The following is a 243,793-nucleotide window of genomic DNA, read 5'->3' as shown; positions in this document are numbered from 1 at the left end:
TAGTGGAATTAGGAAAGGTGCAGAGAAAGGTGACAAAAATGATAAAGGAGATGGGACGACTTCCCTATGAGGAAAGGCTAAAGTGGCTAGGGCTCTTCAACTTGGAGAAAAGACGGCTGAGGGGAGATATGATAGAGGTCTATAAAATAATGAGTGGAGTGGAAAGGGTAGATGTGAAGCGTCTGTTTACTCTTTCCAGAAGTACTAGGACTAGGGGGCATTCGATCAAATACAAAGTAGTAAATTTAAAACGAATTGGAGAAAATTTTTCTTCACTCAATGTGTAATTAAACTCTAGAATTCGTTGCCAGAGAATGTGGTAAAGGCGGTCAGCTTAGCAGGGTTTTAAAAAGGTTTGGACAGCTTCCTAAAGGAAAAGTCCATAGACCATTATTAAAATGGACTTGGAGAAAATCCACTGCTTATTTCTGGGTTAAGCTGCATAAATGTTTTGCACTTTTTGGGATCTTGCCAGGTATTTGTGACCTGGATTGGCCACTGTTGGAAACAGGATGCTGGGCTTGATGGACCTTTGGTCTGTCTCAGTATGGCAATACTTATGTACCTATGCCACTTCCAACAAAGACCTGGTATAAGTGGGTGTGCCTACAACAGAATATTGGCACCAAGATGCCATCTTAGAATTGGTGCTCTGCATGCAACATCGAGACACCTAAATTGAGGTGCCAAGCTATAGAATGGCCCCTTATTTAGTGTCTGGTGAGGCTCTATTCATGCTCTATGTATATGCGATGATGTGCACTGCTTTGATTTTTAGAAGAGTGGTATAATGAGTATGCAAATAGACATTAACATATATGTGACTGAGGTGAGGTATTCTGCTGACGTGTAGTTCTGGCTGTGTTGGTGTTACAGGAACTGGTGTAATATTTGCAGTGCTGCCTTTTTATATATTGTTCAGCTGGTAACAACGTGTGTGACTATGTAGATATGTGGCTACTATAGAGATAGAGGTATGGCCCCTAAGGTTGACCTTGAATGAGCACTGGCACCTTTCATCCTAGGAATAAAGCACTACTTATACATCTTGTCTTAAAATATTTAAGGCTAGCATTGACGCTATAGGTAAAAATCAGAATAGCAGTCTCCAGATCTACAATGATACACATGTCTAAGTAGAAGGAGCTTCAAATTAACAAAGATACAGTTCTCCCAAGGAATAACATCCCCACTCTCTCCATTAGAAAATTCTTCCAGACATAAAGCAGTGTCTAGGTATTATTAGGAAAGGAATGGAAAACAACAATGAGAATGTTATAATGCCTTTGTGTCAATCCATGGTGCGACCACACCTTGAATACTATATGCAATTCTGGTCACCGCATCTCAAAAAAGATATAGTGGAATTAGAAAAGGTATAGGCAGCAGTGTACCAAGGGCGGGGCGGTGGGGGCAGACAGCAAGGGGGTGCATGGAGCAGGTGCATGGCTGTTGGCTCTGCCGGTCCCCTGCCCCCTCTAACATTTACTTTCTGTTCCAGGGCAGGGAACTGGCAGAGCGAACAGCCATGCATCTGCTCCATGCACCCCCTTGCTAGGAGGAAAGGTCTGGTGATGTGTATGTGTGTGTGAGGGGGGGGGGGGTGACATGCCAGGGGGTGATGTACCAGTGGGGCGCAACAATGACCTGCCCCGGATGGCGAACATGCTAGGAACGCCACTGGGTACAGAGAAGGGTGAAGAAAATGATAAAAAGGATAGGACAACTTCCTTATGAGGAAAGACGGAAGCAGCTAGGGCTCTTTACCTTGGAGAACAGATAGCTAAGGGGAGATATGATTGAGGTCTACTAAATAATGAGTGGAGTGGAATAGGAAAAGGAGGAGTTAGTGGTTACTGAGGATGGGCAGACTGGATGGGCCCTTTGGCCCTTATCTGCTGTCATGTTTCTCTTCTTCTATGTTTATAGTGTGTAACTGCTCTATGGCTGGTGTAAGCGGTCATGCTTAAATATGTTACACTAGTATTCTATGAAGGAAAGTCGAGGCCTACTTTCCTTTATAGAATAGGCTGTGATGACAGGGCTAGAGAGAATGAATGAGGATAAGCATGGCAAATGCATCACGTAAAGCTAACAACCTCACACAGCGTGCAACTCCATCCAAACCCCAGTATACCCACACCCTGAGTGTGGCCACTCTGTGTTGTCTTTGTGTGCCTGAAGAGCAGAAACCAAAGAAATCAAACCTACATATTCTACTTAGTAACATGCAGTACTGTCATTGCTGGCCCTACTTTTTTTCCAACAGAAAAGCTTTTGCTGTAGTGAAAATTCTCATGAGATAATTTGAATGCAACAATGCTGTAATGAATACTGCTGTCATTTTCCATCACGACTGTGCCCCTTAGATTTGTACTAAAAACTTTGGTTCTATATTATCAAACATATAAACGGCAAGTGACCGACTCACCTGCAAATGCGCAGTAGAGTCAGAACGCTGAGAGTGTTGAAGACCAAGCCCCGCCTCCACCAGCAGTACAGCCCAATAGGGAGGAAGGCTTGGACATGGGTGTGGAAATCGGAGGAGGAGGGAGCAGGGAGAGAAGGAGGGGCGGAACTGAGGGAAACAGACGCTGGGGGGTGGGCAGGGGAGAGAGCAGGGTTGGAGGACGGGGAGGCCATAGGAAAACAAAAAACTAGCCCGTTGTTACGGGCTTAATGGCTAGTAACTTAATAAATTAAACAAAGAACAGAATTAAATTCATCACAAGGGATAAGAAAATATTCCCCTCTCTAGCGCCTCTGTACATCGGATCTGATTCAGGTCTGCTTTCAGCTCTTCCTTTCTTGAGCCTGCAGTGAGGCAGAAATGAGCTGGACAGCAGCTAGCCATAAAAGGAGAAGTTACATTGAAAACTACCTTGCCCAAACTGTTGTGACCCTTCCCCCATCCTTCCATAAGTTTTGGCTTAGGTTTAATGTGATGCACCTCACTGTCCTTGGTTCTGATCCCATTATAGTCGAAAAAAAAACAAGGGCTGAAAAGGCCTATGTTTCATTAGCTTATGTTTCTCTCAGGGTTTTATCTACAGTAATTATCCAAAAGTCTTGTGAGGTCTTGAGGTTGGGAAACCCCTCTCAGTCTCCAGCTCCCTTGCTGCAAACTCATTATTGGTTTTACTGCTTTACAAACAGAGCGCTTCAGTGTCCTTGGTAAGCACTGAGCTGCAAACATCATCAGAGAATTCAAACCAGACTATACAAATATTCAAAAACTCATCAAAGCATTCCTTGGCTGGCATGCATAGAACTGTAAAGAAATAACATGATAAATAAGAAAGGGGATGGGTCAACTTCCCTATGAAAAAATGTTACAGAGGCTAGGGCTCTTCAGTTTGGGGAAGAGTGCTGAAGGGAGACATGATAGCAGTCTATAAAATACTGAGTGGCATGGCATGGGTAGATATAAATCACTTGTTTACTCTTTCCAAAAATACTAGGACCAGGGTCGTGCAATGAAGCTACAAAGTAGTAAATTTAAAACAAATTGGAGAAAATATTTCTTCACTCAAATTGTAATTAAACTCTGGCATTCGTTGCCAGAAAAGTAAAGTAGTTAGCTTAGCGTGGTTTAAAAAAGGTTTGGCTAGCTTCCCAAAAGAAAAGTCCATAAGCCATTATTAAGATTGACTTGGGGAAAATCTACTGCTTATTTATAGGATAAGTAGCATCCAGCAATGCTCCTTTCCTTCTGCTCTTTTGAGATTCCAGATCCAGGTGTGCCCTAAGCCTATGTGATATGACCTTAGTGTCCCCTTCCCATCCAATGTGCCACAGGCCACGGCCAATGGAGACAATGGGTAGGGGGCAACCTTTCTGCCCCGGGTGGCTGCACCATTTGCACAGCCCTCAGGATGGCTCTGTCCAAATCAGAAACTGGCCTCCGTGGAGACTACAGCGCCATGAATTTGCCTTAGTGACTATCCCATCTTACCATCCCACCTCCCATCTAGTCTAGTCCAGCCACTACAGCAGCAAACTTTAGCAGGGAGCCACAGTCTACAGCTCCTTTGAGAACCTGGGTCTGACCACCTGGTGTTGCTAGCCTAGGGATCAGAAACTGTGCTCAAGAATCAAATACGAGTTTCTTGTATGGCACTGACATACACACTTAATTATTTTAAAATACTGTTTGATTAAAAACAAAGTAGAAGCTCTATCGAACAGTATCTGAACTTTTGGCTTCTGTTATGTTCGCTGACGTTCTGACCACCCTGACTAATGCTGATCTGATTAGATCCCACATCCTGTTCCTCATATGCAACATTTCTTGCATCAGTTGTTTCATCACATGCGCTTTTTCAATCCAATCACATTCATGGAGAAAACATTCATAGTGTTGTTCTCATTCTGCTGACAATTTTTATTTTTCCCTCCCAATGAAATGTTGAGAATAAATTATAGATAAGAGGTCTGTCTGTCTGTGAGCAAAATAACTCTCTGAACATTTAATAGAATGGGACTAAATTGGGCACGGAGGAGAAACTGATGAAAACACTCATAGGCTTCAGAAATGTACCCTTCTTTTAAAGGTGTTCATTCAAAAAAGATGCTTGAACAATCCTTCTTGTATAAGGCAGTATCTATTTGGAATGCTCTTCCCCGAGGCCATTAGAGTTGCTGTTTCGCATTTTACATTTAGAAAATGTTTAAAGACTTATTTTTTCACTGCTAATTGAAGCCTTTTTGCTATCTCTATTCTTTCTTTCTTTTTTTTATTTGTATTAATTGTATTTCTATGTAATTTGCTGAAAACCACTTCGGGACCTTTTTCAAGGGTAGAAGTGGTATATAAGATCAATGAATAGAATAGAACAAAGCAAAACAAAACTGCATGTACTGTTATTTATTTATTTATGAACATTTATACCCCACTCTTTTCCACATGAAGCAGACTCAAAGTGGCTTACAATACACAGTGAAATCAATTACAATTACATTAGATAGGGGCAAAAGAACAGGGTAAGAAGGGAAAGGGAAGAGAGACTAAGATGGACGGCGGAAATCCAGGTGAGCCAAGAGGGATGATGGAAATCCAGGCAGAACAGAGTGGCTCGAACAGGTCCAGGTAAGTCGATCCTCAAACGGGAACTGCAGCAGTACCCAGATAGCACAGACAAAGCACTGAGGAAACAGCAGCAGCATGCGGCCAGGAGAGAGGCAGCGATCACCAGAGGGAGACGATAGCTGGAGGATCCAAGGTGGTGGTTCAAACGGTCCTCTTCCACAGCTCCAACCGTCAGGGCCCTCCAAACCAGGGGCTTCCGCCACTGCTCCATCAGACCGGCAGAAGAGGAAGAGCCGGCGGTGTCAGCGAGGGAACAACTCCAACACAACGGGAATATTTTTAGAACAAACATCCCCCTCCCAGCCCCCCCCCCCCACCACCCGTAAGGCTCTGTGGGTTTAATCTATATTCAAAATTCCAATATATCTGCATCCCATCATCTATTCAGGAGACTACTACGTGCCAGGGACGTAAGTGTAGATCAAAAGGCCTCCCAAGTCTGGACACATTGACTTCTCACAGGGGAAGCCAGTTCCAGAAATGCTTGGTGCTCCATTGACATCTGTTGTATCATCAATGAATGCCATTGCGCTAGCAAGGGTGAATCTGATGTAAGCCAGCATTTTAAGATGCACTTCTTTTCCAGCAGGCTGGTTCTCTTTACAAAAGTCAAATAGCCTCTCAGAGCATGCCGCACATAGTGAATCTTATCAAAAAGCATGACAGCATAGGAATCCAAGTCCAGCACCACATTTTCGAAACTTGTGTACTTATACAATTCCAAAAAGATGCTGTCTTGACACAGGCCCAAAAATGTGGCCCCATATAGCTCTAGGTTGTTAATAGTTTAAGCAAATATCATTCTGATGAAGGGTACCCTGAATGCTTGGTAAGGAGAAATGTACATGCATAATACAAATTTATATTGCAATTCCCAGTGCAACACATTTTTTACAAGCTTTGCACATGTCAGAAGGCTACACTTAAGCTGCTCACCCAAAAGCATACCCACTGCATCTCAAGTCCATTTCTCTGCATAGAGGTCATATTCTCCCCAGAGCCCTGAAAAAGTTTTAATTTTTCTCTCATCCGTGACCACATGGGAGACATAGACCATCCCCTTTTGCGCCCATCGGTGAAAGGTTTAGGGGGACAATCCTGGAGCAAGCGCACCATTACCACAGATTGGAAGCAGTGGGGAATCCATGGACACACTCCAAGGATCTTGCCCACCTTCCACCACACAGTGCGGAGAGGCACATAAAAAAGTGATCTTGCTGCATTACTCCTCCAGCTCGGTGATTGCTCATGTAACTAAAAGCTGAAATGCCAAGGAGCTCCGAATTCCATCTCCACTGCTGGAACTGAAAAATGGGGAGTTCCTCAAAACCAATCTGATATTCAACAGACCTAGTCCCCCCCGGACTTTGGCAGAGGGGCCACGGTCAAAGAGATCCAAGTTTTCTTACCTTGCCACAGGTATTTATCAAAAGCTTTATCCAACAACTTCCCATGATGAAACAATAGCAATATTGGCAACATCTGTAAAATATATAGTCTGTTGCCCAGTCTAAGGGAAATTGTCCTACCCAATTCTGTTGGACCTCACTCTGTAGGGGAAGTGCTACCAATTTTTGCAAATTTAAATTATGACCTGAAAAAAACCCGAACTTGTCTAAGATGCTTAACAATCTAGATAAAGAAGACGGTGGTCTTGAAAGAGTCAAGAGCATATCATCTGCATAGGCCAGAATCTTTAGCAAATCTGTTCCAGTCTCAGTCCAATAATTTCATCATTCAGTGTAATTTATAGAATACTATAAGTTACGTGTATAGTATGGTGCACTTAGGCGTGTCCATTTTTATCTATCATTAACCTGGCATAACTGGTTGTGCCTAACTTCAGGCATGCCAGTGTGAGTTTACACTAGCATTCTGTAAAGCAGTCTTGGTGCCCAGATGACATTATGGCACAGGTGCTCCCCCCGCGTCATTGGGGCACCTACCCAGAAGCACCATTTATAAAATTGCCCACTAACCCCCGGATTCAATTTATGATGCCCAAATTTGTGCACATGGCCAAAGATGTGCCTGCAATTCAGTTACATAACGAGCCCTTAACGATCAACAATAGGGTGCTAACGACCAATTATTGAAAATAATTGGCACTCATTAAAATTTGCACTTGCATCTGGCTGCACACTATTCTATAAGGCATGGCATCTAATTCTACTAGCGCCCTTTATAGAATTGTGCTTAGCACTGAATTTTTTCAGGACCAAAGTTTGAGTACAATTTACTGAATCCAGTCATTTCTGTACAATGCATCCTTTGAAATCTGTTGACAGTGACATCTAATGGGCAGATATATTGAGGGATCCCCATGGACAAAACCACCAAGGTGGAAGAATAGAAACACTAAGATCTCAGAGACGAAGCAAAGGAGTAGTGTATGCAACAGGACACTTCTGTACTCTAGGAAAAACGATGATCCAATCAACATGTTCATAAAAGAGTAGCCTTTATTCTGAGAGGCATTTTCAATATGACATTTAAATCCGATTTTGTGAAAAACGTCCAAAAAGCCAGTAGCGAATATGGCCATTTTCAAACCAGAAAAACGTCCAGCTTTTTTGTTTTGAAAATGGCTACTTGCGTAGATAGTTTTGTGCTTAGTGTGTTTTTTAAGACCATTTTCAACACTGAAAAATCCATTTGTTACATCTCTCAGTTATACACACATCTGAACACTGTACCTTTTTTTTTCTCTCAATATGTACTTCTAGCTACTTAAACACTGCTGTTGTTTAAAAACAAAGTTCAGAAAATAACAGTATTGTCCCAATACTGCATTAAGATGACACTACTAATCTAATGAACTGCCATTGTGCTAGCCAATCCTAAGGGAATTAGAAGCCATTTGGGATTCAGACATATACATCATGTAATATTTTTCTAGTGTGGCACAATCACTATATTAAGTTCAGCATAGACACTGGCGATTAACATAATGTATTAAATTGAGCGCTAAGTGCTATTCTATAAGCGGTTTATAAGCGGTTTATAGAACAGCGCCTCCTGCCACGATCCGCGCCCAACTTTGGGTGTGAGGATTTACACCAACTAAACTCTGGTGTAAATGCCTTCACCTAAGTTAGTTGCGGATCCTCCAAATTCTATAACACTGTGTGCAAATACTAGAAACACCTCTGATCTGCTCATATCCCTCCCGTTGGCCACATCCCTTTTCGGATCCACACTGAAAAATTTACATGCACATCTGTATAGAACAGCAACTATAAAGATGCATGCGTAAATTCTATGTATTGCCAATTAGCGACAGTAATTGATTGTTAGCATCCAATTATCATAGTTCATTGGCTCGTTAAGTAATTAAATCATGTGCACATATTGGACATGCACACGCAATTTTGAGCACTATATATATAGAATTAGGGGGAATATATATATTCAGCATAACTAACTGTATAATTAACAGCACTGAATATATGTATCAGGGGTATAGCCATGGGTGAGCCCTGGTGGGCCTGGGCCTAGGCCTATCCAATTTCGACTCAGGCCCATTCAGCAGCGACATACTATTGGTGTAGCTGGAGGGGATCTCTAAGCCCTGCCAGCTGAAGACATCCACAGCCCACCATAACTCTCCTCAGACAACCTCAGTGGGTGAGCAGCAGTGCTCCTGAGCCACCGATGCCAGCACCTTGAACATCCTCATTTCTTGCGCAGTTGTCTGAGGGGAGTTGTGGCAGGCTGCAGATGTTTTCAGCTGGTAGGGCTTGGAGATCCCCACCAGCTAAAATATTTAATTTTAGGGGGGAGCCAGAGAGGGGTGAGATTCGGGGATAGGTGGGGAAGAAATGCATCATGCCTACTCATACTACCGGTTGGCCTACCCAAAATTTGCTGTCTGGCTATGCCATTGATATGTAGTAAGCAGTGGTTGCACTGTCAATATCTGCTACTGAGCTCGCCTAAATCTATCTGAAGAACTTATCTGTTTAGTGGCTGTATATCAATATTAAACAGAGAAATGCTGGCTCCATCTATATTCTTCCCCAAACATGACCACTTATTACCAGAATAAAATCTGACGCAAACAAAAAACCACTTATTACCAGGATCATATCTGGCCATTTAATGATTTCAACTCTCTGATTTTATCTGGCAGTTTTTATTTGAATAATTTTTCAAAATATCTGGATAAGTGAGTTAATGCATTTGTCACTCAGAGGATACATGTAATCCAGGGGTTTTCAACCTAGTCCTCAAGATACACCTAGCCAGTCAGGTTTTCAGGGTATTCACACTAAATGTGTCGCGTCTCTCACGCTTGCCGCGCTCTCGAGGACCTTGGCATCCTTTCAGGCTTCTTCCCCGGGAGCACGGGGTTTGTGAGTCCATAGGCCACTACCGTGGAGCGGCAGTGGCAGGCAAGATCACCTTCCAGGTGGAGATGAGACAACCCTGGACCGGAACCCCGGACTGGAGTTCTACACAGGAATACTCGGAACTGGAACGCACCGGACGGGTGCGCACTGGAGTGGGGCCCGCTAGCCTGGACACACTGGAGTGGCCCCACTGGACTGGAACATACAGGAGTGAAACCCGCTGGACTGGAACACACTGGACCTAGGCTTCACCTACACTTGACCGCCTTTCCCCGAGGGTTGAGCCCTCAGGTTCTGGCAGCCGGTAGGACTTACAGGAAAACCCGGAACTGGAACTTGCAAGCAGGAACAGCAGGAATGAAGATCCAGGAGAGCCCCCTGGCACCTAGGCGGAGGCAAGGCAGACAGGCAGGGACTGTCCGGGTTCTGGCAGTCGGCAGGTTTCAACACAATGACTAGTAAACTGTACCCAGGCTAATAGGAACGCTATACCCAGGCAAACCAGTCATACACAAGAAACATACACAGAGCAAACTCAGGAGACTTAGGAAGCTATACACCAGCTAACCACAAAGCTGTGCCCAAGCTAACAAGTCATGCACTGGAAACATACACAGAACACTAGCAAAGCTATACACAGGCTACAAGCCACACGGTGCCTAAGCTGGCTAGTCAAGTATTAGGAACAAACACAGAGAACTAGCAGAGCTATGCACAGGCTACAAGCCAGACGGTGCCTAAGCTGGCTAATCTACACTAGGAACAAACACAGAGAACTAGCAGAGCTATGCACAGGCTACAAGCCAGACGGTGCCTAAGCTGGCTAGTCTACACTAGGAACAATCACAGTCTTGGGATAGTGGCTAGCAAGGGCGGCTAGTCTAACACTAGGAACAAATACAGACTCGGGATAGTGGCTAGCAAGGGCGGCTAGTCTAACACTAGGAACAAACAAAGAGAACTAGCAGAGCTATGCACAGGCTACAAGCCAGACGGTGCCTAAGCTGGCTAGTCTACACTAGGAACAATCACAGTCTTGGGATAGTGGCTAGCAAGGGCGGCTAGTCTAACACTAGGAACAATCACAGTCTCAGGATAGTGGCTAGCAAGGGCGGCTAGTCTAACACTAGGAACAATCACAGTCTTGGGATAGTGGCTAGCAAGGGCGGCTAGTCTAACACTAGGAACAATCACAGTCTCGGGATAGTGGCTAGCAAGGGCGGCTAGTCTAACACTAGGAACAATCACAGTCTTGGGATAGTGGCTAGCAAGGGCGGCTAGTCTAACACTAGGAACAATCACAGTCTCGGGATAGTGGCTAGCAAGGGCGGCTAGTCTAACACTAGGAACAAACACAGAGAACTAGCAGAGCTATGCACAGGCTACAAGCCAGACGGTGCCTAAGCTAACTAGTCTAAACAAACACAGAGCACTAGCAAAGCTATACACAGGCTACAAGCCAGACAGTGCCTAAGCTAACTAGTCATGCACTGGAAACAAACACAGAGAACTAGCAGAGCTATGCACAGGCTACAAGCCAGACGGTGCCTAAGCTAACTAGTCTAAACAAACACAGAGCACTAGCAAAGCTATACACAGGCTACAAGCCAGACGGTGCCTAAGCTAGCTAGTCTAAACAAACATAGAAACTCACACAGAGCAAACACTGAAACTGTGTACAGAGCACTCTATACACCAGGACCTTTAGATGAGATGCAAAGGCCAGGACTGTAGTCTCCAAGTGATTAATAAAGCCCTTCAACACCAGAGCCACAGCTGCAGCAATCACCTTGCAACCAAACAGAGGCTTGACACACAGAGCAGTCAGCCCATAGGAAGGAACAGCGGAAGCCATCTTGGATACTGGCAAAGAGGAGGAGGCGGCAGCCATCTTGGAAGAGGCATAGCCCACACAGGTGAGGTTCAGTAGGGCAATCAGCACACAGAGCCAGAGAGAACCTAAGACAGACACAGACACAGAGACAAGCAGAAGCCAGCACAGACACTGACTCCCAGAAACAGGGTAAGTCTGAGGGTTGTCACGGCCACAGACGGGACAAAATGTGCATGAGATAGATTTGCATACAATGAAGGCTGTGCATGCAAAGTTATCTCAAGCATTATTTATTTATTTATTGCACTTGTATCCCACATTTTCCCCACCTATTTGCAGGCTCAATGTGGCTTACAAAGTCCTGTTATGGCATCGCCATTCCAGGGTAAAAGATACAATTGGTGGTACAAAAGATCAAGGATGTCAAAAAAGAACTAAGCAAACAGTTATAGAAAGAAGACTGTCAGAATAAGGGTGGAGTGTTGAAGTGTTATGATTAAGCTATGGATTCTCGTGGTAGGCCTTGTTGAAGAGATAGGTTTTCAGAGATTTGCGAAAGTTAGTTATTTCGTTAATTGTTTTCAAGTTAGTTGGTAGTGCATTCCACAACTGCGTGCTCATGTAGGAAAAGCTGGTCGCATGTGTTATTCTGTATTTTAATCCTTTACAGCTGGGGAAGTGTAGATATCCTGTAAACCTGATTGGCTAGTGTGTCCCGAGGATCCCTGATGTAATCTGACCTGCAAATTGCATTCTATGACGCCCCATGTTTAAACAATTTGCCCGGATAACTGCAGGACTTTCTTGGACAAATCAGAGATTTTAAAATTTCCTCCCCACAGACCAGTTGTTAAGTAGAGTCTGGATAATAAAAGTTAACTGGTTAAAAAAATAAATAAAGAGGGGAGAAAGGTGTGTGAGGCACTGTTATACTCTACCTGAATAGCATGGCACCAATTCAATGCCTGGCCTGAGGTTAACTGGCTAAGATATCCAGATAACTTTGTCTTCGGCAGTGACTTAACTTGGTAAGTGTTTGGGTATCTGGTTTAACTTTAACCAGATACACTGAAGCTAATTATCAGCCCCTAGCTTAGGGATATAGTAACATAGTAACATAGTAGATGACGGCAGAAAAAGACCTGCACGGTCCATCCAGTCTGCCCAAGATAAACTCATGTGTATACCTTACCTTGATTTGTACCTGTCTTTCTCAGGGCACAGACCGTATAAGTCTGCCCAGCAGTTTTTCCTGCCACCCAACCACCTGTCCCGCCTTCCATCACCGGCTGTGGCACAGACCGTATAAAAGTCTGCCCTCCCCTATCCTCGCCTCCCAACCACCAACCCCTCTTCCCCCCACCTGCTCTGCCACCCAATTGTAGCTAAGCTTCTGAGGATCCATTCCTTCTGCATAGGATTCCTTTATGCACATCCCATGCATGTTTGAATTCCGTTACTGTTTTCATCGCCACCACCTCCCGCGGGAGGGCATTCCAAGCATCCACCACCCTCTCCGTGAAAAAATACTTCCTGACATCTTTTCTGAGTCTGCCCCCCTTCAATCTCATTTCATGTCCTCTCGTTCTACCGCCTTCCCATCTCCGGAAAAGATTCGTTTGCGGATTAATACCTTTCAAATATTTGAACGTCTGTATCATATCACCCCTGTTCCTCCTTTCCTCCAGGGTATACATGTTCAGGTCAGGAAGTCTCTCTTCATACGTTTTGGAACGCAAATCCCATACCATCCTCATAGCTTTTCTTTGCACCGCTTCCATTTTTTTGACATCCTTCGCAAGGTACGGCCTCCAAAACTGAACACTGGATATGATTCTGGTTTCATGTGTGAGACATCCTGGGTTCAATCAACTCTCAGATGAGTTCTCTTTCCTCCCCATCTGTCCAGGGAGAGTGGGGTAGGAAGTTAAGCTTTGCGTGGAGGAGTGGCCTAATGGTTAGTAGAGCAGACTTTGATCTTGGCAACCTGGGTTTGATTCCCACTACAGCTCCTTGTGACCTTGGGCAAATCACTTAACCCCCCCCCCCCCATTGCCCCAGGTACAAAAACTTAGATTGGGGGTCCTCTAGGGACAGAAAACGTACCTGCATATAATGTACACAGTGCTGCATACATCTAGTAGTGTTATAGAAATGATTAGTAGGTAGGTACTTCCTCACTCTCCCTCTCAAGAAAGCTCACAAAATATAAATATCACTCTAATGCATGGATATAGCAACTAATGTTCTACATATATTCATCTTTTATTTTTATTTTAAAACTGGTGAGAAACAGGACTGTATTTGAATTCAAGATTGCATGAAATAGGCATGTGGGATCTCTTAGGGGGAGGAAAAGATAGTGGATGATATGCATGGGCAGACTGGATGGGTCATATGGCCATTATCTGCCATCATTTTCTTCCTTCCAAGTTTATCTGTTTCTATTTTCTTCCTTCCAAGTTGTTTTCTTCTGAGCTCTGAGAGAGTAACCTACTTCCGCAAGTGATGTAATAAAGAAATTAGTAGCAAAGAGTTAAGAAGGTAAAAAAAAGAAAGTGTCAGGTTCTCAGGTTCAGAGCCCGCGGGGCCGGGCTCTGGAGCAAACGTGAGCCCTTGGGCTGCTGCCGAGGAGCGACAGCAGCAGGCAAAACCCACCAACCAACACTGGGCAAGCACACCGGCAGGGACTGCAGGCACTGCCCAGCGAACCGGAACACATGGACTGGAATCCCCCAGACTGGAGGACACAGGACTGGAACACACACCGGACCGGAACACACTGGACTGGAGCGCACCAGACTGGAACACACTGGACCGGAACACACTGGACTGGTCCGTACAGCTTCACCTGCACTTAGCTACTAAGCCCCCCAAGAGTTGAGCTCCTGGGTTCGAGTGGCCGACAGGACTTACTGGATACCGGATGACATAGGGACCAGGACTTGAAACAGAAGTGCTCCTAAACCTAAACTAGCAGGAGTGTTCCTAACAGTAAACTGACAAAAGGACTTCCTAAGCCCTATACTAAACAGGAGCTCCTAAGCCCTGCTCAAGAAAGGGACTTCCTAAGCCCTAAACTAACAGAGCAGGGAACTAAACACAAAGCTAACACAGGTGCTACTAAGCACCAAGCTACAAGCAGAGCTCTAAACTAATAAGCTAAGCACAAAACTACCAAGCTACCTAAGCACTGCTCTAGCAAGCTAGATACAACTAACAAGGTGCTTCCCAAGCACTACTCTGGCAAGCAACCAGAAGAGCTCCTAGCACTAAAAGGGAAGACAGGGGAGCCACAAGGAAAAAGAAGGGAAGCTAACACATAAGCTAAAAGTGATTCTAAATCACCAAACACCAACAGCAAAGACTGCAATGCTCCCAATAGCACAAACACCAGAAGTACTTCTAACAGCAAACTCTGCAGTGTTCCTAACAACACCAAACCCTGAAGTACTTCTATCAGCAACAGAGCTTCCAAAGCCCTACACACAGCAATGCTTCCAAAACCAAGAGGGAAAAGCAGGGGAACCATAAGGGAAAAGCAGGAAAGCTAAACACACAGTCACCAGTGCACACTGCACTAACACTAACCTGGACCTTAGCAAAAGCAAGCAGGGAACCTAGACACAAAGTCAGAAGTGCACACTGCACCACCCTACCTAAAGCAAATACCACCGTTGCAAAGGCCCTGAAGGAAACAACACCACTTCCTTATCAAGGCCCTCCCTGATGATGTCACACTCCCTAGACCTAGGCAAAAGCACACTGACCCAGAGAGGCCCAACCCACACCAATGCAAAACCGTGAAACACTTGAAGCCAGTACACCCAAAGAGAGTTAGAGCAACTCAGGCAACACACACACAGGTGCAGTATAGTGAAACAATTAGAGCCATGCTGCTGGAAGCTGCCAGCACAGAGAGACAGAGCCAGCTCAGAAAGGACAGAGAAAAAACAGAAGCCAGCTAAGAAACTGACTCCCAGGAAAGAGGTAAGTTTGAGAGGGGTTCAGACCCCAATCATAACAGAAAGTCGGGAAGACAGCATATGAAACTATCAGCAGTATCCTTGCCAGGACTGTACTGAGCTATCACTGTGTCCTGTGTGACTTGTCCATTGATGTCCATCCACCCTGCTTGCTTTGCTACCACCAATAAGAGAAGACAGAGGGCTGGGAGCAATTTTTGTGCTCTGTGTGGTCACACCATTCACAAAGCCCTTGCTATGGCGCTGATCATTGGCAAATCATGAAAAACAGAACCTCTTTGTCGCTAAGTAAAAATATGTGACCGGTGGACCATGATAACCTCTATCTGTTGTAACTCATTGCATAAACACTATAACTGTATCAGTCTTGCTGTATTACAGTGGGTTGTTCTCTTTCCTGAACTCTGTTACAGATGAATTCATGAGTCATTATTTCTCAATGCTACAGCATTGCCTGCCAAGTTGAACAAAGTTCATTCACCTTTGTACACACTTTTCAGTGGTGCACTGCTAAGCTGTAATGTCCTTTGGTTGCTTGGCTTTCCACTGTCAACCACATCTGCCCTCAGGGCCGGTCTTAGGCAGGGGCAACAGGGGTGGTCGCAAAGGGTTTCTTGCTCCTAGGGGCCCCGCATCTCTGGCACGCCTGTTCTCCTGTCTTGGAACACCTCTCTGTTCCATCCCTTAATGTGCATCCACATTTCAGTAGAGAGTATCAGGCAGCGGCAGTGATTTTCATATCCTGTCAGCTACCGAGCCCAGAGCCTCCTCGCTGCTGCGTCCCGCCCCCTTTAGATGTCACTTTCTGCTTCCTCAAGGGCAGGATGCAGTAGCGAGGAGGCTCTGGGCTCGGCAACTGACAGGATATGAAAATTGCTGCCGCTGTCTGCCGCTCTCTACTGAAACGTGGTGGATGCATATCAAGGTATGGGGTGAAGTGGGGTTCCGAGAGCTCGAAACCTCCTTTTAAACTGATAAATTATGGCTTATGGTGGCGGGCGTGGGGGGCCGACTGAACTGGGCCCCCTCGCCTCCACCTCCTCTGCCCCCCCCATCTCCACCACCACAGGAGGTGGTGGAGATGAAAATGGTAATGGAATTCAAAAATGCATGGGATAAACACAAAGGAATCCTGTTCAGAAGGAATGGATCCACAGAAGCTTAGCAGAGATTGGGTGGCAACACCGGTAATTGGGAAGCAAAGCTAGTGCTGGGTAGACTTCTACAGTCTGAGCCCTGAAAATGGCAAGGACAAATCAAGGTCAGGTATTCATATAAAGTAGCTCATACAATGAGTTTATCTTGTTGGGCAGACTGGATGGATCGTACAGGTCTTTATCTGCCATCATCTACTATGTTACTATCCACCTTATAATCGAAAGAGAAAAACGCCCATATTCCAACCTAAATCGGGAGATGGACGTCTTTCTCTCGCGGGCACCCAAATCGGTATAATCGAAAGCCGATTTTGGGCGTCTTCAACTGCACTGCATCGCAGGAACAAATAAAGTTGATGGGGGCATGTCGGAGGCGTGGCGAAGGCGGGACTGGGGTGTGGTTATCGGTCGAGGAGAGATGGGCGTCTTTAGCTGATAATAAAAAAAAAAAGGTGTTTTTACCGCGATTTTGGGTCACTTTTTTTGGACCCTTTTTTTTTTCACGAACAAGTCCCCAAAAAGTGCCCGAACTGACCAGATGACCAATAGAGGGAATCGGGGATCACCTGCCCTGACTCCCCCAGTAGTCACTAACCCCCTCCCACCAAAAAAAACCCACTTTACAAACTTTTTTTCCCAGACTGTATGCCAGCCTCAAATTCTGTACCCACCTCCATGACAGCAGAATGTGTTCTATTCTCTGACAGCCTTTCCCTGGTTCTGATGTGGGTCTCGGGTGAGTGTGACACCTTTTCTGTTAAGGGCACTGCAGAGTCACATCAGCAATGCATTGTGGTGGGTGTAGGGTATTGGGCTCCGTGATTCCACTAGCTTGTGTTAAATGCTCACGATGTTGGTAGTTGGTAGGCTATACTCCCATGGTGCTTTTCCCTCTGCTTACTGGGTCAGAGTGTGCCCCGTTTTGTTTCCGTTAGTCCATGAGGTAGTGGTCATTTTTGTAAGCCAGTTTTAGATCCTGCTCATGTGTTAGCCACGTTATAGCACTTAGTTCTTACCTTGAATGTTGCTGAAAGAGGGCATTGTACACCATTCTGCCAGCTTGGACCTACTGCTAATCTCAGTACCAGCGAGACTCGTTGCCAGTGGGGCACAACCTCTGATCTGCAGTTATCTGTGAGTAAAGGTGCTTATTCAAATAAAGGACGTTTTCAGCGAGATTAGTCTTCAGATGTCAACTGCTGTGCCAAGGTTATACACTAGCAACAAGTCCTGTCCCTGGAGCACTTTTAGTGGGTACTGCAGTGCACTTCAGGCAGGCAGACCCAGGCCCATCCCCCCCCCCCACCTGTAACACTTGTGGTGGTAAATGGGAGGCCTCTGAAACCCACTGTACCCACATGTAGTTGCCCCCTTCACCCCTAAGAGCTATGGCAGTGTTGTATATTTGTCCCTCCCACGACCAAATGGCTTGGATTAGGACGTTTTTATTTTTCATTATCGTAAAAAAAAAAAAAAAAGCCCAGCTCAGAAAGGACCAAATCCATGGCATTTGGTCCGTCCAAACCGTATTTTCGAAACAAAAGATGGATGCCCTTTTTTTTCAAAAATATGGCCTGTCACGCTTCTTCACGTACCTGTTTTCGGACATAGACACCCATGGAGATGGGCGTTCGCGCTCGATTATGCCCCTCCATGTCTGCACAGGGCCCCGCAAATACTAAGACCGGCCCTGTCTGCCCTCCTCCTTGCTAATAATCATAAAGGTCTTGTAGTCAACAGGTTGGGAGTTACTGAGTTTCTTCTTTATAAAGAAGATGTAGTATAATGAAATTTGGTGTTTGTAACAGTGTAGAGGAGTTCCATTGGAGACCAAGAAAGGTTTGCTGTAACATATATATTATCATGAGACTTGAAAGAAAGAGGAACCACTATACTTGGTCAGTCGGACTCTCTTTTATCACTAGGATTTCTAATTTTCTATGAAATTTGCATGGAAACAGCTTTTGAAAGCTGAAATGCAGGATCAATCCTTTTCTATCCCAGCTTTGAACTGATGAACCCACCTACCAGGAAGGGGAAAGCACTGGCAGGGCGTGTGAGCTGTCTCCTTATGAGTCATGTGCATAAAGGCACACTGCCTTACAAAGTGGAACTAAACAGTATGACTGATTCCAAAGTCCAGTGTGACCTAATAATGCAGACATTGATCTGAGAACACTGGGCGTTATCAGTGCTATACTGATGTGTCCTATACTACTTTGGAACATCATATGATCACTGCCTTACATCACAAAAAGAAAAAAAAGAAATGAAACTTAGGACCCTAGTCAGCAGAGTATGATGGTCATATGGTTTGATATTATAGCTTCTTAAATTAAACTGGGTTCATGAGGTTGGCTGTCTCTTATGCAGTTAAGTGCGATATTCATCACGTAACCACATAAGCGACACCACATAAAGTCAGGATTGACATTATGAGGTCTGATTTAACCACTAAACTTAGGCGATTAAGTGCTGAATATCGGCACTTAACCGCATGTAATCCCCTGGTAAATTGAATTTGGAAATTTCCTCAGGGGGTTACTAGACTGCTGTAGAATTCTCCAGAGTCACTGGGAGGAAGGAGCAGCACTGGATTGGAGGGGGACAGCCCAGCCCAGGGGGGAGGATTTGCAAAGAGAAACTGACAGTAGGTGTCATAGTGGGGTAGAGTTGGAAGGTGATAAAAGCGATGGGATTAGGAAGCACATGGTCTTTGGTCCATCGCTACTCCCTCATCTCTCTCACTCTCCTGTGGTTCTGTAAAGTTTACATTGGCCACATGCGGCAACCATAAACTTTACTGGACTGTAGGAGAGTGAAAGAAGTGAGGGAGCAGTGCTAGCCCCACAGCAAGGGGGGTGCAGGGGAAGAGAGAAAGGGAGAGACCAGACCTGGGAGGGGTGTGGAAGAAAAGGCTTAACCTGTAGACCAGGTGAGGTCAGAGACTGGGTATTTTTACACCCTTAATCACTGGCACCTTGGGCCAGAGCAACACCTGGTGCAATGGTTAAGCCAGCCCTGCTTTTCTGTACTAGAGGCAGCAGCTCATGGAAGTGCCCTTCTGGAGGAGGGACAAACAGGGAGTGGGTCCAGCAGCTGGATAAAGTCCAGCAGGACAGCTTGCTGCAAAAAGCGTAGAAACCACAGCCTTGGATTGTTCTGCCAGAAAGGATGGGTACTGGAGGACTGATGGTGCTGTACATATGTAAATGCCCTAGGATTTACAAAGAGACTATTAATTAAGTAGATAACATTTCACCAACAGTCTTGGACTGGCACTAAAACCTCTTTCAGTAAAGTAAACTGTTTGCTACAAGAAAGTATGACGTTTGGATATCTGCCTGTTGCAGCTTTCTTGCATTCTGATACTGTCTTCATCTCCACCACCTCCACCAGCAGACCATTCTATGTATTCACCACCCTTTCCATGAAGAAGTATTTCCTCGTTACTCCTGAGTCTGTCCCCTCTCACCTTCATCCTATGCCCCTTCATTCCGGAGCATCCTCAGTGGACCACAAACCTTGCCTGTATAGCTGCTGACGTTGAAGCCATGCTGCCTTCAGCTGGCACAGGCCCCCTTTCCTCTGCCACATCCTACCTCCTCTGATGCAACTTCCTGTTGTGGCAGAGGAAAGGGGACCAGCTCTGGCTGGAGGCAGCATAACTTCAATGCTGGTGGCGAAACAGGCATGATTCATGCTCTGCTGGGTGCCAGAAGGTGGAGAGTGAGAGATGCCGGACCAGAGGGAAAAATTAAAGGGAGCAAGAGATATGCCAGACCACAAGGGTGAGAAGTAGCCAACATGGAAACAAGTCGCATGCCTAATGAGTGTGATTTGGTTCTAAAAGGAGATCATATCTTCTGCACTTAGGGTTACCATATGGCTCCAGAAAAAGGAGGACGGATTGAGCCAGCCGGGTTTTACTTCCATGGCTTTCCATTGAAAGCCATGGAAGTAAAACCCGGCTGGCTCAATTACTTCCATTGAAAGCAATGGAAGTAAAACCCGGCTGGCTCAATCCGTCCTCCTTTTTCTGGAGCCATATGGTAACCCTATCTGCACTCCTAGTGGGATTTCACAGGTCCATCTGTAGGCATTCTAAATTCTGCTGTCACTAAATTTTTATTCAAACTGTGCCCCTACAGATCTTTTGCAACCTTGAAAGTCTAGTTGTTAGTTAGACAACCACAAATGACTTAATGTTCACCACATCAGGTTGGTTCTTATTAATTATGATGTCACAAAATACTCCAGAACATATATATTATCACATAATCTCTGACATACTTCACTTCAAAACAATCTCTCCCTGCCCTTGTATTCTCTCACTTAAATTAAGTCTGATGAAAAGGAAGCTTCTGAAAAACAGATCTTTGGATTATTCTGATGCTCTTCCATACTATAAGGTATTACAGTTTGCCAAGAATATTCTTCAATGAGAGCAACCACCTGGCACAAGTTCATAAGAAACAGGTAAGTTAGTTTTGTTTTTTAACTTCCAATTCTGGACATTCTTGGAGTTTCTGGAGGTGAGAATCTTTGAAACACAGATTGGAAATCATTTCTTATGCTTGAGTGAGATGATTACCACAGAATTTCCATCTTTATTTGGTCGCCCTCTTCACCTACCATGCCCCTCCCATCAAACCCTAGCTGCTGCTAATATAGGGGGGAAGTTATCAAGGTGAAGTAAAAAGTAAGCTTTTGCTGCATCTTGATTTACCACAGGAGTCACCAACCTCCGGTATCTGGCCTCCTAGGTTCCCTACACAGCCTGCCACAAAGTAGGCCCCTGCACACTGAACTTTTCTAATAGTAGACAAATGGGTGACGGAAAGCGGGGGTACCTGAAGCAGATGACTACTACTACTACTACTATTTAGCATTTTTATAGTGCTACAAGGCATGCGCAGCGCTGTACAAACATAGAAGAAAGACAGTCCCTGCTCAAAGAGCTTACAATCTAATAGACAAAAATAAAGTAAGCAAATCAAATCAATTAATGTGTACAGGAAGGAGGAGAGGAGGGTAGGTGGAGGCGAGTGGTTACGAGTCAAAAGCAATGTTAAAGAGGTGGGCTTTCAGTCTAGATTTAAAGGTGGCCAAGGATGGGGCAAGACGACTCTTAAGAGGAATCTGAGCATCCGCGATGGAGTGTAGGGCAACAGGAAGCAGGTCAGATATAAAGGGGTTCCAGAGGAGAGAGCCTTAAATATCAACAGCAACAACTTATATGCTACTATAAGGAACAGGGAGCCAGTGCTCACCCAGTATTGAGGGAGTAACATGTTCAGTTCGGCTGATTTCTTTTAACAGACGCACAGCTGGGCTATTCTTTGGAACGCTGTCCCCTAGATTTACTTCTGACATAATCTCTCGATGACTTTAAAGTTAAACTTAAAAAACCCCACTTGTTTTGTCAAGCCCTTGGAGTTTAGGTGTTGGATTGCTGCTTGATGGTTTGATGTACAGCAGAATTGATCTCTCATTTTGCTTTCCTTTATATTATTGTAGCTCTTTTCCTCCATTCTTGTTAGTTGGAATTGTAAACCACTCTGATAGTTTCTCTCCTGAGGGGTATATTAAGTGTGCAATAAATTTGAAACTTGCCAGACAGATCCGGCCATGAAAGCACCTGCATTTCCACTAGGACTTCTAGTTATTACAGCACTTACAGTTTGCCAGGTAGACCCTGCTACCAGTCAATTCTACCACTGCAGGAGAAACTTGACCATATGGATGCCCATTATTTCTACTAGGACTTCTAACCTTTCACATTATTCTTTTTACCCTTCCTGTTGAATAAAGTCAAACACATCATGCTTTCTCTTGTCTTCACATTTAGCAACCATGCATTCTCTAGTAAGCTCATTAAATTCCATTAGTGTTTTAATCTCCACTGCCACCCTCCCAGGGGGGGGGGGGGGCATTCCATACATCCACCATTTACCAGTTCCCACTGACCACTACCGCTTCCATCTCACTGCCCTCCACCCCAAAAGAGAGAGAAGATGTGAACAAAAAAAGAAAACAGAAGACACTGATATAAAAGAATTATAAAAGAACACAAATTATTCAGACACCTGTGAAAGGTTGGAACTTTTTTTGCAAAGGAAAAAATTTACAAATTGAAATTTCACTAAAAAGTGTTAGGTATGACTATATTCTCATTTATATAAGTGCACCACAGAATCTGTCCTTAGAAAGACTAAGGAGGCTAGGGCTTTTCAGCTTGGAGAAGAGACGGCTGAGGGGAGACATGATAGAGGTATATAAAATAATGAGTGGAGTGGAACAGGTGGATGTGAAGCGTCTGTTCACGCTTTCCAAAAATACTAGGACTAGGGGGCATGCGATGAAACTACAGTGTAGTAAATTTAAAACAAATCGGAGAAAATTTTTCTTCACCCAACGCATAATTAAACTCTGGAATTCGTTGATGGAGAACGTGGTGAAGGCGGTTAGCTTAGCAGAGTTTAAAAAGAGGTTAGACGGTTTCCTAAAGGACAAGCTCATAAACCACTACTAAATGGACTTGGGAAAAATCCACAATTCCAGGAATAACATGTATAGAATGTTTGTACGTTTGGGAAGCTTGCCAGGTGCCCTTGGCCTGGATTGGCCGCTGTTATGGACAGGATGCTGGGCTCGATGGACCCTTGGTCTTTTCCCAGTGTGGCATTACTTATGTACTTATGCTCTTCCTCTAGTTTCAGATTTATTGGGCTGTGGATAATTTCACTTCAGATGTGGAGTTCTTTTTAGAAGAGGATAACAAAAAAAAAGTTGGGGTTTCCTGCAGTGCCGCTCAGCACCCTGCAGCACATGCATACCTCACTCATAGCTGCATGTGCCACACCACACCACCATGCTTGAACCCATGCTGGTGCTACCTGTTTTACTCTTTGGGGATCTGCCAGGTAATTGTCTTGGATTGGTCACTGTTGGAAACAGGATACTGGGCTTGATGGACTTTCGGTCTGTCTCAGTATAACAACACTTATGTTCTGTTTTGCCATCCCGTGCAATTAAAGGGCAAGTCTATGAATGGCATGCAAATTTGTGCACACAAACTTTCACGCTATTCTGAGGTGCGCACGTAATTAAATTAGCTAACGAGTCAATCAGCACCAATAATTGGGTGTTAACAATTGACATTAATTGGCAACAATTTGCAGTTACACGTGCATATTGCTATGCGCTATTCTATAAATATCCACGCAGAAATCATAGTGTGCAACTCAAAAAGGGGGCGTGGTCACAGGAGGGGCATGGGCAGGTCAGGGGCATTCACTAAATATGCACACAGTATTACTGAATACTGGGAATCCATACCTAAATTATGCACCAGGATTTACACCAGGTTTCAGCTGGTGTAAATGCTCGCATCCAAGTTCACCTCTAAGCACTATTCCATAAACTGTGCCCAACTCGGGGCACTATTTATAGAAAAACATGCCACAGATTTTTTTTGGTACCGTTTTTTGAGCATCATTCACTGAATCTAGGGCTAGATGCACTAAACCTTAACGACCCTCTAACAACCCTTTAAGGAAGGAAATTCCTAACCAGTGCATGCATTAAAGGCCTTTTTCCTACGAAGCAAGCAGCTAATGAAAACGGAATGCAAAGGAGAAACTACCAATGAAATGTGGACAATTCGGAATGCACTAACCATACCGATGATTGCAACGAATCATTTACCATCAGAAATTTTACGTGTGCTCAGACCTGTCGTTAAGGCCCCCTGCACCATAAAAATCCAAGCCAGCATGTTTAAAAAGAAAAGTGAGATACAAACACAAACATACTACTTCTCCCTGCAGCTTAAAAATCCTGTCTCTCCCCTTCTCCAACAGCTTTGAAAATGAACACTCTGTCCCCTAAAGCCAATTTTCCCAGTACTGTAAACAAACTGCAAAGAGGTCTTTTGTTACAAAAGGGGATTTACGAGGGTAGTTCTTTTTAGAATTATCTTCAACTGCACTCTTCTGCTAGATCAGACAGCTAAAAGGCTTGCAGGTCGGGATCCCCCCTCACACGCCCCAGTCTGACGTAAGCAACCTACGTAGGTTTAATACGTTTGTGGCTGCTCTACGCATGCTTAAGGAGCAAATTAACGACGGGGATAACGTACGGTTGATACATTGTACTTTTCAATACCGCACCGAACATTTGAGCTGTTTTTTTGTGTGCATTCTTTGTTGTTTCAAATTCGTTAAGCACTTTTACGATTTAGATTTTTTAACGTTTGGTTGATGCATCTAGCCCCTAGTTCTTAATGTGCTGCTCTGTCCAATGCTGTTGTGGCAGCAGCAGGCCCAGAGTACAATGTCTGCATGCCAGTGCATGTTCACAGGCTCTCTTCAGGGTCCCTGATTCCTACTGGAATTTCCTCACAAGTCCTGTGCTCTGTGACTAGCACCATCACTGGCAGGCTGATGCTGAAAACCTAACACCAGTGATAAAGGCGATTAGCACTGGTGTACTGCCTAATGCTCTGTTTCAGCAATGGCACTGAAACCATTAGCGCAGACCGCCTTGTATGAGACAGGAGAGGATGCCTACTCCTTTCTATTTTTGGGCAGCGTCATCAAAATGGAAGCACCCTGCCCCATCCAGTAACATAGTAAATGATGGTAGATACAGTCTGTACAGTCCATCCAGTCTGCCCAACAAGATAAACTCATTTACATGGTATGTGATACTTTATATGTATACCAGAGTTTGATTTGTCCTTGCCTTTCTCAGGGCACAGACCGAAGAAGTCTACCCAGCACTGTTCTTGTACTAAGTTCTGAAGCTAACGTCGAAGCCCCTTAAAATTTACACTCCAGCCCATCCCTATCTATTCAGTCACAATCAGGGCATAGACCGTAGAAGTCTGCCCAGCTCCCATTTTGTTTCCCAATTACAAGCGTCACCACCCAATTTCCGCTAAGATTCTGCAGAACCATTCCTTCTAAACCTCAAGTAGAGGAGTGTGGTAGCCGTGTTAGTCCACTCTTAAGCTGTATGTCTCTGTTGATCACCCTCCCCTCACCTCTCCACACCCACCCTGTTAGAATACCAATGATATACTTTGATGTCCCCATGCATACTTCCTACCCACCCCCATCCTCCCACCCTGTCAGACTGTCATAGCAATGCTTGAATGTTTTTCACTTATATACACTGTCAGCTAGCACATTTGCTTATTTCCGATCTGAGGAAGAAGGGCAACCTTCGAAAGCTAATCAAGAAATGTATTAAGTTATGTCCAATAAAAAAGGTATCATCTTATTTTCTTTTCCATGTTTTATTTTGTTTGATTTCTATTGATAACCTTCTAAACCTCAGAAAGGCAGTACATCAAGTCCAATTTCCTTTTCTCTGCTGCAGGCATTCCCTTTCTACTGCTACCTTACTCCCTTTTTTTTGCTTTCCTTACTTTCTATGGTTTCTATTTTCTGTCCTCCCTCAAGCTCTTAGCTCTCCCTTCCCCTTCTGTGTCAACAACAGCATCAGTAAAAGCTGAGCCCACCCCCCCCCCCCCCCACTTGATTGGTTTCAGCAAGCAATTTGAGCCCAATCAGTTGCAAGAAGCGGGCCGGAAGCTGCAGTCTGAGAGATGGGATGCAAGGATCCTTGGATAGATGCGTGCGTGAGTTTGAATCTGGCTGTCTCGCCCCACCCCCTTTCTCAGTGGTTGCTGCCTAACTTCATCCCGGAACTGCCGCCAGTCGCATCAGCTGATTTTCGGGAGTCAGACTTCACGGAGGTTAGATAAGCCAGGGGCACATAGTCTCGCGAGACCTCCCCCCCCTTCCTTCTATAAAATGCGGTGACCGTACATTTATGCAGACAGTAATACATTGATTGTCTGGCGTTCTCGTGGTCGTTGGTGAGTGGCTGTAATGTGCTGCCTTTCTGTCTAGTGTTGCGTGTGGAAGGTCTATTTCTTATTTGTTTATTAGAAAGTTTAGTATAGTTGCATTTTAGGTAGAATGTATTTTGTATAGGTGGGTATATTTTCCTGTTGCTTTGAAATCGTAGTTTTCAGTTCGCTATATGAAACGTAAAGAGCGCCCTTTCGCCTCCTGGCTAAAGGGGGAAAGGGAAATGGGACTCGATATACCGCCTTTCTGAAGTTGTTTTTTTTTTTTTTTTTTGCAGCTACATTCAAATGACTAATCATTGGTGTAGGTTTTTCAATTTAAAAGAATCTGTTTTTTTTTTTTCTGGACTATTTTTTGTTCTTGGATTTTAATTCTGCTAGAAATTAAGCTTAAATCGCCCCCCCCCCCCCCCCCCCCCCCGGCAGACATGACTCCTGGTTTCTCCGCAACATGCGACGTACGTGTATACCAGTAAAATTGACGTATCTGCTAGTCTGCCTAAACAGAACAGCCGGCCTAAGCCTCAGTTCCAGTTTTCCAGAACTGGTGGGGTGGCTGCTGATGTATGATGGGTGGCTTTGTTTTTTGTTTTCTAACGAATGTAATTAAGGTATGACGGGATGTGGGCTATATTTCTTTTGTTGTAACGTGGCACTAGGTTAGGTAGGAGTCTTTAATTCTTCTACATGACAGACATGCTCTATGGGTTTTTCATCTTCAAATATTCATTTAACCCTACTAGCAGTTGATGCTTATGTAACTGTTCTCCAGGGCCGATGGGATAAGTCAAAAGTGGGGCAGGGTTGGGACAAATGAGGGACCCGCCCTCCCATTTTTGTAAAAATAGTCCCTTATCCCCACCCCCCCTGAGCCTCTTAAAACAGAAGCGAGCACAAGTAGCCAGTGACTTATACATACGCTGTGAGCAGTGTGTATCGGTCACGGGCTGCTTGTGCTCGCTGCTGGAAGAACTGTTTTTAAAATTTGTAACCTGGGTCTGTAAGTCTTCTTATCAGGGCCACTCTTACCACACACATCTTTTCTAGTTTGCCTGCAGTCGAGCTGGGGTGGGTCAATGGGCTGGAATAGCAATCTGGGGGTTTGGGAGATGCTTTTCCAGGTCTGGGTTCCACTCGGTTCTTCAGGTCCAGGAACCATAGGGCACTCCGAAAGGTTTAATAATGCAATCTCTGCAACAGGCAGACTTTAACTTTAACCTTCTTCATCACAACTCAATCTTGGGACTTACGGAATACCTTTTCCACTTTTCTCCATGGGGTATATTTATAGGGGCACTTCTTTCGTGGGCTATATGCCCCTGCCTAGCCTGAAAGACTTTATTTGCAAAGGCTGCAGGCCTCACAATATAACTTTTTCTTTATCAAGCCCATACCCCTGTAGTCTGAGCTCTCCAGTGGTGACCCCTCTGGATCCACCCTGGTCCTGGGACAAGCTTGCCCTAGCTCTGGTCCTCTGCTCCTGGGCTGGGCCTTCCTCTACCCACCTATAGCACACTCCACTTCTGGTTACTACTTCATGGAGCCACAGCCAAAGGATCGCGCTGCTTTCCAGTATCTTTCTCATTTTCCCCCTGGTCAATGGCAGGGAACAGTGTTGGCAACTTAAACCTATAGGCAACCAAAGATCCCTCTAAAAGGTTATCTCCTTTCAGGCTCCTCGCATCACTCTTCAGTCCCAGGGCACTATTTCTCTGCATTTTATTTCAAAAACCACTTCCTCCTATCCAGGGACCTACCATCCACCCCCCCCCCCCCCCCCCAAGCCTGAGGTTATCTTGGGGGAGGGAGGGTGCGGCCCTAGTCTTCTACACACAGTAATCTGCTCCCTTTGTCCTAGCTTTAGCAATCAATATCACGTGGTTGTCTCTTCCCTTCCACCCTGGAAAAAAAGTTAGGTGGGGTGAGTGGAATATTGCCCATGTAATAGCACAGGATTCCTGAACAAATGTACCAGTAACTTGGTACTGTAGCTGATCTTGTTCTTCCCCCCCCCCCCCCCCCCCCCCCCCATATGCTGCCTGGTCTACCGTCTCTAGCTGTTGCTTTCAACTAGGTGCCAATAAGGATATCCTTGGCCTATATAAACTGCTGTCAAATGCTGGTGAGTCAGGAAGTCTATTAAAAGCTTTGAGGCCAGTGAAATATTTGAAACTGGGGGGAGATCAGGGCTAGCTTAACAATTGTTATTGGCTGCCAAGGATAACGCTTTCTTAAGGGAAGAGGGGGCAGTTGCAGCCAAAGCAAAACTAAACCATTGGCATGTACGTTTAAGCTACATTTGTGTGATTGATTGAGGCTGTTAAAATCTTTTTTTGGGGGGGAGGGGGTAAGGGCTGTTAGCCAGGACCTCGAAAGCTGGTGGGGGTACAAGATTAAAGATTCTCTTAGGGCACCCACCACCCTAGCACTGGCTCTGTGGAGGGGTCCCATCTAACAAGGATTTGTTTTTTTAAGAGTTTAAAGAGAAGATGGCTTCAGTAACAGCTGAACTGCAACAGGTATGAATAAAATTAGTTTGCTTTTTTTGTAGTCAATTCTCCTTTATTGCTGGGTTTCTAACTCTTAACTTTTGACTTGACAGAATGTGGTGGTGAGAGTGGCTAACTTGCCACTGGTGAGCTCTACCTGTGCCATGGTGTCATCTGCTTACAGCAGCACAAAAGAGAACCATCCCTACCTGAAGTCTGCCTGTGAAGTGGCAGAGAAGGGGGTAAAGAGCATCACTGCTGCAGCCCTCACAAGTGCAAAGCCCATCATCCAAAAGCTAGAGCCACAGAGTAAGTGGTGTCTGGTTTTTTTCAACATCAAGTTTTCTGTTTCTGATGCCACCTAGTTATTTATCACTGTTGCTCATAAAGTCCATTTGAATTTGAACCATTTAAAAAATGCATTCTTGAATGTGAATAATGTGGAAGCTCAAACTTGATGGTAAAATGCAGGTTACCTTATTAAGTGGTATATCAAGTATTGTATAAACAACATGGATGGATGTCTGGTAAACTAGCAGTCCAGCACTCTAAACAGATGTAGGAAAATAATTATTCACTTCACTATTTTAAGTGAACTGAGGCTTATAGATAACCACATCACGTTCCAGGTTAATACCCTCAAATGCTCCTTGGCTAAGGCTTTTAATGACTATCGTACACCACTGAGCTGTGCTTATGTAGCTACAATATTTTCTATGTTGAAGATACTGTTGCCCTGGGACTTGGTAGCTGTTCTTACTAAAAAGTTAGTGCAGTGGTTGCCAAACCTGCACCCCCTCCCCCTCCGAGTTGAGATACCATAACACGGCATAAGTTTTGTTTAAGTAGTTGGGCACAAACAACTAAATTGAAAATTTTATTAAATGCCTTCCTGGAACAGAGAGCACTTATCAGCCATTCTCAAGTCATATGACCATGAATGGGTTATGGATATTAAAGGGCATGTTCCCAACAAATGATATTAAAATGTATAGCTGCTTTGAGTTTTATCTTAATCTACCTTTCCAACAGTTTTATAGTGAGTGGTTCAGCTGTAATGATGCTGTAACAATTTGAGAATCCCATCAAATGTAAGCCTCCCACTGCTAATGAAAAGAATAAAATATCGGATCCCATCAGCAGAGAAACCACATGTCTTTAAAAAAAAAAAAAAAAAACTGGTACACTGTTGCGGTGTTGGAGGATTGAGGTTACATGCAATTACATGTGATACTGAGGAGCTCTTTTGAGGGGTTGGTTGGTTAACTATCTGCCTATAAAAAGGAGACGGACTGGCTGCTCAGCATGAGAAGCTTGGTCACCAGCAAGGCACTGTGGTTCTATCACATCTGACATTACCGCTTCCAGAAATGCAGTGTTAGCTTAAGAATGATCTTTTCTAGACTTATCACCATCTTTTCCTTAACAATAGCAGCATCTGCCTGTATTTGGTAGCAACAGATCAAAGTTGAAAGCCCATGTCCAGCAATTGTCTGTTGCTACCCGGGGGAGGGGGGGGGGGGCAGGAAGCAGCAGGCAGCATGTGGTAATTGCTCCTCTTGTGCTGCATTCACCTGAGCCTCCAGAGTTTGATAGGTCTGGATGTTTAGACTTTCAAACTCTGGGAGCTTTCAGGTGAATGCAGCACAGCAGTGAGTTTTTACCATATACTGCCTGCCACTTCCCCCAGTGTAGTGGCAGACCGTATGTGTGAAAATGCAGCATGTCTTCTACTGTGGCCCCCACAGCACCCCTGTAAGTGTGCTGGGGCACACAGTTTGGGGAAACACTGGCTTATGGCTTATTGTGTATGAGGAAGCAGTAGGGAAGATACCTTTTCCCAAGGGCTACTATACAATGCAGACTTTGAAGAATCATACATTCCCACACAGTACTGCTCGTTTGCTGTTGCTGAGCATGACAGTATACAGTTCTGGCTGGCTATCTTCTGCCCAGCCGCACACTAGACTGCTTACATATTCTCTACTATCCCCAGCAGTTCCTTTTTTAAACAGTAGGGTTCAAAGGAACAGTGGGAGAAACAGCACCTCTTGGCATGCTGTAGTGGTGCATGGAAAAAGGATGGGAGATGTGCTATGGGGGGAGGGGGGCATACAGAACAGGGGTCCAGTTTGGAGGGGGGGGGGGGGGGGACTGAGCAATGGAAACTACAAATAGTGTGCAGAATTTCCCCATTAAGGGTATAGTGTATATGGGAGAGGTTTGAATTTGCTTCCAGCTCATGCTGTATTCACTAGCGCACCAACCTCAAGTGGTGAGTGATAACCAAAATAATGGGGGAATCTTTAACATAGTATGGTAATTCAGATATCTTTGATGCTGTGGAATATTTTGGAACTACAAGTTCTCTAACTCTGTAATTCTTCCCCATATCCTCTTGTTTCCTCAGTTTTTACGGAGTATCTAAAGTACAGCAAGTAAAACCAGGGGCAGTCATAACTGTACTGTTCTCACAAATGCTTTAACACTTACCTTCCTCTCCTAAAGTGAACTTTGACTTTTACCATCTTGATGAGCTAACCGTTTACCTAATAGTTGTCTTGAGCCTTTCCTGACCTGACCCCACTTTCAGTACATCTTAATCTCCTACAAGCACATATTTCGTAACAAGCAAGTGCTCACATGATCATTGTGAGGCAATGCTTGTATAATCCTGTATGAAATGGTGTATAGGAAACTGTCTAAACTGAAATGTTGCAATGTTTGTATACACTCCATGCAAATTACCTCAAGTATGTTTCTTTTCAGTTGCTCTTGCCAATAATTATGCCTGCATTGGACTAGATAAAATTGAAGAGAAGCTACCCATCCTCTACCAACCAACTGACAAGGTGAGCTAGGCTGAATGATGCTTGGTGGTAGAACAATGGTATAGTTCTATCCTCTGTTGCTAAGGCTGTAGAAACATCACAGTTCTTGTTGCCTTTAAGCTAGCATCAAACTTGTTTGGTGTTCTCTAGTCACTTAGTCTGGCTCTTTCCTCCCTTTACCACATCCCTTACCCATGAGCAGTGTGATATAGACCCTCAGTCCTGTACTACAGAAAAGATCCTGATGTATCTAGGCCAAAACAGATTGCCCAATTGGAGAAATGGTGGCAAGACCACATCTAGTCAATTCCCCACCATAATGTTCACCATTGCTTAATCTAATCTTCCTCTTCAATTTGAAATTACTTGGTGGCTTTGTACAGGCCTTGTATAACTAGTAGGTCACTTGCTTACTGCACCCACCACCTAAGTTAGAATCCCATGTTGGGGTTTTGGCTGAGTTAACCAAAGGCTGGCTACCTGATGTCTATCCACTTTGAGTCGTTGGTGAGCATGTGGCATTACCGGGGGGGGGGGGGGGGGGGGGGGTGAGGAGTGTGGAGGAATAGACGAAGTAAATGACAAACCACTGCCTAATCTGTCTAGAAACATCACACAAGCAGTAGCCATGTAAGTTGACTTTATCCTTGCATACAGGTGCTATTTTAAACTTTACCTCTTCCATGACTTCAGCTGTCTTGTCTTCTGACTCTATGGTGTACAAGGGAGCTAGAACATAAGGAAGAACAGTCCCCTGCACTTAACCACAACAGCAAATGTGATGGGACAGAATCAAGGTGTAGCATAGGGTTTTGTTTTTTTTTGACAAATCAAGACTAGGCATGAATTGTTAGGCCTTCACCAGGAGTCTTAAATCAACTGGCTATAAGACTGCACCTTATAGGTCAATGACAAACTCACTAATAGTCACACTTCTATATACTTCATGTTTTTTATTTGGAAGTGCAACTTAAATATTGGTGAGTTTCTATTCTACAAGGGGCACAAAGAAAAGGGGGTCCAAATCTTCCACAAAAGCAAAGTACACAAGTAAGAAAACCAAGTCCAAAAGACCAGTACTGAAACCACAGTGGTAAGAGCACCAAAAATACAGTTTATTGGGTCCCAATAAACTGTATTTTTGGTGCTCTTAACACTGGTGGTGGTCTTTTGGACTTGGTTTTCTTACACTTTTGTGTCCTGAGTTTGTTATAAACATCTTGTCTTCCACTCTCCATAGGATTCATTGCAGATTACAAAGAATAAACAAATGTCACAATGAAATAGAACTAAATCAACATCCGAAAATGGTCTACAGCTGACTTCTAAATTAAAATAAAATAAAATCTGATAAAGGGAACTTTTTACAGCTAAATATTTGGACAAGTTAAGTTTAACTCCAGAAACTTGGAAACAGCAAATTATTGGTATGTATAGAATAAAAAAGGATCAGCATGGATAGTAAAATCAAATATTTTAGATAGCATTTAGACCCAATTAATACATGACTGGACCAGAAGCCAATGCAATTAAGTCACTCTGGCAGCTGTGTTCTGAAGTTGTAATCTTCATAAAAGCTTGTAAGCACCCTTCCCCATATAGGGGGTATCACAGACCTGAGGCACTGGTTTGATTTGACTCCTGATGGAAAGCCTAGTGGCCAAAACACTGTCAAGTCTTGATTTGCTAGCTAAAAACCTATGCTACACCTTGATCTTTGTCCCAGTTTGTGTCCATCGCATTCAGTTTTTGGTGTATTAGGAAGCTCATAATGAGACTGACCTGCTGTTTTACAGTATATTACATTTTTAATATTCAGGTACAAAACTTCTGCCCAGTCAAGACTGCTACCCTTTTACAATAGCATAACAGACATGACCAATTTAAGCTAGCCACTTCAGAGCACTGGCTGCATAGCATGTTCACTGCATTAAGCAAGGGTACACAACTTAGTAGCAAGGAGTAATAGAAGAGCAGATCTCCATTGGGTACTCCTTGCAGGGCTGCTGTGGGAGGTGCCAGTGGCCACATTGGCTGTAGAACTAGCAAGGGCAAATGGGTATTACTTTTACCCTAAAGAGCCACTAGACTACCAGGAGATTCAAGGGTAGATCTGGGGAGGGTCATAGGTGGTGGTTCATCACCTGGGGTGTTTAGCTGTAATGCTCTGGCATCTACAGCCAGAACCCAAATGGTTGGTGGTTTTGGTGCCAAATTGATTTGGCTTCTGGGAGCATGCTAGGGAGGTAGTTTCCTAGATGACATCACGGACTACTTTGTGGTGCAGCTAGTTCAGCAACCAACAAGCAGGGGATCAATTCTAGATCTAGGTCATTAGTGGCCCACATGATCTTGTGCAAGAGTTAACTGTGCTGAGACCATTTGATGATAAACTAGATTGTTAAATGCTTTTTCATACTAGACTTATAAACTGAAGTTGATAAAGGAAAACAAAAGCTCAATGCTGCAAAAGTCAAAATTTACATCCAGTATAGATGTAACAAAAATATCATGCTGGAAGCCGACATATTCCACCTAAGGAAGGCTAAATGACAGGCTGCATGGTAGTGATATGGCAGCTATAGGAGCTAAAAACACTCAAACTGTAAGGATCCAACTGAAGACAATAGAAAACAGGATAAGGAATGGAAAGGACCAAGCTTCTTTTTTTCAGAGCCTTGGAGACAAAGCACCCTACATCTTTAGATGCATTTCAAAGCAAAAAGCCAGTGAAAAATCAGGCACGGAGGTCAAGGTAATGGAGAGACTGAAGGATTTTTTTTTTTTTTTGTCTGAGGAAGATGTTGGGTGGGGATAATTGCCACTAAACAATTTGTGGTATGGATAAGTTGGAAGAACTGAAATCTAAACCTGGAAGATATAATGGGGCAACTTGATCAAGTAGCAAGTCACCTGATAGCTCTGCAAATTCATTTTACTAGCTTTATCAGATCTTTAAAACTGAGCATGGTTCCAGAAGACTGGAGAGTGGCCAATGTAATAAACCATTAAAGAATTACATAGGCTCACTGGAAAATCAGACCAGTGAGCTTGATGATGCCAGGCAAAATGGTAGAGAATTCAAAGAACAAAATGGAGTATATACATAGCCTTGGATTTTCCAAGGCAAGTATCTTTGAAGGAGTAACTAAACACAGGAAGGGTGAGCCAGTTGATATTGTCAAATGCCTTCTGAAATCTAGATATAAAGTACCTCATGAAGGACTCCTGAGAAAATTATCCATAGGATAGGAGGCAGTATAAGTGAAAACAGGGTTAAATGGCCAATATTTTCAATAGAGAAGGCTAAATATTGGGGTTCCTCGGGAACCTGTTGACCACTGCTTTAATATTCTAAATGATCTGAAAATAGGAATGAGGCAACAAACTTATTCAAAGGTCTTAATTCACAAGTACTGAAATTGCAAGAGGACCTTAAGACTGGGAGAGTGGGCATCTAAATAGTACTGTGAACAAGAACAGTGATGTGTGGAACATTGCATCATATAGCAATGTTTGGGTTTCTCTTCACTACATTAGGGAAGAAAAACTAACACAGGAAAAGGATTTAGGTGGCATATTGTACTTCTCAGTGTGCAGTGGCACACTTAGACAAATGGCTTTCTTCATTATATTTGTGCTGATTCCAGTTTCATCGCAACATTTTTCCAAAGTTCAACATTGTATTGACTTGTTAGAAAAATGGATGCATGCCCATGGGTTAAAACTTAACAGGAAGAAAATTTCTATTTTGAATACTAACCCAGAGCAAATTTAAGATTACTTTCAAGTTGAATACAAGCTTTCTTTGGTCATTAGGATCTTGGGAGTTCAAGTAGACCATTTCCTTGGAAGAACAAGTCTGTACACTAGTTAAAATGTTTCTAAATGAGAACTGCACACTAGCCAGAGGTGTGTTTTTTTTTTTTTTTTTTGCCAACCAATATGAGCACTTAGTGCATGCATTATTACTGTCATCCCTTGGTTTTTGCAACTGTTTAGGTTGCAGGAAGAGGCAACTGAAGAGGCTTCAAATTGTGCAAACCATCTTTGGGCTACCTAAATTTGTTTCCCTGTCATGTTAACTTCACTGGTTGCCAATTGGAAGTGCTTTTAAAAATTTTTTTTTTTAGCTTTGCATGGCTTGGTTTCGCTCATCCACTTTTGCTTTACAGCCCAGCCCCTATTAGAACTAAGATGTGATGGTGCCAATTTTTTTTTTTTTTAAACTTCTGCTAAGGGTAAAAGGAGACTGCTGCTATCTGAAGCAATTTGGCTGGTCAAGCTGCAAGACTGGGAGGATATTGCTGTGATTCTTTTTCACACTGTTTAGAAAGATCAAGCCTCAAGAAGGATTTAAGTGGTTTTTGTTGTCTCTTTTGCTGTCTACCACCACTTAGAACTGAAAGTGGTAGCAGGATATAAATCCAGATTTAATGTAATAAAAGCAAATGGAATCCTAGGAGTTATTAGGCATGGAAAACAAAACTGATACGTGTCTATTGCTCCAAGGTGTAACCACACCTTAAATACTGTGAGAAATTTGATTACTGCATCTCAAAAGATCTGGCAGAAATAGAAAAGGAATAATGGAAGGAGAGGCTAGAGCTCTTTGTCTTGGAGAAGACAGTTGAGGGGAGATTTGATAGGTAAACATTGTTTTACTTCCAAAAATAAGGATTAGGGGGCACACAAGAAGCTAAATAAAATTAAAACAAATTTGTGCATTTGTTTGCCAAAATGCAGATTGCTTAGCAGGGTTAAGATTGAAGAATTAAATGGAGTATAGTAAAAATCCACTGCTTGCTTTTGGGGATCTTGCCAGATACTTGTGACCTGGATTGGCCACTGTTGGAAACGAGATAATGGGTTTGATGGCAATACAATAAGATGAGGACTGAAGCACTGGGGAGCCTCTGAGCTCAGTAAAACGAACTGCATCTAGCTTCAGACGGTGTAAGCATTCAGATATGGGGAGGCCCTCTGTACAAAGCAGTGTTTAGCTTCAGACTAGCCAGTCAGGTTTTAAAGATACCTAAAATGAGACCTACACACATCTCATGAATATTCATTTCAGCTATCTTGAAAACCTGACTGGCTGGGGGGCCTCCAGGACCAGGTTTGGGAACCACTGGTTTCACTGTGTGGAAAATTACTTGATGAGCTTTGTATTGATCACCTCATATTTAAAGGATATTCTGTTATAACTTGTACTCTAGTTACATAAAGGTGAAAAGCTGTGGCCAGTTCTAAACATTGTTAATTGGGATGGGAGAGGATTTAAAGAATAGGAGTTAAGAGGAAAGGACATCGGACATATTAGCTGGTATATTGTATTAGGAGGTACATGTGTGGGAAACTCTTTATTATCCAACTTCTGGGACTACATAATTGGGCTAATTCAGGTAGTTGCCTGATCCTGTCCAAATGACCAGTTTAATAGTTTGTATTTTAACACACGAGTAGAACTTTGTACAGGCTTTTCTGAAAGGTTTTAAGAGGATGTTATTGTTAGAAGATGGCTGGTTGGTTAATGAGGGAAGGCATAACAAAGCAATTGACTAAACCTGATATTGATCTGGGGAGCCTTGAGTCTTAAGATTCAGAGCACTAATGTTGCTGAGAGCATTGCTCTACCACTTTTTCTACAAAGAAAACTTAACTTAAGCTCAAACTTACAGGTTAGTTCCACACTTCTAGAATAAATGCAGCAGTTTCTGGCCATTGGGTTCCTCAAACCCAGCTTGGCTTCCAAAGAATTCATCACTGATTTCCTCCTATAAATGAGTGTGCATGGGGCACTGCCCTTTTGGTGAGGCATAATAAATCATTCTAAGGTTCTAGTCAAATTTTCAGACCCACTCAACCTTACCTTAAAGATGTCACTAGCATAGCTCAGCTTACCAAACCTCCATTCTAATTTGAACACGTGTAGGTAGATCCACTGTAGCAGGAGAGGGGAGATGTGATGTGTGGCATAAATGCACAGAAGGTCTCAATTGCAAGGACGCTCTAGAATGAGGGGGCTTAGAATGAAGGTGAAAGGGGATTGATTCAGAAGTAACCTGAGTAAATACTTCACAGAAATGGATGTCTATTACACATGTATCCTTCTCATTAGTTCATTGTATAGTGGTTGGTATGGTCCTTGGAATAGGCTTGGGGAAACGAGCATTACCAATGTTTGTAACTTTTGATTCAAAACTTCAATCTATTTTTTAGGTTGTTGCTAATGCCACAGATATGGTGGCTGGTGCAAAAGAAGCTGTAGCAGGAACTGTAACGGGTGCCAAGACTACCATTGCTCATACAATCACAGGAGTGCTGGATAAGACAAGGGGAGCTGTGCAGGGGAGCATGGAAATGACCAAGGCTGCTGTGAGTGGTAGCATGAACACTGTTCTGAGCAGCCACATGGTACAGATGGTGAGCACTGGGGTAGATGCAGCACTGACCAAGTCTGAGGCTCTTGTGGATCACTATCTCCCTCTGACTGAAGAGGAAACAGGTAATTAGACTGCCCAAGTGTCTTGACAGTCTACAATGCTTTTTGTCACTAACAGTAACTACCTTCTTGATGTACGACTACTAACTGTAGTTTTTTCCACTGCGTGTTGGTGGCTATACTCTGTCTTAATGAGATGTAGAAGTAGCATAAGCTAACAAGTAAAACCAAGCAAGCTTTCAGATTGGCAACCAAATCCTGTTCCTGCTGTGTCAATGCTAAGGGTAATTTGGTGAAAGCTTTCAGATTTCTTTTCTAGAAGTGTTACGAAGTCCTTAGCAGCTAAGCATTTGACTCTCATTGCTTACCTAGCAAAAGAAGCTACAAGAGTAGAAGGATTTGAAGCTGGAACACAGAAAAGTTACTATGTCCGACTGGGGTCACTGTCTTCCAAAGTTCGCAGGCGAGCTTATGAGCAAACCTTGTCCAGAGTCAAAGATGCCAAAATCAGGAGCCAGGATGCGATAGCACAGCTCAACACCACAGTTAACCTGGTAAGAATTTGTATGAACCTTGTATTTGGTGATATTAGGGAAGGTTGGGTATGGGTGTGGAGTAGGTGTCTTCCTTGCTGACTGGTGTGTGAAGGAGTTGGTCTGACTGATTCCCTCGTAAATATAGGTTTCCTGACAATCCGCATTTGGGAAGCTTGGGTCATGTCCACTTCTGCTAGAAACTATTCATGAACAGTATGAATTTGAGTAGTTCTCCTTCCTAGTAGGACACTCCAGTTTCAGTTTCTAACAACTGAAGTTAAAAACCATGTTTTGAAAGGATTCGGCTTACAGCACTAAAAATCCATTTCTTCTTAGATGGAGTTTGTACATAAGAACATATCCGGTGCCAACAAGCAACTTAATGATGCCCAGGAGAGGCTGTACAGGTCCTGGAAGGAATGGAATAGGAGCACAGGACAGCAGGATGGAGAGGAAGCTCCTAGCACAGAGGTGAAGAAGCTCAAATTGGTCCTACAAAACACTAGTGAATACTGCATTAAGGGTATTAACTTGACATACGTTTGCACAGGTTGCAGGTTTTTTTTTTTGAATCCTGGTATAGATTGCTTATTTTTACCACTTAATCCTTAATGTTACTCTTCAATTTTGATGCACTAAAGATCATGCTGCTTGTTTAGAAGACTTTTGGCATTCTGTCAGTCGCACATATACTAGGCTTACTCTGTTTTCTATATCTATAGAACACTCTTATCTGTATAACTACAACTTAGACTACTGAAGCGGGCCTTTGGCTGAAACAACACAATTCTTGTCAAGTCCATTATATTTTGAATAAGGCTTCTGATGTGAACTGAGTCCATTGGATGTTTTTGCATTGTTCCATGTCTCCGCTACTGTGCTTGCTTGCCTTACAAGGTTCACACATCAGTCCTATAAGTAGCACTTCTAAGAACTCTGCAGTAATCAAATTACCTTTAACAAGTGGAGAAAAACTATGGTAGCAAAAATGCTTAATGTTGAGCTCATTCAATTATAGCTCAAGGACTCCCAACTGTAGCAAAAATGCTTAAAGAGTGGAGAAAAGACCTCCAGTCAAAAACTGTTACAAAAAAAGCTTAATATTGGAGCTCATTCAATTGTAGGTCATAAAACTTCCCAGTTCTGTTGAGTTGGGCACAACCTTCAGAGCCAATGCCATATGCTAGTAAAATATCAAAACTACCTTTTGGAAGGTTGATATTCCATGAACATATGGTGTTGGGTGCTGAAGATGTCCAATTCGCAATTTTAAAAATCTTGGAGCACTACAGTTCTTATTGGAGCATATGACCTATGATTTGATCTCCAAACATAATACATCTACTGGGGTATTAGGAGGCATGCCATGTACAATCAAGCATCACCTCTGGCTGGGTAAAAGGGAAGGGTTATTCAGCTCAAAAGGTCAAGATAAGCATTGCAGTAAACTAGTGGCATGCAAATTGCACCAGCATTTAAAGCAGGTATGCCAAACTCATGACTGATGGGCTGCACTAAAATGTTCTCCCTATTCTCACCATTAGTTATGATAAACTTGTATTGTGTAATAGGTGTTCTATCTATTGTAAAATGTCATACTGTAACAAGCTACACAGCTTCCCCCCACAGGCCACATGTTTACACTTTAAAAAAAATCAGGTGTGGGTAACAAATTGGTGCACCTTCTGTTACAAGTATGTGAGAATGGGGAGCATTGGAACTGGGACCCTCCATTGATGCTGCTGGGCATCTTGGATCAGGGTCAGTCTGCAAAATGCAATTTGTGCTAAATCAGATAGTTCAGCTATCAGGGAAGTGACTACCCAGAGTTGCAGCTCTATATAAGAGTAAGTAAACTTGGCCTTCTGCATACCTACTGCACTGCCCTCTAGTGGCTTTATTTCTGGGGTTTTTGTGCTAGATAAGTGCATGAAATTAGCCCCTGTTCGAAGCAGTAAATTTTAATGAAGGTCACTATTTGTGTGTTCATGACATACTGTGATTTGCAATTGCCTTGCACAACTGTAATTGCCTGTCAATGAGTGGATGACGCAAGTTGGCTAGAGGCTGGATCCTGGCATAGCCAATACCACAATAGTATATAGATTCAAACTCAGTTCCTGGGTAAAGTGGTTAGCACAGGAATCTTAGATTAAGGGTCTTATACTAACCTCAAGCCCTGTCAGTTAATGAATTTTGTTAGCCTTGACTAAAATATTATCCACAAATGATCAGGTTTGAGACCCAGAAGGAATTTTCAGCATACTCCTATGATTCTTAATAGACTAAATCCCTCCTAATTTTTCTTAAACATCCTATACAGTGTTTTTCAAACAAGTAGAACCTTAACACTAGGTCTACATCAGCTGTATGAATAACCTTCAAAGGAAAATATGTGGGACACAACTCAACTATATTTTAGAATGACATGGTGCTTCAAGGGGTGCTGCATTTAGCTCATTTTGGATAGGATCATGAGTACTGCCTACATGCAAATGACTAAACTAGCTCTGCACTTCATTTCCAGTTCCTTTTGACATGTAATTTTTCTATTTTAGCACATTGAGTCACGCACCCTAGCTATTGCCCAGGACCTGACTCGCCAGCTTCAGACCACCTGCCTCACCCTGGTATCAAGCATCCAAGGCTTGCCCCAAAACATCCAGGACCAAGCCCACAATGTTCGCAGTATGGCTGGGAACATATACCAGAACTTCCACTCTGCCACTACCTTCAGAGAAGTGTCTGATCAACTCCTTGGCACCAGCAAAGGCCAGCTGAAGAGAATGAAGGACTCTCTGGATGATGTGATGGATTATCTTGTCAACAACACGCCACTCAACTGGCTGGTGGGTCCTTTCTACCCCCAGCTGCAGCATGCAGAACATGAAAATAAGAGCGAGGAGGAAGTGAGTCGTCAGGACAAATCCTGAAGAAAGCAGAAGCTAATCTATTGTAGCTAGACAAGTGACATCTTAACTGCACTATTTATCTTGCTATTCTGCTAAACTTATGGTTGCTTTGTGTTCAGAAGCATATCCTTCATGCAGGGGGAAGGGTAAGGTCTCAAACGGGAAGAGCATTGATGAATAAGCTACAGTTTGCTTCTACTTGGCAATCTATAGCCATATTTGTAAATGCCATATCTTAATGTTAAATGAATTGCCTTTAAAATACTTTGTTTAACTCTGTATAAGCCCTTATATTTTGTAACAAGCTGTCGGCTTTAAGCTGTTAAAGCCACTTGGATGGTTACTTCTCTTTATGGGCTCAACCAATACTGAGCCTTCTCTAACAGCATTCAGACTATATATGATTTGAGTAGTCTTAACAGCAATTTCTCTGTAACCAGATGGCTGACATACTGAAAGTTGTGGGCTTCTAAATTTCTCTTCACAGTAGATTTGCTTGTACTAGATTTAAGAATATGGCAGAGGCTGACCCTGTACTTTGTGAAGACTTCAGTTTTTTTGTAATACCTGAATCGTCAATAAATCAGCATCAAAATATGGTGGTCCAGATTTAATGTTTTCACTTGCACATTTGAAAACCAAACCCTTAACCCCCCCCCCCCCCCCCCCCCCCCCCCCAATTTGCAAATCTCAATTGCATTAACTTTTTTTTTTCCTGTTTTGCATCTGACCAGGGGCAATTTAATCAGCTACAAGAACTGCATGACATTCAGGATTGGCTGTAATTCAGATAATGAAACCTATGTACAGCACTTCCATTAATTCAATAAGTAATGCCAATGTCATAGTTCAACTACTTCAGTACATCTATACACAAACTAGTAACAATACTTGGGTTTTTTTTTTTTTTGCAATATCTGGGTTCTGAAGTACCAGACCTATCAATGAAGGAATAGCAGATGCTGGAGTAAATGCAATTGCATCAGCTCCCTATGAAGGAGAGTTGACTTATAATTGGTAACATTAGCATAACTTTATGGTATGGGTACAGAAGGTTTCTCTCCAATTAACTGGTACTGCAATTTGTACAGTCATTAAACTTGGATTCATTCACTAAGATCTACTTAAAATCATTATTCAGATATCAGAACTAAGCAATGGGATTTTTTTTTTTTACTGTTGGATTTAAGGAGTTTAAATTGTAAAGGTGGAACTTGCAGTTTAGGCAGTTGCATCTAATTAGATGTTGGCTGTCTGGTTCATTATTCACCTAGAATCTATTCAGGGGATTAGTGCAGAGTATAAATGGCAAGAATAGAATGCCCATCCAAGTACAAATACAAGTTTAGCATAAGATCCAAGTCAAGCAATCTGCTCACTTTGCATGCCCATGAGCAAGAAACCCCCACTTTTTATACATGTTAAATGACTGAATCTAGTATTTTTTTTAGTATTACCATCCAATCCATAGACTTCTATCTTACACTCTTAACCTTGATAATGTAAAAGCCTGAGTTTCCACAGGTTTTTTTTTTCCATAAAGCAGCAGAGCACAACCCATGTACAGAACAAAACATTTTCAAAGCAAACTTTTTTTTTTTTTTTTTTTTTCTTCAGTTGGTTTCAGTTTCTTTACCTGTTTTATCAGAATTACTTCAGTCTTCTGTTGGGTCACTGTCTCTTCCTTAATACAGCCAGTTTTTTTTTCTTCTTAGTAACTAGACTTCATCCTGTCTCCCCTTTTCACTTTTGCTATTCAAACTATAGTCCTGTCCTCCCATTCCTACACGTTTCCTCAGCCTCATCCGTCTGCCTCTAATCCCCACCCTCACCTACCTATTATAGACTAGTTCAGAGGTTCCCAAACTGTGCCAGGACATCCTGCTGTGATGCATCGCTCCCTACTTCCCCTCCTGTAGATCATGCATCATCCCCACCCCCACTGCAGTGCTTGCAGCTTACATTTTTGGGCTGTCTGATTCACACAGACACTGTGGGATCTTCCTTCTGCTGCATCCAGCCCTTGCAACAGGAAGTTGCATCAGGGAGGGCCAGATATGGCAAACTAGGAATGCGCTGGAGTGCCTGTGTGAATTGCAGACAGCCTGAAAATGTAAGCTGCAGCAGTGGAAGGAGAAGGAAGCGGCAGTGATGCTGGACCTGAAGAAAAGTAGTGAGTGACGCTGTATTTAGGGAAGTTGAGTGTGGTGTGGAAGGAGGGGGGATGCTGCAAACAAGTTTTGGGAACCCCTTACCTTTGCTTCTTATTCAAGCTCCCATTCCCCACTTTACCTCCCTTATTTCCATTCTCCATATTACCTCCAATCTCTGTTCTTCACACTCCTTAACACTTCCAGCATCTATTCATCTACCTTAACCTAGCATCTCTCTGTGTCACCCCTCCTTCCAGTGGCGTACCAAGGGGGGGAGGGCGGTCTGCCCCGGGTGCACGCTGCTGGGGGGTGCTGCGGTGCGCGCCTGCTCAGTTTGCTGACTTCTTTGCATGCTTGCTGCAGCTCCCTCTGCCCTGGAACAGGTTACTTCCTGTTCTGGGTCAGAGGGCGCTGCAGCAAATGCGTGAAGTCATGGAACTGAGCAGGTGCGTGCTGTGGCACCCCCCCCCTAGTGGTGTGCCACAGCGGGGGGGGGGGCACACCCCCCCCCCAGGAACACCACTGTGCCTTCCCCAGTCTGTACACTTTTTTTTAATTTTTATTTGAGACTAGAGAGTTGCATGGGGACAAATCTTACCTAGCCTGTCCCCACTAGAATCTCACCCATCCCTGCAAGAATTTAATGGTACATAAAAGAAAATTCTGGTCATCTCCCTCAGTCTCTCTAGATTTGAGAGCTACATCACTGTAGGCAAGGAAGGAATGGAAGCTAAAAAAGAACACTCTGGTGTGCACATGTAAGATTTGTCTCTGATTTCTGGCACTGTGTGCTGAGAGGTCAACGCATGCACACACAACAGGTGACATCCGATGCTCTTGCCTGTGTCAGAGCTGAGGTCTGCGCATCAGCCCGGGAGCCAAGAGGATTAATTGTAACATACTAAGTGACAGCAAATAAAGACCTGAACGGTCCATCCAGTCTCCCCAATAGTCACACTCATTATCAATTCATGATTAAATCAACAAGTGTGATGATATATACTTTTTTTTTGTGTTTCTAGAACATAGACCATAGAAGTCTCTGGCCCTATACTTATGTTCCAGCTACTGGACTGCTTGCTGAAGCCCACTCCAGTCTATTTGTCTTCTCATTTGTGGGATACAGACCGTAAAAATCTGTCCAGCACTGTCCTTATGTTCCAGCCACTGAAGTTGCTGTCTAAGCCCTTTCTAGCCCATCCTAAACCAGACTTCCATATATTAGACACAGACCATACAAGTCTGCCTGGTATCGACCCTAGTTAATCACAGCCAGAGTCGCCATCTAAGCATCACTTGACACATCCACACCCATGCAGTCATTTAAGGTTAGGATTTTTATATCTTCCATTTTCTAATTAGAGATTCTCTGTGTTCATCCCAAGCCTTTTTGAATTCCATCATCATTTGTGTCTCCTTAACGGAAGACCTTCCATCCCACTGGGAACCCCGCAGGACCTGCTTCCGTCCCCGTGGGAACGCTGCAGAACTGCTTCCGTCCCCACAGGAACCCCGCAGAACCTGCTTCCGTCCCTGCAGGAATCCTGTGGGTTCCGCGGGATTCCCGCAAACCCTGTTCCCGTGCAGCTCTCAATTTAAGACCATCTCCACTGCTCTTCTCCTCCCCCATCCGCCTGCACAACTTAACCAGGTCTGCATGAGATTGTGACAGCTGTATTTTTGTTGTGGTCCAAATGGCAGAAAACAAATCTACTTTCAGTTTCTCAGCTAGAGGCACCCAGGGCCAGCCCAAGCTGGACAGAGTAGCAGCTGCCTTTAAAAAAATGTAGGACAAGTAGGTGGTGGTAGTAAACAGGAAGTTTAGTACCTTCCCCCCCCCCCCCCCCCCCCCCATTTTAATCTTACTAAACTCTGGTTCACATTCATTCAGTGAGCACATCTAATGGTACTAGCATACTCTCCTCTGAGGAAAGACTTGGTGGCAGTGCTGTGTGTTCATGAATGAACTAGAGAATTCCACTAAAGTGGGTTTTAAACTAGGATCGGTGTAGAGACTTGCACGGGTACGGGGTTTGCGGGAATCCCATGGAGACGGAAAGTTTCTGTGGGGTTCCCATGGGGTCGGAAGCAGTTCCTGTGGGGTTCCCATGGAAGTGTATGATGCATTTGCGCCAGCCTCTTACCTACCGAGTACCAAGTTCTTTGAGTGCTGTCTCCTCCTTGCTTTAACAGCACAGATGTGGAAAACCTCCATTAAGGAGGTAGTAGAGATACAAATGGTGACGAAATTCAAAAAGGCATGGGATGAACACAGAGGATCTCTATTTAGAAAATGGAAGTTATAAAAAACCTAAACTTAAATGGCTGCATGTGTGTGGATGTGTCGCGCGACACTTACATGATGTTTCTGGCTGTGATGAACTAGGGCCGGGAGACCTGTATGGTCTGTGTCTCATATATGGGAATCTGGTTTTGGATGGGCTGGAAAGGGTTTAGACAGCAACTTTAGTGGCTGGAACATGACAGTTCTGGACAGACTTTTACGGTCTGTGTCCCGCAAATGAGAAGATGAATAGGCTGGAGTGGGCTTTGAGGGCAACTCCAGCAGTTGGAACATAAGGATAGGGCCAGGTGGACTTCTATGGGCAATGTCCCAGAAACACCACAGAAAGACTATAATCAAGTATATAATATCACATTCATTGTTGATTTAATCATGAATTGATAATGATTGTGACTATTGGGCAGACTGGATGGACTGATCCATTTTTTATCTGCTGTCATTTACTATTAATCCTCACTGCTTCCGGGCTGATGCGCAGACCTCTCAGCTCTGACATAAGCATGAGCATCAGATGTCACCTGACCTACTGGCGCATGCATGTGGTGGTCTCGCACACAGTGCCAGTGAATCAGAGAAGTCTTATATGTGCGCACCAGAGTGTTCCAACTTCTGTTCCTTCCTTGCCTGCAGTGCTGCGGCTCAAACCCAGAGACTGAGAGAGCTGACAGGAATTTTTTTTAATGTACCATTAAATTCTTGTGGGTGAGGACAGGTTAAATTCTTGCGGGGACGGGTAAGATTCCCCGTGGGGATGGGTTAGATTCCCTACGGGGACGAATGGATTTCTGTCCCTGTGCAACTCTTTAGATCGGTGTATAGGTGAACAAAATTCCTGCTAGATAAACTCTACCGTATAGACCAACCTCTGGAAAGCAGTACACTACCTTTTTTGTGAGCATAGTCTAGGTGCTCTGGGCTTGTCATAATTTCTTTCCTGCTCTTCCAAGATGCCTGTTAACTCCTTTTTCTCTCCTACTTTGTTAGTGTTTCTAATTGTAGATTGTAAACTGCTTTTGTCTTCGTTATCAAGAAAGGTGCTATAATCAAGTGTTCCCCAACTCTTGTTTAAGAGGGAGGTTTGAATTTGCTACTGGGAAAAATGTTCACAACTGGTAACCTGTGTGGGAGGGAGCCATTTATTTTATTTGGACTTTGCTCACACCTTTTTCAGTAGTAGCTCAAGGTGAGTTACATTCAGGTACACTGGGGTATAGCAGATGTGATGCTTATAAATGAGTTTCTGATGCTACAATGTCTAGTGTGGTTTAATATTAACATATACATGGAAAGGATTCTCAAGTTAGGGTCCTACTCTTCAGGAAAAATTCTCCTTTTGTCCATAACAGACAAGTGGGTTATGTCTGGCAGTAGATGGAGACAAAGTTATTCCAATTCACACTGTGTATTGTGCAGCCTAGGATGCTCAATATTTTTGTTTCTCTAAGTGGTTGATGGTCTGTGTAGCTCCACTGGGTGCTTTCAACCAGCTCCTGTCCCAGTTGCAAACTGGAGGTCAAGTGAGCAGGGACGTTAATGATGTTGATAATGCTCCTTAGTTTTTGAAAAGTTGAGCACTTTGCTGGAGCTAGGGTGGTACTTGGTGATTCCAAGTTCCCCTTCCATTTCACTCTTCAGGAAGCTTCCTTGTTCATTATTTTACATAAGCTGTGGAGTCTAATTGCTTTTATTAAGCCTTTTGGGTGACTGTTGGCATATGTGCTTCATATTTTGCTTTGTCACCCTGAGGTAATTTCATTCCTATAATGCAGGGTAGGTAACCACAGTCCTTGGGCACTATAACCTAGTTGGGTTTTCAGGAATTTCATAATGAATTTGCATAAGAAAAATCTCTGCGTTAGCAAATTTTGTTTCTAGGGGCAGTGGCATTTTCGTTCTGCCTCTGCTTGTGCCATCTTTGTTTCTTAGTGTTCCTTTTCTGAGAATGTGTGGGAAAATATATGTAATTTTATTTTCCAAGTTGTGCAGAAGGGCCATTTTCATCAGCATCCTGTAGTTTCCTCTTTTAGTGAGCTTTTACACTGACATCTGCCTTCCAATGTTAATTTTTTTATTTTTTATTCATGGCTAATTATTAAGCCTCTAGAAGCCAGTTCCTTAACTCGGATCTACCATTCCCTCTAATGCTTCTGCTTTTTAACTAGTGCCATGTTTAATCTTAAGCAGGTTTATGAGCTGCAGCTTCAATTCAAAGTCAACTGCCATGTTCCTCTGCAGTTTGGCTGGATGCTGCTTCTTTTATCTGCATTTTTAGGCTGGGATGCAGGCTGTATTCAGATCGTTAATGAGCTGTTTTGGCCACTAGAGGGCTTATTTCAATAGCAGCTTCTTTGTGTAACCCGAAGGGGTTAATATATATATATGTTAATACATGAATCTTAGCTGGGCTCCCATGTTGCTGGTTTGGCCATTACTTGCCATGCTGAATGTTCCTGGGGAGAGTGCTGGGCACGTCGTTGGCCAGGAGACATCAAGTGTTCAAGCTGAGGCTCTGTTGCAGTGTTGCCAGGTGGGTGGTTTTACCGCCCAATTGGGTGGTTTTCCACGACCCGCCGCTTCTTTTTTTTCTTTTGGGCGGTTTTCAGCCGCGGGGGGCGGGGTTAGTGACGTTTTAGGCGGGGTTAGTGACATTCTGGGTGGGGCCTATGACGGGGGAGGCGGGCCGGTGATGGGGGAGGCGGGGCCGATGACAAGGGAGGCGGGGGTGATGACGCGGGGCTGGGGGTGTCAGGGGCGGGGTTTGAGTTTGGGCGGGTTTTGGGCTGGATTTAGGCTGGTTTGGCTGGGAAAAAAATTTTCCACCTGGCAACCCTGCTCTGTTGCCTTAGCAACAACTTCTGTCAGTTGCTGAGAGAGGCAAAACTTAATACATTTCTTGATTAGCTTTCGAAGGTTGCCCTTCTTCGTCAGATCGGAAATCAAGAAATGTATTAAGTTATGCCCAATAAAAAAGGTATCATCTTATTTTCTTTTCCATGTTTTATTTTGTTTGATTTCTATTGATAACCTTTAAGAGTGGACTAACACGGCTACCAGAAGCAGCTGAAGAGAGGACGTGTGGAAAGAGTGTCTGTGGCAGTGAGAAAAAAAAAGTTTGCTATATATATATATAGGAAGTCTTAGTGTTAAATAGGGAAATTGGAATTTAAGTGTTATTTACCCTGTTGGAGTGGAGGAGGAGCCTAGTGGTTAGTGCAGTGGACTTTGATCCTGGGGAGCTGAGCTCAATTCCCACTGCAGCTCCTTGTGACTCTGGGCAAGTCATTTAACCCTTCATTGCCCCGGTACAAATTAAGTACCTGAATATATGTAAACAGCTTTGAATGTAGTTGCAAAAACCTCAGAAAGGTGGTGTATCAAGTCCCATTTCCCTTGAGTGATAATAGCCATAGGGAGAGGTTGTATAAATGTGACTGATATGTATGACAGGGTGTGTGAAACTTAGAAGTCAAATTAAAGAGGAACTTACAGTTTAGGGGACTGGGATAAGGGTGATTCAGAGGTCCTTGGGGAAAATATGAGGAGGGAGTGGGATTGGATGACTGGGATCAGGGTGATTCAGAGGTCCTTGGGGAAAGTATGAGGAAGTGAGTGGGAAGAGGTATAAATGCAAGGCTATTGAATGAGCATGGGTAACTTCAGCAAGAGAGTGTACAGATTTAATTGATGTCCATGGTGGAGTGAGAAGTTTGTGTAAAGTAATTGTAAAGAATGCTTTATTTAAATAGGGAAGGGGGATGAGATAGTTGAGTTGAGAGCAACTTTAAAATTCTTGGTGAAAAATTGTGTTGTGGATGAAATGAGGTATGTGTGGTAGGAGATTGGATGAAGTGGAGACAATGTCAGAGTGAAAATGTGCCTTTCTTTTGCTCACCTTAGATTAGGGAAATAGAAGTACAGTGCAGGCCTGGAAGCTAGGGAATATTTTAATTTTATTTTAATCAGTTTAATTGGCCATTATGTTTTAATAGCCCTTTAAAATCATCTAGTGAGACCTTATGAACAGTGACAGGGAGTTAAGGTTCCCCCCCCTCCAAAAAAAATTGGTTTGATTAAGTCAGGTGTAGGAAAAAGACCTTAAGGAAAAGAAAGTGAAAGCTATACAGGAATCCTCTGGGCCCCCATGCAAGAAGAAAGAGTTCTGTACATCTGGTTTCATCTATACAACTATATGTTCTATTACAGCTAAGTAACTGCCTGAGAGAAAACTTAACTTAAAATACTCACCCGGGGATTTGCTGAGTTCTATAAGGTGAATCCTGTAAACACACAAAAAGGACCCAAAAAGAATCAAATTCTTATTAACTGCAAGGATTTAAGAATGTATGTGAAACAATTTAATGCGTTCTAATGTTGAAAAGTACATTATAAGTACATAAGTAATGCCACACTGGGAAAAGACCAAGGGTCCATCGAGCCCAGCATCCTGTCCATGACAGCGGCCAATCCAGGCCAAGGGCACCTGGCAAGCTTCCCAAATGTACAAACATTCTATACATGTTATTCCTGGAATTGTGGATTTTTCGAAAGTCCATTTAGTAGCGGTTTATGGACTTGTCCTTTAGGAAACCGTCTAACCCCTTTATAAACTCTGCCAAGCTAACCGCCTTCACCACGTTCTCCGGCAACGAATTCCAGAGTTTAATTATGCGTTGGGTGAAGAAATATTTTCTCCGATTTGTTTTAAATTTACTACACTGTAGTTTCATAGCATGCCCCCTAGTCCTAGTATTTTTGGAAAGCGTGAACAGACGCTTCACATCCACCTTTTCCACTTCACTCATTATTTTATATACCTCTATCATGTCTCCCCTCAGCCGTCTCTTCTCCAAACTGAAAAGCCCTAGCCTCCTTAGTTTTTCTTCATAGGGAAGTCGTCCCATCCCCCCTATCATTTTAGTTGCCCTTCGCTGCACCTTTTCCAATTCCACTATATCTTTTTTGAGATGCGGCTACCAGAATTGAACACAATACTCAAGGTGCGGTCGCACCATGGAGCGTTATGACGGCATTATAACATCCTCACACCTGTTTTCCATACCTTTCCTAATAATACCCAACATTCTATTCGCTTTCCGAGCCGCAGCAGCACACTGAGCAGAAGGTTTCAGTGTATTATCGACGACGACACCCAGATCCCTTTCTTGGTCCGTAACTCCTAACGTGGAACCTTGCATGATGTAGCTATAATTTGGGTTCTTTTTTCCCACATGCATCACCTTGCACTTGCTCACATTAAACGTCATCTGCCATCTAGCCGCCCAATCTCCCAGTCTCGTAAGATCCTTCTGTAATTTTTCACAATCCTGTCGCGAGTTAACGACTTTGAATAAATTTGTGTCATCAGCAAATTTAGTTACCTCGCTAGTTACTCCCATCTCTAAATCATTTATAAATATATTAAAAAGCAGCGGTCCTAGCACAGACCCCTGAGGAACCCCACTAACTACCCTTCTCCATTGTGAATTCTGCCCATTTAACCCCACTCTCTGTTTCCTATCCTTCAACCAGTTTTTAATCCACAATAGGACAGTTCCTCCTATCCCATGACCCTCCAATTTCCTCTGTAGCCTTTCATGAGGTACCTTGTCAAACGCCTTTTGAAAATCCAGATATACAATATCAACCGGCTCCCCTTTGTCCACATGTTTGTTTACTCCTTCAAAGAATTGAAGTAAATTGGTCAGGCAAGATTTCCCCACACAAAAGCCGTGCTGACTCGGTCTCAGTAATCCATGTTCTTGGATGTGCTCTGTAATTTTGTTTTTAATAATAGCCGCTACCATTTTCCCCGGCACCGACGTCAGACTCACTGGTCTATAATTTCCCGGATCTCCCCTGGAACCTTTTTAAAAAATGGGCGTTACATTGGCCACCCTCCAATCTTCCGGTACCACGCTCGATTTTAAGGATAAATTGCATATCACTAGCAGTAGCTCCGCAAGCTCATTTTTCAGTTATATCAGTACTCTAGGATGAATAACATCTGGTCCAGGAGATTTGCTACTCTTCAGTTTGCTGAACTGCCCCATTACGTCCTCCAGGTTTACCGTGAAGTCAGTAAGTTTCTCCGACTCATCCGCTTGAAATATCATTTCCGACACCGGTATCCCACCCAAATCTTCCTCAATGAAGACCAAAGCAAAGAATTCATTCAATCTCTCCGCTACGTCTTTGCCTTCCTTGATCGCCCCTTTTACTCCTCGGTCATCCAGCGGCCCAACCGATTCTTTTGCTGGCTTCCTGCTTTTAATATACCGAAAAAAAATGTTTACTATGTTTTTTTGCCTCTAATGCTATCTTTTTCTCGTAATCTCTCTTGGCCTTCTTTATCTGCACCTTGCATTTGCTTTGACACTCCTTATGCTGCTTCTTGTTACTTTCAGTCGCCTTCTTCCATTTTCTGAAGGCATTTCTTTTAGCCCTAATAGCTTCCTTCACCTCACTTTTCAACCAGGCCGGCTGTCTTTGGAGTTCCGTCTTTCTTTTCTAATTAGTGGAATATGTTTGGCCTGGGCCTCCAGGATGGTATTTTTGAACAGCGTCCATGCCTGTTGTACAGTTTTTACCCTCTCAGTTGTCCCCCTAAGTTTTTTTTCCACCGTTCTTCTCATTTTATCATAGTCTCCTTTTTTAAAGTTAAACTTATCTGATAGTTGTATTTGTTCCGGGGTGACTATGTTAAGAGAAGAAATGTTGATATCCATAAATATTTATAAACATATGTGAAAATTTATGTTCAAATGTTTTCAGAAGAAAATATTGTTGAATTTTAGGAAAGAAATACCAAGTTGTGTTGAAGGAAAATAAAAAAAATCTTCATGAACACTTGTATCTGATTTTATAAAGTAAAGAAAAATAAAACAACTGAATTTGATCTAGCTTCTCACACACCTTGTCTGTGAGAGCGGGAAGTTGAGTTTAATGTACACGTCCCTCTTGGGGTGTGACCTAGATACTCTGTTCGACTACAAACTTTAACATCAGGTGTCCTAGACGACACTTATTACACTGTGAGCCTGCATTCTGTAGCCCTAGTAGCCTGCTCTATTCTATGCCTGAAGTAATGGCCTAATGCTTAGAGCAGCCAGCTGAGTCTCAGAAGGAAAGCCAGAGGCTGCAGGTTTGTCTCCTGCTGCAGATGTTTATATTGTTTCTCACAGATTGACTGTAGCTATGGCTGAATGGTTGGTCACTTTATTTTTCAGCTGCTCCTCAGAGTTCCCTTGCATAGCTGCCAGTTTCGATTTTCCTTCTGCACCTTCTACTGCTCTACAGCATCTGCTGCCTAGGTTCCACAACAGTATCTGCAGCCTCTTATGATGTGGCAACTTCAGCAGCCCCGCCGTAGCGCAGTGGTATCTGCGATCTCTCTGACATGGCAATGTCCAGCATTGCTACAGCATAGGTGATGTTCAGGGCAAGGCAGAGTAAGCCAACTTGGATATACTTCTACAGCAGCTGGTAGTGAGGATACTATCATGTTGGAGACCCCTATAGTTCTCATGCGAGCCGACTGTCTGTTACAGCTCTATCAACTGCCTGTATAGCATGCCCTTGCCAGGTTCTGCTGCTATTGTCCAGTTCTGGCACTCTGTATGTCACCTTTGCTTCCATGAAGTCCTAGTAGAGGTAGTCTGTATGAGTAGCCTTTACCAGCTGCTTCAATGCTATTCAGTAGCGGCAGCCTGCATAACATGTCTTCATTTGGCGTCCATTCGTATGCCTGATGTACTGGCCTATTGGACATGATGGCAGCAACTGCTTGGATGGCTCAAAAACAGTACCATCTATATATTACTACTATCAGTATTGTCTTGACGTAGCAGTCTAAGTAATCCCGATGCAGAGATAGTCAGTTTGTATTGCTTGTACTAGCCCTCTGTCTGTAGACATTACCTGCCTATTGGTTTCTGGCCACCTTGCTCCTGTGTGTACCAGCTTCTGGTTAGCTCCAGTTTCAGCATTTAGTAACTCCTTGCCTGGGTTTTGAGTTGCTACGATTCAGCTGTTTGCTTTTTACTTGACTAGTGTCTAGAGGAGTGCAAGTGTCCTTTTGCTTGGCTCAATTCCCATTTTGTCAGATGGAGACCAATACTCCTGCATGGCTTCTTTAATTACAGTCTCTTGATGGTCTATTTGGCACTCCAGATGCCCTTCTCTCCCTTGTTTTAGCAAACTATAACAAGGGAAAGAAAGGCAACAATATTTTTTTAGGCTTCCAATATTTGTTCTACAACTACAGAGCATTACCAGTTGTTAGTCAGATACTGATCGCTTTTATTACTTTTCTGGTATGTTCCCCTCAGTAGTTTTTCCTATTGCAGTGGAAAATGTCAGTATGTTATTTCTTCTGCCACTTGTTGACAAAAACTTCTAGAGTTTTATCTTATTTTCTTTTGGCCATTGTCACTTGTGATGCTTCTCTTAATGGTTCTTTACTTTCACGCTTTAGGCCTACTCTTTTTTTGGGACACTGCTTTGCTATATCCCATTTGTCTGGATTGGTCTCATATAGACAAAAACGAAGGAGAAATTATGTTTTACCTGATTTTCTTTCCTTTAGTCCTACTACATAAGCATTGGGACAGATCAGAGGTCCATCAAGTCCAGTATCCTTTTCTCAACAGTACCCAATCCATGTCACATATACCTGGCAAGATCCCAAAAGAGTAAAACATTTTTATGCTACTTATTTTACAAATAGAATTGAGAAAATCCACTGCTTATCTTAATAATGGTTTATGGACTTTTAGGGAATGATCCAAATCTTTTTTTAAACCCTGCTAAGCTAATTGCTTTTACCACATTCTCTGTCAACAAATTTCAGAGTTTACATGTTGAGAGAAGAAATATTTTCTCCAGTTTGTTTTGAATTTACTACTTAGTAGCTTCATTGCATACCCCCTATTCCAATACTTACATGTCTGGTTTGAGAGGGACCACAAATTTATGGTCATGGAAGATGTTTTCCAAGCTTAAACCATAAAATACTAATATCATAGGTTCAGTATAGCCATATTATGTCCTTTCCTAGCAGCCACCATATGTCTGTATGGATGCGGACAGGGGCGGCGGGAAGACAATGTGGCCTAGGACAAACAATCTCACAATCTCAAAGTGTTACAACTTTGCCTTACGCTTCACTACCAATTATAATGTTCTATTACGTGTTGTGTAGTCATTGCAAGTAGTATACCATGCCATACTTTGTATTGTTACTTGAATATTTTTACTGCTGTAGTTGCCTATTGCTTATGTTTGATACATAAGTACATAAGTACATAAGCAAGTAGATAAGTAATGCCACACTGGGAAAAGACCAAGGGTCCATCGAGCCCAGCATCCTGTCCACGACAGCGGCCAATCTGTGAATTCCTTCAAAAAGGCGGTAAATAAATCCAAATAAATAGCAAATGACCAGACACATGAAGTTATTAAATTTTATAGCAAATAAGAGTAAATATTCAGTCAATGCATAGTTATACTCTGGAACAGTTGAAGATGACGTTAAAATCCCTTAATTCTTGGCAATTATTAGTATACTAACACTGCATCTGTGTTAATCTGTTTTAGTGTTCTGTTTTGACTTGGTCAAAAAAAACAATACAATTTAAGGTAAAAAAAAAAAGAGGTGGCTTTTAAAAATAAAAGCATTTTGACAAGTTCATAAACTGTTCAGGAAAACCTAAGGAAAATCACTTACTACTTTTATGATCCTGCTAGCTACTTGTGACCTGATTGATCACTGTTGGGAACAGGATATTGGGCTTTGATCTGCTCTAAATGCCAGTTCTTATTTTCTTATGACTGTATTAAGTCATTCTTCAACTTGGACCATACACAAGAGTCCTTCTAGAATCCTGCACTCATGGGTCCTTTATGTGGCTGATAGTTATCACTATTGCATGATGAGTTCCTCCTCTCCATTGAATAGACCCAGCCCATAGCATCCCCAGCCCTGATCAACTCTGAGCAGAAGAACCAAGTCAAAAATAGAAAATGATGGGGCATAAAGACTAAATGACCTATGTGGTCTCCCCCATCTATACCAGCTACAAAGCTCTACAATCAATTTCTCTCTTAGAGGTCCAAGGAATAATTTCTTAGATTTAGGAGTAATCTATCTCTTTTCACTCTCATCTTATGACCCCCTTATTTCAGAGCTTCCTTTCAGTTATAGGACTGCCTTTGTGCCACAAAAGTATTTAAATGCCTCTCATCTTCTCTCTCCCCATATATTTCATGACACCTGACCATTTCAGTAGCTGCCCTCTGAACCAGCTCCATCCTATTTATACCTTTTTGAAGGTGTGCTCTCCAAAAATTGTACACTGTACTCCAAATAATCAGGGACATAATATTGATAACCTTTTTTCCAGCTGGCCATTCCTCTCCCTATGCCAGGGGTTTCAAAACCTTGTCCTGGAGGCATCCCAGCCAGTCAAGTTTTCAGGATACCCACAATGAATATTCATGAGAGAGATTTGCATGCATTGCCTGGGTAAATGTAACATCAGGGCATGCTTGGGAGGTAAAATTCCATGACAAAATCAAGGACTGCTTTATGGTGCAGCTGGTACAGGAGCCAACAAAAATTCTAGACCTAGTCTTTAGTGGAGTGCATGAACTGGTGCAGGAGGTAATGGTGCTGGGGCCGCTTGATCACTGTGATCAGATTTGATATCAGCTCTGGAGTAAGTACATACAGGAAATCCAATAACTTTCAAAATGACACTATGATAAAATAAGAAGAACCGTGAAAAAAAAAGATTTGGAGGAGCATCTGCAAAGGTCAAATTTTTACATTGGGTGTGGATGCTATTCAAAAATGCCTCCTTAAAAAAGGAGGAAAGGAGGCCAAACAGTCAGCATAGTTAAAGAATAAGGTGAAGGAAGCTATTAGAGCCAAAAGAAAATCCTTCAGAAAATGGAAGAAGGATCTGACTGAAAATAATAAGATACCTTATTAATGCGCCCTGGGGATCTATTGTTGTTTGGTTTCCCTCTTAATTTGCTTACTAGCTCTATAGAAACCTAATGGTTCTTTTAAAATCTTAATTCAATTGACCCAATTGTGTTATTAAATGTATAATAGTGCTCAGTATCAGGTGCTTAGTTGTTGAGCTAATGATTGACTCCTTTGACTGCACCAGCAACCACCATCACAGCACTATGAATCCCTTCCTCCCTACCAATTTGCTTTAGATTCTTGTGAAATCGTATACTACTCCCTTATCAAGCTATTATGTTCATCTCTATAGTACATTCATTATATTACATTACCCGCAGACTAGTTTTAGAGAGAAGATCACTTATCTCGCAGGAGGCTGTTGTTACTTCTCTGATGTCCCGGATTGACTGGCATTCAGATCATCTGCTCATCTTTTTAAATTGTTTTTCTTACTGCTGGTGAAGTGCTCCCCATAACTCTCCATGCAATAGGTGCATTCTCTACATGTTTCACCATAATGCATCGTCAGGAGAACGAATGGCTAGAAATAAAACAGATTTATGTTTCTTCAGTCACTACTACACATTGTTCACACTGTTTATTATTCAACTCAGTTTTCCATAATTCCTTATTTACTTACAATTTGCGGCGTCTCAGCGGTGTGGACCATGTTGAGAATGATAAGTGATCTTCTCTCTAAAACTAGTCTGCAGGTAATGTAATATAATGAATGTACTATAGAGATGTACATAATAGCTTGATAAGGGAGTAGTATACGATTTCACAAGAATCTAAAGCAAATTGGTAGGGAGGAAGGGATTCATAGTGCTGTGATGGTGGTTGCTGGTGCAGTCAAAGGAGTCAATCATTAGCTCAACAACTAAGCACCTGATACTGAGCACTATTATACATTTAATAACACAATTGGGTCAATTGAATTAAGATTTTAAAAGAACCATTAGGTTTCTATAGAGCTAGTATGAAAATAATAAGAAACAGCATAAGGAATGGCAAATCAAATCAAAGCGCTGATAAGGAAGACAAAGAGAGACTTTGAAAAAAGATTGTGTTGGAGACAAAAATACATAGTTAAAACATTTTTAGGTATATTAGAAGCAAGAAGTCGGCAAAGAATCAGTTGAACCGCTAGATGATTGAGGACTAAAAGGAGCATTCAGGGAAGACAGGCTTATTTTTGAAAGAGAAGGGCGCCCATCTTTCGAAACAAATCGGGAGATGGGCGTCCTTCTCTCAGGGTCACCCAAATCGGCATAATCAAAAGCTGATTTTGGGCGTCCTCAACTGCTTTCCGTCACAGGGATGACCAAAGTTCCAGGGTGCATGTCAGAAGCATAGCGAAGGCGGGACTGGGGCATGCCTAACAGATAGGAGTTCTCAAGCGATAATGGAAAAAGCTATAAGGATGCTTGGGTGCATAGGGAGAGGAATGGCCAGTAGGAAAATGAAGGTGATGATGCCCCTGTATAAGACTCTGATGAAACCTCATTTAGAATATTGTGTGCAATTCTAGAGGCCACACCTTCAAAGATAAACAGGATATAGTCAGTCCAGAGGGTGGCTACTAAAATTGTCAATGCTTACCATAAACCATATGGGGAAAGACTTAAAGATCTCAGTATGTGTACTTTTGGAAAAAGGCAGGAGAGATGAAAGTGAGACATTTAAAACCTACTTGGCATAAATGCACAGGAGACAAAGCTCTTTCAATTGAAAGGAAGCTCTGGAATCAGGGGGCATAGGATGAAGGTAAAGGGACAGACTCCAAAGTAACTTGAGGAAATACTACTTCACAGAAGGAGTGGTGAATTCATGGTACAGTCTCTCGGTGGAGGAAACAAAAATTCAAGAAAGCTTGGGACAAGTAGGATCTCCAAGGGAGAGGAAGGAAAAGTAGATGGCATGGATGGACAGACTGAATAGGCCACAGGGTCTTTATCTGCCTTCATTTTTCTCTGTTGCTCATTCATACAGTGGTGGAAATAAGTATTTGATCCCTTGCTGATTTTGTAAGTTTGCCCACTGACAAAGACATGAGCAGCCCATAATTGAAGGGTAGGTTATTGGTAACAGTGAGAGATAGCACATCACAAATTAAATCCGGAAAATCACATTGTGGAAAGTATATGAATTTATTTGCATTCTGCAGAGGGAAATAAGTATTTGATCCCCCACCAACCAGTAAGAGATCTGGCCCCTACAGACCAGGTAGATGCTCCAAATCAACTCGTTACCTGCATGACAGACAGCTGTCGGCAAAGGTCACCTGTATGAAAGACACCTGTCCACAGACTCAGTGAATCAGTCAGACTCTAACCTCTACAAAATGGCCAAGAGCAAGGAGCTGTCTAAGGATGTCAGGGACAAGATCATACACCTGCACAAGGCTGGAATGGGCTACAAAACCATCAGTAAGACGCTGGGCGAGAAGGAGACAACTGTTGGTGCCATAGTAAGAAAATGGAAGAAGTACAAAATGACTGTCAATCGACAAAGATCTGGGGCTCCACGCAAAATCTCACCTCGTGGGGTATCCTTGATCATGAGGAAGGTTAGAAATCAGCCTACAACTACAAGGGGGGAACTTGTCAATGATCTCAAGGCAGCTGGGACCACTGTCACCACGAAAACCATTGGTAACACATTACGACATAACGGATTGCAATCCTGCAGTGCCCGCAAGGTCCCCCTGCTCCGGAAGGCACATGTGACGGCCCGTCTGAAGTTTGCCAGTGAACACCTGGATGATGCCGAGAGTGATTGGGAGAAGGTGCTGTGGTCAGATGAGACAAAAATTGAGCTCTTTGGCATGAACTCAACTCGCCGTGTTTGGAGGAAGAGAAATGCTGCCTATGACCCAAAGAACACCGTCCCCACTGTCAAGCATGGAGGTGGAAATGTTATGTTTTGGGGGTGTTTCTCTGCTAAGGGCACAGGACTACTTCACCGCATCAATGGGAGAATGGATGGGGCCATGTACCGTACAATTCTGAGTGACAACCTCCTTCCCTCCGCCAGGGCCTTAAAAATGGGTCGTGGCTGGGTCTTCCAGCACGACAATGACCCAAAACATACAGCCAAGGCAACAAAGGAGTGGCTCAGGAAGAAGCACATTAGGGTCATGGAGTGGCCTAGCCAGTCACCAGACCTTAATCCCATTGAAAACTTATGGAGGGAGCTGAAGCTGCAAGTTGCCAAGCGACAGCCCAGAACTCTTAATGATTTAGAGATGATCTGCAAAGAGGAGTGGACCAAAATTCCTCCTGACATGTGTGCAAACCTCATCATCAACTACAGAAGACGTCTGACCGCTGTGCTTGCCAACAAGGGTTTTGCCACCAAGTATTAGGTCTTGTTTGCCAGAGGGATTAAATACTTATTTCCCTCTGCAGAATGCAAATAAATTCATATACTTTCCACAATGTGATTTTCCGGATTTAATTTGTGATGTGCTATCTCTCACTGTTACCAATAACCTACCCTTCAATTATGGGCTGCTCATGTCTTTGTCAGTGTGCAAACTTACAAAATCAGCAAGGGATCAAATACTTATTTCCACCACTGTATGTATTACGGATATCCTGACTGGCTCGTGGTGCTCAAGTACAGGTTTAAGAACCTCTGTGCTATGATCACACACTACAACAGAGGTTCTCAAACCTGTTCTCTCACACCACACCCAGCCAGCCAGCCAGACAGGTTTTCAGGATATCTGTAAGGAATGTTGGAACTCCTTGCCAAAGTCAATTAGGGGTCAGTGTGATTACATGATATTCCGTAAAATGTTTAAAAATTTCCAAAAGAGGAGAGTTTTTTAGGTGTGGATACTAATCTCCATGCCTATTAAAAAAAAAAAAACCCATACAGAATACTAAACACAAAGATTGAGCAACCAAAAATTGACTAGGCAGGGAGATCAGTATCCACACCTAAAAAAAACTTAACTCTTTCAGAAAGGAGAAACAAGGTCTTTCCTGCTAATTTTCTTTCCTTTAGTCCAACCAGATACAGAGGTCCTCCCTTGCTCTTTTCACTTTTTTCAACAGTCAAACTGTTTTCAGGTGCAACATTCAGTCTTTTCTAACAGTTTAAGTGTTTGAAGATGAGTGTTATTAGTACAACTCAAGAAAAATGGAAAAACAATGGTCAATTACTTTGCTGTTTGAAATGTTGAGCACGGTCCCATTGTGTGTGAAGCATGCAGGGCTTCTGTGTCTCCGTCTGCTGGTTGATGATCACAGCCCACAGGTTCTGGACTGGTCGGGTGGGGAATAAAGGAAAGAAAAGTTGCAGGTAAGACCTCATTTCTCTTTTTATTACTTCAGCCTTTTGACTGGGGGAAAGTTGTTTGTTTCATTTTTTTTGTGCTGTTTATTGTATTTACTTTATTGCAAGATGAGGAACAACAGAACATATACAAGATAAAATATGCAAATTAAACAAATTTACCTCAGTTAAACAACATCACACAGACTCTCTGACTCATCATTTCCACTAGTCTTGCTCTCCTTACTACCAAAAGAATAATATTGAAATATCCAAAGTCCAGCCGCAACAGCCTGAGAGGTTTTGGGCTGTTCTTGGAGGGAGGGGGAGGTCATCAGATTTGGTCTTACGGTGAGTTCAAGGCCAAATTTAGAGGATGGTGTGTGTGGGAGGCTAGGGGGAAGGGCAGCCTGACAGCCTTTTCCACATGTCAGCAGGAGGAGGGCAGGTCTGGAGGCACTTGACCACATGGCTGCAATGGTAACCACAGGCAGCCATTTTGGTGCTATCCCACCAAAGTACAGGTGCTGCAATAGTTGGTGTAAAGGACTCTCATGGGGCTCCCCACCTTATGGCAGAGGTGCTTATAATGGGATCCCCACAGGAGGCTCCTTGGAGTTTAAATGGATACAGCTCATTGTGAGCTCAGTCCGCCAAGTGATGGAAGAGAGCCTAAGCCTAGGAAGGAGTGAACCATTCTGGAGCAGAAAGAAGTTGGATGGCTTGGGGAGCCCAGTCCCCAGCCCTGTACTAAGAAGAGAAAGGGTTGGAGGGGGTTCTTCCTTGCAGGTACTTGTGACCTGGCTTGGCCACTATTTGGAAAACAGGATACTGGGCTAGAAGGGCCATTGGTCTTACCTAATATGGCTACTCTTATGTTCTTTTGCATGGGCACCCCCATGGATACAGCAGACCTGGCCACAGAGGAAGCAAAAGACTCTCTGGAGATTAGGCTCTTCAGGATGGAGGAATTGAGTCCTTTTATTGAATCAATAACATTGACCTTGCAGATTTTTCCTTCTATCCAGCAGTACACCTCAGATGGGAATACCATCATGGAGGGCTCGCAGAAGCCACCGAAGGTCTTTCCTCAGTTTCACTGTGCTCCTGCTTGAGTTTTTCCCTCTACTACTGATCCCCTGTCAAGGTGACATCACTTCTGTTAAACGTCTTCAGCCAGGAAGCACCATGGCACTTGCACTACAGGCACACAACCAAGGAGCAGGTCATGTTCCTTGGGAGCCCCTTAGGGCACCACTGTGGGCATATTACTTGCCCTATTACTTTTTGTGATTTCACAGCCCTTGACCTTTTCTTTTTATTGTATTGGGATGCTTCCTAACTACATCATTTGTAGCTCCTGGTGCCACCAATTCTTCATGTATTACCTCCTGCACCTAGGCATCTGCCTACTTCATGTTCCTTTTGTAAATATTAACTGCCCCCTTATTAATGAGCTGAAGGCCTCCTAAATGTGCATTTTCTCAGACATAAAGGCACGTTAGTGGCAGATATTGTCAACACAAGTTGGACATTCTTGTTTCATAGAAACATGCTTCTTTATTCCCCCCCCCCCTTTTTTTTTCTCTCATTTTCACACACTTCTGTTGACCAGCTTGTTGGTGTGGAGTTGTTGCCTTTCTTTACCCTCCCACCTTCAGTGTCTCCTTGTTCCTTTAACCCCCCTCTCTTATTCTGATATTGGAATTCTATTTACAACTTCCTCTTACTCTATTGCACTAGCTCAGGGGTAGGCAACTCCGGTCCTCAAGAGCCACAGGCAGGTCAGGTTTTCAGAATATCCACAATGAATATGCAGGAGATAGTACAATACATTCAAATTTATCTTGTGGATATTCTGAAGGCCTGATTGGAGAACCCCTTATATATATATATATATATATATATATATATAGCAGAGCCTTACATGATACACATTTTCCACATATAGCCAATTCCTTGGCAACCTTGCAACTCCATAATAAGACTAGCTCTGATACTTAATCTGAAAGACTGTCAAACTTCTCTGCTGCAAGTACTTGATGTTGTACCCCACAAACTTCCACCAAGTGCAAACAATCCCAGTAGTTCCACTATGGTATTTTAAAGACCCAGGTTTGAGTCGCTGAACGATGGACACACTGGCTTTTCCTGACACTAATTTCGATTCAAATACGAGTTTAATCATGAGCTGCATTGTACCAAACAAATCTATTTCAGCCAACAAGCTTCATCTGCCTCCAATAAACCTCAGAAAACTCTAGCAAATTGGTAATACAATAGCTCTTACCTCTTCCATGCCACCCATTTACTCCCCTGAGCCCCCCTTGACTCTGCAAAGCAAATTTAAGAAATTGGAAACTTTTTTTTTTTTTTTAAACCAACTCTTCACCACCTTTACATCAACTGTAAACTTGCCATCTTCCTCAACTAAAAACTCTCCTTATGTTAACTCTAGTCCCCCCAGTCTTACAATTGCTTTGCCTCACAGCAGCTTTGGGCTAGCTTTACACAGAATCTGGTCTCTGACAACATTTCTTTGGATTCATTATTCAAGATTGGACAATTGCTGAACCCCTCATCCTCTTCAGTTGATCCATGGCTTGCTTTTTAGTTAAACACTTTTGACAGTCCCCCCTCCCCTACTTTGATGCAACCTCAATTCAGAATCTCTCTACCCTATGGCCTTAATATCTCCTCTTCTCAAAAAAACCATCTTCCACTCAAGACACCTTCAGTTTTCACACTAACTTTCCATCTTTTCCCCCTGAAAATGCTTTAGTCCATCTGCAACTTCAGGCCTGGACAAGCCTTTAAATCCTTCATCCTGAGAAATATGGCATTAGAATTGGTCATAGTACCAAAACCACCCTAAAAATCAGGGCCTCTCTTGACTAGCGCTCTTCACTCATTGGTTTTACCTTCCGCTGCTTTTGACTAATTTTTTCTTCTGCATCAGCTTCAAAGTCCAGGTGCTAGCAAATCATTCCTTGCATAATTTAAATTCTTAGAGATCATGTATTCCTAGTCACTCAATCAAAAAAACTTTTTTTTAAACCTCTGGTTGATGTGGTGGCCCCCAGAGCTTCATGCTTGTTCTAACTGTATTTTCATAGTACCTCTGACAGACATCCATTCTAAGGGTGGCAATCCCTATTGCTACACAGATGACAGATCGCCACACCGTCACCTTCTTCCATCAACTGTGTCCACTTAATCTCATTCTGGCTTATGACTCAGTTTAGCAGATTGTGAATCTAAACTTGCATTTCAACCTAATATAGGCAAAGACCATATGGCTTATCCATTCTGACCATCCATTTATCTACTCTCCCTGTCATTTGAGATCCTATGTCACAAGCTCTCTTGGATTCAGATACTGCTCATCTCCACCAGGAGGCTGTTCCACAAATTCACCACACTTTCAGTGAATATTTCCTCAGCTCTCCTTTTCAATTGATGCTTCCCGACAGACACTTGTGGGGTAGGGGGTTAAGGGACCAAATGGGGAGAGAAGTGGAAATAAGTAGGTAGAAAGGGGAAAATGGAAGGCAAGAACAAAAAAAAAAACAAAAACAGGTAGGATGAGAGGTGAGGAATGAAGTCTAGTAACTGATAGAAAAGAAGGAAAAGGACTTACAGAAAATATAGTGAAAGGAGGACTGAATGTGACACCAAAATCAACTCCATGGGGGGGGGGGGGGGGGAGGGATACAAACTACATAGAATGACCATTAGCTTTATACAGGAGATGTGTGCTTGCCCATTTTGTTTTTTTTAGAATTAAAATAGGTACAGAATGAGGAGAGATCAAGTACACAATATGGAGGAACACAAGCCCTATGACTAATATGCACAAACAGGTAGGCTCTTCCAGAGGACACAAGGGAGACAAATGTATGATTTGTTTGAAGTGCACCAAAATGTTTTGATGTTTCAGAACATTTGCCTCTTCCCTGTATCCTGGGGGGGGGGGGGGGGTGGAGGGAGGGAACAGAAGTCTACCTACCCTACTCTGATTTGATACAGAATGAGATCATTTACTTTGAAGGAGCCTGTATGCGGCACTTGTTTTTTCACCATGTCTAGTTTTTGAAGTTTCTCAGGTTGCAGAAATAAGTTGAAGTTTGACACCAATGCTAGCTTCAGAAAATTAAAATGTTATCCTAGTGATACATCTTTGAAAGTATTCTAAAATGATATTTGTACTGGGATGAGTATCCAGCTTTTACAGCTCCCACAGTCAATTTGTACATTAGTCTAGCTGAATACCAAAGATTGGCTACCAGTCTTACTGCAGAATTCTGTATGCAGATGCACTGTAATTACTTCAGTGCAGTATATGTCCATTAACTACATGTTAGCAAAAGCAAGTGTTATTACAATTGAGGCAATGAGATTTTCAGGATTAGAGAAGGTTAATTCAAACACTAGAGCATATTTGCTGCTGAAAGTTTATTGCTAATAAATATCAAGTCAGATACAAAAATACAAATCTTTACAGAAAGGTCAGATTGTACTATAGTACAAAGACTTAAGTTTGTACATTGTGCAAGCCCTGCTGGTGACTAAATGACAAGACATGTTATGACACTGAAAAATGACAGCCCTCAGGGAGGCAGTTCTAGCCATTTACAAAAAAAAGACTGCTCAAACCATTTATGAGTGAATGAGTTCAGTAACTTAAGCTCCCCCAGTAGAAACAAACCACCCAATATTTAAAAACAAAATGGCCACTAAAACTGCATCCAGCACTGAATATCACTAGTTAGTGGCTTAGAGATTGCCATTGGGTGATATCTGCCAATTTTCAAAACCAGACCAAGTGGAATAACTTTGGTCGGTCTAAGAGAAACTGGTCAGATCGTCAGTGACAGTCACCAGCAATAGACAGACATTGAATATTTGTGTCTAGCACCAACTGCTGGAGACAGCCTGAATATCAGGGCAAAAGTATTCATCCATGTCTTCCCATTTGAGATGTCACCCTTCCCTGCAAGAAAGTGTTGTGGCCACTTCTGAAGTTTACCAGACTAGCAACATGAACAGTGATGTCACTTGTCTAGCAGGCTGAAGTATTAGCTTGTGCTCTCTTCTCTTCCTCCTGCTCCCTTTTCTTTTCATCCTGTAGCTGCAGCAGGTGGGGGTAGAAAGGATCCAGCAGCCAGTTGAGTGGTGTGTTGTTGACAAGATAATCTATCACCTCATCCAGAGATTCCTTCATTTTGTTCAGCTGTCCTTTGCTGGTGTTGAGGAGCTGCTCAGACACACCTCTGAAGATGGTAGCAAAGCGGAAGTTATGGTAGATGTTCCCAGCCATACTGCTAACATTGTGGGCCTGGTCCTGGATATACTGGGGCAAACCTCGAATCAGGTTGAGGCAGGTGGTCTGAAGCTGGGAAGTCAGGTCCTGGGCAATAGCTAGGGTGCGTGACTCAATGTGCTAAAATGGAAGAATTAGATGTCAAGAAAACTGGTAGTACAGAGAACTAGTTTTTAGTCATTTGTGACTATGCAAGTCTCAAGATCCCATTAAAGAAAACCTTGGAATGCTATACGCTATTTCTATTCTATTACTCATTTTAGCTGTGTTCCACATAAATGTTCTGTTGGAAGGTATTCATAAAGCTGCTGTAGACCCAGTAACAAAGTTCTACTTGCTGTAAAGATCCTATACCGTATCCTTCATCCCCAAAGGGGCTTTTGTTTCTCAACTTGATCATGTGGAAAATGGTTCTAATCCTCAAGTTGGAAACAATTCATCAGGTTTATCAGAACGTATAGAACAAACTCATTTAATTCTCGTGCCTAACCTTAGTACTGCACCCATGACCTGAGTGAATCCATGTTGTGGGATTCATCAGGGAGTGGCCTCTGGCTGCTCAGCTATCCATTTTATAATTAGTAAACAAGTTCATAGCCTCAACTTGGAAAGGCAATGGCAAACATCCCTTTCATACTACAATTGTCACAAGTGGAAGCTTTGAAGTTGTTGCTTGGTACAGGAGTCATCCTGCCTCAGGAGTTAAGGTTAGGTAGAGGTAAAGCATATGTAGCCAGGCATATGCCTAGGACTTGTTTAGGAGGAGCACTCAAATTTACCAATTCAATGGTTCAAGGCATGTCACATCAGCTGATGGGAGAAATAAGTGTATGGGGAGTTAAGAGCCACCACTGCTCAGAGGTCTGTTCTCTCCATACCCTTTTGCTCTGATAGTTTGTGTCCAGCATTTTCTGTTTAGTGAGTTAACACATACAAGTAGGACTCATTTTGCATTCACTACTTGGTGTATTTATTGACCCCTGATGCAGACGCTTTTTTAGTGTCGAAACAAGGCCTGTGTCGGGTCGTTATCTTTGATATAAAGACTGTTGGACTCGCGTCTCCAGTGGTGAATCGTCTATTAGTCTCTACTTTTGCCTTCTGTGCCTCTCCATACCCTATGCCTTGTTCATTTAGCAGGAATCAAATTGGTGACTATCTGCTGAATTCTCCTTTTTCAGAATGACAGGGCCCCATTGGTGGAAGTTCTAAAGAAAATTTGCCTAGAAGCTACCACAAAAATTCTTACCAAGTCCCTGCTCATGAACTGACATTTTAGTCTAAACCACTGTAGACAAACTGGTATAACAATCACAGCATTTACACTGTGTAGCTATTTGTATGCCATTAGTTCACTGCATCACTAATGCATGGCTTGTTACCTTGGCTTACATTATGCATAGTTGCTTTGAGCTCAATTTGTCAAACCAAGTTCTGAACAGTTCATTCCCTCCCCTCTGCTCTTTAGAGCTTAAGCCATAAACACTGCAATTAGGTCCATTAACCCTACCACAAGTGTGGTGCTCTGAAATTCAGGAGTGATTTAGCTAGGTCTAAGCACCAATACTAGCTGAATCCTGACCACCCCTCCCATAATGAATTGTGGTACCACAGAAATTGCTGAAGCTCAGCATAACTATATATCAGTACCAAATCTCATTCACTGCAGCATGGGAAGTACTGCAAGCTGTACAGTAGTAAAACTAAGTTACTGCAAGTTTATGCCTTAAGCAGGATTTACTAATGCTTTCTGGGACTAATTTGAGCTTCTTCCCCTCTGTTGGAACTTCCTCTCCATCCTGTCTTTTGCTCCTCTTCCATTCTTTCCAGGTCCTGTACAGCCTTTCCTGGGCATCATAAAGTTTTAGCACCGGATGACTAATTAACAGAAGACATGGATTTTTAGTGCTATAAGCCAAATGCTCTTATATTTGAAATTAAGACTACACTTGTGGGCCAAGAACATCTGCCAGTGGGACACTCCAGATCTTCATGCTCCTTGCTAGCAACATTGTCCCGCCTTAAACCTTCCTGAATGCAGACCTCATGCCGACATTCAGAATTTACTGGAGAAACAGTGAAACCAATGCCTATGCACACACTGTACTACTCAGCCCGCACCAAGATCCCGAAGTGTACTTCATACAAATAATTCTTACCAGGTTAATTGCAGTGCCGAGTTGGGATATAACATCCTGGCTCCTGATTTTGGCATCTTTGACCTTTGTCAAGGCCTGCTCATAAGCTCGCCTGCGAACCTTGTTAAACAGTGACCTCAATCTGACATCGTAGCTCTGCTTCTGGGTTCCAGCTTCAAAGCCTTCAACTCTGGAAGTTTCTTGGACTAAAGAAATAAAATTAGTCTAATGCTTAGCAGCCATTGTCTGTCCACTTCCAGAAAGATAACTGAATTCAGTGAAAGCCTTCTACACTACACAGTAGAAACAGTATATCATAGCTGAGCTAAAAGCCTGTTTTGTAAGTCTCAGCAGGAGCTTAGAAGAGTACATGGGTAAGCATATTTGTGGAAAACTAGGTCTAGTACAGCAAGCAAGAGGCCAGTTATGTAAACAATGACAGTGTCTTAAGATGTGGTTCCCAAACCTAGTCCTGGAGGTACACCAGCCAGTCAGGATATCCACAATGAATATTCATAAGAGATCTGAATGCAAATTTCATGAAAGCCATTGTGGACAGCCTGAAAACCTGACTGGGATGCCTCCAGGACTAGGTTTGGGAACCAGTGTTCTAGAACAAACAACAACAATGTCAATCAACTTGTTTCCTTACTTGCTTCCTCTGCAGTCTGTGGGAGATGGTGATCCACAAGAGCCTCGGATTTGGTCAGTGCTGCATCTACCCCAGCGCTCACCATCTGCACCATATGGCTACTCATAACCTTGTTCATGCTATCACTCACAACTCCCTTGGTCTTGTCAAGCACTCCAGTGACTGTATGAGCAACAGTGTCCTTGGCACCTGTCATAGCTTCTTTTGCACCAACCATCAAGTCTGTGGCATTAGCAACAACCTAGAAAGTTTAGTTTGTTTATATAACCAATAGTTTCATGTAGTTCACACAATAAAACATGGTTTAAAAAACTACAGCAAATAAATGGCTTTCAATTTATAGAAACGGTTTAACCCGTCATTTTAGCCTCAATTCAGAATACAGCCCACTGTACATAACACCCAAGAATGCCCAACTGACCAAGTGGTCCAAGTACTGGGTTGAAAACCACTGTGCATCTCCTGTACAGTGTCTATGCATGTATATTGGTTGTTGACAGCTCCCCAGCTACTTCTAAATCTTTTGTTTGTAACCCTTGATCTCACATGGAAGGATATCCCTTTAAGTACCAGTATCTCTCAGCTCACTACTTCAACTAGAGTCCCTAGAATCTGATCCCTGAAGATTTTACTTCCATTGTCCCTAAAAAAAAAAAAAAAAAAAAGGAGATTACTCCATCCGGACAAAACTCTTATTTGTATGGGGTGGGGTCAGTGGTTAAACTGTTTGATGCAAGGCTTGTTTTGGTGGACAATATGCAGATATGCCCCATGTGGTCTCAAACATGGTTGCATATACTCTAGGAACTAAGCTGTAACTGGAACCCATAAGTTCGTGGAGCACCTCTGGTTTGATTCCATGCACATAGCTGAATGCTTCTCCTCTTATAGACAACATGGAAGCAGATCTAGTGCTCATGACTCAATGTCAGCCTGCTCCTAAGATTTAAGGCTCCCCAGATCAGAAAACTGCTTTGTCATGCATCCCCTAGGTAAGAAGCCAGCCACCTTCTCCTGGTGGTAACACCAACTTAAGCATTCTGAAAAGCCTTACACAAAGCTCTAGTCATAAGTTATAAATACCAGCTATTAAAGTCAGGCAAACTACCTGAATCTCAGCTTTAGTTGCCACAGATCTATTGGGATTTATTAACCACCTTTATGAAGAGATTCACCCAAGGTGGTGTACAGCAGGTATAATCTGCATAATAGTAAAACCACCAAGAATACAATAAAGCCTTTGCAGCTGCATGTAATCAAGATATTCCCACATGTTCTGCTAGTAAGCTACCATACACCTTTGATCAGCCTGTGCCTTTTCCCCTCATTACTCCTATTTTTATACCCTACCCCAACCTAAATATTTGGAAATAAATGGCCAGAGCTTGTCACCTCTACATAATTGAACAAATACAAGTCCTAATAGTATTCACCTCATCTTTAGGCAAGGTTATAATGCAAAGCCTTTACACAAGTACTCTGGCACATGAACTGACAATGGCAAAGCCCACTACTTTGGGCAGATAGCCTCCTTACATCCAAGACTAGATCCAGTCCCCACCCCCTACTGGAACTGATTTTATTCATATGTCCTACAGTTAGTTTACCCAGACCCCCCCCCCCCCCCCCCCCCCCCCCCCATTTCTCTATGCCTGTTCCCTGCTGAACTAAGTTTACCTCAGAGATATACTTCCTTGTATTCTGACACTAGACTGCGAATACTTGGGTACACTTTTGCCCAAAGCCAATGCTGCCTCTAATCTTGTTTTAAGTGTCATATTGCTTACTAAAAACAAATATCTACTTTTGGGCCAGATACACATCAAGTAGGACAAGGAATTTTTTCCTCCACTTGGATCTGCCCAAGTGGGGTTAACTCTTACTGAAAGAGGATGCCCTGCTAGAGTTTGGAAGTCTTCATAAAAGCTAGGGAGCTATTGACAGACCAGATAGCTGCTGATGAAAATGAAAATGAGGCCTTGAAGTTCAATTACAGGAGACCACCCCTCTGCAGATTAAGCTACTGAACATACATTAGACATTAAACAATACTGATTTTAGTGTGGGGATTCATTAGATGCTAACACTTTTCTCCATTTGGAAAGTTTTAAGAAGCCCCTTATTTGTACTCATTCCAGAGCAGTACAGGATTTTAAGGGGTTATATTACAGATGCCTTCTTATCTTGTAATGTGAAAGGGTGGGCAAGAGATGCCAAGAAGGGGCCAAAGGGTTGGTACCAGACAATCACACCAAGGACAGGTCTAGTACTAGCAGGTTAGTAGCAACATGTACTGTCCAACAACTAGGCTAGATTTTCTTGCAGTCTCAGTTGTGATATGTTCTGCAACTAAAGTTTTAAATAGCTGAGAACAGCCTTAGTGTACAACTGGGCAACAGATTTTTCTGCCCTAATGCAATTTGGGCCCCCAACACCACCCAGTCTAGCTCACCTTATCAGCTGGTTGATAGAGGATAGGCAGCTTCTCTTCAATTTTGTCCAATTCAATGCAGGCATACTTATTGGCAAGAGCAACTGAAAGACAATCCTGAGTGAATCTGGAGTAAATGCTTGAGTAAAGTTTGTACATTCATATTCATCCTGTACATCATTTCTAGTACGAGACTACCCAAGTGTCACCTTACAATGACCATTCTCATTTGCCTCTTATGAAAGAGCTCACATGAGAAAGTGGGTAAAATGGTCAGGAAAGGCTTAGTGGTTAACAGGTTACTACAGCAAGAGTAAGCTCCTTTAGGAGAGCTCACTACTTAGTGTGGCTCGTTAGAAAGCATTTGTTAGAAGCCTGATTACTGGACTAGTACTTTATTATAAGACACTTAGTACATAAGCACTGCAAAAGACCAAGGGTCCATCAAGCCCAGCATCCTGTCTCAGACAGCGGCCAATCCAGGCTTCAAGAATCTGGCAAAACCCATTACATTTTTTTTTTTTTTAAATAATGTTCAATAGACTTCCCTCCGGAATCTGTCCAAACCCCCTTTAAACTCTGTAAGGCCAGCTGCTGTCACTACATTTTCCGGCATCGACTGCCATAGTCCAACTACACGCTGAGTAAAGGAAAAAACTGTTTAAATCTACCATATTCTAGCTTCATCGTGTCCCCTGGTTCTATTATTGTTTTGAAAGTGTACCAAACGCTTCACACCTGTCCGCTCTACTCCGCTCATTATCTTGTAGACTTCTATCATATCACCCCTCAATCGCCTTTTCTCCAAGCTGAAGAGCCCTAACTTCTGAGCCTTTCCTCATAGGGAAGTCATTCCATCCCTTTTATCATTTTCATATGAAAAAATGATGTATTTGTATTTGACACTTGATATTTAAAGCGGGAATGGGATGAGAACATAAGCGCTGTACTGGGTCAGACCAATGCTACATCTAACCTAGTATCCTTTATCCAGTGGGAACTAAGTGGGAAAATGGCTTTTTAACTAGGCACTATTAAAAATGAAAACATCTTACTTCCGTTAACAAGTGGACATCACTTACTTTGTGGCTCCAGTTTTTGGAAGATGGGGTTTGCACTTGTGAGAGCTGCAGCAGTGATGCTCTTTACTCCCTTCTCTGCCACCTCACAAGCAGACTTCAGGTACGGGTGGTTCTCTTTTGTGCTGGTGTATGCAGATGACACCATGGCATAGGCAGAGCTCACCAGTGGCAGGTTAGCCACCCTCAGCATCACATTCTGTCAAGCAAAAGAGTAAAGACCCAGCCATAAGAAGCACCACAGCAAAGTTGCAATATTATAACATACTGCAAACTGAAATCAAGTGGGTACATTCCAGGGACAATACAAACATGAAATCAGATTAAGAATATCAATTGTTTCTCAATTGCTTTTCTGAAGCTATATTTATTGAAAAGGAAAGGTAAGGTTAAATAGTGCAATGGGATATAATGGTGCTACACCCTGAAAATTTTTGAAGCTCAATGAGCAGAATTGTAAGTGGGCTTGTATTGGTAGCCAGCATAAAGATTTGAAAGGGGGTAAATGACTTGCATTGGCATGTATGGAAATCAATTGATCCGAGACTGACTGTAGCTGTTTATTTTCTTGGTATAGCCCAGAGTACATTACAGTAATGTCATTGGAAAATGATGCAAGCTTGAATGATTTTAAAGTGTTCTGGATAAAGTTATTTTCTGACTTTACCAAGATGCTGAAGGTTTCCAGAATTTTTCTTAATTCTAATCTAGGCTCAACAGCAGGATCAATTGTCACACCCAGTGAATTCAACAGGAAACAAGAAACTTGACGCATACAAATTTACTTGGGAGAGCTGACCAGGTAAGACACCATATTTTAACATTGAGTGGCCCATGATTCACCACCACCAATACAAGACTGAAGAGCAATACCAGGAAATTTTTAGTATATGACTGGAAAAACAAAGTGATGCATGACATGTTTCATATTCAGATTAGATACCCCCAAGAGCTAGACTGCTCATCAATATACTGAAAAGGCAAACCAACCATTTTATTCATACCTGCTGTGGTTCAGCTACTACTGAAGCCATCTTCTTAAAGGCCTAAAAGAAAAAAAAAGTTTTAGAAAATCCTTTAAAAAAAAAAAAAACTTTCATAGATGACAGTAGTAGGGGGAGGGGGAGTGCCCTAGGATAGCCTTCAGTCTTAACACCCCTCCCAAAAAAAAAAACATTAACTGATCAAATTCCAAATACATTCAGGTTAAGTTATGTGCAAATGATTTAGTTTGTGTGCTATCAAGACCTATAGTTTTGCTTTTTGCTGCCCCAACACCTCCCACCAAGTCTTGCCTGATGGGTAAAGTGGTGTGACCAGAGAGCTAGTACAACCAAGAAGTGTTTTCACAAGTTCAAGTGGCACTTCAACTTTAAGCCAGAAACAACCCTGCAACATTGCCTAGGTGGAGGACATCCTCAACAGCTAATATCAGGCAGCATTTGGGAGAGGGGAACAGCTAACTTTTATGCTGATTACTGTGTGTGTCAAAGTTCTAATAACCCCACCTGAATTTTTTTTTTAATAGGGGGAAGTAGAGTGAGTACTGTACTGCAGACTAAATTGCTAAGGCTATGATAAATTGCTGGAGACTAGAGCAGGATGCAGCTTACATAAGCCTCAACCATTAGCTTAGTAATTTTTTTGTTTTAGAAAAACTAGCTTAAAAAAGTACTGATGTCGAACCAACCTGAACACATAGATATGCACATAGGAGGCACATCACTGGCCAGTGCCTGTAAAAAGTACTGCAGCAGCACCACTAGCAAGACTCCAGCTCCTCATTGAAGGGTCACGTCTAAGGAGGGGACAATTTCTATACCTAGCACCATTTATGACAGAATTACAACTGAAGAACACTGACAAGAACCAAATTAGATCAGCAAAGATGGGGTGTTTTATATTTAAGACAGACGAAGGCAGACCTGAAATTGTGTGGACATTAGGTAAATACCCAACTCCCCTCCCCTGTACCCACAGCTTCTACAAAACAGCATACTATATTTATATTGTATAGAATTCTCACTATACGGGCTTTTGCCCTCTTGGCATAAAATGCTCTCACCACCACAAGTTTTCCTCCGCAGGCTTTGTGTTCTCCATTTCTCGTAGCTTGCATCACTTTCCCCTACTAACTTTAGTCCCTGGCTTTTTCTACCTGTTCTCCAGAATGAATACCTCCCCTTTCTTTCTGATCACCTGTTCTAGAAGACAATGCTGCTAGAGTGTGGATAGTTCTCTCCATTTGTCAGCCCTCCCCCCCCCCCCCCCCAACTCCAAGCAAAACCCCTGTTATTTACAGCAAGTTATCTTCCCCCTCTATCAAGGGACCTCCACCCCATAACAGAAACATTATCTACCCTTGCTACAGCCAGCATCACCCCCCCCCCCCCCCCACACACAGGGTACACAACCTACTGCATCTTCCTACAGCTTTCCACAGGGCCCATACATACACCCTATTTTTCAGGCCCCTCCCCCATACTCCCAATTATTTTTTTCCAGATCCCCTTCCACCCCGCCACACGAGTTACTGCACATCATGTTTTGCCTCTAATGCCCCAAACTTAGCTATTCCTTTAAGCCATGTAGGCCCACAACTTAAAGTTCCAGGGACCGGAGAAGGATACAGTTCGAGACTGACTTGCAGCTATGTAACAACTTTTTGCTATGCTAGAGTGGTGTATACACAGGCAGGGAGGCAGCCAAAAACAGTGCATACGTGTCAACAGAATTCTGTGAAAAATTCTGTATATTGTACAGTAGCACATAATTTCCCCAGAAATAAGCTTCACAGTAGCCAGAAAAACTGTTCTGGCTTTAAGCCAAGTCGATTTCAGTATGTGAGAATTTTATAGTTCTATTCCCTCACTCACCATTCCGTTTTGTTTACCTCTACAAACTTAGTTTTGTACAAACTCACTCCCTAAAGTAAGCTTGTAGAAAATTTTCACAAGTCTCACCCTTCCTACTCAGGAGGATATTTTGTTCAGGAATTAGTCCTTTGGTTATACTCACTTGCTTTCCTCAGCATCCAGAGAGAACCAGTAGAACACAGTAAGCAGGGTATGCATGGCAAGAGGGGAGGTGCCAGAAACTGCAATGCTTACCTGCACACCACACTTGACAAGACCTACCTTAATGCTTGAAGGTCACCCTGGTGGTGCAGTGGCCTCTGCAGCTACAGGGGCAGGAAAGACCACCACTTTTTCCTGCTCACTGCTACTGGTACTCTGTCTCCACTTCCGCTCCTGTGCCATGGACAGCCCCACTATATTTTGAAAAGGGCTACCAAGACCGCTGCTGAAGTCTCAGCAGCCATTTTAGGAAAACAGCAGTGCCGCCCACAGAAGAGTAAGCAGAGTGCATCAGAGGGCAGGAAAGAGTAGGATTCTTTCCTACCCCCTCAGCCACAAAGACCACTACACCATCAGGGCAGACAAGGTAAGACTGTAGTATGCAGGGGGGGGGGGGGGGGGGGGGGGAGGGTGGCAGCATTACAAGATTTTAAAAAGCCAAATGGACTGCATTAGGGGCATATAGCTCATTTAGTTATGTTTAAACTAATGAAATTTGCATAAAAAATATTTATGTTGACTTCTGAAAACCACTTGTCTGAAACGTGTTCAAAACAGAAATCCATTTGTACAAAAGATGAGGTGAAGATGTGATTCCATATGCCCCAAGATGTTAATTTTCTTTCCAATCTTTAACACCAGGCTTCCCGAGGCAGATAAGTTAAGATAAACTCATCAATAAACAGGATAGCCTCACTAAAATTTGGCCATGTATTACTGTGTTGTGTAGAATAGTGTAGGAAAAGGAGCATACAATACAGCTTTTATTAGTATTATGTCCACCAACTACCATAATTTAAGCAGTTTTAGTGATAGCCAATTTATGTCTACATATGAAAGGTTTCAAGGGTTTTTAAGGCACTGGGCTGAAGGAGGATGCAGGGTGGGAAGAGAGAAAGGAAATGTTGTACCTGGGGGGGGGGGGGGGTGCTAACTGGCCCCACAGGCATAATATACTCTTGTTTTTCTTGTATGGGACAAAGAGCAAAGTGTCACATCTCATTTTTCTTTTACAGAATAAAAAGCAGTTAGATTTAACATCTTTCCACACCAAAGTCAGCTGACCCTGAAAGGATTGTCTTTACATACAAACAGCTTTTTTTTTCTCCCCAGCTTTCATCTATCCAACCCCACCACATCTCAGCTAGATTCCTCTTTCAGCTACCATTTAAGCCATCAGGCTAAATTGCTTTTAGTTGACTCCCAGTCTATCATACACAGTTTGCTAAACACATACCCCTCCTCCTTTGATCTACAAGCTCAACACAGTCTAGATTTACAGGGATAATTTTATATTTAATCACACCCCCCCTTCAAACCTCTGATTTAGACGCTAGTACATTAAGAGTACTTTCCCCAGCAAACACATATAGAGCAGAGACTCTGAATGGAGTAGCAACTGCAGTAGAAGCTTTGTTCTTCTCTAAAATCAAGAATAGGAAGAGTAGGGTAAGTCTCCCAAGTCCCCACTAATTGAAAAGCCACACAGCTTCGGCTGGAAGAGGAAGAAAGCATTTTAAAACAAAGTATCAAAAGATGGCGTTTAACGCAAACATTATTACAGTGAAGTGAAACTACAATTTCAAAATTACCTGAAAGCATCTCCCTCTCTTTCACATACAACACACACTTTCATTAAAAAGAACGGTAGTCTTATAAAGACATCTACCCAACGTGTTCTTAACAGAAAAGAGCAGATTAAGAGAAACTTTGTTCTAGAGACAAGCGCCTAACACGTAAACCTCACTCACCCAGCCCACTGATAGCAAAAACACCGGATACCCAACTGCTAGCACCTGAACACCGTTATTTATAAAGAGAATTTGCACCACACCTCCCACATTTGATTGGGCTCAGGCTGCTGAGTAAAACCCCATCAGCTGCAGGAGGTGGGGGTGGGAGCACCGCTGATTGAAAGCTCCTTGGAGTGAATCATTAGTGGAGTCCAAGGAGGTTTAATAGACCTTCTTGAGTGGAGAAGTGTAAGCAAGGAGGTACTCAATCTAACGTCCTTGAGTCCAACCAGCCTCCTTGGTGGAGTCTGTGGCGCCCCGCCCCTTTCTCAGTGGTTGCCATCCACGGTCCATCCACCTCCTCATTTTCTTTATAATTAGTGGTGGACAGGATTCACCGTTGTAGCGCAGTGCTAGTCTTCAGTGGTGAGTTGATGATCTTGTACCGGGTTTCCTAGTCTGAGTCAGGGTGGATTGAGTTTTTCTAAATTTGCTGTTTTCTGTCAGTGTAGGGTAGTTTAGTTTACAAGTCTTTGTAAGGGTGTTGTGGTTTTTAGTTAAGGAATGTAGTGCTGGGAAGAGGGAGATTGTTTTTAGGTTACTTTGAAACTAGAGTTTCTGTATAAGCATGTCTTAAAAATAACTTCTGATATTTTGTGTGGCAGAATGTGGTTATGGAGTGCTTCTCTCTGTCTTCTACCTAAGTAAGGATTAAAGAAAGCTTAAAGTTGCTCTTCCAACTAGCTTATGATTATGACTTTTATTTTTTTGTTGGCTTTGCCCTTTAGAACATTTGGAGAGTTGTAACTTCTGCCTTGAATGATGCTCTAGACTTGTAACTGTCTTCTCACTAGCAAACTTGCTTTTTCAGGGAGCAGCACTAACCAGGTTTGCTGCCTGGCTTGCCTTGTGTCTGTGGTGCTGCTGCAGTATCTGCTTATATAATGGGCACTGGCCAGTGACATCCTGGGTTTCAGCTCTGAATAACTTCAAGTAGTTGGATGTATTACACCTTTTTGTTGCTGTGTGGCATGAACTAGTAGTACAGGTGACTGTAATGTTTTTAACCTCTCCTCTAAAAAAAAAAAAAACCTTTAATGGGATTTTTCATTTTAAATCTATTGGGCCAGAATGCTCAACAGTTCAGTTACCTGTAAGCTATCTTCTCCCGCTGATCTCCAGTAGTTTTGGTTCTTTCTTAACTATCTCAGGCTATCCTTTTATCTTAATAGCTTCTAGGCTTCTTTCTGATGTAGGCTGTGAAAACTGTAAGGTTGTTTACAGCTATTTTGCATTCTGTTTTAGATTCTTTAATTTGTAACTCTTCAGCTTGTATCCTGTATTTTGTGACTAAATTTTTTTTAGGGCTGCATTTAAATTAAAATTTAACTTATGACTAAAGATGTATTTTAATTTTTCTACTGTAGTCATGCCACTTGTGACTTTGGCCTAGTCGCACCACAAGTTGTGTAGAGTTCAAGATAGTGTGCCCAGAACACTACAACAGTACAACACCCCAGAGCATTTACTACAGTAATTTCCTGGGTTTCATAAATCTAGTGTCACTGTCCTCATTCTCCCCCCCCCCTACCCCTGCCTGCTGTTACTGCTTATTACTAGCAATCTGTGCTTTTAGTTGTTGCCTTCAACTAGGGCTGACAAGGATATTCTTAGCCTAGGTAAGTTACATGTAGACGTGTTCAGGATCCAGGAAGTACATGAAAAATGCAGGAGGGTGGAGATTCTGCCTTAAGAAGTGGGATTGCAGTAGAGTAGTTGGAACAATTTGGAACATTACTTGGCTAATATGGGGAAACTAATTAGGCAAGACTAGGTGGTAGCCTAGAGCAGCAGCTTTCCTTTGGAAGAAGGGCAGTTGTAGCCAAAGCAAACCTATAAACCCTGTGAGGGAGTCTTATGGTAAGCTACCACTCTGCCTTAATGATACTTCCTTACAGTGGCAGAGCCACTTAAATCTTGCATTCCTGCCCAGGAGGGAAGTGACATGGGAGGGGCAGAGCTAGGAAGATATAGCTTGGAGCATAGCTAGGTTAAGGAGGCCCAGAGGGAAGCAGTGACCCCTGACTGCATATGCCTTTACCCTGTATGTGTGAACTATCTCATCAACAGGTAGGCCAAGCTCAACTTGAAACCTTGCAGACCTGTATTTTTGATCTGGCTGGACGCAGGCTGGCTTCAATTAATTGCTAAAGATCATACTGATATCTCTGGGGATCCAGACCAGAGTCAAGTGGAGCGTGCTGCCTTGCTGAGAGATTGTAGATGCTGAGGCCCTACAGGAGCAGGCCAAAATAGGACTTGTACACCTATGCGTTAGCTTTGTTTTTTTTTTCCTCCCCAACTTAACAGGATTCCTGACCATTAAGTAGTGAAGTTTTAGGACTGAGGATTCACCTAGGATGCTCATAAGTACATAAGTAGTGCCATACTGGGAAAGACCAAAGGTCCATCTAGCCCAGCATCCTGTCACCGACAGTGGCCAATCCAGGTCAAGGGCACCTGGCACGCTCCCCAAACGTAAAAACATTCCAGACAAGTTATACCTAAAAATGCGGAATTTTTCCAAGTCCATTTAATAGCGGTCTATGGACTTGTTCTTTAGGAATCTATCTAACCCCTTTTTAAACTCCGTCAAGCTAACCGCCCGTACCACGTTCTCCGGCAACGAATTCCAGAGTCTAATTACACGTTGGGTGAAGAAAAATTTTCTCCGATTCGTTTTAAATTTACCACACTGTAGCTTCAACTCATGCCCTCTAGTCCTAGTATTTTTGGATAGCGTGAACAGTCGCTTCACATCCACCCGATCCATTCCACTCATTATTTTATACACTTCTATCATATCTCCCCTCAGCCGTCTCTTCTCCAAGCTGAAAAGCCCTAGCCTTCTCAGCCTCTCTTCGTAGGAAAGTCGTCCCATCCCCACTATCATTTTCGTCGCCCTTCGCTGTGCTCACCACCCTTGCTCTGGAGACGGTCTCATTCCGGGACCTGTGGAAATAAAAGGGTATTCTAACAAACTCTTTGCTTTCTTTAAGGCTTTACAAAGATGGCTTTGGTAGCAGCTGAACCACTGCAGGTATGAGTAAAGTTGGTTTACACTTTTGCTGTGGTTCTCCTTATGGCTGTGTTTCTAATTCTGTTTTGTCTTGACAGAATGTGGTGGTGAGGGTGGCTAACTTGCCACTGGTGAGCTCTACCTGTGCCATGGTGATGTCTGCTTATACTAGCACAAAAGAGAACCATCCATACCTGAAGTCTGCCTGTGAGGTGGCAGAGAAGAGGATGAAGAGCATTACTTCTGCAGCCCTCACAAGTGCAAAGCCCATAATCCAGAAACTGGAGCCACAGAGTAAGTGGAGTCGTCTTTTTACAGTCCTTGCAAAAGTGCTGTTAGCAAACACTAAGCTTGACTGTTGGTTAAACCAGAGTATAGAACATTACTGTAAAGTCTCAACTCTTGAACCAGAACCTTCTTTAATGCAAAATCAAAAGAAAATGACTTGCAGTTCTGAAATGTTGAACAAGACTCTGTCCAGCAAATTGGAGCATGTTCTCACTCTGTATGCAAGAGGGACCAGGAAATCTCAGTACCCAGCTGAGAGAGTAGATGGACTCGTAATGGATGTAACATAACTCTTCTTCTCTACGATTCCCTAATGTGTCTGTAACACATGAACCTTACCCTACCACAACATCACTTTGCATTTGTTCTCTACTGGAGTTGGCGAACTCCTTTACGATACTATGTAAGCCACATTGAGCCTGCAAATAGGTGGGAACATGTGGGATACAAATGTAATAAAATAAACGAATAAATACTTTTAAACAGATGAAAAACTTGATAAGGTTTTGAAAGGCTCATCAGCAAGGTACAGTGCTTAGTTATACTTCATAGAGAACCATGCTGCAGACAGATTCCCCTTGCTGTGGAGGGGTGGAGCTAGTTAATAAGGTGAGCCCTATAAGACATGGGAAACTAGGACATGTGCTTAGGAAGAGTCTATTAAAAATACAGGGGCAGATTTGTAGTCCTAGTCTATTCAGTGGCACAGGGATTAACCTGGTTACAAGTCATGCCCAATATATACATATAAATGGGTAACCTGCCTTTGCAGTTGAAGGCAGAACACGTCTTTTTAACATGAGTAGGGCTCAGTTCTGATAGGCATCAAAACCTTTGAACCAATTTTGGAGTTTAAAGAAAATAACATTTTAACTGTGGAAGTGGGTATATTTAGTGCTGGATTGCAGGATTCCTCTTTAGCATGTGTGGATGGTTGGTAAAAACATTCTCCATCTTTCGAGAGAAACATTTTTCCATGTAAAAATGGCTGTTTTCAGGGGTGTGCTGGTAAATTTTTAACAGGCTTTCTCCGGACGTGCCCAGCTCTGCAGTTGGAAGGGCCAGGGGTGGGGTGGGGTGGGAGCAACACTTGCCTCTCTCTCCTCCCTCCCTTCACGCGGGCACCCTAGGCATACCTTTGCTGGTAGCCAATAAATGGACTGCCACCACTCCCAATTTCTTGCTCTTAGCAGCATGCTGGAACTTCTCTCACATGCTCGAGAAGTCTCAGCCTGCTGCCCAGAGCTGGAAACAAGGAGCAGGGAGCAGCAGTAGTCTATTTACTTGGCTGGAAGGGCTCAGCATCCCTACCAGCAAAGTAAAAGATAATTCAGCAGGGGGCCCAAGCCCACATGTTGGGAGCCAGTTGTTAAAGTAGCCATGGAGGGCCCTACTTTAACAACTGGCTCCCAAAAGTCTTAAAAACGTAACAACCGGCTATTGCGAGCCTGTGAGAGCCTGCTCCAGCACACCACTGGCTGTTTTCCACATCACCTTCCAGCTTTGTCACCTTTAATTCTCCTGTAAACATTTAGCTAAACAGTACAATTAGATCCTAGTAGGGCTCTAAAAATGTGTATCTTCTAGTCTTCAGGATCCTTGGGACTTCTATTTTGTTTTGATATCTGTAATAACTTAGTGTATGCAGTGGTAGCTGTTTTAACACTAAAGAGCTATACAGTGTGTCTTTAGTGTCTGCAGGTCTGATGACTCTCCCGATATCAGTGGTGGTTGGGCAGGTTTGGGTTTGAACCTGCTTCCAGCTTGCTGCTCTAATTACTAGAACACTGCCCTCAAGTGGTGAGTGATGTAAACAGCTAAGAAGACAGAACTTTTAACACTAAGCTGGTAATTCAGATGTCAATGATGCTGTGGAAAAATCTTATGAAAACCTTTTAAACTACTAAAATTCCTCTAGCACTGACTTAGCAGTTGAGCCTTGGCTACATTCCTTGGTGGTGGAAGGCTTTTTATATGCTCCATGGTGTTCCCTGAAACTAAGCAAGTAGAACTGTACACAGGCTTGCAAGCATGAGACATGTCTGTCAAGTGCTTTCTAGCTTTGCTTACTGAGTCATGAGCTTTTGACTTTTTTTCTTTGGGTAACCTAGCTGTGTCAAAGCATTTCCTGACCTTTTACCCACTTTTTTTCATCTATAAGTTCATATTTCATAAAGACAAATGCTCTTAAAGTGAGACAACACTTGTATAGCATTCTATAATGGTGTAGGGAAATTGTACATTACTTACCTTGGTCTGCATTGAATATTCATGACTCAACTTGATTTTTGTTTTCAGTTGCTCTTGCCAATAATTATGCCTGCATTGGGCTGGACAAAATTGAAGAGAAACTGCCCATCCTCTACCAACCAACTGATAAGGTGAGCTGCTGGGGCACAAATGACATTATGTAGGCTAGAATAATTTGGCAATTGACCTAAGCCTATCTTCATCTGGAGAAATTTCCTGTGCAGATCCACTGCTGTTTATACCTATTTTCCTTTATCCTTATCCTAAATGACAGAAGTCTTCATATTAAAATGCTCTGTGTGTTTCTATATACTAAGATCCCAAAACAGTGAGACTGCAAGAACATGTGTCCTAGTTAACAGCAGGTACTAGCACCAAACATGTTCTTGGTGTGATTGTCTACTGGTACCAGCCTGACCATCCTTAGTCTGTGGCTGCTTTCTCCCTTTATATTTTATTTATTTTAGTTATATTTGTACCCCGCGCTTTCCCACTCATAGCAGGCTCAATGCAGCTTACAGATACAGGTACTTATTTGTACCTGGGGCAATGGAGGGTTTAAGTGACTTGCCCAGAGTCACAAGGAGCTGTGCCTGAAGTGGGGAATCGAACTGTTTCCCAGGATCAGAGTCCACCACCCTAACCACTAGGCCACTCCACATACATATCCCTTGCCTGCCCCTTCTCATACAAGCAGAGGCAGTCTGCAATTCAACCCCCCCCCCCCCTCAATCCTGTACTGCTCTAGAATGACTATAAATAAGGACCATGAAGTCTATCTGACCGGGGGATCCTTTTAAGTTTCAGAGCAGACCGACGGAGCACTGCTCCAGCATATTACTCTGCACTTTTTAATTAGCAGTTTAACCCATTAGTGCCCAATGTTTCCATATGTCATATGTGAACAAATTGATTTGTTCCCATATGGGAACATTGGGTACTAATGGGTTAAGCTTATTCAGAACTCTTCCTAAAAATTCTATTTACAAGAGGGGTGGGGGGTGTCAAACCAGAGGGAGATCCACAAAACTGAGCTCAAATTACTACTACTATTTAGCATTTCTATAGCGCTACAAGGCGTACGCAGCGCTGCACAAACATAGAAGAAAGACAGTCCCTGCTCAAAGAGCTTACAATCTAATAGACAAAAAAAAATGAAGTAATCAAATCAATGTGAACGGGAAGGAAGAGAGGAGGGTAGGTGGAGGCGAGTGGTTACGAGTCAAAAGCAATGTTAAAGAGGTGGGCTTTCAGTCTAGATTTAAAGGTGGCCAAGGATTACAGCTTAGATCCAAGTTTCTAGAATAAAATTAGTATGTGGGCTTTCAGTCTAGATTTAAAGGTGGCCAAGGATTACAGCTTAGATCCAAGTTTCTAGAATAAAATTAGTATGTGATCTCTCAATCAGCTTATTGGCCACCAAAACCAGCCTGGTTTTCAAACAGTTACACCACTGATCCCCCTTCTACGAAAGAGGTGAACTGCCCTGCTGAGGCATGATTGAAGTAAACTTTTTCAGGGATCAGGTACAAGTGTTCTAGTCAATGAAATAGTAGGCTGAGTGGCTACTTAAAATGATATGCCTTTGGGGAACAGTGCCTTGCATACCTCGAGGCTTAAATGTGTCCCGATTGACCTCTCCCAGCAAGTTCTAATTACAGTAGCTACTATAGGCTAGATTCTATAAATGGCATAAAAAAAACCCACATGTAGCTGTTCCACGCCTAATTTAAGTGCAGTCATTTATGCCAGTGTAAATGCCCATGTTAGATATGGATCAGGCATATTCATAACCATGTTAACTTTCAGAATGTCCATGATCCACCCCTACCATGGCAATGCCCCTTTTAAGATTGTACAGTCTGATTTACACACCACTTTATAGAATACGTTTAGTGAGTTATGCATGTAAACCTAATTGGTACCAATAATTGGTTAACATCCATTCTGTATGCAAATCAGGTACATGAGCTGATTTGCACACTGAACTTTAGTTGCCATTTATAGAATCTGAAGATGCATACACCCTCCAATCTACTAGACAAAGTGGATACTTCATGGATTTCAAGGACCACTGAGGGTACAGTGTCACAGAACAGGATTAAAGAAACTATTTGGAGAATTTAGAATTTCTTTTTTTGTAACTTGTCAATATTTTCTAGGTTTTTGCTGATGCCACAGACATGGTGGTTGGTGCAAAAGAAGCTGTAGAAGGAACTGTAACTGGTGCCAAGGCTATCATTGCCAATACAATCACTGGAGCGCTGGATAAGACAAGGGGAGCTGTGCAGGGGAGCATGGAAATGACCAAGGCAGCTGTTAATGACAGCATTAACACTGTACTGGGCAGCCATATTGTGCAGATGGTGAGCACTGGAGTAGATGCAGCACTGACCAAGTCCGAGGCTCTTGTGGATCACTATCTTCCACTGACTGAAGAGGAAGCAGGTAAGGAAACAACCAGACTGTAAGCCTGAAACTGCTTCCCCCCCCCCCCCCCCCCCCCACTCAATAGCTATCTTCTGCTTTGTTCTATCCTCCCACTCTAAATTGCATGTTAAAGGCCCATTTCCCCTCTTTGAAGCACTTTGAGACTTCAAAACAGTATATATCGCTAAGCATACAAAGGAGGCTTCCAGATCAGCAATGAAATATTGTTGCTACTGTGCAATGTTAAGTATAATTCAGGAAACTTTCAGACCTATGTTCTATAAGTGATATAAAGACCATAGCTTAGCAACTAAGCATTTCAGACTGTCATTCATTTTTAGCCAAACAAGTTACTGGATTTGAAGCTGAAACACAGCGTCTGAGCTACTGTGTCAGACTGGGGTCATTGTCTTCAAAGATACGCAGGCGAGCTTATAAGCAGGCCTTGTCCTGGGTCAAATATGCCAAAATCAGGAGCCAGTATGCAGCTTCCCAGCTCAACACTACAATTAACCTGGTAAGTTCATATAAAACGAATTCTTATCTTCAGTGTTCTTACCCAGAGCAGGCTGCGTATGGAGTGGAAGCCTTTGGTGCTGACTGTATGATTTAGTACCTCTCTAGTAAATATAGTTTTTACGGTTGCCTAGGGTTGCATTTCATGAGCTCGGGTCATGCCCACTTCCTACTAGCAAGAGCTAGTATTGGTGAGAGCAGTATGATAGCAATCTGGAGTGTACCACTGGCAAGGAGATGCTCTTAGCCCACAAGCTACCTGTACCCAGTGTACATGAATGTAATTCATCTTGAGCTACTCCGTCTCGGCGCTCTCCTAGTGGACGAACCAGCCGTATTTTAAGTGTCTGCCGAGGCTTCCAGAGGCAGTCTCATCAGCCATTTTGAGAAAGCATAGTTGTGTTGGTAGAGTGGGATACTTTCCTGCCACAGAGGCCACTACACCACCAGGGTAGGCGACAAGGTAGGACTAGTACGCTGGAGAGGATGGCAGCATCACTGTGGGGGGAGGGGGGCAGGTTTTAGCATAGTATAAGTCGGGGGGGGGGGGGGGGGTTGGCACAGTAAGTCATTAAAAGGATGAAATAAAACCAATGGACTCCATTAGGGGCTTAAAGCTCATTTTAGTTATGTTAAAAAATGAGATTTTCATGAAATTATGAAAACCACTTGTCCCTGAAACACGCTCAAAACAGAATAATCCATTTGTACAAAAGAGCTGAGATGAAGATGTGATTCCATGTGCCCCAGTGCAAGAAGAATTTTTTTTTTTTAATTTTACTTCCAATCTTTATATCACCAGGCTTCCCAAGGCAGGTTCATTTTAACTGTTGTAATCTATCAGTAAACAGGATATCTTCACTGAAATTTGGCCATATAGAACTGTGTAGAAAAAGCAAAAAATACAGCCTTTTAGTGCGGTTTCCACCAGCTACAATGTTTTAAGGCAGTTTTAATGATTTCAATTTTATTATTTCATGATATTTATATCTACATATGGGAAATTTTTCAAATTTTTTTTTTTAAAAAACCGTTTTACCTTTTTAAGGCACTGGGCTGAGGTGTGGAGAGGGAGAGGAGATTGGGGGGGGGGGTGCCAGAGACCCAAGCACCGGCCCTGAGCTGTACTATATGTAAAAGTAGTTTAGCATAGCAGGCCCTGCCAAATATAAGACTCTTGGGCTAGACCATGGATGGGCAAACAGTCCTCAAGGGCCACTTTGGAATTTCAAAGTTTCCACAATGAGTGATTTGCATGTACTGCTGCCAGTAGATCTCATGTATGTTCATTGTGGAAGTGTTAAACACAACTGGATTATAGCCCTTGAACTGGTTGCCTCACTCCCAGGTGTTGTGGAAAGTATGGGTTAAAGCCCCACCAAGTCGGCCTAAACATAGCCAACAAAAGCTACTGACAAGGGCCCACAGCTGACTGCTTTTACCTATGCTGCTGCTGTTGTGAGATCATATTAGCGCACTGCAAGAACTAATTCTTTAGGTAAAAGCATCAAAACATCCTATCAGTTTTTCTTCTCTTTGATTGTAGAGCTGGGTTAAGAATTCTTTTTTTTCATAGAAAAGTTTTTATGTATTCATAGTACAGCTGTGGCCACTACTGTGGCACTGGGTTTGGCAAATTTGTATATCATGCAGCTTGGGGAATTTTATTTTCTTCTAGATGTGGCTTAGTTAACCAAAGCTGTATCTTATAATTTAACTGTACTTGGACATTTGGGGCTATCTTGTCAGGGTGCCATTGTGGAATCTTAATGTTGGTCTACAACTGTGTGAAATACCTGTCCCCAGGGAATATTATTCAAGTGGAACACCAGCTGAACTCTTAGTAAAATGGAATGGTGTTTCAAGAGGTGCCATGTTTGATCTTTTTTTTTTTTTTTTTCTTTTTGGGGGTGGGGGTAGGATCATGAGCATTGCATACCTGCAAATGGCTGTCTGCATTACCAGTTCCTTTAACATCTAATTCTTCCATTTCAGCACATTGATTCATGCACCCTAGTTATTTCCCAGGGCCTGGTTCACCAGCTTCATACCACTTGCCTCACCCTAGTATCACACATCCAAGGCTTACCCCAAAATATCCAGGACCAGGCCCACACTGTTCAAAGTATGGCTGGGAACATCTACCAGAACATCCCCTTCAGAGATGTGTCTGACCAGCTCCTCGTCCACAGCAAAGGACAGCTGAAGAAAATGAAGGCCTCTCTGGATGAGGTGATGGATTATCTTGTGAACAACACACCACTCAGGTGGCTGGTGGGTTCTTTCTACCCCCAGCTGCTGCAAGCAGAACATGAAAAGAAAGGGGATGAGGAAGGGAGCCAGTAGGACTGAGCCTGAAGAGAGCACAAGCTAGTCTGCTTATTTAGCCAGACTGTTAGATAAGTGACATTAACTTCACTGTTCTGCTAAGCTTCAGAAATGGCCATGTGTTCAAAACACACCAAGAAGCACATGGGAAGGATGATGATAGTAGAAGCAGTGTTACATACCTTTGTAAATTCTATATCTTGTGGTGTTTAGTGGCAGTGCCTTTATAATTACTACCTTGTTAAACTCTGTATAAGCCCATATAATCCTGAAACTAAAATGCTATATAAGTTGAAAACATCACCCAGAAAGTGGCTTGTTCCTTGTTTGTACTGAGCCCTTAAAGTTTGAGTTTACTCTTTATCAGCTTTCAGACTACAGGGTTGGTGTAGTCTTTTAATGTGTTTGTATAACAGCTGGATTTATAAGCCAAGGAAGGCTGCCATTTCAATATAACATCTTCTGTCACTTATATTTAGAAGCTCTACTTTTATTTGTCAATTTAGCAAACTTAGGTTCTTTGTAGTAGACTTCAAAACTCAAGAACAGTGGCAGAAACCGGTCTAGTATTTGAATTTTCTTTTTTGTCATATGAATGGTCTTGGCAATAAATAAATACTTCATCAGCAAAGTATGGTTCAGTTTTTTGTTTAGTAAACCTCACCTGTGTAAGAACACAACTATTTTCAGTTGGTTAATGTCTTGGTTGCATCTAACCTTTGTGCCTGGTAACATGTAGTTTAATAGACTATCTTGTACAAGAACTGCATAACCTTGTTTCATTTTCTGAATTGAAGCCCTAGTTTGCTGCACTTAAGAAAATTTAAGCTTTCATTAAGTACCAAACTCATTCTGAGTTGCAGAAGCTGGATCATTGGATGACCTTTTATATAAGGCTAGTATAAAAACGGGATGGGCAAGTACACCAGTTGGCTCCATTTAGAGCACATCTAAACAAGATACCCCATTCTAAATGCATGTTAAAATGGCTGAAGCCAGTGATTTGAGTATTTAGTGTAAGCCTTAATTTGCCCTCCCTTTGGAAGGCAACTTTTTTTTTTTTAAGCCTGAGTGAAAGCTACATAAACTTAGATGTGCTGAAGTGTGATATATATAGGTAGAATGAAGATAATCTACCTTACCAAAATATGAAAGGGGGGGGGGGGGGGAGTGGGAGACCGGACAAAGAAGCAGAACAAGTGAGCACATGCTACTGTACAGAGCAAAATCCTCATCTCATTCCCTAAAATTTGGACTCTTACAATTTTTGGGTTCTTGCTCTATCGCTTGCTGGGGTTTTATCCTTCCCTCCCCCCCCCCCCCCCCCCCCCCCCCAGGATATGTTAGTTTTTCTTCATTTATCCCTGTCTTCCTCCCTTCAAGATCCCATTTCTTCTGCCTCTTCTACTTGTAGCTAGACTTCATTCCTGACTCCATCTAACTTCTCTAGTCCTATGCTACCTGCATATCTCCTTTTCCTGGCCTTGTCTCTCTCCACCTCTCTCTACCTTCATCCATCTTAAGCTGCCTACTTCCTGCCAACCTTATTCATTACCCTCTTTTTTTTTTTTTTTTTTTTTTTCCTTCACAGCATTCTGCCTCTTTATACTTCACAAATTCCATTTACTTTCCACCCAAACTCTACATGTAGCCCTCTTGTCCTACCACTTCCCTGTACAGGTTTTGGCTTCTTTACAGCATCCTGCTTCTTATACTTCTCCCATTCTCCCCCCCCCCCCCCAAAAAAAAAAAAAAAAATTCACCAAACTTCACAAAATTATCCATTAACCCACATCTATTCCTCTTGTCCTGCCCTATTCCTAGCATCAACTCTTGAATGACAGCTTGTATTCCAAAATTGCCTTTCTTTAACAAATGCCTAAAATCGGAACTACTTTGTTTCTCCATGTGATAATGGGGTTAGTTTGCCTGATAACAAAGGTACAGGTGTCTAGAATCATCTGACGCCAGTTGGAGCAGCTGATTTTGGGGACGGGGTGGGGGTAAGGGGAAGTACTGGGCCAGTAGAAGGTAGCTGCCAGAAAAACTTTACTGGATCTCTGCTTTTATGTCCCCCTTGCCCCTGGGCCTACAGCAAATCAAGGTGTGTGAGTACGTGCTCATATTCAACTAGCAGATCTAACTTCCAAATGTCTGTCTTTTGGGTAATGGCTCAGTTCTAAAGCAGAATGGGAGAATGCCTCTATGAAGGTCAGAAGTTCCAAAGAGTAGAGGATGACACTTCACTTCACATGTGTAAGGAGAACAGAATCCTTTATTCAAAGCACCAAACTTGACCTGACACAGGTCCATGTTTCAGCAGAAAACACCACCTGCATCAAGGGTCTGAAACAATTGATATACACAAAAATTATAAACAACAACTTTAAAACATGACTAATAAAACATATGAGAAACATCCAGACAGGAAAAATAGCATAAAAGCTAATATAAGAATACAAAAATTAATTAAATAACCATAATTGCACTGATGCTGGCTTTACAAAGAAAGGCAAACTTACTAGTATATGTAGCAAAACAAACTAGCAATCACAAAACAATGGGTATATTCAGATTAATTAAAAAAATGAATAACAAAGCTCTTGTATGCAGCTATGAGAGAGGCCTGCTATAGTGCAGGCAAATTGAGAACAGTCTCATGTCTCCTATAAAACAGGAGATTATAAAGACTAATTCTGAATTTTAAAAAAAACCATTCAATTGTAGAAAAATGTTAAAGTACCCATTCACTAAGAAAATATGGCTACAATAAAACAGATATGCTAAAACACAAACTGCCATAAAAATGCATATTCAAAGCCAGTTATACTTAAATCCAGATTAAAAATTGGTTACATATTAAAACCAGATATACTTTAATAGTATAAAAACACGGCCAGTAAACAAACCCCGCCGAACACTGGGGAAAGCAATGAAGTTGTACTAGCAAACTTTCTAAACAAATATTAGAAGTGCCACATTTAAAAATAAACAACCAGTCCCTTAAAAAAGATTATATAAACTTACAACTGTCACAAGAGATCACACTGCAGTCAGGCAAAAAGGCACAAAAAACACCAGTGTTGGCATGACCCTTATGGCACAAACATTAATCTATATAAATAAATCCCACCGTGAATGTTCTGAAGCTCCCTCCAACTGTGGCAGTGAAGTCCTGAACTGCTGTAGTCCTCCTGGCTATTCGGACTACTCACCACCGCCCTCAGCCACGCCCCATCTGCGACCTACGCCACGCCCCAACTGGACATAAAAAGCACCATGAACGTTCTGAACCACACTCTGAGGCTTCAAAAGTTCGTATGTTCGAAGCTCTGTAACCACTTTTAAGCACAGTACATCTGTGCGCCGCCATGATCTGAACGAGCGTCACAGCTGCAACACACACGGATGAGCGTCACACCAATAGGAATACAACAAGGGAGGAGCGTCTGAGGCGAAGGCGTCAGTCGCCGTTGCCACGCAACGGAATGCAATCACGCGCCATGCACCTATCAAACAACTCAAACAAAAGAAGGGGCGGACCTACGGCTCGCACAGCACGAGACTGCCGGCCAGCTGAGGAGAATACCACTGCCCTGACAGTGCTATCCTGCATAACCTGCCGATCCGAACTGCCATCCGAACCCGCACCAACAAACAAAAAAAGTGAACAGACAGCCTCCAGCAGTCTTCGGGATACACACTAACCAAAAAAAAAAAAAACCCCCCCCCCCCCGTGAAGAAACAGCCTCCAGCAGCCTTCGGGACCCACACTAACAAAACAAAAAAAAAAAAAAAGGTGAAGAAACAGCCTCCAGCCGCCTCAACAGGGGACTTCACAAAAAGCAAAGCAAGAAGATAAAACCAACTGCAGTCTTCTCTGGACGAGGTTCACAGCCGCCCTGAACCGCCCTGATGCTGCAGCACTAACAACAGGGCAAGCTGGATGAGGTTCACAGACACCGATCCTGCAGACAGCAGTGCAACGTGTAAACCAATAGGTACAATTAAGGGGGCAGAAACTTTCAGGGAGGGGGCATGAAACTTGAAGGGGAGACAGACAAACACATGGAGAGGGGGTGAGAGAACAGAATGGGAGGGAAGGGGAGAGGAAAAATTATGCAGATGGAGGGCATGGTAAAGAGAGCACAATCCCTGGATAAAAGAAAGAATTCAAAACAGAAACATGGGGGGGGGGGCACCCTTACATTGCCACTCACAGGAGGGAAGGGGGGAAAACTAACAGAAAGGGGGGGGGGGGACTGCACTTCACACAGAAGGAGGGGGCCATGCACACATACACACAGTCTTTCACTCTCTGTGTCACTGTGACACACACTCTCTCGAACACACACACACACACTCTGTCTCACTGTCACACCCACATTCTCACACAGGCATACACTGTTTCAATGCCCACCCCTGTGGTCCTGCAACAGCTTAAAGGAAGGATATGGAGACACACACTCACGCTCTCTCTCACACACAACCACTCTACAAATCTCTGTTTCTCACTGTCACACACACCATGTCTCACACATACACTATGTCTCAGTCCTGCCCCTCTGGTCACAGAACTTCAGACACAAAGGGTGCGGGTACCTGCACTTTCGAAGGAATGAGGGAGTCATGAACACACACAGACACATACTCTGGCACACTGTAGCACAGTGTCACACACAGACACAATCTCTGTCTCACATACACTCTTTCACTCTCTGTGTCTGACTGTGACACACACTCTTTCAAACACACACACAATTGCTGGATTAGGAAAAGGAACTGAAAAACCAAACACGGGGGGGGGGGGAAACGACCCTGCACCTCGGACAGAAGAAAGGGGTCACACACACACAACCGCTCTCTCTCACTTGCAACCAGTCTTTCACTCTCTGTGTCTCACTGTCACACACACTCTCTCACACACACTCACACATACACTCAGACTCACTGCTCGCTGCTATGGTCCCAGAACTTAAAACACAAAGGGTGGGGGTACCTGCACTTCTGACAGTATTAGGGGGTCATGCACACACATACACACATACTATGGCACACTGTACCTCAGTGTCACACACAGACTCTCTCTCTCTCACACACAAACTCACACTTTTCCACTCTCTGTGTGTCACTGTGACACACACTCAAACACACACACACAATTAGTCTCTCTGTCACACCCACACTCTCACACACATATACACTTTGATTCACTGCCCACCCCCGTACTCCTGCAAGGGCTTGCTGGAAGGAGAAGAATATGAAGACATTATAATACTTTTCTAACAACTCTGTAGTTACCAAAAACAAACAAACAAAAATAAACCATTGCTAGCGCCCGTTTCCTTTCAAACAGAAACGGGCCTTTTTTACTAGTAATATATAAAGATGCAAAAAAAGCCTTGGTGGTAGCACTTATAAAAATATCAATATGGATGGCAAAAAAACAGTTAAATATAGAGGCAGTTAAAAAAATAAAATGGCCAATTATGTCTGGTTGTTTAGCATATGTTTTATTAGTCATGTTTTAAAGTTGTTGTTTTTTTTTGTGTGTATATCAATTGTTTCAGATTCCTGATACAGGCGGCAGAAACACAGACCTGTGTCGGGTCAAGTTTGGTGCTTTGAATAAAAATTCTGTTCTCCTTACATGTGAAGTAGTGTGTCATCCTCTTCTCTTTGGAACCTGTTCAGTCTGTGCTCATGCTGAACTTGAGCCCTTCCCAACACACCGCCTAAGTGGGTGGGTGAATAAAGCCCCCCAGCTAAGTAAAATTTGATGCCTCAATCAACAGAGGCAACATCTGAAAAACTGTGGACATTAGTATTATGGGGAAACAAAGCTGTAGGAGCTGTTGGAAGAGACTGATCTGGTGTCCACAGCAAAGACTGTGATATAGTTACACTGGTTAAGATCTCAGGAGGAAAGGGAAGTGTGGTACTGTTACCTACAGAATTAGCAGAACTTAACCCACGAATGAGGCACTGGCTAGCCCAGAAAGAGGAGGAGGAAGTCACAAGCAGAAATTAATAGGTTAACACTTGTATTACATAGTAACATAGTAGATGATGGCAGAAAAAGACCTGCACGGTCCATCTAGTCTGCCCACGATAAACTCGTATGTGTATACCTTACCTTGATTTGTACCTGTCTTTTTCAGGGCACAGACCGTATAAGTCTGTGCAGCAGTATTTCCCGCCTCCCAACCACCAGTCCCGCCTCCCATCACCGGCTCTGGCACAGACCCCGTATAAGTCTGCCCTCCCCCATCCTAGCCTCTCAACCACCAACCCCTCTTCCCCCCGCCACCCAATTTCAGCTAAGCTTGATAATAAGGTGATTCCAATATGCTGAATAAGTGGGAGATTCCTGCTACAGTATCAGAACAGGGGTTCTTAACAAGTGGTGTTTGGGATTAAATAGGATGCAGAGAAGGGTCTTAATTATTGTCTTGATAAATGCAGTTAGGACAGTTGACAGTAAAACTGTACTACTGTACCTTTGCTATTATGTTAGCAGCTAAGTGAGGGGGTCTTTTACTAAAGCTTAGCTCGAGTTATCTGCAGCAGGGCCCATTTTTATTCCTATGGGCCCTGCTGCAGAAACCTCAAGCTAAGCTTTAGTAAAAGACCCCCCCCCCTCCCTTAATGAAATGTAGCTGTCAGTCACTAGCGGACATGTGGTTTAGGAAGGGTGTGTGAGCCTTTCATCGATCAGCTAAAGGGGTATAGGAACAAAAGCTTAAAAACCCCTGCTATAGAAGTAGGGAGATTGAAATCTCTATAGGGAAAACTGGTCTGGCAACTAATAATGGAATCAGGTGAGGGAAACCTACTGAACCTGGTGCTTACAAATGAGGACTTTCTGATTGTTACAGTGGGTGATCATCTGGCATCCAGCTGGGGTGGCTCAATATTAACACCTATGGGGATGATTCTCCAAAACTGAGGTTCCATCCTAAGTTATTTTTCCTGAAGCAGAAAAACGGGCAATCTGAGCTGATATAGGCAGCAAACTTCCCTTGTTAGGGAAGTGAGGAAGCGGTGGGTGCTATGGTTCTTGAAAGAAGTAGATGACAATGTTAGTCATCTTAAATTACAGAAAGAGGAAGGCAAATAACTAGAAAAGCTAAGAAGCTGGTAAAATAGGAAAACAAAAGTGCAAATGGAAGAGAAATAACCAATACAGTAAAATGGGGGTGGTGAAGGAGAGAATCCTGCCATCTTTAATGCAACTGAAGAACAGTGGCATTGTTGACATGAGGGGAAGAATATATAATAGTGGAAGACAAAACAGAATTGCTTAAATTTCTGTTTTGTGCTCAGAGGGAGAGCTAGGAGTAGGTCTCCAAAAACACTCAAGAATGGAAATGAGCTAGACCTCCATTATCAGAAGACTGTTAGGAGCTAGTTACACTAACTGTAGACATAGGAGCCAATGCTGTGGGTGCTTGAGCACCCCCAATATTGAAAAAAATTCCTTGTATGTGTTCAGGGAAGGGTTATTTCCACTGGGCCTAGCACCCCCAATAATTTTGACAAGTTGGCCCCTATGACTCTAGACAAAATAATGGGACCAGGCGGGATACATTTGATAGTACTGAAGACACTTACGTTCTGACAGCTTCACTGCCATTTTCAATGCTGCTTTAGAGTAAGAAATGGTCCTAGAGCAAGAGATGGGCAGAAGTGTTTCCTCCCCACACACCTGGAAGCCAGGAGGAGGTTGGGACAATTTAATTTCTAATTTTTGGCCCTATGCTGTAATTGATAAGGGTCTGTGTTCTGCATGTGACTAAGTAGCTGAAAGATTCTGCTGGCATGTCTTTCATGTGAGGATCTCCGAGACTGACTTGTCTGGCTTTGCCAATGGGATGCATAGTGCTGTTTTGTATACTCACGGGTACCTTTGTAAAGGTACTGTTATTGGAATTGCTGTTAAGACTTTCAACATAGGATCTGAGAAGCCTCTTTGCAGGATTTACTGTCACTTCACAAAGTACCTGGCAGTAAAAGGATTTTGTTGCTATTATTGAGGTGCTACCAGAATTTGAATACATTGTTATACATCATTGCTGTAATTATATTGCAGGATCCTGTCATGTGCTTTGAGATGTTTGCCGTTATAGTACACGTCTGGCCAAGTTTGATATAGCATAATGTAACTATATTTAAAAATATTGATTCTTTTCCCCATTAAGTATGAATGTGGTTTATGCAGCAGTTGGGCAGACTACTTAGAAATCCATCATCAAGTGCATTCTAAAGCATTATTTAGTAGTATCCCAAGAAACACTACTCATCTATATACACAGTGTCCATCCATATTAGCTCTGGGCCAACCCAAAATGTCAGGTCTGGCTATGCCACTGCCTGAGGCATCTTGGGTGTTACTGATTTGAGACCTGGTTCAAATGGCTCCATGGCATGCAAATATAGGTCAGGCCTATTTATGTGGTAAAGCTGACCATTCAACAGTCTGGAGAATCCCCTAGAACTGTTTATGGAGCCAGTGGTGCTGTCATAGCAACCTTACTCCCTGTTTACTACGCAATGCAGCATGCAGACACAGCCTATTTAAAGTGAATAGCATGTGTGGGCATTAGCAACCCACCAACCACTAGCACAGTAAATAAGATGTGTGTGGGGGGGGGGGGGGGGGGGGGGGGGGAGGTTAAATGTTTGGTATGATTAGGACCTGTGTATTTGTTTGAGCCTCACAGTTCGCTCACATTTCCATGATTGTTGACAGGGGAAGATCTCTGATGGAGAATCCACACTACCGCTGTTAGCCAATTGTCAAGGTTTGGGTGTCAGCAATCCTTGCAAGACTCGTTAGCAAAGCAGTGTGCCAGTAGAATGGTACATGTGCATAGAGATATGATGAATGTAGTGGTGCTCACTTGAATCTTTTGCTAATGCAAAACACACTTAATAAATTTGCATATACATATGAATGTCTCTTATATAGTTTGGCCTGGGGATCTTATTTACAGATCAGGCATAAACACTGTGGCTCTCCCGTGTCACTAGGGAGTAATTTGGTAATCAGGATAGCAAAAACAATATTCTGGGCATCTGCTAGCCACAGGGTAATATGACACAAACATTTGCTCACCCTACAAATAAGGTGGAGCTGTTATGGCTTCTTGGTGTGAGCACTAATAGATGGCCCAGCACACAGAGGTAAAGGAGCTACACCTTGTTCTGCACAATCTAATGGCTGCTTCCACAGCTATTTGCCTAGCATGGTTAGGTACACTGAAGGTAACATGTAGGTTCATGTTTGTTTCGGGTGGTCCCCTCTCATCTCGTATATGAATACCTGTCTACTTGTCATGATCTCCCCCACTGATTATACAAAGGAAAAGCAGCTACACTTTTCATATGGGCTAGCATTTACCTTGGGGGTAAGGGGGGGGGGGGGCATGGAAGACACACCCTGGCATCTTATTTGCAAGAACCACCAATAAATTAGCTATCAGTGTGTTTGCTGTCTATGCTGGTAGGGCATGTGCTTTGCTTAGGCATGGTAATGTTGGTACTCATATAACAAGGCCTATTTGAAGGCTCCCCATGCATCACTCAAAATGTGAGGGCCTAGGACTTTGTAGTCACATCTGTAAACAGTGCTGTGCTAAATATTCTACCTGTTAACCTAGACATATAACTTTTACTGTGTGATCAATGCATCTGCCTTGTAAAATCTAGCTTTGCCATCTAAAAGGGTGCATTGTGGATGTGTTCTGGTTGTTTATAGCATTCCCTGTCTTCCCTTGATAATGCATTTGAACTGTGTGCTGGCTCTTGTGTCATGCATCTGGGATAATTGAGGCTGTGAATCATTGTGGGACTGAGTATGGGATAGATATATTAGGGATCAGCTGTGCCTCTATATCTAAGCTGTGGGCCTTTAGCAGAGACACTGAGAACGAGGCTAGTGAACTATCTGTACCATAGCTAAGACAGAGAACCACAGAGACAGGGTTAAGATATAGATGAATACATAGCTACATTAACATAAACCTGCTAGCATATATGGCAATTCTAAGCAAAAAGAGGGTTTGGACTGTCTTGGTTTAGTATTATCAAGTGGCTTACAAGAAAGACCTGAGTTTGATTAAATGTTGCTTCTATGAAAATGTGTTTGTATGCACATTTTTGTCCTCCATTTGGGGTACTGCTGAGTTAGCCATCCTAGTCTAAACTGACAGAACATCAAACTCTTTTCACAAAATTAGCCTCCTCAAAACTAACCCCAGCCCTAGCATCTTTCTGCTCCCTTTTCCCATCCCCAGTATCTGCCTACATCAACCCTTTCTCTCATCCCCAGCATCTACTAGCCTCAATCCCCTTCTACTTTTCTCTCTCCCTTCATCTCTTCTCCCAAATCCAGCATCTCCCCTTTCTCCACCACCCCATGTGGCCCAGTATCTTCCTTATGGTAAGGCATCCTGTCTAGTGCAACACCAAGTGCTCTGTAAGGCTTTCTGAGTCTCGCCCCCTCTGACTTGCACTTTCTCTTACTGTGGGGCGCCACAGGCCGGTTTTACTGACAGTTCTTATTACTGTTGGTGCCGTGGCAGAATGCTATTAGGGAGAAAAAGGTATGTTGTTAATGCTGCAGGGGGTGGTGCCTTATTCTGACGTATATGCCCTGCTTTGCAACGTTTTGCAGTGAAATTTATTTATTTAATTGTATTTGTATCCCACATTTTCCCACCTATTTGCAGGCTCAATGTGGCTTACATTATTATGTTAACATTGTCATATCAGGATATCAGATACAGTAGAATTGTGCATAGTATAAGTAAGGGAGGATAGAAGAAGGAAGGGAGTGATTAGGGTAGTTGTAGAGGGTGGGCTTTCATAACTGATTGGGTTGGTGAGGTTATTGGATCTCATTGTAGGCTTTGTTAAAGAGGTATGTCTTCAGAGATTTGCGAAAGATAGTTATTTCGTTGATTGTTTTCAAGTCTGTAGGTAGTGCTAATAGTAGCCTGAAAGGAGAAACCTTTCAGTACATCAGGACCACATTATAGGATTAAATCCACTGGACAAATGCACATTTTATGTGTCCTTCCCAATTTATCAGTGGTAATGTGCCTCCATGTGTAATTGTGGAGAAGCAAGTGAGACGCAACTGGACCTATAAGAGGGGGTTTGGGTGTAGAGCAATTGAGGAATCACTACAGCACGTGCAGGTGCATTAGTTAATCTACCACCCATTGTGACAGCATCCTTCTACAAAAGGCTTCTTCGTCTCGGTAGTAATGCCAGAGCCAAACAAGCAACCGGTGGCAGACTCTTGCACCTATCGTGAATAAGTAGTACAGGCAAGGAACAGCGTAACAAACAGTTAACAATTCAGAAAAAAAACTGAAAACACATCTTTTCAAGAAGTCTTTCCCCCCTGGATCTGCCAAATCCCATACCACCATACATCATGAAAAGTTCAGAAATGGAAAACAATAATATTAACCTCTCTCACACTATGCTAATATATCAACCTAAGCATTTATTGTACTTCTGTATTCTGTACTAGACTTCTACAAATCTAAATTTTGTAACCACCTTTTTAGCAATATGTAAGCCACATTGAACCTGCCATACGGTGGAAAAATGTGGGATACAAATGCAAGCAATAAATAAATAGGATCTATCCTATAATCAATCCACAAATCCCAGTCGAATCAAAACTATCTATTTTTATCCACTCTTAACAGTGATATAATAGCAGCACAAACAGCTAAGCAATAAGAAACTATTCCTTACTTCCACAATAACTAGTCTACCCTACATAGAAGTAGCCAAGGAGGTTAGATTGAGAACAGGAGATGGTACGAGGCTATCTAGCCCATTATATGGATTGAAGCCAGTAGGTGTAGCTTGCTGGCAGTAGGCGGAGTTACAAGTATACCCAAAACAATTGCAAAAGCTATGAGCAGTCCATCTATAAAAAGTCAAAAGCTGTTCCATTTGGATAGCTAGTGCCTTAAAAGGTGGAGGGCAAAAGATTTTTTTTTACTTTTACTTATTTGACAGCTTTTTATTTGAAAGCATCCCATATGTAGATATGAGTGGCCTAGTGGTTAGGGTGGTGGATTTTGGTCCTGGGGAACTTAGTTCAATTCTCACTTCAGGCACAGGCAGCTCCTTGTGACTCTGGGCAAGTCACTTAACCCTCCATTGCCCCAGGTACAAATAAGTACCTGTATACAATATATAAGCCGCATTGAGCCTGCCATGAGTGGGAAAGTGTAGGGTACAAATGTAACAAAAATAAAATAAATAAAAATATCATGAAATCAATACTGAATATCACTAAAACAGCTTCAAACATTATTGTAGCTGGTGGAAACAGCACTAATAAAGGCTGTATTTTGTGCTATTTTTTCTGCAGAATACATGTCCAAATTTCAGTGAGGATATTCTGTTTACTGATGGGTTTATCTTACTACTACTTAACATTTCTAGAGCGCTACTAGGGTTACGCAGCGCTGTACAGTTTGACAAAGAAGGACAGTCCCTGCTCAAAGGAGCTTACAATCTAAAGGACGAAATGTCAAGTTGGGGCAGTCTAGATTTCCTGAATAGGGGTGTAGTGGTTAGGTGCCGAAGGCAACATTGAAGAGGTGGGCTTTGAGCAAGGATTTGAAGATGGGCAGGGAGGGGGCCTGGCGTATGGGCTCAGGGAGTTTATTCCAAGCATGGGGTGAGGTGAGGCAGAAAGGGCGGAGCCTGGAGTTGGCGGTGGTGGAGAAGGGTACTGAAAGGAGGGATTTGTCTTGAGAGCGGAGGTTACGGGTAGGAACGTAAGGGGAGATGAGAGGTAAGGAGGGGCTGCTTTGTTGTTGTAATCTGCCTTGTGAAGCCTGGTGTTATAAAGATTGGAAGTAAAATTAAAACTACTCTTTCATTGGGGCACATAGAATCACATCTTCACCTCATCTCTTTTGTACAAATGGATTATTCTGTTTAGAGCATGTTTCAGGGACAAGTGGTTTTCATAAGTCAAAATAATATAAAATAAATATTTTCATTCATGCAGATCTCTCATTTGTTTAAACATAACTAAATGGGCTCTAAGTCCCTAATGCAGTCCATTGGTTTTCTTCTATGTTGTGATGACTTATACTGTGCCAAAACTGGAAATACAGTGAGAGAATAATAGAATTCAGTAACATTCAAGGCTTATTAATTAACATTATAATTGTGTTCACATTTGGGTAATAACCGAGACAATGCTGCTGAAAACTGACTTGAAGAAGAAAAAAATATGTATCACAGAACTGGAAAATGTTGGCACATTTAGACTGACACTGGACTTCTGCATGAAGGAAGCCCTGCCCTCATTATAATATACTAGACTTTGAGCCCGTAAAAACGGGCTATTATAGGAAGGGGGGGTTGAAAGGCCCGCCCCCACCGCCGAGTTCGCCGCTGCCCCTCCCCCTCCGAGTTCGCGCCCCCCCACCGAGCCGTCACCACCCATCTTCCACCCGGCCGGGCCCTCGCTCCGCTATTGAAACAGCGAGGGTCCGGGAACGCAGCACTGAGCTCTGCTGAGCTGCCGACGTCGGCCTTCGTTCTTCTTCTCTGCCTGTCCTGCCCTCGTGTGACGTAACGTCGTCGAGGGCGGGACAGAGGCAGAGAAGAAGGAAGGGCGATGTCGGCAGCTCAGCAGAGCTCAGTGCTGCGTTCCCGGACCCTCGCTGTTTCAATAGTGGAGCGAGGGCCCGACCGGGTAGAAGGTGGGTGGCGGCGGCGACTCGGGTGGGGGGAGCGTTAGACGGCGGTGTCCCTCCCTCAGCAATGCGCAGTACAGACCCTCTGTGCTCCGCCCCCCGTCATCACGTATTGACGTGGGGGCGGGGCAGAGGTCTCTACTGCGCATTTGCGAGTGAGTACGGTCACTCGCCGTTTATATGTTTGATTTCTTTTAGATAGTAGTAATAAACAGTAATAAGTGCACTTTTATAATATACCACTGCATTTCATAAAACAAATGGTGCAAGTTCCCATCTTTCTCTTTTGATGTAGGCACAGGGAAAAATAAATTTGAAATGCTCCCTGGTTTCAACCTAATGTGGGATGTAACTGCCATAAATAAATAATTTGAATGTTGAGCACCTGATTTTCATAACATGATGTCTGTTTTGTGGCCCTTTACCAGGAGAAAAAAAAAAATCTCTGCACGAATATAACACGTTAGGGTTAACTTGGCTGTCCCCTCCAAATGACACACAGATTACGATTTATAACAAATTACTATTACTCTACCTACGAAAAGTTATTCCGTTATTATACTTCCTCTGTGTGCATCCGTATGCTGCACAAGTTGCCATTTTGAAAATATAAGTGAGATTTAATAAAAATGATACCAACAATGAAGAACGACAACATGGATGCAGCAGCTCATATATGTTTATTTGCTTTGTTTTGAGTGTCATCAGCAGAAGTAGTCGACAGCTGCTGCGTGGGGCAGGGGAAACAACAATAGATTTACCTAAGTGGCTTCAATGATTTGACGTCATGCCGTCTTCTGTTCTCAATCAAACTTCCTTGGCAGTAACTACAGTTCTACTTCTTGGTAGCCTATAGCCAATCAATGCTGCCAGTAGGAGGGAGGCGGTGCTTGTTCTAAATGGAAGCCAATCAGCAGAGTTTTTCTGCAGGCACATGTGAAAGCGGTGGGCGTGGCTTGCTCTTTGCCCTGCCCAGCCTATTTCCTGCCTCTCACTATAGGCAGGTGTATTTTTACGGGTGAAAATAGACGCTGGCTTTGGTTTGATGGTCTATCTTCTTACTCCTGCAGTAGTACTTGACTTGTATCTGGGAGACAGTTTCCTGTTTAGCTTTGATCTGTTGTCTACTGCTGGGGTTTCCCCCTTCCCCACCCGGAGGTATGTGGGGATGGGGAAATATCTGTTTTTTTTTTTTTGTTGTTGTTGCTGCTAAACCTAGTTTTAGATCAGAAAGCATTGGTTATGTTTTATGTTTTTTTGTGGGGGGAAAAAAGGCTGCACTTGATATGATAGGTGGGGAAGATCGCATTTTAAGTGGGGTGGGTGGGGGGTAGCAAGTAGGCCGTAGCTTCTTCTGGACTTTGGTGTTCTGGGTTGTACACAACGCGGGAGGAGATGCGCGCGTTTGTTTGGCTCTGGGGTTTAAATAGAAGGTAAATGCCTTTTTTTGTAACCTGTCATGTTAAAGAGCCACCTGCGTAGGAGATGGGTATCTGTATTCTGGCCTTTTCTGTTCTAAACCTAGATCGTACGGTTCGCTTTGTAGTTGGGTAAACTGTAGTTGTGAGTCATAAGAATAGAGGTAAAACGCAGTTGAAATCGAAGCAAAAAAGTCACAGCCATAGTAATCCAAAGAACCATCAACTTCTGTTTAGTTAATGTGAGACAGGATGGGCGCCTTTTAAACAGGCACGTAACTGGATAAATAGTAAGCTGGGTGTGGCTTTTGGAAAGTTGTTTCTGTGTGTAATAAAATGTGATGTCCAGTTATGCATTTTTTTATAATTCCTAAGGGGCTAGTAGAGTAGAATAATAAAAATCTTGAAAGAAGGAACTTAGTGGCCTGATGGCCTTGTGTGTTTCTCAAGGACATATAACCATTCCCTTTTAGATTGCAAAGCCATAAAGTGTGTGGGGGTGGGGGGTGGTTTTCAATATGGTCTGTAAGGGTTTGCTTTAATTCCTGTTTTTTTCTGGGTTAACTATTATGTTGGCATTGTCAATCTATGCTGAGGTAAGTGGTTACTCCCTCACACTTTGTTAATGAGCTTGTTATTGTACAGTTAATTTCTCTACATTTAAACAAAAAAAAATCTTGTAATGAGACCAGTTTTATGATATCAAATAATGCTTTAAGTTTAACTGGTGGTCTACAAAAAATGCATGTATCAATGCTCGGCCCTCTCCTTTGGAAAGGAGGGGAGCAGGTCATGAAAGAGAAGCAGGTGGTGGTTCTGGGATTGATTTATTGCGCCCTCATTACATAGTTAAAGTATGTGTACATATTAAGCATTTCCAACTGATCGATTTATGCTTCATTTCTACAGAGAGAATGGGATAAGGAGGTTCTAGATGTGTTCTTGGGCCACTTGATTTCACGACACACTCAAGTTAAAATGGATTCCTATGGAGTTCATATAACTTGCAATGCCATCTGAAACATTCCTTTCTTCTGCTTTTGCTTGCTAGGTCTGGTGGTAGCATTGTGGTATCTGCCAGTTCCATTCAGCAGGGACAGGGGGTAGATAGACTGTTTAAGAGCATGTGTTAAATTTCAATCAGTTAGGAAAAATAAACTTGTATCTTCAGTTGGCTTTAGATGGGGCAGTTTTGTTTTAGTCAATGCACAGAGTTTTAAAAATATCAGCTGAGAAAACTAGCAACTAGTCGGTGCACTGGTGTTTTAACCAAGCACTGCTTGCTTCTGATGATGAAAATCTTTTCAAATTGAAAGCAATAAAATCAAATCTTCTGTGGTTTCATTCTTAGTTTGTGGGAAGCAGCAGCCTACAGAGTAAGCATTCTACTCAGAGTATTAAGTCTAAATAAGGAGTGAATTGTAGCACACTAGCTCAGGCAATATTTATGTTGATATAACCACTCAATATGCATGGGCTAAATTTGCATGTAAATTTAACTCATGAATATTCATTGTGGATATTCTGAAAGCCCGATGGGACTAGCTGTGCCTCAAGGATTGGGTTGGGAATGGCTGCTCCAGAGCCGGCTTTCAAAAAGGACCAGACAGTTTGTAAAATAACACAAGACCCTGCAACGACACTCAAAACCTATATAGGAAACTTATCAGGAAATGAGGGCAGGACCAGAGGCAGAGCTGAGACACATGCGAAGGCAGTCTGAAGCGCCGCTTGCCTTCAGTGTGGACGCTGCACACCAAGGTAAGAATTTTTAAAATACAGCCAGCACTTAGGAAGTCGAGGGGCTGCCGGAAGACAGGTCGTGCTTGGAGGGCAGAGGGAGGGAGGGAGGGAGGGAGGCATGGGGACTGGCAACTATACAGAGTTTCCTCGAGGGTGGGGCGATTACGAACCCTACAAACACTACACGGCTTCACTGCCATGGAGTCAGCTTCAAAACGTTGGAGGTGCGAATTATTATATTAGATAGTGTGTACTTATTTACAGCTCTTCCTTTCCATTCCCATCCCTTCTAGGTGTAACAACCTAAGGCTGTGCCTGTAGCATCTGTGCAGCAAGCAGATCTTCCTTTTGAATCAGACCTCCCTGTCTGTCCATGTACCACCTTTTGGCTCTGAACAGATCTTTCCTGTTGGGATCCCCTACTTCCCACCTAGAGCACTCCTCCACTTCATGGTTAATGCTGGAATTAGCAGAAACGACTTCTCTTTGGTCAGCTGTAGTTTCTTGGACCTATTCAGGACAACCCCCTCTCTTCAAGGGTTCCGGCAGGGGTAGAGGCAAACCCCTTCAATGTTGTTAACTCCTTCCCTACTGTCACGCAACCTGAAACATTCCCATTGCAGCTTATCCAGGCTACCCCCTCGGTCTGGATCCTTTACCAACCACAACCTCGGAACCCTCACCTCAGTTACTCTGGAGAGTTCTCTCATGATCTTTAGTAATCCCCATTATAATGGAGGATTACACAAGTGTGTGATTTCAGGCTAGGAATTCATAGTAGTCCTGCTTGTTCCCATGTTCCAGACCCTGATATAACGTTTGCAGTGCTGCCTTTCTTCATTGGTTGGGCTCGTGCTGCTTGACTCATGCCTTATGGCAGTGCTATTATGGTCGTTTTGTTGACAAACTACATTGTGCTAGCTTACTGCACATCCTGGAACTTAAACCAGTTCATATCTTATTCAGTTGTACATATAATTTGCCTTCAGTTTGTCCTGTCTGTATATCTCAACTGCACTTTCCCTTGTTTACCTCTTAATACGTTTCATTGTATTCACTGTTTTGCTTCTCAGCCAGTTGCTCTAACCATTAGGCTATGCCTTCTGTTTTGTTTCCATTTGCATGGAGACATGCTAGTTGCTGTTTTTTTATAAGCCAAGCATTGTACAGATTTAGTGTCTGTTTCTTTGAGAGACTGAAAGTTGCCCTTGGACTACAAATCCCTGTAATCCTGTAGTTCCCTGTGATAAGCTCTTACAGTAACACAGTAACATAGTAGATGACTGCAGAGAAAGCTGCCCGGTCCATCCAGTCAGCCCAACAAGATAAACTCGTATGTGCTACTTGTACATATGAGCACATGTCCTAGATCCTTGTGTCTTATGGTATTCTTCCTATTGGTTTGCTTGGTTCTCTTAGTGTTGGGGGGGGGGGGGTCCCCTTTAGAGTCATTGGGTCTGAAGAGAGTCTGCAGCTTCTCTATATGTAGTGAAACTTTCAAGTTATCGTAATGCTGTTAAGATTTCACTAATATAAAAGTATATATGACATCTACTCTCAGCCTGGTGTTGAACCACTCCCAGCTTCTCTCTTGTATATGGGAGTCTGTTCTCAACCAGCTCTTTCTGCAAGGGACGCTACATTTAAAGAAAATGTTGGTTCTGAATCTCATCATAGTGATGTGATCTATACTCTGGTTTAAGCTGCATGCCATTCATGCCAAGCATTGAAAGGGCAGAACACCTTCACATCATTGTATTGTAGAAATAGTGTTAGCATATCTTATATGAATGTTCCTCTATGCTATATTAAAACTTTGTTTTCTGCTGCTGGTTTCATCTTACCATATTTCATATGGTGGCTTTAAAGTATTGTTTCATGTTACTGCCAACTCCAAGTTTCTCATTTATTGTATTTGTGCTTATTTTTGTTCATTTTACTATTATAACTATAAGGTTTTGTGGTGTTTTTGTCAACCTATACCTGCTATACACTTGAGTGAATCTCTTGATAAATCCCAATTAAAAAAAAAAACACCCCATAAAATTGTACTTTTAAGATATAAAGTAATGTTTTCTTAGATCATTTTTTTGGTAGAAAGTTACCATGGGAGGCCTCACCCTGCCCTTCCCTCAGTGTCCCAGATTTACAAACAAAACATCTGGAAACCTTTTAATTTTAGGCCTTTTCAGAACCAATCTTTATGCTAATTTTGGGGGGGGGGGGGGGGGGTAGGTAGAAGCCAAAATTAACATGAGGTGTGTACTACTGTCTTTGTGTCTGAGACAGGAGTAACCTTCTGGAGGTCCCCCCAGTCAGAACCCCAGGCAAGAAAACCTCTGGCTACTAAATAAGTATTAGACATAATATTTGTTCAAATAATCAAAGAAGCCAATCAGTAATTATTGAAATATCAACAAATAAAATCCCAATAGAGTATAATATGTAGCAAATAATGAACAGTTTTCCGTGGGAGCTGTCAGTATGTCCACCTGCTAATTGTAAACACATTGAGGCTCGCCATCCTCAGTTCTGTTTCCTCTTAAATACTTTTTTTCTTCCATTCTTCATTATCTTAATTATAATTACCCTTCCTACCTAATGAATATGCATAGTTCCAGAATATTCTATTTCCTTTTATGGTTAATCCTGTTCCAGCACTTTCTACCATCTTCCAACTTCTATCACTTATTCCCTAATTGCATGGACAGTTTTAAGGCCTGTCATATAAGCATGTTTTTTTTTTTTCTTTATTTCATTAGATAATGGTTAGTCACCATTATAATGTCTACTCCCTCTTGCTTGAGTTACAATTTTACCCACACCCTCTTCTCCTTTTGTTTATCAGGATACTGCAGGTGTCCTTAGTCATAGGATTCTCTAGCTCTTTGGTTGCTGACTAGCAACTTATCACAAGTTAGCATAGGCCAAATGTCAAACCACAAATTTCTACAGCCTTAGAAAATGATTACCAGAAAAAATACATTTCTAGCTGTCTTGGAATTTCATGTCTGCTCCCAGCTTAAGAAATGCAAATAGCTATATTAAAATAACATATATAGATGGTTTGCACCTTGCCATGGTCTCTGTGATATACAGTAGACACTAGGCCAGAGGTTCTCACCCCAGGCTTCATCTACCAGTGATGCATATTCAGAAGACCTGAGATGATTAATACAGTGCCTCTGTTTGCATGCTGATACCAGATTCGTTATACCAGACTAGCAGGAGGTGTCTGAAGCCCGGCTTTACTAGTTCATACAGTTCCGAATTGTACTTTACTCCTACTGATAAAAATGGCCTGAAGTCAGAGTTTAAGTATATTTAAAGAGACAGCCATAATGCAAGTACATACCATTGCTAAACTACATAGGCTATAGTGTTTCCCAGTTCAATCCTGGAGTACCCCCTTACTCCTGTGTTTTTATTGGCTGGTCACTTGGACTTGGTTCTCTTTCACCTTTAGTTTGGTAAGGGGTATTCCAGGATTGATTTGGGAAACACTGGGCTATGGGAACAGTTCTTTTTACCTTAAAGATGCCTCGAGGAGTAATGTTTTTTATTTATAACAATTTTATACATAAAATCAAGTATTCAACTTGTTTGAAAAGTGGTACATTTCGTATCATATTCAATTTTAGGTAATAATTAAAGAGAAAGGAAAAAAAAATATTTTAAATTGAAATCCCCACTCAAGTCCACAATATGGGATTCAAAATGAAAAAGAAAAGTGGAATTATTCTAACAAAAATACATTTCTAGGAACGTTCACTTGAGAAATTTACAGGTTACACTGTTCGGTGTCATAGTTATCCATATCAAAGGGAAGATGACATTTTCAATTTTCCTTATTTTGTCTAGACACTAAAAAGGCTGTTAGCTGAGTTGGTTCAAAAAATACATATTTAAGGGATTGGTATTTTACCACACATTTACAAGGAAATCTAAGAGAGAAAATTGCTCCCAGCTGTAACACTGCTGGCTTCATCAAAAGAAATTGTCTTCGCTTTTTTTGTGTCTCGCGAGAGACATCAGGAAATATCTGAATTTTTTGGCCTAAGAACACTTTGTCCTTATTTCTGAAATACATTTTCATTAACCATGCCTTATCTGGTGGTAATGCTACCGTCACTATCAATGTTGTTGGAATGACAGGATCATTTTCTGAAGACTCAAGTATGGCTGAAATGTTAAGATCTTGTTTCTGGTTTTCTTGATTTAATATTGGGAGGTAATAAATCTGAGAGGTGGAATCATCTCTTCTTTTACTTCAAGTATTTCCATTAAATACTTCTTTAGCATTTCCCTTGGGGATTTAGACAATTGTCTTGGAAAATTTAATAAACGAAGATTGTTACTTCTGAGTTTTCCAATGATTCCGTTTTTTTTTCGCAGGAAAATCAAGTCTTTAACCATAGTCTCTTGTTGAGTTTGGAGTTTAACTTCCAAGATCATATCGTTATCCGTTTGCTCTAATTTTTCAACTTTAGTATCCAGAATTTTAGTTTTTTGCTCAAGAGCCAAAAAATCCTGATTCAATTTATTTACTTGCGGAACAAGAGATTTTCCTAGGCCAACTATCAAAATCCACAGCGAATCTAGCATTACTTCCGCTGGTTTTTGAATTTCAAAAGAAAATTGTGTGGGTGGTACTTCTTTGTCCGAAGTTTTCTCCAATATCGAGCTAGCAGCTTCTTCCACCTTCGATAGAATAGGTGTTTGTGTCCGAGACCTCAGTTCACATCCAACCGGATCTATTTCCTCCCGGCCCTGTAGACTTACACCACTTCGGGAAAGCGAGTCCAGAGACGCCTCGGTTGGTGTGCTATACCCCGCAGGTTGCGGGGGCGGTTCCCTCGAGTCGGGGTCGAGGAGTAATTTTTAAAAACATTTAAACTGGACTAAAGGCATGTCTAGAGATATTGTAATATCTAGTTGGGTTTTCAGGATTTCCCCAGTGAATATCTGACTTATTTTCATGCACTTTCTCCATTGTACGCAAATAGATTGTACTTCTATGGAGTTACAGCCTGGTCTCACTAACACAGACTACTCAATTACCGTGGATTCTTTTGGATTCGTATTAGAGAAAAGAAACCTTAGAGCTGCTAAATTCTACAATGAAAATCTGACCTGGAAAAGGCTGAGTTCAGATATGCCTGTTTTAGTCATTTTGACGCATACCTTTTTTTTTTCGTCAAATTTTGAAGCCATTTTTTCCTTCCCCATGACTCAGCTACTTAATCTCCTATTTGAACTGATATTTGCCAGTTCGTTTTGAAGCTCCTGACTGTTTCCTCCCCACCTCACCCACAACTTTGCTTCTATTGCAGTCAATTCAGTAATGTCATAAGACAGTAGTATCGTTTCTTAAATTTTTGAAGCATTTAGGTGTGTTTTTTTTTTTTCCCAATCCTGGGAAAGCACCTAAATTGCAGACACCTAGTATAAGAAGCTCTAAATAAAATGGCAATTTAGAAGCTTTATAGCTTTCAGATTAAACTGGAGTTGGAATTTTCTGCAGGCTGCAATGAATTGATCAGATAAGTTTCTCTGGGGCTGCTTTACTAAGCTGTGCTAACTTTAACTTGTGGGTTTCCCTGATGCCGAGGCTGCTTCTAGTGCAGCTATAAAATGTCCGCATTTCCATTTATTTCATTAACGACCACACACTAATTTCCAAATTAGTGTGTGGCCATTAGTGCGTGAGCCCTTGGCATTGCCTGTTTTGTAGGCACTAGGGGCTATGTTCTAATCCTACACAAATCTGTTGGTGCTTGCCAAAACCCACGCATTAACCAATTAGCACAGGGCATGCTTAACTCTGTCCCCAAACATACCTCCTTGTGCTAAAAAATTGTATATATTTTAGTGTGGGATGTGCGCTGATTCTGAACTACCGTGGGGCACATCCCTTGGCAGTGCTTTTTGGCACACCGTAGGTATGCACTAGTGCCTACTGCCGCTTAATAGAAGGACACCTATATGAGCTATCCAGACTTGGTGGTCCCATAAAAATTTATTCGAGGTCTGTTTTGATGTGAAAAGCTCATGTATAATCAGCACTTTTCCTGGATCAGCATAAGAATAATTTACCCAGAATGATTGATTGGAATGTAATTTTCAGGTTTGATATATGCATGAACTGCTGGATTTAGCTGGCGCCATAGCACAAGTCTCCATCTCTTATCCTTTGTAAAGCAGTGGGAGTGTGTCTTGGGTTTCTGTGGCTCTGTACTGCTTGTACTGCTGCTGTGGCACGCTTGGCAAAATGTTCCACTGGAGAAAAAGTTCTTCCTGGTTCTCACAGGAAGTATTTGCTTTTCCCACTTGGGAAACACTGCGAGCAAAAATGCCACTGGGTGTTCTTTGCAATGGCAGAAGCTTGAAGCAGGCCTCTTACAGTGATATCTGGGTGATGGATCTAGTGGGGGAGGGGAAGCAAACGTCTGTGTAGGAGTTTGTTTTTTTTTGAAGTTCAAGTAATTTTTATTCTACTATGCAAGTTAGAGAACACAACCAACAAAACCAAGCCACCAATAATTAACAAAAGAGACAACATACTTAACATACTTATAATAAATTGCCATAGGAAATATTGTACCTTTTTTATTTTGTTCCACTTTTACCCCTTCATATTTTTCTATATATAAAAACTTATACCAAGAGTGCTTGGATATGGCAGTATATTCCTTCCAATTTAGCAAAATAACACTTGAGCAATCAATGAGGAACTCAAAACAGCCTCCAACATTTACGGGAAAGAGTAGTAAATCCCTTTGACTTTCATATCAATACTCTATATGTGATTGAAGCTATAACTTGCCAGACATCCAGTACAGTGAGATTGTTTGATTATAATGGGAAAATAAGCCCTAATTCCATTTTAGCTGAAGTGAAACATGTTCTTTTCTATTTGGGGTATAGTGGGCTTTCTAATCAGGTTGCTTCCCAGAGTTTTTCTGCCACCCAAAAAAGGTGATGCCTTTTGTCTTAAAATAACGGGAGCTGAAGGGGTGTTTGCTCCCTAATCCAGTCCCTCATTCCCCCCCCCCCCCCCCCCCCCCACAGAGTACTTATTTGGTACACTAAACTATCGCACCCTCCCCTCTTGCAGGTTGGCTGGGAGAGGAAGGGCTGCAGCGCAAAGCAGACTCAAAAGGTCTGAGTTATTTAGGCTCCTTGAAATAGACATTGCACAAGGCCATCTGCTAGTGCCAAAAATTTAAATGTTAAACTTTGGTAGTTGTACTAATGACATTTAATCTTGGTCTTCCCTTTATGGTTGTGATCTAGGAGTCTGAAGCTAACATTTTTGCTAGTAATAGATGAGGTGTAGTAGGCCGTCATTTAGATATGGAATTCTTCCAGCGCTAGCAAAATGAATCTTTAAGGTTTAGAATTGAGTCTTGAAAGGTGTGAGTAAAGCTAATTGACTTCTGACTTCACATGTTGGAGCCTTTATTATTATTATTATTAATTACATTTGTACCCCGCGCTTTCCCGCTTAATGCGGCTTACGTAGTAATTTGAAATATGACCAGCTTTCTCAACATCTGATGTTCTAATGTTTGTTTCACTGTTTTGTAACAAACAAAGTTGCAGTTAATTATTCAAGGCAATGCCCCAGTGGCAGAGCCCAGACTCACCATTTTTCCTTGTATATGATAATGGTTTCAGCTCTACCAATCTGTTCCATTTTTGTAGAATGGAAATTTAGATTTTTATAATTTAATATATATGAAACTTTGGGGGGGGGGGGGGGGGGGGGGGGGGGACTACAAATAGCATGAGGTGACACATGGAGGGAGAGAGTAGGGTGCTTATACCTAACAGGGATTACACCTCTTCCCAGGATATACCCACAGAGCTGGCTCCTATGGCTGACCCCTCCCTCCACAAATGTTTTACAGATGTCTGCTAGTATCAAAAGGTAGACAGACCAGTGTGCTTCCCTCACTCCTCCAAGCAGTCTTACACTGGACTTCTGTTATAAATGCTCTTGTGCCTATCTTTCCATTTTCCCATAAGGCGGCTCTCCTGCCATCACCCACCTTTTTGGCACAGTGTGTCATTTTCTTGGGGGTTCTGAAGAACAATATTCTAGTGGCGTCATTGAACAGGATCTTCTCATAAGCTTTCTCTATGCAGCCAGCTATTTCATCCCTAATGGTATCCAACAGGATATCAATAAAGAATGTGTAGCTCTCTGCTGGGATATTGCCCTTGGCTAGGAAAATCTTATTGTAGCTGCCCTCCATCAAATACTGTTCCAAGGACCACCGGGTGCTTGATATAGACATTGGTCTGAATGTCTCTAGCTGGAAGCCTTTCCAGCTCTATGTGAAATTCTGCCACACGGTTCTGGGAGAGCAGGAAGAGCAGGTTCAGACCCAGCAGTTGATGTTTGTAGGCAGACTCTGGCAACTCTTCCTTATAGTTAAAATAATTTGTCTGTATCAATAGCACAAAACTACTTGAAAAAATGTACCTTTCATAAAAAAACACCAATGAGCTGTTGGGCTGTGTTGACTTAAGTGCTCTATGTATTGTAGCAATCTTAGTTGATGTACATTTACACTCTTGAGCTGCTGCAAGACAAATTTCCTAGGTAGGATATCGCACAGCAGCAGCTTGTAGTGTCAGATCCTCCCCTTCCCAAAGAGTGGCCCTTGGTTTGGGTCTCATTTAAAACTCAGAACTATCCAGAAGAGAGGAATCATCCCTACTCATCTAGCGGCTAGCTTTTCCCACAAGGGGACACTATTTGAAAATGTTTTCTGTCTTACTGGATTAACTAGCCACGTTCTGCTGCATAAGAACTACACTGGTTCCACTAGCCCACAGCACTTGCTGTGAAGTCACAGCTAGGCCTCTTGCTAAGCAAAGCTTTAGTAGCTTTCTAGGTTAACACCTGAACCTGGTACCGCCTTTCTACTTGGCTGCCATAGTTAGTGTGAACTAGAGCTAGGGTTCATGTGAACAGAGAATATTTTACTAATAACTTTGAGTAAACCTTACTTCACCTGCCACATACACAGTTTTGGTGGAGTGTAGTCTTATGTAACTTTCTTGTTCTGCTAGTTTACATTTAGAAAAGTAATTGCTCTCTAACATCAGATGTTCACACACTTCAGGACTCTTCATATAGTCACTAAATGGCACTGCACCAAATAGTTTCAGTAACTAAATTCTAGTGTTAAGGGCAGAAACTGTTGCCGATTCCTGTTGGGAGGAGGATGGTTCTCGCCCCATTCCTTGGGACATGCAGAGCTCTCGTTTAAACATAACTAAATGGGCTATAAGCCCCCAATGCAGTCCATTGGTTTACTTCTATTTTGTTACTGTGATGACTTATACTGTGCCAAAACTGGAAATACAGAGACAAAATAATAGATTTGTTCCTCAGTTACTTTTTAAACAAAAAGCTAAACTATTTACTCTGGTGCTACAACAAGGACATACCATCATGCATCACCACTTGGAAAACACAAATGTCATTCAGATATTTCTGGAGTGGACGAGTAGCCTAGTGGTTAGTGAAGTGGACTTTGATCCTGGGGAACTTGAGTTCGATTCCCACTGCAGCTCCTTGTGACTCTGGGCAAGTCACTTAACCCTCCATTGCCCCTGAGCTGGAAAATGTTGGCGCATTTAGACTGACTCTAGACTTCTGCTTGAAGGTAGTGCTGCACTCATTACTCAACATCTCTTTTAAATAGTAGTAATAAACAATATTAAGTGCATTTTTATAATATGCTACTGCATTCTACAAAACAAAAGGAGCAAGTTCCCACAAACTATATTTCTCTTTTGTTCTAGGCACAGGAAAAAAGATTTGAAATGCTCCCAGGTTTCAACCTAATTCTTTAATTGGGGCTATAAATGTCATAAATAAGTAGATAGAAACTCTGAATGTTGAGCACCTGATTCTCATAATGTGATGTCTTGTTTGCGGCCCTTTACCAGGAAAAAAAAATCTCTGCACAAATATAACTTGTTCCAGGGTGTTCCTATAATCACTAACCAGCCCCTCCAAATGACACACTAATTATGATGTAAAACAAATTACTACTCTATGAAAAGTTCCATTTTTATACTTTGTGTACATCCATATGCTACACAAAGTGTAATGTTTGAAAATATAAGGGAGATTAAATAAAAATTATACCAACAGTACATACTGTTTCCTATTCTCAATCCTACCTCCTTAATTGGCCCTTCTCTATCGCTCGCTCCCTTTTCACCCCCACCCGGTCACTCACTGACAGGTCCGTGGAGGCATGGAAGAAAATTGCAAGCTTAGCTTCCCTGCCCTGATCCTCACTCAATGGTTCGACCTGCTGCCTGCATGGCGCTTTGGCTGAAAGCAAAATGAAGCTGGGTGCACTGTACAGGGTTGTCATAACTCCATGTGCACCGCCTCTGCCTGCCCGATGCCTTGACTGAGAACACAAAGCTTCGCACACTGCTTGGTGGTCATCATAGCTCTATGTACGTTGCTGCCCTCCCATGATGTAACTTTCTGTTTCGCGGAGGAGGAGGGAAACTGGCAGCAGCGCACATAGAGCTATGATGACCTTGCATAGCTTCATTTTGTTCTCGGCCAAGGTGCCGGGTAGGCAGCAGGGCGAACCAGTGAGGTACAGGGCAGGAAAGAGAAACTAAGTTTATAGTTGATGGACTGGGGAAGCCTAAGCTATGGCACGTGGGTGCCTTTTTTTTTTTTTAAATTTGTTTGGGGGAGCAACTTTTCCCCCTGCACCCTCCCTAGCTACGCATCTGAATCGCATGGCAAAGACTTTACCTATTGGCATTACAGTTCCTTGAGGGGCTGGGGAAGCCTAAACTATGGCGCATAGGTGCCTTTTTTTTTAAATCTAGGGGAGCAACCGCCCCCCCCCCCCCCCCCCAAGCTATGCCTCTGAATCACATGGCAAACACTTTACCTCCTGGGATTACTCAACAGGCAAAATTCTGGGGATTGTCATATGCAGTGTCATTTTCATAGCACCTTTTGACATTGTACACCATTTCCATTAGACTATTTTTTTCGGTAGTAGTGATCTTGCTGTTGAGTCCAGCTCAGTGCCTAGGAAGAAAATGGATGTAATGTGACTTTGTTTTTTTACTTATACAGCTGGCACTAATATTTTTCATGTCTGAAAAACAAAATTTCCTCTTAATCACCAGTCCCTTTCCTACCCACAAATGTGAAATCATCCAGGTAATGCACCATATACCAGTCCACCAACCTGGCAGCTGTCCAGTGCAGGAATATACTGCTGAAGCTTTCAAAATAAGCACATGAAATGGAGCAGCCCATCACCATGAACTTATCAAAATAACTCATGGTGGAATCTGAAAACCAGTAAAGGAAAGCTGGGAGTATACTGACAGACGTTCAGACATGGACTCGGATGTGACTCTGGCCATAAGGGCACCAGATCCCATGCTTTGGATTAAAGCCATAGTCAAACAGTTTGTTTGGTACACAATCTCATTCACAGTGTCCTTTGGGAGCCACCATGGCATCTAAATAGACCACCTATTCTTCCTGGTCTTTTGATTTCATTCATTATCTGCTTATGGACTGGCTTCACCATAAACCATAAGCAGATAAAATCTCTTTGACCATGTGAAAGGGATTTTGAAACCTAAGAAACCCACTACCAAGATCTTGAGGTGGACATTATCAAGAAGTGTCCTACTTGTGACCTCAAGATGGAGACTGTTCATACTTTAAGCATTTGGATGCTGGTAACTGACTCTACAAATTGTCTAAAATTTGCAGTACAGGAAATGGCCATCAGCTTTGAATTACTACCATTTGTTGTTTCTCAAGTCTTCTCTAGGTGGTTGATGTAACTTTGGCTATAAGAGAGAGACTTTCTGTCATGGTATGCACAAAATTAACCATCTAGGATATTTCAAATGACACAACTGTCAAACTTGAGTTAAACAGCTTCTAGAGAATTGCAGCCTATGGGCCCTGGGCGATGGTTGCCTTCATGGCTGAATTATCTTAGAGGTGTAAACCAGAATCAGGTGGGAGGAGGAAACTCTGAATCAGTGCAAGACTTATGATAACAACTGGTTAAGATGGAGATGAAGCCTAGTGCAACAAAAAAATTGGCAGTTGAAGATATTTGCTTAACATGTTTCTTTTCCTTAGGGATTTGAAGAGAAAATGGCTTCTGTAGCAGTTGAAACACAACAGGTATGTAATTTGGTTTGCCCAGAATTATTGCACTTTATAATATACATTTGTAACTTTTTCAGGTGGTGCAGACATGCATATCATTGTCAAGTTCATTTACCTATTTTGCTATGACTTTGCGGTATATCAAGCAGTTCACAGCTTTAAAAAAGAGCAAGCTAAAGGGGGAACACTTCTTTAAAATGAACAAAAGACCAAAACAATACAGGAGAATAGAGACAATGGGGAAAGAAAACTACAATATATCCCGGAATAAGAGGGTTGGCAAGTACAAAAGGTAATATACTGTTTGCAGCAAAAAGAGACCTAGAATTATAAATTAGGCCTGTGGGAAAGCTTGTATAAAGAAATTGGATTTAAGGTTTTCTTGAAGGCCTGTTAAAAGGGCTCAGTGTAGGGGCAACAACACTAAAACTAGTGTCTAAGAACATCACACCAAATGTTTTATGAGTGTTGCATCCAGCAGTCTGTGGAACAAGCTACCTGAGGAATTGAAGGTGGTTCTTCACATTTGTATCTTTTTAGAAAAAAAAACTTATTTTTTTTTATTCATTGTTATGAGGATGGGTAATTATTATTATTTTTTTTTGAAGTGGGGGTTGCATGGATAAAGGGTGTGTGTGGGGGATGTGACTTGTTCTGTCTTATTATAACTCACACTGTACAACATTTGAAAGTAGTGGATTATAAGACTTTGAATTGAATTAAATTCTCAACTTTGACTCAACAGAATATAATGGTGAGAGTAGTTAACCTGCCACTGGTGAGCTCTACCTGTGCCATGGTATCATCTGCTTACATCAGCTCAAAAGAGAACCATCCGTACCTGAAGTCTGCTTGTGAGGTGGCAGAGAATGGGGTAAAGACTATCACTGCTTTAGCCCTCACAAGTGCAAAGCCCATTATCCAAAAACTAGAGCCTCAAAGTAAGTGGTGTCTATATAAGTTTGGTTTTGCATTAATTTGTAATGGGGTCAAAGGGTCACGGATTTGATGTACTGCCTTCCTGTGGTACAACAAAGTGGTTTACGTTTATTATATGCAGGTACTTTGTCCCTAGTGGGCTCACAATCTAGGTTTTTGCACCTGGGGCAGTGAAGGATTAAATGACTTTGTCCAGAGTCACAAGGAGCTGTAGTGGAAATTTAACCCAGTTCCCAGATTCTGGGCCCACTGCACTAACCATTAGGCTACTCCTCCACTCCTAATTTTGCTAATGTAAAATTAGCTTTGCTAATGGTACTGTACAGCAGTTAGATTGTAAGTATTTATATAAATACTAACGGTGTCAGCTACATGACTAGGTGGCAGTACAGATTTTTGAGGTCTATTCTTCTGGGATGCTATGGAAGCAGCATTTGCAGCTGTTTGGGGGGTGGGATGTTTCGTTGGTAAGGACAATGTTTATGGCTGAACTTAAGAGCCCATGATAGAGTTCTAGAAAAAGCCTTGCTCCATGTCTGTAGCCTCAGCATTGTTGCTGCAATGACCACACTAGGAACGGTGGGAGAGGGTTCACAAAAAATGAAGGGAAACTCCCTAGATAGCTGTGAATGAAGACTCATGGTACCATAATCTCAGAACAAGTTCTGATTTTAACTCCTGACATCTGGTTGAAAAATTTAAAAACAAACAAGAAAAAAATTTTTTTTTCTATGCATTTATTGCATATGTGGTGGTATGGAGTTTTTCTGACCAGTGATGATGATCCTTGTGGAAGCTCTGGAAAAAATTTAATCTTAATAGAGCGCCACTGTTAAGGTCTTGCCGAGGTCTTTTCTCCATATTTTTGCTTTTTTTGTGTGTGTTCTGATATTGCTGTGATTTCTGAATGTTTTGTGGTGGAGAGATTCAATTTAGGTTCAATTCTTGTTTCGTTTGATTTATATAAAGATTTGCTTGGCACATGAAATCAAGATTTGAGTATTGGCTCTTTCCTTTTGACAGTAAGTAGTATAGACCTGCCAAATCTCTTCCTGGGAAAGCTGAGCCTCCTGCTGAGGGGTGGAGCACAGTTGTGGGCATCTTTCCTGTCTTCAGACCCTCTTAAACTTTAGTGCTTTCCATCCTGCTGGTCAAACAAGCTATCTGAGGAACTTAGACTAATAAAGGGGGATATTAGTTTAATGATCTAAGAAGGAAAGAGGAACAGAGGAAGGGAAGTGGAGATGACTACAAATTTTGGACAGAAAAGAGGAACGCGTGGGGGGGGGGGGGGGGGGGGGGAAGCTGTGTGGCAGAGGCTCATATCCAAGGTACCCAAAAGACCAACAGGGCTAATGAAGAAAAGCATCAGCAAAAACAGAGGTCTTTAAATTGGTCTTGGAGTGCTCAAGAGAGGAATGTAGTTGCAGATACTGAGGTAACATGCTCCAGAGCTCTGGACACAAATATTGAATGCGGAGTGCTATTTATGTTTAATTTCCCTAAAGGTAGGGACAACAAAGGATTCTACCCCAAATCTAAGTAATGTGTGTGAGGAAGAGTGTATAACGTGACAAAAAAAGACAGTTCATCAGAGCTACAGATTTTGAAAGCTAGTAGTAGAAATTTATAAGTTATCCAATGATGAAGAGATAACCAGTGAGTAAAAGAGGGGTATCACTGAATTTTTCCCCCCTCCTATAAGTTTGGAAGTATTCTGAGCCATTTGCAAGCAATGGAGGTCTTTAACTCTGAGTCTTTATATAAAACATTACAATAATCCAGTTGGCTGAGAACCAGAGTGGGTCAAAATGTGACATGCTGGAGGGTGAAATAGAGGTCTTAGTGGATTGCACACAGTTTGAAGAGAGAGAGAGACCACTAGAGTGACTTGAGGTCAAAATGAGAGCACTAAAGTCTTGTGTGAAAATCTTCATAGTGGATAATAGGGGGAGCAGAGTTGTAAAGAAAATAAGGACAGCAAGGATTCACTCGACCTGATCAGCAAAAAGGAGAGCCTTAGATTTGAGGATTCAGTATGTTTGTCCTTTTAAACAGACTGATTCACACCAGTTTACTATTTATATTGTGATTCCTGTAAGGGATCAAGGGTGCAAAGGACTTGAATGTTGTTGATGTAAATCTACATAATGGGGCAAGGAATATGTTGAAAACCTTGGGGGCCAAAACTGATTCTTGTGGGACTCCAGAAACAGGTGAGGAAGGGGCTGGATGGGGTATAGTGGCACTGAACAATACAACTATGATCTGTAAGGTAGGAAAGGAAGCAGTCAACCCAGTCTGACTTAGTCTATGGAGCAATATTTGAGTGACACACAGCCAGATGGGGTTCACACCTTCCACAGAAATGGAACACAAACAGAAATTGGGTGGAAAGGAACCAGTATGAAGTAATCAGTCACCACATCAAGGTAAGATGCTCCAAAAGAAATCTTTATTATGACCCAACATGGTCCGTGTTGGGTCATAATAAAGGTTTCTTTTGGAGCATCTTACCTTGATGTGGTGACTGATTACTTCATACTGGTTCCTTTCCACCTAATTTCTTTTTGTGCAATATTTGAGTGATCAACAAGATCATATGCCACACACAGATCCAAAGAAAAATGAACAGATTTGGGCCTGATCCAGGTGATAGGTGTTACCACTTATATCTTCTAACATCTAGCATCTCCTCTTATTGCTAGTCCCATCCCCTGAAAAGTTGCTTTTTTTTTTTTTTTTTTTTTGCAACACCACCAGTACCGTAAGGATGCACATGTGTGAAGCCCTGTAGTATGTTTATGTTGAGTCCCTGCTGGATCCCTCTGACATGTACACACTTCCCATTTTTGTGTGTGGGCAAAAGTCTGTAGGGGGACTGAGGACAGGAATGAAGTGCGACGAGCAGGATGGAGAAATATAGGAAGGGAGGGATGAGCACCCTTCTAGAGGGATGGAAGCAGGGGTGTGCTGGTAAATTTTTAACGGGCTCTCCGGGCATAGCTGGCCCTGAAATTTGGGGGGAGGGGGGAATACATGCCTCTCTCTCACCTCCCTTATGCGGGCACGCTAGGCATACCTTTGCCGAGCCCCACCAGCTAATAAATGGACTGCCACCATTCTCTGCTGCTTGTTTCTGGATCTGAGCAGCATGATGGAACCTTCTTGCACTTGCATGAAAAGTTCCAGCCTGATGCTCAGTCAGAAACAGGGAGCAGCAGCAGTCTATTTACTTAGCTGGTGGGGCCAGCATCACTGCCAGCAAAGTAAAAGAGAATTCAGGCGGAGGCCCAAGACCACATTTTGGGAGTCAGTTGTTAAAGTAGCCATGGGGAGGCCTACTTTAACAACCGACTCCCAAAATTCTTAAAAACTTAACAAACGGCTCTCGCGAGCCCGTGAGAGCCCACTCCAGCACACCACTGGATGGAAGTACTTCTAGTGGGTCTGAAGTGAGTGGGTGAATGGGTAGAAAAGAGTGGGTAGTCTCTAGTGAGGGGAGGGTGCAAGAAAGGAGCAAACACAAAGCGAGGGAAGATCTACAGAGAGAGAAATAGGGAGGGGGGGGGGTGAACAAAGGAAAATAAGCATCTCCTGAGAGAGAGATTTGAGGGGGAGGGACAAGTGTATAGTGGTAGAAGTGAATCTGAAGAGAAGGGGGAAGTGTCTGGAGGGGTTGCGGAGAGATGGTGTGAAGGATCAGGGGGCTGGGTGTTAAGAAGCAGTGGTAAGAGGGGACAGAAGGCACAGAAAATATGGAAATGTATGGGGTAGAAGTTTAAGAGGAGGTTTGGGAAGCTGGATAGAGTAAGAAGAAATGGTTTGTTACAGGGAAGGAGTTAGGGCTGTTAAGGAAAAGTCAAAGCTAGGACTTGGGGGGTGGTGAGCATAGAAGATGGAAATGAAGGACTAGAGAGAGTGAAACAAAAGGGAATATGCTGGGAAAAAGACGATGGAAAGTCAGGAAGAGAAAAATGGAGAAGTCACACAAGGAAAGCAGAAGACTGGAATCAACCTGGTTAGAAGAACTTTTCTGCATTTATTTTAAATTTTTGGTAACTAGAATGTCCACTTTGGGGAAAAGTGTATCTCCTCTATTCTCAGAGGACAAGCAGGCTTCAATCTTCACAAGTGGGTGATACCAATCTGCGTCACCCAGTCCAGCATTTTGCCAAAGCTAAAAATAGAGCTTTATGGAGCACAAACTGTTCTTCACCATGGATGCATGTGTTCCTGCTCGTCATGCGAACACGGTCTCCTCAATCCTCTTTCTCCCCCCCCGTGTGAGGAGAAGGTTTACTTTTTTTTTTTTTTTTTTTTTTCTCTTCACTCGCCCAGTCTTGAAAGCTTGTTCAGTGCCTTCTGGCTATTTTTCTCAGTTTCTAGTGGCTCTTCTTTTTTTGGGGGCCCTTTTTTCAAACCTGTTTTGTTTTGATTGGGTTTGTCATCATCTGGCTGTTTTTAGGCCCCGACTTTGGTTTTTTTTTCTTTTTTTTTTTCTGTGCTTTGCCCCTTTTTTTTTAGGCACTTTTGAGTCATTTAATTTGGCCAACTAGGTTTTCCCATCTATATCCATGAAGACTCCCAGTGGCTTCAAGCGCTGTACCCGGTGTAATTGGATGATCTCAGGAACAGACACCCATTCTTGGTCTAGATACAGGAACACATGGACTCCCAGTCTGCGTAAATGTATTGTCAAAAATTGAAATCAAGATCTGACATTTTTTCTCAATCGCCAACCCTTTCTTGGGTCTCGCTTATGCTCAAATATGTGGTTCCTATTTTCCCTCATGAACTTGTTCTAGCAAGTGTTTCTTGCTGTACTAGTGATTAAATCTTCCCAGTAGAATTCAACTTTCTCTTTAAGCAGAACTTGAGACCCCACCGTATTTAGAATACTTGACATTTGTACATATACCATTATCTTGAAACTCATATTGGCACATACATCTCATTGTTTTGTTTTTGTTTTCAGTTGCTCTTGCCAATAGCTATGCTTGCATTGGACTGGACAAAATTGAAGAGAAGTTGCCCATCCTCTACCAACCAACTGATGAGGTGAGTTTGGATCAAATACTAGGAGTGTAGCAATCTGACTCTTGGGGTCCTGTCCATTCTGTTAAAGTCTGCCAACATGTATTGCAGAGAGCTAATCAACTTCTGTGTGTAGTTGTGCCTGCCAGCTGGCAGCTTGAGCTTTGGGGTTTAAAACTTCACTTCCTGCATCTAATTATCTGTAGTCCTATGAACTTGTAGAACTCGTTTTCCCTTTGTAGCTTATTATCAATGCCACGGGCATGGTTTCTGGAGCAAAGGAAACTATATCAGTGACGGTGACAAGTGCCAGGGATGCTGTTGCCCATACAATCACTGGAGTGGTGGACAAAACCAAAGGAACTGTGAAGGGGAGCATGGAAATGACCAAGACACTTGTGAGTGGCAGCATGAACGCTGTTCTGGGAAGCCGCATGGTGCAGATGGTGAGCACCGGGGTAGATGCAGCACTGACCAAGTCTGAAGCTCTTGTGGATCAGTATCTGCCACTCAGTGATGAGGAGCTAGGTACGACTATAACTGCTCAACTAGAAAACTAGGTTTATCATTAAGTTTAGTGGTGTGGTAGCCTTTGTTAGTCTACTTTTAAAGGTAATAAATAGAAATAAATCAAAACAAAGATGATACCTTTTTTGGACTATCCATCTTATTTTCTTTTTTATATTTTGATTTATTGCTATAAGCATGGTTCATTAAACTTTCTTCCCTGTGTTCAAATATAGGACAAAACATGGATCTAAGTGTAATGTAGCTAAATAACATTACCTTCATACCAATTTTTTTTGTGTGTGTATATATAGCTGTATTTAATGGGTATAAGTATTTTGAAAAGGACAAGTGGCAGTCTTTATCACACTACCACTACTTAGTGTGAATCTTAAAATTACTTCCTTTGCGAGATGTAAAGGTTTGATTACATGCCATTGAATTTGGACTTGGGGTTTCTTTTTTAGCCAAAGAAGCTACCAGAACTGAAGGATTTGAAGCTCGAATCCAGAAGCCAAGTTACTACCTTAGACTGGGGTCTCTATCGTCCAAGGTTCGCAGGCGAGCTTATGAGCAGGCCTTGACCAGGGTCAAAGATGCCAAATGCAGGAGCCAGGATGCCATAGCCCAACTCCACCATACTATTGATCTTGTAAGCAGATCTCTGTGACTTTAACAAATATTAACTGAAAAAACATTAGAGCCTGTAATTGAGTGCACTTGACAACCCCCTATGACCTTGCTAAAGTACTTTGGGGGAAATGCCGTAAGCTCTAATGCAAAACATACCATGACATGCTATAATCAATAAGCATGGAAATTTAATGTGTAGCGCATCGATTGATGTCACCTTTCCTGTTGGTGGCTCAGCCACTGACAGGAAGGGTGACCGTAAAAAAAGAAAATGTAATTGTTCAGCTGTTCTCTTCCCCCGGACCATGACTGGGAAGCTTCCCCTCCCTCCTTCCCCCTTCTGAATTTTAAAAACATGTCCATGTGTCTAGTGATGATGGTGGTTTTGCTACAGAATTACTGAAATCTAATTCAGATTTGTTCTTTTAGTTAGATTATGCTCATAAGAATATGTCAAATGTGAACCAGAAACTGCATGATGCCCAGGAGAGGCTGTACCAGTCCTGGGTGGAATGGAGGAGAAGCACAGGACTGCAGGATGGAGAGGAGGCTACTAGTACACAGGTGAAGAACACTAGTACAGTGGTTCCTAATCTGGTATTGTCGGTTAGCCTAGGTTTCTGGATGTCTGTGCATGAAACTTGCCTCCAAACAGATCTCCTATATAGTGAATATCCTGAAAAGAAGACTTGTAGCAGACTGCAGTCTACATTTGTGTAGGCTTTCTGAAAATTTCCAGAAAACTAATCCTGACTGGCTGCTATGTTTCAGTAGAGCTTTGTACAGTGGGGAAAGCATGCATGGCTCATGGCATTCTTTCTAACCCCTCTATGTATATGTGTGTATGTATGTTCATGAATGTTGGAGATGTATTTCTGTATATCTGTTCTGTTTGACTGGGGGGGGGGGGGGGGGGGGGAGAAAATGAGGGAGATGGCTGTTTGAAAAGGTGAATTCCTTAATCATTATAGTGATTCAGTGCTTGTATGTTGCAATTGTTGGAACTGCTTCTCTCATAGAAATGCATTCAAGCACTTTTTGTGGTTGGAGAGGAACTGTTTCAAAACATTTCCCCCCTCCCCCCCCCCAACTGCATGCAGAAAAACGTCCCCTGCTGATCACCTCCCTTCTATGTTCCATCCCTATCAATTGGATCAGACCTGCAATCACTGCTGCTCCTTAACATTGGAAGCACATAGGGCAGGATTACTGACTTGAGGGGAGGGGCAGTACAGATTTTGTCTATGCTAATAAACATTTTTAAAGTCTGAAATGTCCACACATTAGCTATCCAACTCTCTGGACGTTTAGCTTTTCTTTTCAAGATTCAGACTTTCATTAGTTGTCGGCCCAAACCTTCCAATTTTTGAGTACATCTGAGGGGGGTACAAGTAGGAATTTGGACCCCTGGTATGTGCCTAGTTTGGTAGGGCCACATTAAGTCATAGCAATAGATATTGGTTGCTGTAATCCTTAATTAGCAAGTATTGGAAATAACAAAGGAAATATAGCTGAATTTGTAATACAGTAAGTCAGTTATGTAATCTTGTAGTCATGCATGTGGTGTGCAGGTTTTATTTAATTTGGTTTGTGCTTTGTGTGTGTAGGAGGGTTGAAGTTAGTGGTGGTGATGCAGTTGCAAGGTGGAGGTGTATGTAAGGTGTATGTGGGTTTTTTTTTCTATGTTGCAAAAGCTGGGATAATGACTTGTATAGATAATACATTGGGCCACTTTTTTTGAGGGGAGGTAGGGAGCTAGAATCCCCAATCTAATCTGCCCACTTTTAAATTAGTCTTCACCAGTTTTAACTCCATATGTAGTTTTCATCTTACTCTGTTATAGTTAATTTTACCTCCCAGGTAGATATTCTTGACCCCCTTTTGTATAATTCTTTCCAATTTCTGCTGAGTTGGCAAGATGAAAATGCAGCAGTTTTGATAGCACCCGACTATCTACATCTCTTGATTCTAAAGATGAACCTCTTCTGTTCTTTAGCACGCTGAGTCACATGTTTTAGCTGTTGCCCAGGGTTTGAGTCGCCAGCTTCATACGACCTGCCTCACCCTGGTGTCAGGCATTCAGGGTGTGCCCCAAAATATCCAGGACCAGGCCCACAATGTTCGCAGTATGGCTGGGAACATCTACCAGAACTTCCACTCTGCCACCACCTTCAGAGGTGTGTCTGAGCAGCTCCTTGCCACCAGCAGAGGACAGCTGAACAAAATGAAGGAATCTCTGGAGCATGTGATGGATTATCTTGTCAACAACACACCACTCAACTGGCTGGTAGGTCCATTTATTCACTGTGTATGGTAGAGATGTGCTCAAGGTCTGTCTTTCTGGCTTTGACACACCACCTGCTCAACTAGCCCTGTATTACTGGTGGCCTTCTAGGCACGGTTATTGCTTTAACAAATGCTATAGCAGAATATTGTGTTGGTCTGTCCCTTTTGGAGCAACTCAAATTACAAGCCAAACAAAAAGGGATGAGTTAATTGCTTCAGGTTTAGCTTTACAAGCCTGTGATTTGACAGAAAAAGTAATCTTAACTTCTACGACATCGTCACTTTTCTGGACTACCCCTAAAGCAATGTAATGTCTGTCCCAGGCACAGCTATTGGGTTGGGAGGACAGGATAGTGCCCTATTGTTCTTATCAGTATGGTGCAGGCAATAACAAGCATGGATATCTGGATAAGTGTTTTGTAGATAAGATAATGTGCTGAGTGGTAGGGTCTATAGGGTAGAGAATATGAATGTCATCAGCATATATGAAAATTGTCAGGCCAACAGATTGAGCCAGTGTGAGAAGGGACGCCAGAAAAATATTGAAAAGGAAAGGAGAAAGGCTAGACCCTTGGATACCTACTAAGAGATGAAAAGGATTGGACTATCTTTAATATGAGCTGTATATTGCCTTTTGTCAAGGTAGGAAGTGAACCAGTGATACACAGTAGCAATGATTCCTATAGATTGTAACCAAGACAGAATGCTTGATAAGGTCAGATGCAGCAGAAAGATCGAGAGAAGGATCACTGGTCTCAATTTATCCAAAAAGTAGCAAGTGGTTGTAAGGCCTGTCTAATTAGGGTGTAATACATTAGTTGTGGCAATGAAATTGGTGAGTTGAGAATGAACAATAGTTTCCACAAGTTTAACTAGGAAAGGGAGATTATCTATAGGTCTGTAATTGGAAGGGTCACTAGCAGAGATTTTTTTTTTTTTTTGTCCTTGATTTTGGGATAAATAGGCATTTTCCAGTCATGAGGCATCTCTCCAGTGGAGAGTGACCACGAGATCATAGAATGGAGCAATGGAAGAAAAACAAAGGTGTTTTTTTTTTTTTTTTAAACTATGATGGCAGGTAAAAGGTGTAGACAAGTGGAGGTAGATTGCAGACTGGACACAATGTGAGAGTTCAGTCAGACGGAACATGGAAGTTAGATAAAGTGCTAACAGGGAGACCAGGGGGAGAGTTGGATAATGGGACAGTGGGAAGTGGTGATGCAGAGCCAGTACTGGTATTAAAATGTTCAAGAAGGGTAGTAATTTTTAGACTAAAAGTGTGTAGTGAGTAATTGGGCTGGGGGTAGAGTCTCTCTCAAATCTGAGATTTTACAGGTCGAGGATAGTCACAAACTTAATTACCAACAAGTGATTTAGGAGTTCCTTGCTGGTTAAAAGGTTTTCCACTGTAGAACTGGGGATTGAGATTGGGCAGGTCTCAGATCTGTCATTGCTGCTTATAAAAGCAACCTTGTATTGACTTCATGCAATTTCTTGGCCCTGGTAATAGAACACAGTTCAGTGCTAATGATGAAAACAATTGTGTATATGCAATTAATACTACAAAATTTTATGTAAGCAGTCCAGTTCTTAGATGCCATTTTAAGGCTGGTCATCGAATGCAGTGCATTTTACTCAAGATTTCTCCTAATATGCCAAACCACTATCGGAACTGCCTTTAAATTGAAGCTAGTCTGAATAGTTCTGGATTCAACTGGTATCTTGGCCTGAGACATAGCCAAGGACTTGCATGATCTAAACTTATACTTCTGTATGTGGGGAGATGAAAGAGGAGCTTCCCGGTAATTCTAACCTGGAATCTTTTCACTTTTTGCACAATACAGGTCCCTGACTTCACAATCTCAGACCTATCTTCAGAATCTGATGACATTCCAGATATTGTGGGTTTGGATGAAGAATACCAGCATAATTTTTCTCAGCCTAATGGTTCTGTTCCTTCTGGGCAGAGAGCTGGCTAACTGGAGGAGTCATGTTTTATCTCTGTATCATGCTAATTTATTTGCTTTTAATAATATATGTTGATATTTATAGTTGCACTAATCAATTTTTGTCCTACTTCAGCTTGAACATTGAAAATACATGGGAATTTTTTTTTTTTTTTGCAAATTCCCCTTAGGATTCAATAGAAATCCAATCTTTTTTTTTTTTGTAATTCTTTTCTTGTCTATGGGTATTAGTTTATGAGAATTTAATAAAGTTGCATTATTCAGAAACTGTTCTGTTTTTCATCATTAGCTAAGATGGGGGAGGGTTTGAAAGCTAGTCTTTATTTAGGCATTATGGCAATCCAGTACTGTGCTATTTCTCTTGACTGGTTGTGATGGTCGCATCCCTGATCAACATTAGCTTCATTAAGTGCAAACTGATAGCAGATAAGGACTCTCTGGTCTAGCCTGCCCAGTTGCATTCCTGATTGTGGTGTCTAAATCCTTTACCCCCAATTTCTCACTATCCTTCATTACATAGCCTGGGATAAGCACAGATTGATTCTTGAGTTCCTGCATGCCTTTCAATTCAATTTAGGTCTTATATACTGCTAATATCCCCTGTTTAGGGTTCAGTGTGGCTTACTACAATCAGTGGAACAGTTAATGTATTCACCCAATGGCCTACTTATAAAACTCTTATTGGTTAGGTATGTTAGAGCAACTTAGTCTGTGTTAAATTTGATACTTCTAAAGTCTGTTAGGGGATCAGTGAGTGTTTATATAGCAGTCTTTGGGAAGAATAAGGCTTTTAGCTTCTTTCTGAAGCTGAGGTAGTTATTCTTGGCTCTGATAGCCAGAAGGAGTGAGGTCCATAATGCAATCCCTGCTGCTGAGAAGAGTGAGTTAAAGATCTTCTGAGATCGGATTCCCTTGTGAAATGGTGGGGCTAGGATCAATTGTTCGTTTAGTCTGTTGGTCTGAACAATGCAAATAGATAAGATGTTAGTCAGGAGTGCAGAGGTAGCACCTTGAAGAAACTGACAGGCAGATGATCAAAAGCAAAGGCCGGTGCTAGAGGCTGTTGGTGCCATACTGGCGCCGGTGTTTGCTACAGACCCATGATCAGAGCCCTCAAGCGCGTGAAACAACGCGCACTTAGCGCAAGTAACATGCAGTGGGCACCGACCAAGCCCCCCCCCCCCCCCCCAGCGACAGGGGCTGGAGGTCCACTGGACCGCCGGTCCCCCCCCCCCCGCAACCCATCCCTCAGCATTGGCAAGGGTCCCTGTGTGATGGACCTGTCACTCCATTTGCCATGCAGCCTGCCCCCCTCCTCTTCCTTCGCCACATTCTGGGATGCGCTGGGTGGGGCTACACACCATCCCTTATATGGTGTGTAGCCCCGCCCAGTGCATCCCAGAATGCACTGGGCAGAGCTGGGCGGCATCGAAGGAAGAGGAGGGAGGTAGGCTGCGTTCCTTCTCCAACCAAGGTAGGGGGTGCAGGCGGCGGATTGAGTGACAGGTCCATCACACAGGAACCCTTGCCAATGCTGGGGGTTGGGTTGGGGAGGGGGGACCAGCGGTCCAGCAGACCTCCAGCCCCCCTATCGGGGGGGGGGGGGCTTGGTAGGTGCCCACCGGACCACCAGGGACCATTTGCTGGGGGGTTGGGGGGGCTAGAGACCCACTGGATCTCCAGCCCTCCCTGAACCTGGGGGGGGGGAATCATCAGAGGGACTGGAGGTCCGCAGGACCTCCAGCCCCCATTGCTCGGGGCAGGGGTAGTCAGGCTGGGGGTCCCATGGACCCCCAGCCCCTGTGTTTGACAGGTTTGGGCTTTTGACAGCCCAGACCTGTCAAACAAGTGCAGGAGGATTGTGCTGAGCGCATGCTCGGGCACAATTCTCCCGCAGTTCTACCCCAAGATCAGAGGTAATTGCGCTGCTTAAATTTGCATGCATTATCTCTGATCATAGGTCCAATAGCGCCCTGCGCTATTTTAGAGCGCTGTTTGGAACAGCGCGGGGCTTTTAATCATCTGGGCATGAAAGACTAGGCAGGCAACCTTAAACTTAGTTCTTTCAGCTGTTTGTAGCCAGTAGTTTTGTAAGGTAATGTGAAACACTGGTGTATCTATTCAGTTTGAAAATTAATCTTGCTGCTGTGTTCTATATGCAGTTGTTTGTGGTTTTTTGTTTGGGGGGAGGTATATTTGTTGTTAATGCCAAGAAATAGGGCTTTGCATTAGTCCAGGTGCAGTAGGATAAGCATTTGTACCAGTAGCGCAAAGGCTTTTTGATCAAAGAAATGACCTGATTAGATGAAGTGTTTTACATTTTCTTCCATAGTTGGTTGATATGGGATGTGACTGATAGGGAGGAGTCAAGGATGAAAGCACTCTAGCTTCTGATTCAACTGGGAAGGTGATGTTATTGAAGTTGGGACCTCAATCTCCTTTGGGAAAGCAGCAGACCGGTTCTCAGAATTCCCATGGTAAAGCCAACTGCGCACATGCCATACAACTGGAACAGCGCAGAAAACTAGCTGTCCAGTGCTCATAGGAAATGATATTCAAATTATATACGCACTTTCAAAGTGAAAGCAACAAGGAGGAATGTGCTTGGCAGATGTGCAGAAGTTGTGGTAAGTGGCGCTGTTGTGATGCACACATTAGCGCTGCTCTTTAAAATATAAGCTGTTTTTGCGGAAGGGTGCCTCTGGTCCCACCCTTCCGCAAACAGGAAATGAGGGTGGGACCAGAGGCAGAGCTGAAACATAAGCGAAGGCAGTCTGAAGTGCTGTGCCATGCGTGCTCGACTTCACTGTTGCCGGCGGACCAGGAGGTAAGAAGTTTTAAATAACAGCCGGCACTTACGAAGGGGAGGGGCAGCCGCACATGTCCTGCTTCCACTTGGAGGGCACAGGGAGGGAGGGAGGTGCGGGGGTGTGGAACTTAGATGACAGCGGGTGCATGGAACTCTGAGGGCAGGGGGGAGGGGGGCCTGGAACGTGGAGGGAGGGAGAGCTGGAACTCTGAAGACAGGAAGGGGGGCCTGGAATTCACATGAGAGGGAGGGAGGCAGGAGGCCAAGCTGCAATTGTGAGGAAAACCTTGCTAGCGCCTGTTTCATTTCTATCAGAAACTGGCCTTTTTTTACTAGTATATACATAAAAAGATCCATTATTACAGGAGCATGGGTTAGTTTACTAATGATATGCATATGGTTTATGGCCTCTGAATGTGCTTCCACCCCTTGATCATCATATTACTCATTATATATTGGAGTTATAAATTGCTCACAAGTCAAGATACAAATTTATTTTATTTATTTGGATTTACTGCCTTTCTGAAGGAATTCACTCAAGGCGGTGTACAATAAGAATAAATCAGACATGAGCAATAGACAATTACAGCAGTAAAAATATTCAGATACAAAGTATGGCATTTTATACTACATACAATGTCAACACAATATGTAATATAACATTTTAATTGACAGTGTAGGATACAAGCAAAGATGGAACACAGAGATAGGTAAGAGAGTAAGAAGAGATAGAAAATTAGGTGACTAAAAGTTGTACATGAGGTCAGAGATGGTTAACATGTAGATAGTCCAACAGAAATCTGCAAAAGTGGAGAACTTTATCGTTCCATGAGGATGCACAGCAGCAGAAAAGAGTGTGTGATGGACCATGGGTTCCAGGGACAAGAGAGATGACCTTTTAATTAAAAAGCTTATTAAGAAAGACTCAACACAATGTTGTGTTTTGGCTAACTGAGAGAGACCTTTGGGTGGTAAGCTATGTGTAATGTCTTTTGGAGAGGGTGTGGTTAGTGATAGTTCTTGAGAGAACCTTAGTGTCCTTGGAGGTGTGTAGAGGATCATCCTATTAAGTACTCCGGGCCGTTTCCTTTAAGGGCCTTGGAGGTTGGACATAAGTTTTAAATTGAGCCCTTTTATGCGTTCCTTTCTTAAAGGCCTCTGTCAAATAACAGTATACCATGCTATTCATGTTTATGATGGTGAGGTAATACACAGTCAGCAAAAGGTCATATATAGGTTAATTAATGGCATATTCTAGTCTAATAACTAGAGCTACCAGTATATTTCTAAGAGAATTTTTTCTAGTTCCACTTCACCTGTGTAGAGTGCCAGATTCAACTCCGTCACCTTGTTGGGAAACTGGATGGACCATGTAGATCTTTTATTTGCTGACATTACTATGTTGGTGATGGACCAGTAGTCTAGCCCAGTGTGGCATTGTATTGCTTTGTGCTGTGTACGCTCAATTTAAAAAACAAACCAAGAACTACACACTGAAGTAGTAGTTTACCAACCTACTGAACAGGCATGTTTCTTCTTTTTGAATATTTCTATGATTATTTCAAGCTTTGTATGTATTTTAGATTTGTAATATTAGCTTTTCAAAAAAGATGGTGTCTGTGATTGTTTAATAGAGTTGTCCAGTCACAGTAGTAACCAATTTGAATAGTCCAGCATGAAGAATTGAGCTGTTCTGTTGTATGAAGACAATTTGAGGCAAAGGTCTAAAATATGCCAAAACAAAGCTACTTTGAATATCCATTGCAACTGTTGGGTCCAATGGTTAAGGAAACTGTGGAGTAAGGCCACTGTGAGGTTTAAAATGAGACAGATCAGTTTGAAGATTATTGCACAAACATGGCCCCAAGGGGGGCAGGTGGCTACTGCTTAAGAAAAGCCACATGATTATAGTGTGTAGTATTTGTGGAAAAAAAAAAACACTTAGCGGACACTCCACACTATCATGTTTGGTAGACTTGAGATTTAAACAAAAATGAAAAACTCTGATGCTTAGTAATGTATGCTGTAACTATATCACCAGATTAAAACACACCACGCTAAAGCATGATGGCAAAAATAGGGACAGGCAGGCTTATGAGGATGGAGGGAAAATGGATGGTGCAAATTATGACTTGACAAATGTTCTTGTATTTAGGAGCCAGCAGGTAAAACCTTTTACTACTCTCTCTCCTTGCCACTGTTTCTCTAACCTCTAATGTTTCATGAATACCCTAACTTCTCTCCCCTCAAGGAAAAAAAAAAAAAAGCTTGCAAAAGACCCTAGTAAATCACCTGCTTCATTATGCCACGACATGGTCCTGGCAAAAACCAACAGACATTTCCCCTGCCCCCATAGCATACTATTCATAACTGACAATTATCCCACTATTAGCTGTGCCTGAAACATTTTGCTTTTGGCTTCACAAACTATAGCTTAGGCCTGCTCACTGTTGGAGGCCTGAAAACCTTTGTCCTTAGCCAGTCTGCCCCCTCACACTCATCTCTCTGCTTTCAGTTAGTGTACCCCTCTTCTCATCTTTCCTCTTACCTGTAGTGAGCTTGTCATCTTGCATATCTCCCCAAAGTGAGTCTGCCTCGCTCTCCCCTTTATTTGTTAGTTGTTCCCAGAGTGTGTGTGTGTTTTTTCTCTAGGGAAAAAGGTGCTGGTAATCATATAGGGCCGACCTCAGGCCATGCATTGATTATCAAGGGCTGTGCCCTGATGGTAGACATACCCTCACCATAACTGCACCTCCTCTTACCAACCACAGGCTATTGAAAAAGGCAGTATTACACTAGGCCCTAGAACACCAACACATCTCTTATTTGGAAGACAGAACAAATACATGTGGCAAGCACATACTCCCAGAACACACCTCATATCTCTAGTGGATCAAGGATGGGGTGGTAGGAGGTGTTGTCCTCTTGTGGATTATTTATTTTGATTTATTTACTGTCTTCTTGAAAGAATTCACTCAAGGTGGTGTACAGTAAGATTAAAAACTGGTTAAAAGATATTTGAAACATGATTAGTAGGAGATTACACACTCATAGAAGTACATATTTGGAAGGAAGGGGGTTTTGCCTGTGATTATAACAGTCATGAGAAGGGTTTCACCCACAAAGTGGGTGTAAAATACAAAATATCCCTATGACAGTATGAGACTTTCCCCTTTAAACACATCAATTGTACATTCAAGGAGGATCTCGACTATTTTGTATTGAAGTGGTTTCAGACAGAAGTAGATTAGAGTCGCATAGATTATAACAGTTTCACTGAATTTGATTTAATCATGACATCTTGTTAAGAGTACTGGATTTTTATGGAATAGGTGGAAAAACTTGTTAAGAAATACATGAAACCAATCTTCCCGGATGCCGCGGTATGGAGTTCTGTGAGGTTTTCTAATATTATTCAATTGAGTAACGGCGCTGCTAGGAAAGAGGCTTGCACTTCAGCCTAGAGAGAAGGATATAACCTTGACAATGGGGCAATGTATATCCCTTGTGATAAGGAAATTCAGGATATAATAGACATAGAAGGGGGGGGGGGGGGTTAGATACTACAGTACAATCTTGGGCTACCCATGTTTAAACTAAAGCCTTAAAAAAGCAAAAGGCGAGTGTTTACATTGGAGCACTACACTTAACACCAGACAACTCAAAATTGGTTACACATTCATTGGCATCGAAAGATACTCATGAGCTTATTTTTGAAAGAGATCGCTGGCCATCTTCCGACACAAATCGGGAGATGGCCAGCGATCTCCTGATCCCGGCCAAATCGGTATAATCAAAAGTCGATTTTAGCCGGCCCCAACTGCTTTTCATCGCAGAGCCGGCCAACTTTCAAGTTAGAGTACAGAAGGTGGGACGGGGGTGTGGTTACGAGATAGCCGGATTCACCCCATAATGGAAAAAAGATGGCTGGCTCAGATGAGAATTTCGCCGGCTGCACTTGGTCCATTTATTTTTAGGTCCAAGTCATAAAAAAGTGCCCCAATTGACCAGATGACCACCAGAGGGAAATGGGGATGACCTCTCCTTACTCCCCCAGTGGTCACCAACCCCTTCCCACCCAAAAAAATTAAAAAAAAAAGTTTTTTGCCAGCCTGAAATGTCATACCCAGCTTCCTGACAGCAGTATGCAGGTCCCTGGAGCAGTATTTAGTGGGTGCAGTGCACTTCAGGCAGGTGGACCCAGGCCCACCCCCACCCCCACCTGTTCCACTTGTGGTGGTTTAATGTTGAGCCCTCCAAAACCCACTGTACCCACATGTAGGTGCCCCCTTCACCCCTTAGGGCTATGGTAGTGGTGTAGAGTTGTGGGGAGTGGGGTTTGGGGGGGCTCAGTACCCAAGGTAAAGGAGCTATGCACCTGCCTAGGGTGCCCGGTTGGTGTCCTGGCATGTGAGGGGGGCCAGTGCATTACAAATGTTGGCTCCTCCCATGACCAAATGCCTTGCATTTCGCTGGGTTTGAGATGACCGGGCCCGGTTTCCATTAAGGCTGAAAAACCAAACAGGAGAAGGCTCCTTCGCCGGAGCCCCTTTTTTTCGCGTTATAGCGAAATTAATGCAAGTTACCCAGGCTGTCTTTAAGGCAATTACAACTTGAACTCTGTACGATCGCTATATCTACAATTTGACCCCTGAGGCAGGTGCCTTTTTGGCGCCGAAACATGGCCCGTGTCGGGTCTTTGGCTAATAAAGTACTCCTGTTGTCCTATTCTTGAAGGCCCAGTGTTGCTTTTTTCTTTTGGTTTCTCTGATTGTATACTGTATTACCCTCTTTGTCTGTACTATACTGAAAAACGAAGCCGGCCATCTCCTCTAAACCCGGTGATCGATTTAGCCGGCCCCAACCGTATTTCGAAAATACAGTTGGCTCCGCCCCCTTACGGAACCAGCCCTGAAGATGGCTGGCGCCGTTCGATTATGCCCTTCCACATGTGATAGACATGTTTGACAACATACAAGCCATTACCATTAAGGTTTCCAAAGCATTATGGCAACTACTGTACATTGGGGCTTATTTTGAAAAAGAACAACATCTCATTTTTCAAGCTATTGTTTTATCCCATATTGATAGTAATATTCATGTAGGTTGTAAATCACTGCTGAAAAAAATCTCAGACACTACAGAAACACATCATCTTTGTTGATGTACAAGATATTGAAGTGGAGAGCCACATAAGTTTGCATTGGCTATTAGTGGTGGTGCACATTATTTTAAATTCTGTTCTTTGACCTCATTCTGTATGAGAAAAGGTCCTACATACCTTATTGCTTTACCAGTAAGAAATCTCAAGTCTTACTCCAGAGAACTTCTAATTTTACTCTAAATTCTAGGCAAACTGTAGTTTATTCAGCTATGTTTCCTGTATGAACCTGCTAAATGGTGGAACATATTACTTAGTGATATTAAAAAGCCTTTTATTAAAAAAAAAGTTTGTACTACCCAACCTCTTGTCATTTTTTCCTGGGTATATGTAGTCTGATTGAGCCATACTGAACTCTTGAGGCTAGTGTAGGATATAGTTAATGTAATGGAATTGATCACAGTAGAGGAGTAGCATTTCTCTAGGGGAATGAGCCCTAAGAGTGGAAGGACTTCAGGTACACACTTAGTCAACGTGATTCTCAATAGACAAACTGCTGCTATTTCTAATGAGACTAATCCTTGCTTAACGTCTGTTTTCCCACTCAAAAGTTATGAAAGTTACTTCTGTGAATCAGGCCCAGAAACCTGCATTATCCAGGCAGTATGCAGAAAAAGAATCTCTAAATAGAAGTCTGTGCATAAGTTGCAAAAGGGAAAAGTGCACTCTAGTGAATTTTGCAAGTGTGGCATGTAATTCAGGAGTAGCCTAATGGCTAGTGCAGCAGGCTTTGATCCTGGAGACCTGGGTTCACTTCTGGCTACAGCTCCTTGTGACCTTGGGCAAGTCACTTAACCCTCCATTGCCCCAGGTACAAAAACTTAGATTGTGAGCCCTCTAGGGACAGAGAAAGTACCTGCATATAATTTGTACAGCACTGCATACGGCAAATAGCGCTATAGTAATGATTAGTAGTACTTGTAGTAGTAAAGCTAGTTCCCCAATATGGCACAGTAATCTTACACCATCCTCTTCTATTTGTCATGACCAGAAAAAATTAAGCTCAGTTTAAGATGGTTACTCATGCATGATAGAGGCACAGCAAAATTGTGATCAGATTACCACTTATTCAGCTACAGGCGTCCTTTCCAAGATGAAAGGAAATAATTGTCATCATTTTTTGTGATACAAGATTTAACACCCTGCTAGTAAAGAAACACATGTTGTAGTTGCATAGCACATTTACCTTTGTCATCTTTGTGGTAATGAATTGTTGGGGGGGGGGGGGGGGGGGGAGGTTACCTTATCAGTTGATTGACAGAGAATGGATAACTGCTCTAATTTTTTCCACACCAATACAGGCATAGCTATTGCTAAAACCAACTATATAAAGAAAGAAAACACACAAAATAAGCACACCCATGAGGACAGTGGTTCATAGAACTTTCCAACTCCTCTGCATGTAAACGCATGTCTTAGGTGTAGTTGGTATGTACATGTTTGTCTTAGCAGAAGAGGATATGAGGAAGGAGTTTAAGGTGAAATTCCTTGATCACTATATGAATACTGCAGCTGTTGGGAAATGCTTCTCCTGAAGTGTATAGAGAAACAAACCTCCAAAAATATGCCCCTTCTACCCCCTCCCCCCATGTAGAAAGAACAATTTCCTTCCTTGATGAGAAGTGCCTTCCAGTCTTCTGCCTCTACCATTGATTGAATCCCACCTACAGTCTGCTGCTAGTTACTATGGCTATAGAGCCTCAGCTGGTGACTTAAGGGGGGGGGGGGGGAGGTAAATGGGGGAACTTACTTCCAAGTTTTGCCTCAACTTATCGGCTCTCCTCCTTCCTCACTTTTTAACATGTTTTACACAATATATTTTTATTTTACATTTATATATTTAACATAAATGTTTATGCAATATCACAACTTAATTAACAGGAAAACAAATAGATTTGAACTACAATACTAAATGGGGGAGAGAGAGTTCCCTAATTTGCACATACAATTATCACAGGAACTGAAAATTGTGGACACACTTCATCTAAGTTGTTTTCAGCATATCGAACTGTTTATTAAGCTAATAGTCAACGCACTACATGATGGAGGTTTTTGCCTATGATGAGGAAGTCCCGTTCCTTTAGGGTTATTTAGTAAAAAAATCCTAGGAGCTTCTCAAGGCTTTTTTCCTCCTTTCACTTGACGTGTGTCCACAATTTTGAGTGCCTGTGATACTGTTTGTGCAAACTAAACAAATAGATTTAACAACAACAAAAAAAAGTTATTTTCACTTTGTCAACATATTTGGATCCAAGTACTAGGAAATAAAAATACTAAGAAAATATATTAGCAATAGAGAGCCGGATATTCGCAGCTGATATACAGTGAGATCAATTACTAGATGTGACCAAGGTATCTGTAACACCCTCTTTAGAATTAATATATTCCAACAGTTTCTTTGCAAGGGAATTTCAACACAAACGTACCACCCAAATTAAGAATTCTAGGATTTAAAACTAAGAATTCTGTCCTTTTTTGTGTTTCCCTGGCTGTCAAGAAAAATTTTAATTTTTGCACCCAAAAACTCTGCATTCATGTGGCAAAAATAAGTTTGAAAAATATTATTTTTGTCTGGTTCTAAGGCAAACGTTACTAGAAGGGTAGTCCGTTCTGTTATTACTTCCGGGGAACTTTCTAGAAATTCAGTCAAGTTCATATCAGATTGAAGTCATGTAGTATATCTAGAAGTTCCCGTGATATATTGGGCTGAGACTATGGGTGGATAACCCTCAGTCGGTATTCCCAAAATATTTCCTTAGCAAATCAAGAGCTGAGATGAGTAGTGACTTAGGGAAATTTAAAAACCTGAAATTATTTTTTCTTCCTTAGTTCTCCAACTTACAGACTTGCACATCTTTGTTCTTAATAGCCAGTGAGGAAAAACTTCGTAAACTATCTCCCCTTCTATTGATTCAATTCTATGTGAATAATTTTCAACATTGTCAGACAAAACTTGAAAAGATTGTTTCAAATCCACAATCTCTCCTTTAAAGGTATTATATACCTGAAGGAGGAAGGTATTTAAACCCTGAATCACATCCCATAAAAGTTGTTACCACAGCAGGTCTCCTCAGTTCTCCATTGCTTCTGGGAGTAGAGCCCTGGGTAGGAGGGGAAGCAAGCTGAGATGCCCGGTTCTCCTCTGAAGATTCTCTTCCCAGGGTTTGCATAGCCATGGGTCCTCCTCTCTCAGCGGTAGAAGCCTGACCCCTGTCGGGCCCCCCAGCATGCAGTGACCCCATCAGCACGTATCCACTACCTGGCATTGAAGGAGCTGTGCAGGAGGGAGGACTGAGTGAAACTCCCTCTACGCTATGGTCTGCTTCCAAGGCTGCCGGTTCTGGTGAAGCGAACACTGGGTCTCCTACCCTCTGAAGCTTTCCAGGGTGGTCTGGCAGATGGTTGGGGTTTCCACAGGACTCGAAGAGGTTAGTAACCTTGGTTTCCCTTTCCTTTTTCCCATGTCAAACACCAGGAAAATTTCCAACCAGGATCCACACACATGTTCAGGAGCTTTGTGAAGCCACATCTGCTCTCGTCGCCATCTTGGATCTCAGCATTTGGTTGTGGTTAACATGTTTTACTATGGAAGCAGACAGAGAATTGGACAACTGATGTGTTGACACCTTTGAGTTTAATATTTCCTACCCTGCCTTCCGAACATAATGAAATGTTCTGCTGAATTCGCTGTAAGCCAGACAGTTGGCAAATCCTAACCGTCTGAGTCCTGAACACATACCACATGTGCACCCCACCATGCATTTAAAATATTGAGTTTTAATGTATATATTGCATATTTTTCATTGATGCACTATGGGACTGGTTGTTGAAACTGGAGACTATTGACACTAATGGTGTTTGAACACAATCACTTAGACATATGATGTGGGCTTAAGTACATAATGGTTCTGTTGTAAGTAATGTCAGGTTGGTGTAATACACACGAGTGATCAATAAGTGAGGTATATTGTCCACCTGTAGAAGGTGGCACAGGCTTTATCTGACTAATTTTTTGTCCTTCTAGTGCAGGAGCATGTAATTCTGGCTAGTTGAGGAGAAGTTCACTTTTGTTCTCACTGTTTCTTTGCATTACCTAGCTACCAGACCGACACACAAAAGTAGAGTATTGATCCATTGTGGACTGACAGCACTAATGCATCATAGCAGGAATTTCATGCACATGTCCCAAGGAGCCTACCCCAATATATGCATGAGGTGGTACTTTTTGAATTCTAAGTCCTCTCATGCTGTCATGTCAATAGCAGGCATAAGTGTAGAACTTCAATACCTAAAGTACAGTAGTCTTCACAAACTGGGGATGGAGAACAGGGCAGCTACAGGCCTGTCTTCCCCTTCTCTCCACCACACTCCATTGCCTCCTCCCTCTTCCCCTAACAAGGCTGGGGCTCTAGCACAGCAGTCTATCTCACAAAGTGCCTGCAACGATGCTGATGCTTTTCTTTTGCCACAATCTTGTCCCCTGTGACAGAACTTCACATTTCTGTCTTGGTCGATCACATACCAGTACTCTTGACATGGAATTATTTTTTTTACAGAAGGTGAAGGGAGAGAGATGGACCATGGTAGGGAGAAGAGAAAGTGATTCCCAACTGTGGGGATCCATTGACTTGTTTAAAGTAGCCCAGGGAGGATGCTGGATAGAAGAGCAGTTGGGGAAAATAGATATGCTGGATCACAGGATAGGAAGATTAGCAGGAACAGTATGCCATATGTGAAAAGTTTTGATAATAGGACGAGAGATGGGAGAGGAAGAGGACCAATATTAGACCATGAGGGGGGAGAGAAAAATACTAGAAATTGTGGAACCATATGAAGTGGCAAGGAGATGTAGATGAGATTATATTCCTGCCCAATGCTCAGAGAAGAGCAGCCAAAACAAAACCGCCTTCCCACTTAAAAAACCCCAAAACAAAACCACAACCATCAGGTCCGAACAGGCATTAGGGTATTGGAAGAGGATTTCTAGCAATTCCTTTGAAAGAAAAAGGAAGCCTGTGGCAGCCCTTCAGAAATTATCCCCAAGTCACAGCAGACTCAAAATGAAAAACACCGAGTTGCAGCCATGTCCCAAATTAGTTTAAGGCCAGCGATGTGTCCTTCACATTTAGTTTTTGCCAAGCACATATATGCAAGAACAGATACCATGGAACTCCTCCACTTATGCACCAAGCACAATTCTCCCACTAACTCCCTAATGCTCAACACTATGTACATGCTTCTATTTGCATTGAGCATTAGGGAGTTCTGCTCTGGTGGTTTACAGCACTGTCTGGAACAGTGCTGGAGTTGAGCATCTCCCTATGAATGAAGTCTCACTCAAGACAACTATCCAGAAATAGTCATGCCACATGTTTTTCTACTGTAGTGCTGGCATTTTGTCTTTACTGCTTCTTTTGGACTAGCCCTGGGTATGCCTCAAAAGTCATAAGTGTCAGCTTTGAAACATCCTGTTACTTTATAGGGGCCTCTATTGTCTTTCTGAAGGCTGTTATTGGTTGTTGAAGTATTAGGGACAATCTACCACTTTTCCATAGGAAGTGTTTTCACTCTTTAGATATATGAACATAAGCAGAGAGGACTACGCATAGATGTTGGGATGGTTGTATTAGCCCCTTGGATATGGATATGAGCTATTCCTTGCTTGGACAAATTCTACTTTTAGCCTAGACTGGTTGTAAGATTGTTATGGCCAAATCCTCACTGCCAGAGAGACAGTTTGTTGCCTCTAATAGGCGAGACTGAAAACCTAATTAGAAATAGCTGAACTGCAGAATGTTCATTACAGAAAGCAGCACTAGAATAAGAGGCTGCAGTATGGTAAATTGCCCATCTATTAAAATAGAGTTGGGACAAATGCCTGACTTTAGAATATGAATCCTGTCTCTACAGCTGACAACTGTTAATTCAGGTAAAAGCCAAGACCTGCATTTGCTGAGGGAGGTAGCTCTTCAAATTAATGTACACAAGTAGAGTTTAGACAGCTATGTTGTGATGGGTACAATTTGCTTGTGTAATAGATCTGATCCCTTTTCTAAGAAATGCAGAATGCATATTTAATGGGTAGCATCCATTTCAGACCATGTAATGCTAACACAGGATTTGGCAACTTCTATTGTGGAAACCTAGACTTGTGATTGTGAGTTTGCCCAATACTGGTAGTATTTGCTTTCAAAACAAGCATTTAGTTATTGTTAGTAGCTATAGCAAGAAGTTAAAAAACCACCCCTCATGCATAGTTGGTTGCCAAAATATTTATATAGTTAGAGACATTACAAAATGTATGGATCAACAGTATAACCCATTTGACAATTTACAATGTATACCAAAACAATGAGATGACAAGACACGGTAAATGTGAAAGGCTTCCTCATATTCTAGCTAGCTCTTTGGATTGATGTCATAAGGCTAGTCAAGCCCTTTTGAATATCTGAATGCTAGATGCAAAGAGTCAGCTTAGTAAAAAGCATAATCCTTCAAGAAAATTTTTTTTACATCTATGAGCACACTTCAAGTTTGAAGGCACATTTTTCCCCAAGCATTGCACTGATGAACAGTAGCCCAATCTTTCTGCACCAAAAGCAGCCTATCATCCTTATCTATCCACTAGAAACATCACATCTCTGCAGGAAAACTTCTCTAAATTAAAGTTACGCCTTCAATCATGGCAGCAGTCCTAAAGTTCTAAAGCCAAATATATTTCTGGTAAAACATAACCATTGCAGTTAAAGAGTCCTTCCAGCAGGTGCAAAGTTCAGGCAGCTCTTCTTCCTCCTCATCTCTGTATTCCTGCAGCTGAGGGTAGATGAAAGATACAAAGTAATCCTCCACATGCAACTCAATTTTCTTCAACTGAGTTTTGGTGATGGTGCAGAGCTGCTCAGCCATGCTTTTGAAAGTGGTAGAGTTGAAGTTCTGGTAGATGTTTCCAGCCATAATGTGAATTTGATGGATCTGGTCCTGGAGGTTTTGGGGCAAGTCTTGAATTCTTGATACCAGAGTAAGGCAGGTGGTCCTAAGTTGGCGAGTCAAGTCCTGGACTCCAATTAGGATACGCGACTCACTTGTCTAAAATAAAAAAACGAAGATCTGAATGTAGTAAAATCTAAATACAGTACTTTTGTCAAATCTATTGGAATGTAGTTACTTGAAGCACTGAATAATGTATAGCATTTATGTGTTTTAGCTGCTACTTACAAAACCCTATCCCATGCACTAAGTGGGCTATAGCCCTATCTTGACTAATTCCCCCCCCCCCCCTCCATTTATAAAAAACAAAAAATCTAGTCCAGAGGTAATACATGGTCACTCACTATCAAACTGGAGTGTGTAGTAGAGGGACATTTTAATGAAATAAGGCTAGGTTGTTCATATTCCTTCTACTTAAGAGCTTCAAGCAGAAGCCATTTCTACTGGTACCATGTAGTACAGCTTCTTGCCTTGGTACAAATATACCAATGTTATCTAGTTGGTTGCAAATATACTCCCAACTAGCTCCATCCCCCTAGCAAGGTGAGAAGCAGGGGCATAGCTGTTGGCTTTGCTGGTCCCCTGCCTTGGAACACGAAATGTAAGAGGGGTAGGGGGTCTGGGTGCACTTGTTCTGTGCAACCCCTTGTTGCACTACTGGTTACTAAAAATACTACAAACCTTTAACCCAACTCCTACCTATTCATTTATACTAGCAATATCCTATAGCCTAGAATGGCTTTGTTGGTGGTGAGGCATCTTCTGTCTATGCCAATGAGGACATTCACAGCATTATAAGTAGTGAATTAGGCAGGAACAGACAAGCACAGCATGTCAATGTTAGTCTAGTAGCCAGGAGTTGCAGTCCTAACTATCCTGCAGAATTGTGTCTATGCCAGACACATCATACGCTTCTCTTGCATGATGCTCAGAGGCTATACCAGTGCTAGGTCTCATGGTTTGCCAAAGCATCTCACTTTCTGGAAAAAGCTTGAAACAAAGGAAATCCCCAGATGTAGAGAACAGCCATCTGAGCAGAAACTAGACAATATGACTGTTGCCTCATTCTTTAGCACCTTTGAGACTTGTTGTATACTGTCAAAACCATATTAGTGCCAAGGGTTTGTATATGCTCATGTGATCACTGAAGACCAAATGCCTCCTAAACAGAATCTTACCAAGTCAATGGTGTGGTGCAGCTGGGTTATGGCATCATTGACTTTGTTCAAAACCTTCTCGTAAGCTCGCCTGTGAACCTTGGAGGACAAGGACTTCAGTCTAATATAGTAACTTGGCTCCTGGGTTCCAGCTTCAAGTCCTTCAAGGATGGCAGCTTTTGTGGCTAGGCAAAGAAATTGTGTTAACCGTTTCTAAAGAGGAAGTAACTGAAGAGTCTTGAAAGGTTTTAGTCAGATATTCCTATTATGAATGCGAGTCTAGTATGCCATGACAATTTAGAAACTGAGGCATACTGAACAGATTACACAGCTTCAGAAGAGCTGAGTCAAGTTATAATGGCCATATAAAGTTTACAGTGGAAGACAAAATGGTACACGAAAGGCTGGCAACAGTGCAACTTAGTAAGTAGTACTTGCATAGTTTAATTACCTGCTTCATCACTCAGTGGGAAATACTGATCCACAAGAGCCTCAGACTTGGTCAGGGCTGCATCTACTCCAGTGCTCACCATCTGCATCATGTGACTTCCTAGAACAGCATTGACACTGCTACTCACAGCTGCCTTGGTCGTTTCTATACTTTCCTGCACAGCTCCCTTGGTCTTGGCCACCACTCCAGTAATCATATGGGCAGCAGCATCCTTTGCTTGTGTCACAGTCCCTTTCACACCAAGCACAAGGCCAATGGCATTAGCCACAACCTACATGTTGTAAAGACAGAATTAAACAGTACCCACGAGCTGAAACGTATAGGTCAGAAAGTTGGTCAATGCCTAAGCCTCAGGAATAAGTGAATCAGCCCAAGCCTTGCAAAAAACTGCTTGAGTCTAGAAAAAGCATTGCTGTATTTGATTTTTTTTTTTTACCCTCTGCCCCTTAAGGTCTTGATGCAGTATAGTCAAACTAAATAGGGGCATCTTTTCCCAACTTTATTTTGGTTATATCATACGAGTTCCTGAGGAAGTGTATATGAAACCCTACAAAGTCGGACTCGCTATAATTAGAAGCGTATGAGCGCTTTGAAATCAGGACTAAACATATTGGACCTGCTCAAAAGATTCCACATCGTATATTGGATTAGATCACCTTACTAGCTCACACTAAGTGCCCAATTGATTATATTACATTGTTTCATGAAATATAATTACTACTACTACTATTTAGCATTTCTATAGCGCTACAAGGCATACGCAGCGCTGTACAAACATAGAAGAAAGACAGTCCCTGCTCAAAGAGCTTACAATCTAATAGACAAAAAATAAATAAAGTAAGCAAATCAAATCAATTAATGTGAACGGGAAGGAAGAGAGGAGGGTAGGTGGAGGCGAGTGGTTACGAGTCAAAAGCAATGTTAAAGAGGTGGGTTTTCAGTCTAGATTTAAAGGTGGCCAAGGATGGGGCAAGACGTAGGGGCTCAGGAAGTTTATTCCAGGCGTAGGGTGCAGCAAGATAGAAGGCGCGAAGTCTGGAGTTGGCAGTAGTGGAGAAGGGAACAGATAAGGATTTATCCATGGAGCGGAGTGCACGGGAAGGGGTGTAGGGAAGGACGAGTGTGGAGAGATACTGGGGAGCAGCAGAGTGAATACATTTATAGGTTAGTAGAAGAAGTTTGAACAGGATGCGAAAACGGATAGGGAGCCAGTGAAGGGTCTTGAGGAGAGGGGTAGTATGAGTAAAGCGACCCTGGCGGAAGATGAGACGGGCAGCAGAGTTTTGAACCGACTGGAGAGGGGAGAGGTGACTAAGTGGGAGGCCAGCAAGAAGCAGATTGCAGTAGTCTAAACGAGAGGTGACAAGGGTGTGGATGAGGGTTTTGGTAGAGTGCTCGGAAAGAAAGGGGCGGATTTTACGGATGTTGTAAAGAAAGAAACGACAGGTCTTGGCGGTCTGCTGGATATGAGCAGAGAAGGAGAGAGAAGAGTCAAAGATGACCCCAAGGTTTCGAGCTGAGGAGACAGGGAGAATGAGAGAGCCATCAACAGAAATAGAAAACGGGGGGAGCGGGGAGGTGGGTTTGGGGGGGAAAATGAGAAGCTCGGTTTTGGTCATATTTAATTTCAGGTGGCGTTGAGACATCCAGGCAGCAATGTCAGACAAGCACGCTGAAACTTTGGTTTGGATGCAAGGTGAGATATCAGGGGTAGAAAGGTAGATTTGGGAGTCATCAGCATAGAGGTGGTAGGAAAAGCCATGGGATGAGATTAATGAACCAAGGGAAGAAGTGTAGATAGAAAAGAGGAGGGGACCAAGAACAGAACCCTGAGGTACACCGACAGGCAGAGGGATAGAAGTAGAAGAGGATCCACCAGAGTGAACACTAAAGGTGCGGAGGGAGAGGTAGGAAGAGAACCAGGAAAGGACAGAGCCCTGGAATCCAAGTGAGGACAGGGTATCGAGAAGTATGCTGTGATCGACAGTGTCAAAAGCAGCGGAAAGATCAAGAAGAATGAGGATGGAATATTGACCTCTGGATTTAGCCAGTAATAGGTCATTGGAGACTTTAGTAAGCGCAGTTTCAGTTGAGTGGAGAGGGCGAAAACCAGATTGTAATGGGTCAAGAATAGCATGTGAGGAGAGAAAATCAAGGCAGCGGTGGTGAACAGCACGCTCAAGTAATTTGGAGAGAAAAGGAAGGAGGGAGATGGGTCGGTAATTAGAGGGACAAGTAGGGTCAAGTGAAGGCTTCTTAAGGAGAGGTGTGACCACAGCATGTTTAAAGGAAGCAGGGATAGTCGCAGTGGAAAGTGAGAGGTTGAGAATGTGACAGATAAAAGGAATAAGAGTAGGAGAGATGGCATTAAGAAGGTGGGTGGGAATGGGATCAGAGGAACAGGTGGTACATTTTGAGGAAGAAAGGAGAAGTGTAGTTTCCTCAATAGTAATAATACAATACTAAGTATCTTGAAGATATTACTACAGTATATAGATCAAACACACTAGGTATCACTCCTTTTATACAGTCTATAGGTGGACGTAAGACCTCAAACAAGAAATTTATATGAATAAAATAGCCTCAACAGCCCAGGGAACCTAACATTAGGACTCCACTGAAATGGCCACCATCATAGGTTCCTACCGCCTTCCGAAAAAAAAAAAAAATAAACTCCCACACTTAGGAGAAATATTGTGAACAAAAGAAACAAAAACAAAAACGGAAAACAGAGTATCTTCCGATATCAAAAGTGATCAAAGTTGAATACAATAAGACATTGTGAGTGTGGAGTACTGTATATTAATACCCACTTAAAAATATTGAATAAGAGCAAATTGTATTCAACTTTATGACCTTCTTAAAAGTATGACTGATGGAAACGAATTAGCAATTTGAAACACTCATCATTGCTACCTGGGAGTCAGGATATAAAGACTTTAGAAGAGTCACAAATCAGCACTTTAAGCTAAGTTGTTGATTTTTTGAATGTTTTGTTGCCGATATATGCTGAATAGTAGACATTGCAATTGTTTCATTTTTCAATACCTTCCAGTTTTCATCTAGAGGGGTCTAGTAATGGATACTACAGTTTTACATCCATTAGCACTCTATAGAGGGGTGTATAGACTGATCACTTTTTGATATCGGAAGATACTCAGTTTTCCGTTTTTTGCTCACAGAATCTTTTTCTCCCTAAGTGTGGGAGTTTTTTTGATGTCTGATTTTTTTCGGAAGGCGGTAGGAGCCTATGATGTTGGCCATTTCAGTGGAGTCCTAATGTTAGGTTCCCTGGGCTGTTGAGGCTATTTCATATAAATTTATGTTTGATCGAGGTCTTACGTCCACCTATAGACTGTATAAAAAGGAGTGATACATTATTGCACTCTTGGCAGTTTAAAATATTTTTTGATTACAGTATATAGATACCTTATTGAGAAAGTGAGGGAGTTATGACATACAAAAAGTTTCACATGTGTATGAGGTTGGATGGAGCAAAGGTTTGAGATTGATTCAGACATTTTTAAATATTGAAGTAGTTTATTGATTATGTTGTGAAGAGAGCACGGGTGTGTATTTTGTTCACACAAAATTGAAAACTTTGGAGAAGTTTGTTCACCCTTAGAGCTATCACTTCGGTGTAGTCTTGCTTGGGTGAGTTTATACTTGAGAACTCTCCCATTATCTATAAAACACTTACTGCAACATTAGTTAAATATTTGGATGTCTGATTAATCTCCTTTGGCTCCCTCTGATTATACTCTGGTTTTTATAGCCAGTATAGTGGAACAAAGCAGCTACAAATCACTACCACACCTACCCCTGCCCACAAATTGAAATCCAACAGTTCTATAAACAAAACGAGTATCCCACAGCAGCTACCTTACCCTTTCAGTTGGTTGGTAGAGGATGGGTAGCTTTTCCATTTTGTCCAGTCCAATGCAGGCATAGTTATTTGCAACAGCAACTACAAAGTATTAAAATGTAGATGTATTCTTCTGGTGAAGATGCAGAGAAGCATGTGCCCATTAAATGTAACAAATAAATAAATATAGAACAGATGAGGAGCCTCAAGTGAGGGCCACATTAGACTTAAGCACATTGGCACAATAGTTTTAAGCAGTGGCTACCTAGGTTGGTTGACACCTGGGGTGCATCAACCCTATTCTCCCTCCTACAAGGGAGTGCACTGAGCAGTTGGTCCCCTGCCCAACTTGTTCTGGGCAGGGGACCAGCAAAGCAGAGCCATGTGATTGGTGCATCACCCCCCCCCCCCCCTTGGTAGGCCACTGGCTTTAAGTCCCTTAAAGTTTAGGAAACTTGAAAGTATTGCTACTTCTAATCATTTCTATAGTACTACTAGAAATACGTGTTCATAGCCCCTGCTCAGAGCTTACAATCCAACCAGGACAGATGGGATGAAGGGATGAGGTTTATGTCAGACATGGGTACTGAACAAGTGAATAGTGATTAGGAGCAGCCTAAGAAAAAGTGGCCATAGATGAAACGATGTACTGACTCAAGTATTCCAGGTGTGTGGTGAAGAGGAATGGAGTCTGGTACAGAAAAAAATACCCAATTAACAGAGTTCCTGTGGAGAAGTGTGGGGAAGAGGAGCCAATAAGTGACTTGTGAAGAGAGGTAATACGAGAGCAGCAACATTGGCAGAATTTTGAACAAATTGAAGGTAAGGTATATAGCTTAATGGGAGAGACCTGCGAGAAGCAAGTTGCAGTAGTGAGGTGAGATGAATGTAGATAAGGGTTTTGGTAGTGTTCTCAGAAAGGACAAATTTTAAGTCTGTTGGATATGTGCAGAGAGGAAGACATCAAGGTTATGAGCTGATGAGAGTTATCCACAGAGAATGGGGAAGCAACTCAGAACAAGATAATCACATATGGGCTCTTAAGAATTTCCCACCCTTGATTCCTCTTTAGAAATAGCTACCTACTCTAACTTCCCCTTCTGCTCAGTGTGTGAGTGTTGGACATTGTGGGCTCTGGTTGTCAGTTATTGGGGAGGGGGGGGGGGGGGGGGGGGGGGGGGGGGGGGGAAGAAGACACCTACGTAAGTCAGACCACAGCAAGGACTACAGGATCCAGGAACCTAGCCCTCACATCAGTAGAAGATGGCTGCAGTTTTAGCTATGTGCAACAGAACTGATTTTCCCTTTAGCTTAAGTCATTAATAGTTGTCTGTCTAATACAATTTCAGTTAGAAATAAGCACTGGTAAGAAGTCATGCAATTATTGAAAAGAGTTCTGTTGATCATTCTAGGTTTCACATTAGGAGTCACTGACCAGGAAGGGGATCTAGGTGTCCTCGTTGATACATTAAAACCCTCTGCTCAATGTGTGGTGGTGGCCAAGAAAGCAAATAGAAAGTTTAGGAGATGAATGGAAAACAAAAATGAGGATGTTAAAATGCCTTTGTATCGCTCGCTAGCGTGACTGCACGTCAAATACTGTGTGCAATTCTGGTCATCCCAACTATTAAAAAAAATAAATAAATAAAAAAAAAAAGTTAGTGGAATTAGAAAAAGGTACAGAGAAAGTGATAAGGGGATAGGACAAAGTGGCTAGGACTCTTCAGCTTGGAGAAAAGATATGATAGATGTCTATAAAATGAGAGTGGAGTGGAATGGGTAGATGTGAATCACTTGTTTACCCTTTCCAAAAAATACTAGTACTAGGGGGCACACAATGAAGCTACAAAGTAGTACATTTAAAACAAATTGGAAAATTTGTTGCCAGAAAAATGTGGTAAAAGCAGTTAGCTTAGTGGGGTTAAATTTTTTTTTTTTAGGAAAAAGTCCACAAGCCATTAAGGATTTAGGGAAATACACTGCTTAATTCTAGGATAAGCAGCATAAAATGTAATGTACTGTTTTTGGATCTTATTAGGTACTTTTAACCTGGATTGGCTACTGTTGGAAACAGGATGCTGGGCTTGGACCTTTGGTCTGTCCTAGTATGGCAGTGCTTATGTTCTTATGTAAGTCAGTGACTTGACTGATGGTGGCTAGGGAGGACTCAGGAGTATCTAGACACTTGGAACTAAGCTACAGCCATGAAGCCTGTTATTCCATGAAGATGAACAATGTGTTCAGATTCTATAGTATAAGCTTGCCAAGGCAAAGCTAGAAGAGTCACAGAACACTTGCAAAAAGTTGATAACAGAAGGTACTCAAACACAAGGAATGCTGGTAGTAGCTTGAAGTTGCCATTTAGGTTAGGTTTCAAGGAATTAAGGAGACACGATGTAGAAGTTTCTATTGAACTATAAAGCTGGCAAGGATCAGTGCACTGTTATAGTGCCTGGAATCTATTGTGTGATATTTACACCAGCCTTTTTAACAGGCCAAACACCCACTTCAGTAGATGTGCCTCTGGAAGTACATTGTGTCCCATTCTTGAAAGGATACCCCATCTAGAGGTTAATAGGAGATGGCAATCACCAACCCTAGGGCTATACCCTAATTATACACACAGGCTAGGTAGAAGAGAAAGTATGAGGTCTTATCTGCTGTGGCAAGTAGTTGCTTCCCATGCATCTCCAATAGCAGACTAGACTTTAAAAAAAAAAATCCAATTTTTTTTAAACCCAGATGTAGTAAAGATTACTACTACATCTTCCTGCTAAGAGGTCAAGCTTAACTATAGCTTCCTCAATTGTCTTAGTCTGTACTTGGGGATTTTTTTTGGGGGGGGAACCCCCCCCCCCCCAATTTAGTTTTTGTTCTACACCACTGTAGACCTCAATTATATATCTCATCCATCTCTTTTCCAAGAAGAGCTCTAACCTTTTAGCCTTTCCTCATATGAGAGTTCCATCCCCTTTATCATTTGTCACTGAACTTTTTTTTTAATGCCACTATATTAGAGAAACTACAACCAGAACTGAATGCAATAAAGGTGAAGTTGCACCATGGAGCAATACAGAGGCCTAGTATTTCTGGTCTTATTCACCATCCCTTTTCTAATTCCTAGCATCCTGTTTGCTTTTTTGGATGCCACATGAAGCAGATTTCAGTGTTTTCTCTTGTGTGCTCCTCCCCTCCCCCCCCCCCCCCCCCCCCCCCCCAGAGGTAGATCCTAGCAATTCAGCTTATTCTTTCCAACATGCACCAATTTGGATTTGTCCACATTAAGTGTCATAAGGTCTTTCTGCAATAGTGCATGTGTTTTAACAACCTTGAATAGTTTCATTTGCAAATTTAACCACCTCACTCATTGTTCAATTTATAAATATGTTACCAGTCCCACTCCACTGTTCACCTTTCTCCATTGAAAGAAATGACCATTTAACTCTACTCTCTGTTCTGGCCGACAAAAAATTCCTAATTCCTAATCCACACTGAACATTGCCTCTTATCCCATGACTGATATCAAAAGCTTTCTGAAAATCTAGATACACTATACCAGCCACCAGCTGACCTTTAACCACACCTTCCCTCAGCTGAACCCATGCTGACTGTCCCATTATCCATGTCTTGTGTAGTTTTCACTATTTTGTCTGGCACCGACAGGCTTCCTGGAACTTTTCAAGTGCCACATTGGCCACCCTCCAATCTTCAGGTAGTTTATGGCTTAAATCCTTTTGATCACATTACGTAATCTGGCAATGCAACCAAAGAATATCAGGCCTCATTTAAAAGTAGGCCCTTTGGAGGCTGGTAGCTCCAAGGAGGACAAGATGGCTGGCCAGATCAAAGAGTGAGCAACAGATTGCATGTTGCAACTAGCTTACTATAATGTCCATTTACCTGGGCACTTTCTGGGTGGGCTGGAGCCTTCTGAAGGCAGTCTTCCCCAGGTAGAGGCACTGTGGGCTAAAGCAGCATTAGTGGGTGGAGGACCTTCTCCTCCAGGAAACTCACTCAGGTACAAACCCTCTGTGGGAAGCAATGCTGGCAGCCATACACAGGCTGTCTTGAAGACCCAGCCACACACTGTTCAGTCTGAAATGACCACTCCACAGTTTATAAGTGAAACCCTTAATTCTGCAACCAGCAGCTTCAGTCAGCTCAAAAGGAAAATAGTCCAACAGTAGATAATGCATTAAACCTCTTCTATGGTTCCTCAAAGGGAATCCAGTCTCCTCATGATAGTTAATGTGTACACACAGTTCCCCCTGTGCAGTTTGAACTAAGCAAATGTGGGATATCAATACTGTTTCCTCTCTGAGAACACTCTCAGCCTATTCAACCCTCATGGTTAAACCCTTCCCCAGCAGAGTGTTTTATTCAGGGGTCCATGGGCCAGGCTCTTCTGGAGCCTCATGACACCTAGCTCAAGTTTCTCCTTCCAGCTCTGCTAGCCAGAAGCACCAAAACACCCAAAGAAAAACAAAGACAGACACCCTCTCCCCCCCAAGGGTGCACACTTCTCTCAACACCACTTCTCTTCTGTATTTTGTTTCATAAACACTCCCATGGGCTGGCTTCCTCACACCCAGGAACCTGTTCAGGTGATCATCAACACACTCACTTACTTTGTGGCTCCAGGTTTTGGATGATGGGCATGGCATTTGCGAGGGCTGCAGCAGCGATGCTCTTTACCCCCTTCTCTGCCACCTCACAGGCAGACTTCAGGTATGGATGGTTCTCTTTTGTGCTGCTGTAAGCAGATGACACCATGACACAGGTAGAGCTCACCAGTGGTAGGTTAACCACCCTCACCAATACATTCTGTCAAGCAAGAAGTATGGGACTTTAGAACTCCAGCATTAAAGAGTGTACTGAAATAATAGATACCATTTGTATACATACCTGTTTGCTTGTTACTGAAGTCATTTTGTTCTTCAAACCCTTCAGAAAAGAGAAAAAAAAAAAAAAAAAAAAAGTTTCATTTCAAGGAAGAATACTAGAAAAAGTTTTGAATCACATCCTGCCTCTCTCTCTCACCAAGATGGGTTAACACACAGAAGACAGTTTAAGGACCCCAAGCCAGTCTGGTTTTCAAAATATCCACAATGAACATGCATATGATTTGCATGCAAATATTCTGAAAACCTGACTTGGGGGTTCCTCTCCCAGGACTGCTTTGACAATTTCTACACTATTAAGATTTATCGCTATTGAAAAGCTTTGCAGCTATTCCTGTGCTTATCAATAACAGACAAGATAGCTATACTCACAGGATATTGACAAAAATAGACTAATCAGTCTCAGAACATTAAAATGAGGCATTTCTATTTTGTTAGAAATAGTAACTTCCCTACACTACACCATTTCCAGATGACAAAAAAAGATACATAATTATAAAATAAATGCAGTGATCCAGTTTAGCTAGGCTATAGGGCAGAGCTTCTCAAACCTCCTCCAGGAATGTAACTAGGTAGTCATGTCTTTAGGATTATGATAACAAATGCCTTACTTCTGAGACATACCTAGGCAGTCACGTCTTTAGGATTAATGCCATGAATATGTATGGATGAAGTTACATTTATTGGTGACCTAACTAAACCTTTTTTAAAGTTTGTTCAGCCACTTGTTTTACACAAAGAACAGTTACCAACTACTAAAGTAGATAAACCACTTATTGCCAGATTTTTCTTTAACTTTGAAAGCTGTACAGCCTGAGCTATTTGAAATTATACATCACAAAAAGGACAGAAAAAAAAAACACATAAAAGCTTCTAACAGTAGCTAAGAGTAAATCTTCAAGGGCCAGATTAGATACAAGTTCTTCTTAGATAAGGAGGAATAGGTCCTCAATCTAGCTTGCTATGAGCCAAATATTCAGAGCCTACTCCTTCTAGAAAGGAATCATCTTGGGCAACTTATTTCACCCCTTAGGTTATAAAAGGGACCTTAGCCATAGATATAAACTATAGTGATTTAATTAGGACTTGCCTCAATCTAATATAAAAAGCAAGTAACTAAATTTTAGGTATGCCTCAAATCGAAAATGGATGACCATTGAGGTTGAGTTTGAGTGAGTTTTTCCCATATTGCTGTTGTCAAATTGAAAAGTAACCATGGAATGTAGCAGCCCCAATTATACCAACAATGTTTAAGCCACAGCTACATATAATTAGTTCTTGCTTTGAAAAGAAGAGCATACTGATAATGAACACTGAAGCTGGTCATGCCTATAAATATGTGTAATGTGCTTACCTATTACAAACTGTATAACAGTCTCATTTGTTGCACATAAGCTGTTGGCTATTTCAGCTAGAAATGTTTAGCCCTACATTGGTACATTTACAAGATTACATATAGCTAGAAACAGTTGTATTTAAGTTACTCTGGTCATAAAAGTTCTTGTATCAAACACCATATATTATGCTCCTAACCAAAACCTAGTCTTAAGAAAGCATTCCATGAAAAGAAAAGAAAAACAAAAAAACAGCCCAAACCACAATTAACCAAGCAATACTTCAAACAAAATAAACTAAAACACACATACAATACACTCTTCAAATTAGACTAGTAACTGACTTTACCTTTGCTTCAAAGAGAGAAGATTAACTTGCTCAAAATGAACACCTTTTCCCTGCCTGCTTAGGGCCCTTTTCAAGGAAAGACAAGGGTGGGGTCCAGAGATTTGGCACTTCCCAGCCACCAACTACTCCCTAGGATATTTATTACTTAGTTCTTTCTTTCCTCCTGCACATCTTTCTCCTGAACTAGTTTGTTTTTACGTTTCAGGTTTTCATTCTCTTCTTCTTGTTTTACTTTCCAGGAAACGTGCACTTCTTCTAATGACTTTATCTCAGTTCCACTAGGGAACCTACACTCCAACGTATGGCCTTTCTCAATTCCACTACTGCAGATTTTTGTTAATGGACAGCAGTGATCTCCAACCTTTTTATGAGAAAGACCCCATAGAAAATTTCAATTCACTGAGTAGCAGTGGTTTGAATAAACCTGCAGCCAAATTGTTGCCATTTCAATGGCACGAATCCTGTGTTTATTTATTTGAGATACAGAGGTTCTGGGCAGGATGAAAAGTCATGGTTGCCTATGTTAGAACTAATCTTACCCACTGGATAAGGAGTGGAAAAAGAGGGGGCGGAATAGCCATAATTTACAAACCCGAATTCACCATCACAACCACGGGTGAATCTACCTCACCACAACTTGAAATTGCATCGACTAGAATTAATCACCCAAACCTAATAGGACACCTTAATGCAATCCTATTCTACAGACCACCAGGAAAATGGCAAGACTCCCAAACACAACTCATGGACTTCATCTTGAACACATGTGTATCTGCCACTAACATCATTATAGTAGGAGACATTAACCTACACCTTGAGGATGACACCTCAACAGGCACACGAGAATGCAAAGAATTCCTAAAACTCTGGGATCTACATGCACCCTACACGCAACCAACACACGAAAAAGGACACACACTGGACATCATAACACACAAATTCGACCAGAACTCAACTATCACACTTACCAACGAAAGATGGACAACCACATTATGGTCGGACCACTATAAAGCAAATATCTCTCTCAACTGGCAAAAAACACACATAAACACAATCAACAAACATGAGCGAACAACATACACCACGAGAGGAAAAATAGACCCAATAACATTTTGGCAACAGTTATACCAGAACGAATGGTCAACCAATGCTAACACCATCCAATTCCTCCAAGAATGGGACGACTTATGCACAACAACACTAGACAAAATTGCCCCAATCCAAACCAGAACAACACACAGAAAATAATCAAACCCATGGTTCACCGAAGAGCTGAAAAAGATTAAAACACAAGTCAGAAAACTAGAACATGCATGGATCAAAAAAAGAGACGAACAAACTCTAACTGCCTGGAAACTACTTCGGAGGAAATACAAATATACCATAAAACAGACTAAAAGACTACACTACAAAACAATAATAGGACCAAACTACAAAGACACACACAAACTCTTCTACTTCGTGAACAAACTGTTAGACATCACACCAGTCACAAACAACAACAAAGATTTACCAGACGTTGAAAACCTTGCAAAATACTTCAAGGAGAAAATTATACAATTAAGACTCCAAATACCTACCAGCACTACTGACTACGCCACACTCCTAGATTGTTTAGACCCAGAAGACGGAATATACCCAGCAGACAGAACTTGGACCGAATTCGAACCACCATCAGAAGACCTCATCACTGAAACACTTAGAAGATATGCCAAATCTCACTGCAAACTAGACATATGCCCAAATAACCTCATGAAAGCAGCCCCTCAACAATTCATAATAGACCTAACAAACCACGTGAACTTCATGCTACGGAACGGACTTTTCCCAAAGGAAAAGGGAAAAATTTTGCTCACCCCTATACCCAAAGACACAAAGAAGAGCGCAAGGGAAATAACCAACTACAGACCAGTAGCATCCATACCACTGCTAACCAAAATAACCGAAGGAATAGTAACTAAACAACTCACTAACTATTTAAACAAATATTCAATACTGCATGATGCCCAATCAGGATTCCGATCGAATCATAGCACAGAAACAGTACTAATTACCCTCATGACTAAATTCAAACAACTGATTGCAACCAGCAACAATATACTCCTCCTACAATTTGACATGTCCAGTGCCTTCGACATGGTAGACCACGGAATCCTACTACACATACTTGAATATTTTGGCATAGGAGGAAATGTCTTAAACTAGTTCAAGGGGTTCCTAACCCAATGTTCTTACCAAGTCACATCAAACTCAGCCACGTCTGCCGCATGGACACCTGAATGTGGAGTACCTCAAGGATCACCTCTCTCACCAACCATCTTCAACCTACTGATGACACCCTTGGCAAAACTCCTATCAAACCATAACCTCAATCCATATATCTACGCCGATGATGTAACAATATACATCCCTTTCAAACAAGACACCAAAGAAATCCTCAAGGAGATCAACCAAAGTCTACGTATCATGAACACCTGGGCAGATGCATTTCATTTGAAACTAAATGCAGAAAAAACTCAATGCCTGATACTCACTTCCCAATACAACACGAATAAATTTACCGCTATAACTACACCCAACCTAAACCTTTCAATCTCAGAAACGCTAAAAATCCTTGGAGCTACTATCGACCGCCACCTAACACTCGAAACCCATGCAAACAACACAACCAAAAAATGTTTTACAGCATGTGGAAACTGAAAAGAATAAGACCATTCTTCCCAAGATCCGTCTTCCGCAACCTAGTTCAATCCCTCGTACTCAGCCATCTGGATTACTGTAACTCACTGTACGCAGGCTGCAAAGAACACATCCTGAAGAAACTTCAAACAGCCCAGAATACAGCAGCCAGACTCATCTTCAGATTACCAAAGTATGAAACTGCTGAACCCTTACGAAAGAAGCTACACTGGCTTCCACTCAAGGAACGTATTACCTTCAAAATATGCACATTAGTCCACAAAATCATCCACGGCGAAGCCCCAACCTACATGTCTGAGCTAATTGACTTACCACTCAGAAACGCTAGAAGATCATCCCGAACCTTCCTCAACCTCCACTTCCCTAACTGCAAGGGCCTGAAATACAAGAAGCTGCACGCATCAACCTTTTCTTACATGAGCACGCAGTTCTGGAACGAACTGCCGCGGAACTTGAAAACGATCTATGAACAAACCAACTTCCGTAAGTCATTGAAGACACATCTTTTTGATAAAATCTACGGAAAGAACCAAAACACCTAAAGCTCACACTCACTGCTCATTAATACATCAACATATCCACTTATAACCCTCAACCCCTAATCTCACCACACTCACACCTCTACTCACAGAAAACGCCCCTAATTTCCTGTTGTTCCCTTCCAATGTCCCAATGTTCTTTTCAATTGATTTATTCCTTATTGATTTTGATTTTGCCACGTTTAATTCCTCAATGTAATCCATAACCTGAATCGTAACATATTGTATTTCCACCAATCATAATGTACTGTAAGCCACACTGAGCCCGCAAAAAGGTGGGAAAATGTGGGATACAAATGCAATAAATAATCTTAACTGGTCTGAAATGTCAGCAAAGGTAACCAAGTATATGCAAAATCATCAACCCAGCTCTAGGGGCGTAGCTATGGGTAGGCCTGATGCAACTTCCTGTTTATGCAGGGTGGGACGTGGAAGGCCCCTGAGCAGAACATCTGTGCCGCGTCACTCCAGGAGGTTTAAATCTAGAAATAGATTGGGTAGCACTCATTCTATTGGTGTTCAGAGTTATGTGTTTTACTTAAATTGATTGTTCATTGGTGCAGTAGGAATCAACATGGTAGGTACCAATGCAGTACATGTGAGCCCTTTTGTACTTAAGGTATGTTGAATTTACATTATATATTCCATGTGTTAAGATATCATAATTATTCTGACTGAATGTTTCAATTTACAGTTTAACGGACCACACCCTGAGGCATGCAAAACATGCCACATGTAGGTAGAGGCGTCCGGTACTGCAAATTGTGATAAAAGGATATGAAAGAATTGAAATGGAAACTAGAAGATTTTAAAGTGTTTCTACACATTGAGTGTACAAGTGAAAATGTGCATGTGGAAAGTTATATAATAAACAACTGAGATTTTCTAATGAATGAATTGGTTGGAGTATAATAAATCTGTTTCTGAATGTAAAGAATGGTAAAATAGGAATTAAAGATGATACTGCTGGGTTGACAATTTTGCATATGTGTATCATGACCGTGGTAGAGAGTTTCAAAGGGTCTGTCCATGACTCCTACATCCTGCATCACTATCACTACTTTTGTTCCTTTGAGGAGGCCAGGTATGGCCATGGATGGCTGCTGGGTAGGTATTGTCTAGAACTAGCCATTTGTCTCACATGTACTCAGTTTGTGTTATGTCCTTCTGATACTGGCCATGTAGGCTATTGCACTCTTCATTGTGGTAATCCCGAAAACACAACTGCCTGCTGTGATTCCTGCACCAGGTTGGAGAATCACAGGTCTAGGGTGTGAAGTATCAAAGTTTGGAAAACAGGTAGAAAAGCCTTTAGAGGAGTGGACACTTTCCATGTTTTGGAGATTCATATGTAGTCCTGCTCCCTTTCAGTCATATGTCTTTGCAGGTTAATGTAGCACAATTAAGAAACATGGACAGTTTGGAGATAACCCACACATGCAGTGTGGTCTGTAAGCCAGTCCTTCAGAGAATCAATGTTTCCTAACTGTACAGATAATATAGCAGTTTGTAGTGTGGAAAGATGCAAGTTACTGGTGCTAGGCTCCAGATTTTGAGACACATCTGGGTTTGACCTTACATCCCTGAGCAGTATGGGACTTGTAGTGCCTGATCCTGCCCATTGAAATCAGTGCAGCATGTCCCATAATGCACCATAATTGGCTGCTTAGCAATCCTAGAGTGGGGCAAAATCTCCAGCATGAATTGGGTCATTTTCCATCTCCAGCCTGGATTGAGTGTGGTATGTGTTGTCTAGGTGAATCGGTGTCCATTAAGGCAAGTGATGGTACTATCTGTTGACATGTTTGGAACAAGGGGTTGGCTTTCAAGGGGTGTGTGCTTACATCTTTCAAATAGTGATACTTGGTGGTGAGTCACAAGTGATTAGCTACACAGCAAAGGGTCAGGTCATTGCCTGTATATATCAGGTCTCTCCCCACCATTAAGTGTGCCCATATCTCATTTGAGCTGAGTAGGTTCCTAGCAGCCTCCAGCTCATTGAACTGTGAGTGTACAAAGTCTGTGTAGACACTTCTTCTTCTATGACTGTCACAGGTCATGTGTGTAGTCTACTAGGGTTTCATCACAATGTGCATTACTCGAATGATGTGTCTGCATGCTGCTCACGCAGGCTAGGACATCTTTTTGCTTGTACTGGCACATGGCCAACTGGACCCAACCAGGTCAAGCCCCTAAGCACTTTGATGGCTGTTTGTGTTTCTATATGTGCTTCTCATATTACAAGTATTTGCTCAGGTTGGGGTTGATATTGGCTTTTCATTCCCCTACCAGCCTTGGTCTGGGGTGTATGCATCAGAATGTCCACGAAGGCATCTTTCCTATTGTAATTATGATCAGTTCAAAGAGGATGTTCATTGTAATTTGCATGTCCTCATAGTCACCAAATATAAATTATAAGACTGAGCATAAAGGATCAGAAATGAGTTACAGAATGGGTGATTAGGCTCAGTCTGGCCAGTGTGTTCATGTACATAGGTTGGATTGTTTCACAAATGGTAAGGGAAATGTGATTGGCTCCTCAGATAGCTAGTTTGGGTCCCAAGCGTAAGGCAACTCTGAACTTGCACAACATTATGTCTGCTGATTATAATTGATTCTCAGTGGAAATGGCCAATTATTACTGATGTGATATGGAGCACCTTACCTGTCACCTAACAGTAACAATATGTATAATTCATGTTTTAGGTGACATAGGATAGGGGAGGGCAGGGTAGAGAGGAAAATTGCTGGACATGGATGGATGGAGGGGAGGACAAGGGAGAGAGGAGAGTTGCTGGACATAGACGAATGGAAGGAGAGGGTAGGGGAGAGAGGAGAATTGCTAGACATGGATGGGATGGGAAGTGAGGGCAGGGGAGCGAGGATGAAGATTGTATTTTCCGTTCAGGCATATGTAGTGTGTGCCTTCCACTTTCAGGGGATGAATTGGTAATGTTGAAAACAATGGCACTATGGTGGACCTCTCATGTCAACAGTAGGAGGTGACATAGATATGTCATCATCTGACTCACAGGGTGGAGGTAGGGTTGCCATATGGCTCCAGAAAAGGAGGACAGATTGAACCTGTGTGGGTTTTACTTCTATTGCTTTCCATGGAAGCAAACCCTGGACTGGATCAATGTGTCTTCCTTTTTCTGGAGCCATAAGGTAACCCTGGTCTTATGGCTTCTTTGTGTGACCACTAGTAGATGTGCCACCACACAGAAGTCACAGATCTTCACCTTGGTTTGGTAAATTCCTCTGAGACCATCTACAGGTATTACTTTACCATGGTTATCCACATAGAACCTAAAGTTTAGGTGAAATATTGTTTCTGGAAAAGACTTACCTTCTTTAACATCACTTTCTGGTATCTTATTCAAGCCCTCCCCCACTGCCTATCCAAAGAAACAGCAGCCACACTTTCAAAAATGATTAATATTTGCTAATCCAGGGAGTGCTTGGCTGTGGCCTGCTCACAGACCTAGGCAGCCATTTTTCAGGATCCATTCATACAATACTGATCATCTTTATTTGGTGACCAGGCAGGCAATGGGATTCTCTCAGCCATCTTATTTTATTTATTTATTTATTTGTTTCATTTGTATCCCACATTTTCCCACCTATTCACAGGCTCAATTTGGCTTACATGGTACTGCAACGGCGTTCGCCAGTTGCGGTATGAACAAATACAGGTGTTATTGTGGTAAAAGAAGGTTCGTGTTTGGTAGATACATTGGGGAAGTTAGGGAGGGGGGATGAGGGTTAAGGTATGTCCATTACAGTCTTTGGTTTTGCAGTGTCGCAGGAACTTAGGTTTTTATGTTGGGTCGGTGGTGTATACCTTTTTGAACAGATTTGTTTTTAGTTCTTTCCGGAAACTTAGGTGGTCGTTCGTTGTTTTTATTATCTTTGGCAAAGCGTTCCATAGTTGTGCGCTTAAGTTAGAAAAGCTGGATGCATAAGTTGATTTGTATTTGAGTCCTTTAGTACTTGGGTAGTAGAGATTTAGGGAAGTTCATGCTGATCTTGTTGTGTTTCTGGTTGGTAGGTCTATGAGGTCTGTCATGTATCCCGGTGCTTCGCTGTATATAATTTTATGAACCATGGTGCAGACCTTAAAAGCAATGCGTTCTTTGATTGGGAGCCAGTGCAGTTTTTCTAGGAGAGGTTTGGCGCTATCATAACGTGTTTTTCCAAATATAAGCCTGGCTGCTGTGTTCTGGGCGGTCTGAAGTTTCTTTATAATTTGTTCTTTGCATTCCATTGCAGTAATCTGCATGGCTTAGTACCATTGATTGTATCAGGTTGTGAAATATAGCCCTCGGGAAGAATGGTTTCACGCGGTTGAGTTTCCACATTGAGTGAAACATTTTCTTTATGGTAGATTTTGCTTGGTTCTCTAGAGTGAGGTTTCGGTCGATTGTTACTCCGAGAATTTTTCGGTTGTCTGAGATGGGGAGGGTGTGACCTGGGATGCTTAGGTTTTTGGGTTTGTATGTGTAGTGTTGGGAGGAGATGATGAGACAGTGTGTTTTTTCTGTGTTGAGTTTTAATTGGAATGCATTTGCCCATGAGTCCATGATTTTCAAGCTGAGCTTGATTTCGTTGTTGATTTCTGACAGATCTTGTTTGTATGGGATATATATTGTGACATCGTCTGCATAAATGAATGGGTTGAGGCCTTGAGTGGATAGGGCCTTGGCTAGTGGGGTCATCATGAGGTTAAAAAGGATGGGTAATAATGGTGATCCTTGCGGTACTCCACAGTTTGGTTTCCACGGTGATGATAAGTTAGTGTTAGATTTCACTTGATATGTTCTGGTGGTTAGGAAGCCCTTGATCCATTTGAGTGTGTTTCTGCCAATTCCGAAGTAGTCTAGGAGTCTTAGTAATAGCTTGTGGCTGACCATGTCGAACACACTGGACATGTCGAATTGGAGGAGAAGTATACTTTTACCTATTGCTATTTCTTGCTTGAATTTGGTTAGGAGGGTAAGTAGTACTGTTTCGGTGCTGTGTAGGGGGCAGGAACCTGATTGAAATTCATGTAGTATTGTGAATTTGTTTATGCAATCCTATAATTGTTTGGTTACCAAACCTTCCATTAGTTTGACTACCAGTGGGATAGATGCTACTGGTCAGTATTTGGTAATGTCATTTGATTTTTTTCTTGATGTCTTTTGGTATTGGGGTGAGTAGAATGTTGCCTTTTTCTTTGGGAATATACCTTGTTGAAGCATGAAATTTAAATGGGATGTGAGGTCTGTTATGAAGCGATGGGGGGTGGGGCAGATTTTATTAGGTAGTTAGAGCAGGTTTCCAATTGACAGTGACTGTTGGAATATCTGTTAATCGCTTGGGTGACAGTGAGGCTCATTTTCAAAGCACTTAGCCTCCCAAAGTTCCATAGAAACCTATGGAACTTAGCCTCCCAAAGTGCTTTGAAAATATGCCTCAGTGTCGACGGTGAGGAGGGCAAAATTTGACCAGGTTCATAGTAACGTAGTAGATAACGGCAGAGAAAGACCTGCACGGTCCATCCAGTCTGCCCAACAAGATAAACTCATGTGTGCTACCTTTTGTGTATACCTGACCTTGATTAGTATCTGCCATCCTCATGGCACAAACTGTAGAAGTCTGCCCAGCACTAGCCCTTCTTCCCAACCACTAGCCCCGCCTCGGCCACCCAATCTCTGCTAAACTTCTGAGGATCCCTTCCTTCTGAACAGGATTCCTTTATGTTTATCCCACGCATTTTTGAATTCCGTTACCGTCTTCATCTCCACCATCTCCCGCGGGAGGGCATTCCAAGCATCCACCACTCTCTTCCTGACATTTTTCTTGAGTCTGCCCCTTCAATCTCATTTTATGTCCTCTAGTTCTACTGCCTTCCCATCTCCGGAAAAGGTTCATTTGCGGATTAATACCTTTCAAATATTTGAACGTCTGTATCATATCACCCCTGTTTCTCCTTTCCTCCAGGGTATACATGTTCAGGTCAGCAAGTCTCTCCTCATACGTCTTGTAACGCAAATCCCATACCATTCTCGTAGCTTTTCTTTGCATCGCTTCAATTCTTTTTACATCCTTAGCAAGATATGGCCTCCAAAACTGAACACAGTACTGCAGGTGGGGCCTCACCAGTGACTTATACAGGGGCATCAACACTTTCTTTCTTCTGCTGGTCACACCTCTCTCTATACAGCCTAGCAACCTTCTAGCTATTGCCACCGCCTTGTCGCCTTCAGATCCTCAGATACTATCACCCCAAGATCCCTCTCCCCGTCTGTACATATCAGACTCGATCCACTGGGTATTCATCAGGGGTTGGGTCCAAGCCATTTATGAAGTTTTGTTGTCCTTGCTGTCCTGTGGTAGAGTCTTGAAGCAAGGTGGCCCTAAAACAATGGCTACGTGAATTGTCCTCATGCCTGACTTGAGAGAATCATCTTTAGGGGTTGTGTCACAACTGTTAGCAATGCTAGCTTCAATGTTTTCCCTGTAGGGCTTGGGGAATCACTCTTACTGCTTGATCTGTTTACCAGTGCTGTAGAACGTCCTTGTGAATGTGTTAAGGTTGGTCATAATATTCCCTGTCTGACACAGATTCAGACATAGAGCTGTGTTCTGGATCTTGAGGAATGGCTCTAGGCTAAGTCTGAGTGGGGGGGTCATTGTGAGTGTTTTGGCAAATAGTCCTGACTGTATCTAGGATACATCAATTTGTTTCTGAGGAGTTGTGAGCATCTCTGTAGCCTGTATGGCTTTGGCAGGGAATCTGAGAATGGGGTTTTGGAATACTCCATAACCTATGTATGGTATTGAACCATACCAAAGGGGATAGGATCTTAGATAAGGTCTAGCTACATTGCTGTATGTAATGAATGCTGTAGATGCTCATGTCTATAACCTCAAGCCTGCCACCATGAATGGTGATGCTCATTATAATGTAGAAACACCCAGTAGTGGCTGGGAAATAATAATCACATCCTACTGTTTGTGAAAAACCTAGGTCTGGAAAACTCTTTTACTGGGGGGTGTAGAAAGGTTGAGAAAGGACAGGTATATAGAAGAAGGGGAAGGTGGTGGGATCCAAACCCTCCATCCTTTCCCAGGGGAGCAAAGAAGTGCAGCATGGGCCATCAGCCCTGAACACACCTGATGAGCCCTCCCCACACTAGGGCAAGTGTGAGGTTGGCCATTATGACTGTTGTGTGCCCTATGATCAACTGCTGCACATTGGCCAACCTCACATTCTGTGCCATCAGTTGCTCCTATAACCCCCTCTGATGCTGCTGCTACACCAGTGGCTCCCCCAGGAGCACAAGCAAAGTGACCTTTTCCAGGCCAGGCCAAGGTAGAGCACCACTAGGCCATGCTCTTGAGGCCTGCAGTGAAGAATCTGGAGACATTGCAGCCATGGCAGGAAGGGGCTATAGACCAGAGGGTGGTGATGGGAAAAGGGTAGGGGCAACAACTGCACTTCTGGGGGGGGGGGGAGATGGGGAAAATACATGGTGTTGGACTATCAGGGAAGATGAGAGGGAGGAAGTGTTGTCTGGCTGCCTCCTGGGTGGTGGCAAACTCACCAACAGTGGCAGTTGGCTACAACTGCTTGGTGGTGACAGGTGCCTCGGGTTCTAAGGTGCAAGTAATGACACTACACCTAGCTGCACTACAGTGATAGTGGTGTGGGTGGTGGCAGTGGGCCTGGCTTGTGGAGGATGTGTGACAATTAATAGAATGTTCTGTACACAGGGTACAAATGTGATCATTGTGGCTGTGATTGCAATGACTTGACCCTGGTGAGACCTGGCCTTGAGGCACTCCTGGAGGATTTCTCTCAGCATCACCTGTGAGCAGAGCATGGGCCATGGCCTTGCATCAATCTACACTCAGATATCTCTCCCTCTCTATTACTTACCTTTGACTTTTGGATTTCCAAGATTTTACTTCCCCTCACACTCCCAACATATCTTCCTCAGGTAATTGGCATTCTCCATCATACAGTAGTTCCACTGCTACAGGCCCCCTGTGTATATCATTTTAGCCTCAGTCCCTTTTTATGTCACCCTCTTCCTTACACCCCCTCTATTTCCCCTAGCCTCCTGTCTGTATACTTTCCTTCTCTCCTGTTTGCTAGAAAATGTTTTCTGCTCAGGGCCTGGCCTGAGATGCTGATCAAAACCATCTCCCTGCTAGGGGCTAACTTTGGGAACCTGGGACTTTGAGAGAAGAGAGGGCAATGTGGCACCCTGTATAAGAGGCTTGGGGAGGCCCAGCCATGACCTTCTGCTGCTTCCTCCTTATCAGTACTTACTGGCTTGCCAGGCTGGATATTTAAACGGAAGACTCTTTGTTTTGGACACTGTAATGGTGTTTGAACACACAATTACTTAAGGACATACAAGAATTTGAGAACTTGGGATGCACTGATATGGGCTTTAAGTGCATAATGGTTCTGTTATGAATATATGTCATCAGGTTGGAGTAATGCACATGAGTGAGCAATGATAAGGGAGTTATATGGTGCAGCTGTAGAAGCCAGCACACGCTCGTTTCATTTATTTGACTAATTCTTTGTAACTCACTCTGGCCAGCTCAGAATTTCACTGTTATTTCTTTGCTTTACCTAGCTCCCAGACCAACACCTGAAGTAGCCTCATGGCTAAGTACTGATCCATTGTGGACTGATGGGACCAATGCATCATAACAGGAATTTACCTACATGTCTACAAAGAGACTCACCCTATATATTCACAAGAGGACTTTCTGAAGGCTCAGGCCTCTCATTCTGCCATAGCAAAAGCAGGCACAAATATTAGTGTAGAACGTCGATACTTAAGTTACAATAGTCTTCACAAGAAGGAGAGTGTGGAGAACAGGGCAGTTGTCCTTAACCTCCCAGCTACAGCCATCTCTTATTTCTCTCCACCACAGTCCATTGCCTCCTCCCTTCCACTCACCAGCCTGGGTCTCTAGAACAGCAGCCATTCTCACAAGCTAACTGCAGCTTTGCTGATGCTTTTCCTTTGCCATGATCTTGACCCCCTCTGACATAACTTCACAGTTCTGTCTTGGTGGATCACAACAAAGGGAAAGCTTCAGGGCACTGTGTGAGAATGGCTACCCTACCCTTGCCTCTGAGAAGGGAAATTGTTATTTTACAGAATATGAAGGTGAGAGAGATGGAGCAGGGGAAGAGACTATAGGGCCCTTGTAACTGTTTAAAGGTAGCCCAGGGAGCATACTAGACATAAGGGTAGTTGGGAAGCTAGAGATACATTGGACCAGGGAAGGAGGCATAGATCCTGGATCACAGGGTAGGAAGAACAGCAGACCATATGGGAAAGAAGGTTAGATAATTAGGACAAAAAAAAAAAAAGCCAACCATGAGAGGGAGAAGCAATACTGGAAACTAGAAATCAGATGGGAGAGGTTGCAAGGAGTAAGTGAAGTATTTTGTATTCCCACCCCCAATAAAACTGCCTTCCCTTTGCAAAAGAAAAAAAGTTAGGTCAGAACAGGCATTAGGGTGTTGAAGATTTCTAGTGATTCTTTTGAAAGCAAAAGGAAGCTTGTGCAAGCCCTTCAGCACAGGTTGTGAGAAATGAATAAGTTTAAAAAGCCAAAAAAAAAAAATTTGAAAAGCTTATATTAAGGCTACAAAATATAGACACCAATGTGTGCTTGGCATTTGGATTTTGACAGCCATGTGTGCAGGAGCAGAGGTTATCATAGGACTCCTCCACATATGCACTAAGCACAATTCTCCCACTAACTCTTAATGCTCAAAGCTACACACATGCTTCTATTTGCATTGAGCCATTAGGGAGTTGTTCTGCTCTGGTGGTTTACAGCACTGTCTCTAACAGCACTGGAGTTTTGAGCATCTGCCTGAGTGAAAAGAGTCACTCAACTCTCCCAAAAGAATCATGCCACATGCTTGCTTTTCTAGTTTTGCAATGCTGGCATATCCAATGAGATAGTTGCATAGTAAAAAGCAGTCATAAAGAGCATGGGGGCTCATTTTCAAAGCACTTAGCCTTCCAAAGTTCCATAGAAACCTATGGAACTTGGAAGGCTAAGTGCTTTGAAAATATATTGGTCTACTGAGGCTGCTCAGTAGTGTGTTGTACCTGGTGCTTCTTTTGTATTAGCCCTGGGTAGGGCTGTAGTCATTTAAAGTTTCAGCTTAGAGCCATCCTATTATTTATGGAACTCCATCTATCTTAAACCTTTCTGAAGGCTCCTACTGGTTGAAGTATTTTTCTGATGGAAAAAGTAGGGACAAGTTATCTACCACCCCTTTGCCTTAGAAGTGTTTCACTCTTCAGTTTAGACTTTAGCCGTTATATAAAAGTAAGCAGACAGCACTGCTTATTAAATGTTGGTATTGCCCTTGGATACGAGTTCTTCCTTGCTTGGGCCAATTCAAGCCTATATGGGTTGCAAAGTAAGATCAGTGTTTATTGCCACTAATAGGTCAGACTGAAGACAATTACCAATAGCTGAACTGCAGAATGTTCAAATTAGAGGCTGCAGTAAGAATTGGCCCTGTACTATTAAAAAAAAAAAGTGGCGTTAGGACAAACCATGCAGAAAATGGATCCTGTCTCACTCAATATAGCTGAGAACTGATGCAGCTAAAAGCCAAGATCTGCATTTTGCTGAGGGAGGTAGCTCGTCAAAGTGAAGGTGCTGTGTAAATACTTTAGGTACAATTCCCTTGAGTACTAGATCTGATCCCTTTTCTAAAAGAAATGCAGAATGCATATTTAATAGGGGAGCATTCATTTCACACCATGTAATACTAGAAGACAGGCAAGAACTTGGCAAGGTTGCCTAATACTGTAAGTATAGCCTTAACAAGCATTTAGTCATGTTAGGGACATAGCAAGAAGTTTTAAAAAGGAGACCAACTAATGCAGTTAGTTGCCAATATATTTATAGGTATAGACATTACAAAAAGTAGGACCCATTTCTACAACAATTCACAGAGTATAAAAAAATTATAGGACAGACATGGTAAACTTGAGGCTTCCCAAGATTCAAGCCAGCTCTGGACTGATGTAATGAGGTCAAGCTAAAGTTTTAATAACAAAATTCTAGATTCAGAGAGTAACCAGCTTAGTTAAAAAAAATCAAGACATACAGACTCAACTTTACATCTACAGTAGTTTAGCATAAGATTAGACTTCCCTATTGGATATAGGTACAGCACATTTTTCCAAGCCTCTCAAGCCAAGCATTGCATTGAAACAAACAGTAGCCCAATCTTTCTGCACTGAAAGCAGCCTTACATCTTCTATCCACTAGAAAAACATCTCTACAGGAAGACTTCACCCCCCCCCCCCCAATAATTACTCCTTGAATTCTAAAGCTTAAGATATTTCCGATTATCAGCAGAACATGATCATTGCAGTTAAAGCATCCATCCAGAAGGGTGAGAAAAATTAGCTGGTTCAATATTCAGACAGGTCTTGCTGGCTGGTTTCTTCCTCCTCTCTGTACTCCTGCAGCTGGGGGTAGAAAGGACCCATCAACCAAAAGAAAGGTACATTACCAAAATAATCCTCCACATGCAACTCAATTTTCTTCAACTGTCCTTGGGTGGTGGTGTGGACGTTCTGGTAGATGTTCCCAGCCATAATGTAAGCTTGGCAGATCTGGGCCTGGATGTTTTGGGGCAAATCTTGAATTCTTGATACCAGAGCAAAGCTGGTGGCCCGAAGCTGGTGAGTCAGGTCCCGGACTCCAATTAGGATGCGTGACTCACTGGTCTAAATAGTCAAAATGAACAAGATGTGACTGAATTACCAGTACTTTTGCACAATATATTGGAATTTAGTTATTTGATAAATCACTGTCAAAGTGATGACGTTTTAGCTGCTGCTTACAAACTCATTACATACACTAAGTGAGCTATAGCCCTAACTTGACTATTCCATTTATTAAAAAAAAACAAAAAAACAAACACACCCAAACTATCAGACTGGCATGCATAGTAGATTGGAGTTTTAATGAACTAATGCCAAGTTGTTCATATTCCTTCTATTTCTTGGAGCAGAAGCCATTTCTACTGGTAGCATATAACTAGAGCTCCTTGCCCCTTAAGTCTAACGATACTAATGTGATTGAGTCAAGTCGCAAAGATTATGCCCCCTCAAACTGTACCTGTTTAGGCATCATGGAGGTGTGAGGAACAGGTGCAGTTGTCAGTTCTGCTGGTCACCTGCCCCAGAACAGTAGAGGAAGCAAGGGACTGCAATCCCTTGCTACCAGCACCTGGGGTGGACTGCCCCCACTTTAGTGTACCAAAGTGGGGGCAGTCCTAGTGTACCACATACTCCGAACAGACCTTTAACCCTACTCCTACCTATTTATGAGCAATATCTTATAGCATAGAATGGCTTTGTTGGTGATGGCAGCATCCTTTTGGCTATGTCAATGAGGACATTCACAGCAGCTTAGAGGGCATTATAAGTAGTCTATTCCTGCCTAATTCACAAGCACAGTATGTCAATGTTAGTATGGTAGAAAGGAGTCAAGGTTGAGAAAGCAGTCCTAACTGTACTGCAGAATTATGTATGCCAGAAGCTTCCTCTCCATCATATTCTTCTCTTGCATGATGCTCAGAGGCCATGCCAGTGCTAGGTCTTATATCAAAAAGGATGGCAAACCATATCCATGCATATGTAGAGTTAAGTCCACAACAATGTCTTAACAGTGCTTGTTAGAATCTCAGCATGTCTTTTTTTTTCCAAAAAGACAAAGATCACTACACCACATGTACAGAACAGCCATCAACGTTGACTAGCACCTTGATAAGGCAGTTAACACTACTCCAACCAGGAAACAGGTATACTGTCTAAACCATGATAGTGCCAAGGGTTCCTTCATATATGCTCATGTGATCACTGAAAAACCAAGTGCCTCCTAAATAGAGTCTTACCAGGTCAATGGTGTGGTGCAGCAGGGTTATGACATCATTGATTTTGTTAGAGACCTTCTCATAAGCGCTCTTTTGAACCTTGGAGGACAAGGTCTTCAGTCTAATATAGTAACTTTGCTCCTGGGTTCCAGCTTCAAATCTGGCAGATTCTGTGGCTAGGCAAAGAAATTGTGTTAACCCATTTCTAAAGAGGAAGTGGCCAAAGTCTTGAAAGGTTTTAGATATTCCTACTATTATGAATGTAAGAGGGATTTAGAATGCCATGCCAATTGTTAGAAATTTAATATGAAGTATATCTAAAACCTAGGCATACTGAACAGATTACAAAGCCTCAGAAGAGCTGAAAGCCATTAGTGATTATGGCCATTAAAATGCAGTTTATAGTGGAAGGCTAATTGCTACATGAAAGGCTGGCAACTGTACAACTATAAGCAGTATTCCAAGTCTGTGCTTAAGTTTTGAGTAGTAAAAGAACTTGCATAGTTTACCTGCTTCATCACTCAGTGGGAAATACTGATCCACAAGAGCCTCAGACTTGGTCAGTGCTGCATCTACTCCAGTGCTCACCATCTGCATCATGCGACTTCCTTGAACAGCATTGATGCTGCCACTCACAGCTGCCTTGGTTGTTTCTATACTCTCCTGCACAGCTCCCTTGGTCTTGGCCACCACTCCAGTAATCATATGGGCAGCAGCATCCTTTGCTTGTGTCACAGTCCCTGCTACAGTCTCTTTCGCACCAAGCACAAGGCCAATGGCATTAGCCACAACCTACATGTTGTAAAGACAGAATTAAGCACAGTACCAAGTACTCACATTAGAGTGGATACCTAGAGGTCAGAAATGAGTTGTAGTCAATGCCTCGGCAATAAATGATTAGCCCAAGCCTTTCTGCAAACTGCTCAGGTCTAAAAAAAAAAAATTGCTCTTTACTATTTGTTTTACTCTTCATTCCTTAAAGGTCTTGATGCAGCATAAGTCAACAAAGCAGCTACAATACCTACCTACCCCTGGCAACAAATTGACAGTTCTAAAAGATAAAACAGAAGCACAGTATCCCACAGCAGGCATTAAGCCCAAGCTGCATACTGCCATGTCTGTGCACTCAAGTTTCTATACAAACATGCTCACATTTCCTAGATGTGGCTTTAATAGTGCAGATGGCAGCAGCAAGAGAAAAAAAACATTACCTTACCTTTTCAGTTGGTTGGTAGAGGATGGGTAGCTTCTTTTCCATTTTGTCCAGTCCAATGCAGGCATAATTATTTGCAACTGCAACTACAAAATATTAAAATGCAGATGTACTCTTCTGGTGAAGATGGAGACAAGCATTTACCCATATAGAACATGGATGAGGAGCCTCAAGTGCGAGGGCCACATGTCATTTTAGTATGCTTAACACTTACACAATCACCCCCACCCTCCCTACTCCAAGGAAGGGGGTGCACCGAGTAGTTGAGGCTTGGCTCTGCTCTGGCAAAGCAGAGCCATGCGACTGTTTTGTGCATCCTCTTTGCCTTACTGCCTGCACCCAAGGTAGACTGTCTCCACCCCTGGCTCTTAAGTCCCTTCCAGTGTTTCAGGAAACTTGGAAGGACTACCATTACCTCTAATCATTTCTATAGTGCTACTAGATGTGTACAGCATTTACATTTGAATAAGACAGCCCCCGCTCAGAAATTACAATCTAACCAGGACACAAGGGATAAAGGAATTACTCAAGTCAGACATGGGTACTGAACAAGTTAATAGGGGTTAAGAGCAGCCTCAAAAACGGCCAGAGATAAAACTTGGACGTACTGACTCAGGAAATCTATTCCAGGTGTATGGTGCAGCAAGATAAGAGGAATGGAGTAGAGTTCATAGTGGAGACGGGTACAGAGAGAGAGAAGAAAAAAAAAATTACCCATGAACAGTGTTCCCAGGGAGGAGTGTGGGGAGAGAATGAAGAGGTACTGAGGAGCTGCAGATCAAATGCACTTTGGCTTAAAGCAAGACCTGCGAGAACCAAGTTGCAGTAGTCAGAGGTGAAAAGTGTAGATAAGGATTTTGGTAGTGTGCTCCGAGGACAAATTTTGGTGGTATTTTAGAAGAGAAGTGACAGGTTTTAGAGTCTTGGATATGTACAGATAAAGGAATCAAAGATAACCCCAAGGTTATGAGCTGATAAGGGAGGATGAGAGTTAGCCACAGAGAAGGGGGGGGGGGGGGAAGAAACTCAGCCCTGGTTACCTAGGACAACATTCTCCCCCACCTCTATCTGTGAGGTTGACCAGGAGGAACTCACATATGGGCACTGAAAGTTTCCCACCCTTGATTCCTCTTTAGAAATAGCTCCTACTCACCAATTTCCTGACTTTCCCCTTCTCTCAGTGTGAGTGCTAGATATAGTGGGCTCTGGTTAACATTAGTGTCAGTTTTTTTTTTTTTTTTTGGGGGGGGGGGGGGGGGGGGAAGACAGCCAAGTCAGACCACAGCAAGGACTGCAGGATCCAGGAACCTAGCCCTCACATCAGTAGAAGATGGCTGCAGTTTTAGCTATGTGCAACAGTACTGATTTCCCCTTTAACTTGTTTAGTTTAAGTCATCAATAGCTCTGTCATAAGTATTGCCATAGTGGGCCAGACCGGCATCCTGTTTTCAACAGTGGCCAATCCAGGTCACAAGTACCAGGCAAGATTCCCCCCCCCCCCCCCCCCCCCCCCCAAAAAAAAAAAAAAAAAAAAAGTACAATACATTTTATGCTGCTTATCCTAGAAATACTCTAATGGCTCAGTTCTACTACCACTGTGTGAACACACCTTTAGCAAAACAGTAGAATGAGCTAGAGCAAGGACAGGCTGTCTCACTGTTGTGTGTGACAAGACAACCCCTTCAGAAAGCAGAGTTGTGCAAAATAGGCACCTGTCGGGGAGAGGCTCGCACTACTGAGAACAAAGCTAAGTAAAGCTTTTTCATATACTGAATTACAGCCATGTCAGACAAATCAGGTTGTTACGAAAAGCTCCCGATAAGTTTGTAGCATTAACAATAGTCAAACCTCTGTGGTTGACAATTGAAAAATATAGTAAATACACCAAAAAGATTGAGAAAAATTAAAAGAGGGCGGTAGGGTAAGTCTATGATTACAACTGTCATGTAAGAGGGGTAAGTGTCTTTGCCAACACCCCCGTAACTTATGAGACTTCACATAGAAGTGCCACATTGATGACTTATGCGCAATTGTTGTTACCATTATTCTCTTATTGAATTGTAGCATCTATAATCCAGCCCTTGGAAATCATGAGATGTAAGAGTAGCTGTACTGGCTCAGACCTATGGCACATTTAGCCCAATATCCTGTTTCCAACAGCAGCCAAGCCAGGTCACAAGTGCATGTCAGAAACCCCTAATCATGGCAACATTCCATGCTACCAATCCCAGGACAAGCAGTTGCTTCATGCGTCTCCAATAGCAGACTATGGACTTTTCCTCCAGAAACTTGTCCAAATTTTTTAAACTGTTAACCACTATTACTACATCCTCCAGCAAAGAGTTCCAAAGCTTATTTCCATAACTTGAGTGCCCTAGTCTGTACTTTTTTCTCATTCCAAAAGCAACCAATTTACTTCTACTTGTTCTACACTACTCAGGATTTTGTGGACCTCAAATCATATCTCCCCTCATCCATCTCTTCCAAGCTGAATAGCCCTAATCTTTATCATACGAGTTCCATCCCCTTTATCATAGGCGCCCGGTATTGGAGGCTTGGGGAGGCTAAGCCTCCCCAGCCGCAGCGACGGTGGTGTGCTAATTCTTCGGGGCAGTCTTGCCTGCCTGCCCCGCTGCCAGCGCTGATTCCTCCGCTGGTGCTGCGCTGCCGGCGTTTGCGCTTTAAAAATGGCCACAATACTTCCAGCGGCCTCACGCTACTTCTAGTCTCGGCGGCCATTTTGAAGCATGAACACCGGCAGCGCCAGTGGGGGAGAGTCAGCGCCAGGAGGGAGGGAGGAGAATTCATGCAGGGCAGGGGAGAGAGAAGAAATGCTGGACATGGATAGAAGGGAGGGAAAAAACGAGGAAGGAGATGAGGGAAAGGAAGAGGAGAAAAACTGCACATGGATGAAGAAAATAGGCAAAAGCTGAGGCCCTGGAAACGGAGTTAAGAGAACAGATAGTAGCAGAATCGGATACTGGGCCAGCATGATCAGAAAAACAAAGTCCAGACAAAGGTAGAAAAAATTTTTATTTTCATTATAGTGTTTGGAATATGTCCATTTTGAGAATCAGGTGCTCAACATTAAAAGTTTATATTTACTTACTTATGTATGGCATTTTATCCCACATTAAACATGAATTAGGATGTTTTGTGGCTCTACATGAGAATTGTGATATTATGATCCCTTGTTTCATATTGTTGACAGTCTGCATTTTCTGTATGAGTGGTATATTGGTGTATTAGGTTCTGTGCAGTGTAATATTTATGGTACAGTAAGGTTGTGTGTGTTTTTGCACAAAGTTGTGCATAGTGTTTTGCAGTTGAGCGATTGTGTTAGTATATGCTTTAAGCAACCACTTTATTCTTTGACATGATACATAGCTAATATCTAAATTTAATAAAAAAGTATTGACTTATTTTTTCTGTGTGTTATCAGACAATTATGATTTAAGCTCCACCCCTGGCTCCACCCCCTTTAGCCTCCCCAAACAGTTGGGCCACCGACCGCCTATGCCCTTTATTATTTTTATCACTCTTCGAGCCTTTTCCAATTCCACTATATTAGAGAAATTGAAACCAGAACTGAACACAATACTTTCCTAATTCCTAGCATCCTGTTTGCTTTTTTTGGCTGCTGCACACTGAGCAGAAGATTTAATATCTTCTAGGGTGCTGACTCCCCCAGTGGACCCTATCAGCCAATTATGATTAAGTTTATTCTTGCCAATGTGTATCACATTGGATTTGTCCACATTAAAATTGTCATCTGCTAGTTGGATGCTCAGTCTTCCAATTTTCCAAGGTCTTCCTGCAAAGTTTCACAGTGTGCATGCGTTTTAACAACCTTGAATAGTTGCATCATCTGCAAATTTAACCACCTCACTCATTCTGTATCTATAAATACAAACCAGTCCCAGTACTGATCCCGGCACCACTCCTGTTCACCCTTCCCCATTGAAAGGATTGACCATTTAACCCTACCCTCTTTTCTGTCCAATAGACAATCCACACCAATAATTGCCTCCTATCCCATGACTAAATGTTATCAGGAGTCTCATGAGGAACTTGTCAAAAGCTTCCTGAAAAACTAGATACACTACAATCAACCCAGCAAACCTTTAGCCACATGTTTATTCACACCTTCAAAGAAGTGACACAAATTGTAGAGGCAAGACTTCCCTTGGCAACTGTCCCATGTTTATCTATGTATAGTTTCCACCATTTTGTCCAGTTCCAACAGGCTTCCTTGATCACCCCTGGAACCCTTTTTCAAAAGCACCACATTGGCCACCCTCCAATCTCCAGGTAGTTGATGGCTTAATTCTTTTGAGTACATTAAAGTAATCTGGCAAAAGCAACCAAAGCTTATCAGGTCTTAGTATCAGTATCATCATCATTTAACAGTAGGCTTTTTGGAGGCTGGGGACTCCCAAAAAGGACAAAATGACCAGGTCAAAGAGTGGGAAAGATTGTATGTCCCTTTAACTAGCTTACTGCAACACCCCTTTAACCTGGTCACTTTCAGTGTCTGGTTGGCTGGAGCTTCCTGAAGGCAGTCTCCATTGGACCCTCACCCCTTTGCATGGATTGCAGTGCCTCCACCTGGGGAAAGGAGCATTAGCAGGTGGAAAGACCCTTTTCTCCCCCAGGAAACCCAGACTCTGGTACAAGCCCTCTGTGGGAAGCAATGCTGGCAGCCACACACTGTTCTGTCTGAAGTGACCACTCCACCACTCAGTAGTTTATAACAAATAACTGGAACCATAGGAGCCAACTCTGTGGGTGCTTGAGCACCACCAATATTGAGAAAATTCCTTCTATGTGTCCAGGGAGGGGTTATTTCCACTGGGCTTAGCACCCCCAATAATTTTGAAAAGTTGGCTCCTATGACTGGAACACTATTTTAGCTCTGCAACCAGCAGCTGTCAATTCAATAGGAAAATAATTCAACAGCAGATAATGCATCTGTGGCTGCTCAAACAGAATCCTGTCTCCTCTCTTCCAGGTATATTTACAGGGATACAGGATAGTTAAATATGTACTCATACAGTTCCCCTGTGCAGTTTGAACCTCAATACTGTTTCCTCTCTTAAAGGGCACTCACAGCCTTTTCAAACCTTGTAGCTTCCCCAACAGTGTCCACTCTACTCAGGGGTCAATAGACCAGGCTCTTCTCTAGTCTCCAGACCCCTAGCTCCTTGAACTTTTCCTTCCAGCTCTGCTAGCCAGAAACCCACAAAGAAGAAAAACCAAAGACACCCCCCCCCAATACAAAAAAAAGTTTTAAATACCCATTTTGTCCACCTCCCCCATCGCTCGATCTGCATTTTGTTTCATAAACACTCCCATGGGCTGGCTTCCTCCCACCCAGGTACCTCCTAGTGACTTTAGTAATCCCAACACAGGATTTACATCATGCAGTGAATGATCATGCAGGACAGAAACTGAGCCAAGTCTATACAGTTAAAAGACCACTTAAAAAGCACACTGCTAGAGTAAAATTAACAAACTAAAGCCAAACTTGGGAAGTGGCTCCCCAACCACTGAGCATATGTGCTTTCCCCTTTTGACGAGAAAACAAAAAACCTGTTCAGGTGAACACATTCACTTACTTTGTGGCTCCAGTTTTTGGATGATGGGCTTTGCACTTGTGAGGGCTGCAGCAGTGATGCTCTTTACTCCCTTCTCTGCCACCTCACAGGCAGACTTCAGGTACAGATGGTTCTCTTTTGTGCTGCTGTAAGCAGACGACACCATGGCACAGGTAGAGCTCACCAGTGGCAGGTTAACCACCCTCACCACCACATTCTGCAAAGCAAGAAGTATGGGACTTTAGAAATCCAGCTATTAAAGACAGTACTGAAGAAACAGATACCATTTTTTAGACATACCTGTTTGTTAGTTACTGAAGTCATTTTGTTCTTCAAACCCTTCAGAAAAGAAAGCATTAGTTTTGTTTCCTTCATTTAAAAAGAATATTAGAAAAAGTTTTGAAATCACATCCTTTCCCCCTCCCTCAGGGTAGGTTAACACACAATCCAGTTTTAAAGGACTCCAAGCCAGTCTGGTTTGGGGTTCCTTCCCCCAGGGCTTTATTGACAATTTCTACACTATTACAATTTATTGCTGCTGAAAAGCTTTGTGGCTATTCCTGTGCTTGCCAATAAGAGAAAAAAAAAGGCACTGCTGTTTTTATCACAGCTTCTACTCAGAAGATAGATAGAAATAGACTAATCAGTCTCAGAACATTAAAGTGAGATTTGTATTTAGTTAACAGTAGTAATACTCTTGCCTATACTACACCAGTTTCAGGTGCCAAAGTCAATTTACACATACAGTTTAACTGGACTATAGGGCAGAGCTTATCAAGCTCCTCCAGGAATATAACTAGGTAGTCACATCTTTAGGATTACTACCACTTAATATGTATGAAATAAAAGTCACCAATAAGTGCAACTTCCTATTTTATATATATAGTCAGTGGCAAGCCTAAAAACATGACTACCTAGTTTACTATGAGCCAAATAAAGCCAATATACAAATCCTGCTCCTTCTATTAAAGCATCACTTTAGGTAACTTCACTCCTTTTTTCCCCTTGAGTACAATTTAGGTTGTAAAGGGACCTTAGGCGTAGGTCTATAAACTATAGTAATTTAATTATGTCTGGCCTTAATCTAATATAAAAAAAGCAGCAAGTAACTACATTTACAACCAAGATATGCCTCAAATTGAAAAGTAACCATAGACTGTGGCAGCCCCAATTACATTATCAGCTTTAAATGACAGCTAGATATAGTTAGTTATTGCTATGAAAAAAAAAAGGGGGGGGGGGAACAGTTGTATTTGAGCTTCACTGCTCATACAAGTTCTTGTGTCCAACACCATATATTATGCTCCTAACTAAAACCTAATCCTAGAAAAGCATTCAATGAAAAGAAACCAACAAAACAAAAACAACCTAAACCACAAACAGCCAAGAAATACTTCAAACAAAATAAACTAACACACACAATAGACCATTCAAATTAGCCCATTAACTAATTTTACCTTCTTTGCAAACCAGGAGAATAACTTGGCCAAAATGAACACCTCTTCCCTTGCTGCTTAAGGCCCTTTTCAAGGAAAGACAAGGGTGGGGTCCAGAGATTTGGCACTTCCCAGCCACCAACTACGCCCTAGGATATTTATTACTTAGTTCTTTCTTTCCTCCTGCACATCTTTCTCCTGAACTAATTTGTTTTTACGTTTCAGGTTTTCATTCTCTTCTTCTTGTTTTACTTTCCAGGAAACGTGCACTTCTTCTAATGGCTTTATCTCAGTTCCACTAGGGAACATACACTCCAACGTATGGCCTTTCTCAATTCCACTACTGCAGATTTTTGTTAATGGACAGCAGTGATCTCCAACCTTTTTATGAGAAAGACCTTATAGAAAATTTCAATTCACTGAGTAGCAGTGCTTTGAATAAAGCTATGGCCAAGTTGTTGCCATTTCAATTGCGTAAGTCCTGTGTTTATTTATTTGAGCTACAGAGGTTCTGGGCAGGATCGAGAAGTCACAGTTGCCTATGTTAGAACTAAGGCATAGTGCCAAAAAGTGTACAGAGCCACCATTAACATGGCGCTGTGCACGCGATGATCCTGTGCGAGGTGGTTCAGCAGGGTGGTGTGCTGTGCGGCCAGAGAGCTTTCCTGCCAGTTGCGTAGCCAGACAGCCAATTTTGGGTGGGCCTGAACCCAAAGTGTGTGGGCAAAACCTTTTCTCTGCCCTGCCCCCTTCCCCACCCACTATCCGCCCCTCCCCCAGCTCCTCCCAACTCAAAATATACTTTAGCTCATGAGGATCCCCAAGCTCTGTCAGCTGAAGTCTTCCTCCAAAGACAGCCAGAACTCCCTTTTACCAAGTTTGGCAGGCAGCAGTAGCAGCAACTCCTTGAGTCCTAGATGCTGGCACCCCATGCATTCTTAGTTATCGGTGGCTCAAGAATGTTGCCATCATCTGCCAAGCTTAGCAGAAGGGAGTTTTGGCTACCTTCCAAGAAGGTCCTCAGCTGATGGAGCTTGGGGATCCCCACTAGGTACAGCAAGGGTCAGGACTAGTGTTAGACATGCTAGCGCCTAGGGCAGAAAATAAAGAAGATCCCCCCATTCCCTCTCTTCATTGCCTCCCCTCCAATCTTCCTACCTACTATTACAATCGCACTGACAAAGCCTCACCAAATACAGAACAAGGGCTCACAAATTAGAAATAAAAATATGTAGACAAAAATTGAACTCAGAACCTCACCATGTACTGCTACAGTGGAGAAATAAAAATAGAAATGTATTTCTTTTTCTACTGAACACAATAAAATGACATCCACTATGCACATTTCTAAAACTATCATATTTCAGTTAATAAATTCAAAATAAAATGCCTTTTCTACCCTTGTTGTCTGGTCATTTTATTTTTCCACTAGTAAATCAGGCCGGTTTCTGACACAAATGAAACGGGCGCTAGCAAGGTTTTTGTCAGAGTGTGTATGTTTGAGAGAGTGTTTGTGAGAGTGACGTGTGTGTGTGAGAGAGAGTGAATGTGCGAGTGTGTGTTTGTGACAGAGAGAGAGTGAGACTGCTGTGTGCAAGTGTGCCTGCTCTGTCCCCTGTCCCCCCCTCCAGCCACCCAGCGATTCTCCTCTCTCCCCTTCTCCCCCTACAGCCACCCAGTGATTATCCTTTTTCCTTGGCCCCCCCCCCCGTATCCACCCAGGCATGCTCTTCTCTCCCCTGCCCCCCCCTTCCGCCACCCAGCGACTCTCCTCTGTCCCCTGCTCCCCCTCCAGCCACCCAGGGGAGAAGGGGACTGGGGTGGGGGTCTCAGACAGGGGAGGGGAGAAGGGGACTGGAGTGGGGATCTCAGATGGGAGAAGGAAGGGGAGGGGAGAAGGGGACTGGGGTGGGGGTGTTCAGAGGGGAAAAGGGGAGGGGAGAAGGGGACTGGGGTGGGGGTCTCAGACAGGGGAGGGGAGAAGGGGACTGGAGTGGGGATCTCAGATGGGAGAAGGAAGGGGAGGGGAGAAGGGGACTGGGGTGGGGGTGTTCAGAGGGGAAAAGGGGAGGGGAGAAGGGGACTGGGGTGGGGGTCTCAGACAGGGGAGGGGGAGGGGAGAAGGGGACTGGGGTGGGGGTCTCAGACAGGAGAAGGGGAGGGGAGAAGGGGACTGGGGTGGGGGTGTTCAGAGGGGAGAAGAGGACTGGGGTGGGGGTCACAGACAGGAGAAGGGGAGGGGAGAAGGGGACTGGAACTGGGGGCTGAAAAAAAGGGGCAGTTAGAGAGGGGACAGATCCTAGATGGAAGGGGGAGCGAGAGGGAGGGCAGACCCTGGATGGATGGGAGAGGGAGGGCAAATGGTGGATTGAAGGGGCAGAGAGAAAGGGCAGACAGTGGAGTGGATGGAAGGGAAAGGGCAGACAGTGAATGGAAGGGGCAGAGATAGAGGGCAGATGTGGATGGAAGGAGCAGGGTGAGAGGGCAGACATTGGATGGAGGGAACAGCAGAGAGGGCTGACACTGGATGGCAGAGAACGAAGACAGATGCTGGATGGAAGGAAGATGGTGAAAAGAAGATGAGGAAAGCAGAAACCAGAGACAACAAACTGTAAATAAAATATATATTTTTGCTTTAGGATAAAGTAGTATTGTAGCTGTGTTAATAAATGTTTATAATAGAACATGTAAACAAGGTAATCTTTTTATTGGACTAATTTTAATACATTTTGACTAACTTTCAGAGAACAAAACCCCCTTCCTCAGGACAGGATAGGATACTGTAACAGCACTATACTGTACTGACCCGAGGACGGAGGTTTTGGCCTCTGAAAGCTAAATGTATTAGTCCAATAAAATGATATTATTTTACTTTCTATATTTGTTTTATTTCTATTTGTTAATTTGTAAAGTGGTGATTGGTACTTGTTAGTTTTTTTCAAATTTACATCTGCTGTCTTTATATTTTGCACAGTACTAGGGGACAGTTTCTGTTTCTGTGGTGTTGCATTGTATGCAGAGTCTGGCATTGGGGGTTCAGTTTAATTTTTGTCTAAATAGAAAGTTTATGATTACTTATCCTATAGTGGATTAGGGTGTATCTGTGTTTGTGAAAAAGACATGGCTTTCAGTTGGCATTGACTGTGCAGGATCTACGATCTGTACTATTCTGTCTGGTTTCGTTTTACAATAGGTGAATTGATGTTCTAGTGCTCACTGTAGTGTTTAAGATGCTTTCCTTTTCCTTGTGTGACTCGTAGAAATGACTGCTTATGGTATGGTAGAATTGCTCTAAAGGTCCTGAGTGTTTTGTATTCTCGGCATGCCTAGTACTGGATTTTATTTTTTTTTTGGGGGGGGGGGTGTTAAAAAATGACCGGCCCCGGGTGTCAACTACCCTAGGTACGCCACTGTTCCCTTGCTCCCCCTGCAGCCACCCAGCGATTGTCCTCTGTCCCCTGTCCCCTCTTCCAGCCACCCAGCGATTGTCCTCTCTCCCCTTCTCCCCCTGCAGCCACCCAGCGATTATCGTTTTTCCTTAGCCCCCCCCTGTATCCACCCAGGGATGCTCTTCTGTCCCCTGCACCCCCTCCCGCCACCCAGCGAGTCTCCTCTGTCCCTTGCTCCCCCTCCAGCCACCCAGTGATTCCCCTCTCTCCCCGGCCCCCCCTGCAGCCACCCAGCAATTCTTGTCTCTCCCCTGCCCCCCTCCAGCCACCCAACGATTGTCCTCTGTCCCCTGCCCCCCTCCAGCCAGCTAGCGATTGTCCTCTCTCCCCTGGTCCCCTCCAGCCACCCAGTGATTTTCCTTTCTCCTCTGGCCCCCCTCCAGCCACCCAGCGATGCTCTTCTCTCCCCTGTCCCCCCTTCCAGCCACTAAGCGAATCTCCTGTCTCCCTTTCCCCTAACGATACCGGCCAAATCTCTCCGTTGCCGTGCGCAGCTCAGCGTGCAGGTCCAGTGAACGCTAGATCGATTCGCCGCTGTGCGTCCGCCCTCCCACCTCTGGTTGGTCAGCTTTTGCGTGTGACGTACCCTTCACTCTCACTGTTCCGCCATCAATGTCATCATGTTTTTACATGAGGGCGGGGCAAAGAGAGATGTGACACCCTTACGAACTTACGAACCCTGAAGCCACGGAGTGAGCTTCAGAACGTTGGAGTTGCATTTTATTATAGTAGATTATGTTGCTTCCAGTTTCTCTTTTCCACTTTCCTGTCTTTCTGTTAATTCTCCTTCAAGCAGCTGCTATTCGTTTGTCTTTTCTCTACTCTAGTTCCATTCCCTCACTACACTTGCCTCTGACATATTGATCTTTCCATTTTAGCTCTTTCCTCTCTTTTTTTCTTTCCTGCTCTCTTTCCACTCAAATGTCATCCTTTTTCTAACCACTTTCCTTCTTTTTATTTTCCAGACACCTATCAGATTTCCATCTTTTTTCTTTCACCAACTAGCTCTCCTATTCCCCATGTCACTCCTTCCCCAGCCTGTGCTTGAGTGTAAATTTTAAGGGGCTTTGACGTTAGCTTCAGAACTTTTAGTACAAGAACAGTGCTGGGCATACTTCTATAGTCTGTGCCCTGAGAATGACAAGGACAAATCAAACTCGGGTATACATATAAAGTATCGCAAACCATGCAAAATTAGTTTATCTTGTTGGGCAGACTGGATGGACTGTACAGGTATTTATCTGCTGTCATTTACTATGTTACTTTGTTACTACGTTCAACTCCAGACTTTCTCCAGCCTTTAGCCTTGCTCCAGCTTTCAGCTCCAGCCTTGCTCCACCCTTTCAGCTCCAGTCTTCAGCTCCAGGATTCCTACAGCCTTCAGTTCCAGGGTTCTTCTCCAGCATTCCTCCATCCATCAGCTGTAGCCTTGCTCCAGCCTTCCTCCATCCTTCAGCTCCAGGGTTCCTCCAGTCTTTAGCTCCAGGTTTCCACTACAGCCTTTAGCTCCAGGTTTCATCTTCAACCTTGCTCCATCCTTCAGCTCCAGGGTTCCTCTCCAGCCTTGCTTCATCCTTCAGCTCCAGCCTTGCTCCATCCTTCAGCTCCAGGGTTCCTCTAGCCTTTAGCTCTAGGTTTCCTCTCCAGCCTTGCTCCAGTGCTCTGCTCCAGTGTTCTGCTTCAGCCTTGCTCCATTGTTCTGCTTCAGTGTTCTGCTTCAGTGTTCTGATCCAGTGCTCTCCTCCAGTGTTCTGCTCCAGCCTTACTCCAGTGCTGTTCTCCAGTCTCTGCTCCAGCCTTGCTCCAATCCTGATCCAGCCAGGCTATAATCCAGCTCCAGGCTGGCTGCCAGCATGCTCCATTCCTCATCTGCACCTTGTTTACACCCTGTTCAAGTTGGACATTTCACCCTGGCCTGTCATGTTCCAATGTATCTCTGCCCACAGGTCTTTTGAACTTTGAGCCTTTAGCCTCCTGCTGCTGCCTGGTCTTGACATGAGTGGCCCTGCCCCCATACCCTTTCTTAAGACACACCCTCCACTCTGACATGTCAGGACAGCATCCAATGGCTTTGGTGAGAACAACAATCTGGACCTTTGTTTTCCTGGACATACTCCAGTAGCTCTCTGAGGGGACACTTGCAACCTAGTCTCAACCACAGCATGGCTCACCTGCCATCATGTGGTGCTGATGTAACCTTTGGGATGGGTAGCGAGCCCAAACTGGACTGCAACATAAGGCTCACACGTCCTGAGCTGTGACAGCTAATCTGTGAGAAGGTGCTTGCAAAGTTAGAACTGCACCAAGTTGCACCCTAAGGCCCATGGTAAGGGTGTTCACCAACCAAAGGCAAAGAAATATTGTTGACCATGTACGTGAGGTGGCCAAAGAACTGCACAATGATTCCTCAGATGTACTACATCCTGTTAGGATTAAGAGGTGCAAGATGAGCAGACCCTTCTCTGTAGCTAAGTGATGTATTTGGGAATGGGCATTTAATGGACTGACCATTTTTCATTCATAGATGTCAAAGAGGCTGTATATGTTCCTCAGGGGATAGGAAACTGGATGTCACGTTGAGAAGCTGGTTTGTGCAGCTGGTGCCATATGAGCAACATATCTTGAACCATGTGCACAGTGTACAAACACCCTTTTGAACTTCCACATGTGCGGAGTCCTCACCCTTTCACAGCTGACAGCCAGTATCTGGCTGAAACAATCTATAGAAGGTCAGCTTCATTGTAGATGCTTATAAACCTCACACTTTGGTGGTCCTTGCAGCAATCCCTGCAGAGCTACAGTTGTTAGATTATTGTGTAGAGTTCAGAGGGTACAGTCCCAAAATATGTGCAACTGTTTGGAAAGCTCTCTGGCTGCCCAGTACCCCCACCCTGCTGACCCACCTCGCACAGGCTCATCCATGCACCTGAGGAGTACTATTCCTTAATTCTAAAATAGGCAACTGTGACTTCTCAATGCTGCCCAGAACCCTGTAACTCAAATAAATGAACACAGGACTAATGCAACTGAAATGGCAACAACTTGGCAGCAGCTTTATTCAAACCACTGCTACTCAGTGAATTGAAATTTTCTATGGGGTCTTTCTCATAAAAAGGTTGGAGATCACTGCTGTCCATTAACAACAATCTGCCCTGGTGGAATTGAGAAAGGCCATTCGTTAGAGTGTATGTTCCCTAGTGGAACTCAGATAAAGCCATTAGAAGAAGTGTATGTTTCCTGGAGGTAAAACAAGGAGAAGAGAATGAAAACCAACAAACTAGTTCAGGAAAAAGATGTGCAGGAGGAAAGAAAGAACTAAGTAATAAATATCCTAGGGAGTAGTTGGTGGCTGGGAAATGCTAAATCTCTGGACCCCACCCTTGTCTTTCCTTGAAAAGGGCCCTAAGCAGCAAGGGAAGAAGTGTTCATTCTGAGCAAGTTAGTCTTCTTTGGAAGGAAGGTAAAAATCAGTTATTAGGCTAATTTGAAGGACCTAGTGTGTGTTAGTTTATTTTGTTTTAGGCTGCTTTTGGTTTGTTGGTTTCTTTTCGTTGAATGTTTTCCTAGGATTAGGTTTCAGTTAGGAGCATAATATGTGGTGTTGGACATAAGAATTTGTATGATTAGAGTAGCTCAAATACAGCTATTTGTAGCTATGTGGGGTCTTTAAATGTACAGCTAAACATCTGTAACTGAAATAGCTAAATCCACAGCTTATATGCAACAAATGAGACTACTATACAGGTAGCAATAGGTATATAACTTATGCATACTTATGAACACTGAAGCTGGTCATGCCTGTATCAGTATGTCTCTTCTTTTCAAAGCAAGAACCAACTATATTTAGCTCTGGTCTAAAAGATTGATATAATTGGGGCTGCCACATTCTATATGGTTACTTTTCAATTTGAGGTATAACTTGGTTTATTTGCCTCTTTCTATATTAGATGGAAACAAGTTATAATTAAGTTACTATAGTTTATATCTATGCCTAAGGTCCCTTTGCAACCTAAATTCTACAAAAGGCAAAAAAAGGATGAAGTTGCCCAAGGTGATAGTTTAATAGAAGGAGCAGGATTTGAATGATGATCAATTCATTCTAGTTACCTTGGAACCTAAATTTAATCTGGGCCTTAATCCACTTTTAGCTGCTGTTAAAAGCTTCATGTATCTTTTCTCTATCCTTTTTGTTTAGAAGAGAATGGTGCTTTATTCTATTAACACTGCTTGTGTTTATTAAAAAACCCATTTCCAATAATCTTATAAGCCTTTAGGCTACGGGTGGTTGATCCATAATATGGAAAACCTATAGCTTTTGAATGTATCATGGCCTATTTTTTTTTTTGGCTATGTATGAGTTCAAATAGATCAGGTGGTACAGCTTTCAAATTCAAAGAAAAATCTGGCAATTAGTGTTTATCTACTTTGGTAACTGGCAAATCGTCCTGTTCTGTGTAAAACAGTGACTGAACAAACTCAAAATATTAACTAGATTTAGTTAAATACCTTACTTATGAGACATACTTAGGCAGCCGTGTCTTTAGGATTACTGCCATAAATATGTATGAAGTGAAATTGCTTTTATTGGTGACCTGTTATCATGTATATTCATGGTAGTAATCCTAAGGATATTTATTTATTGCATTTGTATCCCACATTTTCCCACCTATTTGCAGGCTCAATGTGGTTTACAATGTATTGTTATTGTTGGATAATAGATTAGACGATAACAATTAGTGTTACATAGAGAACATGGTTGACTCAATTGAATTAAGAAATTAAACCAGCAGGTATAAGAGAAAAATAGTTCTGATTATAAGTAAAGTGGAGATGTTACATTTGCATTGGCTGATCTTTGTGGTATGCCTAGTTATATTTCTGGAGGACGTTTGAGAAGATATGCCCTATAGCCCAGTTAAACTGGATCACTGTTTTATTTTATAGATCTGGGTTTATTTTTTTGCACTTGAAAATAGTTTAGTGTAGGCAAGAGTGTTACTATTGTCAACCAAATAGAAATTTCATTTTAATGTTCTGAGACTGATTTTAGTCTTTCTATCAATAAGCTGTGATCAAACCATAGTGTTTTTTTTTTTTTTCTTTCCCTTATTGACGAGCACAGGAATAGCCGCCAAGCTTTTCAGCAGCAATAAATCGTAATAGTGTAGAAATTGTCAGCACAGCCCCAGAGGGAGGAAACCCAAGCCAGTCTTGTTTTCAAGATATTTGCATGCAAGTCTCATGCATGTTCATTGTGGATATCTTGAAAACCAGACTGGCTTGGGGTCCTTGAAACCTGGGTTCAGTGTGTTAACCTACCCTGGGGGTAGGAGGAGGATGTGATTCAAAACTTTTTCTAGTATTCTTTCTTGAAAGAGAAACAAAACTAATGTTTTCTTTTCTGAAGGGTTTGAAGAACAAAATGACTTCAGTAACAGACAAACAGGTATGTCTAAAAATGGTATCTTTCTTCAGTACTCTGTCTTTAATAACTGGATTTCTAAAGTACCATACTTCTTGCTTGACAGATTGTGGTGCTGAGGGTGGTTAACCTGCCACTGGTGAGCTCTACCTGTGCCATGGTGTCATCTGCTTACAGCAGCACAAAAGAGAACCATTCATACCTCTGAAGTTTGCCTGTGAGGTGGCAGAGAAGGGGGAAAAGAGCATCACCGCTGTAGCCCTCACAAGTGCAAAGCCCATTATCCAAAAAGTAAGTGAATGTGTTCACCTGAACAGGTTTTTGTTTTCCCTTCAAATTTTACTTTGGCAGTGTGCATTAACTATATAAACTTGCCTCAGTTTCTGTCCTGCATGATCAACCACTGTATGATATTATATATAACTGGTAATGTAATCCCCTTTTAAACTGGGATTACTTAATTGACTTTGTCCCTGTGAGGAGTCACGGAGGTGAGTGCCTGGGTGGGAGGAAGCCAGCCCATGGGAGTGTTTATGAAACACAATGTAGAGAAGTGTGATGGGTGAGGTGGAGTTGAGAGAACTGTTTACCCTTTAAGGGGGGGTTGGGGGGTCTTAATTTGGTTTTCTTTTTCTTTGTGGGTTTTGGTGCTTCTGGCTAGCAGAGCTGGAAGGAGAAGCTTGAGCTAGGTGTCGGGAGGCTGCAGAAGAGCCTGGCCCATGGACCCCTGAATAAAGCAGTCACTGAGGAAGGGCTCAGCCATGATTGAACAGGCTGAGAAAGCGCTTTCTAAGAGGACAGTTCAAACTGCACAGGGGAACGTGGTGGACTTTGGTCCTGGGGAACTGGGTTCGATTCCCACTTCAGGTACAGGCAGCTCCTTGTGACTCTGGGCAAGTCACTTAACCCTCCATTGCCCCATGTAAGCCGCATTGAGCCTGCCATGAGTGGGAAAGCGTGGGGTACAAATGTAAGAAAAAAAGGCACAATCCTGAGTATTCCTGTAAATATACCTGAAAGAGAGGAGACAGGATTCTCTTTGAGGAACCACAGAATAGAGTAGAGGTTTAATGCATTATCTGCTGTTGGACCTTTTTCCTTTTGAACTGACTGAAGCTGTTGGTTGCAGAATTAAAATAGTGTTCCACTTATTTGTTATAAGTGGAGTGGTCATTTCAGACTGAAGTGTATGGCTGCCAGCATTGCTTCCCACAGAGGGTTTGTACCTGAGTGAGGCCCACCTAACAGCAGCACTCATTTAGTGGTAGCTGGTGGGGATCCCAAGCTCTGCCAGTTGAAGACCTCCCCTGATGGTGCTGGAAAGTTTGCTCTCCACTTCAGCAGTCTGAGCGTCCTAAGCTGGCACCTGCGCATGCTTAGTTTTTGGCACATGCCTGCTACAGGCTGCCAAGGTGGAGAGCAGTATTTTTCCGCTAGCTGAGATATATTTTTAAGTTGGTGGGGGAGAGGGTAGAACACTTGGTGCCCCTGCTCCCACCCACTAATGCTGCTTTCCCCAGGTAGAAGCACCATGGGCCAAGACTACCTTCAGAAGGCTCCAGCCCACCCAGAAAGTGCCCAGCTAAATGGACATTACAGTAAGCTAGTTGCAACCTGCAATCTGTTGCTCACTCTTTGATCTGGCCAGCTATCTTGTCCTTGCAGTTCCCTGCCTTCAAAGGGTCTACTTTTTAAATGAGGCAGATACTGAGGCTTGATATGCTTTGGGTGCATTGCCAGCTATCTTGTCCTCCTTGCAGTTCCCTGCCTTCAAAGGGTCTACTTTTTAAATGAGGCAGATACTGAGGCTTGATATGCTTTGGGTGCATTGCCAGCTATCTTGTCCTCCTTGCAGTTCCCTGCCTTCAAAGGGTCTACTTTTTAAATGAGGCAGATACTGAGGCCTGATATGCTTTGGGTGCATTGCCAGATTAGGTAATGTGATCAGAGGATTTAAGCCATCAACTACCTGAAGATTGGAGGGTGGCCAATGTGATCCTGTTTTTTTTTTTTTTTTTTTTTTTTTTTTTAAGGGTTCCAGGGGTGATCCAGGAAATGATAGATCGGTAAGCTTGTTGGGGCTGGGAAAAATAGTGGAAACTACACATGGACATGGATAATGGGACAGTCGGCATGGGTTCAGCCAAGGGAAGTGGGGGTGATAGAGGTGGTGGAGAATGTAGTCCCTGCTGACCAAAACCAACCCACTTGCTGCTTCAATTTGCTTCATTTCTTTGAAGGTGTGACTAAACGTGGCCAAAGGTGAGCTGGTTGGTTATGTAGTGTAGCTAGACTTTCAGAAAGCATTTGACAAGTTCCTCGGACTCCTGAGAAAATTAAGTCATGGGATAGGAGGCAATGTTGTGGTGTGGATTAGGAATTGGTTATTGGGAGAAGGGTGAACAGTGGAATGGCAAAAGGATCAGTACGGGGACCTGTTTCCATTTATAAATGATATATGGAAATTGGAACGATGAGTGAGGTGACTAAATTTGCAGATGACACAAAACTATTTAAGGTTAAAACACATGCAAACTGAAATATTGCAGGAAGACCTTAGGAAATTGGAAGACTGGGCATCCAAATGGCAGATGAAATTTAATGCGGACAAATCCAAGGTGACTAACTTTGGAAAGAATAATCTGAATCAGTTACCTGATGCTAGGGTCCACCTTGGGGGGGGGGGGGGGGGATGTGTGTGGGGGTTCAGCACCCAAGAAAAAGATGTTGTACATAATACTGACGTTTTATGTTCGGTGTGTGGCAGCCAAAAAAGCAAGTAAGGTGCTACGAATTAGGAAAGTGATGGTGAATAAGACTGAAAATATTATAATGCCGTTGTGTTTTGCTCCATGGTGCAACCTTACCTTGATTGAGATCTTGTTGTTCTATCTAATATAGTGAATTTAAAAAAGGTTCAAAGAAGTGACCAAAATGATAAAGGGAATGGAACTCCTTTCATGAGGAAAGGCTAAAGAGGTTAGGGCTCTTCAGCTTGGAAAAGAGATGGATGAGGGGAGATATGATTAAAGTCTACAAAATCCTGAGTGGTGTAGAACAAGTAGAAGTAAATTGTTGGGTTTTTTTTTTTTACTTGTTCCAAAAGTACAGACTAGGGGACACAAGGAAGTTATGGAAATATTTTTCACTCAAATGGTTAAGCTCTAGATCTTTGCTAGAGGACGTAGTAATGTATCCGGATTTAAAAAAGATTTGGACAAGTTTCTGGAGGAAGTCCATAGTCTGCTATTAGGAGGCACATGGTGAAGCAACTGCTCTGGGATTGGTAGAATGAAATGTTGCCATGATTAGTTTCTGCCAGTTACGTGTGACCTGGCTTGGCCACTGTTGGAAACAGGATACAGAGCTAGATGGGACATTGGTCTATCCCAGTATGGTATCCAACAGATGCATTAGAGTGATGCTGCCATTCAACAGCAGAATGTTAGTACAAGCTCTGCCTATCCCTGGGTCTTGAGCTCCTTGTGTTGCTTCAACTTTCTGCCTCCAAATTCTCTACCTACCCTGTATGTAATTAGGGCATAGCCTAGGGTTGGTGACTACCATCTCTTGAATTGAATCTCCTGCTCACCTCTGTAACTGAGTTGAGGAAATGGATGGATAGCCTTTAAAGAATGGGACACGGACAATGTGCTTCCAGAGGCACTTCTATTGAAGCTGGTGTAAACTTCACTCAACAGATTCTAGGTGCTAAAACAGTGCATTAATCCTTGCCAGCTTTATAGTTCAATAGAAACTCCTATTTCTCCTTAATTCCTTGAAACCTAACCTAAATGGCAGCCTTGAACTACTACCATTGTATTCCTTATGTTTCGAGTACAAGTCTTCTCTGGCTCTTCTAGCCTTGCTTTGGCGCTCTATCTTACAATCTAGCACCTTGGTCACCTTCATGGAATAAAAAGCTTCATGGATGCAGCTCAGTTCCAAGTGTCCAGATACTCCTGAGCCCTAGCCACCCTCAGACATAGTGGTGAAATGGTTTAATGGTTTGTCTGTCTCCCACTTCACTGGGAGACATAGACTTCATACCAGTGCTTATTTCTAGTAGAAATTAAATTCTAAAGCTGTATTAGACGGAGCTATTGATTACTTAACAAGTTAAAGGGGAAATCAATACTGTTGCACATAGCTAAAACTGCAGGCATCTGCTACTGATGTGAGGGCTAGGTTCTGGATCCTGCTGTCTTACCCCCCCCCCCCCCCCCCCAAAAAAAAAAAAATAACTGAAACAAATGTTAACTGAAGTCCACTGTCTAACACTCACACTGAGCAGAAGGGAAAATCAGGAAGTTGGGTGAGTAGGTGGCTATTTCTAAAGAGGAATTGAGGGTGGGGGAGAAGGTAGTCCCTGATGACCAAGACTGAGCTGCTTCCCCCATTCTCTCTCTTCATCCTCCCTTCTCATAACCTTGGTGTTATCTGATTCCTGTCTGCACATATCCAACAGACTGATAAAATCTGTCATTTTTCTCTAAAATCATCAAAATTTGTCCTGAGCACACTACCAAAACCCTTATCTACACTCTTCTCACCTTACTACTGCAACTTAGCTTAATGGGAGACCTGTGAGAACCATTTCCCTCACCTTCAATTTGTTCAAAGTTCTGCTAATATTGCTGCACTCATATTAGCTCTCTCCAAGTCACTTATTGGCTCCCTATCTATTTTTGCTTCTAGTTCATATTGATTTGCAAGTGCATTCACTCTGCAGCTCTTCAGTACCTCTCCACACTCCTCCCCGGAACTCTGTTCCTTAGATAATGTTTTTTTTTTTTTCTGTACCCGTCTTCACTGCCAGCTCCAGACTCCATTCCTCTTGCTGCACCATTCACCTGGAATACTTCCTGAGTCAGTACTTCAAGTTTCTATGCTAAAAGACCACTTTTCTTTTTTTCAAGGCTGCTCCTGACCCCTATCCATGTGTTCAATACCCATATCTGACTTAAGTAATTCCCTTATCTTCCTTATCTGTCCTGGTTAGATTGCAATGAGCAGGGACTGTCTTAAGTGTAAAGTGCTGCATACATCCAGTAGCGCTATAGAAATTAAAAAAAAACTACTACTTCTAAAGTTTTCTGAAACACTGCAAGGGACTTAAAAGTCAGTGGCCTACCAAGGGTGCAGGCAGAGCCAACAGTCTAACTGCTCAGTGTACTCCCTTCCTTGGAGGAGAGAGAGTGTGTGTGTGTGTGGGGGGGGGGGGGGGGGGTGATGCACCAGGAGGATGGGATGCTCCAACCTAGGTAGCTATTGTCAGTGTTAAGCATACTCATAAGCCTAAAAAATCATGTGGCCCTCACACTTAAGGCTCCTCATCCCTGTTCTATATGGGCACATGCTTATCACTGCATCTTTACCAGACGAGTACATCTGCATTTTTGTAGTTGCAAATAACTATGCCTGCATTGGACTGGACAAAATGGAAAAGAAGCTACCCATCCTCTACCAACCAACTGAAAAGGTAAGGTAATGGTTTCTCTTGCTGCTGCTATCTGAACTGTTGTAAAACCACATCTAGGAAATGTGAGTGCACAGACATGGCAGCATGCAGCTTGGACTTAAAGCCTAGACTATACAGTACCTGCTGTGGGATATTGTGCTTCTGTTTTTATCTTTTTAAAACTGCTAGATTTCGATTTGTGGACAGGGGTAGGTGTATCTGTTTTTTTTTTGCACTATGCTGCATCAAGACCTTAAGGGGCAGAGAGGAAAAAAAAAAATAGAAAAGAGCAACACTATTTGAGCAGTTTGCCACAAGACTTGAGCTGAGGCATTGACTACAACTCATTTCTGACCTCTAGGTATCCACTCTAATGTGAGTACTTGGTACTGTGCTTAATTCTGTCTTTACAACATGTAGGTTGTGGCAAATGCCATTGACCTTGTGCTTGGTGCAAAAGAGACTGTAGCAGGGACTGTGACACAAGCAAAGGATGCTGCTGCCCATATGATTACTGGAGTAGTGGCCAAGACCAAGGGAGCTGTGCAGGAGAGTATAGAAACAACCAAGGCAGCTGTGAGTGGCAGCATCAATGCTGTTCTAGGAAGTCGCATGATGCAGATGGTGAGCACTGGAGTAGATGCAGCACTGACCAAGTCTGAGGCTCTTGTGGATCAGTATTTCCCACTGAGTGATGAAGCAGGTAAACTATGCAAGTTCTTGTACTACTCAAAACTTAAGCACAGACTTGGAATACTGCTTATAGTTGTACTGTTGCCAGCCTTTCATGTAGCAATTAGCCTTCCACTATAAACTGCATTTTAATGGCCATAATCACGAATGGCTTTTAGCTCTTCTGAGGCTTTGTAATCTGTTCAGTATGCCTAGGTTTTAGATATACTTCAGATTAAATTTCTAACAATTGGCGTGGCAGACTAAATAATAGAATCCCTCATATTCATAATAGTAGGCATATCTAAAACCTTTCAAGACTTTGGCCACTTCCTCTTTAGAAATGGGTTAACACAATTTCTTTGCCCAGCCACAGAATCTGCCAGAATTGAAGCTGGGACCCAGGAGCCAAGTTACTATATTAGACTGAAGTCCTTGTCTTCCAAGGTTCAAAGGAGAGCTTATGAGAAGGTCTCTAACAAAATCAATGATGCCATAACCCTGCTGCACCACACAATTGACCCGGTAAGACTCTATTTAGGAGGCACTTGGTTTTCAGTAATCACATGAGCATATCTGAAGGAACCCTTGACACTAACATGGTTTTAACCAGTATACCTGTTTCCTGGTTAGAGTAGTTTTAACTGCCTTAAAATATCAAGGTGCTAAAGAATGAGTCAACGTTGATGTCTCATTTCTGCTAAGATGGCTGTTCTCTACATCTGAAGTGGGGGTATGGGGGGGTTGTTTTTGTTCAGAGAAACATTTGAGGGATTTCTCACATTTCCAGAAAGTGAGATATGCTGAGCTTAACCCAAGCACTGTTAGACATGGTTGTGAGCTTAATTTTGAATATGCATGGATATAAAAATCAAAGGATGGCAAACCATGAGACCTAGCACTGGCATGACCTCCATGTAAGAAGGATGGGAGTGTGGTGTGGTGGGGGTGGGGGGGCACAGCAGTGACCGGCCACAGGTGGCCAACAAAGTAGAAACACCACTGCTAGTACCCATTATACCTGAACAGGTACAGTTTGAGGGGGATATGAACTTTGCAACCAACTAGATCACATTAATATAGTTGGACTAAGGAGCAAAGAACTCTAGTTTACTATCCACCTTATAATTGAAAGAGAAAAACGCCTAGATTTCGACCCAAATCGGGAGATAGACTTTTATCTCACAAAAATGAATAAATCTGTATAATGGAAAGCCTATTTTGGACGTTTTCAACTGCACTCCATTGCGGAAGCGTACAAAGTTAACAGGGGCGTGTCAGAGGCATGGCGAAGGTGGAACTGGGGCGTGGTTATCGGCCGAGGAGAGATGGATGCCGTTCGCCGATAATGGAAAAGTATGCGTTTGTAGCTAGAATTTAGGGCACTTTTCCTGGACCCTGTTTTTTCCACGAATAAGGCCTCAAAAAGTGCCCTAAATGACCAGATTACCCCCAGAGGGAATCGGGTATGACCGTCCATGACTCTCCCAGTGGTCACTAACCCCCTCCCACCACAAAAAATGATGTTTCACAACTTTTTATTTTCACCCTCAAATGTCATACCCACCTCCCTGGCAGCAGTATGCAGGTCCCTGGAGCAGTTGTTAGGGGGTGCAGTGGACTTCAGGCAGGTGGACCCAGGCCCATCCCCCCCCTACCTGTTACAATTGTGCTGCTTAATGCTTAGTCGTCCAACCCCCCCCCCAAACCCACTGTACCCACATGTAGGTGCCCCCCCTTCACCCCTTAGGGCTATAGTAATGGTGTAGACTTGTGGGCAGTGGGTTTTGAGGGGGATTTGGGGGGCTCAACACACAAGGGAAGGGTGCTATGCACCTGGGAGCTCTTACCTTTTTTTTTTTGCTTTTGTAAAAGTGCCCCCTAGGGTGCCCGGTTGGTGTCCTGGCATGTGAGGGGGACCAGTGCACTACGAATCCTGGCCCCTCCCACGAACAAATGCCTTGGATTTATTCGTTTTTGAGCTGGGCGCTTTCATTTTCCATTATCACTGAAAAACAAACGCCCAGCTCACAAATTGTCGAATAAAACATGGACGTCTATTTTTTTCCGAACATACGGTTCGGTCCGCCCCTTCACGGACGCGTTCTCGGAGATAAACGCCCATGGAGATAGACGTTTTCGTTCAATTATGCCCCTCCACATGGTACCAGTAGAAATGGCTTCTGCTCCAAGAAGTAAGAATATGAACAGAACTTGGCATTAGTTCATTAAAATGAGTCAACTCTACTACACACTCCAGTCAGATAGTGACCACATATAACTCTGGACTAGTTTGTTTCCATTAAGTCAAGATAGAGCTGTTACCCAATTACTTTATGATGACTTATCAAATAACTTCCAACAGATTGGACAAAAATACTGTAATTAAATTTGACTACATTTCAGGTCTACACTTTATTTTTGCCTCTTTAGACCAGCGAATCACACATCCTAATTGGAGTCCAGGACTTGACTTGCCAGCTTCGGGCCACCTGCCTTGCTCTGGTATCAAGAATTCAAGACTTGCCCCCAAACCTCCAGGACCAGATCCGCCAAATTTACATTGTGGCTGGGAACATCTACCAGAACTTCCACACTACCACCTACACAAACAGACTGAGCAGCTCCTCGCCACCACCAAAGGACAGTTGAAGAAAATTGAGATGCATGTGGAGGATTATTTTGGTAATGTACCTTTCTTCTGGTTGATGGGTCCTTTCTACCCCCAGCTGCAGGAGTACAGAGAGGAGGAAGAAACCAGCCAGCAAGACCTGTCTGAATATTGAACCAGCTAATTTGTCTTCTCACCTTTCTGGATGGATGCTTTTAACTGCAATGATCAAGTTCTACTGATAATTGGAAATATCTTATTTTTTATAGTTCAAGGAGTAATTTTGGAGGTAAAGCTTTCCTGCAGGGATATGGTGGTAGTTCTAGTGGATAGATGAGGATGAAAGGCTGCTTTCAGTGCAGAAATATTCAGCTGCTGTTTATCTGTCAATGCAATGCTTGGCTAAAGAGGCTTGGAAAATGTCTTTAGATCTGGAAGTGTGCTGTCCATGCAGTCTTATGCTGTGAACTGCTGCTATATCTTTCTGTATCTCTTGAAGGCTTATGCTTTTTTTTAAACTGAGCTAGTGATCCTTTGAATATAAAACTTATATTTTCAAAATCAAGGGCTTGACTAGTCTCATGAAATCAGTCCAAAGAGCTAGCTAGCATCTCTGAGGAAGCCTGTAAAATTTACCATGTTTTTTTGGTATACAATGTAAGTTATAGTAATGGGTCCTACTAGATCCATACATTTTGTAATGTCCATAGCTATAAATATTTTGGCAACCAACAATGCTTTAGGGGTGTCTTTGTTTTTCTTGTTATGGCCCTAACCATGACTAAATGCTTGTGTTGAGGCTTAGAAAACCTATACTTAAAGTATTAGGCATAGTCACAAGTCTAGGTTTCCACACTAGACTAAAAGGTGAGGGTGCCAAGTTCTATCTTCTAGTATTACATGGTGTGGAATGGGTGCTCCCTTTATAAACATGCATTCTGCATTTCTTTTAGAAAAGGGATCAGATAATCTAGTACTAAAGTGAATTGTACTCTCACACCATAACTGTATCTTGTATCTGACATGACACCTTCACTTTGAAGAGCTACCTCCCTCAGCAAATGCAGATCTTGCCTTTTTAGCTGAATCGGTTGTAAGCTGTATTGAGCGAGACAGGGTTCATATGTTGCATGGTTTGTCCCAGTAACTCGCCACTATTTTATTAGTACAGGGCCAACAACATACTGCAGCCTCTTATTCTAGTGCTTTCTATAATTTGAACATTCTGCAGTTCAACTATTGGTAATTGTGTGTGAGGTCCTCAGTCTGACCTATTAGAAGTTGGCCATAAACACTGATCATACATTACAAAGTGGAATTGGTACAAGCAAGGGCTAGCTCCCATCCAAGGGCGATAATAATGGGCAGTCCTGTCTGCTTACTTTCATTTAAAAGCTAAAAAGTAAAGAGTGACGCTTCCAGTGGAAGGGGGTGGTAGATGCTTGTCCCTACTACTTTTATCAAACAGACTTCAACCAGCAGCAGCTGTCAAAGGCATAAGGTAAATGGAGAGCCATAAATAGTAATAAAATGGGTCAAACCTGGAACTTTAAATGACTATAGTCCAAAAGAAGCAGCAGGTACAACTCTAACATTTAGTGGGCAGACGCAGTAGACTAATCTGCTCTTTATGGCTTCTTTTACTTTGCAAATATCAATGCCAGCATTACAAAAGTAGAATAGTAACACGTGCCATGACTTTCAGGATTGTCTTGAGTGAGTCTTCCCTCACAGACAGATGCTCAAAACTCCAGCATGGTTCCAGACAGTGCTGTAAACCACCAGACCAGCACAACACCATAATGCAAATAGCATGTGTATAGTACTGAGCAGTAGGAAGTCAGTGGGAGAATTGTTTGGTGCATATGGGGAGTTCCTGGTAAGCTGTGCTCTAGCATACCTGTCTGGCAAAATCTAATTGCCAAGTGCACATGGGTGTCTAGTTTGTGGCCTTAATCTAAGATAAAAAAAAAAAAAATTAAATAAAATGCAAAGTTTAAATGCAGGAAACGAACACCACTGTGCTTTTCATTTTGGGTCTGCTATGACTTAAGTCTATTCGTTTCTCACAACCAGTGCTGAAGGACTTGCACAGGCTTTCTACCAATTCTTATAAAAGCTTTTCTAATGCCTGAACTGTTTTGTTTCAGCTGCTCTTTTCTGTGCATTGGGCAGGAATATGGTACACATTTACATTTCCTTGCCCTATTTCTCATATTAGGATTTATTTACATTTTTTTTGGAGAAATTCACTCAAGTCAGTGTACAGTACAAAATCAAATATTAGCAATAGGCAAATACTTTTGTATCTGAATATTTCTACTGCTGTATAGTATACTGTTACAATGTCAACACAATAGTCACCTTACTTTCTAATTCTCTTATCTTAATTTAAAATTGCACAGGAGGTCAGATATATCTCAGGATAGGAGTAGATAAACATGTCCTGCTGCAGTATGTCTCAACATATTTTCTCTTTGGCCACATTAATTTATGCACCTACTCATTGGCTTTTGCATTATGTTTACTCACCCATTATTATAAGTTTCATGTAACATACATTCTTCTTGGATGACTATATCTTTTTTTGTTTTACATTTATATAATTTGATAATCTAACCATAAGTACTCTAGTGTACATGTGTTTCTCTTATGCTCTGACTTTTATTACTTTTTGCAATATGTCCTTTGCTTTTATGTACTGAAATTATGTATTTCATTTTAATTTATGGACTCCTGAGCCACACATTGTTTGCTGAAATATGGCTCCATGTCAAGTCTCATTCACAAAGAATCCTTTTTTTTTTTTTTTTAATTTTGTCTCCCTGGTGTTTCGGCAGTGTTGTTTTGATTCCACACATTCACTACCCTTGCCCTGAAGAAGCATTTTCTCAGGTTACTCCTGAGTCCCCTTTTCATCTTCATCCTGTGCTCCCTCATTCTAAGTCTTCCTTTCATTTGAGACTCACCACCTGTGCATTTATATCAGAGGTATTTAAACACATCTATCTAGTGGTGTGCTAGATTGCTAAAGTAGCCCCCCCCCCCCCCCACGGCTACTTTAATAACTGGTTCCCTAAATGTGGGTCCCTTCCTGAATTCTCTTTTACTTTGCTGGCAGGGATGCTTTGCTGTTCCTTGTTTACAGCTCTGAGTAGCAAGCTCTGCCTTCTTGTGCATCTGAGAGAAGGCCCAGCATGCTGCTTAGAACCAGAAACAAGCAGTGGGCCATGGTGGCAGTACATTTATTGGCTGATGGGGCTCAACATCTCCACCAACAAACGTATGCCTAGTGTACCAGCATGAGGGGGGAGGGGAGAGAGTCATGCATTATTCCCCCCCCCCCCCCCCCAAAAAAAAAAAAAAAAATTGGAGGGCTTGCTATGCCTTGAGCGAGCCCATTGTTAAAAAATTTACCAGCACAGAGGTGTCCTATCTCCCCTCTTCCAAAATGTACATACTGAGATGATTCAGTATGTCCTCATACATTTTATGATGAAGACCACTGACCATTTTTGTGGCCACCCTCCTGATTGATTCCATCCTGTTTATATCCTTTGAAGGTGTGATCTCCAGAACTGTACATAGTACTCTAAATGAGGTCTCATGAGAGACTTGTATAGAAGCATTATCACCACTTTTTTCCTATTTGCCATTCTTCTCCCTATACACCCAAGAATCCTACTATCTTTTGCCTTCACCTTTTCTACCTATTTAGCCACTTTAAGGGCACTCAGTTTGTTTAAACTGACACCATTCTGCACAGATGACTTTTAAAGGCTTTGCTAAAATCTAAGTATACCCCATCTAGCACACTCCATCAATCCATCTCTCTAGTCACCCAGTCAAAAAAAAATCAGATTGTCCAAGTCCTACCTCTAGTAAAACCATGCTGTCTCAGGTCCTGCAATCCATTGGTTTCCAGAAATCTCACCATTCTTTGTCTTAGAAGCATTTCTATTAATTTATTTACCACAGAGGTCAGACTAATTGGTCTGTAATTCCCAACTGCCTCCTTACTTTCACTTTTGTGAACAGGGACCACATCCACCTTTCTCTAGGCCTGTGCGACCACTCCCAATTCTAGAGAAGCATTGAAAATTTCAGCAGAATCACAAGAACTTCCCTAAGTTCCTTTAGTACTCTCAGATGTATGCCTTCAGGGTCCATCATTTTGTTCACCTTTAATTTAGAGAGGATAACACACTGACGTCCACAAGGGGAGTATCAAACAAACTGATCTTTATTGAGGCACTAAAAAAAGACCTGGGGCTGTGTTTTGATGGGCACACCTGCCTGCTTCAGGGGTCGGATACAACACTGTATACAAAACACACTAACATCAATATCTTAACCAAATAATTTGATTTCTAATTCCCAAATTTCAAAACTAAAATTAAATTCATCAAGCCAATACTAAAAAGGTCAACATGGATGACAGTGTGAAACTATTGATGAAAAGGAAGACGAGTAGGAAAAAGACTCAAAAAGAGGGGACATAAATAAACAAACCCACCTTAAGGGCAGCAAAGCTTTAGCTAGTGCCTGAGGCAAAACAATTCTATAATAGCTGAATAAAACACAGTCAACTCAAAAAGAAAGGAAGAAAAACGTGTATAAAAACTTGAGTATATGCAATTGTACCATTTAAAAATAAATGTGTGATATGCTGCTACTTATAATGATGTGTTGCTTATGTGCACCTGAATAAATGAAGGGGCTGATTTTGTCACAGTCTATATAAGATGTGTTCTTAAATTGTTTCTATCATGCTTTATTTGCATACTCTAAAGGTGTTTACATGTTTATGATTATGACTTTTATGATCTTCTGAGGTTCACATACAGTGGGGGAAATAAGTATTTGATCCCTTGCTGATTTTGTAAGTTTGCCCACTGACAAAGACATGAGCAGCCCATAATTGAAGGGTAGGTTATTGGTAACAGTGAGAGATAGCACATCACAAATTAAATCCGGAAAATCACATTGTGGAAAGTATATATGAATTTATTTGCATTCTGCAGAGGGAAATAAGTATTTGATCCCCCACCAACCAGTAAGAGATCTGGCCCCTACAGACCAGGTAGATGCTCCAAATCAACTCGTTACCTGCATGACAGACAGCTGTCGGCAATGGTCACCTGTATGAAAGACACCTGTCCACAGACTCAGTGAATCAGTCAGACTCTAACCTCTACAAAATGGCCAAGAGCAAGGAGCTGTCTAAGGATGTCAGGGACAAGATCATACACCTGCACAAGGCTGGAATGGGCTACAAAACCATCAGTAAGACGCTGGGCGAGAAGGAGACAACTGTTGGTGCCATAGTAAGAAAATGGAAGAAGTACAAAATGACTGTCAATCGACAAAGATCTGGGGCTCCACGCAAAATCTCACCTCGTGGGGTATCCTTGATCATGAGGAAGGTTAGAAATCAGCCTACAACTACAAGGGGGGAACTTGTCAATGATCTCAAGGCAGCTGGGACCACTGTCACCACGAAAACCATTGGTAACACATTACGACATAACGGATTGCAATCCTGCAGTGCCCGCAAGGTCCCCCTGCTCCGGAAGGCACATGTGACAGCCCGTCTGAAGTTTGCCAGTGAACACCTGGATGATGCCGAGAGTGATTGGGAGAAGGTGCTGTGGTCAGATGAGACAAAAATTGAGCTCTTTGGCATGAACTCAACTCGCCGTGTTTGGAGGAAGAGAAATGCTGCCTATGACCCAAAGAACACCGTCCCCACTGTCAAGCATGGAGGTGGAAATGTTATGTTTTGGGGGTGTTTCTCTGCTAAGGGCACAGGACTACTTCACCACATCAATGGGAGAATGGATGGGGCCATGTACCGTACAATTCTGAGTGACAACCTCCTTCCCTCCGCCAGGGCCTTAAAAATGGGTCGTGGCTGGGTCTTCCAGCACGACAATGACCCAAAACATACAGCCAAGGCAACAAAGGAGTGGCTCAGGAAGAAGCACATTAGGGTCATGGAGTGGCCTAGCCAGTCACCAGACCTTAATCCCATTGAAAACTTATGGAGGGAGCTGAAGCTGCGAGTTGCCAAGCGACAGCCCAGAACTCTTAATGATTTAGAGATGATCTGCAAAGAGGAGTGGACCAAAATTCCTCCTGACATGTGTGCAAACCTCATCATCAACTACAGAAGACGTCTGACCGCTGTGCTTGCCAACAAGGGTTTTGCCACCAAGTATTAGGTCTTGTTTGCCAGAGGGATTAAATACTTATTTCCCTCTGCAGAATGCAAATAAATTCATATACTTTCCACAATGTGATTTTCCGGATTTAATTTGTGATGTGCTATCTCTCACTGTTACCAATAACCTACCCTTCAATTATGGGCTGCTCATGTCTTTGTCAGTGGGCAAACTTACAAAATCAGCAAGGGATCAAATACTTATTTCCCCCACTGTATGTCCAGTCCACAGCAATTTTCTTTTAAGGTTTTAATTATTGTATATGTATCTGGCCCCTGAAGCAGGTGCGCATACCCGCCGAAACACGGCCCCATGTTGGGTCTTTTTTGGTGCCTTAATAAAGATCAGTTTGTTTGATAATTCCCCATGTGGAAGTCAATGTGTTATCCTCTACTCTCCTGCTTCTTTTGGATCTATGTAGAGGCTCCTTCCTGTTCTGTGGATTTTAATATTGAACCACACCATCCGGTGCTTACTGGGTGTTGGGGGTACAAATGCCATGTAGAAGGCTATACATAGTTCTTTAATGAGCTAGAAGCTGTTGTGTCCAGGAGTATTTTTCTACGCAAGTGTAGCAAAAGCAAGACCAGGGGCTAGTGGTCACCGTAAATATATGAGGTCTCAGTCCTCAATCTACACAGTCTGTGTTTCGTTTGCGGTTCTCAGAAGCTAGATGCTCTGTAAAATTTTAAACAGATCCTAATATACATATAGAAAGCTACTAGTCCTCCCCGGAACATACTAACAAACATCATTCCTATATACAAAGATCACAAACAACACCTACTTACAAGTAAAGATCGGCAGCACTAACGCAGATATCCCAACCTCCCACCAGAGTGAAATGTTAGCAAGATGAAAAATGTATGCCTACTCTTGCATTCAACTGCGCCTTTCTATAACCCCAACTGCGCCATATTCCTGAAACCAAAAAGCTAACATATATTATCTAGCAATATCCTATAATGTACCAGAGAAACTTAATCAAACTCACGATTCAAACCATACATCTTTGGGATTATGACTTTTCACAGGAAACTGGTGTGATAAAAGTTGACTATTGCCAGCATATGGGAAGTGAGCATTGGCTGAAGATACTCATCTGATTTCTTCACTATATATTTGAGTGAAGGAATTGATTTTTTTTTTCTTTTTCTAATGGGAACTTTGCTCTAACCATCTCCTGTGGAGTTTTTTCAGACTTGATTATTTAATGAGCTCCTTTAGGGCAACTGCGATGAGTTATTACTAATTGGTTGGTATGTTCTGTTATACCTGATCTAGTTTAGAATAGTGCTGTGGGGTATTGTGCAACTTGTAATTGTAAAACATATTTAGGCGAGCTTAGCAGTAAGGCATTACAGTCGACAAAGTGAGGCAGTACTGTGCTTTGCACCACTAGATGGTACTCACATCTGAGGAAGAAGGGCAACCTTTGAAAGCTAATCAAGAAATGTATTAAGTTATGTCCAATAAAAAAGGTATCATCTTATTTTCTTTTCCATGTTTTATTTTGTTTGATTTCTATTGATCACCACTAGATGAAAATTCTCAGAGGTTAGATAATCATTCAGTCTTCTTACAAGCCATACGCCTGTGTTTACAAAGGCACGCTATAGGCACGTTAGCATTTTTAACGTATGTTAAATGCTAATGCGCATCAAACGCTAAGGGTCCTATAGGAATGTATTAGCACGGTAGCATTTAACGTGCCTTAACTTTAAATGCGCTAACGTGCCTTAGTAAATATACCCCTTAGTTTAAAGAAGACAGTACTAATCAACTTAGCAACTTATGTTTTCATATTCATCAATGAGTCTATCAGAACACCCACGCCATCTCTCCGGTGTGCTGGGGGCCCTTGGAAGATGGCAGACAGATGATTTTCTACTCCCACGGTGAAGGAATTATGGCTCCTGCTACGGGGTAGTTGTTTAAAAAAAAAAAAAAACACTAATGTCCAAGTTACTGTCTCAGTGCTTCTCAGAAAAAGATGTCTGTAGCATGAAATGCCATAACTATAAAATCATTATGACAGCATTTAAGGCTGATGAACACATGGCTCTTTATAAATGCTGAGTTAATATAAAGATCTATGCATATGCCAACAATGTACTTGGAGTATCTGAAATGTTATACGTGGTTATGTCTGATGGTACTCTATCACCCCAGCCAAATATACGGAAAGGCCCTTGTGATGTGAGTACCATAATAATGAAGGGATTTGCCTTACTGAAACGACATTTGATATGCTGTTTATGTTTGACTTGTCTTATCCTATGGATCGTGGATACTCAACAATATAAGACTACTCTCGCCTCAAGTCACTTCATTGGCTCCCTATCCATTTTTCGTATATAGTTCAAACTCCTCTTACTGGCTTATAAGTGTATTTATTCTGAAACTCTTCAGTATCTCAACTCTTTTATCTCTCCCTACACCCCTTCCTGGGAACTCCATTCATTGGGTAAGTTGCTGTCGTCTGCACGCTTCTCCTCTATCGCCAACTCCAGACTCCATTCTTTCCATCGTGGCACACTATACACCTGGAATAGATTTCATGAGTCGGTGTGTCATGCCCTATACAAATCCTGGCTAAAAGCCCTAATTTTTTTATGCTAGTTTTAATTCTTAACCCTTTATCCACCTGTTCAAACTCATGTTGTTTTAATCATTCACAAAATACATGAACTTTTAATCCCTTATTTGTCTTGTTTGTCAGTCTTGAATAGACTGCAAGCTCTGTCAAGCAGGGGCTTCTCTTATATGTTTGTGTATAGTATTGCTATAGAAATGATTATTATTAGTAGTAATTCTCTATGATGGCTTTATATTGGACTGGTTGACTCATTGATTAGGCAGAATATAAAGATCAGCTAATATTTTATTTTACTATTTTTATTTCTATTATCGTGTATTTTTTTATAATGCAATTATTATATATGTTTTTGTTTCCCAACTTGAACTATGGTAAATGCTAGGATGATACACGCTATGTGCAAAGTCTATATCAGCAATTACATGCATAATTGCCATTATAGAATACTAGCATAAGTCAGTGTTTACCCACAACTTTCGCCACTAAATTTCCACTAACTCATTAACCACTCTACTTTATGCTCTGTGTAGGGTCCCCAAATCTTAGGGAATCTATTCTTTCACTTGGGTATCTCAAGCAACATACGATTGAAGTAACACTAAAGTATGAAAATTGTTTCTTCAATACCAGATTGTGGGATCCTGTGCTTGAGCCTAATGATACACTATGCATTTCCAGAGATAAGGTATAAAGGAGATCAAAAGCATCTGAGCTGACTGGTCCAAGTGCAATTGAAGCTTGCATCCTCTGCTGGGCTCATCTACTTCTAGGATTTTCATACCATGTTCTATTCCAGTGATTCCCAAACTGGGAACCCTAGCCAGTCAAGTGAACCACATAGAACCAGCAATTTGGTCGTGGTATAAAAGCACTGTTTAGTTTAATATCCACAGCGAATATGTATGAGATAGATTTGCAAACCATTCTACATCATGTATATTCATTCTGGATATCCTGAAAATTTGAGTGACTGGGGTTCCCCCAGGACAGGTTTGTGAGTCATTATTTCATCCTTTCCACATCTCACAAACTCTGTCTCATAAAATCATTTTGTCATATAATGAAAGATCATCTAGTATATCAGTAAACAAAATTAATACCTCTAGTCCACCACACTTCCTCACCCCAACTCATAATCCTGAGTCTTGTTTTATATCATTGGTTCCCAAACCTGGTTCTGGAGGCATCCTGGCCAGTCAGGTATTCAGGATATCCACAATGAATATCAATGAGACCGATTTGCATGCAGTGGAGACCAAGCGCAAGAGCAGCATTTTCAAGAAGGCAGGCACCATCTTTCACAGCACCAGAGAGGAGACTAACCCGGCAGAAGCCACGTAATGAAGAATAGCAACTTGTAAGAACTAAAAGCCCCTGAAGACGCCGAATGGTGAAGCGCGTAGGGCTTGAGTGACTGTAGCATAATTTTGAAAGTCTACCTCATCGTGAAAACAAGTGGTGCAACAACACAGATGCCATAGAGAAAAGACTACAGATATTAAAGTGTGCAAAGTCTTTTTCCCAAGCAAAGAAGAGAGACATTGAATTAGAGACTTTGAATCTGTGACGCAACACCCTTACGGTTATAATACAGATTAATCAACAGAACTTTCATTAGATAAGTGATACCAGCTTATCGGAATCTTTAATACAATATTTAATGCTGAGAAAATTGGACTCAAGATAACCCAGTATAATTGTTGTATAGAAATGAAGTTTGTTGTAATCGTTAAAATGTTATCAGATAGGCAGCAAGGTGTCTAGTCACGAGTATTAGGTTGCATGAATGGATACATGAATGATAGAAAATAAGGCATGAAACACTTGAGAAAAGGAATATTCAGAAACTATGTTAATGATAAAGTAAAATAACTAATATAAAAAACTGATCAGATTCAATAAATATGCATGAGTTCTATTTGCATACAATGGAGGCAGTGCGTGCAAATAGATCTCGTTCATATTAATTGGGGAAATCCAGAAAACCCGACTGGATTGTGGCCCTTGAGGACTGAGGTTGGATGACCCTGACCTAGGACAGGGGTAGGCAACTCCGGTCCTCGAGAGCCGCAGGCAGGTCAGGTTTTCAGGATATCCACAATGAATATGCAGGAGATAGATTTGCATACCATGGATGCAGTGCTTGCATATCTATCTCCTGCATATTCATTGTGGATATCCTGAAAACCTGACCTGCCTGCGGCTCTTGAGAACCGGAGTTGCCTACCCCTGAGGTCCTAGGAGAAGCACAATTGGTCAAATACATTATGAAGAAAGAAGGCAGAGGCTCTGTGTAAAGCAGGGTTTCTCAAACCCAGTCCTCTAGGGCCATATTTCTTCCAGTTTTTCAGGATTTTCACAATGAATATGCATATGATTTATTTGCATACAATGGAAGCAGTGCATGCAAATTAACAAAAACTAGTGTGGCTTATGGGGAATGGGGAAGAAGAGGAGGGAGAAGAACCGGTCTAGGATGTAGAGCTGTCAAGTTACTCAATTCCATGAAGGAGACTTTTTTGCCATTCTGGTTTTGAACTTACATCTCAAAACAGTGTGGTATTTGTAGTCCCTTATTTTACCATTGAAATCAGTGTTGCAAGTTCCATAATGCATTGGTACAGGATTGTCAGCCATTCAGGACTGATCTAAAGTCTCCCTTCTTGAAATGGGTAACTTTGCAGGTCTGGGCATAACAGGGAGAACTATAGCAGAGATACCAAGTTATCCAGTCCCAGGCTGGAGATTTTGGACAGTTCAGGATTTCTGACCACCCCATCCAGGTGCATTATGGGACTTGCAACACTGATTTTGATGGGCAGGATCATGTACTACAAAATTCACACTGCTTTGGGATATGAGTTCAAAACCAGAACTGGCCAAAAAGCTCCAGCCTGGAATCAGGTAACTTGGCGTTTCTGCTTTAGGAGAGGGGGTGTTGTGTGCTAATGGTGTGGGAAGAGACATTTGAGAGAGAGAGGGGGGTGGGGGGGATTTGTGTGTGGGGGGAATAGGTTATTACAGTTTTCATCCAGTCCTTTTAAGGGCACATTTCATAAAAACATTGGGGACCCCTTCTTTCCACTAACAAAGATTGGCCCCAAGGGAGCTGAAATAGTGTATGTTCCCTACAGGGCAAACCAGGGAGAAGGGAAAGAGAACCAGAAACATAAAAACAATCAAACTCAGGGATAAAAGGCACAGGAGGGCAGAAATAGCTAAGGAATAAAAATTCTAAGGAGGAACCACAGTGCAGGGAGGAAGTAATCTCTAGACCCAGCCCTGTCTTTCTTAGAAAAGGCACTGACCAGAATGAAAAGTTTAATGTGATTATCTGTGCCTTGGGATTCTGGAAGAAGGTAGTAGCAGCAGCTAGAGGTGCAGTCAGAAGGGTATTTTCTTAAGACTGGTTGGTTTTAGGTAGCTCTTTGTTGGAATTGGATTATCTGTTATGCTTGGTTGTTTATCTTTCACTAGTTATTTGGGTGTTGGATACTAAGGACTTGGAAATAACTCTTTTTTTTGTACTTAAACAGCTGAGTCTGTGTAACCTGATCTAATTTTCGTGGAGACTAGGAGGCATATTTTCAAAGCACTTTGGGAGGCTAAGTTCCATAGGTTTCTATGGAACTTTGGGAGGCTAAGTGCTTTGAAAATGAGCCTCTAGATATACTAAACTGGCTGTAGTTCCTTCAGGTTCAAGTGCATGACATGTTGGTCTACAGTAAAGATCATAACTTTTCTGCTAGGTTAGTGGCCTGAAATCTTGTTGCCCTTAATACTTTTCCAGCTTTCATTGGAGTAGCAGATAGTGGCTACAGCTTGATAATTGTTTCATAAAATTAGTTAATCATTGGAAATGAATCACTACATGTGAGTGCTTGTGTATATTCATTGTGGGTATTTTAAAACCTGATTTACATGTCAGGATTGGAGTTGACTTTCTGCTTTCCCCCCACCTTTCCCATTTCTCTTCATACATACAATCCTTAAATTCTAGTATATCTTAGTCTAAACGAAAGAAAAGAAGTAATTGGTTTTGAAGGGTTTAATGGCTAATGAGATCTGAGCATGGATTTTAACAGTGGAACCTATAGTTAATAAGTAGGAAGCTCAAAACTATGGGGTGGCATGAATTTGATGCCATGTGGTAAACTCATGGCTCATTTCTGTTCTCTTCTCTTGTGACTGGAAAAAAAAGCTCTCTGGTTTGTATGTTGATCACTCACTAAGCAGTTTCTGTTCTGCTGCACAGTCAATTTTCCCTAGTTATTAACATTCCCTAAGCTGGGAGGAGTACTTTGGCTTTTAGTACTTGAAATGATGTACTCGGAGAATTCACTTGACAACTGAAAACAATGACTTAAGATCTAAAACAAGACCCAGGGTTACTACTTCAGTAGCTGCCAACCTGCTCTACTTCATATATGTACAAAACATGAGGAAATCTTAAACTCAGAAGTTGCTAGGTTTATTAGCTTGGATCATTGCACTTCTTCTTCTTCGTCTTTTTTTTTGTTGTTTTGTTTTTAAATTTATCTTTATTAGCATAGGCAGTTGTGAATAGGGCAGCATAGGTAAGTGCATAGTATTTGTCAATTAATTCAATCAGTAGTAAGAGAAAGTAAAAAAAACTCTTGATGATCAGATAAGCCTGCTTAGAGCATCAAGACAGTTTTATTACTACACTAGGTGAACGTGTTCAAAGTACATTACATACCCACCCTTCCCCAACTCACCTTGATGAGACCGAGTAGGCTAGTTCATGATTGTAGTTCCATGTTGAAATTTTATTTAACTTTTTATTTTTGTCCAAAAAAGCTGTTTTTTCCCCCTTGCAGGCTGTAGAGAAGAAAATGAATTCAGTAGCAGCTGAAGAGGTATAACTTAAAAAAAAAAAGTATGCATCTGTTTAGTGTGCTATCCCCTTCTAGTGCCTTTTAATCCTCCCTTAACTTTTGGCTTGATAGAATGTGGTGGTGAGGGTGGTTAACCTGCCACTGGTGAGCTCTACCTGTGCCATGGTGTCATCTGCTTACAGCAGCACAAAAGAGAACCATCTGTACCTGAAGTCTGCCTGTGAGGTGGCAGAGAAGGGAGTAAAGAGCATCGCTGCTGCAGCCCTCACAAGTGCAAAGCCCATCATCCAAAAACTGGAGCCACAAAGTAAGTGATACTATGGCTTCATTTAACTAAGCTTTTTATAAAAATGTGCTAGATGTGTTTACTAATCCTTAAGTGGGATGTCCTATTATTTAGTACAATGATCTTAAGATCTGCCTGTGATGCAGAACATTCAAAGTAACTGGTACTAAAATGACATATCAAGGAATATTCATATCTAACATCAAACTAGTCTAGATCTAATCATTTTCAGGGGTGCGTACATAACAAATACTGTAGTGAGTGCTCTGAACTGTCCAACTACTTGTATGATACTAGTCATGTGACCTGCTAGAAGTATGTTGTGAAGTACCACTGACTTGGAGCACAGACTGCTACAATTTCCTCTAGTGCAGGGGTAGGCAACGCCGGTCCTCGAGAACCGCAGGCAGGTCAGGTTTTCAGTTGGGGCACTTTTTTGGGACTTGGACCTGAAAAAAAAGGGTCCAAATAAAGCGGACCAAATTCTAGTCAAAAACGCCCTTTTTGTTTTGATTATCAGCTAAAGAAGCCCATTTCTCCTCGGACGATAACCATGCCCCAGTCCCGCCTCCGACACGCCTCTGCGATCTTTGTTCGTCTCTGTGATGGACTGCAGTTGAGGATGCCAAAAATCTGGTTTCGATTATACTGATTTGGGCGCCTACGGGAAACGGACACCCATCTCCCGATTTGGGTCGAAATATGGGTGTCTTTCTCATTCGACAAGAAGCTGGATAATGTCACTTAATCTAAGACATTCTTACCTGTTGTCATAGCTGCTGAAAATGAGTTACCCTGTTGAGCAGACGCTTATGACTTCAAAGGGTAGTAGCACCCTGAGCTTACGTTTTTGTAAAAGCAAAGGAACATGCTCTCTCAGCCATTGACAGTGAGAGGGTAAGGCTGACTTTTGAACCGGATGCCTCACCTAGTTCATACCTTGAAACTGGCCCTGCTGCTCAGATTAGATTGACTGACCTGGTTCTATTGTTTCCCTTTAGGCTAGATGCCAGAATGCTGTATCTTAAGCTGTGTGGTGGTTCTATATCTTGGTAGAAAACCATATTAACTGTCAACACAAGACTCTGAGTTACTGATCTTGTATTTATCAGCAAAACATGTAAATTACATATGGCAAGAAAAGACAACCAATCTTCATGGATGGGATCTTCTAACTCCCTTGGCCTATTGGCCCTTCTCAAGCTCTGGCATAATCTGTAGCATTTGAGTTTATCCTGTAAAGGGAAGTTTTTATGTGTGGGGGTGGGGTGGGGGGGGGGGGGGTTAGAATATATGAGAGAATCAACTGCTTGCATAACTACCACAGCTTTAGAAGTGCGGGATGGAGGTTTTCTGTATCTCCATATGAAACACATACTTAAGGGGCTTCTGTTAAAAAATCTAATTGCCTCGGCAGCTGTACCAACAGCTAACTATCTTAGAAAAATAACATGATATAGCCCAAGCTTCTACTTAACTCTCTATTATAGAAACTTTTTTTTTTCCAATGTTAAACATTTTGGTCTAGTAGGTCCGATGCTCCATAAACATTTGCTTTATTGATTTTTATTTGTTGCATTTGTACCAGATGTTTTCCCACCTATTTGCAGGCTCAATGTGGCTTACATAGTACCGTCAAAGGCGCTTGCCCAGTCAGTTGATAACAAATACAAGGTTGTATAGTGATCGAATGAGGTATATGTGGAGGATAGGAAGGGATGAAGATTGCATGATGTCCAGTACGATCATTAGTAATGTTTTCTTCCTGGGTGAAGAGGTTTACGTTGGGTTGTTGGGGTAGGCCTTTTTGAAGAGGTTGGTTTTTAGTGATTTCTTGAAGTTCAGGTGATCATAGATGTTTTCACCGCATTGTCACCACTTGAATCTACCTGTGGATATTTCCCTAATTCTTTCACCTGATGTTGATTGCAGCAACAGCTGGAAGCCACACAACCACATTCTATTCACTACTACTTAACATTTCTAGAGTGCTACTAGGGTTATGCAGTGCTGTACAGTTTAACAAGTCCCTGCTCAAAGGAGCTTACAATCTAAAAGATGAAATGTCAAGTTGGGGCAGTCTAGATTTCCTGAATAGAGGTATGGTGGTTAGGTGCTGAAGGCGACATTGACGAGGTGGGCTTTGAGCAAGGATTTGAAGATGGGCAGGGAGGGGGCCTGGTGAATGGGCTCAGGGAGTTTATTCCAAGCATGGGGTGAGGCGAGGCAGAAAGGGCGGAGCCTATATGACACTTAGTCATGTAGGTCAGTGGCTTTCAATCCAGTCTTCAGGGACCACCTGGCCAGAATATGTATTTAGCATGTACATCTTCCATTGCATGCAACCTCATGCATATTTATTGTGATATCCTGAAAACCAGACTGGCCAGGTGGTCCCTGAGGACTGGGTGGAAAACCACTGGTGTAAACTAAATCTCCGCTACTATATGCCAAGAGATGGAACTCCAACCACAATCCATTACAGGATTATTGATACCATCAAATGCTGCCTTCCATGGGCCAACTGCAGTGGGCTGAATAGATCTAGATACTCTGTACCACAGCCTAATAACTATTGGGCAAGCTTGATTTCTTCTATTTGTGCAGTTCTACTTGCCCAGATAGTGTTCCAGCTGCCAGCAATGCTCAACTTCAGGTCCTCGCCAACTTCCCCTGGCTTTTCCTGAGTGATGCAGTGGATGAAGCAGATATCAGTGGTTCTTAATCTGAGAGTACTACTGAGTCTGTTCCCAGCCTGGGCAGAGCAGTGTAGCCAGGTAGGAGCTTCTCTTATGTAGGTAGACTTTTACTCAGAATGATAATAGTGATGATAACCTTTTATGATTTCCCTGACTGAATGCTTTTGGAATCATTTACTTTTTGGTCTATCTAGGATAGATTGAGAGAATGTGTTTGGGGTTAAATTGACATGTTGCAGTGGGGAAGATGGGAGTCATTAATGAAAATCCATATAGCACTTTCTTCACAGTAGCAACTGCTTGGCAGGTCAGGGAAATTTGGTGTGGTGGGAAGTGAATTAGATGACATCACTTGCATTTTTAGTTTATTGGGGTGCATTTGGGCTGTTGGAATGAAAATGGGTAGTGGTGGCTGCTGGAAAGGGCACTCTACATAAAATGCTGTCTTTTTTTTTTTTTTTTTTAGCAATAGAAGTAGTCTGTTTTATGAAGGCCACTGCTAAGACATATAGAATAAGTCAGTTTCCACTTATTACATTTCTGTAATATGAACATGAATTGTACATTCAAATTTTGACAGACCTAATATCTTGGCATACCATAAGTAATCCTTACGGAGTAGCATCTCAAATATTACTGCTAATGCAGAGTAGTTACAGCAAGCCAATGATCTTCCTTGAAGTTACCAGTTATTTGCTGAATTATGAAAATGGCACCACAGGCCTGATTTACAAGCCTAGTACAGTGGCATGAAGCATGCACTCCTTGAGCTGCCAACTGCAGCACTGACTACTCCTAGAAAGAGCGTAATCCTCTGTACAGTAGTTCGAAGGGGAGTACCAGGTCACCAGCCTAAATGCTACTATGTTGACTTGTACCTTAATCGCACAGCATTCTTGGGAAGCTTGCTTAGCCTGTTGGCCAGTAGCATTAGCTGCAGCACCATCACCTCCCATAAACTGCTGCAACCAGTACAGCTTATACCTAATTGTTCACAACTAGCCTCGAGTTCTTCAGGACAGCTCTTGATTCCCAGGTTCACAACTAGCCTCGAGTTCTTCAGGACAGCTCTTGATTCCCAGGCCCCCTGCAATCTTGCCATTTAGCTGCCCCCTCCCCCCCAAAACAAATGCCTGTTCAGGACTGGCTTCTTGCCTCTTAAAGGGAAGTGTCTTACAGCTTAGGGTTCAAATGTTGGTAACATTGTCACAAGACAAGTAACTTGAGACCTTCAGCTAGTGTCCAAAGCATTTATTTTAACCTATTTATTTATTTAACACATACCCCACATTTTCCCACTAGTTGCAGGCTCAATGTGGCTTACACAATACCGTAGGGCAGACTAGAGTTCAGTAAAATACAGTTAAACAATGTAAAGTAAGGTAGTGATTGTATAGGTATCGTATAACCGACCTAAGGAGATGGCAAATGCTGCCCAGGTTGACACATCTTCAGATACAGCATTCATAGCCTCTAGGAATAGAAATAAGTACATAAGTACATAAGTACATAAGTAGTGCCATACTGGGAAAGACCAAAGGTCCATCTAGCCCAGCATCCTGTCACCGACAGTGGCCAATCCAGGTCAAGGGCACCTGGCACGCTCCCCAAACGTAAAAACATTCCAGACAAGTTATACCTAAAAATGAGGAATTTTTCCAGTCCATTTAATAGCGGTCTATGGACTTGTCCTTTAGGAATCTATCTAACCCCTTTTTAAACTCCGTCAAGCTAACCGCCCGTACCACGTTCTCCGGCAATGAATTCCAGAGTCTAATTACACGTTGGGTGAAGAAAAATTTTCTCCGATTCGTTTTAAATTTACCACACTGTAGCTTCAACTCATGCCCTCTAGTCCTAGTATTTTTGGATAGCGTGAACAGTCGCTTCACATCCACCCGATCCATTCCACTCATTATTTTATACACTTCTATCATATCTCCCCTCAGCCGTCTCTTCTCCAAGCTGAAAAGCCCTAGCCTTCTCAGCCTCTCTTCGTAGGAAAGTCGTCCCATCCCCACTATCATTTTCGTCGCCCTTCGCTGTACCTTTTCCAATTCTACTATATCTTTTTTGAGATACGGAGACCAGTACTGAACACAATACTCCAGGTGCGGTCGCACCATGGAGCGATACAACGGCATTATAACATCCGCACACCTGGACTCCATACCCTTCTTAATAACACCCAACATTCTATTCGCTTTCCTAGCCGCAGCAGCACACTGAGCAGAAGGTTTCAGCGTATCATCGACGACGACACCCAGATCCCTTTCTTGATCCGTAACTCCTAACGCGGAACCTTGCAAGACGTAGCTATAATTCGGGTTCCTCTTACCCACATGCATCACTTTGCACTTGTCAACATTGAACTTCATCTGCCACTTGCACGCCCATTCTCCCAGTCTCGCAAGGTCCTCCTGTAATCGTTCACATTCCTCCTGTGACTTGACGACCCTGAATAATTTTGTGTCATCGGCGAATTTAATTACCTCACTAGTTATTCCCATCTCTAGGTCATTTATAAATACATTAAAAAGCAACGGACCCAGCACAGACCCCTGCGGGACCCCACTAACTACCCTCCTCCACTGAGAATACTGGCCACGCAATCCTACTCTCTGCTTCCTATCTTTCAACCAGTTCTTAATCCATAATAATACCCTACCTCCGATTCCATGACTCTGCAATTTCTTCAGGAGTCTTTCGTGCGGCACTTTGTCAAACGCCTTCTGAAAATCCAGATATACAATATCAACCGGCTCCCCATTGTCCACATGTTTGCTTACCCCCTCAAAAAAATGCATTAGATTGGTGAGGCAAGACTTCCCTTCACTAAATCCGTGCTGACTTTGTCTCATCAGTCCATGTTTTTGTATATGCTCTGCAATTTTATTCTTAATAATAGCCTCCACCATCTTGCCCGGCACTGACGTCAGACTCACCGGTCTATAATTTCCCGGATCTCCTCTGGAACCTTTCTTAAAAATCGGAGTAACATTGGCTACCCTCCAGTCTTCCGGTATTACACTCGATATTGGTTTCGGTGCCACATTGCAAGGCCATTTACAAAAACAGCCCCAGTGTGTGGTGGGAGGGGTCAGCCTACCCTAGAACTGCTCTGTAATTGAACCCATATGGGGTTCTTTTTGGAGGAAAAGGAATACAAGGGTAACAGATCCCCAGGTAGCTGTAAATTAAGGCTTATATTACCAGTTCTAACTCTAGTTCAACTGAGCTGGCAGCACTGCCATCTAGTCTTTTTGACCTGGCAATGTGCACGTTCATCCCAAATCCTTTCACACAGGTAGATCTCTAATTCTTCAGAGTGTAAGTGCATTTTATTTCCAACTCAAACAGAAGGTAGGGAAGAATTATTCAAAAGGGGTCAAATGTCTTGTGAAAACTCAAAATTAAGAGAATGGGATGGAACTTGGCATGAGGTGGAAAAACACAGTTCAAAAATGGGCCAAATTTGGTAAGGAGGAAAAAGCCCCCCTGCTCCCCCCTCCAAAAAAAAAAAGAAAAATCCAATATACTCTTGGTGGAAGAGGAATGCAGCTCCCGTGTATTAAAATGTATGACCGTGGCAATGAAGTTTGACAGGGAGTTCTACCTTTTAAACACCTAGTCTATCCCTGCTTGGCCAGATTACACCACTGGCAAACGTGCACATACTTTGAATGCATGGTGGGGTGGGGGTGCATATGTGGTATATGCTCAGGACTGAGAAGGTTAGGATTGTCCAATTTGTCTGGCGTACAGAATTCAGCAGAACTTGTTCATTATGTTCAAGAGGCAGGGTGGGAAATATTAAACTCGAAGGTATCCAGACATTGCAGTTCTCCAATTCTCTCTCTCCCCTTCTATAGTAAACCATGTTAAAAAGGAGAAGAGCTGACAAGTTGAGGTGAAACGTGGAGATGAGTTCCCACGTGAAAAAAGTCATCAGCTGAGGCTCTGTATCCATAACTAGCAGTGGACTGTAGGTGGGATCCAACCAATGGTAGAGGCAGAAGACTAAGTTAGGAAGGCAGTTCTCATCAAGGAAGGAAACGATCTGAAGGAAATTGTTCTTTCTATATTTTAGGGGGGGGTTAGAAGGGGCGTATTTTTGGAGAGGGTTTTCTCCTTCATACACTATAGGAGAAGCACTTCCCAACAGCTGCAGTATTCATATAATGATCAAGGAATTCACCTTAAACTCCTTCTCATTGCCTTTCCTGATAAGACAAACATGTACACACCAGCTACACTCAACACATGCGTTTACATGCAGAGGAGCTGGAAAATTCTATGAACACTGTCCAAAGTGTTTTTTTTTCCTTTTTTTCTTTCTTTTCCTGTAGTTGGTGTTAGCAATAATTATGCCTATTTTGGTCTGGAAAAAATTGAAGAGATGTTATCCATTCTCTGTCAACCAACTGATAAGGTAACCACCAGCTCTCAACAATTCATTAGCACAGACGACAAAGGTAAATGTGGTATGTAACGACAGCATGTGCATCTTCACTAGCAGGGTTTATATCAAAAATTAATGACCATTATTTCCGTTCATCTTGGAAAGGACTCCCAAGAAGGGGTAAATCAGATTACAATTTTGTTGTGCCTCTTATCATGCATGAGCAACCATCTTAAAATGATAGCTTAACTCTTTCTGCTTGTGAAGAATAGAAGAGGAGGGGTCTTAAGATTATTGTGCCATATGGGGAAACCAGCTCCAACAGATGACGGAGCAAGTAGAAATAGGATCAGATATTAGCCATTCTTGTTCTTCGGGAAAGCTATATTGCAGTCGGCAAGACACTGGCTTCCCTTAGCTCAACGGGTGGTGGCATCTCCTAGCTTGAGACATGGTGTGGCCTTTCAAACCTTCAGAGCATCAGTTATTGAACTTAGATGTGGATGGCTGCAATCTAATGTTGATGACTGTGGTAAATCAGTGTCTTCTCTGTTATTGAGATGAACATGGAGGAAGCCACTGCTTGCCCTGGAATTGGTAGCATGACATTCCATTTGGGCTTCTGCCAGGTACTTGCGACCTTGATTGGCCACAATTGGAAAAAGGATATTGGGCTAGATGGACCATTGGTCTGACCCAGTATGGCTATTCTTACGTTCTTATGTAATCTTTCCCATATAGATTGTTGCTAATGCCACCGACATTGTGGTTAGTGCAAAAAAAGCTGTGATGGGTGTCAAGGACTCTGTTGCCTATAAAATCACTGGGGTGCTGGACAAGACCAAGGGAGCTGTGCATGGGAGAATAGAAATGACTAAGGCAGTTGTCAGTGATGGCATGAATACTGTTCTGGGAAGCCACATGGTGCAGATGGTGAGCACTGGAGTAGATGCAGCACTGACAAAATCTGAGGCTCTTGTGGATCAGTATTTCCCACTGACTGAAGGTAAGGCAAAACTAGAACTGTAAAGTGTGTCCTGTCACTCAGGATTGTGGGCCACTGAATGTTGAGCTGATTTTAGGAATCCATTTAAAATTTTTATTTGTTAACATTAAATCAGCATTAGTCTCTCTATGGTATGATGCTTCTATGGCTACTTGGCATTAAGAAAATAAACTGGCCTCCAAAAGCTTCCAATTTGACTTAGGTGGCATTTGCAGTAGCCAGGTATGCTTTCACACACTCCTCTCGCATTTCAAGGTGAAGACTTGTAACCGGGCTGATAATCTTGTCTTCATAGCCAAAGAAGCTACCAGAGCTGACGGATTTGAAACTGAAACCCAGAAGAGCAGTTATTATATTAGACTGGGGTCACTGTCCTCCAAGATACGCAGGCATGCTTATGAGCAGACCTTGACCAGGATCAAAGATGCCAAACACAGGAGCCAGGAAGTCATCTTGAAGCTCCATTGCACCGTTGATCTGGTAAGGTGAATGTACCCAGGCCTAACTAGGTAGAAGAAAACATGGGTGTGTTGGTCATAACATATTATACTGCAGGGGAGGTCTGTTTTTTTTTTTTTTTTTCCCTAGTTCAGGGATGGCCTTAAAGTCGGGGTGTAATTGACTTTAACTGTTAACATTTAGGCTTTGCTGTCCGAAAAAAGGTGTGAAGACAACCTTGCATGTTGCATAATACCAGTCTTATTGATGCTAATGAAGCATTGACAAATGGCTTTGGGGGGTGTGTTTTTTTTTTTATTTTTTTTTTGTAGAAGCTACTGTAATACAGTATCAGTTCAGGTTACTTGGAATAAATTTTAGGACTATTCCTAGCAAGCAGAGGGCCAGAAGATGCTGAACTATTTCCTTGGCACTTATCAATAAGAGTTCAAGCTAGCAGAAGTTCTAAACCAAAAATGTTTCCTGGAACTTGGGTTTTTCAAGCAAAACTGGGAACAATGCTGGATAGCAAAACTATACATGACTCTCTTATATGTACAACACTTAGGCCCTGATATTCAGACTGAGGGAGGTAGCTGGGCTGTCTCCTGCAGTCGGTGCTAAACCCGAATATTCAATGCTGGTCCATTTCTGGTGACCGGTATTGAATATCCGGTTTAACTTTGGCTGGTCCAATTTTAACCGGCCACGCTGATATTAGCACTGGACACTTAAAGTGAGACCGGCCACAGCTATTCCACCTTTTGTGGTGGCCAGATTTGGCTGCTGTCATTTTACAAATCGGTGTATAGCTGGTTATATTGTGTGATTTATCTTTGAGTCACAAAGCGGCGATATTCAGTAGCAGTAGCTGGCTATCCTGCACTGAATATCACCAGATAGCTGCCACTTTTGTTTGAATATCGGGCAGTTAGCCTCTTTACCTAGGCTTTTGCAGAAACCTCCTCTGGGTTGTTGATTCCAGATTGCTTAAGGGGCCCTATTCAATCAAGCATTCAAACAACTTGTATGTGATATTTCCTAGAAGGTAGCTGTGGCTGATCTATTTATCCTTGGTGTAGTTGCTAAGATGCCTCAATCCTCTAACTCCTTCAGGAAGATCATTTACAGCATTTATTAAATCAGACCTCAGAAGGTAGTGCTAGAAGTCTGGACCAGTACAGTAGCTCGCTGTGCTGACACTTTCATACACCACTTTTCCCTGTGCTGTGGCTGGACTAGTCAAGTCACTTAACTCCCTTCACATGAGTGGTGCAATGGCCAAGGATCAAGAGCCAAAGACAGTCACTCTCACAAGCCAGATGTTTATATTTGTCTTTCTTCATAAATGTCTCCATGTCACTTGGGCAGGAAAGAAGCCCTGGCTCTGGAAACTGCAAGAGCTTTCAAAGTAAAAAAAAGCTCATACAACTCAGTAGTAGAGGTAACAGATCTGCCAGGCTGTTTAGTCTCACTCTTAAGAAGGATCCCTCAGGTACTGTGAGCCATCTTAAAAACCCTTACTCCTGCCCAGGGAGGAAGTGAGACAGGAGGGGGTGGAGGCAAAAGGACGTGCACTAGGGCATATTAAAGGCAGGGCCAGAGTGGGGGTAAGGAGGCCCAGGGAAGAAAGAAGTGAAGACTCGGCATACACCTGTACTGAAGAAAACAGTATGCTGATTAACTGTATGTCGGATTATCCAGACTGACATCTCATTCACCTTCGCCCTCCAAACCTGCTTTTACAGTCTGCTGCATATGCTGCTTCCCTCTGTAGCATAGTGTCCTCCTTGCAGAACATGAAGTTCCATCGAAGGAGGTCGGAACGCTACATAGGGAGGCTCTGTGCTAGAGAGCCACCATGTTCAATCCTTGCTGATTGTAAGAGCAGGTTTGGAGGGGTCACCAGGAGGAGGGAGAATGAGATGCTGGATTGCTGGCCATGGGGGAGAATAGGAGAGAGAACCACAAGATGTGGAAATGGGGAGGCACAGTAAATCGGCAATTTATTTGTTTTATTTTACCATGGTAAACACTTTTTTCATTCCTGTGGACAGTAAAATTTGTGTTCAGCAACCAGATGTAGGTTTGGCCAATAGTCCAGAGACTTGTGATTATCTAGACCACTCCCCTGCTGAGATTAGTCTGGATAATTGCCACCATATTGTACTAGCTACTGTGACCTGGCTGAGGTAAGCCAATCTCTTATTTGAAGGCTTGTGAGCTTTGTTCTGAGGTCTGGCTAGAGCCAGATCTGGAAATCCAAAGAAAAACATACTGTGTTTGGGGTGTGGCAGTCGCAAGCTATAGACTGTGTTTTGGGCCCTTTAAGCCACAGCCTTGGTTAAGACTTTGTTCTGTGAAGATAAGACTTTACCTTTGTTTCTAGGCCTGTGAAGTAAGAGGCTTTAGATTTAATTTAATAAAGCACATATATTTCATGTTTACAACACTGTCTGGCTGTGTTGGTGTGAAGGCCCACCCTTATCACTTGCTCACAGTATCACAGGGCACTGAAAGATGAGTGCCCATAATAGAATAGTATTGCGTGCTGTTTTGGGGTGCCAGGATTTATGACTGAAACAAAATGTAATTCTTGACACCCAATTTGGGCACACAACCCATGTATTCTGACCCATCTATGTACCTCCCATGGTCACACTTTGGATTGGCACCCAATTTGGGCCAGATATATAGAATCTGGGGGATAACTGTCTAGTTAAAAGCTTTTCTGTTAATTTTGGGGTCATTGCCTGAGTAAGTCCTGTTAAGTACAATCAACTTGTTTTTCAGATGGGTTATGCCCATAAGAACTTGTCTAATGCCAATCGGAAACTGAATGATGCCCAGGAGAGGCTTTACCAGTCTTGGATCTCGTGGAAGAGAAGCACAGAACAGAAGGATGGAGAGAGATCCTCTAGTAGACAGGTAAATAACTTCTGAACAGCTAAATGGCCACAAACTTTCAGCAGGTAACTAACTGTAAACATAAAACTCTTTGCCAAATGACAATTTTTCACTTTTCAAAGTCATTGTCCATTGTGTCTGTGTAATGGTTTGCACGAGTGCAGTGGGTGCCCTTGTTTCCAAATGGTGCACACGATGTGCTTTATTGGCAAACCATAAATATGAGTAGAAGCACAAATTTGTTTAACATGGATATATTGACTGGAGGGTAGTATGCTGGAACACTCTTGCTGTAGTTCTAGCCAGATTTTCTACTCAGAGGCCATTTCTGAAGTTCATAGAATTGTCTGTCACATGGTCCTGTTTTTTCTGTCTTTAGCCTATAGAATTGTGTGCCTTGACTCTGGCCCAGGACCTGTCTCGCCAGCTTCAGACTAACTGCCTCACTCTAGTAGCCAGCGTCCAAGGCTTGCCACAAAACATCCAAAACCATGCCCAGTATATTAGCTATGTGGCTGGAGATATCTACCTGAACTTCCACTCTGTTGCTTCCTTCAGAGATGTGTCTGAGCAACTCCTCACCAGCAGCAAAGGACAGCTGAATAAAATAAAGGGATCACTAGATGAGGTGATGGCTTATCTTGCCAGTATACCACTCAACTGGTTGGTAGGTCCTGTTTGTCCACAACCAAAGCATGGAGGTGACCAGGAAGAGCAAGCTGACCAGCAAGAGTGAACATAGCACCTGTCTACTAGTCCCCTCCCTGCTAGACAAGGTCATATCTCATGTTCTGCTAAACCAGACATCTGGCTGTATGTCTGAAAAATGACATTATACAAGCTATACTTTGAGGATTGTTTTCCGCTTGGAAGCTGTGGTATACTAGTCTCTGCTAGCCATTCCATGTTGACACGATTTCACATGTTCACATCACTGGTTCTAATTTAAAATAATTTGAAAGGGAGTAGGAAAAGTAGTACTTCACTCTGTATTGAAAGCAATACGAATTCTACACCACACTTGCAAAACTCACTAGATTGCACTTTCACTTTTGTAACTGTTATGCACAGATGTAAGACAGACTTTGGTGCACACTGCCCAAATAGTTCAGGTTTCTGGGCCTGATTCACTGAATTAACTTTCATAACTTTTGAGTGGGAAAACACTAGATGTTAAGCAAAGATTAGTCATTAGAAATATTAGCAGTTTCAAAGGGAGCTTGAAGATGTAACATTGAACTGCTTTCTCTATATGTGGGTTCTTATTCTTGTAAAGAAAATTATGGCAAAAGCAAGGTGCTATAAATTTTTGTAGCAATAGAATATGTACAGTGTTGGCAATAAACTGTCTGGCAAAAGTATTAGTGTGTGGTGGTTTTTTTTGTTTGTTTTTTGAGAATCGTGTTGGAAGTGGGTACCTGAAGTCCTCCCCCCCCCCTTTCATTACACTAGAGAAATGTTACTCCTCTGCTGTGATCAATTCCATTACATTGGATACTTTTTATATCCCACACTAGCTGCAAGAGTTCAGTGTGGCTTGGTGAAACTACACAGACCTAGGAAAATGACAAGAGATACTATTTTCATTTAGCTAGTAAACTCTTTTATTTAAAAATAGGCTTTACATAATTTTGATATTACTAAGTAATATGTTCCATTTAGCTGAATAAGCTACAGGGTTTTTCCCCCTAGAATTTAGTGTAACATTACAACTTAAAGTTTCTTATTTGGTAAATATCTGCATAACTAGGAGCGAGACCAAAGAACACAACTTGCACCTTCACTAGTAACCAATGCAAACTTGTGCAGTAGTGAGGCTCTCCATCTTCAATAACTTTAAATCAACCATGATGATGTGTTTCTTGTAATGTCTAAAGTTTTTGTAGCACTGACTCCTTACAATCTACATGAATATTACAATAATCGATATGGGTAAAAAAATTGAGAAGTAGTGCTTCTAATTTATATTAGTTTCCATAATGCTTTGGTATTAGCTTGTACTTTTTTTGTCAAACATCCATAAGTACATAAGTATTGCCATACTGGGAAAGACCAATGATCCATCAAGTCCAGCATCCTGTTTCCAACTGTGGCCAATCCAGGTCACAAATATCTGGCAAGATCCCAAAAAAGTACAAAACATTTTATACTGCTTATCCCAGAAATAGTGACTTTTCCCCAAGTCCATTTAATAATGGTCTATGGACATTTCCTTTAGGAAGCCGTCCAAACCTTTTTAAAACTCCGCTAAGCTAACTGCCTTTACCACATTCTCTGCTTCACATCTACCCATTCAACTCCTCATTATTTTATAAACCTATCATATCTCCCCTCAGCTGCCTTTTCTCCAAGCTGAAGAGCCCTGGCCACTTTAGCCTTTCCTCATAGGGAAGTCGTTCCATCCCCTTTATCATTTCATCACCCTTCTCTATACCTTTTCTAATTCTACTATATCTTTTTTTGAGATGCAGTGACACAATATTCAAGGTGCGGTCGCACCATGGAGCGATACAAAGGCATTATAACATCCTTATTTTTGTTTTCCATTCTATTTGCTTCCTTAGCCACTGCTGCACACTGAGCAGAAGGTTTCAACGTATCATCAACAACGACACCTGGATCCCTTTCTTGGTCTGTGACTCCTAACGTGGAACCTTGCATGACATAGCTATAATTCGGGTTCCTCTTTCCCACATGCATCACTTTGCACTTGCTCACATTAAACATCATCTGCCATTTGGACGCCTAGTCTTGTAAGGTCCTCTTGTAATTTTTCACAATCCTCCTGTGAATTAACGACTTTGAATAACTTTGTGTCATCAACAAATTTAATTACCTCACTAGTTACTCCCATCTCTAGGTCATCATCGACAACTGTCAATCGCTGATTATCTTACGTTCAATGTATATGTATCAATTTCTAGTTGTCTCCCACTACCAAATCGAAGCCCTTTGGTAGTGGGAGGAGCCAGCATTCGTAGTGCACTGGTCCCCCTATCATGCCAGGACACCAAACGGGCACCCTAGTGGACTTTACAAATTGCTTCCAGGTGCATAGCTCCCTTACTTTGGGGGCCGAGCCCCCCAACCCCCCCCCCCCAAAACCTACTCCCCACAACTGTACACCACTACCTCAGCCCTAAGGGGTAAAGGGGCACCTAGATGTGGGTACAGTGGGTTTGTGGAGGGTTTTGGAGAGCTCGCTGTTTTCTCCACAAATGTAACAGGGGGGATGGGCCTGGGTCCGCCTGCCTGAAGTGCACTGCATCCACTAAAACTGCTCTTGGGACCTGCATACTGCTGTGATGGAGCTGGGTATGACATTTGAGGCTGGCAAAAAAAAAGTTTTAAGTTTTTTTTTTTTAGGGTGGGAGGGGGCTGGTGACCACTGGGGGAGTAACAGGAGGTGATCCCCGATTCCCTCTGGTGGTCATCTGGTCAGTTCGGGCACCTTTTTCAGGCTTGGTCACAAGAAAAAATGGACCAAGTAAAGTCAGCCAAGTGCTTGTCAGGGACGCCCTTCTTTTTTCAATTATCGGCCGAGGTTGCCTATCTCTTAATTACGCCCCAGGCCTGCCTTCGCTACGGTGCCAACACGCCCCTGTGAACTTTGGTCGTCCCCGCGATGGAAAACAGTTGAGGATGCCCAAAATCGGCTTTCGATTATGCCGATTTGGGCAACCTTAGGAGAAGGACACCCATCTCCCAATTTGTGTCGAAAGATGGGCACCCTTCTCTTTCGAAAATGAGCCTGATAGGGTCCCCAAAGGTTCACATGGTAGCGGGAAAACTCCAAGACCACTCATTAAGAAAATTCTTCGGTTTCATCAAGTCCAAGCTATATTACAAGCAGTAAATGCTCATCAGTAAATTAAATAGAATGGCCACCACTTATATTTCCTTCACTAAGCATACCGTTGATGTCTGCAAAAGATTTCTAAGCCTGAGACCTTGTCTGAGAGCACTTCTGCTCAATTTGGTTTGCTTAATCCAGCCCGGATGAAAATTACTAATAATAATATAACAAAAACCTACACCAATCGTGCACTTCTGGAAAAATATATTGTTGAGCAAAAAGAGATTACTATGAACATATCTATGTGATTTTCACCAATCTTCAATTTGAATCACTACATACATATGAGTGGTCTATTCATTTGTTGGGGTAGTATTAAATTTGTTGTAATGGTATGCTCGCTAGCATACATACAATTCATTTTTCCTCATTATTTTATTCTCTACAGCATATTTTTATGAGTTTTTTTAGATTAGGCTGTTCATTTAACAACTATATATATGCGGGGAGGTTCAAGAGATTATTATTATTATTTGTAGCATGTGTATCCCACATTTTTCCACCATTTTGCAGGCTCAATGTAGCTTACATATTACCGTAAACGGCGTTAGCCGATTCCGGTCTGAACAAATATATGATCTCTTGGAGGAGGGACCAGAAGATGGGGGGGGGGGGGGGGGGGGACAAAAGCATAAGGACAGGGATGTGGACCGGGACAGGACCAGAAGGACGGGGAGGAGCAACACACGCCAGGGACCCTCATCATCATCATCATCGCCGCCTTCCTCCTCCTCCTCCTCCTCTGACGAGATTTCTGCATAGAGACAAGGGAACTATCACAACCCCAGGGCATTATCACATCTTCCGCTGTAGTTAATCCCATGGCCAACCAATAAGTACCTGGGCTGTTATTGAGGTCCGCCTTAACCTTCTGGAACCATGCCCGGTGGGCTTTGTGCAGCGCCCTTACGTGTTTCTTCAGCTCTTCAATCTGGAAAACAAAGAGGGCTCCAAGTGTCATTGCAATCCCAAGGAGGACAAAAGAAATAAAGGACAGAAGAAATCAATAGTATGCTGTCTTTTGGTTTTTTGCTTCTTTTTGGTTACACACACATTATGAGCATCCATATAATATATATATATATAAAATGTAATGTATAACATGCAGGCAGCAGTACAACTGTTTGATAAGGAAGGCAAGAGGAAGGAGGGAAAGAGGAAGGGACAAAATGGCGAAAATACTTACAGATCTCGGGTACGAAGACCGCCTGTTGAGGCGCTGCAGCACCTTCCATCCCTCGTCCATATATAGAATATGCTTAGTTGATATCTATTTTTTTTAAATTTTTTATTAATTTTTAACAATCGTAATAATCATTTATGAGTGTTTACAAAAAATAAATAATACAAAATTTTGAGGAAAATGAATCCAATTCTAAGGTTTTTTATTTTTACTATTGTCCACTATACAATTGAATAAATGATCCAAGATAAGGAAAAAGGAAAAACAAACTGCCCTAAATAGCTATCCAAGCTATTTAAGAAATAAACAAATTAAAGAGAGCATCTTTTCCCAAATGGTCACTCTAATCTGTCATACAGTGCAACATATGTGACTAAACTACAATATTAACCTCCTCTCTACTTATAAGGAAATCCTCCAACTGTTTGGGATAAAAAAAACTGATAATATTTAGACTGGAACAATATTCTACAAATACAAGGATATTTTAATAGGAAATTTGCACCTATTGCAACTACCCTAGGACGTTATGTTAAAAATAACTTGCATCTCTTTTGTGTTTCCCTGGATAAATCCGGGTAAACCGTTATTTTTGAACCCAAAAATAAGGAATCTAAATGTCTCAGGGAAAGTCTAAGAGCTGCGTATCGATCTAATTCCAATGCAAAGGTTACCAACAAAGTTGTTCTTTGAGTTATCATGTCAAGTGATGATTCAAGAAAAGCAGTGAGATTCATTGCCTACCCCCTCTGGGTTTGCATATTTTCTATTGCTTTTTTAGTACCAATTTGCAAATAAAAAGCCCGAGTTATTGGGGGCAATGAATTCTCTGACATACCTGGAGGCATATTTTCAAAGCACTTTGGGAGGCTAAGTTCCATAGGTTTCTATGGAACTTTGGGAGGCTAAGTGCTTTGAAAATGAGCCTGCTAGTATCTCAGTTAAATATTTCTTAACCATTTGTATTGGGGTTACAAGTGGTGATCTAGGAAAATTTATTAAACCTAAGTTAAGTCTTTTAGATTGGTTTTCTAAGTACTCCAGATGCCTTAAAGTAAAGTTCTTGTCTTTTAACAAAGCTTGACCCATAAGTTCAACTTTATCAGTTCTTCCAGCCAGAGCTTTAACTTCAGAGGTGTGGAGATCATTAGTTTGTAGTTGAGCCAACGCAGTCTCAGCTAAAGTCTTAATTGTTTCTGTATTTTTAATAATCAATGTTTGTAGTGTGGAGTATGTGTTAGAAGTTAAGTCCCACAGTGACTCTAAGGTCACTACGGCTGGCTTTTCCATTTTCCCCATTGAAAAATCTGGGAGGGGAGCTTTAACAACCTGTTCCAGAGTACTCACTGTTTTAGATTTTAATACAGGATTAAAGTTGGAAACTGGTTCACCCAGGTTGTCAGCTTTCGATGTTCCTTTTGTCTCCAGCAGGTTCCCTCTCCTTTCGCTCTGCTCTCCTCCTTGGAGTTGAATGGTAGGACTTGCTAGAGCACTTCCTCGTCTGGGCTGAGGGGGAGCCGCATGTTCAACGGGGCTCAGGGAAACCCCGTCAACACTGCTGGCTAACGTTGAGGCGCTAGCTCCGGCAGCAGGAGTTGACACCATCCAACGTTGTTTGCTGGAGTTGGTGGGTTCCGCCAGGGGTAGAGGGAATCTCCCTGACTTTACCTCTCCATTTACCCATCGCATCCGATAGGTAAGGTACCTTCTTCAGCGGCTAATGGAGGTTGGTTTGGAGAGCGTCTGGCGATGCCACTCAAAGCGTCGCCATCTTGGATCCGTGATTCTCCGCTTAGTTGATATCACAGTGCTTAAAAGTATGTGCATCCATAACATGGTGTAAATGCCGGAGCGGAGATTTAGGTGTACAGGGGCATATTCTATAACAGTGCATGTAAATTTTGGACCACCCACAAAACACCCATTTCTCCACCCATAACCACACCCATTTGTGGCTGTGTGTATTAGAATTTAGGCGCAGTGCGTTACAGAATAGAATATACTTAGTGAGTTGTGTGCCTAAATTATAATTATTACAAATTATTGCTCGTTAAGACCTGTTATCAATGCTGATTAGCTTGTTAAGCCAATTAAGTTACGCGGATTGTTATAGAATATGCTTGGATTTCAACGCAGAGCACTAGGCGCAATATATAGAATTCGGGGGGGGGGGGGGGGGGGATTATGTCCGAAGAATTATCCGAAAGCATACTTGTGATGGCATTCAGTTGCTTGTGTAATCACTGAGAGGGAGCTAGTATTGTCAGACCATTCTTTGGCAGATTTATCCAAGAGACGAGGGATCCAGTTTGGATCATTTAGAACCAGAACCCATAGCAAAAGATGAATCAAGTTTGTTTGTTGGCAGCCATAAACTGCAGGTAGGGATCTAATTTAATACCAGTTATCTGTAGTGAAAAAAAGGCTGAAATTTTTTAATCGTGGGGAGGAGCTTCTTAATCATGCATCCATTCGCGTGCTGCTCTCTAGTGCCCCGACATATATAGCTGCGTTTTATACTGATACCATAGTAACTGTAAAAAAGCCCCCTTAAATACTAGCCTATGGAACTGTAACAGAGACTTTATATGCTAAGAAAAACTATTCCTTAAACTCCTTTGTTAAGTGAGAGAGTAACTAAAAAATAAGGTCCCTCAAGTTACCTATTTAATTCTAAGCCTACCTTTCCTAAGTTTAAAAACAATTTCCCAGCAAATAAAAGGAAAACTCTTGCAAAGGTTCTCTGTAAAGGTTTCTTTCTCTAGCAAAGAATTTAGATATTCACAAGTATGGGCCTACGTTTCTTTCTGTTTCTATTGATAGAGGGGCTTACTGTGCCTATTAGCTGATACTATGGTAATTGCAAAAAAGCTCCCTTAAATGCTAGCCTATGGAACTGTAACAGAGACTTGATATGCTAAGAAAAACAATTTCTTAAATTCCTTTGTTCTTGGTTTTCTCTCTGTACTCACGCTCCTTCTTTTAAGGATTCTCTAATCTTCATCCCATGCCATCATAATTTCTCTTTCCTCCATGTATATTTGTCTCTTCATGATTTCTTTCTACAGTTTCTCTCATCTCACTTTATTCTAGTCTTACTCCATCCATTTCTTACCCTTTGCTCACCTTCATTTCTGTTCTCTCCACAAAGACTCTTCTTTTTCTTCAGCTGCTCTTCTGCCAGTCCCTACAGCACTCTCCGTTTCTTTCAGCTCCTCTTCTGTCAGCAACTTGTGTCCCCCTGCCTGCTCTTCCTCTCTCCCAGATCATGTCTCCTTCTCCCGAACAGCCCATGCTCTCCCTGAGTTCCTTTCATTCTTATAGCCTGTGTCTAGTCTCCTACCACAGCTTCACTATCAGTCCCTGTCCCCATCACACAGCCTTTCTTCCCTTTAAATCTCCTTTTTGCATCTTCCAACATTTCTTTTCCCCAGCCAGTAAACCCATTAAATTCCTTCACCCATTCCTAGCCCTCTTTGTTCCTTTCCCAGTACTTTTCAGCCTTTTTAAACAATCTTAACTACTATAGGGTATTACTTTGGCAACATAGGTAAAATGGTCATGCCAATAAAGTTTTCTGAATCTCTCTCTTCTTTTTATCATTATCTGTCTGCTACCCTTCCCTTCCCCATTGGCAGCTGCTAGGCTACAGCAACTCCCTCCTTCCCCTGCAGCCTGTGGATAGACTCAGCCAGCCAACAGGCTGCAGGGGGAGGTTGGAGCAGTAACTAAGATACAGAAGCACTTCTTTCCTGTGTTTTCCTCAGGGTTGCCAGATGGGCGGTTTTCCCGCCCAATTGGGCGGTTTTCCGCAACCCGCCGCGGGAAATTTTTGCCCGCGGCGGGTTGCGGTTTTTTGGGCTGCTTTTTGGGCTTCAGGGCGGTTTTTTGGGCGGCTTTTTCGGCCGCGGGGGGCGGGTTTAGTGACGTTTAGGCGGAGTTAGTGACGTTTTGGGCGGGGTTAGTGACGTGGGAGGCGGGGCCGATGACGGGGGAGGCGGGGCTGGTGACGGCGGGGGCGGGGTTGATGACGGCGGGGGCGAGGGTGATGACGCGGGGGTGGGGGTGTCAGGGGCGGGGTTTGAGTTTGGGCGGGTTTTGGGCGGTTTTTATGCCGGATTGGGTGGGAAAAAAATTTTCCACCTGGCAACACTGGTTTTCCTGCCCCAGATCTTCAGACTTACAGGGAAAAATGTTGGGGGTGCTCAGGCCACCACAGAGCTGGTGCTTGTGTTAGATTACAAGGATGGGTCCTATTTTCAATATATCTGAAATCTGTGACTGCAAGAATGGGTCCTATTTTCAATATATCTGAAATCTGTGACTGCTGGTGATCCAGATCTTTATATTTTTGCTCCAGAGCTTGAAGTTGCTGGTCATGTGATTCATGATCCTCCGTTTCCTCTAGGTGTTTTCTCAACTTGGCTAAATCTGTGTGGAAATTAGCTCTAAGGGCTATCATTTCAGCTCTTGTTGCCATTATATTGGACTTAATTTCTTTCAACTAGCCCCAAATTTCTTCCAGAGCTGTATGCTGAATCTCCCTCTTGAGCTTTTCTTACCTGCAGTTTACTTGATCAACTGCCTCTTGGTGCTATCTCCAGACTGTCATGCTGTTGCTTTCCCAGCATGACTTGAGGTAAGCAGAATTCTGAAAATTAGTTATTTTTTGCGATATGCCATAAAAAAGATCGAAGGATCATTGCCACTCTAAACCCACTGTACCCCACCCCTCTCCTCTGTACCCTCTTTTGCCTCCATTCCTTCTCTTCTACCATTCCAATACCCAGCGCCATCCCACATTCAGTTCTTTGTGCCCCACTGCCCTCAGCCTTTCTCGCTTTTCCTTCTTGCTCCCTAAACTCCCCTCTCTCTGCCTCCCACCTGAGCAGGCCAAAAAAGTCATTGGACTTAGTAATAGGTCCCTTTTCCTCCTATTCCATGACATGATGAGACCTAGCCTCCATTTTCCTTCCTTCAATGACCTAAGGAAACGGAAGACTGTAGGGAAAATGTTGTCTCCTGCTACTTCTTATGTGCTGGGTTGCCTAGGGTTGCCAACTTCTTGAAAGACAAAACCCTGTCATCTGCCACACCAGTACTCCTCCCCAAGCTCTACCTTCCCCCCAACCCCACTCCCCCACCCCCAGCCCTGCACTCAACAAATAACTGCAGCTAGGTCAGCAGTACAAGATTCAATGCCTGAAATGCCAAATTGAGGGCTGGGGAGTGGGGAAAGTACAGTACAAGTGGTTGTGCTCTAAAGCCCCCATTGAGCCTCTGTACCCCAATACACATATGCTTCCCCATACAGTATTAAAGTCAAAAAAAGTCTGCATCCATAGAACCCCTGACCCTCCCTAAACAAAGTATCTATGTTCTGTGTGTATGATCAAGGCTAAGTATTCTATTAGCATGAATTTTCTTCATAGAGACCTATAGTAATTTGGCTTGTTCAGTTTTCCTAATAGATGTGCTGATGTTCTAGGGTCCAATATAATATTTAGGGCACCACCTTTTCATAGGTAGGGTTCTTGTTTTGGAAGTTAGTGTAGCATGGTAGATTTGCTGTAGGTCCTCTGTGACTTTGTAGAGTTGTATTACTTCACAATATTCCTAGCACAGAGAGGGTTTATGTTGTTGGTGGCGAGATTACATGCACAGAAATTTCTTTGTATGGTGAGTTTTATGGAAAAATGCCCTAGCTCTGCTCTGAACCCAGAGGTGTAACAAGGTGGGTTGCCAGGGGAGCGGTCGTGCCCCCAAATGGCTTTCTGACAGCGCTGGTGCCTATTTTTGATGTGATCTGTCACATTTAAAATATGCGCTGGCGCAGTTGGCAATCCGCTCTCCACTTCCCCTGTGCCCTCAACCTGGCTACGCTTCTGTCTGAACTCAATGTTTGGGGAGGGTCAAGAATTCTGTGGAAGCAGATTTTGTGATATGTAGACAGAAATTAAATTGAACCCCCCAAGAAGCCAGATCTTCAGTGGCTTGTGATCAGGGCCTTCAAGGGATTCAGTGAATCTCCAGCGCTGCCATGACATTGTCTGTTTTTTTATTTTGTTGTTTTTTTGAAGTTTTCAGCAGTATCTCTGGCATGGAGGAGTAACCTGTTGTTGATTAGTGCCGTGGGCTGAGAACCTGGGGAACTGGGTTCAGTTCTCACTGTTACTCCTTGTGATCCTGGGCAAGTCACATAACCCTCCATTGATCCAGGTATAAAAACTTAGATTGTGAGCTCACTAGAGACAGATAAGTACTTGTATATAATATATGAAAACTGCTTTGGTTGTACCACAGAAAGGCAGTATATCAAATCCATGACCCTTTATCTGTCTCTTATTCTCTTCCCCCCCCCCCCCCCCACAGGTCCAGCATCTTTCTACCCCCACCCCCTTTCCTGGTAACTTGGCATCACTTCTCTTTCCTGTGGCTCTGGGGCTGGCCACAGGTAGTGTGTGTTCATCACAGCTGCTGCCGGCATAAAACAAATATAAGAATAGTCATACTGGGTCAGACCAATGGTCCATCTAGACCAGTATCCTGCTTCCAACAGTGGCCAATCCAGGTCACAAGTACCTGACAGAAAACCAAATAGTAGCAACATGCTACCAATCCCAGGGCAAGCAGTGGCTTCCCCTATGTCTGTCTCAATTGCAGACTATGGACTTTTCCTCTAGAAACTTGTCCAAACGTTTTTTAAACCCAGACACACTAACCACTGTTACCACATCCTCCGGCAACGAGTTCCAGAGCTTAACTATTCTTTGAGTGAAAAAGTACTTTCTCCTATTTGTTTTAAAAGTATTTCCATGTAATCTCATTGAGTGTTCCTTGGTCTTTTTACTTTTTGAAAGAGTGAAAAATCGATTCACTCTATGAATAAGACTGGTAGAGGGGGCGAGAGAAAGGTGCTGGACCCATGGGGGGGGGGGGGGGGACACAGAGATGTTGGAACTTGGGGGAGAGGGAGGCAGGAGATAAGCTGGAGGGGGGAGTGAGGGAGCAGGAAAAATGCTAGAAATGGAGAGAAGGGGCAGGTGATGGAGGTTCTTTGGGAGGGGGCTTTGGGAGGAAGTAGATGCTGTGGGATGCTGCCAGGAGGGAGTGCTTCTGGGTGGTCTTTTTGTGAAGGGGAATGCTCTTGTGGGGCTTTGGGAAGGGGTGGACACCCTTGGGGGTTTCAGAAGGATTGACAAAACTAAACTCCCCCGATATTCAGCCAGCTTTTTTGTTGTCCAGACTCTACCCAGTTATCTAACCAGGCACTGTAACTGGTTAATGGGCTGAATATCACCAATGTCTGGTTGACTGCTGACTTTTCTGGCTCACCCCGACGCTATCTGGATCAGAGGGGTTATTTTGCATTACTATCCGGGTAAGTGATTAACTGTGATCAAAATTTTAATCAGGTGAATCATTGCAATTAACATTTTTGATTGAACGATAGCTATAATATAATCTTCAAAGGTATGAGAAATGTGGCAGTGAAATCTGTTTTGTCTCTCTCTTTAAACAAAGGGGTAACTCTGTCTCTAAATGATAAATCCATCTGTCTCGATGGCAGTTGTAAAATTAAGAGTTTAGTAAGACTTTTTTGCAGCAAAGGAGCCAACTGTTTTCAGCTTTTTCAGGACCAACCACTCTCACATTCCTGCATCCTAATTTAACAGTGATTAAGGACCTCTTGTGATGTTGCCTTGACCCATAGAGCTTAAAACCCTGTTGCAGGCTTAGATGTTTGTAATTGCTAAAAGTAAAACACATGTTATTGATTTTATTTGACAAAGATCAGTGAAGTTAATAACACAGTTATATTTAAAGGGCATGTACAGTGCAGAAGCTTCTTCTTTCTATTACCGTCTGTCGCCACTAGGGAGAGCTGTTGTTTCACTTTTAAGAGGTTCCATTACTTTGCACTTGTGAAGAGAGCTGTGAGTAAGAAAATGCAAGTTTATGCAGAGCTGTGAATGGATTTATCTAATAATTACACAAAGCATGAAAACTAAGCTTCTGTTTGAGAGGCTGGTACAGCAAAGTACGTGAACTGGGGACAGGAGAGCAGCTAATTCCCTGTGCTATCCATCAATCAGTCCACTTCTGTATAGACCTTTCTTTTTAAAATCTCATAAATAGAATGAGGCGTTTTGTAAAATAAACTCTTAGACACTGCACTTTTCTTGGCTTTACCCTTTCATGCACAGAGCTCTTCTTAAGACTTTTTTTTTCTTTAGCTAAATGTCATCCATCTGAGCCTGACGGCATTAAGTGACATATCGTGGGGCAATGTGTAACTGCAGTCTCTCTGGAGGTTTAATCCTTGGTAGATTAAATAATTATGCTTTGATATTTACCTTGCTGAGTGTTGGGAGCTGATGTGTCAGTTTCTTGGAGGATGTCTATGGAGGAGCCTCAGAGTTCTCCTTTATCACCTCTTCTGTACATCAGGCTTAGTAGTTGGGCAAATGAGTATTAGTCATTTTTCTTAGGTAGACAAACTTCAGACTGTGATACTTAAAAAGGAGGCAGTTGTTTCGATATCTTAACTTCATAGATGTATGAAGTAGAGAACTGCTTGAGGCATAACAAGCTTCAAATCAACCCTGAGAAAACTTGGTGTGAAGACGTTGGTCCTGCAATGGGGTGTTCTTAGCACCGATTCGAAAGTGGCTTCTGGGTGCAGTGAGGCCGCTATGGAATACCCGTGCAAAGCCATTCTGATGTACCAAACGTTAGGAGCAACAACATATGCCATGTCAATGGCTGATGCACAAGTGCACCATACAGTGTGCGCAATTGAAAATATGGAGGAAATAGTTAAGCTCTGGAACTCGCTGCCGGAGGATGTGGTAACAGCAGTTAGTGTATCTGGGTTTAAAAAAGGTTTTGACACGTTCCTGGAGGAAAAGTCCATAGTCTGTTATTGAGACAGACATGGGAGAAGCCACTGGCTTTTGGGATCAACAGCATGAATCTTGCTACTATTTGGGATTCTGTCAGGAACTTGTGACCTGAATTGGTCACTGTTGGAAGCAGGATACTGGGATAGATGGACCATTGGTCTGACCCAGTATGGCTGTTTTTATGTTCTTATGCTATTAGTTGTATGCATTGTGTACCTGTGACATCCCCATGCTCTGCCCACACTTATTCCCCCTTGCAGTTGCATGCTACCCCCCAAATTCTCTATAGGGCACTAAAAATTGGGTGTGCAGTTAGGTGAGCAGGGGTCATTTACATGCTTAACTAAATTAGCTAATTGGCGCAAAATTAGCATTAATTGGCATCAACAGGCACTAATTGGTGCTAATTTGCAGTTATGGGTGTAAATGACTTACACCCCTATTCTATAACTGAGCCGTCATTTCTATGGCGCACAATCCAAGGGGGTGTGCATATGGGAGGGGCATGGGTGGTCATGGGTGTGACAAGCAATCAGGCGCTAAGTTCTGCACGTAACTGCCAATTTTTGGGTTTAAACATATACATGGCATAAGGGCTCATTCCTAGAGTTAGGCACCAAAATGTGGACTTACACTAGTAACCAGTAATGGCAACTACGCACGATATTCCTCTATGTTATAAATGCCAGACTTTTGATTTTGAACATACAAAGAGGAGGATTTATTCTGCAGAAGAACTTTGCAGCATTTAAAAAATTATTGAAGCAGCATTTGTTAGGTTGCAGTGACTGTAAGATCTCGGGCTTGATTGAAAGTGGAGACTGGTATGAGAGTGTCTTTTTGTTAGCCTATATTGCATCTATAGTTGGTTAATGTATGATTTTTTTTTGTTTTTATATCATTTTATTATTATGAATGTTTGTACTCTGCTCCGGATAAAAGTGGAATATAAATTACAATAAATGAAATGAGATATTGTTGTTAGTGAATTGGTGCTTACCCCCAGATTGAGTGGAGGAGTGGGTTAGAGCACCAGTCTTGCCATCCAGAGGTGGCCAGTTCAAATCCCGCTGCTGCTCCTTGTGATCTTGGGCAAGTCACTTAACCCTCCATTGCCTCAGGTACAAACTTAGATTTTGAGCCCTCCTGGGACAGAGAAATATCCAGTGTACCTGAATGTAACTCACCTTGAACTACTACTGAAAAAGGTGTGAGCAAAAACTAACTAAATAAATAAATATAGCAAACCATGGCAAAATGGGCACAGATACTTTAACAATTCACGTAACTTAAGAAGCTTAACAAGCTAATGAGCACTGATAACAGCACTTAAGCAATAATGAGCACTAACTGGCACTGATTAGAATTTAGGCACAAAAGTCGCTCTGCATAATCTGTAACAATGTGCATTGAACTTCTAATGCGCACAAGCAAAAAGGAGTGTGGTTATAGGCAGGGAAATGAGCATTTTGTGGGTGTTCCAAAATTTACATATCTAGTATTAGAATATGGCCCAGTGCACCTAAATCTACATTCTGGGATTCACGCCACATTTTCATTGGTGTAAATAGATGCACGTAGATTTAGGCACTGAAATATCAACTAAGCATATTCTATAATCGGCACCTAAATCTAGCCACCGATTATAGAATATGTTTAGTTGGCACTGATTTCAGCATCAATTGTTTTAGGCACCATATATAGAATCTCCCCCTTAGTGCCCAAAGTTTTGGCTCTTTTTTTCGTTTCAATAATTTTTTATTGAAATATTCACCAATACATATAATTCCACAGTAATATAGTGCCGACACTCATGCCGGGTATTCAAAACAAAATAACCATAACCATAATCTTTCAATAAAACAACATCTCCTTCATAGTTGTGTTTTTATCCCCCTCCCCCATCCATTACTTCCCCATTTCACACAGTAATATCATAAACCCCAACAATAATACAGATAGACCCCTCAACAACTGGATCGCACCGTCCTTACCCAGATACATTCCTCTACACCTCATCCCAAAAGAGTTCCCCCCCCTTCTACTTAGAACACAACCCCAGAATGCCTCCTCCCCCCCGCAAAATTTTTGGCTCTTATGTTTTCGTGCATTTACCGAATCGGGCCTTGAGTGACTTATGAGCACTGGTTACAGATAGCGTCTAGCAGTTATCCATATAAGACTAGATTCTGTATATGATGCCTGAAAAATCGGCGCCAAAAATATTTTCGTATAGGTGTATTCTGTAAATTGCACCTAGATTTAGGTGTGGTTTATAGAATATGCCTAGTGGGTTTATAGAATATGCACAGCGGCCATGCCTGTACCTAACTCTAGGCGTGTCCGTTTACGCCAAGTAAAATCTGGTGTAAATACTGGGGCCTAAGTTAGGCGCGGAGCAGGTGTATTCTATAACCATATACGTAGATTTTTGGAACATCCACAGTCCGCCCGTTCCATGCCCATGGCCATGCCCCCTTTTTTGCAACACACATTTGAATTTATACGCATACTTTACAGAATACGCCTAGCAAGTTGTGAGCGTAAATTCTAATGAATGGCAGTTAATTGCCACTTAACAAGCAACTATTGATACTATCAGTGCTGATTGGCTTGTTAAGTAATTGTGCATGCAAATCCAGAATATGACTATATTTGTGCATGCAATTTTGGTCACGCTATATAGAATCCTGGGGAGAACTTCCAATTATTGGCACCAATCAAACGCTTAAGTGTTAGTATTTTTTATCAAATGTGTGAATCTGACATTGCAGTACTGAAACTGGTTTGATATAGAGGCTGCTGGAGGGTCAGGGGTCACAGCATGGTGCAATAACATAAAAACATTAAAAACCACCACACGTCTAACTATGAAACATGAAAAATGATGTAAAACCTTACTTTAAACAAGGGCAGCATGGCTTAAATTATAGATAAAAACACATGTTGGGTCAAAATCTCTGGGTATTTTAACAGACACTGACACAGCCCTTGAGAGGGCGAATCATGGCTGTGTTGGGCTTTTAATTATTTATATATTTATTGCTTTATGTGGTGAATAAACTGGAACATTTTGCTTTTTTACTTCTTCGATCTGCTGTTTTAGATCCTTTCTGGATCTTGTGGATCGTCTGCCTGTTTGTTTCTTTAGATCCAGTCAGTGGCACTTTGCAGACAGCAGGTGCTGAAATCTGGATAGGTGCATTTATATATCAGACCCTATGTTACTTTGGGTAGGAAGTGCCTACTCTTGGGCTCATTTTCGAAAGAGAAGCATGTCCATCTTTCGACATAAATTGGAAGATGGACGTTCTTCTCTCAGAGATGTCCAAATCGGTATAATCGAAACCCAATTTTGGACATCTCCAACTGCAGTCCGTCGCAAGGATGTCCAAATTTCAAGGGGGCGTGTCAGAGGCACAGCGAAGGCGGGACTTGGGTGTGGTTAACACTTGGACGTCTTTGACCCATAATCGAAAAAAGCAAGGACGTCCTAAAGTAAAACTTGGACGTTTTCACCTGGACGTGTTTTTTTTTAGGAATAAGGCACAAAAAGGTGCCCAAAATGACCAGATGACCACCGGAATCAGGGATGACCTCCCGTTACTCCTCCAGTGGTCACTAACCCCCTCCTACCCTCAAAAAACATTTAAAAATATTTCGTGCCAGCCTCAGATGTCATACTCAGGTCCATGACAGCGCATGAAGGTCCCAGGAACAGTTTTAGTGAATACTGCAGGTCACTTCAGACAGGTGGACCCAGGCCCATACCCCCCTACCTGTTACATTTATGGAGGAAACAGTGAGCTCTCCAAAACCCACTGTGCCCATATATAGGTGCCCCCCTTCACCCGTAAGGGCTATGGTAGTGGTGTACAGTTGTGGGTAGTGTGTTTGGGGGACCCAGCACAAAAGGTAAGGGAGCTATGTTCCTGGGAGCATTTTATGAAGTCCACTGCAGTGCCCCCTAGGGTGCCCGGTTGGTGTCCTGGCATGTCAGGGGGACCAGTGCACTACAAATGCTGGCTCCTCCCACATCCAAATGGCTTGCATTTGGATGTTTTTGACATGAATGTCTTTGGTTTCGAAAATTGCCGAAAGTCAGAAACATCCAAATCTAGGGACATCCAAATTTAAGGATTTGGACGTCTCTGACGGTATTTTCGAAATGAAAGATGGACATCCATCTTTTTTTGAAAATACAGTTTTCCCTGCCCCCAGATTTGGACGTTTTGCGAAGACATCCAAACGCAACGTTTCTTTTGAAAATGCCCCTCCACGACACTTAGGATAGGAGGGTATGATTAAAAACATTGGTTGAGAATTGTTATTGATTCATCTCCTACTATAGAGAAACTAATTACTGCCTTAATTAATACAACTTTTACAAACTTCCATTTCTTTTTTTGTAGATTTACTAATTTTTGTTCAAGAAAGATTTGAGACAAGTAATGTTTGCAGTTATCCTTTGATTTCGGTTATTGCTACTCTGTTTATTTGAATTTGCCAATTAAATCTTTGGAACATGTGCAAGTAATCCAAAATAGAGAAGCAAATATGATTTTGGACAGCAGGAGATGGGAGAGTGTGACTCTACTCCTAAATCTATACTGGTTGCCAATGTATGATACATTAGCATTTAAGAATGACAGAGGCAGGTGACACATTTTAGATTAACCGATTTATAGAGTGATGAGCTTTCAAGGACCAGGGACCACTTAGAGGCTTATTTTCAAAGCACTTAGCCTCCCAAAGTTCCATAGAAACCTATGGAACTTAGCCTCCCAAAGTGCTTTGAAAATATGCCTCTATGTCAAATATATGATGCGTAGTTCAGAATGTGGGTAAATATACAGGAAGATGCATGGAGAAGGAGGGGTTAAGAGTATAGAGAAGACATTGAAAAGTGCAGGGCAGGGTGTGGAGAGGGAGGGATAACATCAGCATTGTTCAGTTCATTGATATCTGTGGTGAGTGAGAGAAAACAAAAACAGGGTGGCCTAAAAATAGTTAAGTCCTGTCATGCCTATATTGGGCCATGAATCCAGTGTCCCTAGGGTGAGTGTGTTAGGCTTTTTGTTGAGTTCCATGCCAATAATTTCATGCTGGAGTGGCCCTTTGAAGTTCCTTTGTAGGAGTATGGCAATCTTAAGGCAAGAGAGCAGACTTGCCAAGCCTCCCGCATTCAGCTGGAGATTCCCACTTCGGAGAGTCATCTTCTCCACTCCTACCAAAGAGAGAAAATCTCCCGCTATGCGATCACCCTGAAGGCTTCATGCTGATTTGCAAGTTTAAAGCCAACAGTTTTGACTACAAAACTGCAAAAGACAATCAAAAGTGCACCTCAGCAGGCAGTGCCTTCACCCTCAGCTGCCGTGCACAACAACTTGAGCCAATGACTCGCTCCACTAAGACCCCTGTGCCATGCCATGGACTGGGCCTGACAAGGCAACCCTAGCACATTCACCCACCTAATCCAAAACAGATCGGGTCAAGGAGAGATTGCTACACCAAGTCTATGTCAAGGTGTGCATTGGACAGTTGAAAGCCATAGACAATGGGGAGGAGGGGGGGGGGGGAATTGGGAGACTTTTGGAGATGAGCAGGGGAAATGGTACAAATAAGAAAATGGGGACATACCAGCTGATACTCAACGCCATTTTACTGGCCAGAAACATCCGCAGACTGGTTAAATAGCTTGTTTGTGGCTAACCGCAAATACTCATCAGGACTTAACCAGTTATCTCTGCTGAATAATTTTGGTTAGTGTCTACTATGAAACCGGTTAACGCGGGGTACTTATGCGGTTAGGCATCGATATTCAGATCCTGACCACATAAGATGACCGGTTAAATCGGGCCACATAAACAGCAGTCCTATCTTTGACCAGTTTCACTTAAGCGATTAGGTACTGAATATTGCCTTAGAGGCATATTTTCAAAGCACTTAGCCTTCTAAAGTTCAATAGAAACCTATGGAACTTTGGAAGGCTAAGTGCTTTGAAAATATGCCTCTTAACCAGTTAAGTTTTAGTGGCCAAAAATAAAACTGAATATTCAATACCAGTGTCAGGATTTGGTCCAGCACTGAATATCCGGGTTTAACGCCAGCAGTGGACATTAAAAGCGCTGCCCACCGCTGGCTGAATATTAGGTGGATACTGGACTAGGCCGGGGGGGGGGGGAGGGGAGTTAGAATGGAAGAGATGCTGAAAATGAGGTAAATATGGCTATGGGTTTGAGGTGTACTAGAGGTTGGAGCCAGGAGATGTGGGCGGGGCCGGAGTGGGGTAGGGCTGGGTGCATGTGGTAAAATCTCCCTCTCAAAACTGGGTCCCTTTCA

General features: G+C 42.6%; 7 protein-coding genes and 1 long non-coding RNA gene across 21 annotated transcripts; 4 read left to right on the top strand and 4 right to left on the bottom strand.

The window, feature by feature from the left end:
- Nucleotides 1–427: 427 nt before the first annotated feature.
- LOC115463562 lies at nucleotides 428–23,415 on the bottom strand. The gene is made up of 3 exons (XR_003941037.1): nucleotides 23,318–23,415; nucleotides 9,130–9,140; nucleotides 428–438 (listed from the first exon to the last, which is right to left on the bottom strand). It is a non-coding gene; the product is annotated as an uncharacterized LOC115463562 (long non-coding RNA).
- Nucleotides 23,416–26,018: 2,603 nt separating this feature from the next.
- Nucleotides 26,019–224,854, top strand: LOC115463556 (perilipin-2-like). Of its 9 annotated transcripts, none has more exons than XM_030194188.1 (8): nucleotides 26,019–26,067; nucleotides 28,777–28,820; nucleotides 28,904–29,099; nucleotides 31,560–31,642; nucleotides 37,844–38,129; nucleotides 38,439–38,620; nucleotides 38,939–39,073; nucleotides 41,161–42,111. In XM_030194188.1, exons 1-8 carry the CDS (start codon nucleotides 26,040–26,042, stop codon nucleotides 41,533–41,535), a joined length of 1,329 nt encoding a protein of 442 aa, XP_030050048.1. In that variant the 5' UTR covers nucleotides 26,019–26,039; the 3' UTR covers nucleotides 41,536–42,111. The 9 variants fall into 9 exon arrangements, with proteins under 9 accessions (XP_030050048.1, XP_030050049.1, XP_030050051.1 ...); XM_030194189.1 differs by lacking the exon at nucleotides 26,019–26,067 and adding an exon at nucleotides 26,240–26,307; XM_030194191.1 differs by lacking the exons at nucleotides 26,019–26,067; nucleotides 28,777–28,820; nucleotides 28,904–29,099; ... (3 more) ...; nucleotides 38,939–39,073; nucleotides 41,161–42,111 and adding exons at nucleotides 210,150–210,268; nucleotides 211,751–211,789; nucleotides 211,880–212,075; ... (3 more) ...; nucleotides 223,393–223,527; nucleotides 223,886–224,854.
- On the bottom strand, nucleotides 65,276–77,713 carry LOC115463559 (perilipin-2-like). Of its 2 annotated transcripts, none has more exons than XM_030194202.1 (7): nucleotides 77,680–77,713; nucleotides 73,856–73,897; nucleotides 72,855–73,050; nucleotides 71,794–71,876; nucleotides 69,342–69,582; nucleotides 68,711–68,895; nucleotides 65,276–66,671 (listed from the first exon to the last, which is right to left on the bottom strand). In XM_030194202.1, the coding sequence occupies exons 2-7, from the start codon at nucleotides 73,883–73,885 to the stop codon at nucleotides 66,291–66,293; spliced, it is 1,116 nt and encodes a 371-aa protein (XP_030050062.1). In that variant the 5' UTR covers nucleotides 73,886–73,897; nucleotides 77,680–77,713; the 3' UTR covers nucleotides 65,276–66,290. The 2 variants fall into 2 exon arrangements, with proteins under 2 accessions (XP_030050062.1, XP_030050063.1); XM_030194203.1 differs by lacking the exon at nucleotides 77,680–77,713 and adding an exon at nucleotides 77,521–77,627.
- On the top strand, nucleotides 77,890–89,289 carry LOC115463557 (perilipin-2-like). Of its 2 annotated transcripts, none has more exons than XM_030194198.1 (7): nucleotides 77,890–78,087; nucleotides 80,721–80,761; nucleotides 80,839–81,034; nucleotides 83,327–83,409; nucleotides 85,441–85,726; nucleotides 86,050–86,225; nucleotides 88,220–89,289. In XM_030194198.1, the coding sequence occupies exons 2-7, from the start codon at nucleotides 80,732–80,734 to the stop codon at nucleotides 88,568–88,570; spliced, it is 1,122 nt and encodes a 373-aa protein (XP_030050058.1). In that variant the 5' UTR covers nucleotides 77,890–78,087; nucleotides 80,721–80,731; the 3' UTR covers nucleotides 88,571–89,289. The 2 variants fall into 2 exon arrangements, with proteins under 2 accessions (XP_030050058.1, XP_030050059.1); XM_030194199.1 differs by lacking the exon at nucleotides 77,890–78,087 and adding an exon at nucleotides 78,545–78,709.
- LOC115463554 (perilipin-2-like) lies at nucleotides 103,284–130,006 on the top strand. Of its 3 annotated transcripts, none has more exons than XM_030194185.1 (9): nucleotides 103,284–103,458; nucleotides 117,637–117,681; nucleotides 118,412–118,607; nucleotides 123,584–123,666; nucleotides 123,885–124,170; nucleotides 124,617–124,801; nucleotides 125,212–125,346; nucleotides 126,779–127,069; nucleotides 128,913–130,003. In XM_030194185.1, the coding sequence occupies exons 2-9, from the start codon at nucleotides 117,652–117,654 to the stop codon at nucleotides 129,045–129,047; spliced, it is 1,341 nt and encodes a 446-aa protein (XP_030050045.1). In that variant the 5' UTR covers nucleotides 103,284–103,458; nucleotides 117,637–117,651; the 3' UTR covers nucleotides 129,048–130,003. The 3 variants fall into 3 exon arrangements, with proteins under 3 accessions (XP_030050045.1, XP_030050047.1, XP_030050046.1); XM_030194186.1 differs by lacking the exon at nucleotides 103,284–103,458 and adding an exon at nucleotides 105,303–105,479; XM_030194187.1 differs by lacking the exon at nucleotides 126,779–127,069 and having other exon boundaries at nucleotides 128,913–130,006.
- LOC115463558 (perilipin-2-like) lies at nucleotides 143,263–156,120 on the bottom strand. The gene is made up of 7 exons (XM_030194201.1): nucleotides 156,050–156,120; nucleotides 154,371–154,409; nucleotides 154,094–154,289; nucleotides 149,488–149,567; nucleotides 145,601–145,871; nucleotides 145,171–145,334; nucleotides 143,263–144,091 (listed from the first exon to the last, which is right to left on the bottom strand). The coding sequence occupies exons 2-7, from the start codon at nucleotides 154,392–154,394 to the stop codon at nucleotides 143,708–143,710; spliced, it is 1,119 nt and encodes a 372-aa protein (XP_030050061.1). The 5' UTR covers nucleotides 154,395–154,409; nucleotides 156,050–156,120; the 3' UTR covers nucleotides 143,263–143,707.
- LOC115463560 (perilipin-2-like) lies at nucleotides 170,218–180,559 on the bottom strand. 2 transcript variants are annotated; one of them, XM_030194204.1, is made up of 7 exons: nucleotides 180,493–180,559; nucleotides 179,336–179,374; nucleotides 179,057–179,252; nucleotides 173,442–173,524; nucleotides 172,735–173,017; nucleotides 172,247–172,401; nucleotides 170,218–171,074 (listed from the first exon to the last, which is right to left on the bottom strand). In XM_030194204.1, exons 2-7 carry the CDS (start codon nucleotides 179,357–179,359, stop codon nucleotides 170,757–170,759), a joined length of 1,059 nt encoding a protein of 352 aa, XP_030050064.1. In that variant the 5' UTR covers nucleotides 179,360–179,374; nucleotides 180,493–180,559; the 3' UTR covers nucleotides 170,218–170,756. The 2 variants fall into 2 exon arrangements, with proteins under 2 accessions (XP_030050064.1, XP_030050065.1); XM_030194205.1 differs by having other exon boundaries at nucleotides 172,247–172,395.
- Nucleotides 187,349–199,649, top strand: LOC115463561 (perilipin-2-like). The gene is given in 8 exon segments (XM_030194206.1): nucleotides 187,349–187,380; nucleotides 189,328–189,366; nucleotides 189,449–189,633; nucleotides 194,748–194,824; nucleotides 195,224–195,506; nucleotides 195,846–196,000; nucleotides 197,909–198,074; nucleotides 198,077–199,649. Coding segments are annotated over 5 exon segments (831 nt in total). The 5' UTR covers nucleotides 187,349–187,380; nucleotides 189,328–189,366; nucleotides 189,449–189,633; nucleotides 194,748–194,782; the 3' UTR covers nucleotides 198,262–199,649.
- Nucleotides 224,855–243,793: the final 18,939 nt, after the last annotated feature.

This window comes from Microcaecilia unicolor, chromosome 2 (assembly GCF_901765095.1).
Source record: "Microcaecilia unicolor chromosome 2, aMicUni1.1, whole genome shotgun sequence".
Lineage (NCBI taxonomy): Eukaryota > Metazoa > Chordata > Amphibia > Gymnophiona > Siphonopidae > Microcaecilia > Microcaecilia unicolor.
The sequence above is the reverse complement of the archived record's forward strand: the minus strand, read 5'-3'. Positions and strand labels throughout refer to the sequence as shown.

Bases quoted from the DNA above. Each gene is read 5' to 3' on its own strand.
- LOC115463554 (XM_030194185.1), top strand. From the start codon at position 117,652: ATGGCTTCTGTAGCAGTTGAAACACAACAG. The intron at 118,608-123,583 runs GTAAGTGGTGTC...TTTTGTTTTCAG, and splicing joins CCAAAAACTAGAGCCTCAAA to TTGCTCTTGCCAATAGCTAT. The intron at 123,667-123,884 runs GTGAGTTTGGAT...TTCCCTTTGTAG, and splicing joins TCTACCAACCAACTGATGAG to CTTATTATCAATGCCACGGG.
- LOC115463557 (XM_030194198.1), top strand. From the start codon at position 80,732: ATGGCTTTGGTAGCAGCTGAACCACTGCAG. The intron at 81,035-83,326 runs GTAAGTGGAGTC...TTTTGTTTTCAG, and splicing joins CCAGAAACTGGAGCCACAGA to TTGCTCTTGCCAATAATTAT. The intron at 83,410-85,440 runs GTGAGCTGCTGG...AATATTTTCTAG, and splicing joins TCTACCAACCAACTGATAAG to GTTTTTGCTGATGCCACAGA.
- LOC115463559 (XM_030194202.1), bottom strand. From the start codon at position 73,885: ATGGCTTCAGTAGTAGCTGAACCACAGCAG. The intron at 73,051-73,855 runs GTATGAATAAAA...TTTGCTTGACAG, and splicing joins TAGTAGCTGAACCACAGCAG to AATGTGATGCTGAGGGTGGC. The intron at 71,877-72,854 runs GTAAGTGATGTC...ATTGTCTTTCAG, and splicing joins CCAAAAACTGGAGCCACAAA to TTGCTCTTGCCAATAAGTAT.
- LOC115463558 (XM_030194201.1), bottom strand. From the start codon at position 154,394: ATGACTTCAGTAACAAGCAAACAG. The intron at 149,568-154,093 runs GTAAGTGAGTGT...AATACTTTGTAG, and splicing joins CCAAAACCTGGAGCCACAAA to TTGCTGTTGCAAATAACTAT. The intron at 144,092-145,170 runs GTAAGATTCTGT...TTTTTATTTTAG, and splicing joins TGCACCACACCATTGACTTG to ACAAGTGAGTCGCGTATCCT.
- LOC115463556 (XM_030194188.1), top strand. From the start codon at position 26,040: ATGCAAGGATCCTTGGATAGATGCGTGC. The intron at 28,821-28,903 runs GTATGAATAAAA...TTGACTTGACAG, and splicing joins TAACAGCTGAACTGCAACAG to AATGTGGTGGTGAGAGTGGC. The intron at 39,074-41,160 runs GTGAAGAAGCTC...TTTCTATTTTAG, and splicing joins AGGAAGCTCCTAGCACAGAG to CACATTGAGTCACGCACCCT.
- LOC115463560 (XM_030194204.1), bottom strand. From the start codon at position 179,359: ATGACTTCAGTAACTAACAAACAG. The intron at 173,525-179,056 runs GTAAGTGAATGT...AATATTTTGTAG, and splicing joins CCAAAAACTGGAGCCACAAA to TTGCAGTTGCAAATAATTAT. The intron at 173,018-173,441 runs GTAAGGTAATGT...TACAACATGTAG, and splicing joins TCTACCAACCAACTGAAAAG to GTTGTGGCTAATGCCATTGG.